Below are 288,358 nucleotides of genomic sequence, written 5' to 3'. Positions count from 1 at the left end.
TGTTGCCACCAGAGAATTGGCTCGCATAGCATGAAGGGAGGGATCGGAGGTGGTAGAGAGAGAGAAAGGGAGCGAGAGAGAGAGAGGGGGAGCAGTTCTACAGTTGTATGATTCCCTAACCGGCCCTCTCTCTCCAGAATTAGTGTTTTTGTGTACCATGGTGGCAGATCATAGATGTTTGTCGACATATACTGTCTACTCAGTAACTGGCAGGATGTCAGACTGCCTTGCTGACATCTATTGCCTTTCTCTGTTCACTGGTGGAATTTGTTCCTGTCCGGATATCAGTAGAACTCTCTCTCTCTCCCTATCTCTTGCTCCCTCTCTTTGTCTCTCTCTCTCTCTGTGTGTGTGTGTGTCTCTCTCTCTCTCTCGCTCCCTCTCTCTCTATCTCTCTCCCTATCTATCTATCTATCTATCTATCTATCTATCTATCTATCTATCTATCTATCTATCTATCTATCTATCTATCTATCTATCTATCTATCTATCTATCTATCTATCTATCTATCTATCTATCTATCTATCTATCTATCTATCTATCTATCTATCTATCTATCTATCTATCTATCTCTCTCTCTCTCTCTCTCTGTATGTGTGTTCTCGCACCTCTCCAGTATGGCCTCCTGCCAACACAGCTCTCCCAACAGGTCTCTTTGCTTATTTTCACCTCAGAATGAGATCTGGGCCACACTCACAGTGACAAGAAACCTCCCAAATACCTCAGAACTGTCTTACTGTGCCTGGTGCCACTGTGTATTACCTCTAACAGTCCACAGGCCTCTCCAATGTACCCACATCCATTTTTAGTCCACCACACACAGCCCATTTTAAACAGGATTGATTGATTTGGGAGGGATGGAGAGGGAGAGGGCAGAAGAGCGAGATGGTGGCGGTTTATTTCTTTCTCTCCGACTCACAAGTGGGTGTTGAATAATTTAGGGTCCGTTGTCACCCGTCTGTGTTTCTAATGAATCAGGGGGGATCCCCTGTGGGGTGACCTGAGAGGAACATGATATCACAGTTGTTTAGCGAGAGGAGAGAGGTCAGGGGTCGCCACATAGGAGGTGTCAGAACGGAGAGGGTGGGGGGAGGGGTGGGGTGGGGGGGGGTGGTCACTGTTCTGTCATAAGACATGTGTTCCTCTCTCTGTCTTACCTGGCTGGAACCGTGTTATATAACTGTGTTATAGAACAGTGGTAGAGAACAGGAGAGCAAGCCAAGGGTGACTGTACAGCAGCCTGCTAGCACTGCTACTTTAACTTTGTTGTACCCCAGAGATGGAGCTGTGGATTTCAAACAGAACATGGAGGAAAGAGGAGCTACTGCAGACATTGAGAATATGGAGAAAAAGGTGTGTCTAATCATTAAATATACAGTATTATACACACATGTATGCATTCAAGCAATCTCTCTCTCTCTCACACACACACATCAGTGAGCAGATTTGTAATGCACAGCAAACCTATGTGAAGCATCATGTATTGTGTGGAATAAAGGGGATGTAGACACACACAAACACTGACACACACACATACACACCCAAACCTATGTGACTCAACATTGTCACAAAGGGACACAGACACACAGACACAGAACAAATGGGTAGCAGGCTGCTTGCTGTTCATGCCAGTAAAAGAGGGCATTAATTAGACTGCCAGCATCAATACATGTCCAGCATTTTCAATCAGCCTAATTGTATTCCTCACAGGGAAATGGCCAGTTTGGTTATAAATTAGACCTTTTTCATTTGTTTACCCCCGATAGAACAATGCTTCCTGATTTAACTCATTGGATACATACAAGTTTATTCTACACAGTTAATTTGTACTCACAGCCACACATACATTTGCGTATAGACTAGAAGGCATTATCCTGCACCAAATCTAACAAGCTCAATTCTACAACCAGATTTTTATTGGGAAGCTACCAGCCAAACACAACACAGTACAAAGCACTGAGCCAACACTGAATCAATAACTCAAACATGAACTCCATCAAATAGTGGATAGAACACTACTCTATTCTGATATAGTATATGTATGACCCTATACCACTACTTACATCCAAACCCTCTCCAGCAGCACACACACACACACGTAAACTCTCTGCATCATCCCATTGGTAGTGCTGTAGTGTACAGTGCAGTGTCCAGGACTTCCTGGTATGTTGTGTTGAGTTGGCTGGATGAGATGAGAGTAACAGAGTAACAAGGTAGCTAATACTGTAGGCCCCCATAGTCTCACTGACTTTACACATTACACTGTTTTTATTCTTACGAAACATAATTTATTTAGTTCCTCAATTGTCTCTGTCTCTCCCAGTCTGTTCATATCTTCTCTGACCTCCTGTCAAGGTTGTGCGCTACTGGTGGAGAAGTCAGGTGCAGGAGAGCAGAGAGTTGTGAACAGGCGCACACTTTATTTAGGCAGAGGCAATAAAACAGACAGACGCCACTCCGTCAAAACCTCCAGCCAAAGGTAAAAAGTGCAAGGCGCGAAACAGTCACAAAAATAAGTAAATGTTTAACAATTAAACATCCTTTGTGAAATACCACGGAATACAGGGAAAAACCAGCCTGGTGCGTAACATGAAAAATAATTTCACACAAAGACATGGGGGGGGGGAACAGAGGAATAAATACATGCAGTGTGATTAGGGAATGTAAACCAGGTGTGCAGGGAACAAGACAAAACAAATGGAACAATGAAAAAATGGAGCGGCGATGGCTAGAAAGCCGGTGACGTCGACCGCCAAACGCCGTCCGAACTAGGAGAGGAGCCGACTTCGGTGGAAGTCGTGACAGTACCCCCCCTTGACGCGCGCCGACACCGGCCTCAGGGATGACCAGGAGGGCGAGGCGCAGGGCGATCCGGCCGGCGACGGTGGAACTTCCGCAGCAGTTCAGGGTCCAACACATTCGCCACCGGAACCCAGCACCTCTCCTCCGGACCGTACCCCTCCCACTCCACGAGGTACTGATGGCCCCCCACCCAACACCTAGAATACAGGATGGAATGAACGGAGTACGCCGGGGCCCCCTCGATGTCCACAGGGGGTAGAGGAACCTCCCGAACCTCAGGTTCCTGGAGCGGACCAACCACCACCGGCCTGAGGAGAGACACATGGAACGAGGGGTTAATACGGTAATCGGGGGGAAGCTGTAACCTGTAACACACCTCGTTCACTTTCCTCAGGACTTTGAATGGCCCCACAAACCACGGGCCCAGCTTCCGGCAGGGCAGGCGGAGGGGCAGGTTTCGGGTCGAGAGCCAGACCCGGTCCCCCGTTTTTTTGGCGCAGCGCGGCTCGCTGGAGGTGAACATGGGTGGCTTCCCATGTCTCCTCGGCACGCCTGAACCAGTCGTCCACCGCAGGAGCCTCAGTCTGACTCTGATGCCACGGCACCAGAACCGGCTGGTACCCCAATACGCACTGAAAGGGGGAGAGGTTAGAGGAGGAGTGGCGGACGAGTTCTGCGAAAACTCGGCCCAGGGCACGAACGCCGCCCTCTCCCCCGGCCGGTCCTGGCAATAAGACCGCAGAAACCTGCCCACATCCTGGTTGACTCTCTCCACCTGCCCGTTACTCTCGGGGTAAAAACCTGAGGCGAGGCTGATCGAGACCCCCAGACGTTCCATGAATGCCCTCTAGACTCTTAAAGTGAACTGGGGACCCCGATCAAACACTATATCCTCAGGCACCCCGTAGTGCCGGAAGACGTGTGTAAACAAGGCCTCCGCATTCTGTAGGTCCGTAGGGAGACCGGGCAGAGGGAGGAGACGACAGGACTTAGAGAAACGATCCACAACGACCAGGATCGTGGTGTTTCCCTGTGAAGGAGGAAGATCGGTTAGAAAATCCACCAGCAGGTGTGACCAAGGTTGTTGTGGGACGGGTAAGGGATGTAGCTTATCTCTGGGCAGGTGTCTAGGAGCCTTACACTGGGCACACACCAAGCAGGAGGAAACATAAACCCTCACGTCCTTTGCCAAGGTGGGCCACCAGTACTTCCCAGTCAGACAGCACACTGTCCGACCGATTCCTGAATGACCAAAGGAGGGTGACGTGTGGGCCCAATAGATCAACTGGTCAAGGACAGCAGACGGAACGTACAAACGCCCGACGGAACACTGGAGGGGAGCGGGCTCTGTATGCAACGCCTGCTCAATGTCCGCGTCCAGCTCCCACACGACCGGCGCTACCAGGCAGGAGGCCGGGAGTATGGGAGTCTGATCCATGGGCCGCTCCTCTGTGTTATATAGCCGGGATAGTGCATCTGCCTTCATATTCTGGGAACCTGGTTTGTAGGACAGGGAAAACACAAAACGGATAAAGAACATGGCCCACCTTGCCTGACAAGGAGTCAGTCTCCTCACTGCCCGGATGTACTCCAGGTTGCAGTGGTCAGTCCAGATGAGAAAAGGATGTTTAGCCCCCTCAAGCCAATGTCTCCACGCCTTCAAAGCTTTAACCACAGCCAACAGCTCCCGGTCCCCCACATCATAGTTCCGCTCCGCCGGGCTGAGCTTCTTCGAGAAGAAAGCACAGGGGCGGAGCTTCGGTGGCGTGCCCGAGCGTTGAGAGAGCACGGCTCCTATCTCAGCCTCGGACGCATCCACCTCCACTATGAACGCCAAAGAGGGATCCGGATGGGCCAGCACAAGAGCCGAGGTAAACAGAGCTCTTAGGTGCCAAAAAGCCATGTCCGCCTCAACCGACCACTGCAGATGTACAGGACCCCCCTTCAGCAGTGAGGTAATGGGAGCAGCCACCTGGCCAAAACCCCAGATAAACCTCCGGTAGTAGTTGGCAAACCCTAAAAACCGCTGCACCTCCTTTACCATGGTGGGAGTCGGCCAATTACGCACGGCTGAAATGCAGTCACTCTCCATCTCCACCCCTAATGTGGAAATGCGATACCCTAGGAAGGAGACAGCCTGCTGAAAGAACAGGCATTTCTCAGCCTTGACGTACAGGTCATGCTCCAACAGTCGTCGAAATACCCTGCGTACCAAGGACACATGCTCGGCGCGTGTAGCGGAGTATATCAGAATGTCATCGATATACACCACTACACCCTGCCCGTGCAGGTCCCTGAAAATCTCATCTACAAAGGATTGGAAGACTGATGGAACATTCATCAACCCGTACGGCATGACGAGGTACTCATAATGCCCTCAGGTGGTACTAAACGCTGTCTTCCACTCGTCTCCCTCCCGGATACGCACCAGGTTGTACGTGCTCCTGAGATCCAGTTCAGTGAAGAAGCGCTCCACGTGCATTGACTCAGTCGCCATGGCGATGAGAGGTAGCGGGTAACTGTACCTCACCGTGATTTGATTGAGACCTCGACAGTCAATGCACGGGCGCAGACCTCCCTCCTTCTTCTTCACAAAAAAGAAACTCAAGGTTTCGGGTGAAGTGGAGGACCGAATGTACCCCTGACGCAGGGATTCAGAGACATATATCTCCATAGCCGCCGTCTCCGCGTGCAACAGGGGATACACGTGACTCCTGGGAAGTGCAGCGCCTACCAGGAGATTTTATCGCACAATCCCCCCGTCGATGGGGTGGTAATTGAGTTGCCTTCTTTTTACAGAAGGAGAGAGCCAAATCGGCATATTCTGGGGGGATGCGCACGGCGGAGACCTGGTCTGGACTTTCCACTGTGGTAGCACCAACGGAAACCCCTACACACCTCCCCGAGCACTCTCGCGACCACCCTGTGAGAGCCCTCTGTTGCCATGAAATGGTGGGGTCATGACAAGCTAACCAGGGAAGGCCTAGTACCATGGGAAATGCAGGAGAGTCAATGAGGAAGAGACTGATTCTCTCCTCGTGACCCCCCTGCATCACCATGGCCAGGGAGATGGTGGCTTCCCTGATTAGCCCGGACCCTAATGGTCGACTATCCAGAACGTGTACCAGGAAAGGTCTAACCACAGAAATAATGGGGATCAGGTACAAACAGGTACAAACAAGTGGACAACAGAGGACTCTGGATGAGAGTGGTGCAGACTCACCTGGGGTGACGCCAGAGTGCCCTGCCTGCTGCCTCGACTCCCAGAGGGACCAACCCGGCACCGACCGGCAGTGTGCCCTTTGCGGCCACAGATGGTGCACGTGAAGGCTCCTCCTCCAGCATCCCTAAGCGCAGCCCCTCCCAGCTCCATGGGCATAGGAGCGGGGTTGCTGGAAGATGGAACCGACAGAGCCCTCTCTGGACGTCCGCGGGTGACCAGCAGGTTATCCAACCGGATGGACAGATCCACCAGTTGGTCAAAAGTGATGGTGGCATCCCAGCAGGCCAATTCCTGTCGGACGTCCTCGCGCAGGCTGCATCGGTAGTGGTCAATAAGGGCCCTGTCATTCCATCCTGCTCCGGCGGCCAAGGTCCGGAATTCCAGGGCGAACTCCTGGGCGCGCCTCGTCCCCTTCCTCAAGTGGAAGAGCCGTTCCCTCGCCGCTCCACCCTCAGGCGGATGGTCGAAGACGGCCCCGAAGCATCGGGTGAACTCCTCAAAGTGGTCCAACGCCGCGTCTCCTTCTCCCCACACGGCGTTTGCCCACTCCAGAGCTCTCCCCAAAAGGCATGAGACGAGGGCGGACACCCTGTCCCTTCCCGAAGGAGCTGGGTGAACGGTGGGCAGGTATAGGTCCAGCTGTAATAGGAACCCCTGGCACCGTGCTGCCGTCCCATCAAACTCCCTGGGAGGGAAAGCCGCATCCCACTGGGACTGGATCCAGGAGGGACGGGTAGAGGTAACCCCTGTTGCGCTGGTCGAGGCGCTGGAGAGACTTCCTGTCTCTCCCAGCGGTCCATGGTCTGGACAACGCGATCCATCGTGGCACCAAGATGTTGCAGCATTGCCGAGTGTTCCTGGACGCGCTCCTCGACTCCTCTGACCGGGGTACCTGCTCCTGCTGACTCCATGGGTGGTGTGAAATTCTGTCAAGGTTGTGCGCTACTGGTGGAGAAGTCAGGTGCAGGAGAGCAGAGAGTTGTGAACAGGCGCACACTTTATTTAGGCAGAGGCAATAAAACAGACAGACGCCACTGCGTCAAAACCTCCAGCCAAAGGTAAAAAGTGCAAGGCGCGAAACAGTCACACAAATAAGCAAATGTTTAACAATTAAACATCCTTTGTGAAATACCACGGAATACAGGGAAAAACCAGTCTGGTGCATAACACAAAACACGTAACAAAAATAATTTCACACGAAGACATGGGGGAACAGAGGAATAAATACATGCAGTGTGATTAGGGAATGTAAACCAGGTGTGCAGGGAACAAGACAAAACAAATGGAACAATGAAAAAATGGAGCGGTGATGGCTAGAAAGCCGGTGACGTCGACCGCCGAACGTTGCCCGAACAAGGAGAGGAGCCGACTTCGGCGGAAGTCGTGACACCTCCACCCTTCTCTCTTCCTCTCTCCTTTTGCATCCTATTTTTACACTGTTGTTTTCTCACTTTCTTTTCCTACATTTGTTCTCTCTCTCTACCCTGGCCTGTCTGTCTGTCTCTCTCTCCATCTCTCTCTCTCCCTCTCTCTCTTTGCGTCTCCCTTTCTATCCTTCCTTCCCTCACTCCATTGATTGGTAGAAGATTGCTGTCCTGAAGCATTGAAGCCTGACCATGATGTCTAGGGAAATCAGAGCACTTCCTCCTCCCGTATGATAAGCCCAGCAGTCCACATGCACACACACACACACATACACACACACGCACACACAAACTCACACTAACACTCTCACACAAACACACACACCAATACACACCGAGAGAGAGAGAGAGAGAGAGAGAGACACACATAAGCACACACGCACATACACACGCATTCAAACACGCAAAAACACGTGCACACACACACACACACAACTCCAACCTTAGCTACAGTTCAAAATGGGAGAGGAGTCATGTTGCGTTGGGAATATTTGTGTCTGATAGAATTCTCCAAGGGGTTATAGTTAGAGCAGATAGAGGTTCTGAGCTAAGGAGGACCCAACAAGTCTAGTGCAGAGAAAAACAAACTCAAACACTAAACACACAGACTCACAGTGTAGATAAAACATCTGTGCTCACACACACACACACACACATACACACACACACACACACACACACACTCAGTCTCACAAAGTGCAGATAAAACATCTGAGCACACGCACACGTTGAATTCAGTGATCCTGTTCTTTGTGATGGCACAGCACTTCCAGGAAACGCCTGAAGTCTGTCTTTATTTCTTTCTTCTCCAGTCAGCAGCCAGCCGGGTGCAACTCACTTCCTCTGATAGCTTCACAGAACAGAGAATTTCTCCTCAAAGACACACCACATCTTCTCTCCTTAGGATTCTTTAGGATGCAACCACTGAGGCAGATGATGAATAGTGTATAAGTTAGCTGTAAGGATATGCATGTGGGGCATACAGACAGTATTTCCCTAAGAGCAATGGATTGTTTTATATAACAGGAGATCATTGGTGATCTTCAGAGTGCAGTGAGGCTCTTTGCGCCACTAGAAGCTAAACAGAATAAGTCAAGAAAGTCAGGTCATGATGCAGTGAGAAAAGCAGAACCTCTTTAACTCCTGTTGACTCAACACTACTAACTCTCTATGGAGACACACACCCAGATAGAACCAAACTCTACCCCCACAGCCCCTCCTCTCTCTGACCTGCAGGTACAGCACCACATCCCAGAGGCACTGGTTTACAGAATGCTCAGCTGGCCCTGCAAACCTCTGTCACGCACTCTGACTGACCTTCTCACACTGGGATCTGGGATGTGTTCAGTAGTAAAACGCTTTGAAATGGAAAAATAACATCTATGGTGTTACTGGACAAGTTCAAGTAGTACTGTGTCTTGTGTTTCACAACGTTAGTTTAAGATGTTTTCCACCAACTGAACACAATCCTGGATGGACCTAGCAAACAGGGGAAGGCTTAGTTCAGCAGGAAAAGATGTGCCTTGACTTATTTCCCATTTTGTTGTGTTACAGCCCGAATTCAAAATGGATTCAATAGATTTAGTTTTATCTCACCCATCTACACACTATAACCCATAATGACAAAGTGAAAACATGTTTTTAGAAATGTTTGCATATTTATTGAAAATGAAAATGAAATATTTCATTTACATATGTATTCACACCTAAGAGTCAATACATGTTAGAACTCCCTTTGGCAGCGATAACAGCTGTGAGTCTTTATGGGTATGTCTCTAAGAGCTTTGCACACCTGGATTGTACAATATTTGCACATTATTCTTTAAAAAATTCTTCAAGCTCCGTCAAGTTGGTTGTTGATCATTGCTAGACAGACATTTTCAAGTCTTGCCATAGATTTTCAGTCAACTGTAACTAGGCCACTCAGGAACATTCAAGGTTGTCTTGGTAAGAAACTCCAGTGTATATTTGGCCTTGTCTTTTAGGTTTTTGTCCTGCTGAAATGTGACTTTATCTCCCAGTGTCTGTTGGAAAGCAGACTGAACAAGGTTTTCCTCTAGGATTTTGCCTGTGCTTAGCTCTATTCCAATTTATTTTTATCCCCCAAAAAACAAAAACCCCTAGTACTTGTCGATGAAAAGCATACCCATAACACCATGCAGCCACCACCATGATTGAAAATATGAAGAGTTGTACTCAGTGATGTATTTTGTGTTGGATTTCCCCCAAACATAATGCTTTGTACTTCAGGACATAAAGTTAATTTGTTAGCCACATTTTTTGCAGTTTTACATCAGTGCCTTAGGATGCATGTTTTGGAATATTTTTTATTCTGTAAAGGCTTCCTTCTTTTCACTCTGTTATTTAGGTTGTGGAGTAAATTCAGTGTTATTTATCCATCCTCAGTTTTCTACTATCACAGCCATTAAACTGTAACTCTTTTAAAGTCACCATTGGCCTCATGGTGAAATCCCTGAGCGATTTCCTTCCTCTCCGGCAACTGAGTTATGAAGGATGCCTATATATTTGTAGTGACTGGGTGTATTGATACACCATCCAAAGTGTAATTAATAACTTTACCATGCTCAAAGGGATATTCAATGTCTGCTTTTTATATTTTTATCCATCTACCAATAGGTGCCCTTATTTGTGAGGCATTTGAAAACCTCCCTGGTCTTTGTGGTTGAATCTGTATTTGAAATTCACTGCTTGACTGAGGGATCTTACAGATAATTGTATGTGTGGGGTACAGAGATGAAGTAGTCATTCAAAAAGAATGTTATACACTATTATTGCACACAGTGCGTCCATGCAACTTATTATGTGACTTAAGCAAATTCTTACTCTTGAGCTTATTTAGGCTTGCCATAATAAAGGGATTGAATACTTATTGACTCAAGACATTTCAGATTTTCATTTTTAATTCATTTGTAAACATTTCTAAAAACATAATTCCACTTTGACATTATGGGGTATTGTGTGTAGGCCAGTGACACAAAATCTCAATATAATACATTTTCAATTCAAGCTGTAACATAACAAAATGTGGAAAAAGTGAAGGGGTATGAATACTTTCCGAAGGCACTGTATAGCATATCACCGAGAGCATGGAGCTGAACCGGGGACTGTGGAATGGACTTAGGGAGAGTTATATATACACGGTCCTCATCTATCTATCTCTCTCCTACTCCTCTTCATCCACTCACTCAGTCCCTCTCTCTTGTTGTGTCAGCAGTGATAAAGACAGGTTTTACTTCCACCATGCTACTGATGTATCCCAGAGAACACACACACACACACACACACACACACACACACACACACACCACACACACACACACACACACACACACACACACACACACACACACACACACACACACACACACACACACCACACACACACACACACACACACACAAAGATACACACACTGTTAGCAAAGCCACTCCATAATGTGGATGACACTTCAATACAACTACTTGCTAATAAAAGAAAGTCCCAGTCACTGAGGAGATATTGACATATAATCCATTTCCCCTGGCGAGTGGATGGAGCCAGCCATCAGTCTCAACACACAACCCAATCTAAATGGCCCTGAAATTTTTAAATGACATTTCAGAATTGGATTTGCTGTGTATCAGCAGAAATTCACACGTTTGACAGATACGTGTGTGTGTGTCTGTGTCTGTCTGCCGTGCATGTGTGTGTTCGTGCATATTTGTGTGCGATCAAAATAGAATCTTGGTATTTGTCCCTGTGGGCCCTGCATTTCGAGCATCGATTCTCTGAGCAGATTATTATTCCAGTGTTTTTTAAGACCAGCGGCTGGAATTGTGATACAGGCTGGAGTCTACCTTCCTCTCAGCAAGATCATTCTAATTCATAACCCCCCAAATGAGTTATTGACTCAGAATAACGTCTCTGCCATTTTCAATGAGTGGGGCTCTGCATCCCAAGAAGCATGCTGTCTGTCTCCTCCAGGCATCATATGTCCCACAGCCTGAGACAGAGAATAGAGACATCTGGCTGAGACCCCACCAGAAACTAGGCTGATTCCAGATCAGAACAGCCAATGACGTTGAGTTGGTTAGACAGCACAAACAGATCTGGGACCAGGCTAGCAAGAAGTTATATGACAGCCTAATTATCCTCAGCCAGCAAAATGCCTGAAACACAGAAACACACAGGACAAAATGTTTTGCAACGGAAAATGAGATTTCTTATTGGACAAGTTCAGCTAATACCTCCCCATTTTCACTCCATTTTAGAGTGTTTTATAATCTTTTGTGCCTACTGAACAAAATCCAGGAAGACACTCAGGATGCTATGATGAGATATGGAATACAATGACAGGACCTGGGACACAACAAGCATACAATACAGACAGTCAAGGACAAGGACAGAGAATCAGTGCCCGACTCAAATATCAGACTATGGAATCATCTGAGAAAGGCAACACCTCTACTTCACACAGTCATGTTGTCTACCACCTCAGTGTCACCTCTGTGTCCCCTCCACCATAACCGCATCGTCGCCACTGTCCCACCAGTCACCTCCAAACCCCTACCTACCTACCGTCAGTCAGCACTTCTGTCTGGAGCTACCTACCCCCATCCTCATCCACTCAGCGAAAGTCAACCATGTGAAGCTGCACAGTACTGTAGGGCTCTCACTCTCCAGACCCATCTGCAGTTAAACTAAACCCTGGTCATGTTCACTAGCAATAATGTTCTGAAATGGAGAGAAATTGTACAATTAGAACACAGATTTTAATTTCCCCCAAAAGAAAAGGAAAAGTGTTTCGCTATGGGGTGCTGGTCTCCGAGCATTTCCTATTATTAAGTAAGTAAATCCGAGACACTCCATTTAGTATGATATGTTACGTTTCGTATGGTATGTGTTCATTTTTGGATGTCCTTCAACCATTTCCTATGATATGTATGTTACGAATTTGCAGGATATGTTATGAATTCTAGCTAGGTGGCTAATGTTAGCTAGCAGGGTTAAGGTTAAGTTTAGGAGTTAGGAGTTAGGTTAAAGGGTTAAGGCTAGGGTTAGGGGAAGGGTTAGCTAACATGCTAAGTAGTTGCAAAGTAGCTAAACAGTCGTAAGTATATAGTTGAAAAGTTGTTAAATAGCTAAAATGCTAATGTTGTCTGTGATGAGATTTGAATTTGCAACCTTTGGGTTGCTAGACATTCACGTTATACTCCCACCCATCCACACCGACAAACCACCCACCATACTTTCGTTTTGCCTTAAGTAACCACCTGTCTTGTGTAACCATACCAAACGAAACATATCATACAAATTTGAGTGTCATGGATTTACGTTTCCTATGTTATGTCTATTCTATGAGACCAGGCTAAGTGCTCAGCTCTACTGAACACATCATATGCTCTGTACAGTACAGTACTATAGGGCCTGTCTCTGAAGCAGTGCTTCTAATAACAGTGAGATGTATATTCCTTATTTGCTAATTGACAAAACTAACACCAGATATCTTCCTTTTCAACCCCAAGGAGGGATGGAGCCATAGAGGGATGCGGAAAGGAAGAGAGGGGCTTTTAGAATAATCACTTCATGAGGCACATTAAATCGCTTCACGCATCGCAGCGTCACAGGCCTGAGAGAAACGTGCCATCCCACTCTCTTCTCCACATTTCTGTGTGTGACTCCATGGACACACACACACGCATACACACATGGGTTTAATGCATCACTGCTACGCTCTCTCTCTTCCTTTTTTTTGTTCCTGAAAACTTAAAATGATATATTTTTAACCGTGTAACTGATTTGCGAGTGGGTGACAGTTTCACATTTCTATAAACTAGCTGAGAGTGAAACATTAATATTTTAAGAAGCTTAGCGCTGATTTAAATATATTTACTGGGAGTCTGCTGGCTGTGGGCCAGGACACAGTGTAATACCCACAAAGCTGCCACTGCTAAACTCTATTTGAGGGAGCTGATAAATCAGACTGGCAGAACTAAGACAAATTAAGTCAATTAACTCACTGAAATATATTTTTTATACATTTTACAACCCTTTGAAAAAGAATGCAGGGTGATTTTAAGATAGCTAGCCTAGCGTTGAGAGGAGGGTGATTATATATACACACAGCAAAGAAAGAATTCAAGAGGCAGAAAATGTCTAGCAATGAAGGGTAAACGCAGGGGCCATTTTGAGAATGCTTAAGTAAAGAAGAGAAGAAGAAGCAGCCTCTCTGGTTATAATGTGCAGGAGATAACCGGGGATTCCATGCATTTTTAAACAGAAAGCACATAAGACATAGGACATGTATTTAATCAAAGACACACTGTGACTGAAGAATTTAGGCAGGGAGGTGTTCGTGCCTTAATATTTGCTTTTTCACATATCTTCTAACGTAAAAGCACGGAAGTGGAAAAATCCTGTCACCTCTTCCGGGAGAGAGGAGAAGAGGGGAGAAGGCTGCATGGGAGGCTGCAGGTGTAGAGAAAGTGATTATTAATTAGCCTTCCTCCTCAGTCAAAACACACCACTCCTCTGGAAATCCCTTACGGCGTGAAAGCTCCTGAAGAAAAATGATAGCTTCTAGCTATAATGTCACTTAATCCAACAGATGTTAGTTCATACATAAAAAAAACAAGCAGGATAGGATTACAACATGGGGAAGTTGTTGTGACTGTAATACTGTCAGCCTGTTGCAGTATTGACTAGGTAGGGAGAGAAGAAGAACACCTGAGCAGGAAGTGGTCTTTAAACCAGGACGTGAGCAGGAAATGCAGCCATTGGAGGGTTACATTTTCAAACACAGCTATGGTGTCAATTTCATATCATCTGGTTGAATTCTCCTCAATGAAGGATGAAATAATGATATTTAGCCTACAGCCATCCTGTGCCAACCATGCAACATTACAGTATAGTATGCTGTCCTCCACAAAAAGACCTACCAGACAGGAAACACACAAATCTGTAGTGTCTTCCTTCAATCATATAATCATAAAAACGTCCATCCTACCCCACTCCCCACACCTACAAGCCACACAGATTCAATTAGCATGAAATATGATAGGCCTATGAGGAAATGAAATCAATAATGTTAGACATTAATGCCTGTCAAAATATCAAGCTTCCACCCACTGGCACCCCCAATGGCAACTCTCTCTCTCATTAAAAACACTCCTTGCATTATTTGACCTTGACCCCTGTCACACAGGCTCCCATATTAAATGATGGTGGAGCGTTTAAAACACTTAGGCAACATGCTTACAGGCGCAGATCTCTAGTTCACGCCAAGGTCCTCTCTGACGCTGTGTAGGACTCTCATCACCTAGACTTTCTGATGGGAAGAGAGCTCTTTGTGTGTGTGTGTGTGTGTGTGTGTGTGTGTGTGTGTGTGTGTGTGTGTGTGTGTGTGTGTGTGTGTGTGTGTGTGTGTGTGTGTGTGTGTGTGTGTGTGTGTGTGTGTGTGTGTGTGTGTGTGTGTGTGTGTCTGTCTGTCTGTCTGTCTGTCTGTCTGTCTGTCTGTCTGTCTGTCTGTCTGTCTGTCTGTCTGTCTGTCTGTCTGTCTGTGCGTGTCTGTATGATAGTGTTCCCTATAGCTCTCCTCTGCCCCTCAGGTTTATCACCAGCTGTGGCTGCAGTCTGTGATTTAACAGCGACAACGTTGGTTAAATGTTGCTCCTTTGGCAACAGATAAATGTTTTACTGATTCCCACATCTCAATGTCATAAAACACCCTCTCCTTTGACTAGCATAGGATGCATTATACTTGCCACCGACGGTGTGAGCTACAGTTAAGTTATCACACCATTAAGACATTCAATTGATTTAAAATTGATTTTTATACACCATTTTTGACCCGAGGACCCATCTTCCCAGGCAGTTATTGGTGCGAGAAGTGCTGATGGCAAAATATATAAATTACATTTATATGGAGGAAAGCAGAGAAAAGCAAGGCTCTCCTGCCGTTACATTTAGTAAATAAACACTTACAATGTCCGTTCCAGCAGAAGCAATCCCAACACTGGAGTCAAGTACTGATTTCTGAAAACATTCAACAACTTGATATCACACCCACAACCACATAGAAATACAGCAAGATCTCCGCTTTAAAATATATCAGCCTCTCTACTAGATGGTTCCATCAGGTATTATTAGCTTCTTCTAACTGGGGTCAAACTGAGTTCAGCCAACAGGACACCAGCAGCAAGCCTGTAATTGATATGATAGCTTCCTTACTAGCCCTGTGAAGCTGACCTCTAATATGAAGATGTACATCTCTGTCTGTGTACTAATTAAAGCCGGGGTAAGTGTGGGTCCCCAGGCCATGCATGCCTCAGGAAAGTTATTGTAAACATATATCATATGCCATCCAGGAACAGCTTCTACCCCCAAGCCATAAGACTGCTAAATAGGCAGACTGTTAAACAGTTCACTAATGATACCCAAACTATCTGCACTGAGTCTATCTTGCACTCACCCTATGCACACTCACTAGACTGTATACCGTATACACACCATAAACACACTCACTAGACTATATACTGTATACACACCATATACACACACTCACTAGACTATTTACTGTATACACACCATATACACACACTCACTAGACTATTTACTGTATACACACCATATACACACTCACTAGACTATATACTGTATACACACCATATACACACTCACTAGACTATATACTGTATACACACCATATACACACTCACTAGACTATATACTGTATACACACCATATACACACTCTCTAGATTATATACTGTATACACACCATATACACACTCACTAGACTGTATACTGTATACACACCATATACACACTCACTAGACTATATAATGTATACACACCATATACACACTCACTAGACTATATACTGTATACACACAATATACACACTCAGTAGACTATATACTGTATACACACCATAAACACACTCACTAGACTATATACTGTATACACACCATAAACACACTCACTAGACTGTATACACACCATAAACACACTCACTAGATTATATACTGTATACACACCATATACACACTCACTAGACTATATAATGTATACACACCATATACACACTCACTAGACTGTATACTGTATACACACCATATACACACTCACTAGATTATATACTGTATACACACCATATGCACACTCACTAGACTATATAATGTATACACACCATATACACACTCCCTAGACTATTTACTGTATACACACCATATACACACTCACTAGACTATTTACTGTATACACACCATATACACACTCACTAGACTATATAATGTATACACACCATATACACACTCACTAGACTATATACTGTATACACACCATATACACACTCTCTAGATTATATAATGTATACACACCATATACACACTCCCTAGACTATTTACTGTATACACACCATATACACACTCACTAGACTATATACTGTATACACACCATATACACACTCACTAGATTATATACTGAATACACACCATATACACACTCACTAGACTATATACTGTATACACACCATATACACACTCACTAGACTGTATACACACCATATACACACTCACTAGACTATATACTGTATACTGTATACACACCATATACACACTTACTCACACACGCTACATTGACACTCCCACACAAAACCCACACTCCCACACTCCCACACACACACACACACACACACACACACACACACACACACACACACACACACACACACACACACACACACACACACACACACACACACACACACACACACACCCACCACACACACTACATTACCACTCATCATTAGCTGCTGCTACTCTGTTCTTTATTTTACTCTTATTATTATCTATCCTGATGCTTAGCCACTTGACCCTGCCTTCGTATACATATCAAATCAAATCAAGCTTTATTTATATAGTACATTTCAGACAGAAAAAAACTAAAGAAGAACAATACAAACTGAAAGACTAAAAAGCACCCTAAGGAAAGCTAAAAAGGTGTGTTTTAAGATCCCTTTTAAATATGTCCACAGTTTTGGCCCCACTCAGGTTCTCTGGCAGGCTATTCCAGAGGCTGGGGGCATAATAACTAAAAGCTGCCTCTACGCATCTTGGTTCTAGGCTTTGGGATAGTTAAAAGGCCAGTGCCAGAGGACCTGAGGGACCTACTGGGTACATAACTTAAAAGTATGTCTGATATGTATTGGGGTGCACAATCGTGGATTGATTTCAATAGAATAATCTTACAATGAATTCTAAAACTCACAGGCAGCCAGTGCAGAGACTGTAAAACCGGTGTAATGTGTGCTGCAGCATTCTGTATGTTTTGCAGTTGACCAATGGATTTCTTGGGTAGATCAGACAGGAGAGCATTACAGCAGTCAAGCCTGCTTGTAATACAAGTATGGATGAGTCTCTCTGTATCAGCCTGAGAGAGAAACGGACACACCTTGGAAATGTTCCTCAGGTAGTACAAAGCTCTTTTGGTCACATTCCTAATGTGTGATTCGAAATTGAGTTCAGAATCTAAAATAACACCTAGGTTTTTTACCTGTTTTTTATCTTTATTGCCCGTGAATTAAAATCTGCAGCCAGATTCTCTCTCTGTACTTTGACTCCAATAATAAGTACCTCGGTCTTGTTTTGATTTAGCTGGAGGAAGTTGTGAGCCATCCAAGTATTTAAATCACTAATACAGTCTTATAATCTGTGGAGCTGAAATCCTCTGGGGACACAGAAATGTAAAGTTGTGTATCGTCTGCGTAGCAGTGAAAATCAATACTGTGCTTTCTGATAACGCTGCCAAGGGGTATATATAAACTGAACAATACCTGGCCCAGAATCGAACCTTGTGGAACTCCACATGTGATACGTATTTTCTCTGAGTTATACTCACAATGGGTGACAAAAACTCTCAACCGGTTAAATAGGTCCTAAACCAACTTAGAACTGGACCAGAGAGGCCAACCCACCTCTCCAGTCTGTCCAGAAGGACATCATGGTCAACAGTGTCAAACGCAGCACTTAAATCCAAGAGTAGGACAGATTGCTGTTTGGCATCTGTGTTGGCTCTAAGATCATTTAGCACTTTAACAAAGGCTGTCTCTGTGCTGTGGTGGGCACAAAAAAGAGATTGGAATTTTTCTCAAAGTACAGTTGGTACCTAAAAAATTATTTAGCTGTTTGAAAACCAATTTCTTCCGAATTTTGCTTAAGAGTGGAAGGTTGGAGATTGGCCGAAAATTGCTAAGAGCTGAAGAATCTAGATTACTTTTCTTCAGAAGGGGTTTCACCATAGCAGTTTTTAGTGCAGTGGGGAAAGTGCCTGTGAACAGGGAGTGATTAACTATAGTCTGCACTTCTTCAGATATGCAATTAAAAGCTGTTTTGAAGAAGGTTGTGGGGATCGGATCGAGATGGCAGGTAGAAGGCTGAAGTTGTGGTATCACTTTCCTGAGCATGTCTGTGTCAATCAGAGAAAACAACTCCATAGTGCCTTTACGTGGTAGGCTAAGGCACATATCACCAAACTTCTCACCAGGTCTTGCTTGACTGATACCCATTGTTTGCTATCTTATCTCTGAAATATGCCGCAAACTCATCAAATTGAAATGTATCTACCTCAAATACCTCGCACCTCTGCATATTGATCTGGTACTGGTACTCCCTGTACCAAATCTGCATCATTGGGAAGGGCTCGTCAGCAAGCATTTCACGGAAAGTCTACACCAGTTGTATTCGACGTATGTGACAAATACAATTTGATTTGATTTGATGTATCAGTTTATCCTGTCATGTTCTAATTTGATTGCAAAAACAAGGTGGTAGTGCACTCACAATTACCTAAACTAACTTCAACATAGATGGTGTAATTATGAATATACCTAATATACTGTATGAATATTATATAAATCAAAAAGTTGGATTTCCCTTTGAGGTGGATACTATCACAATCAAATCTAATACATATCTAATTTATGTGTATCTTTATGTTGTTACCACTATAGGAGGTCAAAGGGAGCAGTCACACAGCGTTACTAGTGGTTCTCCTCAGAGGAGTGCTGGAGGTCGGGGGTCATTCTAGACAAATGGACAGTCAGCTCCATGGTGGATAGACTGGTCAAAGAGAGAGTGAGAGAGAGAGGAGAAACAGCCGAGTAACCGCTCTTCGCTCCTCTCCCCCTCTTACTCCAACAATCACTATATATCTCTCTCTATATACAGGTACCTGCCAAAATAAAGGAAGATCTTGAGTAAATGAGGGATACAAAGTATATTGAAAGCAGCTGCTTCCACACAGGTGTGGTTCCAGAGTTATTTAAGCAATTAACATCCCGTCATGCTTAAGGTCATGTGTCAAAATGCCCAGTTTACCATTATTTTGAGGGGTCTCAAAGGGTGTGTGTGTGTGTGTGTGTGTGTGTGTGTGTGTGTGTGTGTGTGTGTGTGTGTGTGTGTGTGTGTGTGTGTGTGTGTGGGCAGTAATCAGATCTCAACCCAAATGAACACTTATGGGAGATTCTGGTTTCCTGGCTACCCAAACTCCTTGCTCTGGCCAAATGCTGCGCCACGCCCATGGACGTTCATTTCTTCTCCACAATGAGTCTGGATCTGAGTACCTCCCCGATCATTTCTAGACTGTCTGATTGGTCCCAGAAACCGATGGGTTGGGCCAGAGCCAGAACACACATGGATAAAGTGGTATCAATCAGATCACAGTGAGGTACAGCTACCCGCTGCCTCTCAAGTCAATGCACGGGGCGCGCTTCTTCACAAAATTGGATCTCAGGAGCGCTTACAACCTGGTGCGTATCCGGGAGGGGGACGAGTGGAAGACGGCATTTAGTACCACCTCAGGGCACTATGAGTACCTCATCATGCCGTACGGGTTGATGAATGCTCCATCGGTCTTGTAGGCCTTTGTTGACGAGATTTTGACGGGACCTGCACGGGCAGGGTGTAGTGGTGTATATTGACGACATTCTGATATACTCCGCTACACTCACCGAGCATGTGTCCCTGGTGCGCAGGGTGCTTGGTCGACTGTTGAAGCATGACCTGTACAGTGAGGGAAAAAGGTATTTGATCCCCTGCTGATTTTGTACGTTTGCCCACTGACAAAGAAATGATCAGTCTATAATTTTAATGGTAAGTTTATTTGAACAGTGAGAGACAGAATAACAACAAAAAAATCCTGAAAAACGCATGTCAAAAATGTTATAAATTGATTTGCATTTTAATGAGGGAAATAAGTATTTGACCCCTCTGCAAAACATGACTTAGTACTTGGTGGCAAAACCCTTGTTGGCAATCACAGAGGTCAGACGTTTCTTGTAGTTGGCCAGCAGGTTTGCACACATCTCAGGAGGGATTTTGTCCCACTCCTCTTTGCAGATCCTCTCCAAGTCATTAAGGTTTCGAGGCTGACGTTTGGCAACTCGAACCTTCAGCTCCCTCCACAGATTTTATATGGGATTAAGGTCTGGAGACTGGCTAGGCCACTCCAGGACCTTAATGTGCTTCTTCTTGAGCCACTCCTTTGTTGCCTTGGCCGTGTGTTTTGGGTCATTGTCATGCTGGAATACCCATCCACGGCCCATTTTCAATGCCCTGGCTGACGGAAGGAGGATCTCACCCAAGATTTGACGGTACATGGCCCCATCCATCGTCCCTTTGATGCAGTGAAGTTGTCCTGTCCCCTTAGCAGAAAAACACCCCCAAAGCATAATGTTTCCACCTCCATATTTGACGGTGGGGATGGTGTTCTTGGGGTCATAGGCAGCATTCCTCCTCCTCCAAACACGGCGATTTGAGTTGATCCCAAAGAGCTCCATTTTGGTCTCATCTGACCACAACACTTTCACCCAGTTGTCCTCTGAATGATTCAGATGTTCATTGGCAAACTTCAGACGGGCATGTATATGTGCTTTCTTGAGCAGGGGGACCTTGTGGGCGCTGCAGGATTTCAGTCCTTCACGGCGTAGGGTGTTACCAATTGTTTTCTTGGTGACAATGGTCCCAGCTGCCTTGAGATCATTGACAAGATCCTCCCGTGTAGTTCTGGGCTGATTCCTCACCATTCTCATGATCATTGCAACTCCACAAGGTGAGATCTTGCATGGAGCCCCAGGCCGAGGGAGATTGACAGTTCTTTTGTGTTTCTTCCATTTGCTTATAATCACACCAACTGTTGTCACCTTCTCACCAAGCTGCTTGGCGATGGTCTTGTAGCCCATTCCAGCCTTGTGTAGGTCTACAATCTTGTCCCTGACATCCTTGGAGAGCTCTTTGGTCTTGGCCATGGTGGAGAGTTTGGAATCTGATTGATTGATTGCTTCTGTGGACAGGTGTCTTTTATACAGGTAACAAGCTGAGATTAGGAGCACTCCCTTTAAGAGTGTGCTCCTAAACTCAGCTCGTTACCTGTATAAAAGACACCTGGGTGCCAGAAATCTTTCTGATTGAGAGGGGGTCAAATACGTATTTCCCTCATTAAAATGCAAATCAATTTATAACATTTTTGACATGCGTTTTTCTGGATTATTTTGTTGTTATTCTGTCTCTCACTGTTGAAATAAACCTACCATTAAAATTATAGACTGATCATTTCTTTGTCAGTGGGCAAACGTACAAAATCAGCAGGGGATCAAATACTTTTTTCCCTCACTGTACGTCAAGGCTGAGAAATGTCTGATGTCTGTTCTTCCAACAGTCCGTCTCCTTCCTAGGGTACTGCATTTCCATGTCAGGGGTGGAGATGGAGAGTGACCGCATTTCAGCCATGCATAATTGGCCGACTCCCACCACGGTAAAGGAAGTGCAGCGGTTCCTAGGGTTTTCCAATTACTACCGGAGGTTTATCCAGGGCTTTGGTCAGGTAGCGGCTCCCATTACCTCACTACTGAAGGGGGAACCGGTGCAACTGCAGTGGTCGGCTGAGGCAGACAGGGCTTTTGGTCATCTGAGGGCTCTGTTTACCTCGGCTCCCGTGCTGGCTCATCCGGATCCCTCTTTGGCGTTCATAGTGGAGGTGGACGCTTCCGAGGCTGGGATAGGAGCCGTGCTCTCTCCACGCTCGGGTACGCCACTGAAGCTCCGCCCCTGTGCCTTCTTCTCGAAGAAGTTCAGCCCGGCGGAGCAAAACTATGATGTGGGGGACCGGGAGCAGTTGGCTGTCGTCAAGGCTCTAAAGGTGTGGAGACATTGGCTTGAGGGGGCGAGACACCCTTTTCTCATCTGGACTGACCATCTCAATCTTGAGTACATCCAGGCGGCGAGGAGACTGAACCCTCGCCAGTTAAGGTGGGCCATGTTTTTTACCCGTTTTGTGTTCACCCTGTCCTACCGACCAAGTTCCCAGAACGCTAAGGCAGACACACTGTCCCGGATGTATGACACAGAGGAGCGATCCATTGATCACACTCCCATACTCCCGGCCTCTTGCCTGGTGGCACCGGTAGTGTGGGAGCTGGACGCGAACATCGAGCGGGCATTACGTACAGAGCCCACTCCTCTCCAGTGTCCAGCTTGGCGTCTGTACGTTCCGTCTGCTGTCCGCGACCGGTTGATCTATTGGGCCCACACGTCACCCTCCTCTGGTCATCCTGGCATCGGTCGGACAGTGCGCTGTCTTAGTGGGAAGTACTGGTGGTCCACCTTGGCCAAGGACGTGAGGGTTTATGTTTCCTCCTGCTCAGTGTGCATCCAGTGCAAGGCTCCCAGGCACCTGCCCAGAGGGAAGTTACAACCCCTACCCGTTCCACAATGGCCGTGGTCGCACCTGTCGGTGGACTTCCTGACGGATCTTCCTCCCTCACAGGGCAACACTAGAATCCTGGTCGTTGTGGATCGGTTTTCTAAGTCCTGCTGTCTCCTCCCTTTGCCCGGTCTCCCTACGGCCCTACAGAGTGCGGAGGCCCTGTTCACTCACGTCTTCCAGCACTACGGGGTGCCTGACGACATAGTCTCTAATCGGGGTCCCCAGTTCACGTCCAGGGTATGGAGGGCGTTCATGGAACGTCTGGGGGTCTCGATCAGCCTCACCTCAGGTTTTCACCCCGAGAGTAACAGGCAGGTGGAGAGAGTAAACCAGGATGTGGGTAGGTTTCTGCGGTCATATTGCCAGGACTGGCCGGGGGAGTGGGCGGCATTCATCCCCTGGGCAGAGATGGCCCAAACCTCACTCCGCCACTCCTCCACTAACCTCTCCCCCTTCCAGTGCGTACTGGGGTATCAGCCGGTTCTGGCACCTTGGCATCAGAGCCAGATCGAGGCTCCTGCAGTGGACGAATGGTTTAAGCGCTCGGGGGAGACCTGGGACGCCGCTCATGTGCACCTGCAACGGGCCTTGAGGCTGCAGAAGGCGAGTGCTGACATCCACTGCAGTAAGGCCCCGGTGTTCACACCGGGGGACCGGGTCTGGCTCTTGACCCGAAACCTGCCCCACCGCCTGCCCTGCCGAAAGCTGGGTCCGCGTTTTGTGGGGCCATTCAAAGTCCTGAGGAGACTGAACGAGGTATGCTACAGGTTACAGCTTCCCATAGATTACCGTATTAATCCCTCGTTCCATGTGTCTCTCCTCAGGCCGGTGGTGGCTGGTCCACTCCAGGAGCCTGAGGTGCGGAAGGTTCCTCCGCCCCCTCTGGACATCGAGGGGGCCCCGGCGTATGCTGTTCAAGCCATCCTGGACTCGAGGCGTCGGGCGAGGAGCCTTCAGTACCTCGTGGAGTGGGAGGGGTACGGTCCGGAGGAGAGATGCTGGGTGCCGGTGGAGGACGTCTTGGACCCTTCGTTGCTGCGGGAGTTCCACCGTCTCCATCCGGATCGCCCTGCGCCTCGTCCTCCGGGTCGTCCCCGAGGTCGGTGTCGGCGCGCTGCTGGAGCCGCGCGTCAAGGGGGGGTACTGTCACAACTTCCGCCGAAGTCGGTCCCTCTCCTTGTTCAGGCGGCGTTCAGCGGTCGACGTCACCGGCCTTCTAGCCATCGCCGATCCACTTTTCATTTTCCATTTGTTTTGTCCTTGTCTTACACACCTGGTTTCATTCCCCCAATTACTTGTTCATTATTTAACCCTCTGTTCCCCCATATTTGTTTGTGAGTGATTGTTTTTTTGTAATACGGTCCGTTATTGTGGGCTCGCATATTTGCGTTGTATTTGTGAATATTTGAGTAAATTACGTTTATTACTCACATCTGCTGTCCTGCGCCTGACTCCTCTACACCAGCTACACACAGGCAATATTAGAAGAATTAAGTTTAAGTCGTCAGGGCAAAGATTCTGGAGCGGCGCCTGGGACAGCATTTTCCACCGCCATTAACAAAACACCAAATTAAAAAATGTATTGTGGTAGAATGGTGTCACAGACATTTGGGGGAATCTATGCCAAGGCCCATTGAAGAGTTTCTTGTGGCTAGTGGTGGTCCAACGCCCTATTAAGACACTTTATGTTGGCATTTACCTGTATATCGCTTTCTCTTTCTCTTCCTCTCTTTCTGTCTCTCTCTCTCTTCAACAATAGTATTCAGAGGTCCATGTGCTGAATCAATGAGGCTAGTTGACCTGAAACAACATGCTAGCTACAGTACATACACATCATAATATAGAGCAGAATCACAGTGATAAATAAGGACACTATCATACCATCATGTTCTTTGTCAAGTAAATATTCTAAATAATCCTCCCACAACAGCACCTCCTCCTGCAGCGTGGCGGAGTGAATTTCATTTCACCTCCTACCTGATTATAGTTTCTGTACAAAACCCTCTTTTGACAGAGTCTGCTTCACACCTCCGAGCCACATAACCCATCAAGTGAGAACAGTTGGAGAGCTCATTTACTGGCAGATGTGAAATGGCCATGTGGGTTTTTATAATCACTCATATCTCCATCTCCCACTTCATATGTGTGTATATATATATATATATATGTGTGTGTGTGTGTGTGTGTGTGTGTGTGTGTGTGTGTGTGTGTGTGTGTGTGTGTGTGTGTGTGTGTGTGTGTGTGTGTGTGTGTGTGTGTGTGTGTGTGTGTGTGTGGGGGGGCGTGTGCGTGTGTGCGTGTGTCTGTGCGTGTCCAAACAATTCTCCCCTCCTAACGATGGCGCTAAACTGTAAACAGATCATCTGAACACATTAGCCAGGCGTTCAATAGAGACTGGTTCTGCCAATCACCTCCATTTCATACCTAACCACTAACTCTCCCCCCGCTCCGCTCAATGATCCGCTTAGCCACGCATCTAAGTAGCTCGCATTCTTCGCCGCAAATCTTCTTATTTACAAATTATTTGCGGGGAGAGGAAGGAGGGCGGTGGAGGGATCTATTGTTCTGTGTGTGGAGTGTCAGGCTTTTCTGTGTTATTGACAGGCTCTTTTTCCTGAAAGCATTTAGAAAGTTGTTGTGTGAAGGACTGGGAGTATTTCTCATTTTACTCCGCTGTACATAATCATTAGATACTAAAATGCTGACTGCCCCTCCATTCATACAACACTATGACCAACACACCTGACCTTACCATACCATCGCTCAGTTTATCAGAGCTTCCAGAGGTTATACCCTATTGATGAACACACTGTAGAGGCTGACTGGAACAGATGAGAGATACATATCCTCCTATTCTAAATCAATCGAGCCTCCAGGAGGACTGTGCAAAGCGCATCTGTTTAGATAACGGTATACAGGCAACATATAGACAGACGCTCAACAGTTCAGGCAACATATAGACAGTAATTCTAGATATGGATACTGACATGATGTCTTTTGGGAGATTAAAAAAACAATCAGATTGTCATTCATGATTAACACAATGTCCACAGCCGAAAGCTGAAGGGGTGGGCCCTGCCTGTGCCTGCCTGCCTGCCTGCCTGCCTGCTTGCCAGCCGCCGACGCCTCTACCTCCACCAGGCTCCAGTCTTTATCCCATGAGCAGTGATGGAATGTGATGACCTGACGGAACACACAGGACAGTTCCACCCACCAGCTGTGTTCAACAGAAGAACAGCTACTGTATTGTACTCTACTGTACCAGTCATTGAAATATAATCCATGGATTCTATTTCTATGGTACCAACGTTGTACACTGGATCCCCTACCACACACACGCACTGATTTACAACTCTTCCTTGCACTAGAGACTGAGAAGCACTGACAAGGTGATTGCTGACTACACTGATCAAAACGCAAGATGGCGCCGACAGACAGGGCAGTTTTGCATCTAGCTCCTAAGTACAAGCATTTCGCTACACACACAATAACATCTGCTAAACAAGTGTATGTGACAAATAAAATGTGATTTGATTTAAAGCACAGCAATGGCCCACATCCCTTAATTAACTAATTACGTTGAAACATATTGAAGGATTTCCTTATCTAATGTAAAACAAGTCTTAGTGATTTGTGCAGCCAAAACTAAAGTAGTAATATTTTAAATGTACAATATAAGATTGACTGTGTCAATAATGCTTTGCCTATCAATTAATAATACAGTATTATTTTATTATTTTTTTAGTTAAAATAAAATAAATAAATAAAAGCATTATGACTAATACTAGTATTGAATATCATTTTGCAATAACACACAAACATATATATATATATATATATATATATATATATATAAATATACTACTGTTCAAAAGTTTGGGGTCACTTAGAAATGTCATGGTTTTTGAAAGTAAAGCACATTTTTTGTCCATTAAAATAACATCAAATTGATCAGAAACGCAGTGTAGACATTGTTAATGTTGTAAATGGCTATTGTAGCTGGAAAGGGCAGATTTTTTTATGGAATATCTACATAGGCGTACAGAGGCCCATTATCAGCAACAATCACTCTGTGTTCCAATGGCACGTTGTATTAGCTAATCCAAGTTTATCATTTTAAAAAGCTAATTGATCATTAGAAAACCCTTTTACAATTATGTTAGCACAGCTGAAAACTGTTGTTCTGATTAAAGAAGCAATACAACTGGCCTTCTTTAGACTAGTTGAGTATCTGGAGCATTAACATTTGTGGGTTTGATTACAGGCTCAAAATGACCCTTTGCCTTGATGACAGCTTTGCAAACTCTTGGTATTCTCTCAACCAGCTTCATGAGGTAGTCACCTGGAATGCATTTCAATGAACAGATGTGCCTTGTTAAAAGTTCATTTGTGGAATTTCTTTCCTTCTTAATGTGTTTGAGCCAAATCGTTGTGTTGTGACAAGGCAGGGGTGGTAATCAGAAGATAGCCCTATTTGGTAAAAGACCAAGTCCATATTATGGCAAGAACAGCTCAAATAAGAAAAGACAAATGACAGTCAGGGGTGGTAATCAGAAGATAGCCCTACATTAAGACATAAAGGTCAGTCAATGCGGACAATTTCAAGAACTTTGAAAGTTTTTTCAAGTGCAGTCGCAAAAACCATCAAGCAATATGATGAAACTGGCTCTCATGAGGACTGCCACAGGAAAGGAAGACCCAGAGTTACCTCTGCTGCAGAAGATAAGTTCAATAGAGTTAACTGCACCTCAGATTGCATCCCAAATAAATGCTTCACAGAGTTCAAGTAACAGACACATCTCAACATGAACTGTTCAGAGGAGATTGCGTGAATTAGGCCTTCATGGTTAAATTGCTGCAAAGAAACCACTACTAAAGGGCACCAAGAATAATAAGATACTTGCTTGGGCCAAGAAACACGAGCAAAGGACATTAGACTGGTGGAAATCTGTCCTTTGGTCTGATGAGTCCAAATGTGAGGTTTTTGGTTTCAACTGCTGTATCTTTGTGAGACACAAAGTAGGTGAATGGATGCTCTCCGCATGTGTGGTTCCCACCGTGAAGCATGGAGGAGGAGGTGTGATAGTGTGGGGGTGCTTTGCTGGTGACATTGTCTGTGATTTATTTAGAATTCAAGGAACACTTAACCAGCATGTCTACCACAGCATTCTGCAGCGATACGCCATCTCATCTGGTTTGCACTTAATGGGACTATCATTTGTTTTTCAACAGGTCAATGACCCACAACACACCTCCAGGCTGTGTAATGGCTATTTGACCGAGAAGGAGAGTGATGGAGTGCTGTTTCAGATGACCTGGCCTCCACAATCACCCGACCTCAACACAATGGAGATGGTTTTGGATGAGTTGGACCGCAGAGTAAAGGAAAAGCAGCCAACAAGTGCTCAGCATATAAGGTATCTCCTTCAAGACTGTTGGAAAAGCATTCCTCATGAAGCTGGTTGAGAGAATGACAAGAGTGTGCAAAGCTGTCATCAAAACAAAGGGTGGCTACTTTGAAGAATCTAAAATATAAAATATAGTTTGATTTGTTTAACACTTTTTTGGTTACTACATGATTCCATATGTGTTATTTCATAGGGTTGATGTCTTCACTATTATTCTACAATGTAGAAAATAGTATAAAAATAAAAAAAACCTTGAATGAGTAGATGTGTCGAAACTTTTAACTGGTACTGTATATATTACAGTATAATAGAAGCACATAATTAGTATTATTAACATAAACATTGAATGTTACTATTCTTCCAAATGGTCTTACATGTCTTTCCATTCCATTTACTCCATTCCAGCCATTATTATGAGCCGTCCGTCCACCCTTCGGCAGCCTCCGCTGATGTTAGTTGTATACTGCGTTGTGTCCTCAAAAAGGATACCTCTGTCCTATAACCCTAACGACGTGTAAGGCAGGATAACACCGTCTTTAAACAGAGCAGGGAGACCGTTTCACAACTGCAGCCAAAAGAAAGCCGATCCTTTAACAAGCCTTCCAGTAATCGTGTGTTTCTGTTCTAGTAGAATAAAGCAGTGTTCATACACCGACGTGAGGAGGCGCTTCCGCTGTCAGTGGTGCTGAAACTTCCCTCTGAGCCTGCAAGGTATAGCCGCCGTGGCCGTCCTAGCGAGGCATATAAGGGGTAGTTTGAAGATTATAACTTTGTGAACACAAGTGTAAGTGTATAGAAAGCGTATCTTCAGACAGAAAGATTATCCGGGGGCACACACAGAGATGGATTACCAGGGGGGAAGAGGGGAGATTGTGGTTGAAGAACAGACAATATGGAGGACTTAATGCTTCCCGACAACTCTCCCCGTTCTACTGTTAGTGAGACAGCGCTGTCAGATTGACGCGTGGTAGCAGCAGAGGCCCAGCTTGTTGCCATAGTGGCAGATTGTGCGGATGCTGTGTGCATTTCAATCAGGGCCTCCGGTGCGCGCGCGCATGTGTGGTGTGTGTGTGTGTGTGTGTGTGTGTGTGTGTGTGTGTGTGTGTGTGTGTGTGTGTGTGTGTGTGTGTGTGTGTGTGTGTGTGTGTGTGTGTGTGTGTGTGTGTGTTTCTGAAAAACTGACAGGCTACAGTTACAGTGGACTGGTGAATACAGCGTGATGTGAAATGCCTTAGCGGGATAAAGCAAATGACAGATATCACATGAACGACTGTGAGCGGATACAGATAATTGTATATGGTGGCTTGCGAAAGTATTCACCACCTTAGCATTTTTCCTGTTTTGTTGCCTTACAACCTGGAATTCAAATGGATTTTTGGGGGGTTAGTATCATTTGATTTACACAACATGCCTACCACCTTGAAGATGCAAAATATTTGGGGGGGTGAAACAAACAAGAAATAAGACAAAAAAAACGGAAAACTTGAGCGTGCATAACTATTCACCCCCTCAAAGTCAATACTTTGTAGAGCCACCTTTTGCAGCAATTACAGCTGCAAGTCTCTTAGGGTATGTCTCTATAAGCTTGGCACATCTAGCCACTGGGATTTTGCCCATTCTTCAAGGCAAAACTGCTCCAGCTCCTTCAAGTTGGATGGGTTCCGCTGGTGTACAGCAATCTTTAAGTCATACCACAGATTCTCAATTGGATTGAGGTCTGGGCTTTGACTAGGCATTCCAAGACATTTAAATGTTTCCCCTTAAACCACTCGAGTGTTGCTTTAGCAGAATGCTTAGGGTCATTGTCCTGCTGGAAGGTGAACCTCCGTCCCAGTCTCAAATCTCTTGAAGACTGAAACAGGTTTCCCTCAAGAATTTCCCTGTATTTAGCGCCATCCATCATTCCTTCAATTCTGACCAGTTTCCCAGGCCCTGACGATGAAAAACATACCCACAGCATGATGCTGCCACCACAATGCTTCACTGTGGGGAGGTTGTTCTCGGGGGGATTAGAGGTGTTGGGTTTGCACCAGACATAGCGTTTTCCTTGATGGCCAAAAAGCTCAATTTTAGTCTCATCTAACCAGAGTACCATCTTCCATATGTTTGGGGAGTCTCCCACATGCCTTTTGGCGAACACCAAATGTGTTTGCTTATTTTTGTCTTTAAGCAATGGATTTTTCTGGCCACTCTTCTGTAAAGCCCAGCTCTGTGGAGTGTACGGCTTAAAGTGCTCCTATGGACAGATACTCCAATCTCCGCTGTGGAGCTTTGCAGCTCCTTCAGTGTTATCTTTGGTCTCTTTGTTGCGTCTCTGATTAATGCCCTCCTTGCCTGGTCCGTGAGTTTTGGTGGGCGGCCCTCTCTTGGCAGGTTTGTTGTGGTGCCATATTCTTTCAATTTTTTAAATAATGGATTTAATGGGTGCTCCATGGGATGTTCAAAGTTTCTGATATTTTTTTTATAACCCAACCCTGATCTGTACTTCTCCCTGACCTGTTTGGAGAGCTCCTTGGTCTTCATGGTGCCGCTTGATTGGTGGTGTCCATTGCTTAGTGGTGTTGCAGACTCTGGGGCCTTTCAGAACAGGTGCGTATATATATACTGAGATCATGTGACAGATCATGTGACACTTAGATTGCACACAGGTGGACTTTATTTAACTAATTATGTGACTTCTGAAGGTAATTGGTTGCACCAGATCTTATTTGGGGGCTTCATAGCAAAGGGGGTGAATACATATGCACTCACCACTTTTCAGTTTTTTATTTTTGAGAAATTTTTTAAATAAGTTATTTTTTCACTTCACCAATTTGGACAATTTTGTGAATGTCAATTACATGAAATCCAAATAAAAATCTATTTAAATTACAGGTTGTAATGCAACAAAATAGGAACATTTCCAAGGGGGTGAATACTTTTGCAAGATACTGTATGTACAGTTACAGTGCCCCCTAAAAACTACTGATCACATTTCCTACCCTTTTACACGTGCGTTCTTAAGAACAGTGAAGGCCTTGCCGCTGAGGGCTACGCAAGTGCAGAAGGTAGCCTATATACAGGTGCAATACGATACACTGATAGCCTACCCTATGTTTTTTCTATAGGCCTATACAGAGTCTTGCCTTGGAGTCGACATTGGAAGAGATGTGCTCAGTTAGAACAATGCATTCCTTTAAATGGTTGCTAATAGTAACGTGTCAGGACTCACAGCGAACAATGAAAGGCAAGATCAAACACAAGCATGCATCCTTTGCTTCACGCTGCTGGCTGTCACCATCATTGCTCGCTGTGTTCAGTGGTTGCGTAGGCATTGACAGCACTGCACTCATATTCAACTACATGGCTTGGTTGGTTAGGGTTCTTTCTGTTCATAATCGGCCAAATCATACTTCGAGAAATGGACGTGTAAATATAAGTTTCAATGGATGGGGGATTTGGCGCTAAACCTGAGTTTCGCGCGCATTTCTTCAATCAGGATTCATCCTTTATTTGATTGTGTCTTTAACAAGAATGGGACTTGTGTTGATGTCGGCCATGAATAGGCCTATATGATCCAAATATCTATGTAACTAACATTAATGTGAGGTAATGATCAACATATTCGCCACATTGTTGCCAACTGTTGCAAGCTTACTGACTGTATGCTCTCTGCCTCTCTCATTCTCATTCTCTCTCGCTCTCTCTCACACACACACTAGGTTTATTATGCAAACTTAGAAATATCAGCACCATGGCAACAAGTTCCACCAATAATTTATTCTCCAACATAAATTATTCACCAACAACCCGGCACTTTGGCATGAAGACATAATCGGACACTGCTATTTGGAAATGTTGCTTTTCCTCCATCGCAAATTTGAAACAAGGTCCACAAATGATGATCACATCCAGCTATGCGAGGATAATTGTAGGCTATATATGTTTCTATATGGACTGCAGTTGTACTAGTCTGCTGGCGGGTCATTCTGCATGGAAATTATGTCATGCATAAAGGTTTCAGGACAAAATAGATAAGGTAATGTCCCTAGACAGCTGTGATAAACAACACGGTGCATAGGGGTAGCAGTCATTGCGGGGATGTGGCTCCGGGGCGCACGAGCTCACTCTTAAAAGTCTAGGACAAGAGGACCCGTGGGGTCACGGCAACACGTCTACTAGGAAGTATATAAGACAACTATGGCGCCCAGCCATGAAATGGCAACAGTTACAGAGTTAGGGAATAGCTAGGCTACTACATCAAGACAGTAAGAATGTGTAACAGAGAAAGAAAATAACAATCTTACCAAATCTTAAAACGTGTGGCATCCCGCGAGAATATCCCACACATAGTAATAGCAGCAGTAGAAGCCTGACGGTGCACCTGAATCTCGCTTTACTTATGAGCGGGGAGGTAATCTTCATGGTGTCTGTGTGATGCCACAGTATTTATTCCCTGGATCGGTAGATTCCCCCGAACTGTTTCTTTTGACGTTAAGCAGGGTGACGGCCCACGCGCAAGATCACGGCATGGTCAGTCAGGGAGAAGGTATCATTCGTTTCCCCAGATCCATTAGCAAGCGCTGCGTGTCCAGCTCACTGCGCCAAGAAACAACCTTCCCACTCAGCTAACGGTGGGGCATCCATGTTAGTCTGGGCAAATCCGGGAGAAATCCATTCACGGGCGGTCTGAAAGAGAGATGGACATGAAAAGAGGAAGAAGGGGGGTTTGAGTTGCCCAGTCAGAATCCCGTCTCAAGAGACGAACGCTGGCGCGCTGGCAGAATTGCAGCAGGGTAGCGAGCCTAAACCTTCCAGGCAGTCTCAGCTGTCTGAAGCTAGCATTCTGCTGCACTGCCGCACAGCATCTGACGTCGAGCCAAGATTAGTGTGAGCGCGAGAGAGGAAAGACTGGGTATATTTCGCAGGTGCTGCCGACCACACATCGCTTCCGATCCATATCTGACATCGAAATGGCCATCTTTCCCCGGGTGTCTCATGCTGGCACCCGGTACTCTCTCTATGTTATTCACGGTTTTGCTCGGTTCATTCAATGGCCGTGGCTGCTGCCAGTGGACTGCTGCCATGCCGAGCGGTTGTAAAATCAATCTTTGATGTTAAAAAGATTACCTCTCTAGATCGGAATTGCTCAGCCTTGGAGTCGTGTGAGAGGTTTGTGAACCAAAACTGTCACAAGTCCCATTTTGATGAATAGCCTATTGCTGAGCTAATCATTTTTTCACAGAGCTATGCTGTCACTGAGAAAGACTTTCTTTTCGATTTTCTAGTTTTGCTAGTTTTGGCATTATACACTCTTAGAAAAAAAAGGTTCTGGATAGAACCAAAAAGGGTTCTAGGCTTTCATCATTTATGGCACCCCTAAAGGTTCTATATAGAAGCGAAATTAGTTCCATATAGAACCCTATATAGAACTAATTGTGGTTCAGTGAAGAAGAACCCCTGTGGTTCTGATAATAGAACCCTATAAAAGGGTTCTAAATATAATCTTTAGGGGTGCCATATATGAAGAAAGAAATATAACACTTTTTGGTTCTATTCTGAACCTTTTTTCTAGGAGTGTACTGTTAGACAATTGTCAATAACATGGGCTGAGGATTATAGCATTGTAGAACTTTCATTTAAAAAATGATATTCGAAGTTGTGAAATAAGTTTATTCTCAGCTCATGTAATTCAAACGTTGTACAGCCTATATCAAAGTAGGCTTGTTGTTCAATTACTTGTGAAGTTATACAATTAAAATGCCATGATTTCTGTCATCGATGAACTTCAAATTTCCAGAATCTGTGTTCTGTTTCATAGGCCTAAGTCTAGGAATATGATTACAGATGACAATTATAAATGATATTGTCTTGAGTCGTTAAGATATAGATAAGACCTAAAACCACTTTAACATTGTATTTGTCATACAATCTAAACCCCAGGACCATAAAGGGTACGACATCACGTTGGAAACGGACAGGACTAGCCTATTCTACACACAGTCCAAAAGTACGGGCTACAGTTATTAAAGATACATTACACTTGGATGTCATGTTTATCTCTAAAAGCATAATACTGTTACATTCATGTATATGTATTAATTATATAGATATGAATCATTAGCATATTATTTGTGTCATTAGGTCTATACAGTAGATGCAATATATTTGTGTTCCTTTTCACTAAACCCACGCCAGGTGTAGTTGTATTCACCTTCACTGGCCGTATCTGTAGGATTGGCAAGCGTGGATTTCAGCACCATGGACAGCGTCGCGGTGACCTTCGAACACTACTCGAATTAGACCTAACTATACATATAGCCCAACCAGTGTTTGGTTGAGGATAAAATGTATGTTTCTTTGTCTTTCTTTTTTCGCTTTGAAAATTCAGAGTTGGATATAGCCTCTGTCGTCATTTAATGAACAGCTCCCGAGAGCATTCGACAAGTATTTCCGAACAGGAGAGCTGCTTGAGTCTGCGTTTCAAGCCGCCCGAGAAATATACGAGGGGCTGTGAAGCACCTTTATTGCAGTCGGTGTTTGAGACTGCTGCACGAGACCCCGGGTGAATTTTCGATGGTGTAGCCTTCAAAGGCGTCAATAATATTTTCAAGTCATGCAAATTGACTCAATCAGCTTGACTGAAAGTAAGACAAACGCCTACTTAATAACTCCTTTCTTTCTCAGTTTGACAAACCGACCGCATAATCTGTTTTTCCAAAGACTGGTGTGATCGAATTCATTCTCTTATGTAAAGTCATATAATTCCTTGTGTAACTTGCACATATAGCTAGGCATTTAAATGTTGGCTTAAACATGTACAAATATGGGTAAAAAGTGGCTTTTCACTCTCCCTCAATAATAAATAATACAAATGTGCCGAGATGACCCAGTGAAAAGACAACGGTCGACAGGGATTTATGGTGATTTAAATGTAATTAACCTATAGTGCCTATAGGTGTCATAAAATGTACATTAAATGGGGTGACGATATGGATAAATGCTTCTGAGGTATTTTTGAGGATAATTGCAGTGACTTTTAACTGTTTACTTGTTTATAAAGAAATAATATACGCCTCGTTTCTCTTTAAACTAACCCGTTCCAATATATATATTTTTCCATCTGGTTTGAGAATACCATTCAGCTGACCGAGGATGAGGAAATTACGCATGGGATCCATGAAGATAAATACAATTACACTGAAATGTTTTGTATTTTTTTCCGTGGCCATTACTAAATGAAAACATTATCAATGTCATACTTTAACTTTTGTAGGCTAAGTCAAATGCTTTAAAACGTTATACACATAAAGCCAGTCGCGCGCAATGAGCGAATCAGTTGGCACGGATGCCAGTTGTAAACTCAAACTATTTCTGCAGAGATTCTTATACATATCCCAGTTTAACGAGCAGCCTTTTCTGGTTACTTTGTAAGAGCTTTCCAAATAGTACTTTGGGCATCATCGGTGCTGTTTTATGGCACTGTGCAATTAACCATCTACCATCTGATCATAAACTTGATTTAAGGCTGTGGTGCGCGCGGGTTATGTGCTCATCAGCTGTGGAATTTACATGCGCAGCCAGTCGGTTCCTTTCCACCCAGCCTGATTACACATTATCTATGGATCATTCATAAAGGGGATAAGTTCAACGCCACTGACAGCCACGATTTGTACGGTATACATTTAATGACCCCATAATGTATTTTCAACCCCACGACATTGTATGCATCAGCAACGAGAGGAGGGACTCGAGAGGGGACACGCATTTTAAATAGGAGTCGAAGAAAGACATACAAGTATCTACACGGTTTTGTCCTATTAACTAACAAGTCGTAACCTTGTAAGGTTTTCATTGTTTCTACTGGCAGAGGTGCGCAGAACGGACATTGACACGACGCGCCGCATTCCCAAAATATAAATGCAGCATTCAACTTCAAGTAGGCTAGTATAAATGAACCTGTGTAGATCGGGAGGCTTAGTGTGATGTATAATCGTCACGTTGTGTGTAATTTCTTCGATGAAAGAGACGAGGTGGATAGCCTAATTCTCTCACTTTTGTCTCACCTGTAAAATCCAACAGACTAGGCATTCAAATCTTACACGCCCAATCAGAAGGGAGTACAAGCTGTTAAATTACACAAATAACGGACAGACAATCATGAAAATATGAAAAGGGATGCGACGCTTACCTTCGATTAGAATGAGCTGAGAAAGTAGTTGATTTGTTCCGATAGAGAGACGAGCCAGATCGCTTCCTTCAGACTCGCGTCTTGCTGCGCGCCGCTCCGGCCGTGGGGAAGACACGCCTCCTGTTGGTCGAAAAAACACACTGCTTAAAGCAACAGGGGACCTGCACAACGACGGATGGATGGACCCGACCCAGCGCCCGGTGGATCTCCAAGTCGAGGTGAGGTGGGGAGACCTGTAGCATGGGGAACAGGGGCCGGGGCAGGGTGGACTTTACGCATGTCTTATAGTCGCTTTAGTGGCGAATTAATCAATGAATGGATTATTTAATCCATACCACTGAATTCAACTTCTATGCAAAACGGTGTGTGAGGATTTATTTGAGCTTTAATTGATCAAATGGAAAAATAAGACGAGGATGGTGCGTGACAAAATGTCAAGACTCTGGGAGTGCCATATAGGAAAAGTGTCGTGGGAGTGACACAGAAAGCTATGTGGATGAAACGATAATTACCTGGTGCAATGTTTTAAAAACTATAATAATACGTGATTAATATCAGGACATTAAGGTCAGTATAAGATCAACAAGTTGTGATGGAATCTAGCTCATTGCCTGTATGCATCAACTATATGACGCTGTTTATGCTTGCTTTGAAAACAGTGCCTCAGTCTCATATTCTGGTAGATTGGAGAGAGAGTAAATGAGGGTTGCAACAACCCCCGGGCTATCAGATGGAAATAACTGCTATTTCTCCCTCTGTCAGTGAAGTACAAAGCGTACAATTTACCGCGGCGACGGAGCGCATCCATGCCCCAACGCTGACACAGCGCAGGGGCTGCGCAGGGGCTGCGTCGGGATGGGAAAAACGTGATCTGAGGCCACTGAGTGCTTCCGAAATGAAAGGAATCTTTGATTCCCCACTCCCCAGCGCGCAGCATAAAAGTTGGATTGTGGAGGACTAAAATAAATAGTCAATGAAAGCCCTGTGATCTGGTAACAAACCCCACCACTCTCACCCATGAGGAGCTGCAGAGGCACTAACCCTCCGGGTGTGTGTGTGTGTGTGTGTGTGTGCGTGCGTGTGTGTGTGCAGTGGTGTAAAGTACTTAACTTAAGTACTAATTAAGTAGTTTTTTGAGGTTTCTGTACTTTATTTATATTTTTGACTACTTTTCCTTTTACTTCACTACATTCCTAAAGAAACGAAGAAAAAAAATCCCTGACTCCCAAAAGTATTAATTTAATTATTATTATTATATATATTTTTAACCTTTATTTAACTAGGCAAGCCAGTTAAGAACAAGTTCTTATTTACAATAATGGCCTACTTGTGTCATTTTCTATTAAGCTATCTTGACTTTTACTCAAGTATGACAATTGGGTACTTTTGCCACCACTGTGTGTTTGTCATGTGTGTACCATGTGGTGTGGTTTGTGAGTGTGTGTGGTGTGTGTGTGTGTGTGTGTGTGTGTGTGTGTGTGTGTGTGTGTGTGTGTGTGTGTGTGTGTGTGTGTGTGTGTGTGTGTGTGTGTGTGTGTGTGTGTGTGTGTGTGTGTGTGTGTGTGTGTGTGTGTGTGTGCGCGCGTGTCAGACCAGTGGCTCTTTGCCTCACTCCTCTCTCCTTAATTACGGCCTGTCTTCCATGTCGAGAGGAAATTCATTATTCACCTAATCTGCCTGAGGAAATAATATACAACATAACACACAATCAGCAAAATACACCCAACTACCTAACGACACAAACCGATTAACACACATGAAGTGCAACTCCCATGTCACCAAAAACACATACAGATGGCGCCGATAGAGATGGCAGCTTCGCTTCTAGTCCTTAGGAAACTGTGCAGTATTTCGTTTTTTAATGTATTATTTCTTACATTGTTAGCCCAGAAAACCTTAAGTGTTATTACATACAGCTGGGAAGAACTTTTGGATATCAGAGAGACGTCAACTTACCAGCACAACCAGCCTTACGACCAGGAATACAACTTTCCCAAAGCGGATCCTTTGTCTGCACCTCCCAGGGCATTTGAACTGATTCCAGAGGCCGAACCAAAACAACGCCGCCGGAGGACAGGATGCCAAGGCGGGCTTCTAGTGAGGCTTCGGATGCACGCACACCACCCACCGTTTCTGAGTATATTACTCGCTAATGTCCAGTCCCAAAGCCGAAGAAATCAGGGCAAGAGCTGCTTTCCAAAGAGATATCCAGGATTGTAACATACTCTGTTTCACGGAAACATGGCTAGCTTGGGACATGCTGTTGGTGTCAGTACAGCCAACAGGATTTTCAGTGCATCGAGCCGACAGGAATAAACATCTCTCCGGTAAGAAGAAGGGCGGGGGTGTATGTTTCATGATTAACGACTCATGGTGTAATCACAACAACATACAGGAACTTAAGTCCTTTTGTTCACCTGAACTAGAATTCCTCACAATCAAATGCCGACCGTATTATCTCACAAGAGAACTTTCCTTGGTTATTGTCACAGCTGTGTATATCCCCCAGCAAACGGATACCATGACAGCCATCAAGGAACTTCACAGGAGTTTATGCAAACAAGCGAGCAACACGCTCAACAATTGCTACTGTAACTTCCGCGATGCATACAAGGCCCTCCCCCGTCCTCCTTCTGGCAAATCTGACCATGACTCCATCTTGTTGCTCCCCTCCTATAGGCAGAAACTTAAACAAGAAGCGCCCATGCTTAGGTCTATCCAACGCTGGTCTGACCAATCGGATTCCACGATTCAAGAATTCTTCAATCACGTGGACTGGGATATGTTCCGGGTAGCCTCAGAGAACAACATTGACGTATACGCTGACTCGGTGAGCAAGTTTATAAGGAAGTGTATAGGAGATGTTGTACCCATTGTGACTATTAAAACATTCCCTAACCAGAAACCGTGGATTGATGGCAGCATTCGCGCAAAACTGAAAGTACTTACCATCGCATTTAATCATGGCAAGGCAACTGGGAATATGGCTGAATACAAACAGTGTAGTTATTCCCTCCATAAGGTAATCAAACAAGCAAAGTGTCAGTATAGAGACAAAGTGGAGTTGCAATTCAACGGCTCAAACACAAGACGTATGTGGCAGAGTCTACAGACAATCACGGATTACAAAAAGAAAACCTTCGGGGCAAGTCTCTGAATGCCTTTGAGTGGCCCAGCCAGAGCCCAGACTTGAACCCGATCGAACATCTCTTGAAAGACCTGAAAATAGCTGTGCATTGACGCTCCCCATCCAACCTGACAGAGCTTGAGAGGATCTGCAGAGAAGAAAGAAACTCCCCAAATCTGGTGTGCCAAGCTTGTAGTGTCAAACCCCAGAAGACTCAAGGCTGTAATCGCTGCCAAATGTGCTTCAACAAAGTACTGATTAAATGGTCTGTGATATTTCAGTTTTCATTTTTTATACATTTGCAAAAATTTCTAAAAACCTGTTTTTGCTTTGTCATTATTGGGTATTGTGTGTAGATTGATGAGGGAAGGAAATTATGTAATCAATTTTAGAATAAGGCTGTAACGTAACAAAATGTGGAAAAAGTCAAGGGGTCTGAATACTTTCCGAATGCACTGTAAACAGGGTGGGACATCATGCCAATCCATCCACCAGGGAGGGTGATGACCACTGAAACGCACACGCCTTCTCTTTCCCTTTCTTACAATAGTTGATATACTGTATGTACTGTTAATCTCTGACTCTATCCTACTCTTCCTCTCTCCTGATAGAGAGAAGAGGCTTGAACCTGACACGGACACCACTGGGCCATTTCAACATATTTTTCAGTTTTCAGCTTCTGCCATCCAAGTGCCCTCATGCCATGCTATACCAACCCAATTTCTGCCTATCCATGGCATAGCTGTAATAGATAGGCCTGATACTTTGCCCTATCTTATTAATATCATTCAATACAAACAGCAAAGGGTCATAAGCAGTTTCATAAATATCATTTTCCATTACTCATCATCCGAGGATTGTGAGAATGATTGCTTTTAGCACGTGCATGTTATTGTTGCTTGATTGCACAGCTCACTGCCAATAGTGATTCAGAGAGGTTTCTTCCTTTTATGTTGGATCATGACACAGATATGTGTCCATACCTGTGATAACATCATCAGATGCTTCAGATATAAGCCATCTCAATGACTAAAGACACAAAGGACGTTGGAGAGCTCATCTACTGAGTCTCAGTGGTGGCTCTCCATTGTCCAAATGAAAATGAAGGTTGAAAACTTACCCAGAGGGCAAAGTGAAATGACATAATCACAATCAACTACAACCAACCAGAACTGGTTATAACCTGGTTATAATGAAGTAATTTCAACCAGTTTTGTCTGCAGTGTATAAAACACAATAAGCTGATGTCCACCGAATCTTTTCACAACACTGACAATACCTTCTCTTTATTTCCATGGAAACACCTGGTCACCTGCTGTTACTGATAAATGGAGAAGAACACAACACTGTAGAAGAATTGGCAGAATTGGCAAGTCTGGTTTGGTTTTTATTGATTCTTCATAAATTCTAAACAAAATGTTTACATGAAATACATGCACTGAATAATCATATCCAACTACACTATAATAGGCAAAATAATCAGCTTAATATGTCACAGTCAGTGGCTTTCCACTGACTGATTATTGAGAGTGCTGATCAATAGATGTGACTCATCTCAATGGTCACCTGGATAATATACAACTCCTATTAGCACAAGCCCAATACACAACATTTGGTGATGCGTTTCATGATAAATTAGCAAATTAGTGCTGTTTTCAGCCTCTATATTACTGTATCTCCCCCCTCCTCTCTCTCTCTCTCTCTCTTTCTTTCTCTCTCTGTCTCTCTCTCTCTCTCTCTCTCTCTCTCTCTCTCTCTGACATTCACTGTACAAACACATACACACACACACCGACACACACACACACCGACACATACACACACACACACACACACACACACACACACACACACACACACCACACACACACACACACACACACACACACACACACACACACACACACACACACACACACACACACACACACACACACACACACACACACACACACACAACACTAGGTCATGGTGAAGTTTTAATGGCTTCTAATTGCGTTTTGCTGTTTTAGATCCTTTTAGTTTTTCAGCACCTCTCTACTGTCAGAACACAGCACTGTCACAGAAGCAGACAGAGCAGAGGAAAGGTAAATAAGGAGGAAAGGAGGGGATTGCTGAAGACTTTACTTGAGTTACTTGCATTCTTGTGTTGAGTAAGGTATACATTAGACTTTCGAATACCTCTTGAAGATGTGTTTTTTTTTTTACAGTGCTGCTACAGAGAAGAATGCTCAGTGACCATACACACAAGTATAATTACAGTACATCAGCTATGTAAGATAACACATTGCCTGTCTTATTTTACTCTACAAACTCGAAGAGGATGGAAAGTCATTATTAATAACGATTTCATTCTAAGTCATCTGCAAAACAGAATTGGATGATGACTAGGAGGTTGAGGGGTGAACAAAGTAATTTTATTCAAGTAGTGTAGTGTGATACCTCAGGGTGTAAGGCAGTAGTCTAAACTAAAGCCCTTTACTGTAGTGTGATACCTCAGGGTCTGAGGCAGTAGTCTAAACTAAAGCCCTTTACTGTAGTGTGATACCTCAGGGTCTGAGGCAGTAGTCTAAACTAAAGCCCTTTACTGTAGTGTGATACCTCAGGGTCTGAGGCAGTAGTCTAAACTAAAACCCTTTACTGTAGAGTGATACCTCAGGGTCTGAGGCAGTAGTCTAAACTAAAGCCCTTTACTGTAGTGTGATATCTCAGGGTCTGAGGCAGTAGTCTAAACTAAAGCCCTTTACTGTAGTGTGATACCTCAGGGTCTGAGGCAGTAGTCTAAACTAAAGCCCTTTACTGTAGAGTGATACCTCAGGGTCTGAGGCAGTAGTCTAAACTAAAGCCCTTTACTGTATAGTGATACCTGAGGGCCTACGGCAGTAGTCTAAACTAAAGCCCTTTACTGTAGTGTGATACCTCAGGGCCTACGGCAGTAGTCTACACTAAAGCCCTTTACTGTAGAGTGATACCTCAGGGTGTAAGGCAGTAGTCTAAACTAAATACCTCAGGGTCTGAGGCAGTAGTCTAAACTAAAGCCCTTTACTGTAGTGTGATACCTCAGGGTCTGAGGCAGTAGTCTAAACTAAAGCCCTTTACTGTAGTGTGATACCTCAGGGTCTGAGTCAGTAGTCTAAACTAGAGCCCTTACTGGAACAGTCACATCATAGAGATCAGATGAAGAGGAAGTCGACTCAGAGAAGACGAAGAGTGTATGTAAATTATTTATTACTCAGACTCTCCCAGTGGCAAAGTGATCTGAACAGAGACACGTTTCTATAAAGCAGGTAGCTTAACCTCCTGGTATTAATATTGAATACATATTTGCTTCTCCAGTATTCTCTAAGATGTTTTTCTTGATGTTGGCGGTGTATATTTAAATGTAAAGAATAGCTGAGTGAGTGATACAGTATATCCCCAAGATGTCAAATGATTTGACAGATTTGCACACACACACACACACACACACACACACACACACACACACACACACACACACACACACACACACACACACACACACACACACACACACACACACACACACACACACACACACACACACACACACACACACGCACACATACACAAACACACGCACACACTTGCTCTGATCATTTAACTTGTTTACAGATTTTACTCCAAATCATCACTAAACTCAACAGATTAAACAACAACTCCATCCTACGATGCCTATAGATACTGTATATGCCAAACTCTCTGTCCACGATCATCCCCCACTACTTCCTTCGTGTCTGTCTGATAGCTGTCCTCTTCACTCTCCTCCTGGTAATGAGGCCTGGAGGATAGAGGATGGTAAGTAGCCGTTGCAAAGAGAAAAGTAGGACCACCCTCATCCAGAGAGAGCTAGGGAAGATTGCCTCTGAGAAAATCAAGTTGAAAGGTTCTCTGACTGCCCCCAAACCACCACACCCATTCTGCATCCATGCCCCTCAACAAAAATAATTGCGAGAAATTGCTGGTTGTGGGAATATATACTTTTGCTGTTGATTGCTGCCCATCTGCTGAGGGGGATTGTTTTATGTAATTTCAGCAGCAAACAGCCTCTCTGACTCAGAGCCAATCAGACAGATTAAGGGATGGACGGACGGACCTTCACCTGTAACTGCGCCCCTGAATACAAACACAAATACACATTGAAGTTTTATCTACAAAGCTGTGTCAAACTTTGCAAGGTCTGAGTAACTTGAATTCAGTGATCTGGGCCCCTATCCACAAAGCCTGTCAGAGTGGGAGTGCTGATCTAGGATCAGTTTAGCCTTTTAGATCATAATTAATAAGATTATATGGACAGCTTGGGACCTGATCCTAGATCAGCACTCCTACTCCAAGGCGCTTTGTGAATACGGGCCCTGATCTCACACTGACATAAATGATGCAGTTGAGAGTGAGGATATCACAGTTGTCAAATCTGTATGTATGTACAGTATGTGTATTAGAGGATACATAATACATACAACATGGGAAGACAGGGATCCTGATATCGTTAACAATCTGAACACATAGTCAGAGACTGATGCTGGGTATTTATACTAGCTGTACTGACGTGTGTTCCCTCGTGTTCCCTCCGTGTGTGTGGCGGTGTGTGTCCATGAGCTTGGGGAGGTCAGGGGCCCGGTGAAAAGTCACTCTTCTCTGTCCCTCTCTGATTACCAATTACTACTGTGCGCTCCAGCGAAGGTCTCAGCCGAGCAGCCAGGTCTGTCTTAATGAGAGAGAGGGGCCACAGCCACGCATCTGACGTCAGCCGTGTAAATACAAGCCTGGATCAGCCACAAACAAACCACCAAGAGACAGAGGAAGAGAAAATGAGAGGGAGGGAAGAGGGGAGTAGGGGAGAGAGTGGGAGGGAAGAGGGGAGTAGGGGAGAGAGTGGGAGGGGAGATGGGAGTAGGGGAGAGAGTGGGAGGGGAGATGGGAGTAGGGGAGAAAGTGGGAGGGAAGAGGGGAGTAGGGGAGAGAGTGGGAGGGGAGATGGGAGTAGGGGAGAAAGTGGGAGGGAAGAGGGGAGTAGGGAATTAAGGAATCCTTCTCGATTCCTTTATTCCCTTCCTATTGTCTACCTTTCTCACCTCTCTCTGTCTCTCTCTCTCCCTCTCTCTCTCTCTTGCTTTCCCCCTCTCTCTCTTCCTCTCTCTCTCTCGCTCTCCTTCTCTCTCTCTCTCTCTCTCTTGCTTTCCCCCTCTCTCTCCCCCTCTCTCGCTCTCCTTCTCTCTCTCTCTCTTTCTCTCTCTCTCTCTCTCTCTCTCTTGCTTTCCCACTCTCTCTCTCTCATTTATGTGAAATTAAAGGTTTCTGCTCGGCCTATAATTAGTTGACCCTGACTCTAATTAGAAATGCTCTGTGCAGTGCCACTTCAGATTAGACACAACCCAATACGTCCCTTAGTGTGGTCGCCGTGCAGAGTAGTGTGTGTGTGTGCGTGTACGTGTGCATTGGTGCCGTACAAAAATGTCACAGAGCCTTCATCCAAAGATAAGGGGTACACTGCCAATCAGCCAGTCAAATTGTGTGTACTGGCACTAAAAGGTCCCCAGTGCCTTGGTGTCTCTGCCATGGATTGTAGTTAGGCAGCTAGCTCTCATCATGTCTCTATCAAAGCCAGGTAATCAGAATAAGAGGGACAGGTTCATTCAGCATTGGCTCTGGCTCACTTTAGATGTTTCTATTGATGTGTCCGGTGCAGATCAAGAAGAGGTCTATTAATAGTTTTATTAATTGGAGCCAATCCACCATGACTAGGTTGACCAGAGCCCTGCGCACTAGATAGGGAATAGAGTGTCATTTGGGATGGACACCTGGTGTCTACCTCCCCCAACACTCACATGTCCAACCCATCCTAGTGAAGTCAGTCACTGGCCCGGACACCTTCATGGGCCAGAGGCCCCTCAGACTGGGATTTAATCAGTGGCTTCTCCCTCGGCACGATCCTCCATGAGCCTCATCAGAACATGCACAGGAATAATGTGGCACAACCTTTAGTGAAATGTCAGAAAATATCACCATTGGAAAGCATCTTCATTAAGTAAAACGAAGGGGGTTGGCTGAAAGACCTTCTTTCACCTCCTTGTAAGCGGAGCGGAATTAGCTTCTGCAGTATGGAGAGTGTGTGGAGAGAGAGAGACAGACAGAGAAGGAGACAGAGAGAGACAGCGAGACAGAGAGAGAGAGAGAGAGTGAGCACCAAAGCCCCACTGATCCTTATGTGGGCGAAAGGATATTTATTTATTGAAAGTTTGAAATAAAAAGAAAGGCCAGGGGGCGTTTAAGTGTTGGAGTAGAGAATCAGGTAGTGACTCAAGAGACATAATAGCTCAGAGTTAGATGTTTAAAGTAAACATAGCTATTAAGAACACGGAAAACTAAGAGCCAAAAACACACACAGCATATCCTTGACTGGGATTTCCTATAACTAGAGGCAGTGGTGTTGAGGCTAGATAGCAGAGATACACAGAGAGCTGTGGCTTCAGGGTACAATGGGTTCCTGGAAAAGAGTTGCATGTCTAACTAGAACAAAATTGCACTCAACAGATGAGAGGAGAGAAGATGAAATTAAGTGAAAATTAGAGAAAGAGAGATAGCGACAGAAAGTGTTTAGCCAGACAAAATGGTCAGCAGCAGGAGAGGAGAGTGTTCTTGGAGAACACTTAGATGAGAGAGAGAACATATTTATCCCAAATAATAAAATTGCAGATTGAGGGCAGAGAGAGACAGAGAGAGAGAGAGAGAGAGAGAGAGAGAGAGAGAGAGAGTGAGAGAGAGAGAGAGAGAGAGAGAGAGGGGGGTAAAGGAAAGGGATTAAAAGTGTATCGATCGGGGCCCTGCAATCGCTTCTCACATTATATGAAGCCATTTTTAATTCACCCCAACACTGTGGAGAGGGAATAGAGAAGATGAAGACAGGAATAGAGAAGAGAGAGGGAGAGAGATAGAAGATGGAGAGAGAGAGATGGTGAGAGAGAGGGGGGATAGAGTATTGAAGAAGAGGAGAGAGCGAGAAAAAGAGCCAGGATTGGAGGGGTTGTCCTGATCAATGGGCTTGTGCATCTGGAGATGTCTCAACTCCCCCCCCCCCCCCCTTCTTTCGCTCTCTCTCTCTCCTCTCTCTCTCCCTCCCTATTTCTCTTTCTCTCCTCTCTGTCTCTGTCCTCTCTCTCTCTCCCTCCCTATCTCTCTCCTCTCATACAGAGGAAATAGAACCCTCATAAACCTCTCACCACGCTCCATGTTCTCTCTCCGGCAAAAACACACTGACAGGAAAACAACATCTCCCACTATAATTACCCTTTCATGGTGATGTCTTGACTTATACGTGCTTCTAGAAATAGGATCTCCATTTAAATATAGTGGTGAGTGCAATGCACTCTCTCCATCATATTGTTAATAGACAAGTTCCTTTGGTTTTAAACTCCCTCTTCAGTGTGGTAGGTTACTCTCCAACTAGTCCTAATGCAGTCAAAGCACAAACACACAGCTTTGTTTTGTCTAGAGACTGGGGACACTGTCTGATGAGTCTCCCTCAGATCTGTGTGTGTTGACGTCAACAATAGAGTCAGTTCCAGACAAAACGCGGTATCTGTCAGCGACAACGCCCTGTCTCTCAGAAGCCAATGTGGAATTGGCACCATTCCTCCAGTGAAGGTTAGAATGCATTACGACACTCTGCTGTAAAATTGACATTGTGCTTCTACTGTCATATCTCACAAATGAACACGTAGCCTACTGATGTGATGGTACGTAGCCTACTGATGTGACACTTTCAAACTGAAATTGTGTCAGTATTTAATTTTGTTTATCTGTTATCTGACTGGTTAACATTGGAATCTACCTTCGTATCACTTAGTACAAGAGTTTGAGAGAGAGAGAGAGAGAGAGAGAGAGAGAGAGAGAGAGAGAGAGAGAGAGAGAGAGAGAGAGAGAGAGAGAGAGAGAGAGAGAGAGAGAGAGAGATCACGGGTGATAGGACTGATCATACGTATGGAGGAAGCCTGGCTGTGATAAGTAGGTCTGTGCTGGGTTAAATAATGACCCTGAAACAGGCTGGGATGCAGTGAGAGGTCTTGATTGAAAATTCCTTCCACATCTTCTCATGCTCTGCCACCCTGGCCAATTGACTACTGACGGATATAAACTCAGCAAAAAAGGAAACGTCCCTTTTTCAGGACCCTGTCTTTCAAAGATAATTCGTAAAAATCCAAATAACTTCACAGATCTTCATTGTGAAGGGTTTAAACACTGTTTCCCATGCTTGTTCAATGAACCATAAACAATTAATGAACATGCACCTGTGGAATGATCATTAAGACACTAACAGCTTACAGACGGTAGGCAATTACGGTCACAGTTATGAAAACTTAGTACACTAAAGAGGCCTTTTTACTGACTCTGAAAAACACCAAAAGAAAGATTCCCTGGGTCCCTGCTCATCTGTGTGAACGTGCCTTAGGCATGCTGCAAGGAGGCATGAGGACTGCAGATGTGGCCAGGGCAATAATATGCAATATCCATACCGTGAGACGCCTAAGACAGCGCTACAGAGAGACAGGACGGACAGCTGATTGCCCTCGCAGTGGCAGACCACGTGTAACAACACCTGCACAGAATCGGTACATCCGTACATCACACCTGCGGGACAGATACAGGATGGCAACAGCAACTGCCCGAGTTACACCAGGAATGCACAATCCCTCCATCAGTGCTCAGACTGTCCGCAATAGGCTGTGGGAGGCTGGACTGAGGGCTTGTAGGCCTTTTGTAAGGCAGGTCCTCACCAGACATCACCGGCAACAACGTCGCCTATGGGTACAAACCCATCGTCGCTGGACCAGACAGGACTGGCAAAAAGTGCTCTTCACTGACGTGTCGTGGTTTTGTCTCACCAGGGGTGATGGTCGGATTCGCGTTTACCGTCAAAGGAATGAGCGTTACACCGAGGCCTGTACTCTGGAGTGGGATCGATTTGGAGATGGAGGGTCTGTCATGGTCTGGGGCGGTGTGTCACAGCATCATCAGACTGAGCTTGTTGTCATTGAAGGCAATCTCAACGCTTGGCGTTACAGGGAAGACATCCTCCTCCCTCATGTGGTACCGTTCCTGCAGGCTCATCCTGACATGACCCTCCAGCATGACAATGCCACCAGCCATACTGCTCGTTCTGTGCGTGATTTCCTGCAAAACAGGAATGTCAGTGTTCTGCCATGGCCAGCGAAGAGCTCGGATCTCAATCCCATTGAGCACGTCTGGGACCTGTTGGATCGGAGGGTGAGGGCTAGGGCCATTCCCCTCAGAAATGTCCGGGAACTTGCAGGTGCCTTGGTGGAAGAGTAGGGTAACATCTCACAGCAAGAACTGGCAAATCTGGTGCAGTCCATGAGGAGGAGATGCACTGCAGTACTTAATGCAGCTGGTGGCCACACCAGATATTGACTGTTACTTTTGATTTTGACCCCCCCTTTGTTCAGGGACACATTATTCCATTTCTGTTAGTCACATGTCTGTGGAACTTGTTCAGGTTATGTCTCAGTTGTGGAATCTAGTTATGTTCATACAAATATTTACACTTTAAGTTTGCTGAAAATAAACGCAGTTGACAGAGTGAGGACGTTTCAGAACAGGCGAGCACTGAGAAGCGTAAATTGGTTCACTTTGCACTCACTAAAACATTTATGACAGTGGAAACAGTCAATTAGAGAAGAAAATATTGTTTTAAAACTGATTCATACTTGCAATAGCAAAATAAATAGAAAAGCACTATGTGAGGGCTGCATGGTGGGTTTTGTTAGGGGTGTGTACGGGAGGCGAAGTCAGGTGAAGGAGAGCAGAGTGTAGTAAACAGGTGCACTTTAATTCCGGTCCAAAAATGTCAGCACATAAGAACAATAACATACCAAAAACACGGAACATAGCAAAAGTATAGCGCCTGACAATATCCACATAACAATAAACAATTACACACAAAGACATGGAGGGGAACAGAGGACTAAATACATGCAGTGATTATGGAATGAAAACCAGGTGTATAATGGAACAAGACAAAACAAATGGATATATGAGAAATGGAGCGGCGATGGCTAGAAAGCCGGTGACGTCGATCGCAGAACGCCGCCCGAACACGGAGAGGAGCCGACTTCGTTGGATGTCGTGACAGTACCCCCCCTTGACGCACAGCTCCAGCGGCGCGCCGACACCGGTCTCGGGGACGACCCGGAGGGCGAGGCGCTGGGCGATCCGGCCAGCGATGGTGAAATTCCCGCAGCAGTTCGGGGTCCAAAACATCCGTAACCGGAACCCAGCACCTCTCCTCCGGACCATACCAATCCCACTCCACGAGGTACTGAAGGCCCCCTGCCCGACGCCTCAAATCCAGGATGTAACGAACGGAGTACGCCGGGGCCCCCTTGATGTCCAGAGGGGGCGGAGGGACCTCCCGCACGGAGGGACCTCCCGAACCTGGTCTATAGGACAGGGTAAAAACAAAATGGGTAAAGAACATGGCCCACCTTGCCTGACGAGGATTCAGTCTCCTCGCTGCCCGGATGTACTCCAGGTTGCGGTGGTCAGTCCAGATGAGAAAAGGGTGTTTAGCCCCCTCAAGCCAATGTCTCCACGCCTTCAATGCTTTAACCACAGACAACAGCTCCCGGTCCCCCACATCATAGTTACGCACCGCTGGGCTGAGCTTCTTCGAGAAGAATACACAGGGGCGGAGTTTTGGTGGTGTACCCAAGCATTGAGAGAGCACAGCTCCTATCCCAGCCTCGGACGCATCCACCTCCACTATGAGCGCCAAAGAGGGATCCGGATGGGCCAGCACGGGAGCCGAGGTAAACAGAGTCCTCAGGTGACCAAAAGCCCTGTCCGCCTCAGCCGACCACTGCAACCGTACGGGACCCCCCTTCAGCAGTGAGGTAATGGGAGCATCCACCTGGCCAAAACCCCGGATAAATCTCTGGTAGTAATTGGAAAACCCTAAAAATCGCTGCACCTCCTTTACCGTGGTGGGAGGCGGCCAATTACGCATGGCTGCAATGCGGTCACTCTCCATCTCCACCCCTGATGTGGAAATGCGATACCCTAGGAAGGAGACGACCTGCTGAAAGAACAGGCATTACTCGGCCTTGACGTACAGGTCATGCTCCAACAGTCGCCCCAGTGCCTTGCGTACCAAGGACACGTGCTCGGCACGTGTAGCAGAGTATATCAGAATGTCATCGATATACACCACTACACCCTGCCCGCGCAGGTCCCTGAAAATTTCATCTACAAAGGATTGGAAAACTGATGGAGCATTCATCAACCCGTACGGCATGACTAAGTACTCATAATACCCTGAGGTGGTACTAAACGCTGTCTTCCACTCGTCCCCCTCCCGGATACGCACCAGGTTATACGCACTCCTGAGATCCAGTTTCGTGAAGAAGCGCGCCCCATGCATTGACTCAATCGCCGTGGCGATAAGAGGTAGCGGGTAACTGTACCTCACTGTGATTTGATTGAGACCTCTATAGTCAATGCACAGGCATAGACCTCCATCCTTCTTCTTCACAAAAAATAAACTCGAGGAGGCGGGTGAAGTGGAGGACCGAATGTACCCCTGATGCAGGGATTCAGAGACATATGTCTCCATAGCCACCGTCTCCGCTTGCGACAGGGGATACATGTGACTCCTGGGAAGCGCAGCGTCTACCAAGAGATTTATCGCACAATCCCCCCGTCAATGCGGTTGTAATTGAGTCAGCCAAATCGGCATATTCTGGGGGGATGCGCACGGTGGAGATCTGGTCTGGACTTTCCACCGTGGTAGCACCAACGGAAACCCCAACACACCTCCCCGAGCACTCTCGCGACCACCCCGTGAGAGCCCTCTGTTGCCAGGAGATAGTGGGGTTATGCTGAGCTAACCAGGGAAGGCCTAGTACCACGGGAAATGCAGGAGAGTCAATGAGGAAGAAACTGATTCTCTCCTCATGACCCCCCTGCGTCACCATGCCCAAGGAGATGGTGGCTTCCCTGATTAGCCTGGACCCTAATGGTCGACTATCCAGAGCGTGAACCGGGAAAGGTCTAACTACAGGAATAACGGGGATCCCTAAACTAAAGGCTAATGCTCTGTCGATAAAATTCCCAGCTGCGCCTGAATCGCCTTATGCTGGGAATGCGGGGGAAAATCAGGGAAACAAACAGGAACAAACATGTGGTCAACAGAGGACTCTGGATGAGTGTGGTGCAGACTCACCTGGGGGGACGCCAGAGTGCCCTGCCTGTTGCCTCTACTCCCAGAGGAACCGACACAGCACTGACCAGCAGTGTGCCCTCTGCGGCCACAGATGGTGCACGTGATGGCTCCTCCTCCAGTCTCCCTTCGCACAGCCCCTCCCAACTCCATGGGCACCGGAGCGGGGGTGCTGGAAGATGGCATCGACAGAGCCCCCTCTGGACGTCCACGGGTGACCAGCAGGTTATCCAACTGGATGGACAAATCCACCAGTTGGTCGAAGGAGATGGTGGCATCCCTGCAGGCCAGCTCACGTCGGATGTCCTCGCGCATCGTCGTTCCAGCCTGCTCCGGCAGCCAAGGTCCGGAATTCCAGGGTGAATTCCATGGCACTCCTCGTCCCCTGCCTCAAATGAAAGAGCCGTTCCCCCGCCGCTCTACCTTCGGGCGGATGGTCAAAGACGGCCGGAAGTGACGGATGAACTCCCCGAAGTGGTCCAACACCGCGTCTCCTTCTCCCCACACGGCGTTTGCCCACTCCAGAGCTCTTCCCAAGAGGCATGAGACGAGGGCAGACACTTTCTCCCTCTCCGAGGGAGCTGGGTGCACAGTGGCCAGGTAGAGGTCCAGTTGTAACAGGAATCCCTGGCACTGTGCTGCCGTCCAATCATACTCCCTGGGAAGGGAGAGACGCATCCCACTGGGACTGGTTCCGGACGGGACGGGTAGAGGTAACCCCGGTTGCAATGCTCGAGGCACTGGGGAGACTTCCTGTCTCTCCCAGCGGTCCATAGTCTGGACAACGCAAACCGTCATGGCAGCAAGATGATGTAACATAGCAGAATGTTCCTGGACACGCTCCTTGACTCCTCTAACTGGGGTCCCTGCTTCTGCTGACTCCATGATTCGGTGTGTAATACTGTTAGGGGTGTGTACGGGAGGTAAAGTCAGGTGCAGGAGAGCAGAGTGTAGTAAACAGGCGCACTTTAATTCTGATCCAAAAATGACAGCACATAAGAACAATAATGTGCCAAAAACACAGAACATAGCAAAAGTATAGCGCCTGACAATATCCACATAACAATAAACAATTACAGACAAAGACATGGAGGGGAACAGAGGACTAAATAAGTGATTATGGAATGGAAACCAGGTGTGTAATGGAACAAGACAAAACAAATGGATATATGAGAAATGGAGCAGCGATGGCTAGAAAACCGGAGACGTCGATCGCCGAACGCCGCCCGAACAAGGAGCGGAGCCGACTTCGGTGGAAGTCGTGACAGGTTTACATTTCAATGTGTGAAGGAACCATGGGTCAGAGAGAAAGATGGGGGAGGGGAGTGAGAGAGAGAGACAGACAGAAAGACAGCGAAGAGCGGAGAGAGAGAAAGAGAGGGGGAGAGAGGGCTACTTGCACTCATTCATTTCAGTGGGAGAGAAAAGATTAAACGATAAAGTCATGATTATATTGGGTTTTAATGTCATTGCTTTTAATCACGCTATCAAAATTATACCTCAGGAGAAGTGGATACACATTACCCTGACAAGTATTAAGTGACTCAGTTAAATGAATTGTAGTGTAGTGAATGAATTATAGTGAAGTGTAGCTGTAGTGATAGTGCCTTGCAAAAGTATTCATATCCCTTGGATTTATTCACATTTTACTGTGTTACAAAGTGGGATTATAATGGGTTTAATTGTCATTTTTTGTCAACAATCTACACAAAATACTATGTAATGTCAAAGTGAGAAAAAAGCTAAAGTAACACAGCAACAACACAAAAAACACAGCAAAATAATCCATATTTTGGCCTAAATGCAAAGCCATATGTTTGGGGCAAATCCAACACAACACATCACCGAGTAAATACCTCCTTATTTTCAAGCATTGTGGTGGCTGCATCATGGTATGGGTATGCCTGAGTGGCGCAGTGGTCTAAGGCACTGCATCTCAGTGCAAGAGGCGTCACTACAGTCCCTGGTTTGAATCCAGGCTGTATCACATCTGGCCGTGATTGGGAGTCCAATAGGACGGCGCACAATTGGCCAAGCATTGTCCGGGTTTGGATGGTGTAGGGCATCATTGTAAATACAGTAATAATTTGTTCTTAACTGACTTGCCTATTTAAATAAAGGTAAAATAATAATAAGCAAATAAACGGGGTGGAGCTAAGCACAGGCAAAATCCTACAGGAAAACCTCCTCCAGCCTGCTTTACACCAGAGACTGGGAGAGGAATTCAACTTCCAGCAGGACAATAACCTACAACACAAAGCTGAATCTACACTGGAGTTACTTACCAAGAAGACAGTGAATGTTCCTGAGTGGCCAACTTTCAGTTTTGACTTTAATCTGTTTTAAAATCTATGGCAAGACTTGAAATTGCTGTCTAGCCATGATCCCCAACATCTTCATAGAGCTTGAAGAATTTTGAAAACAATAATGGGCAAATATTGCACAATCCAGGTGTGCAAAGCTCTTATAAACTTACCCAAGAATCGATGCCAAAGGTTTCTAACATGTATTGACTCAGGGAGCTGAATGACTATATTTAAGTTACTTAATTTGTATTAATAAAAACAATAAAAAAATATTCCACTTTGACATTACAGAGTATTTTGTGTAAATTGTTGACCAATAAATTACAACTAAATAAATGTTCATCCCACTTTATAACACACTAAATCCAAGGGGTCTGAATACCTTTGCGTGACACTGTGCTATCAGTAAACCTAGCATGAATACAAAATTAATAGTTGTGTTAAAATGCTGTCAAGAAACGTGGGTATATTTTCCATAATATCAAATACAACAACGTGAGAGCCTCCCGAGTGGCACAGCAGTCTAAGGCTGTGTCACAACCGGGAAACCCATGAGGTGGCGCACAATTGGCTCAGCGTCATCCAGAATAGGGGAGGGTTTGGCCGGCCGGTATTTCCTTGTCCAATCAGGCTCTAGCAACTCCTTTGGCGGGCCATGCACCTGCAAGCTGACTTCAGTCGCCAACTGGACACTGTTTCCTCTGACACATTGGTGCAGCTGGCTTCTGGGTATTTTTTTTAACCTTTATTTTACTAGGCAAGTCAGTTAAGAACAAATTCTTAGTTACAATGAAGGCCTACTGCAGAACAGTGGGTTAACTGCCTTGTTCAGGGGCAGAACAATAGATTTTTACTTTGTCAGCTCAGGGATTCGATCCATCAACCTTTCGGTTACTGGCCCAATGCTCTAACAACTAGGCTACCTGCCGGGTTAAGAGAGCGGCTTGGCAGGGTCGTGTTTCAGAGGACTAATGGCTCTCGCCCTTTGCCTCTCCCGAGTCCGTAGGGGAGTTGCAGTGATGGGACAAGACTGTAACTACCAATATATAAATAAATACAACAACGTGTACAGAAAAAGTACCACCGTTATTGAACTTAATTAAAATGTCCTCTTTTACAGTGTGATTTCACAGAGATAGCTAGGGGGTAGAGTGACAGTCATCTGTTTTCTTGGGAGTAGTATTCTGTTTGCCCTGATTAAAATACACTGTGACAATTCATGTGTGACAGTTTGTAATATGACCTAAAATAAATAAGAAGCTGGAATTGACTTCGCCTCCACATACACTGAATATTCAATTCACAAAGTAGTATGTAAATATCTAAGGGCAACCACGTTTGCAATGATAGCTTGTACGTTGTAGCTATACTATAGGCAATATATACAAATATCACAGATCACTAGCCACACTTCACTTAGGGAAGTTGTAGCCCCATAGAGATGTGTGCAGAGATCGTGTTACCATGAGAACTGGCCAGTGAGGGGAGTTCCATAGAGTCTCTGTGTCCTGTGTCGGGGGCATCTTTCTCAGACCAGGTAACCGGCTGGCTGACTGTGACTGGCTGGAGCGAGAGGGAGGGAGAGAGAGAGGGAGGGAGAGAGAGAGAGAGAGAGAGAGAGATAGGGTTAGGCTGTGGCTAGCTGTGGCTGGCTGACTTACTGACTGGCTGACTTACTTACTGAATGGCTGACTTACTGACTGGCTGACTTTCTGGCTAGCTGACTCTGCTCTATAGTGGTAGCAGAGTGGAGGTTCAGTCTCATTTGTAGTTAGTCTCACTACTGTGATCTCTCCACGCCACAGTTGATGGAGTGGTTCTTACCTGTGATGCGCTTGAGAAAGCTATTGTGTTTGGTGATGGATAGAGTTTCTCAGTGCAGTGGGGTCTGGCCGGCTGCTCCGAGGTTTAAATCAATCCGTTCATTTGTGTCTCTGTGGGATTGATTATCCGAAAGTGCAAACAGTTGAGGCGCAGACTGGACGATGAGGCTCTGGCTACGTACACACTGAACAGTACATTTTCATTAAATCACCCACCGCCGCCACTCCTAAGTGCTACCTCTGCTATTACAATGACAAGTAGGAAAACACAGCAGTACCTGCATCTGCCAAAATGTACAGTATGAACATAAAAAAAACTCAGATCAAAGTGTGTTTTGAAATGGTTGTGCATCAAACAAATTGCATTTGGGGTGATATAGAAATTCCCCATTGTGGTCATTAATAAAGCTGCATTCAAGCAGAAAAAACAAGTCTGTCTGTCAGCACAATGAAAATGGATTTGACTTGATTTAATATTTCATCTTGAGATTTCTAACAAATCGGACTCTTTGTGTTGATACAGGAAAGTTATTTTATGCATATGTTTATGCCACGGTAAGGATCCAGTGATGTCATTCATGTGGTGTTCAAGCCGAATGTTTGAGGTTATATAAGAGGACTCACCACACCATATAGGTCAAACTATTTAGCTCCTCAGCAAGGAGAACCCTGTCATGCTGATGTGATGTGCGGCATGTTCATGTCTCTTCCTATGTATGTAGATCTATAAATGTAGGACCTATGGAGAAATGCCAGACGAAATGGTGTTAGAACCAAGAAGGGTTAAATGTGTCGCTTCATATATGGCCCTACAAAAGGTTCCAATCTAGAGGTAATTTAACTGCCAAAATAAAGGAAACACTTGAGCAAATGAGGGATACAAAGTACTATTATTTTGTCTACCATGAGGGATCCAAAGTACTATTATTTTGGCTACCATGGCTAGAAGAGATCTCAGAGACTTTGAAAGAGGGGTCTCAAAGGGGCATAGGGGGTTTAAAGGGTGTGTGTGTGTGTGTGTGTGTGTGTGTGTGTGTGTGTGTGTGTGTGTGTGTGTGTGTGTGTGTGTGTGTGTGTGTGTGTGTGTGTGTGTGTGTGTGTGTGTGTGTGTGTCTCAGTCACCATATCTCAACCCAAATGAACACTTATGGGAGATTCTGGAGAGGCGACTGAGACAGCGTTTTCCACTACCATCAACAAAACACAAAATTATGGAATTTCTTGTGGAAGAATGGTGTTGCATCCCTCCAATAGTTCCAGACACTTGTAGAATCTATGCCAAGGTGCATTGAAGCTCTTCTGGCGGCTCGTGGTGTCCCAATGCTCTGTTAGACACGTTATGTTGGTGTTTTCTTTATTTTGGCAGTTACCTGTATATAGAACTGCAAACCAGCCTGATTATTGTCAGTTCTGTGAAGAAGTTCTGTTATAGGTCCAGTGACCAGTGACTCAGGTACCATAATGAATACAACATCCACCCATCCCAGGACACCACCAACAGTAGATTCATCTGTTAATGTCAGCCAGGGCCCTCCCCACACCCTACAACACTAGAGCAGCACGCCATGCACCTCCCTTAACCCACACCACCAGGACACCCCTCCCCTACCCCTCACCCCCAGAGCAGCACCCTTGTGATTGAGGATGGGGTGTCTGCCTGGTGGCTCGTCTCCAGGGCTGCTAAATGGAATGTCAGACACTTCCCCATTCTCAGACAAGAGCAGTGAGTGTCAGACAGAGAGGGAATTACCCAGAATCCTATTCCAGCCACGATGCCTGATGCTAGGTCTAATAATGACATTCTATGAAAATCACCATCTAGTCGTCTCAAAAGGCTGGGCAACACTAAAGTGCAAAAGGTGTCATTCTCTCTCTCTCTCCTCTCACCCTCATAGATTGAAGACGGGGCACAGTTTAGACATTATAGTGAAATGGCCACAAAGTGTGTCTAGGACTCCTGCTGCATTCTGACTGAAGATACAATCCTTCTTTTTGAACTGTTCAATATTTGGAGTAGAAATATTTGTTTCGCTATGTATTTATCATTCTGAATTACTTTTCCAGAAAAGTTTACCTCAGAGTTCTGACACTTCGGTATTGGGTACGAGAATCTCAGGCGCTGTACAGAATTCTATTTCACCTTATATTTTATTCCGACATGCACCATCATATTAGATTCTATCTAAAATTGATTTTTTTACATTTTCAAATATTGTACAGTTAGATTGACCAACTATTCCAAGCGAGAATCCAATTTGATAACCTAGAAAGTATATGAGGCAAACATCCCACCTCAGGAAAAATAAACCAAATCATTTAACTTATTTCAGAGACCATTCTGTGGAACAAGCAGTCAACACATCTGTCAGGCTCCTAACCAGACACCATGGAGAGAAAGATTAGCAGAGCAACCCCTCTTCACACAAACTGCTGGAAAATGCAGAGGCATGTGACATGTAACATGCACACCCTCCACACACACTGTCACTCTCTCTCTCTCTCCTATAGATGTTGGGAGCATCTGGCAGATTGGACTCATGTTTCAGGGAGGTGAGTTATTAAGATTTTCTGATCGTGGCTGAGCTGCGGCATAAGTCCTTCGCCATGGAGCACACTTCACAATGTAAATAATTAGGATAGGTTTCATATCCAGGGCTGGGGAGGGGAAAAGCTGGTACCAGACATTCTGGAAGCGCATTAGCAGTGTTCAGTGCCATTACAACACAAACAAATGACCCTGCTCAGCCACAGCAGATAGCAAGAGGGTTTCTTATTGTTTCTGTAGGGAGCGAGAAGTGTCTCTCTCTCTTGCCCCCTCTCTCTCTCTCTCTCTCTCTCTCTCTCTCTCTCTCTCAATTCAATTCAATTCAATTAAATTCAAGGGGCTTTATTGGCATGGGAAAGATATGTGTCATACATTTGGCAGGAGGTTAGGAAGTGCAGCTCAGTTTCCACCTCATTTCGTGGGCAGTGTGCACATAGCCTGTCTTCTCTTGAGAGCCCGGTTTGCCTACGGTGGCCTTTCTCAATAGCAAGGCTATGCTCACTGAGTCTGTACATAGTCAAAGCTTTCCTTAAATTTAGGTCAGTCTCAGTGGTCAGGTATTCTGCCACTGTGTACTCTCTGTTTAGGGCCAAATAGCATTCTAGTTTTCTATGTTTTTTTGTTAATTCTTTCCAATGTGTCAAGTAATTATCTTTTTGTTTTCTCATGATTTGGTTGGGTCTAATTGTGTTGCTGTCGTAGGGCTCTGTGGGGTCTGTTTGTGTTTGTGAACAGAGCCCCAGGACCAGCTTGCTTAGGGGACACTTCTCCAGGCTCATCTCTCTGTAGGAGATGGTTTTGTTATGGAAGGTTTGGGAATCGCTTCCTTTTAGGTGGTTGTAGAATTTAACAGCTCTTTTCTGGATTTTGATAATTAGCGGGTATCGGCCTAATTCTGCTCTGCTTGCATTATTTGGTGTTTTACGTTGTACACGGAGGATATTTTTGCAGAATTCTGCATGCAGAGTCTCAATTTGGTGTTTGTCCCATTTTGTGAATTCTTGGCTGGTGAGCGGACCCCAGACCTCACAACCATAAAGGGCAGAGGGTTCTATAACTGATTCAAGTATTTTTAGCCAGATCCTAATTGGTATGTCGAATTTTATGTTCCTTTTGATGGCATAGAATGCCCTTCTTGCCTTGTCTCTCAGATCGTTCACAGCTTTGAGGAAGTTACCTGTGGTGCTGATGTTTAGGCCGAGGTATGTGCTCTTGGGCAATGGTGTCTAGATGGAATTTGTATTTGTGGTCCTGGCGACTGGACCTTTTTGGAACACCATTATTTTGGTCTTACTGAGATTTACTGTCAGGGCCCAGGTCTGGCAGAATCTGTGCAGAAGATCTTGGTGCTGCTGTAGGCCCTCCTTGGTTGGTGACAGAAGCACCAGATCATCAGCAAACAGTAGACATTTGACTTCAGATTCTAGCAGGTGAGGCTGGGTGCTGGAGACTGTTCTAGTGCCCTCGCCAATTCGTTGATATTTTTGTTGAAGAGGGTGGGGCTTAAGCTGCATCCCTGTCTCACCCGACGGCCCTGTGGAGTGTGTGTGTTTTTTGCCTATTTTAACCGCACACTTGTTGTTTGTGTACATGGATTTTATAATGTCGTATTTTTTTCCCCCAACACCACTTCCATCAGTCTCTCTCTCTCTGCTCCTCTCTCTCTCTGCTCCTCTCTCTCTCTCTCTCTCTCTCTGCTCCTCTCTCTCTGCTCCTTTATCCATCTCTCTCTCGCCCTGCTCCACTCTCTCTCTATCTCTCTCTCTCTGCTCCTCTCTCCCCTCTTTCTCTTTCTCTCTCTTTGCTCCTCTCTCCCTATCTCTCGCAGTGTGCCCCCCTCTCCTCTCTCTCTCTCTCTCTCTCTCTCTCTCTCTCTCTCTCTCTCTCTCTCTCTCTCTCTCTCTCTCTCTCTCTCTCTCTCTCTCTCTCTCTCTCTCTCTCTCTCTCCTCTCTCTCTCTCTCTCTCTCTCTCTCTCTCTCTCGGCTCTGTAGAACATTAGCAGACAGGAGCCTCTAATGTACCCACCACCACCCTGCATTTGAACATTTGAAATGCACAGAATGCTAAGTAGTTATTTCTTCGTGCAGGGTTTGCTTTGTTTCTGTTGAGGAAGGAAAAATGTGAATGTCAGATAGGCCCTGTGAAATGGTAAACACCATTAAATATTATGCTCTGGGAAATAAATACAATTTATATTCCCCCAGACACCCCTAGAACTTTCTCAGTGGATTATTTGAGATTCTGACCTGAGAGAAAATGTACTGTTACGATCCATTTTTAATCAGTAGATCATTTTTACAAACGTAGCAAAAACAAACAGCAATGTTTTCAAAAATCATATTCTGCTCATATGTTTTAACATGATATTCATACACCTTTCTACATCTGATTCAACTCTTAGGAAAAGCATAAACAGCTTCCAACAAGACACAACAGAGACATAAAATGAAGCCTATTCATTCACATTGTAGCAGTTCAGTGTACAAATGAATAGCCTACAGAATGTTGTTACCACTAGACACATTCTATTCTTTCATTGCTGTGTCAGGGCCCACATCATAGGGAGCACAACACAGAAATCATTCTCTCTGTCTGGCTGCCATAACAAGTTCAGTCATAATGTAAATGCTGATGGCAGGTGTAGCAGGTATGGATCACAGTGCAACATTTACATAATAGAATAACACACCAGTTTGAAAGAGAGGAAAGAATACTGGGTAATTTGGAGTTGGCATGCAGAGAATGATGTCAGCACTTCAGCACAATATATTTGTCACGCCCTGACCATAGAGAGCTCTCGGGGTTCTCTATGGTGTTTTAGGTCAGGGCGTGACTAGGGGGGTTTCTAGGTATTATATTTCAATGTTGGTGTGTGTGTATGGTTCCCAATTAGAGGCAGCTGAATATCGTTACCTCTAATTGGGGATCATACTTAGTGTGTCCTTTTTCCCACCTGCTATGTGGGATATTGTTTTGTATGAGTGCCTACGTGCGCTACGTATTTCACGATCGTTATATCGTTGTTGTTTTTGGAAGTTTCACTATCATTAAAATGTGGAACTCTATTCACGCTGCGCCTTGGTCCAATTATTCATACGACGGTTGTGACAATATTCTATTTGTCATTGTGCCGAAAAGGCTTGAGGTTTTTTTTTGGTACCCTTTAAGGGGGGTTGTAATGTATTTATATGTACAGTAAATGTACGTACAGTCCCCACAGTGACTGTACGTACATACCCCAACCAGAAGCCATGGATTACAGGCAACATCCACACTGAGCTAATGGGTAGAGCTGCCGCTTTCAAGGAGCGGGAAATCCCGCTATGCCCTCCGACGAATCATCAAACAGGCAAAGTGTCAATACAGGACTAAGATCGAATCGTACTACATGGGCTCCGACTCTTGTCGGATGTGGCAGGGCTTGCAAACTATTACAGACTACAAAGGGAAGCACAGCCGAGAGCTGCCCAGTGACACAAGCCTACCAGACGAGCTAAATAACTTCTATGCTCGCGTCGACGCAAGTAACACTGAAACATGCATGAGACCATCAGCTGTTCCGGACGACTGTGTGATCACGGTCTCCGCAGCCAATGTAAGACCTTTAAACAGGTCAACATTCACAAGGCCGCAGGGCCAGATGGATTACCAGGACACGTACTCTGAGCATGTGCTGACCAACTGGCAGGTGTCTTCACTGACATTTTCAACCTTTCCCTGTCTGAGTCTGTAATACCAACACGTTTCAAGCAGACCACCATAGTCCCTGTGCCCAAGGACAGTAAGGTAACCTGCCTAAATGACTACTGACCCGTAGCACTCACGTCTGTAGCCATGAAGTGCTTTGAAAGGCTGGTCATGGCTCACAACAACACCATTATCCCAGAAACCCAAGACCCACACAATTTGCATACCGCCCCAGCAGATCCACAGATGATGCAATCTCTATTGCACTCCACACTGCCCTTTCACACCTGGACAAAAGGACACCTATGTGAGAATACTATTCATTGACTACAGCTGTGTTCAATACCATAGTGCCCACTAAGCTCATCACTAAGCTAAGGACCCTGGGACTAAACACCTCCCTCTGCAACTGGATCCTGGTCTTCCTGACATGCCGCCCCCAGGTGGTAAGGGTAGCTAACAGCACATCTGCCACGCTGATCCTCAACACGGGGGCCCCTCAGGGGTGTGTGCTCAGTCCCCTCCTGTACTCCCTGTTCACTCATGACTGCACGGTCAGGCACGACTCCAACAACATCACTGAGTTTGCCAATAACACAACAGTGGTAGGCCTGATCACCGACAACAACGAGACAGCCTATATGGAGGAGGTCAGAGACCTGACAGTGTGGTGCAAGGACAACAACCTCTCCCTCAACGTGATCAAGACAAAGGAGATGATTGTGGACTACAGGAAAAGGAGGGCCGAGCACGCCCCGATTCTCATCGACGGGGCTGTAGTGGAGCAGGTTGAGAGCTTCAAGTTCCTTGGCATTCACATCACCAACAAACTAACATGGTCCAAGCACACCAAGACAGTCGTGATGAGGGCACAACATACCCCCCCCCCCAGGAGACTGAAAAGATTTGGCACGGGTCCTTAGATCTGTGCCAAATCCACAAGGCACTACAGAGGGTAGTGTGTACGGCCCAGTACATCACTGGGGCCAAGGTCCTGCCATCCAGGACCTCTATACCAGGCGGTGTCAGAGGAAGGCCCTAAATATTGTCAAAGACTCTAGACACCCTAGTCATAGACTGTTCTCTTTGCTACCGCACGGCAAGCTGTACCTGAGCGCCAAGTCTAGGTCCTAGAGGCTTCTAAACAGCTTCTACCCACAAGCCATAAGACTCCTGAACATCTAATCAAATGGCTACCCAGACTATTTGCATGGCCCTCCCTCCTCCCCTTTCACACTGCTGCTACTCTCTGTTATTATCTATGCATAGTCACTTTAATAACTTTACATACATGTACATATTACCTGTTACCTTGACTAACCGGTGCACCCGCACTTTGACTCTGTACCGGTACCCCCTGTATATAGCCTCGCTATTGTTGTTTTGCTGCTGCTCTTTAATTCTTTGTTACTTTTACTTATTTATTTTTTGTTGGTATTTTTCTTAAAACTGCATTGTTGGTTAAGGGCTTGTAAGTAAGCATTTCACTGATTTGATTTGAGATTACATACAGTTAATTACTAGTTAATATGTAGTTTATAAATCATAAATAAACAGTTATAACTCATTGCTTGAAACTGTGTGATTCTCACTTTGAAGCTTGCCAAATAATGGGTTTGAATTTTGTTTGACGGTCTCTGTTTCTAACATATCATTTGCATAGTTTCCTCTGCAGTTTTGCTACTATTGTTTCAGATGTCTTTGCCCATGGTAAGGTCAAGAGCTTGATAACACTCACTTGGAATTAGGTTAGTGTTAAATACAGCTAGATATGGGATGACACCACTCCTGATAACTTCATACTAATAAAACTCAAACTGTACAATCCATGCCCCGTAGCCTCGACTGGAGGATATGTTATCTGTGTGTGTGGAGAGGAGAGGAGAGGAGAGGAGAGGAGAGGAGAGGAGAGGAGAGGAGAGGAGAGGAGAGGAGAGGAGAGGAGAGGAGAGGAGAGGAGAGGAGAGGAGAGGAGAGGAGAGGAGAGGAGAGGAGAGGAGAGGAGAGGAGAAGAAAAGAGGAGAGGGGAGGGGAGGGGAGGGGAGGAGTCAAATGGGATGAATCAGATGAGCTACCTTCATGGGTGGGTTAGAAGAAGACAGTTTCAGAATTACAAAGGTGTGTGGAGGCCGGGTGATTCACAAAACACATGTCAATGGACAGAGGAAGATGAGTTTTACTGCTGTGTGGCACTGAAAACCTAAAGAAAAAGCTTTCAGGGGACGTAACCCTATTAAGGGGAAGGGTGTATGAAACAGACTTCACCCCTCTCCAAAGCATTCCCAGTATTTATGTACAGTCTTTAACAGTTATCCTACAGTCTTTGACTTAATCTGAGGAGTCACTGCGTTTAACCCTATCCTCCTTCTCATCATCACTACGTGAAAGTCCATCACCAATCCAGCTGAAACAGCGAGACCTCCCAACACATACAGTATCCTACAGTAATGAATGGGTCCAGTTTATAAATCTGTGCTTAGAATTAGGATGAGCTATTTTCAATGGATAAGACTGGTTCATATCCAAAGTTAAGGAGGCATATTCATCAATGACCCGCCGGACAAAGATTACCATTACATTAAACACACATCAAACAATATACATTAACAGGCTACAATGTTGCATTAAATGTGACCAGATTATGAATATTTAGCATATCTTTTCATTTTAAATGTCCTCAGAGATCTTCCATAACATAGCGGGGATGGATAATAGGGGGTATAATTTAGCATATGATTATCATTGCTGGACCAAACCCGTTATGTGCCCAGACAGACAAATAGCCCCATCCTATTGGCTGCAACACGCTGCCTCTGTTTTGGCCCAGTTTGACAGCAGATGGCATGAGGCGTGACCTTATCAAATTAACATCAAATATCACCACAGCTACCAGTAAGGAATATCACATCTCATACGTTTCCTGTAGTAACTGAATTAAATAATAAAGGCTTGGGCCTATCTCTAGGCCTACATAACTTTGCTACTATTAATGCAGGTCACATTGATATTATTAACCCTCACAGTAAATGAAGATGTATGTAAAGACAGGCTACAAGTTAACACAAGTTAAGGCAAGTTTGATTAGACCATTAAGGGATCAATTATGATCCAATTATGTGATCCAATCAGGCAGATAGGCCTGAGATGAGATGCAGTGTTGACCCTGAGGCTTATTTGTTGCAAACACATGTAGGCCTGTGGCACAATCTGTCATTTTAGCAGCCTGACCCTGCCACATTGATTGGTAAACTTTATTTAGCAGGCCTATGTGGAATTTGTTGAATTCATGAGAAAAATCACGATTTTATGTAAAGACTCTGTACAGCTTACACGCAGCTGTTCGGAGCATGCTAGATAGCTAATTAGCACACGTGGTCTCTCGACTCTTTTCCGTAAACAAGCGTTGTAACATAGAGATATGACCGTGTGGGACCACTGACTCCAACCCATCAAGATGTGTAACAATATAAACCTTCGTTTTTTGAAAATGATTTTTCACTGACATGAAAGATAAGATAATGCTTCCAAAACCGTACCGCAAGCGACGCGTGTTAATGTTCAGACTGAGCATCTGGGCTCTCAACAAAACTCCCTGTACAGAAGACATCTTCGTCCAACGACTCTTATGTGTAATGTAATTGAGAGTCATGATCAAGGGCTAATCCATGCCCTGTAGAGAAGAAACGCTGAAGCATGCACAAGCACCTATTCCTAAGTAATTAATTAACTAAGTCTAATGTTCCTCTCTCTACACAATATGACAGTGTAACAATCTTGCTTTCCGTCCCTCTCCTTGGCCCAACCTGGGTTTGAACCAGGAACCCTCTGAACACATCATCAACTACCTCCCACGAAGCATAGTTACCTATCGTTCCACAAAAGCCGTGGCCCTTGTAGAGCAATGAAAACAACTTCTTCAAGGTCTCAGAGCGAATGACATTACCAATTGAAACACTACTAGCGTGCACTGCTAACTAGCTAGCCATTTCACACCGGTTACACCAAAGATTATGGATATTCTGACAAGAACGCTCCCGCCTATTCATTTCTTTGGGTTGGTGGATAAATCTCATTATTTTAATACATTTTTTGAATATTCGATAAGGGTTGTTGACATCAACCACCTGTATTCAATGGAGAGAGATACTATGGTACTCTCCTCATGTCGTGAATATGCATAGCCATCTTGAGACAACTCCAATATAAAGTTTTTTTTACAAAGTTGTCGGGATGTCACGTGTCCTACTTACAGTGCATTTGGAAAGTATTCAGACCCCTTGACTTTTTCCACATTTTGTTACGTTACGGCCTTAATCTAAAATATATTTAATCATTTTTTGCCTTATCAATCTACACACAATACCCCATAATGACAAAGCAAAAACAGGATTTTAGACATTTTTGCTGCATCATTCATGTGGAGGCAACATGTTTACTGTTGCCTTGTTATTACATGTATTTAGGCCTACAGCAACTATTTATAAGAAAAACAATTATATTTTTAATACAGTGAAACATTGAAACAAGATTGTTTGTTATCGCCATTGAACTCACTTCGAAGTAGGCCTAGGTCCTGCCAGGGTTCAAACCAAGTATGGGGGGAATTTATGAGCAGAATTATGAGCAGTTTGGAATTTATCCCATTTAACTGTATAAGTAGCCTACTGCTGGGCCATAATAGAGCTCGCCAGTTTGTAGTCCTAATCTTTGAGCAGAATTACTGTTGTACCTCAATTAGCCACGAAATCCCTAGTTTGAAAGCGACTTTTTTCTGGAAGCTGTGTGACGCCATTTTTCCTACATTTACCCCTACGTGGGCCAGCCCCCTAGCAATTTGAGTTTCAGCCCTTCGTCATTTGAGTGATATCTAGAAAGTGGCACGCACAGTAGAGCGAGAGAGAGTAATGAAGTGGTGCACATATCTGCACATTGTGACATAGTACACAATTTTCAGGGACCACTTTTGGATCATGGACACTACTTTCAGAACTACTGGCTAAAAAGTATACACAAGTACAGGAGAATATCTTTAACACCGGTTTAGGTGATTTTATACGTTTTGTTCTATGAGGTTATATCAGGCAATTAACATTAACTTTATGAATTATGAAGCCTTATGTGCTTTTATGTGCTTGTTTTGATTACATACTATAAATGATTCAAAATTCACAAAAGTTACGTTAGCTGATGAAGATTTCTCATAGAACAAAACCTATAGGATCTCCTATATCTGTGTTTACCACAGAGATCATTTTGCTAGTTGGAACAAGGTAACTTTTCCTACAACCAGTCAGCAAGTCAGAAATGTCAGAGTTTCCTAGTTCTGACTAGCATCTGAACGTGGCATATGGGCCAACCTTTGACCCACAGACCAGTGATCCTCACTGATTAATAAGCTCATAGCTTGAAAGCTGTAATATACTGCTCAAAAAAATAAAGGGAACACTTAAACAACACAATGTAACTCCAAGTCAATCACACTTCTGTGAAATCAAACTGTCCACTTAGGAAGCAACACTGATTGACAATAAATTTCACATGCTGTTGTGCAAATGGAATAGACAACAGGTGGAAATTATAGGCAATAAGCAAGACACCCCCAATAAAGGAGTGGTTCTGCAGGTGGAGACCACAGACCACTTCTCAGTTCCTATGCTTCCTGGCTGATGTTTTGGTCACTTTTGAATGCTGGCGGTGCTTTCACTCTAGTGGTAGCATGAGACGGAGTCTACAACCCACACAAGTGGCTCAGGTAGTGCAGCTCATCCAGGATGGCACATCAATGCGAGCTGTGGCAAGAAGGTTTGCTGTGTCTGTCAGCGTAGTGTCCAGAGCATGGAGGCGCTACCAGGAGACAGGCCAGTACATCAGGAGACGTGGAGGAGGCCGTAGGAGGGCAACAACCCAGCAGCAGGACCGCTACCTCCGCCTTTGTGCAAGGAGGAGCATTGCCAGAGCCCTGCAAAATGACCTCCAGCAGGCCACAAATGTGCATGTGTCTGCTCAAACGGTCAGAAACAGACTCCATAAGGGTGGCATGAGGGCCCGACGTCCACAGGTGGGGGTTGTGCTTACAGCCCAACACCGTGGAGGACGTTTGGCATTTGCCAGAGAACACCAAGATTGTCAAATTCGCCACTGTCGCCCTGTGCTCTTCACAGATGAAAGCAGGTTCACACTGAGCACGTGACAGACGTGACAGAGTCTGGAGACGCCGTGGAGAACGTTCTGCTGCCTGCAACATCCTCCAGCATGACCGGTTTGGCGGTGGGTCAGTCATGGTGTGGGGTGGCATTTCTTTCTTTCTTTGGACCTCATGTGGCTGGAGTGTGTCAGCAGTTCCTGCAAGAGGAAGGCATTGATGCTATGGACTGGCCCGCCCGTTCCCCAGACCTGAATCCAATTGAGCACATCTGGGACATCATGACTCGCTCCATCCACCAACGCCACGTTACACCACAGACTGTCCAGGAGTTGGCGGATGCTTTAGTCCAGGTCTGGGAGGAGATCCCTCGGGAGACCATCCGCCACCTCATTAGGAGCATGCCCACCTCATCAGGAGCATGCCCAGGCGTTGTAGGGAGGTCATACAGGCACGTGGAGGCCACACACACTACTGAGCCTCATTTTGACTTGTTTTAAGGACATTACATCAAAGTTGGATCAGCCTGTAGTGTAGTTTTCCACTTTAATTTTGAGTGTGACTCCAAATCCAGACCTCCATGGGTTGATAAATTGGATTTCCATTGATTATTTTTGTGTGATTTTGTTGTCAGCACATTCAACTATGTAAAGAAAAAAGTATTTAATAACATTATTTCTTTCATTCAGATCTAGGATGTGTTGTTTAAGTGTTCCCTTTATTTTTTTGAGCAGTGTACATTCTTATATTATTCCCCTACTCCAGGGGTTCCCAAACTTTTCCACGAAGGGACCCGTTTCACACCCCCAAAAATTATACCTGTGAAAATAATATTTTTACAAATAAAAGGAGTTAGTTATCAGTATCTTTGATGATACTGTAGGCAAAGATAATTGTCATAAATACCTGTAGTTCTCTGATTTCTCTCTCACAAATCGATTACTGATGGCTTGCTTCTTGTATCGATTAATATGGATATTGTAGTCCTTTCCATGTCTACAGGGCTACAAGTATCCATAAATGTACTACAATACCCACTACTCCACTTTTGACGGACCATCTGAGGTAAACGCTTCTGAAAGTGTAGAAACGTGAGTATTAAGTCCTTGCTGTCGTTACGAGTACAGGTACAATTTATCCATACACCCTTTGTTCGTATTATTATGATGACAAGTACCACACTGTCCTGCATTTGTGGCCATTGCATTGTATTGGGAGACGTGGCAAATTGAGCAGCTAACGTTAGCTGTTAGCTAACGCAATTCTCCATTTGGTCTCCCTCCAACTGTGCTAAGCTAGCTAGTTAGCTCACGTTAACTTTTCATGTCAACAAAATCACGTTGTTGACATTGAGATTACAGCATTTCTTTCTAAGACTCGTTTTGGCAAGTGGCTGTATTATTGTTAGCCAGGACATGCATTGTCAGCTGAGCTAGCTAACTAAGTGATGATGCTAGCCAGAGTTAGCTAACGTTAGCTAGCTGTCAATGGAGTTGACAGGCTGTCAGACCAAGCATTTAGCTACGTTACCTAAATTGTTTACCCAACTCTTCAGTTATGACAGCATATACGTAACCTTACCTTCCAGTTGAAAACAAAACAAGTCTCTTTGGTGGTGAGGGAAAATGTATTGTTTTGTTTACTCCGCTATTTGATTTTATAGCCTAAATGTGTTTTTTTTTTTTTTACTTTCAGATCAGAAATATACTGTGTTTGGTAGCATCTTATGGACCACAGAGTGGTGGGCAACCAATGTCTCCACCCCGGCTCACCGGCGCCCTGCGCTCCTTCTCTACTGTCAGCAAGCAGGAAGACTTCACTGAAGAAGTATATGACTTGAAGGTAAGGCTAACCCAAAACAAGTTACATTATAGACCATATCTGATTAACCTTTGTGAATGGACACTATCGCGATTTAACAATATCGCAATATTATTTTATCCCTAGTCGGCTGTACCAGCACCAAAACTCCAGTATTTTTCCTTCAAAGCTTATACATCTTCTTTTTAAATAGGGAGCCAAATTGTTTTCATCACTTATGCCCATGATCAAAACTCGTTTTCTCATTGCTCTCTCTTGAACCTCTGCAGAAGACATTTGGTGAGAATTAGGTTTGGAACATTGAATCACAATAAAATCACATTATCGATTCACAATACATATCATATTGGCACTTTAGTGTTGTGATATCGCATCTTGAGGTCCCTAGCAATTCACAGCCCTGCTTTATTATAAGAGGGAGGTGGAGCTGATTACGTATGTGAATTAAGCCAATTGAGGAGGATGCTTTGGGCTGTTGTGAACACAGGCTACTTGTAGTGCTTTTTCACTCACTTCCCTCCTTGATATCGCTTTCTCCAGCTCTCTCCCATTTACCATGCTTCCTCTCTTTTCCTGTTATCTTCTTTAATCCGCTCTCTCTCTCTCTCTCCCGTTTCAAAATATATTCTAATCTTTGCCTCTGCCTCTATTCCCCTAATTTCTACTCTCTCATTCTGATCGCGGGCTTGTTAAGTTGTTGGTGTGTATTGAGATACTCTGCTTAGGAGGAAATTGGGCCTGGTCCTCAGACCACCACCTCTGGCCCTGTTCTCCCAGAGCTAAATCCTCCACAGTGTGAAAACTGCTGCTTGATGGAAAAGAGGGACTAATGAGGGTCGCTGGGAGATTATCAGACCTCCAGTTAAAATTCTTTAGTTTTAGAGGACATGGAAGTGCTGATTGTAATAAAGGCATGGTGTTAATACTGCTGCCGGCCCTCCTTGCACTGAACCCCCTGACCTGATGAGCACTAATACCCAATGCTAAAGGAAAGGCTTATTTCCAAGTCGCTCGCTATGCAAGGATTTAGCGTATGCTGCTGCGCTATGTCTTTGAGTTCTGAAAAGGACTTAGAGTTACCCTCTGCTGTGTGTTTGTGTGTGATAGAGAGGGATATGCAGAGAGAGGTCACTGTGTGCATCCAATATCAGACAACGTAGTTTCATGATAAATCTGTGTAACTTTATGCCCTTGCTGTCTGTTTGTCTTATGTTAGACCAAGCGTCTGAAGAGGCAGGAGCTGTTCTCCAGAGAGGGCCTGACATGGCAGAAGATAGTCCAGTTCTTCACTCAGCACCTGGAGAAGGCAGAGCAGCAGGCTGCAGCACACGAGCTGAAGAGCATCCTTCAGGCTGCCAAGCAGATAGGTAATCAACTCGCTGGACTGGCAGAGATGCACTTTCAGTCATACAGCACCATTCTAATGTTATATTATCTGTGAGGGTGAATAGACAGTGTCTTCCCTAGGACTATTCCACGCAGTGGCAAAGACAGTTGTTGTTTTGTAGACACCATCTGAAATGAAATTTTCCCTTTAAAATAATTATAACCTTTAGACCAGCTTATGTTTCATGGCAGGTTTAAATGGGCTGAATCATGGGGTTGCCCATTCCATGGGGCGCCGCTACTAAATTAATATAGGTTAAACACTGATAGGTAATCAACTCATTGGCCTGGATGATATACACTCTAAGCCAGGGGTGTCAAATAAATTTTGCCTCTGGGGCCGCATTTGGTCTTCACCGAGGTCCGGAGGGCCGCACTTAAAGGTATTATATTTCCTCGCCGTCAAAATGTGCAATAGTCCTCTATAGTTTTTAGCCTCAAGACAAAGCACTGAGCCTCCCCTACACTGTTGGGATTCAACCTCCTATGGAGAGCTTGCTCCACCAAAAGGAACCCCAGCTTCTGCCGTCACCGCAGGGACTGCCCCACAACGGAATTCAGGTTTCCTGATGTGACTTATAATTAGATTAGATGCAAATCCCCCACAACTTCTCCAGAAGTCGTACAGCTGTGCAACACAGGGCCAACTCCTACTGCTCTTATTACTATTCTGATCCTGCCTGTTGGGGGACGGGGGGGGGGATCTCTCTCTCTCTCACACACACACACACACACACACACCCACCCCTCTGTCCCCCTAACCCCCGGGCAGAGCGCCTCTGTAGTGTACAGGAAGAGACTGAGGCCCTGCAGGACACACAAGAAGGCATCTTTGAGGCTCTCTCAATTTGTCTCTCCTCGATTTCTCACGTCCTCTCCTCGATTCCTCACCTTCTCAAAACGCGTTAGAGGAATGTGTTTTGAGAAGGTGATGAGGAGAGGACACAAGGAATCGAGGGAAGACAAATTGAGAACAAGCCTGGGGTTCTAACAGCAGCTACATGTATGTAGGGGATCATGAGCTCAGGATAGCTAGTGGGGATAGCTAGTGGAGGCTGACTGCCTGGGGGTGTCATACATGAGCCTTTCAACAGAGAATCAGGCCAGGGTCACTATCTCTGAAAGATGCATAATATAGTGTAGAGCTTGATGCATGTTCCTTAGCTGAGGTGTTTTAGTGGAGAATGTCAGGATGTTGTCAGAAAATAAGAGTACAGTACATTCTAACAATAGACACATGCAGTAGGTCACTGAAACCATGGCAGTACAGTCAGGATTTGTACTTTGAAATGCTGTCTAAGAGCTCACCAAGAGAAGCATTATGTCCTACCTACCTCCCTGAAACCCTGAGATAAAAGCACATCTTTATGAAAAAGCCAATTTTGTTCAATTTATTTGCTTTCTGTTCGCCGCTACTCTTTTTTTTGTCTTCATCATTGAAAGTCTAGAGAGCCTTCCGCGATAATAAACACTTGTTTGGGATATTTTTGAAAGGTTCTTGACCATGCAATTTTGGTCCTTTTTAATGTGCCCTTAGCCTGTCTGTCTACCTAGAGCGTAGAGAATAAAGTAAAGCTCCAGAACCCACTGAGAATGAAGATGAAAAACATCCATCGTGCCCTGACACACACAGTGGAGAGTGAGATGCTTTTAGGCCATTTTAATTGGCTTAAATCCTTTTCATCTGTCTCTCTGCCTCTAAGTATGACCCTTTATCTTTCTTTCGATCGCTCTCTTTCTTCCCTCTCTCTCTTTCTTCCCTCTCTCTCTTTCTTCCCTCTCTCTCTTTCTTCCCTCTCTCTCCCTCTCTTCTCTTTTGGACAATTAGTCCTGATTCCCTCTAAATGAGCTACGGAGAGAGGACACGTGTCTTTTAGAAAGTGCTCTTTTCCGTCTTTCATTTCTCTGAGGAGCAGTGCTAGACAAGGCTAGACAACGCTAGCGTTTTACTGCTTGGAATATACAGTTGGAACATACAGCAGTGCAGCAAGAAATGTCACATTGCTGTAGCCACTAGCCAGCTAGATATCACTAATGGTAATAGTAAATGGTAGTGGGTTTTCTGATAATCACAATGATCATCATCAGTGTCAGCATATTTGTGATGCTGATGGCAGCCCATATTACCTCGCTTGAAGAGTGGGACTGAAGAAACTGGCCTAATAATAAATGATGATGGTATCTAGCTAACTAAGTATCTCGTTGTTTCCCCATGTCTCTGGCAGTGGGGACAGAGCATGGCCAGGACACCATTGAGAGTGCTGCTGTCTTCCTGTTTGAGACGTTCCACAACAAGGACCATGTGGGTCACGAGGAGACGAGGGCCATCAAGCAGATGTTTGGGCCCTTCCCCTCCTCGGCAGCCGACGCCTCCTGTGCTGCTGTGTCCCGGGCTGTGGCCCCTCTGGGAGAGTCCCAGGTGGGACAACTGAAATACTGACTATATATAGGTCTACATAAAACATAAAAAAAGTTACTTTTTGGTTTATACATTTTCTTCCTAGTATTTTATTATTCTACCATCATATTTTTCTTAGAATTTATGCCTTTATATATTTATTTATTTATTTATTTATTCATGTTTTACAGGTGGAGGAGTTTGTTCGTTCCCAGAGCTCCTGTCGCGCCCCTCAGCGCGGCTCGGCCTTCGGACGCAACATCACCTTCTCCTATGACTGCTACACCCTGGACCCCCAGGAGGCCCTGCCCTGGGCGGGGGGCCCTGAGGACGAGACCCCTGGTGGAGGCCTGGACTTTCACAGCTTCCTAAACAACCACCAAGGTCGCAGGGGTAATGGTTTAGAGGCGGATGGAGGCAGGCTAAGCCCGGGAGGGGCTCAGAGCTCTGGGGATGGGACCATCCTGAGGGGGGAGGTGGAGAAGTACCTGAACGGAGGCAACATGATCTCCTCCAGCCCTGAGGAACTGTGCACCTCCCTGTTTGAGATGCTGGCCTCCACCAAGAGTGACGACGAGCTGCAGAATGAGGTGAGCAGCACCCTCTCACACCACCTTTACCCTTTTCACACTATTGTGCCGACCCAAACCTCAGTTATTCCTTGACCTTAGCCAGCTGGCCTCTGGGGTTTAAACCCCAGGTCAGACCACATCCACTTTGGACCTTGTCTCCACGGCAGGTCAACCTTGGCCTTTAGCTCAGGGGGTGTGTGTGTGTGTGGTTGACGTGGTGCGTGTCTCATGCTAAAGATGAAGTTTGGAGAGATATGGAGAGCAGACCTTAACCTTGTAGGAGAGGAGGAAGATCTTACTGCTTCTCCAGGGAGGCCCCATCACCTAGGAAGGCTGCAGTATGCCTGACATACACACCAGGATAAAGGCTGCAGTATGCCTGACATACACACCAGGATAAAGGCTGCAGTATGCCTGACGTACACACCAGGATAAAGGCTGCAGTATGCCTGACATACACACCAGGATAAAGGCTGCAGTATGCCTGACATACACACCAGGATAAAGGCTGCAGTATGCCTGACGTACACACCAGGATAAAGGCTGCAGTATCTCTGACGTACACACCAGGATAAAGGCTGCAGTATCTCTGACATACACACCAGGATAAAGGCTGCAGTATCTCTGACATACACACCAGGATAAAGGCTGCAGTATGCCTGACATACACACCAGGATAAAGGCTGCAGTATGCCGACGTACACACCAGGATAAAGGCTGCAGTATCTCTGACATACACACCAGGATAAAGGCTGCAGTATGCCTGACATTCACACCAGGATAAAGGCTGCAGTATGCCGACGTACACACCAGGATAAAGGCTGCAGTATGCCTGACATACACACCAGGATAAGTGAAACAGTGTTCAGGTTCAATGTTTATGTCTGAGATTCTCAGGTTTTTAGAGGGTGGAAAGACCTTGGGTTGAGTGTATGTGGAAAGGATTTGCGCAGTTACCAATGAATCAAGACTAGCTAGAAGAACTGGGCTAGAAGTACTGGGCAACAACAGGCAATTAAGGCAGCACTTAGTCTGTGCTGAACCATGGTGTTATTGGGACATGTTGTTCACTTCTTCCACAAGAAAATAACACAGAGAGTGAGAGAGAGGGGGAGGGAGAGATGCCAGGTTGTGGGAGAGGAGAGGAGAGGATGGATTGATGAGGCTCTGGGCAGAGCTCCCATCTCTTATACAGGTCCTTAATTTAGAGTCCTTCTCTCTCTCTTCCTCGCGCCCCTGCAGCCCACAAAAACACAAGGTCGCCACACACCTTAATTCATATCATTTATTAGTGGCTCTCTGTTCTGCTTGTTCTCCTCTACCCCCCATCCAGCATCTAGTCTAAAATAGGTGTGCGGCTGCATGCGTGTGTGTTAGCAGTTAAAGATCAGGGTTAGAGTGCCCTCTGTAGGCCCACCACACGCTCCTGTAGGCCCACCACACGCTCCTGTAGGCCCACCCCACGCTCCTGTAGGCCCACCACACGCTCCTGTAGGCCCACCACACGCTCCTGTAGGCCCACCACACGCTCCTGTAGGCCCACCACACGCTCCTGTAGGCCCACCCCACGCTCCTGTAGTCCCACCCCACGCTCCTGTAGTCCCACCCCACGCTCCTGTAGGCCCACCCCACGCTCCTGTAGGCCCACCCCGCGCTCCTGTAGGCCCACCCCGCGCTCCTGTAGTCCCACCCCGCGCTCCTGTAGTCCCACCCCGCGCTCCTGTAGTCCCACCCCGCGCTCCTGTAGGCCCACCCCGCGCTCCTGTAGGTAGGCCCACCCCGCGCTCCTGTAGGTAGGCCCACCCCGCGCTCCTGTAGGTAGGCCCACCCCGCGCTCCTGTAGGTAGGCCCACCCCGCGCTCCTGTAGGTAGGCCCACCCCGCGCTCCTGTAGGTAGGCCCACCCCGCGCTCCTGTAGGTAGGCCCACCCCGCGCTCCTGTAGGTAGGCCCACCCCGCGCTCCTGTAGGTAGGCCCACCCCGCGCTCCTGTAGGTAGGCCCACCCCGCGCTCCTGTAGGTAGGCCCACCCCGCGCTCCTGTCTGTAGGCCCACCCCGCGCTCCTGTCTGTAGGCCCACCCCGCGCTCCTGTCTGTAGGCCCACCCCGCGCTCCTGTCTGTAGGCCCACCCCGCGCTCCTGTCTGTAGGCCCACCCCGCGCTCCTGTCTGTAGGCCCACCCCGCGCTCCTGTCTGTAGGCCCACCCCGCGCCCCTGTCTGTAGGCCCACCCCGCGCCCCTGTCTGTAGGCCCACCACACGCTCCCTCCCTTTCTCTTTCCTTCTCTCCACAGCAGACAGAGTGTAGGTTTTACTAATACCTGAGTCTACATTCTCTTCTAATGTTCTTCACGTAGCTGACATTTGGAAGCCAACTCTCCTACTGACATCTTTAGATGTGGAGTGCCCTTTGTGTGTGTGCACTCCACACACCTCTCTGCGCGTGACTCCATATTCAACAGCAAAGTTTAAAGGCTCTGTACTCTGTACCATTACATGTGACAGAGGATAAACCCCCGCTTTTTATTTTATTACCTCTCATTTGTACCCCTGGAATGATGACATTTGCTGCAATAGCAGTGGCTTGAGAAAGAAAGCTTGGTTTTAAAGGTAAGTTTTTGGTGGTTGTGAAAAGAGCTGTAGCTCCATTAAAGCACAGGGATATAGACTATTGATGAGTTATTATATTCATAGTTTTGACCGCTGTAAGACATACAGTATGCGGGTGTGCTGCTTGTATGGCAGTCTCATTCAATATTTGTATTATAACCAGTGATCTATGTGCTCACTGATAGTTGCCTGTCTTCCTGAAAGCTTGTTGTAGCCTATGTGTTTTCTAGAACAATCTATGGTTCACAGTTCACCTAATGTCTCAGCCTCATCCAGGCTTAAAGGTAAAAAAAAGCCTTCAGGGTGGTTAGGTCTGTGAGCTCCTTCCTTCTGAGGGGAAAACTGTCTCTCACTCCCAGCGGACTCCTCTGTCCTCCTCACCTTCCCTTCCAGGCTGAGAGGATCCAATGAACTTCAAGGACAGAATTCATGAGTGCTCATAAAAAATATATTTTCTCCGGGCAGCAGGTGAAAAACAGACCAACAATAACAACACAGTCCCAGGGTCATTCCACCTCAAAAAGCACAAGGATTTCAACACCCACCACCTCAGATTGTTCTGAAGTCATTTCTGTAGTAAGAAACAGAAGGTTACAGATCATTTTGGGATATCCAATTGGTAGTTAGTCTTGTCCCATCGCTGAAACCCCCGTACGGACTCGGGAAAGGCGACGGTTGAGAGCCAAGCCTCCTCCGAAACACGACCCTGCCAAGCCGCACTGCTTCTTGACACACTGCTCACTTAACCCAGAAGCCAGCGCACCAATGTGTCGGAGGAAACGCCGTACAGCTGGCGACGGCAGTCATCGTGCATGCACCCTGCCCGCCACAAGGAGTCACTAGAGCGCGATGGAGACCCAGCAACATTATTTTGTTCAAATATAATTTGATCTCTGAGAAATTAAGCTAATTGATTGCACCCAAATTCTGTAAATATACTACATAACATCCGATTTGGACCTAAAAAAAAATTCTAACAATGAGTAAGACATGAGGATTCTAAAGAAATTGTCAAAAGCCCCCCCCCCCCCCCAATGCCAAATCTAATCTGTTTCTAACTACAGAAATTATTTCAGAACAATCTGAGATTGTGGGTGTCATTGCTTTCTGAAATGACATGGAACGACCCTCCAGTCACTGAGAGGGAAAGGACTTTGGAGACAGAGAATAAAACCAAGACCCAGCACACAGAGAAACAAAGACTGCCCTTCACAAAGGAGGGTAGCTGACCTGTCACCTGACATCATCAAAGTGCGTCTGTTGTTTGGCTCCCCTACCGCGGTGGCTAACCAAGTCCCCAGAGAGGATGTGGATAAGCAAAAGAGCAAAGTCTCTCTTTCCATCCAACCATCTATCCATTTATCCATCTGCAGATTGAAAAGCATGAATTGAATGATCAGTTTTGTATTATCTTTTATTATTTCAAAAACAATAATGCAGGATAAAAAAATTCAGCGTATATTCAAGACTGCTCATATCTTCGAATGCCAGGTACTATGTGGGTTTTGATGTTGTCTCATTGAGTACGGTTACATGCATATAAACAATTACCCTAATAATCATGTTTACATGGACACATCTGAAATCAGGCTTCCTGCTGGGACTTAAATAAATGCAGAAAATCGGCCATCAAAATAAACATTCTACCACAACGATCATGTTATTTTTGTGAAGCCAAATTGAGTTAGGACATATAAAGTTTGTATGTGAAAATTAATTCTAAGATGCATACTTTCAGTTTTTCCAAACTCACTTCACTCGTGCATAAGAGGGAGGCTTGTGCTACCGGTGCTGGCAAATGTGCAGATTAATCTGTGTTCCAGCAGTGTAATTGAACTGTTTACATGTCCTAATAATTCCACATTAAAAAACTAGGTGTTTTATTCGGCGTATGCTTACTTTGATTTAGACTTTACGCTGATTAAGATAAGCAGAGTAAAGTGTTTACATGACTTGCATAATCTGCATACTGCCATAATCAGTTTAATATATTACACTGAGTTCACAAAATATTAGGAACACCCCCTTTTGCCCTCAGAACAGCCTCAATTCGTCAGGGCATAGACTCTACAAGGTGTCAAAAGCGTTCCACAGGGATGTTGGCCCATGTTGACTCCAATGCTTCCCACAGTTGTGTCAAGTTGGCTGGATGTCCTTTGGGTGGTGGACCATACTTGATACACACAGGAAACGGTTGAGCATGAAAAACCCAGCAGCATTGCAGTTCTTGACATACTCAAACTGGTGCGCCTGGCACCTACTACCATACCCTGTTCAAAGGCACTTAAACCTTTTGTCATGCCCGTTCACCCTCTGAATCACACACACACAATCCATGTCTCAAGGCTAAAAAATATTAAACCTGTCTCCTCCCCTTCATCTACACTGATTGAAGTGGATTTAACATGTGACATCCATAAGGGATCATAGCTTTCACCTGGATTCACCTGGTCAGTCTATATAATGAAAAGAGCAGGGGTTCCCGACTAGTCCACCAGTCTTCGGCACTGCATCTCAGTGCAAAAGGCGTCACTACAGTCCCTGGTTTGAATCCAGGCTGTATCACATCTGGCCGTGATTGGGAGTCCCATAGGGTGGCGCACAATTGGCCCAGTGTCATCTGGGTTTGGACCGGGTAGAATTTGTTCTTAACTGACTTGCCTAGTTAAATAAAGATTACATTTATAAAATGTAAAAGCATCATTTTTTGTATTCCTTATGTTTTGTACACTGTGTATTAGTGTGCATGTAAACATACTCATTGTGTCTGTGCACACAGCATTTCTGTATGTTTCTCTCCTGTGCTAGCCAGCTCCTAGCTCAGTGATCGCTTCCCGCCCAGTCAGGTTTACTGTTGTTTTGCTGTCCCCAGCCAGCTAAGTGCCAGGTGGCTGGGTTTGGGGGGCTAAGCGGCACAGCATTATTCTGTCTCAGGCCCAGACTTACTTTGGGCATGGTAATTACCAGGTGCTCATTCTTGGCACTGCAAGCATGTGTTTGGAGGGGAGGATGGAGGTTGAACCATAGGATGTGTTTGTTTACTGCTTTAGTGTTTTTGGCTTAAGCACACCATGTCTCCCACTCTCTCTCTCTCACATTTCTCTTCATCTCCCCCTCTTTCTCTCTCTCTGCTACTCTCTTTCTTGCCCTTTCTTTTTCTCTCTCTCTCTGCTCCTCTCGCTCTTTGAATCTCTTTCTCTCTCTCCTCTCTCTCATCCAGCTGTTTGAGCTGCTGGGCCCAGAGGGATTTGAGATGATCTCTGTTCTCCTCCAGAGAAGGTCTTCCATCGTGGACACTCTCCTTTCCATCCCCGCAGACAGGATCAACTACCCACCAGGTGAGTCAGACCCCACCCCCTGCACCAGAGGCATTCAGGTCATCTCCATAGAAACCAGAGATCCACCACACTCTCGGAGAGCAGTGGAGTAGAGCATCGTTGATGAATTAAACTGTAGATAATTGGTTTTAAATTCAAAGTCTACCTACCTAGACAAATCTTGACATTCATCATTGAACATTTTTTAAATTATGAAATAAATATTTTGCCTGTCACTACCCCTCATTTGGAGGACCACTTTTAATATTAGGCATTTTTTATTTCAATGTTTTATACTTATTTACCCCCAACCTTCATCATTGTCAAGGTGTTCTCAAGGGAAGGAGAGGGTGTGGTCTGAAGTATAGGAGGAGGAGGAGAGGGTGATGTATGATAGGGTCACTAAGGTCGACTCTTGGCTATGCATTTCTCAGCGGGGTTATGACCTTTAACACCTGGTCCATGTTTGGATGTTAATCCCTACAACACAAACAGCACAGTCCAGCTCCAACAACCCTTAAAGATCTGAGGGTTTGATGTACAAATCAATATTAGACTCTGTAAATCTTTGATGGTGTCCAGGACTCTAGTACAGAGAGGTACCGTATGAAATGCAGTGTCCCTGTCTCTTTGTCATGGGTGAAGGTTGGTAAAGCTGTAGCCTACTAAGGCATACAATTACAAATACTTCCCTTCCGCTATTCAAGATGGAAAATGTGTTAATTGTATGTACATTTCACGTAACTGTGAAAAGGCTATTCACCGTCCTCTCTACCCAAAGGTTCAACATTCCACCTTATCTTATTTTCCGTTCTATATCTTTTCTCCCTCCCTCCCTCCCTCCCTCCCTCCCTCCCTCCCTCCCTCCCTCCCTCCCTCCCTCCCTCCCTCCCTCCCTCCCTCCCTCCCTCCCTCCCTCCCTCCCTCCCTCCCTCCCTCCCTCCTCCCTCCCTCCCTCCCTCCTCCCTCCTCCCTCATCATTCTCTCATTTCTTTGTTCCCATCACCTACCCCTCAGGTCTGTTTTGGAGCTGTGTATTGCTCTCGTTTTCTGCATGATTGTCAAACGGCTCAATACACTGAAAAGCTATTACCTAAAGATAGCCCATTAAGCTTAGCTCAGTCCTTCATTATTTCTCTAGGTTTTTGGGGAGTAGGGGGGTTGGGGGAGGGGGGTTGGGGGAGGTAATGCACCATGATCCCTTTATGTCCAAGATAGTCATCTCCAGCACTAGACCAGTCCCTCTCTTTTTGCCCCTCTTGCCTTCCACTACTTCTCACAAATCAGAGAAAATGTAGCAAAGTAGGATTTCACTCTATAGAGAAATACCTGGCTCATGCCTTGTATAGTATTACTGTCCCCACGATGAAATCTGGAAGGGGACTGTAGCTCTGTCTCCGTCCTTTAGTACGTTCGTCACATGCAATATCTCAGACAGCACTGGCCCGATTTTGGCGAAACTTTGGTGAATCTTTGGTGATCTTTCCATAGAGATCCGGCATGTACACAATTACACTGATTGGCCCAAGGGGTGTACTGTAGTAATCAACTGAAATTCCGAACTTTGAACAAGCATATCCTGTCCCGTTTGAGCTACTGTCATGGAATGAGGTGTTGTTATATGCATCCCTTCATGAGCAACACGTTTCTATAAGCTCTGCCCGTTAGTTTTTCTGCTAACTAGACATTTTGTCCCCCACCAAACCAACATTTGAAGAGGCATAGCTTCTGCCCCGTATGAGCTACAGTCATGGAGTTTTGGACATGTAAGCATCTTCTCATGAGAAACAAGTTTCCCATAATTACCTATATCATTTTGGTACTTGCAAATGAAATGTCTTTCCACACAACATATGTTGGAATAATTGACACAGGAAGGAGCGCCACGTCATACGTGGGGGACAACATGTTCACTGTAGACTTGTTATTATACTGAGGGGTGGCATTGTCCCTTAGCCTGGTCCTAGATCTGTTTCTACTGTCTTGCCAACTCCTGTGATCAGTGTCCAGCACAAACGGATCTGGGACCAGGCTAGTACCAGAGAATACACTGACTTGGTTGGTGCTGAAGCGTTCTCCTCCCCTGTACTAGGATATGTGTCCTGCTGTAACTTAGCTATGCTGATCTGCTCCTTCCTCTGTATATACAGTAGCCTATGTAGTTCAGTGAAGCATCCTCTTTACATTATACAGCCTTCTGTATTGCTCTCCCCCTGTAGCTTGGAGCTGAGCTGACTGGCTCATATTAAGGCTGTTGCCCCTGTAGTCCACTGATTCTACTGGATGCCACTGAAGCTCATCCCTGTGTAGCACAGTGAGCCCAGTGCCTGACTGTTTATTTTTCATACACTGAACCCCATGCTGAGCTAGCACTATCACTCCTCGTCTCTCCTGCTTTCTCTCTCCTCTTTTTGGAGATGCTTTCTTCGCTTGGAGGCTAATATATATATATATATATATATATATATATATATATATATATATATATATATATATATATATATATATATATATATATATATATATATATATATATATATATATATATATATATATATATATATATATATATATATATATATATATATATTTTAACCCTTAAAATGTGAACAAAGCTGCGAGTAGCTGAAGATGTGTGTGGGAAGATAAGGATGGACAATTTGTCATTGCTGGGGTTGTCGTTGGTTCCAAATCGTAGGCAGGCATCAAAGAAATTGAAAAAAATATATAAATAAAGCTGGAGTTTTCGTTTTTCCGAACATTTCTATATATTTGTATAGCCTAAGGGATTTATGTTATCTATTTGAGTCATTCATTTCCTACATTTACAGCGGTGGCTGTGATACTGAAAATGAAGCACCTAATTTAAAGGCCCAGTTCAGGCCAAAAATGAGATTGTCCTGTGTGTGAGAGAGAGAGAATACTTTGAAATTGTAAATGCGTTAATAGACCAATAAGAGTTCCAAAGCTCAATTACCCGCTCCACTCGGACAACTTCCAGACAGTCCTAGCAAAATTCTAGCATGAGAAATTGCTCTTTGCTAAGAAGCTATTTTTGTCGTCGTTCCCCCCCCCCACCATTTTCATTGAAAACAATCACAGTAAGGTACTTAATTGTTACCCAGAAATGATTTGATATTGAGCCAAAAAACAGTCTGTATTGTACTTGTAGCCCTTTACACTCGTACCCGTACACGGGTTGAAAATGGCACATTTGGGCACTGATAAATGCCAAAATTGGAATGCAGTGGCTGTACAGTAACATGACATCAGAGCTCTGTCTCTCTGCTTCACAGTGCTGTCTCTCTGCTTCACAGTGCTGTCTCTCTGCTTCACAGTGCTGTCTCTCTGCTTCACAGTGCTGTCTCTCTGCTTCACAGTGCTGTCTCTCTGCTTCACAGTGCTGTCTCTCTGCTTCACAGTGCTGTCTCTCTGCTTCACAGTGCTGTCTCTCTGCTTCACAGTGCTGTCTCTCTGCTTCACAGTGCTGTCTCTCTGCTTCACAGCGCTGTCTCTCTGCTTCACAGCGCTGTCTCTCTGCTTCACAGCGCTGTCTCTCTGCTTCACAGCGCTGTCTCTCTGCTTCACAGCGCTGTACGGATTGTAGTGCTGAGCGATTAGTGCTTTTTGAGGTCGGTTCAGTTTCAGTTCGATTATTTAAAAATAATCACAGTTTTCAGTTTCGATTCTAAAAAGGAAATATTAAATGCCCTATGTGTTATGTGGGTTGAATGCTGTAACAACACAAAGTCCCATGATGGTGGTGACTGCCCATTACTGCTTAGCACTTATTAAGCTTCATTTATTCACATTACTTTAGTTTAATGAAATATTTCAGATGTTGTGTATATTACATTTGTTTCATTCGATGACTTTGTTTCATTCCAAGTCATCATCTCATCTCTATAGAGCTGCTGCCTGTGCTGTCTGCCAAAATCACTAATTTAGTAGGTCTTCAAATTAAATAAGGCATACTTTAATGGCCGCTGAAACTGTCACTTACATAATGTGTTTTCAGGTAGATACCTCGTGCATTTAGCAGGTGTAAAAGAAACACAGACCGAACATGTAAGCGTGCAATGAATTATGGTCATTGTAGTTAATATCACGTTTTCTGCTGTAAACTATGTAGAATATTGGCTCCCTACTACATCGCAGTTATGGTTTGATCAGACTTATCTCTAGAAAAACGCTACACTGAGCGCATTGAGCTAGCTCACAGAAATTATTTTTTTGACTAAAAATAGTTTTACATCTGTCGCTTTAGTTGTTTTAAAAACAAAAAATAAACACCATTTTGGTTAATCGCGCTACAAGAAGTTGCCCCCATCCCTTCCAGTAATTGGGCAACTTTTGGACTTTTGTTGTCCGAGTGAGCGATATGCTGTACATTAAGATGGCTCGATGTATTTTGAAAGATGAGACATTGAGAGTTATAATAAATACAGCTTTGATGTTTAGGGTTAGTCTTACTGGGGTCCTACACATAACGAAAATACACTACATGTTAGTCTTTTGTCTGCAATGTATCTATCAGTCACACATGTCAGTACATACCCACAATAATTAGGTCACATGGGGGAGAGGCGGTGTGCTGTGAGGTGTTGCTTTATTTGTTTTTTGAAACCAGTTATGATGTTCACTTGCGCTATATAAGATGGGAGGTCCATGCACTCATGGCTCTGTATAATACTGTATGTTTCTTTGAATTTGTTCTGGACTTGGGGACTGTGAAAAGACCCCTGGTGGCATGTCTGGTGGGGTAAGTGTGTGTGTCAGTGATGTGTGTAATTTGACTATGCTAACAATTTGGAATTTCCAACACATTGTTTCTTATAAAAACAAGAAGTGACACAGTCTTTCTTCAACTCTCAGCCAAGAGAGACTGGCATTCAGAGTATTAATATTAGCCCTCCGATTACAATGAAGAGCAAGACGTGCTGCTCTGTTCTGGGCCAGCTGCAGCTTACCTAGGTCTTTCTTTGCAGCACTTGACCATATGACTGGCCAATAATCAAGATAAGCTAAAACTAGAGCCTGCAGGACTTGCTTTGTGGAGTGTGGTGTCAACAAAGCAGAGCATCTCTTTATTACGGATGTCATACAAGCAAGCCACTTCACATTTCCATATTATACAACTCATGTAAACGTTTATGATCACTATGTCGGATGTAGTTATAAGATGACATGGCATGGTACCCTTAGTTGTTCTGAACAGAATGAGCCTATCTTTGTCTATTGTGAAAATGTGTTAGGGCACACCCACTTGAATGCACTTTAATGACTTATTTTTTATGTGCACCAAAATTATGATCAGTTTTCCCTGAATTGCATTGTGAAAGCCTAACTGTAAGATAGTATTTTAGAACTTGGCTAGTCATGTTGGCAATAGAACAAGCTTTCAAATTATGCCTTGTTTCAGGTTAACTGTTGTCCTCACCTTTGGTCTAATATTTTTTCATAATCGCCAAACTGTTCCCTTTCAGTTGCTATCATGGTTATACATATGCTTTTCATATTTCTTCTGCAAGAAACATTTCAACTTAGCCCTATCCGTATAGGCCAATTCTCACGGGTTTAAAGGGTTGGACTTAGTAACTCGAGGAAATCGTTATCAGTTTTTGTGAAATTCATTATATGTGTATTTAATCAATTGATCTGTGTGTAATTAAGCAGTATAAATCATTAATTAGCTGTGGTTGGTTCTATGGTACCTGAGCCTAGGTGTGGTATCAAGTGCCAGGTCGTTTTGACCAGGGCATGAAGCTAAGGTATACTGGGCAGGTAGGCGCACCACAATCGTCTCTGACCTGATGGGACTGGATAGGTAGCCTAGATAATCACTAGCCTGTGCACAGTGGTACAAAACTGGTTGAAATGTCGTCATTAATGACGACGTAATCCGGTTGTGATGATGTCATTTCAACCAGCTTTGACACAATCTAGTGCTTCATTTGGCTAAGGGGAAGTTATTTATTTTATTTATTTATTTCACCTTTATTTAACCAGCTAGGCCAGTTGAGAACAAGTTCTCATTTACAACTGCGACCTGGCCAAAAATAAAGCATAGCAGTGCGACACAAACAACAACGGGTTCCACCATATTAGGCTATATCCACCTACCAGTATCTCTTTTCTTTACGTTACCTTTTGGAACTGCAGGTGTTAGGGGGCTAGGGGAAGGGCTATGTGTTTTCACATCAAGCTCACTTCTGTTCCATGATACTTTATCTCTGGACAATACTGCATCCTAAAGTCTTCACTTCTCTAGGTCACTTCCAGCCCCTGGAAAAATGAGCTGAGTGTGGTGAACTAAAAGTTCATTTTTAATATTGAATCACTTTGATATATTAACTTCCTTTTACACTGTTGGGGCAGTGGTTGGTGGTAAACCTTTAGAGCGTATAAGAGCTGATTGGCCTACTTTAGCTTACTTGCCTCTTCCTCTCTTTGTCATGTATTGACCACAGAGAAGAGAGACTGAGGATGTTTTCTGTTTTTTTTCTTCTTCTTTCCTTTTTTTCCCATCCGTCCATCCATCCATCCATCCATCCGTCCATCCATCCATCCATCCATCCATCCGTCCATCCATCCATCCATCCATCCGTCCATCCATCCATCCATCCATCCAGCCACCCACCCACAATTCACGTTACACGCATGGAGAGGAAGTGGTGATAGGCTTCTTCTTCTCTTTTCGTTTGTCAAAGTTCACCTGCCTGCCAGACGGCTTTTGAGATTAACGTTGCCTTGACGACAGAGGGGAGAGGTCAGGAGGGGCTAAAAGAGGCTGATTAAATTTCACACTTTCTGCATTCCATCAAAGAAGAAGTGGGATTTGGTGGGAGGGTCTGTCAACTGCTGATTAGCTTTCAAATTGCAAACTCCTTAATCGGCATGTTGGTAAATACATGTACTCTGCCTGATGGCTGTTTTTACAGATCTCTAAATGAGAATGTAAATCTGTGCAGCATACTCCAGCTCAAGTGATTCAGCTAGCTGGTACTACTGATGAAGGCAGGAGATGGTGAGACGCTTATCTTCTGTGATTTGCTTCCCAGGAAGGTTCATAGATATGGATAGTGTTCTATTTATAGAATTATTATGACAAAGAATAGATTCTTCATCTCTTCTCTAAGCTCTCCCTGAGTTTATGGCCTTTAAATCATGTTTGAGTAATGAAGCGCACACACGCTGTCTGAGTAAAATAAAAAACTGAGGGATGGAATTTGAGCTGTTCAGGGTGAACTTAATCATTGCTGACATGGTCACAAACTAGTTGGTATCTCTGTAGACAAACGGTCAGGCAGCGAATCACGCACTGCACCGTCAGCCAGACCTCTCAGCACTATGGAACTGTCTGTGGAACATGTTCTACATATTAAAATGAGCCAAGATGTGGCTTGCAAGAGTTCCGCTTTCTCATTCAGACACACACTCACGTGGTAGACACACATTCATGCATGCAGTAGGCGTGCGCGCACGCACACAGACCCTTACCACGCACGTGCGCACACACACCACTTCACGCATCCTATTCCAGAGTGAGCTCGTTGGTTTACTTCCTCGTTGGTTTACTTCCTCGTTGGTTTACTTCCTCGTTGGTTTACTCCCTCGTTGGTTTACTCCCTCGTTGGTTTACTCCCTCGTTGGTTTACTCCCTCGTTGGTTTACTCCCCTGCTCTATCGACATGCTACAGCATCTTTTTGATAATTGCTCAGTATCTGTTTACATTTGTTTAGAAAGTTGTAGCCACAAGGGGAAAAAGCTCAATTTGAATGCAGAAAATTCCCCAATCATATCTAGCAAACCCAATAGATGTGGAACGCAGCAGCACAGAGTTCACAGAGAGCAAGAGAGTGAGCGGGTGAGCGAGCCACATGAAAGGGAAGAGGGAGCGAAAGGAGGGGTGTGGATGTACAACCACAGTGTCAGCGGGGGCTAAGAGAGGAGGGCTGGGGGGGTACAGACGTGACCGTGTCCCAAATGTAGGTGTGAAGAAAGGAGAAGAGCTGCTACCTTTGAGATGGAAATGGACGTGAAGGTGGAGAGGGCTGGATGAAAAATTCAAAAGAGTCTTTTTGAGTCTTGATGGGCTGGGAGAAAGTGAGCGAGAGGGAGGATGGACCGGCACTGACAAGGAGTTTAGTTTTTCATCTAAATGATTTTTACTCTCATTCCAGTGTTACAGGGAGGGGAGGATGATACAATCTGGTCCTCCTACTTGACAGACAAGGCCTACTTCACACACTAGCTCAGACTGCAAGGTTAATTTGTTAAGACCTATACAATCTTGTTGGGATTTCACATATTTACTTCACTGATTAAACCATATTCAGTGGTTCCTCATGCTGTGTTACTGTAAAGGACTTTGTGACAAATGTTGTTGTAAACATGGCTACATAAATACGTAAGGTTTATTGATTGATAAATTAATTAATATCCATTCTTGTTTTTCTACTCTCACCATTTTTATTCTCCAAATAGCTTGTCTAAATTTGGGACTTGAGTGCGCTGCAGTGGTCCAGTCCTCATTTCCTCCCTGTTCCACCTGATTCAGACATGTTAACCCCAGCTCCCAGTGGGTCAGTTGACTGCATTTCATTAGGGATTAGGAATGGGCCTGTTTCCTGAAACCGGGAGGGGGAGTGATAGTAGTGTCACTGTGTCAGCACCACTGACCAGTCTCTGCTCATTCTGGGAGGACAGGAAGATGGGACAAACAGAAATGCATATGTGGCTACCGGGAGGCTGCTCGCACCTATGATATTGGATAATTTCACACTCTAACCAATCCTGTTAGAGATAGCTGGATGTACTATAGATTGATGTAGGACAGTGGGCTGACAGAATAAGGGCTCAGATGGGTGTAGGACAGTGGACTGACAGAGTAAGGGCTCAGATGGGTGTAGGACAGTGGACTGACAGAATAAGGGCTCAGATGGGTGTAGGACAGTGGACTGACAGAGTAAGGGCTCAGATGGGTGTAGGACAGTGGGCTGACAGAATAAGGGCTCAGATGGGTGTAGGACAGTGGGCTGACAGAATAAGGGCTCAGATGGGTGTAGGACAGTGGGCTGACAGAGTAAGGGCTCAGATGGGTGTAGGACAGTGGGCTGACAGAATAAGGGCTCAGATGGGTGTAGGACAGTGGGCTGACAGAATAAGGGCTCAGGTGGGTGTAGGACAGTGGGCTGACAGAATAAGGGCTCAGATGGGTGTAGGACAGTGGGCTGAGTAAGGGCTCAGATGGGTGTAGGACAGTGGGCTGAGTAAGGGCTCAGATGGGTGTAGGACAGTGGACGGACTGAGAGGAAGGGCTCAGATGGGTGTAGGACAGTGGGCTGACTGAGAGGAAGGGCTCAGGTGGGTGTAGGACAGTGGGCTGACAGAATAAGGGCTCAGATGGGGGTAGGACAGTGGACTGACAGAAGGGCTCAGATGGGTGTAGGACAGTGGGCTGACAATAAGGGCTCAGATGGGTGTAGGACAGTGGACTGAGTAAGAGCTCAGATGGGTGTAGGACAGTGGACTGACAGAATAAGGGCTCAGATGGGTGTAGGACAGTGGGCTGACAGAATAAGTGCTCAGGTGGGTGTAGGACAGTGGGCTGACAGAATAAGGGCTCAGATGGGTGTAGGACAGTGGGCTGACAGAATAAGGGCTCAGGTGGGTGTAGGACAGTGGGCTGACTGAGAGGAAGGGCTCAGATGGGTGTAGGACAGTGGGCTGACAGAATAAGGGCTCAGATGGGTGTAGGACAGTGGGCTGACAGAATAAGGGCTCAGGTGGGTGTAGGACAGTGGGCTGACAGAATAAGGGCTCAGATGGGTGTAGGACAGTGGGCTGACAGAATAAGGGCTCAGGTGGGTGTAGGACAGTGGGCTGACAGAATAAGGGCTCAGGTGGGTGTAGGACAGTGGGCTGACAGAATAAGGGCTCCGATGGGTGTAGGACAGTGGGCTGACTGAGAGGAAGGGCTCAGATGGGTGTAGGACAGTGGGCTGACTGAGAGGAAGGGCTCAGATGGGTGTAGGACAGTGGACTGGGCAGGTGGTGAGACAGGAGAGCATGATGTACAACACACTGACATGCTGCTGTCCAGGAGGGTTCAACATTACAGAACACACTATTGTGTAGAACAGATAGGATTATTTCAAGTACAATAGGGAAATATGTTAGCTATGTTCATTAACGTTTCTACCTCTAGCTTAGGGAATGTTTGACCTACCTGAATACACACCAGCAGAGGAGGATGGTGGGAGGAGCTAATGAAGGGCAGGCTCATTCTAATGGCTGAAATTGAATTAATGTAACGGTATAAAACATATGGAAATCACTTGACTTAGTTCCATTTATTCCATTCCGGCCATTATGAGTCTCTTCTCCTATAGCTCCTCCCACCAGCCTCCTCTGCACAGCAGTGTCTGGGACTGGACTCCTCCTGCCAGGCAGAAGCCCTGCTGCTCTCCCATGGAGCAGAGGTTTCCCAGGCAGACCTCTTCTCATCCATCCACAGCTTGTTGGTTCACCAGCCAGGAGTGTTGTTTCAGGACACTTGAATCTTCACTGACCCCAGTCTCCATATCAGCCCTAGCTTACAGTAAGCCCTGTGTGTGATATTATCTTTCCCAGCAGCCAGTAAAGAAGGACGAGTTAGGGCAGGGGTGGGCAACTCCATTCCTCTGGGCCTGATTTGGTGTCACACTTTTTCTCCATCCCTAGCAAACACAGCTGATTAATCAAATGTCATTCTAAACTGTAGATCATGTTTAGGTGATTATTGGAGTCAGGTGTGTTAGCTGGGGCAAAACTATGACACCAGTCAGGCCCTCGAGGACTGGAATTGCCCACCCCTGGGTTAGGGGGTGATTGGAGGCATGCCCTGTTGTAGAGCTGCCAATTAAACCTGCCTCTCTGCGCATAATTAACAAAGCAGCAGTAGTAATGAGGAAGGGTCTTATTAGCGGGTCAAGATCGGCGATAACACATCTGGCAACCGGAGCCAAGTGACTCTAGTTGGGCGGGAAGGGAAGACGTCTGTGGTTGACCTGCCCAGTCTAGTAGCCATGCGAACCCTACAGCTGTGTTTGTTTTCGTGCGTGTGTGTGTGTCCGACCGTGTGTCCAGTTTAGTAGTGATCCCTGAAGTTGCCGCAGGCGGGGCGGTACTAGTGGTTCCAGCCAGAACCAGCTGTCAGTTAAAACCTGACATGAATAGCCTCCAGTTGTCTGTCTGTGTGTGTGACTTTGTTTGTGTTTCTCTTTCTGTGCATGCAGGGGTACAACTTTGGTTTTATAAGGGGGGGGGGTAACCTAGCGGGGGGTCTGGGTGTTCCTCCCTCAGACTTGTTTGGGGGGGGTTATCTAAAGCTCATTTCCTGCATTTCTACTAGGGCTGTTCCCAAATAAAAATAATCTTGGTTGACCAGGATTAGTCTTTCTTTTGAACAATTGATTGGTCCACATTTTTAAACATGTATTTTTCTATACATAGAAACATTTTCTATGTTTTAATAAAATCAACTATGTGCTGAACTTGTCTGATGCTTTAAGCACACTGTTTGATTAAATAAGACACAAATGATTCAAGAGGGAGCCAAAGATCAAGATAGCCCAAACAGAAGAAAAAAAACCTGTTCCCTACCCTCCTACCGCTGCTGCTGATCTTCGCAGATTCTGCCATTATGCTCCTGAAGTTGCCGGAAATAGGCTACACCAGCAGTCGGGAGCCTTATACATTTGGAGTGCCAATTTATCTTATCATTTCTACCAATCTGCATGCCAGTTAGGATTTTCATATGCACATTTTTGTGGAACAGTTTAATTTATAATAGTCTTTTATAAATCATTGTCTGTGGTTAATCTGCGTTATATCTAAATGAAAATTATACCAGTCTAAAAGTAGCTTTTTTTTATTGCTATGTAAAAATAGCCTACAAAAGCCAACCCAAAAACATTGCAGCCTGCAGGTAGAAAATATCCTGATAAAAATAAATATCCTATAAATCACATTGGCTATGCATGGCCTGTCTGCAACAGACTTGAAACGCATCAGCTGTGTCACCCTAAAACTTGTGCTAGAAAACCTGAGACATTGTATAACATATTCTGGGGCCCCAGAGTTTCCTGCGCCAGTGAGCTCGGGACAGACACAGCTGTAGGCTATTTGTGCAAGGGAAAATAAGTAATCGGGGGTTTTAGGACGTTTCCACTGGATCAGAGCATTACATTTTTCCCTTTCATGCCGATTGGTTATCGAAAGGGAGAGAGTTGGAAATATTGTCCAAATACTTTGAGGAACTTTTGTCATTCTCAATTGATTCTAAAAACAGACTTTGTTTACTTGCTGTTTGAGGCGAGGAAAAATTACTTTGAGAAGCTCCACATCTCAGTGGTGGTAAATTAAGACAATCAGAAATACTATCAGACAACCCCAATTGGGCACATTTATAGGCCTACATTTGTGCGCAGGCCAGGTAGACTAGTCCTACTTGTACATGTACGTATTCAGGTGCGCGTTCTTACTCAACATTAACAGGAGCATTTCAGAGAGACAATTAATACATTGACAAAACCCATAAATGGAATGAAATAAACTAAAACCTGTTTCTCACAAGTGTTGCATAGGTTGTGAGTTCTGCAAAACATGTCCACTCTGACAATGAGAACGGTAAATGACTGTAATAATAATATATTGAATGTATTAACATAAATGACCGTAACCAAATAAACATTGCAGATTAGACATTTGGGAATTAATGCTAATGTGTAGTTTACTACTGGTGATATACAGTACCAGTCAAAAGTTTGGACACTGATTCCAGGGTTTTTCTTTATTTTTGCTATTTTCTACATTGTAGAATAATAGTGAATACATCAAAACTGTGAAATGACACATATGGGAAAGGGAATCATGTAGTAACCAAAAAGTGTTAGTGAGGGGAATTCCTAATTATTACATGAATTTCGACTTGGACTATTGCGAGTGTACTGTTCTATTCATTCTATTTTCTGTGTCTGCCGCTGCTGCGTTGTGGGGGGCGTTGCCTAGGCAACTGAAGTCTAATTTGCTTGTTTCAGCAAGGAGCAACAAAGCTTCATCACGTTGTTAAGAGTCCATGTAACGATCGAAACGGACTCAACCACACGAATGCCCGGCCCTCCCGTCTTCAGGTTCGCTTCACACACAAAAGTTGGTGGCAATCACTGTTCTGAGAGATGTAGCATGAGTGGATGAGAGAGAGCTAGAAAGGGATGAGGGAGGTAGGGATGAGGGAGGGAGGGATAGGGAAGGGAGGGATAAGGAATAGGTAATAATACATTATTTATATGAACAGCGTGACATGAAATGGAACTGTTAAATGATATGCAGTGTGTAAGTCTGGCTCCTCTGCGGCCTTCTCTGCTCTGTTATCTGCATGATCAATCATCAGCGCTCAGTGTGTGATTTGTGTGCTGTTGTAGCCTACCGTAGACCTATTACACAAAGTCGCCATCAATTCAAAGCGCTGCGTGCAATGGCTTCTCCTACCATTCCATTGCAAAGAACAAGTAGACCTACAGGCTATACAGATCAGCGCCCCAAAAATGGCCATAGCCTACCATGCCCACCATGCCCAAGATTCCCTCAACGCATCACAACTGGTGAGAGGATATGCAGAGAAAGAGAAGGGTAAATAAGCTGAGCCGCAAAAATACAAAATATGCACGTGCGATATACAGTATCAACTCTCTGGCTTCATTCATACATTAAACCAGTCAACGCTAGCAGCCTACCATATTTACTCATCATAAAGTCCCCAATAGAAAACATCCCTTAGGCTGCATGGCTTCTATAAATGTAATTGCATACTATATGTGCAGGCGACCTCGATGCCGTTACCGTACACAATGTCCAATCTCCATCTCACATTCAAATCTCCACTAACGTGGCACTGGCAGAGGCTGAAATATAAACGGTAGCTAATCACAAAACGGCAGATACTGTGTCCACAAAAGCGCTTGAGGAAATTTGAACCATTGTTTCATGATGTTATGATTACAAAAGCGGGCACACGGTGGGCTACTGGTCAGATTTGCGGGCAGTTGATTAACTGAGCTATCCATGGTGCTGAATCTCCGCTAGCCTAGGCCTGTTTGTTTAGAATCTGATGTTTCCTGTGACAGTCACCACAATAAGCAGGTTATCATGAGGTAAAAACACCCACAACCTTCCAAAATCCCCCGCAAGCCAGTTGCAATGGGAGAGAAAATGCTGAGGTAAGCTAAAACAAATGTCATTTTCACTGGACCTCATAATATTTGACCAGTCGGCCAAAAGTCCTCCATAGACCTAGGCTACCTTTTTAAAGGGGAATTTTACTCTAAATCCATTTTCATGTGTATTTCTAGTCAATCCACCATGCATACGGTCTCGAAATACCATCAACATATCATAATTTATTGTATGGTTGCATCATAGATATCAAAACACCCCGTCTGTCAAAAAGTCAAATTCCGTCACCATGCGAGACTTTGCACTTCCGTCCTTCTCTTCTTTGCCAGTGATTCCCAGAAATCAGCACGTACTAGCTGACTGTCTCGGGCTGTTCAACCATTGGTGGACGTGTAATTCAAATGATTTGCTGTGATGTTTACTAGAGCCCTGCCCGAGCCCTACCCCATGCCTGCGACGTTCAGGCCCTACCCAGGCCCGATTTGCTTTTGCCCCAAACCCGAAATTAGAAATAACTTCCTTCGTTATTAAATCCATTAGCTGCTCCACTCCGTGTGTCACTCGCTCCCTGCTCGCTGTGCATGAGCTCTCCTCATGGCGGCTCTGGATGTCTGTGTATATAGCAACAGCTCCTCTTGTGCTGCTCAGTGACGAGACATGAGAGAGCACAGAGCATGGCTGTTAGCTACTTTTCGTCATGCTAAACTCTGACAACTCAAGGAACATTATTATTTTCTGCAAAATAATCTCAACTGTTTTATATTTGAAGCACTTTTGACACCTATGTGTTAAACCAAGTCCCCACACCGCCCACTCAATCCAGTTAGAGGGGAGTTTTTGGGAACATCAGGACTGATCAGGACATTCAAAGCTAAATATCTAGACTCCGACATTGTATTGCATTTTTTGTTGTTGTGAATTTGTCTACTATGGACTACTGAAAACAACAAAGCCAATGTATTACCTGGGTAAAATAATAATTTAAAACTAGACTACGTCAATGAAAGTGTGGTGACTTTGAGAGAACTTTGAGTTTATTCAAACGTGTATAATTAAAATGGTCTATTTCTCCATTTACAATGGTATAATCATGGCAGTTTTACCAGGATACTGGTAATTTCTTGCAATTTTCTCAGTAAGGTAAATTGGTAAATTCTCTGGAAAATATTAAACCCTAGTGTCCAGTGTATATACACACACACACACACACACTAGAAATATAAGGGTCTAGGCCACCCTGGGATTTTAGGTCCTCTGTTGAAGTAGTTATGGATTTTACTCACGTCTCTTGTACTTGTATGCTGTTAGCGTTTATTTTGCTCCTGTGATGCTCGCTCTCCCTGCTCAACAACAAGCTGGTGGTCTCCTGTGGGCCCTTACCCATGCCGAGTAAAGTAAAGGACACACACACACACACACACACACACACCACACACACACACACACACACACACACACACACACACGCGTTACAATATGAATTAATGCTGAGGTCCTGGGGTTAGAAATTGTCCTTTCCACCTGGTGGCTACCAGAATCTGAAGAGATATGGTCGTTGCAGTCTGGAAAAACACACACAGCCACTTGTCAGTCCTGTTGCATCGCAGCTCGGATCTCACCATTAACTATTGACCAGTCTAGCAACCATGTCTGAAAAACAGCACAGTTGAAGAGTAGATGGTGGGGGGACTTCACCTAGACCTACAGCTATAATATAGGTGGTATAGTATAGGCGGTATACATTTACATTACATTTACATTTTAGTCATTTAGCAGACGCTCTTATCCAGAGCGACTTACAGTAGTGAATGCATACATTTCATAAAAAAAAAAAAATCCGTACTGGTCCCCCGTGGGAATCGAACCCACAAGCCTGGCGTTGCAAACACCATGCTCTACCAACTGAGCCACACGGGACAGTAGTATAGGCGGTATACTATAGGCGGTGGAAAAGTGTGTTACAGTACTGTACATGCTATTCCGTACTTAGTTACCGTATTATAAGTGCTTAATTTCACAAGACAACATAGTAGCCTAGCTCATAGAAACGTTGGTCTTTGGGACCATCTCTGTCGGTTTGTAACCTTTTACTGATGTCTCTGTTATTCTTGTGTTTAGATGGTAGCCGTAAAGGAAGTGGAGGAGAGGGGAGCAGCAAGCCCACGTATGGCTGTCAGGTGACCATCCAGTCGGGGAAGGAGAAAGAGATGATGAAGATGCACCGGAGGGAGGAGAAGAGGGAGAGGAAGAGGGGGGAGAGACGCTGGGATGACACCGAATCCTCTTCCGACCTCTACTTTGACCCCAAGGAGATGAGAGCTCAGAGGTGAACCACCACACTAGATCTCTTTCTAGCTCTTCCCCTTTCCTGTCTTTCTCTTCTCTCTCTCTTCTCATGTCTTTCTCTTCTCTCTCTCTTCTCATGTCTTTCTCTTCTCTCTCTCTTCTCATGTCTCTCTCTCTCTCTTCTCATGTATTTCTCTTCTCTCTCTCTTCTCATGTCTTTCTCTTCTCTCTCTCTTCTCATGTCTTTCTCTTCTCTCTCTCTTCTCATGTCTTTCTCTTCTCTCTCTCTTCTCATGTCTTTCTCTTCTCTCTCTCTTCTCATGTCTTTCTCTTCTCTCTCTCTTCGCATGTCTTTCTCTCTGCCTCTTTCCTTTCCTTTCTTCCATTTTCCCTTCTCTCTGCTGTCATGTCTTTGGCATCATTAAAATTAAGATAGTTATTTTATCAAATCAATTCTCTGTCATTATTATTATGTGATTATTCTAATCATGTAAATGTAATTAACTAGGAAGTCGGTGCACCAAGGAAAATATTCAGATTACAAAGTTATAATTTTCCTAATACAACTTTTCAGATATTTTAATATCTGATCAATTAGTCTTCTAATTAATGAATTATTCTTTACCTCATGTTAGTCTCATCCAAAAGTCATAAATTGTTGGTTATCTGCATGAACCCAGTCTTCACTATGAATCATCCATACATCAATTGTCTCCATTTATTTATTAACTAACTAAATAATCACAGAAATGCATAACAAACAACAAAGTAGATATAGTTACAAGGAAATGATAGGGGATGTGCCCTAGTGGGCTAAATCGGTATGGTGGCTTGGTAGACAAAGGGACTGAGAAGGGCGGGAAAGACAAAAGACACTACACAGTTGATAATTATAATAATTTAAATGCTAATCCTTTGCACATGAACGCTCACTCATTCGGGAATAATTGCAATCAATATACACTGCTCAAAAAAATAAAGGGAACACTAAAATAACACATCCTAGATCTGAATGAATGAAATAATGTTATTAAATACTTTTTTCTTTACATAGTTGAATGTGCTGACAACAAAATCACACAAAAATAATCAATGGAAATCCAATTTATCAACCCATGGAGGTCTGGATTTGGAGTCACACTCAAAATTAAAGTGGAAAACTACACTACAGGCTGATCCAACTTTGATGTAATGTCCTTAAAACAAGTCAAAATGAGGCTCAGTAGTGTGTGTGGCCTCCACGTGCCTGTATGACCTCCATACAACGCCTGGGCATGCTCCTGATGAGGTGGCGGATGGTCTCCTGAGGGATCTCCTCCCAGACCTGGACTAAAGCATCCGCCAACTCCTGGACAGTTTGTGGTGCAACGTGGCGTTGGTGGATGGAGCGAGACATGATGTCCCAGATGTGCTCAATTGGATTCAGGTCTGGGGAACGGGCGGGCCAGTCCATAGCATCAATGCCTTCCTCTTGCAGGAACTGCTGACACACTCCAGCCACATGAGGTCTAGCATTGTCTTGCATTAGGAGGAACCCAGGGCCAACCGCACCAGCATATGGTCTCACAAAGGGTCTGAGGATCTCATCTCGGTACCTAATGGCAGTCAGGTTACCTCTGGCGAGCACATGGAGGGCTGTGTGGCCTCCCAAAGAAATGCCACCCCACACCATGACTGACCCACCGCCAAACCGGTCATGCTGGAGGAAGTTGCAGGCAACAGAACGTTCTCCACGGCGTCTCCAGACTGTCACATGTGCTCAGTGTGAACCTGCTTTCATCTGTGAAGAGCACAGGGCGCCAGTGGCAAATTTGCCAATCTTGGTGTTCTCTGGCAAACGCCAAACGTCTTGCACGGTGTTGGGCTGTAAGCCCAACCCCCACCTGTGGACGTTGGGCCCTCATACCACCCTCATGGAGTCTGTTTCTGACCGTTTGAGCAGACACATGCACATTTGTGGCCTGCTGGAGGTCATTTTGCAGGGCTCTGGCAGTGCTTCTCCTGCTCCTCTTTGCACAAAGGCGGAGGTAGCGGTCCTGCTGCTGGGTTGTTGCCCTCCTACGGTCTCCTCCACGTCTCCTGATGTACTGGCCTGTCTCCTGGTAGCGCCTCCATGCTCTGGACACTACGCTGACCGACACAGCAAACCTTCTTGCCACAGCTCGCATTGATGTGCCATCCTGGATGAGCTGCACTACCTGAGCCACTTGTGTGGGTTGTAGACTCCGTCTCATGCTACCACTAGAGTGAAAGCACCGCCAGCATTCAAAAGTGACCAAAACATCAGCCAGGAAGCATAGGAACTGAGACGTGGTCTGTGGTTACCACCTGCAGAACCACTCCTTTATTGGGGGTGTCTTGCTATTTGCCTATAATTTCCACCTGTTGTCTATTCCATTTGCACAACAGCATGTGAAATTTATTGTCAATCAGTGTTGCTTCCTAAGTGGACAGTTTGATTTCACAGAAGTGTGATTGACTTGGAGTTACATTGTGTTGTTTAAGTGTTCCCTTTATTTTTTTGAGCAGTATATATATTTATGCTCAGTGTGTCACGTGATCTCTGTTGGAATTGTCCTTTTTTCGGTTGGAGGTTCATCCGCCCGTCTTTCGTGGTTAGAATGCACACTTCAGAGTCCCATTCAGAAATGTTGTTTTAGAATAGATGATTCGGTGGTTGTCGGTCCTCGCATCCAATGGTACATCATTTCTAGCTGCAGACTAGTAATTAGTATCGAAGAGTAGCTCTTATTCTGTCGGATCGATAGTCTCAGAGTTTAACCACGTGGTATGGTTAAAAGATTCAGCAACCATTACAACCTTAGCTCCCTCTGGTCGAGGTACGCATGGTTTCTACTCAAACCTTAGCTCCCTCTGGGTCTAGGGTGGGGGTTTTATTCTGAACAGTAGAAACGGGCTGTCCCATGACGCCAGATCAATGTCTGTGCTCATGGGGCAGGCCTATGACTTAGTTAAACTCCAAAGGGAACTGGAGTTTCCTTCATTAAACACTTTATAATCCCATTACATAATTTCACAAATAGTTTCATCTTTACTCATTCATTTTATACAACAATTAGATGCAAGCCTCACAACTGAGACTCTTGTATAAACAGAGTTCTGGTAATGTGACTGTATAATCTCTCATGAGTTTCACAAACATTAAACGAAATGGACCGGTCGTAGCTGGATTCTCCCCGACCGTGTACACATTCTCCAAAACATGGACATTGTTCAGTTCTCAAGTTCTGTGATGTGGAAGAGGTTCTTTTGTTCTCCTGTGACACTCACTCTCTCTATACTGTCTGGCCATGAGGAGAGAAACTCCTCTAGGAATTTATGACCTGCCTAACAGAGCCTGGGTGTAGGGGGAAGAGAGAGAGGTGGTGAGAGAGAGAGAGAGAGGGAGAGAGAGAGAGGGGGATGGTGCAGAGAGAGAGGGATGGTGCTCGCTGTACCCAAAGAGGGCCACGTCATGACACTGCTTTTTCTATATCTCCCCCTGTGATCTCTTCTTTCCATATGGAAACACCCTCCTGCATTTTTCATCACTGCTCGGCTGCAGGTTATAAGAAAAAAAACAAAGCTCCTGGTCACGTTTTTTCTGAAAAAATAAATAAATAATAAGGGATCTTTCTGAAAGTTTAATTTCAGCAGATAAAAAAGCAGCGCAGTGATCTGTTTAATTAAACTTATCCGGGCCGAATCCGGCAGAGTGTGAGGGAAGAGATTAGCAGAGAGGTAAGCCACGTTACGTTAGCAGAGAATAGTGTTACTGCAGAGCCTCACATCTCCACACCTCTCCTGTCTAACAGCTCTCAACTCTAGTATCCATCCCCAATCACAACCAACCACACATTAAGCATGTGTATGGCTGTTCTGCTCTTCATGTGGATGTTTGGTGTTGAAATACTATGTATTTTTGAATGGGTTTTATGGATGTATTGTTGTGTTATTGTTGTGATTGATTTAATGGTTGTGTGTTGTGCTGGTTGTGTTTCTCCAGAGAGCAGGCCCTGCTGACTGCACGGCGGTCTCCAGTGCTGAGCAGAGAGAGGGTGTACGAACGCATCCGCTACCCCAACGTCTATGACTGCTACGCCGAGGCCACCAAGACCTCCGCCTTCGTAGGGGGAGCCAAGGTACAGTATGTGGAGATTACCAGCGGTGCGTCACAAATGACACCCTTTTTCTTATATAATGCACTACTTTTGAGCAGGCTCCATAGGGCTCTGGTCAAAAGTACTGCACTATGTAGGGATAAGGGAATAGGGAGCCTTTTGGGACAAAGCCCTGTACTGCCCAATACCAAATCTATGCCCTATACACTTGACCCCTAGACCATCATGTTCTATCCAAATAAACAATGACTATAACAAGACTAGAAGACATTTTCAAATCCTGCCCACCTGTTTTAATGGGAAAAATGAACAGCTTGCATTACTTCCATTTCTCTTTGATAGCGACCGGGAGGAAAGTGATAGAGCGCGCGCACACACACACACACACACACACACTTCAGTACTTTGTTCAACCACCAACCTTCACCAGCACTCATCACATTACCCACAAACCACTGCTTTTATCCCATTTTTATGATCTATTTTTTAATTCTTGCTGCTTTTTCACTCACTATTTACATCAACTAACCTGGGGTGTGTTTCTTTAGTCCTCAGTTCAGTAGGAGCAGGTGGGCTGGAGGAAATGATGTTCACTGGAAAGTTGATATATTTTCTAATCTGAACATGACTTTTGGAATATTTTGAATGTGTTTGTTTTCAAGTTGAGGCACTGTTTTATTATGTGTATTGTAAAATGTTTAATATTATGTAGTTGAGTTTGTAATAAATAGATTAGGGTGGAAATGTGCTTTATGTAATGTGGCGCGTTGTTAATATTTGGGATGTGTTTGTGTTGTGTTCAGCTGATGTTACCAGAGGGGATAAAGAGAGAGAATAATAAGATGTATGAAGAGGTGACGATTCCTCCTAGTGATCCCATGTCCATCGGCTTTGAGGAGAAACCCATCTACATCTCTGAACTGGACGAGGTAAGACACCCAATGGTTACATGGGGATTTGAGAGGTGGGGGGCACACAGCATTGTCAAAAGCACACAGCATACTACACATCACAAAGGGACCTGCAATTTTGGGGGGAGAATGACTGAGAAGGTCAATTCTGGTTACTTTTTAAAAGGACTTTCTACTCATAAGTGAAAAATAAAATATAAGAAATGACCCCAATATAACAGATTAGTCCATGTTGTCATGCAGGTGGGCTATTTAGTTGGGCCGGGGCGATACCAGTATCGCGATACTCGTTCGTATCGTGGTAAGGAAACAAATGACAAAGAAGATTTCACTTCTTAAGGAAAACAGCCCTAATGTTGGAAACGGACGTTATGTTGTCATCCAGAGTCCCATTTGATTTATTTTCCATGATACAGATCACACTATTTTATATGCAGCAGGTTTTTAAAGGACCAAAGAGTTAGATCTGATTCCTGTTTTTCATTTTTGCCATGGAAAAGATATCGCGATACTGGTATCGTCCCAGTCCTACTATTTATCAGTAAGCATTACCACATGATGTAGCCCACCTGATGCAGCATAGCGGCTATAAATAAATAGTCTGAGGGTTGCCTATCTGCGTTTACCCTATTGCATCACAAACTCTAAAGTTTAAACATTCGGCTATCTTGCTGCTAGTTATAGCAACACATTGACAACTTGAATGTCCCCCCCAAAATGTTCCACTGACACTCAGCCAACCAAGGATCATGTACTGTGAATATAATGTAGGCCTACCCAGGGGCCCCCCATTGATTTTGTTAGTCACGCTCACGCATATCATATTAACATGGCATAAGTCATGACAAAATGTGTAGAATTGCAGGAAATGAGCTTTAAAACGAGCTTTTCTCCCTGCTTGTTTGTCTGTGGAGATTGCATGGCTGTGTGCTCAATTTTATAAACCTGTCAGAAACGGGTGTGGCTGAAATAGCCGAAGCCACTAATTTGAAGGGGTGTCCACATACTTTTGTATATAATGTATGTATTAGGGGTAAGGTGACTAGACATCAGGATATATGAATATCAGAGTAGCAGCAGCATATATGATGATTGTATGGGTGTGTGTAGAGTCATTATAAATGTATGTGTGTAAGCATATTATATGTGTGTAAGCAAATGTTGGTCGTGTGTGTTTGAGTGTCAGTGTGCTTAAGTGTGTAGGCCCCTGTGAGTGTGCATAGAGAGAGTGCAAAAATAAGAATAAATACAAAGGTCAAATCAGTCTGTGTAGCTATTTTTTTAGCTACAGTATTTAGCAGTATTATGGCGTGGGGATTGAAGCTGTTCAGGAGCCTGTTGGTGTCAGACTTGATGCACCAGGACCATTTGTCGTGCGGAAGCAGAGAGAACAGTGTATGGCTTGGGTGGTTGGAGTTGTTAACAATTTTCCGGGCCTTCCTTTCACACCGCCTGATATAGAGGTCATGGATGGCAGGGAGCTCGGTCCCAGTGATGGGCTGTCTGCACCACCCTCTGTAGCGCCATGCGAACGAGGGCGGTGCTATTGCCATACCAAGCAGTGATACAGCCAGTCAAGATGCTCTCAATGGTACAGCTGTAGAACCTTTTGAGCCTATATTCTTAGCCTACTATAAAATATATGCGTGTTGACTGTGATCAGGGGAGCCTAAATGTGTCTTGTCTGTTTAATGAACAAAATACCTATTGATTTCATGTGCATGCTGCAGTCGTACAGTGCATTCGGAAAGTATTCAGACCTTGACTTTTTCCACATTGTGTTACATTAGTCTTATTCTAAAATTGATTAAGTTACTTTTTTTCCTCATCAATCTACACACAATACCCCATAATGACAAAGCAAAAAACTTTTTCATAAAAAATAAAAAACACATACCTTATTTACATAAGTATTCCTTTGCTATGAGACTCAAAATTGAACTCAGGTGCATCCTGCTTCCATTGATCATCCTTGAGATGTTTCTACAACTTGATTGGAGTCCACCTGTGGTAAATTAAATTGATTGCACATGATTTGGAAAGGCACACACTTGTCTATATAAGGTCCCACAGTTGACAGTGCATGTCAGAGCAAAAACCAAGCCATGATGTCGAAGAAATTGTCCGTAGAGCTCTGACAGGATTGCGTAGAGGCACAAATCTGAGGAAGGGTACCAAAACATTTCTGCAGCATTGAAGGTCCCCAAGAACACAGTGGCCTCCATCATTATTAAATGGAAGAAGTTTGGAACCACCAAGACTCTTCCTAGAGCTGGCCGCCCAGCCAAACTGAGCAATCGGGGGAGAAGGGCCTTGTTCAGGGAGGTGACCAAGAACCTGATGGTCACTTTGACAGAGCTCGAGAGTTCCTCTGTGGAGATGGGAGAACCTTCCAGAAGGACAACCATCTCTGCAGCACTCCACCAATCAGGCCTTTATGGTAGAGTGGCCAGATGGAAGCCACTCCTCAGCCCGCTCGGATTTTGGCAAAGGGCACCTAAAGGACTCTGACCATAAGAAACAAGATTATCTGGTCTGATGAAACCAAGATTGAACTGTTTGGCCTGAATGCCAAGCGTCACATCTGGAGGAAACCTGGCACCATCCCTATGATGAAGCATGGTGGTGGCAGCATCATGCTGTCGGGATGTTTTTCAGCGACAATGACTGGGGGACTAGTCAGGCGATATTACTGCACTGTTGGATCTAGAAGCACAAGCATTTTGCTACACTCGCAGTAACATCTGCTAACCATGTGTATGTGACCAATAAAATTTGATTTGATTTGAGGATCACGGGAAAGATGAACGGAGCAAAGTTATAGAGAGATCCTTGATGAAAACCTGCTCCAGAGCACTCAGGACCTCAGTCTGGGGCGAAGGTACACCTAACAGGACAATGAACCTAAGCACACAGCCAAGACAATGCAGAAGTGGCTTTGGGACAAGTCCCTGAATGTCCTTGAGTGGCTCAGCCAGAGCCCGGACTTGAACTCGATCGAACATCTCTGGATAGACCTAAAAAGAACTGTGCAGCAACGCTCCCCATCCAAGCTGACAGAGCTTGAGAGGATCTGCAGAGCAGAAAGGGAGAAACTCCCCAAATACAGGTGTGCCAAGCTTGTAGCGTCCTACCCAAGAATACTCTAGGTTTTAATCGCTGCCAAAAGTGCTTCATCAAAGTACTGAGTAAAGGGTCTGAATACTTATGTACATTTATTTTTTCCATTTTTATACATTTGCAAAAAATTCTAAAACCTGTTTTTGCTTTGTCATTATGGGATATTATGTGTAGATTGAGGGGGAAAACTATTTATTCAATTTTAGAATAAGGCAGTAACGTAACAAAATGTGGAAAAAGCCAAAGGGTCTGAATACTTTCCAAATGCACTGTATAGGCTGCACAGACAAGTAACATAAACAAAACAAATATGCCATTCTATTCTTTTGAAAATATGTTATTAGTCTTATAATGTTTTAGGGCCTGCCTAAAACTTTAGTCATATTTCTTTGTGATGGTGTATTTTCAATTGATTTAATAAAATAGACGGCCACCCACATCGGCCCACGTCTACTTCCTCTCCTAACCTTGCCGGCATCTGCACGGGAGATATACAAGGCTTATCCCGGCCAAGAATATGGTACAAATGGGACTGAATGAATTGCGCTCTAAAAAACATCCCCTGATTAAAAAAAAATTAAAATGTACAGGCAAAATACCGTAAAGTCTGTCTGTAAAAGGTATCCGTGTGACTGTATGAGTGCCAGCCAGGGCGTGCTCAGTTTCACTCCCTGGTGTCCATATTCAAGCGACTGGGAGCGTTCTGGAGCCATAATTGGCAGTGAGGGATGTTGAGTCTTAATAGAAGTGCTGTAGTTCTCAGCCAGCTGTCTGGAGCCACAATGGCTTCTCCTCCCTGACTGACAGGCTGAGTGACAGGCTTACAAATCTGCCCTCAGCCAATAGCAGGGCAGTGGACCGGACTGACAGACAGGTGAGCTAATCCCCACCCAGCCATTTGGGAGATGGGAGAGCAGAGGTGGTCAGTTGGCTTCAGTTCAATCACAGCACTGTCTTTTCTTCTGGTTCTTCATCTAGACTTCTGGAGTCATTCTGTATGGGATCATGGTGGGATGTTTAGAAACAGTTATGGCATTTATTCTCTGTCAAGTGTGTTGTGAAATGCACTACATTCAATCTTGAATAGATTTTGGGTAGAATCCTAAATGTGGAATGAACTCCCCTGGATGTGCCCAAAACATGGCATCATATCTGAAGATGACTGGATATGTTTAAACCTTGGAACATATTTTGTCATATTTGTAGAGGACTCCTGTAGCTGTTCACCTCACTTAACCTGTCTGTCACTCAAGATGACAGGCATAGTGTGTGTGTGTGTGTGTGATCGCAGGCTGAGACAAATTGATTAAGAGAAGGATTGGTCATGCATGTGTGGTTGCTGTTGTTATTTTTGCAGACGCCGGCTCAGGTGTTTGTCTCCCTGCCTGTCACTCATTATCTTCATTAGGCTTTCTTAAATGCTAAATGTGGAAATGTCCAGATTTTTGTGGTGTTTTTTTCCCCATGTAAACATGTCACTGTCTCACTCTATTCCCATCAATCCCTAGCTTCCTCTGGTGGGCTAAGTGGAGTTTCGGCTATTTAGTTTTTACACTCATTCTGCTATTCCAGAGAGGGTACTTCATGAAGTGGGCTGAGATTGGGTATGAGAGTATCACTTTCAAAAAGCTCTCTCCCACAGTAGGGCTGGGACGATACCAGTATCGCGGCAAGGAAACAAAACATAAGTGGATTTAACTTCTTTAGGAAAACAACCATCATGCTGTTGTCATCCAGAGTCACATTGATTGATTTTCAAGCTATAGCTCACACTATTTTACACACAGCAGGTTTTTAAACAACCAAAGAATTTGGTCTTCTTCGTGTTTTCATTTTCGCCATTGAAAGAATATTGACTGGTATCATCCCGGCCCTATCCCATACCTCAGGTCCGGTCTCCTTCCTTAACCCCCATCTCCAACCCTGGATTCACCCCTAGCCCCGGGTTCTGCTCCCTTGGCTATTACCCGCCCAGTACCTGATACATTTGCTCTTCGGGTTGGTTCTCTGCTATTCCCACTGTATCTTCAAGCCTCTGGCTTTGAAGAGCCACCTGGCACATCAAACAGTAAGTGCTCTAAGGGACCAGGTATTTGAGAGGAAGGTTTGCCCAAGTGCCCGAATAGAGGGGCAAAACATGCATGCACGTCCCAATCAAGGCAGGCACAGTCTTTTGCTCAAAGTGTATTTGATAGTATTCAGTAGTGTTTGAAAGAAAACAAATACTATTGGAACCCAGGTCTGATGTGGGCCCTCACATGCAACAGCATCCCCCTCTGCACGAGAGAGAGTGGTGGAAGAACCCTTGGTTCATCATGAAGGAAGTGATCAATGTCAGAGGCTCTCCTCTGCTTTAAGTGGGATGAGTTGGGATGGACAGACAGGATTTATGTCCCCTCTCTCTCGTTAATTTCCTGTTTCTTTTTCTCACAGGAAACAATTAATTACACTACACCAGGGCATAAGTTTGTGGTTGTGTCTTACAGAGGGAGTTAATCAACCGTTTTGTTCATTCTGTAGCCCTGGCCGTTCCACAAATTCATTTAGAAGTTCCACCTTTAAAAAAAACAGACATCATCGTCTTGTCTTCTCGCTTTCTGAAAGCCTGATCTTTCTTTCTTGTCTTTTTTTTGGTTCTGGGCTTCTCCCTGTCTGTCCACTCGCTCCAGCAGGCTAGATTCCCTGCTTCCTGTTCTGTTTGAAACCCCCGTGTGAAGGATCCAGATTGATATGGAGCCTGTTCAGCTGAGCGACGTGAATTAGCCCCTAGCGCAGGAGCTGCTCTATTCATTAACTTAAGCCGGGCTACTCTGAAACAAAATGCCTCTCTCTTATTAAGCACCAAGCACACACCGCCGAGGCTAATACATCTTTACGTGCTATTAGGAGCAGGCCGAACCGAAAGCCTGTGAGCTTTTTTCCCCTTCCCTTTCTTTCCCCAACATCACGCAGAGTAGCGTAGATTGCCATTTATTGAAAGCTGCAATGGGCAACAGGGCTCTGCCCTGCCTGGCAAGCCTTTACTAGCACTGAAACATTAAAAGTGGGGAATTTATTAGGGGGCCTTTTTAACGAATGAATCCTGATAGGCTTTTATCTAATTTCTGTGTAGAAATATATATGAGAGAGATTCCTCCTCGTGCTGACAGAAAAACAACACAACAACCCCTCCATACTCGATCTGGAAACATGACTACCTCCTCAACATGACTACCTACTCAACGTGACTACCTACTCAACGTGACTACCTCCTCAACGTGACTACCTCCTCAACGTGACTACCTCCTCAACGTGACTACCTCCTCAACGTGACTACCTCCTCAACGTGACTACCTCCTCAACGTGACTACCTCCTCAACGTGACTACCTCAACGTGACTACCTCCTCAACGTGACTACCTCCTCAACGTGACTACCTCCTCAACGTGACTACCTACTCAACGTGACTACCTCCTCAACGTGACTACCTCCTCAACGTGACTACCTCCTCAACGTGACTACCTCCTCAACGTGACTACCTCCTCAACGTGACTACCTCCTCAACGTGACTACCTCCTCAACGTGACTACCTCCTCAACGTGACTACCTCCTCAACGTGACTACCTCCTCATCCAGTACATACAGTGTAGGCTCTCACTCCGGCACTTAGATGTACTGATATATCCATGGAGGCATGAGAAGACCAAGAGTAGGGAGGGTATATTACTGTAAACTTTCAAACTTAACAAAATTCTGGTAGTTTACTGGTAATCTTTCAATGATTTTATGTAATCTATCACAAGACATCTAGTGGCATTGTTAGATGCTTTTTAAATACATTTTCTCTTGAACCATATGGTCTAGCTACTAGAAACTTATGGACAATATGGACACAGATTTAACAAATGTATACTAAATATCAATCATTGTTTCAAAAGTTATTCAAGTATAAATGACCAAAGTTACGTTAGATTGCCATAGTTTTTCTGTTATTTACCAAAATTACTGAACATTCTGGTAACGTTGTTAAATTACCGGTAGCTTGCAACACTAACAGACACATCCTGTCCCCCTAGGAACTGCTAATCAGGACCACACTCCTCCTTAAGGATTTTAAGAAGTCTTGACTTACATTAAGAGATATGGTTATTCCCAAAGGGGAGCACTGAATTGAGCCATAGGATTTAGGAGCGTGTGTGCATGCGCTGATGGTCTTTACTATCCCTAGTGGGTTTTTTAAAGGGCAGGAACATAGTTTCCTGCCAAACCCTGGTTGTATATTCTCCTACATCTTCTTCACCTAAGTGAATATTGAATACTTACACGGAACCCAAACCGGCTGCGCGCGTGCGCAATCGTGCATAAATGAATTTTGTCCCCCCACACCAAACGCGGTCACGACACCCAGGTTAAAATATCAAAACAAACTCTGAACCAGTTCTATTAATTTGGGGACAGGTCGAAAAGCATTAAACATTTATGGCAATTTAGCTAGTCCTATTTAGTCCTATTTAGTTAGCTTGCTGTTGGTAGCTAATTTGTCCTGGGATATAAACATTGAGTTGTTATTTTACCTGAAATGCACAAGGTTCTCTACTCTGCCAATTAATCCACACATAAAACGACCAACCAAATCGTTTCTAGTCATCTCTCTTCCTTTCAGGCTTTTTCTTCTCCTGACTTTATATTGCGATTGGCAACTTTCATAAATTAGGTGCATTACCGCCACTGACCTCGTTCGTCTTTCAGTCATCAACATGGGTATAACCAATGAGGAGATGGCACGTGGGTACTTGCTTCTATAAACCAATGAGGAGATGGCACGTGGGTACCTGCTTCTATAAACCAATGGGGAGAGGCAGGACTTGCAGCGCGATCTGCGTCACAAATAGAACTGACTTCTATATTAGCCCTTGGCAATGCAGACGCTCGTTGGCGCGCGCAATAATTGAATAATATACATTTCTAAATGTATTTTGCAATGCTCACGTACGCGACGCGAGCGGTGTAGTCAGCCTGTTATCCTGTCTTCTTCATAGACGTTGACATGATTGTGTACTGGTGGACAGGGTTATCCGTCTACTCTGTTGTCATAGAGAGGGAGGGGCAGAGAGACTTGTGGTGCGTGTGCTGGGGTGTGATGGTTGGAATCATGTGTGTGGACTCACTCTCTTCTGGCCTCGTGTCCTGACTAGGTGTCTCTCCTCACAGAATGCAGATTTTGGACCTTCATGTGTCCAAACCTCCAAGAGGAGTGTAGGCTAGTTGGAGGGGTGGAGTAAGCCCGGTAGAGTTCTAGGATTTAGCACGAAGACTCTTGTAAATGAAGTGAGATGGGTTTCCACCCTCCTCCTGTCTTATCTCATAATTCAATGTTCAACCCTCCCCCATTAGTGTCCCCCCACTCGTTGGTGTCTCTGCCTCACCCTTCAGAGTGAGGGACGTGGGTCCTGTGTTCTGGACTGTGGCAGGAGGAGTCCGTGTGTGTGTGAGTCCGTGTGTGTGTGAGTCCGTGTGTGTGTGAGTCCGTGTGTGTGTGAGTCCGTGTGTGTGTGAGTCCGTGTGTGTGTGAGTCCGTGTGTGTGTGAGTCCGTGTGTGTGTGAGTCCGTGTGTGTGTGTGAGTCCGTGTGTGTGTGTGTGTGTGAGTCCGTGTGTGTGTGAGTCCGTGTGTGTGTGTGTGTGTGTGTGTGTGTGTGTGTGTGTGTGTGAGTCCGTGTGTGAGTGTGTGTGTGTGTGTGTGTGTGAGTCCGTGTGTGTGAGTCCGTGTGTGTGAGTCCGTGTGTGTGAGTCCGTGTGTGTGTGTGTGTGTGTGTGTGTGTGTGAGTCCGTGCGTGTGTGAGTCCGTGCGTGTGTGAGTCCGTGTGTGTGAGTCCGTGTGTGTGTGAGTCGGTGTGAGTCAGTGTGTGAGTCAGTGTGTGAGTCCGTGTGTGTGAGTCCGTGTGTGTGAGTCCGTGTGTGTGAGTGTGTGAGTCCGTGTGTGTGTGAGTCCGTGTGTGTGTGAGTCCGTGTGTGTGTGAGTCCGTGTGTGTGTGAGTCCGTGTGTGTGTGAGTCCGTGTGTGTGTGAGTCCGTGTGTGTGTGAGTCCGTGTGTGTGTGAGTCCGTGTGTGTGTGAGTCCGTGTGAGTCCGTGTGAGTCCGTGTGTGTGTGAGTCCGTGTGAGTCCGTGTGAGTCCGTGTGTGTGTGAGTCCGTGTGTGTGTGAGTCCGTGTGTGTGTGAGTCCGTGTGTGTGTGAGTCCGTGTGTGTGTGAGTCCGTGTGTGTGTGAGTCCGTGTGTGTGTGAGTCCGTGTGTGTGTGTGTGAGTCCGTGTGTGTGTGTGTGAGTCCGTGTGTGTGTGTGTGAGTCTGTGTGTGTGTGTGAGTCTGTGTGTGTGAGTCAGTGTGTGTGTGTGAGTCAGTGTGTGTGTGAGTCAGTGTGTGTGTGAGTCAGTGTGTGTGTGAGTCCGTGTGTGTGAGTGTGACTCCGTGTGTGTGAGTGTGTGAGTCCGTGTGTGTGAGTCCGAGTGTGTGAGTCCGAGTGTGTGAGTCCGAGTGTGAGAGTGTGAGTCCGAGTGTGTGAGTCCGAGTGTGAGTCCGAGTGTGAGAGTGTGAGTCCGAGTGTGAGAGTGTGAGTCCGTGTGTGTGAGTGTGAGTCCGTGTGTGTGAGTGTGAGTCCGTGTGAGTCCGTGTGTGTGAGTGTGAGTCCGAGTGTGAGTCCGAGTGTGAGTCCGAGTGTGAGTCCGAGTGTGAGTCCGAGTGTGAGTCCGAGTGTGAGTCCGAGTGTGAGTCCGAGTGTGAGTCCGAGTCAGTGTGTGTGTGTGTGAGTCAGTGTGTGTGTGTGAGTCAGTGTGTGTGTGTGAGTCCGTGCGTGTGTGTGTGTGTGTGAGTCCGTGTGAGTCCGTGTGTGTGTGTGAGTCCGTGTGTGTGAGTCCGTGTGTGTGTGTGTGTGAGTCCGTGTGTGTGTGTGAGTCCGTGTGTGTGTGTGAGTCCGTGTGTGTGTGTGAGTCCGTGTGTGTGTGTGAGTCCGTGTGTGTGTGTGTGAGTCCGTGTGTGTGTGTGAGTCCGTGTGTGTGTGTGTGTGAGTCCGTGTGTGTGAGTGTGACTCCGTGTGTGTGAGTGTGTGAGTCCGTGTGTGTGAGTCCGAGTGTGTGAGTCCGAGTGTGTGAGTCCGAGTGTGAGAGTGTGAGTCCGAGTGTGTGAGTCCGAGTGTGAGTCCGAGTGTGAGAGTGTGAGTCCGTGTGTGTGAGTGTGAGTCCGTGTGTGTGAGTGTGAGTCCGTGTGAGTCCGTGTGTGTGAGTGTGAGTCCGAGTGTGAGTCCGAGTGTGAGTCCGAGTGTGAGTCCGAGTGTGAGTCCGAGTGTGAGTCCGAGTGTGAGTCCGAGTGTGAGTCCGAGTCAGTGTGTGTGTGTGAGTCAGTGTGTGTGTGTGAGTCAGTGTGTGTGTGTGAGTCAGTGTGTGTGTGTGAGTCCGTGTGTGTGTGTGAGTCTGTGTGTGTGTGTGTGTCTGTGTGTGTGTGTGTCCGTGTGTGTGTGAGTCCGTGTGTGTGTGTGAGTCCGTGTGTGTGTGTGAGTCAGTGCGTGTGTGAGAGTCCGTGCGTGTGTGTGTGTGTGTGAGTCCGTGTGAGTCCGTGTGTGTGTGTGAGTCCGTGTGTGTGAGTCCGTGTGTGAGTCAGTGTGTGTGCGTCCGTGTGTGTGTGTGTGCGTCCGTGTGTGTGAGTGTGAGTCCGTGTGTGTGACTGTGAGTCCGTGTGTGTGACTGTGAGTCCGTGTGAGTGTGAGTCCGAGTGTGAGTCCGAGTGTGAGTCCGAGTGTGAGTCCGAGTGTGAGGTCCGTGTGTGTGAGTCCGTGTGTGGTGTGTGTGAGTCCGTGTGTGTGTGTGTGAGTCCGTGTGAGTCCGTGTGTGTGTGAGTCCGTGTGTGTGTGTGAGTCCGTGTGTGAGTCCGTGTGTGTGTGAGTCCGTGTGTGTGTGTGAGTCCGTGTGAGTGTGTGTGTGAGTCCGTGTGAGTCCGTGTGTGTGTGTGTGAGTCCGTGTGAGTCCGTGTGTGTGTGTGAGTCCGTGTGAGTGTGTGTGTGTGTGTGTGTGAGTCCGTGGTGAGTGTGTGTGAGTCCGTGTGTGTGTGTGTGAGTCCGTGTGGTGGAGTCCGTGTGGTCGAGTCGTGAGTCGAGTGGTGAGTCTGTGAGTGTGTGAGTCCGTGTGTGTGAGTCCGTGTGTGTGAGTCCGTGTGTGTGTGTGAGTCCGTGTGTGAGTGTGAGTCCGTGTGTGTGTGTGTGTGTGTGAGTCCGTGTGTGTGTGTGTGTGTGTGTGTGTGTGTGTGTGTGTGTGTGTGTGTGTGTGTGTGTGTGTGTGTGTGTGTGTGTGTGTGTGTGTGAGTCCGTGTGTGTGTGAGTCCGTGTGTGTGTGAGTCCGTGTGTGTGTGAGTCCGTGTGAGTCTGTGTGTGTGTGAGTCCGTGTGTGTGTGAGTCCGTGTGTGTGTGTGTGTCCGTGTGTGTGTGAGTCCGTGTGTGTGTGTGTGTCCGTGTGTGTGTGAGTCCGTGTGTGTGTGAGTCCGTGTGTGTGTGAGTCCGTGTGTGTGTGAGTCCGTGTGTGTGTGTGAGTCCGTGTGTGTGAGTCCGTGTGTGTGTGTGTGTGTGTGTGTGAGTCCGTGTGTGTGTGAGTGTGTGAGTCCGTGTGTGTGTGTGTGAGTCCGTGTGTGTGTGAGTCCGTGTGTGAGTCCGTGTGTGTGAGTCCGTGTGTGAGTCCGTGTGTGTGTGTGAGTCCGTGTGTGTGAGTCCGTGTGTGAGTCCGTGTGTGTGTGTGAGTCCGTGTGTGAGTGTGTGTGTGAGTCCGTGTGTGTGTGTGTGAGTCCGTGTGTGTGTGTGTGTCCGTGTGTGAGAGTCCGTGTGAGTGTGGGTTTGTGTGTGTGAGTCCGTGTGTGAGAGTCCGTGTGTGTGTGTGTGTGAGTGTGTGTGTGCGTGTGTGAGTCCGTGTGTCCGTGTGTGGGAGTCCGTGAGTCCGTGTGTGAGGTGGCCGTGTGTGTGGAGTGTGAGTCCGTGTGTGTGTGTGTGAGTCCGTGTGTGTGAGTCCGTGTGTGTGAGTCCGTGTGTGTGAGTCCGTGTGTGTGAGTGTGAGTCCGTGTGTGTGAGTCCCTGTGTGTGAGTGTGAGTCCGTGAGTGTGGGTCCGTGTGTGTGAGTGTGAGTCCGTGTGTGTGAGTCCGTGTGTGTGTGAGTCCGTGTGTGTGTGAGTCCGTTTGTGTGCGTGTGTGAGTGAGTCGGTGCATGTGGGGGTGTGTTGGTGCGTGTGAGTGTGTCCGTCCGTGCGTGTGCGAGTGAGTGTCCCTGTGTGAGTGACTCTCCGCGTCCCCGACTGAGTGAGAGTCGGTGCGTGTGCGTGAGCCCGTGCATGCAGGTGCAAGTGAGTCTGTCCGTCCGTGGGTTTGCGAGTGAGTTGTCCCCGTGCGAGTGAGTTGTCCCCGTGCGAGTGAGTTGTCCCCGTGCGAGTGAGTTGTCCCCGAGTGAGTGAGTGAGTGAGTGAGTGAGTCCGTTCTACTGGCGTGCTATGGGGAAATTAATGGGCCTCCTGTTTGATGCATCTAACTCTGTCAAACTCCACAGTATAGCGCGTGTGTGTGTGTGTGTGTGTGCGTGTGTGTTTGGCCAGGTCATTCAGTGCTCTGTGTGTAGGCTTGGAGCAGGCTGATAAGCTGTTTACTAAAACTAGCAATTAAAATTTGATCAAGCTGTCAATTCAAATGGAATGAAATGGAACTGAAAAGTAATTAAAAGCATAGCTTGCAAACAACAACTTTCTTTTTAGCTCCCCATTACCAATGCACATCATTTAATTAGTTTAGCAGTTCTCACCCTGACTCATACAGTCAATAAATGCTTACACGTATACAGTAGCCACACGCATACACCTTTGCACAGGTGATAGTCCTCGTTAAAATGTTTAGGTGAGCAGGTACAGTGCATTTGGAAAGTATTCACACCCCTTTTTCCACATTTTGTTACATTACAGCCTTAGTCTAAAATGTATTAAATGTACTTTTTTTCCTCATCAATCTATGCACACTACCCCATAATGACAAAGCAAAAACAGGTTTTTAGATTTTTTTGCAAATGTATAAAAAAATTAAATCATTACCTTATTTAAATAAAGTATTCAGACTCTTTGCTATTGAGTTCGGGTACATCCTGTTTCTATTGACCATCCTTGATGTTTCTACAACTTGATTGGAGTCCACCTTTTGGTAAATTCAATTGATTGGACATGATTTGGAAAGGCACACACCTGTCTAAATAAGGTCCCACAGTTGACAGTGCATGTCAGAGAAAAAACCAAGCCATGAGGTCGAAGAAATTGTCCGTAGAGCTCCGAGACAGAATTGTGTCGAGGCACAGATCTGGGGAATGGTACCAAAAAGATTCTACAGCATTGAATTTCTTCAAGAACACAGTGTCCTCCATCATTCTTAAATGGAAGAAGTTTGGAACCACCAAGACTCGTCCTAGATCTGGCCGCCCGGCCAAACTGAGCCTTCGGGGGAGAAGGCGGCAGGTAGCCTTGTGGTTAGAGCGTTGGACTAGTAACCGAAAGGTTGCAAGATCGAATCCCCCAAGCTGACAAGGTAAAAATCTTTTGTTCTGCCCCTGAACAAGGCAGTTAACCCACTGTTCCTAGGCCGTCATTGAAAATAAGAATCTGTTCTTAACTGACTTGCCTGGTTAAATAAAGGTGAAATAAATTAAAGGGCCTTAGTCAGGGAGGTGACCATGTCTACAGCACTCCACCAATCAGGTCTTTATGGTGGCGTGGCCAGACGGAAGCCATTCCATTCTCTACCAATCAGGCCTTTATGGTGGCGTGGCCAGACGGAAGCCATTCCATTCTCTACCAATCAGGCCTTTATGGTGGCGTGGCCAGACGGAAGCCATTCCATTCTCTACCAATCAGGCCTTTATGGTGGCGTGGCCAGACGGAAGCCATTCCATTCTCTACCAATCAGGCCTTTATGGTGGCGTGGCCAGACGGAAGCCATTCCATTCTCTACCAATCAGGCCTTTATGGTGGCGTGGCCAGACGGAAGCCATTCCATTCTCTACCAATCAGGCCTTTATGGTGGCGTGGCCAGACGGAAGCCATTCCATTCTCCACCAATCAGGCCTTTATGGTGGCGTGGCCAGACGGAAGCCATTCCATTCTCCACCAATCAGGCCTTTATGGTGGCGTGGCCAGACGGAAGCCATTCCATTCTCTACCAATCAGGCCTTTATGGTGGCGTGGCCAGACGGAAGCCATTCCATTCTCCACCAATCAGGCCTTTATGGTGGCGTGGCCAGACGGAAGCCATTCCATTCTCCACCAATCAGGTCTTTATGGTGGCGTGGCCAGACGGAAGCCATTCCATTCTCTACCAATCAGGCCTTTATGGTGGCGTGGCCAGACGGAAGCCATTCCATTCTCCACCAATCAGGCCTTTATGGTGGCGTGGCCAGACGGAAGCCATTCCATTCTCCACCAATCAGGCCTTTATGGTGGCGTGGCCAGACGGAAGCCATTCCATTCTCCACCAATCAGGCCTTTATGGTGGCGTGGCCAGACGGAAGCCATTCCATTCTCCACCAATCAGGCCTTTATGGTGGCGTGGCCAGACGGAAGCCATTCCATTCTCTACCAATCAGGCCTTTATGGTGGCGTGGCCAGACGGAAGCCATTCCATTCTCTACCAATCAGGCCTTTATGGTGGCGTGGCCAGACGGAAGCCATTCCTCAGTAAAAGGCACATGACACCCCGCTTTGAGTTTGCCAAAAGGCAGTTAAAGACTAGTCAGGATCGAGGGAAAAATTAACGGAGCAAAGTACAGAGCTCCTTGATGAAAACCTTCTCCAGAGCACTCAAGACCTCAGACTGGGGGTGAAGGTTCACCTTCCAACAGGACTACAACCCTAAGCACAATGTCCTTGAGTGGCCCAGCCAGAGCCCAATCGAACATCTCTGAAGAGACCTGTAAATAGCTAGGCAGCGACGCTCTCCATCCAACCTGACAGAGCTTAAGAGGATCTGCAGAAAAGAATGGGAGAAACTCCCCAAATACAGGTGTGCCAAGCTTATAGGGTCATACCCAAGAAGACTCGAGGCTGTAATTTCTGCCAAAGGTGCTTCAACCTGTTTTTGCTTTCTCTTCATGGGGCATTGTGTGTAGATTAATGAGGGGGGGGGGGGAAACGATTTAATCCATTTTAGAATAGGTCTGTGAAGTAACAAAATGTGGAAAAAGTCAAGATGTCTGAATACTTTCCAAATGCACTGTGTTAAAACTAGGACAGGGAGGCAATTGGACAGAGACTGCTTGGTAGGTGTTTTAGATTTAGCTGTAGAATCATTACTGGGATCTTTGAGTGTCTAATTAGTGAGTTTAGAGTGGCTGGTGGATTGGTTCTGTATTGCCAGTTTATTCCCAATCAGCCTGGTTGGCACATTTGGGTGTAGGCTGTGCTAGCACTCTAATAATGAGCCTGCTGGCTTCCATTGCACTCACTACACAGTACAGACTGGGAAATATACACACACACACACACACACACACACACACACACACACACACACGAGACTACACTGTATGAACCGAGAGTGGGACACACACACACACACACACACACACACACACAGTACTGAATGGGATTGGGATACACACACAACACCGATGTTCTGGGCCTGGATGGTTTTGATACTCCCAAAAAATCTGTGGTGAGCGGTCACGTTCCATCCAGCTTGCTCACTTTAAAAGTGTTCACGGTATGGTCCTCTATTAGACTTCTGGAACTAACAATGTTTTAGTCAGGGGGTTAGGCACATGGTGTATCAGAATGTAAAGTGATGTTTTTGGTTGGAATTAGTCAGTTGTACATGATGACGATAATGATGATGATGATGAATAGGTGGCGACGAAGCTGGAATGAGGCAGTCGTATCTAGGACACTTTTGAGATGGTTCCTTCAAATGGAATTTTGGTTATAAAAAAAATCCTAAACTTATGTCTGGTCAAACACGTTTTAAAGTGAACAGAGGTTCGGGAGAGAAGGGCTTTCACAAATGTTATGCTTCAGCTCCCAGCCCCCTCTGGACCTCTCCCATTTCTCCACTCACATCAGCACCACCTGGTTGACATCCTGGGGAGAACCCTTTGATATCTGCATGGGTCTGTCTATGTGGGGGAGTAGGGCTGCGACATTCCAGTAACTTTCCCCAAATTCCCAGGTTTTCCAGAAATCCCAGTTGGAGGATTCCATGAATATTCCAACCACGGTTTTTGGAAACCTGGGGATTTTGGGAAAGTTACTAGGATTTTTCAACCCCAGGGGTGAGAAAAACAGGAATCTGAGATTGCCTGGGGGATGAAATGTGTTAAGACTATTGTTGTTGTAATTGAGTTGGAATCTTGCCTGGTGATGTCAAATTATTTTTGTTACTCAAAGTTTGGCCTTTAACTCATAGAAACAATATGATAATCCCAGTGTGCACACTGATGGACTGATCGCAGGCCTGTTCATAAACTCAGTCACAGGAAATAACTCCAAACTGTGGCCAGTTGATAAAACAACCATGTAGAATTTTCTCTTAAAGGTGAATTGTGATGTCTACTGTTGGTTGTTTCTCTTAACTGTAGGCCGTCATTGTAAATAAGAATGTGTTCTTAACTGACTTGCCTAGTTAAATAAAGGTTAAATAAAAACATTTCAACTGTTAGCTATATTTGTGGTGTTTCACTTATTGCTGAAGATGAATAACCATGCTGGTGTTTGTTGCTTGATTTTTAATGAAATGAATGTTATGTTAACAGCTGCATATGATAGTATCTCAAGTAGCCTACAGTAACGTTACCTCTTCAGTGAGTTACTGCTGCTTGGACCCCGGAGACGACTCCTGGCAGGGACAGCTGCATCTCCTATTGGAAGATTTACAGTGCATACATCTGATTAACAATGAAGCCAGCCAGAGACGCTTTAAGAAATGAAGAAAAAAATACATAAACAAAGCACTGAAGATTTTCAAAAAGATTATTAAAGGATGGCAACTTCATATTTACAACATGTATGCATTAGCTCAAGGTGAATATTGGGGCAGGCATACATTTGCATGAATTAGCATGTTTAAGGAGTTCGGGACGCTGGCTCCTCGTTATCTACAGACAAAGTCGATAAATCAAAACAAAAGGGGGTCTAGCCGCTTAAAGTGAACGTGTTTGCCACAGCGACACAGTGTGTGTGTTTGAGTCCTGGCAATTGTGTGTGCTTGCTTGCATGTGTGCTTGTGCGTGTGTGTGCAGGAGCCTTGCGGAAGAGGGTGAAACTGTGCCGCTCCTAATTCAGAAATGCATATTTATAAATTGGTTGGTGCTCTCAGGACCTGGCCTTGGGGGAAATAATTGGTTAGACAGGAGGATGCTCGACTCGCCAGGGAGAGAGGATGAGAGGAAGTCAGCCCTACAGTCATTTAGACTAGAGAGAAAGAATGAGTACAAAACAACATACTGCACTAATATCCATTCCTTTACTCGCTTAGTTCAAAGATATGTCAAGATGGTGTGTATAGTATTGTCTTTCTCTCTTTTGCCCTCTTTCTTTTTTTTTCTCTCTCTGCCTCTCTTTGTATTCCTCTCTCTCTCGCTCTCTCTCTCTCTCTCTCTCTCTCTCTCTCTCTCTCTCTCTCTCTCTTTGTATTCCTCTCTCTCTCTCTCTCTCTCTCTCTCTCTCTCTCTCTGTCTCTCTTTGTATTCCTCTCTCTCTCTCTCTCTCTCTCTCTCTCTCTCTCTCTCTGCCTCTCTTTGTATTCCTCTCTCTCTCTCTCTCTCTCGCCTCTCTTTGTATTCCTCTCTCTCTCTCTCTCTCTCTCTCTCTCTCTCTCTCGCCTCTCTTTGTATTCCTCTCTCTCTCTCTCTCTCTCTCTCTCTCTCTCTCTCTCTCTCTCTCTCTCTCTCTCGAATGAATGAACAAAAATATAAATGCAACATGCAACAATTGAATAATTTTACTGACTAATAGTTAGTTGAAGGAAATCAGTCAATTTAAATAAATAAATTGGGCCCTAATCAATGGATTTCACATGACTGGGAAAGTGCGTAGCGATGGGTGGGCCTGGGAGGGCAAACTGGGGAGCCAGGCCCAGCCAATCAGAAATAATGTTTCCCGACAAAAGGGCCTTATTACAAACAGAAATACTCCTGAGCACCCCCCCCCCCCATCTTCAGACGATCCCACCTGTTAGGTGGATGGATTATCTTGGCAGAGGATTAGTGCCCACAAACAGGGATGTAAACGAATTTGTGATCGGAAGCTTTTTGTGCATATGGAACATTTCTGGGATCATTTATTTCAGCTCATTAAAAATGTGACCGACACCTTACATGTTGCGTTTAGATTTTGGTTCTGTGTGTGTGTATATGTGTGTATATATATATATCTCTTCTACTCCATGCCATGTTAAAACCACAATCGTCCTTCAGCCTTCCACCAGCTTAAGTGGACTCTAATAAAGTTGCTCTTTGATGCATTAATAATTTAACCTCCTCCTGCCTTCATCAGAGTTGGGTTTTCAGGGCCTCGGGGCTGACTCCTGCCTTCATCAGAGTTGGGTTGTCAGGGCCGCGGTGCAGACTCCTGCCTTCATCAGAGTTGGGTTGGGTTTTCAGGGCCTCGGGGCTGACTCCTGCCTTCATCAGAGTTGGGTTGTCAGGGCCTCGGGGCTGACTCCTGTCTTCATCAGAGTTGGGTTGTCAGGGCCTCGGTGCTGACTCCTGCCTTCATCAGAGTTGGGTTGTCAGGGCCGCGGTGCAGACTCCTGCCTTCATCAGAGTTGGGTTGGGTTGTCAGGGCCTCGGTGCTGACTCCTGCCTTCATCAGAGTTGGGTTGTCAGGGCCGTGGTGCTGACTCCTGCCTTCATCAGAGTTGGGTTGGGTTTTCAGGGCCGTGGTGCTGACTCCTGCCTTCATCAGAGTTGGGTTGGGTTTTCAGGGCCTCGGGGCTGACTCCTGCCTTCATCAGAGTTGGGTTTTCAGGGCCGTGGTGCTGACTCCTGCCTTCATCAGAGTTGGGTTTTCAGGGCCGTGGTGCTGACTCCTGCCTTCATCAGAGTTGGGTTGTCAGGGCCTCGGTGCTGACTCCTGCCTTCATCAGAGTTGGGTTGTCAGGGCCTCGGTGCTGACTCCTGCCTTCATCAGAGTTGGGTTTTCAGGGCCGTGGTGCTGACTCCTGCCTTCATCAGAGTTGGGTTTTCAGGACCGCGGTGCTGACTCCTGCCTTCATCAGAGTTGGGTTGGGTTTTCAGGGCCTCGGGGCTGACTCCTGCCTTCATCAGAGTTGGGTTGGGTTTTCAGGGCCTCGGGGCTGATTCCTGCCTTCATCAGAGTTGGGTTTTCAGGGCTGCGGGGCTGACTCCTGCTTTCATCAGAGTTGGGTTGTCAGGGCCTCGGTGCTGACTCCTGCCTTCATCAGAGTTGGGTTTTCAGGGCCTCGGGGCTGACTCCTGCCTTCATCAGAGTTGGGTTTTCAGGGCCGCGGGGCTGACTCCTGCTTTCATCAGAGTTGGGTTTTCAGGGCCGTGGTGCTGACTCCTGCTTTCATCAGAGTTGGGTTGTCAGGGCCTCGGTGCTGACTCCTGCCTTCATCAGAGTTGGGTTTTCAGGGCCGCGGTGCTGACTCCTGCCTTCATCAGAGTTGGGTTTTCAGGGCCGTGGTGCTGACTCCTGCCTTCATCAGAGTTGGGTTTTCAGGACCGCGGTGCTGACTCCTGCCTTCATCAGAGTTGGGTTGGGTTTTCAGGGCCTCGGGGCTGACTCCTGCCTTCATCAGAGTTGGGTTGGGTTTTCAGGGCCTCGGGGCTGACTCCTGCCTTCATCAGAGTTGGGTTTTCAGGGCCGCGGGGCTGACTCCTGCTTTCATCAGAGTTGGGTTGTCAGGGCCTCGGTGCTGACTCCTGCCTTCATCAGAGTTGGGTTTTCAGGGCCGTGGTGCTGACTCCTGCCTTCATCAGAGTTGGGTTTTCAGGGCCGCGGGGCTGACTCCTGCTTTCATCAGAGTTGGGTTGTCAGGGCCTCGGTGCTGACTCCTGCCTTCATCAGAGTTGGGTTTTCAGGGCCGCGGTGCTGACTCCTGCCTTCATCAGAGTTGGGTTTTCAGGACCGCGGTGCTGACTCCTGCCTTCATCAGAGTTGGGTTGGGTTTTCAGGGCCTCGGGGCTGACTCCTGCCTTCATCAGAGTTGGGTTGGGTTTTCAGGGCCTCGGGGCTGACTCCTGCCTTCATCAGAGTTGGGTTTTCAGGGCCGCGGGGCTGACTCCTGCTTTCATCAGAGTTGGGTTGTCAGGGCCTCGGTGCTGACTCCTGCCTTCATCAGAGTTGGGTTTTCAGGGCCGTGGTGCTGACTCCTGCCTTCATCAGAGTTGGGTTTTCAGGACCGCGGTGCTGACTCCTGCCTTCATCAGAGTTGGGTTTTCAGGGCCGTGGTGCTGACTCCTGCTTTCATCAGAGTTGGGTTGTCAGGGCCTCGGTGCTGACTCCTGCCTTCATCAGAGTTGGGTTTTCAGGGCCGCGGTGCTGACTCCTGCCTTCATCAGAGTTGGGTTTTCAGGGCCGCGGTGCTGACTCCTGCCTCTTCTCTCGTCTTTGGCCCCAGTCCCTGGATGACACGCAGCACTCAAATTCTTTATTTTTCTGAGTGTCAGAGAGAAACTGGGAGGAAGAGTAGAGTGATGACATATTTTTAATGAATCCTTAAATAAATGATATTGCTGTCTAAGCTCAAGACATCCCAATCCACTCCGAGAGAGAGACAGAGTGAGAGAGAAAGAGTTGAGAGAGGGAGCATGAAGTAAAAGAAGGCTATAAAGTGAGTGAGAGACAGATGGGGACAGAGCACACACCTGGACCTGCAGTTCTGTCTCTCATTCCCTCGGAGTGAGGGTGGCCGGAGCAGTTAACTGCCCACTCTGACGGCTGAATGTCTTGTTTGTGTCCGAGTAGTGGGCGGTCGACTGGTCACGGTTGCTGTCTTTCAGAAGGGCCATTTCTCTCCTTATCAACGTCGGTCGCCGGGAGATTGAGGCCTGTCTGTCACTCACGCTCTGTTACCATGGAGAAGTCAAGCGGTGGGCAGGTTGATTGACAGCTGTTCCCACCACTCAGGATTTAACCTCTCTCCTACTGGCAGTCAAAGCCCTCCCCCTTCCCACACCCTGTCTGCAGCCACCCACTAGGCATCAGTAAATCATCCCCCATATAGCAGGGATCATCAGCTAGATTGAGCCGCTGGACAATTTTTTTTCTTGAGCGGATGGTCGGGGGGCCGGGACATAATTGCAAATCATTTGTAGACTGCAAATTGACCACAAGAAGCCCAAACAGATATAACGTTTGACTAAAACATAATAATTTCAGCCCTTTGCTTTCATTTATATACGATCAGATGTGTCTATTGGGAATACTTGGGAACAGATTTCTTTAAATTAAAATCACTTGGAGATCATTTCCTGGTGTTTTTACAGTCTTTTGTTTCCAAAAAATACAATTCCCCCAAAAATGCAAAATTAAAAAAGAAATACTTTTTAATTTTTTGCTCAGAAGACTGCCAGTTGGGAAACCTGCCCTATAATATGAGCAAAGTGGTCTGTCAATCAGTGGTAGATAGGTGTACACTCGTGTGTGTGTGTGTGTGTGTGTGTGTGTGTGTGTGTGTGTGTGTGGGGGGGGGGGGGGGGGGGGGGCGGAGTGGTTTGTCAGTGTTCTCAATGTTCTTTCCATTATGTGACTCATCTAAAACAATTCAAATGTTCTGCTGACCCTCTCAATAAGGACAACCAATGTTTGTCTTTACCCCGACCCCTAAACCAGTCAGCTGTAACCGTCCCTCTCGTCTGCTCTGTCCTGACGTGTGTGTTAGACTTGTATCATCATGATCCCATGTCTGTCTTTGTAATGACTCCCATAATTACTCTGTGATTTTAACCTTTTCTTATCATCTTCCTCCCTCTCACTCTCTGTTGCACCCTCTCTCGCTCTCTCTCTGTCGTTCTCTGTTGCACTCTCGGTCTCTTTCTGTGTCTCTCTGTCTCTCGCTCTCTCTCTCCCTCTCTCTCTCCCTCTTTCATTCCCCCCAGGTTGGTCAGTTGGTGTTTAAGGGGATGCAGCGTCTGAACAGGATCCAGTCCATAGTGTTTGAGACGGCCTACAACACCAATGAGAACCTGCTCATCTGCGCCCCCACCGGGGCCGGCAAGACCAACATCGCCATGCTGACAGTCCTCCATGAGATCAGACAGCACCTCCAACCTGGAGGGGTCATCAAGAAGGATGAGTTCAAGGTACCACTCAGCTGTGTGTGTGTGTGTGTGTGTGTGTGTGTGTGTGTGTGTGTGTGGGTGTGTGTGTGTGGGTGTGTGTGTGTGTGTGTGTGTGTGTGTGAGCAAGACATACAAACATACAGTAGAACGCATTTATTATTGGTTGTCCTTATGAAGCCACGCCCCCCCACACTCATACACACACACACATGTTCTAATACACACACATTCTAACACCACACACCCGATGCAAGCCAGCGACGATAGCCACTTTTTCATATATTTCCATTAAACTTTCTTAATCTGGCCTGTTTCATATTTTTCAATAAATAGTGATTTATGCTGGTTGCCAGGGAACAAGTGATACTCTGCTGTACAGTCATTTATCATGACTGTGACCTTTCACTTCCTCTCACTTTCTTTCTCTCCTTCTCCCCCCGTTCTCCCTTTTCTCTCTCTATATATATATATATTTATCTCCCTCCCTCCCTCTTTCTCTCTCCTCTCTCCTACTCGCTCCCTCTCTTCCCTCCATCTCTCTCTCCCTCCCTCTCTCCCGTTGTCTGTAGATAGTGTATGTAGCTCCTATGAAGGCCCTGGCAGCAGAGATGACGAATTACTTCAGTAAGCGGTTGGAGCCACTGGGCATTGCTGTCAAAGAGCTCACTGGAGACATGCAGCTAACCAAAGGGGAGATCCTGCGTACACAGGTACTGTACAAACACACATGGGTGCGTAAGCACACACACACGCAGTTTCTGCGTTGGCTTTCCCTATGCTCCATTGGTCCAGAGTGGAGTTGTGTTCTGGCTCACGACTGTTCTCTAGCGCCTCCCAGTGGTTGGCTCTCAGCTCTGCTCTGCTCTCTGGATTACAGTAGCTCCGTACCCTCTTCACACTGAGCACTTTTACATGCACTAATAATTCGATATTAAACGGATTATGACAGTAGGTCGGTTATGGCAATAGTCATGTAAACACTTTACTCTGCTTATTTTATTCGGCCTAAGGTCAAAATCATAGTGAGCATACGCCGATTAAAACACCTGGTGTTCTGAACAATCCTTTGAATTATTAGGACATGTAAAAAAAAAACACCTTAACAAAGTTATAGCACTGTGTTTCAAAATGATTTTGCAAGAGTGATGTGACTGTGTTTTTGGCAGAAGTAGTGTAAAGCTTGCAGCCATTGACGCAGTGGAAACATGTTCTCTGGAGTGATGAATCACACTTCACTATCTGGCAGTCTGATGGATAAATCTGGGTTTGGCGGATGCCAGGAGAATGCTAACTGCCCGACTGCATAGTGCCAACTGTAAAGTTTGGTGGATGAGGAATAATGGTCTGCGGCTGTTTTTCATGGTTCGGGCTAGGCCCCTTAGTTCCATTGAAGGGAAATCTTAACGCTACAGCAATGACATTCTAGACGATTCTGTGCTTCCAACTTTGTGGCAACAGTTTGGGGAAGGCCCTTTCCTGCCAGCATGACAATGTCCTGTCAGCACAAACGTGCTCCATACAGAAATGGTTTGTCGAAATCGGTGTGGAAGAACTTGACTGGCCTGCACAGAGCCCTGACCTAAAACCCCATCGAACCCTTGGGAGAGGCGCCGACTGCGAGCCAGGCCTAATCGCCCAACATCATTGCCCGACCTCACTAATGCTCTTGTGGCTGTATGGAAGCAAGTCCCCGCAGCAATGTTCCAACATCTAGTGGAAAGCCTTCCCAGACAAGTGGAGGCTGTTATAGCAGCAAAGGAGGGACAAACTCCATATTAATGCCCATGATTTTGGAATGAGATGTTCGACAAGCAGTTGTCCACATACTTTTGGCCATGTAGTGTATGTTTGCATTCATCTATATGAAAACAGTGTGCAACAATTAATCATAACCATTACAGATAAATAATTGCCAAATTGCCTCATATATATTCAGTCAATAGAAAAACAAGTGCCATTTAAGATGAATTTATTGAAACCGTAATATCAACTGGTTGTATTATATCGTGGAACACAGTCTTCAAAAAGGAAGTAACCTCAGCAGTGGCGCTTGCTTGAAGAAGACTATGGCTGTGCAATGGTATAGCCTTGTTTTGTTAATTTAGCAGACAAGACGCTCTTATTTCTCGAGCCCTTATCACAGTCAATACACACCTATGTTATATAACAGAATAAAATATAACAGAATAGTGAGAAGTGATTATTTGAAACGGGGCTCAATTTGGCGAATTGAAGAAAAAAAATGTCTGGGTTATTAACCAAAATCTGTCTTTTCGATGTTTAATTTAGTTTATTCTGCCTGTTGTTTGTATTTTCTAAATGTATTAACAAATACGCTCCTTGTCTTTATCAAACTAATGTTTTTGCATATTTTCAGTGTGGAACATGTCTATGTTCAGGGTGGTTATAGCCTAGGCCAGGTATTCTCAAACAGGGGAACGCGCAATGCCGCCGGGGATATGCCAAATAAAAATGGGATTCACATTTAAAAAACAGTACATTTATATTTTCCAACAAGGTTTTCCTGTCGCCTGAGTAGCCTCGTTTCACTGCCCAAAATAAGATGAAACCATCTCGTGTTCAGCGAAATAACAGCACAATGTCAAATACTGGTAGCCTAGTCAAATAATTAACATCCAATCACATTAACCGTTACTCTCTCGTGAGAAACCTTCACTCCGAAACCGCAGACATTTAGAAACTAAACATGACAATTTGAAAAAAAAGCCACGGGAGTTTTTTGAGCAAGACTAAAGTCTACTTTCGAGTAGTAAGACATGTATAAAAGCAACAGATACCATTAATAAGAAGGGGCTAGAAGCATCTTATATGGTGAGCTACCGAGTGGCTAGGACAGGCAAGCCCCATGCTATTGTGGAGGACTAAATTCTTCCTGCTGCCAAGGATATGGCTGGGACAATGCTGGGGGGAAAGGCCAAAATAACTATACAGACAATGTCTTCATCAAACAACACTGTTTCACAATGCATCAGTGACATGGCAGGAGATGTTTTGAAACAATTACAGCTTTGGTGGTCAAGATGTGTTGGTATCTATACTGATGGCGCAAAAGCCATGACAGGGAGACATAGTGGGTTGGTAACGTGCGTGTAAGCCGTTGCTCCCGACGCCACTTGGGTCACTGCAGCATCCACCGAGAGGCTCTTGCTGCCAAGGGAATGCCTGACAGCTTGAAATAAGTTTTGGACACTACAGTGAAAATGGTTAACTTTGTTAAAGCACGGCCCCTGAAATCTTGTGTATTTTCTGCATTATGTAACGCTTTTACAGCATACTGAAGTGCGCAGGTTATCAAGGGGCAAAGTATTGACAGGTTTATTTTTTTATTGAGTGACGAGCTTAAAGTTTTCTTTACTGACCATAATTCTTTATTTTTACTTGTCTGACCGCTTGCATGATAAGTTTCTCACATGATTGGCCTATTTGGTTGATGTTTTTGTCTCGCCTGAAGGATCTGAATCTAGGATTACAGGGACTCTCCACAACTATTTTCAATGTGTGGGACAAAATTGAGGCTATGATTAAGAAGTTGGATCACTTTTCTGTCTGCATTAACAAGGACCACACACAGGTCTTTCCATCATTGTATGATTTTGTTTGCAAATGAACTCAAGCTTACGGACAATGTCAAATGTGATATAGCGAAGCACATGAGTGAGCCGGGTGCACAATTACGCAGGTACTTTCCCAAAACATACGACAAACAGCTGAATTCGTTATCCCTTTCATGCCCTGCCTCCAGTCCACTTACCGATATCTGAACAAGAGAGCCTCATCGAAATTGCAACAAGCGGTTTTGTGAAAATGTAATTTAATCAGAAGCCACTGCCAGATTTCTGGATTGGGCTGTACGCTCAGAGTAACCTGCCTTGGCAAATTGCGCTGTTAAGACACTGATGCCCTTTGCAACCATGTACCTATGTGAGAGTGGATTCTCGGCCCTCAGTAGCATGAAAACTAAATACAGGCACAGACTGTGTGAGGAAAATGATTTAAGACTGAGACTCTCTCCCATACAATCCAACATTGCAGAGTTATGTGCATCATTTCAAGCACACCCTTCTCATTAACCTGTGGTGAGTTATTCACAATTTTTGATGAACAAATAAAGTTTTATATGTAAGATGGCTAAATAAATAGCACACTCATTGTCACTTCCCACTAGCCGGGTTGTGACTAAAACTCACACTCATTCTTATGTTTAATAAATGTATCATATAGTGTGTTAGCCCAGGCTAACCAATTCTAAATGGCAGTAGCAGTTCGCAAATTAGTGTTGTCACTAGTTACTACAGTAACAAAGTCATTAACCCCGCCCATTTCTAAGATGTTTCTTAAAATGTGATTTTAATCTCTTAACCCTAACCTTAACCACACTGCTAACCTTATGCCTAATCCTAACCTTAAATTAACACCAAAAAATATATGTTATTACAGTTTTTTACGATATAGCCAATTTTGCCTTTGTGGCTGTGGTAACTAGTGACAACCGCAATGTGGCCTAAACGGAAATTAGACGGGACGCAATTATTCCAAAACTGCAGCTCGCTGTTGGAACACATATTTCCTATACTTAAGTCAACCAGTCCATTGTTATTTATTTTTTTATAATAAAACCGTCGTCATTTGGCATGGAATGTAGCTTGTGTATCCCATCAGTTATATCCCTTTTTCTAGGCATTTATTTCTGTACACTCAGCACGCGTGTGTAGAGGGAGGGGTCGCAACGCAATTGAGTGAGTGAGACACGGAGGGGAATGGGAGTTTAGGGAGAATTGTTTGATGCTTGGCTTGGTTTCTTTTTTGTTGTGCCTCACAAATGCTCATGTGCAAATGGTAAACTAGAGGCAAAGCAAATTAAAGTTGTCTTCAAAATAAAACTTAGACCACATACACTGAACAAAAGTATAAATGCAATATGCAATCATTTCAAAGATTTTACTGAGTTACAGTTCATATAAGGAAATCAGTCAATTGAAATAAGTGCATTAAGCCTTAATCTATGGATTTCACATGACTTGGAATACACATGTGACTCGTATGTCAAGGGTCAATTCCATTTGAAAGCTTTTCTTTTTTGTAAATCAAAATTCGTTATTTTTTTGGCAGAAATGCCTTCTGAAATGTGGACTTTCATCTTCCTTAATAACAAACGTGTATGCCATCTGTAAATACGAATACAATTGTTAAATTACCAGCCTAGTTGGTTTAGCCACAGGAAAAGTCAGCAACTTTCCTGCTAGCCATGATTTGCTGAGATGAGTGGGCTGGACATGCCGAGAGATGAGTTCGGATTGGTCTGCCATATAGCACCTTCTGTCTATTTGAGCTGGGCAGTATGTGTAGGTAATCCTGTCTAATGCAGCTTTAAAAAAAAAAAAAGTATTTTAAATGTATCACGTAGTAGAACTGAATAAATGTCGCTCTCCACTTTCTGGGGGACCAAGTTTTGAAATCAGTGGAAATAGAGTATGATAGCTAAGGAGATGGAGAAAACACCTATCTCTGGATTACATCTTCAAACTATGGGGCAACCATGGCATCTGTGACAGGGAGAAGCGTCCACCAATTATGTATACTGGTAAGATAGTCTAGCTAGCTACATTTTCAGATAGTACATATTTCTAGTTTTGACACAGTTGTTTTCATTTCAAGTTAGTGTGGTGTTAGCTAGCTAGCTAATGTTACCTGTATGTTCTTATTATTTGTATCTCAGAGCCATTTGCTTTGCTAGTATAGCCTAATGTTGGCTAGCTAACATTGAACCTGGTTGGTTAGCTACCTGCAGATTCATGCAGGGTAGTAAAGTCATGAGTTGGGATTATGGTTCATTGTTTACCTAGCTAGCTACATGTCTTAACAAAAGACTCCACTATGCAAGTAACCATTTCAATAGAATGTCACTGCGACAACTGATGATAGACGTAGCTGGTAAATTCGCTCTGGCTATCTACTCCGATTTCAGTCACTCTCATCTGAGTGTGCCAGAGCGCTCAACACCCGTTGAATATGGGCGGTGTCAGATAACATAAAAACAGCCTAACCCCCTCTGCTAGGGCGAGTAAAATGGTCAGTGAGCTGTTCTCTTATCTGGAAGTAGCTAGCAAGGTAGCCAATGTTAGCCAGTTAGCTTGGGTGCTTGACTGCTGTTTTTAGGACAGAATGCTCAGCTCAACCCTTAAGGAGATGGGTGGGGATAAAGCTTAAGAGGGTGGGAATGATGCTGAATGGGTGTAGATAAAGAAGAGCTTTCCTGTAGGTGCCAAAACATTCAATTAACTGACAACAGTTCTGGTGGACATTCCTGCAGTCAGCATGCCAGTTGTACGCTCCCTCAACTTGACATCTGTGGCATTGTGTTGTGTGACAAAACTGCACATTTTAGAGTGGTTTTTTATTTAGATTTGTATTTATTTATTTTATTTAACCTTTTATTTAACTAGGCAAGTCCCCAGCACAAGGTGCACCTGTTTGATGATCATGCTGTTCAATCATCTTCTTGATATGCCACACCTGTCATGCTGTGTTGTTGTCTTAGGTCTCGCTTTATGTAGTGTTGTGGTGTCTCTTGTCGTGATGTTTGTTTTGTCCTTTTTTTTAAATGTATCCCCTCTCCCCGCTGGAGGCATTTTGCTTCTTGGTAGGCCGTCATTGTAAATAAGAATTTGTTCTTGACTGACTTGCCTAGTTAAATAAAGGTTCACTAAAATAAATTAAAACCTGTCAGGTAAATGGATTATCTTAGCAAAGTAAGTTTTACAGTATTGGGGGAAACATTTTCATCTCTTGTTAAAGATTGAGTTTTGACATCCGTTCGAGTACTCAAGTACTCATGCCCATCCCTAGCATGTAACCGTATTCACTGTAGTGCCAACCACAGACACACACACACAGACTATAGTGCCAACCCCAACCATACTGTTCTGGCTCAGATCTCTTTCTTTACATTGTCCATTCCAGTAACTATGGTGCGTAAATAGGCTAGCCCAGTACAGCTTGGCTTGGTTTGGCTCGATAGGCTCAGTAGTGTGAAAAGGGTATCTGTCATAGCAGCTTATGGCTGTTATAGAGTAGCAGGGTTTACACAGCAGAGGGAGATAACAGGATAGAGACAACATCAGCACTAGACTATCTGGGACATAGATCCACAAGGCAAATACCAATGTCTGGGACAGATGTCCACATGGCCAATACCAGTGTCTGGGACAGATATCCACAGGGCCAATACCAGTGTCTGGGACTGATATCCACAGGGCCAATACCAGTGTCTGGGACAGAGATCCACAGGGCCAATACCAGTGTCTGGGACAGAGATCCACAGGGCCAATACCAGTGTCTGGGACAGAGACCCACAGGGCCAATACCAGTGTCTGGGACAGAGATCCACAGGGCCAATACCAGTGTCTGGGACAGAGATCCACAGGGCCAATACCAGTGTCTGGGACAGAGATCCACAGGGCCAATACCAGTGTCTGGGACAGAGATCCACAGGGCCAATACCAGTGTCTGGGACAGAGATCCACAGGGCCAATACCAGTGTCTGGGACAGAGATCCACAGGGCCAATACCAGTGTCTGGGACAGAGACCCACAGGGCCAATACCAGTGTCTGGGACAGAGACCCACAGGGCCAATACCAGTGTCTGGGACAGAGACCCACAGGGCCAATACCAGTGTCTGGGACAGAGATCCACAGGACCAATAACAGTGTGTTACAGCTGATCTCCTCACACTGCACTTTGGGCTCAGTTAGGATCAGGTCACAAACAGACTTCAGTCATACATCTGGCATTCTGTAGTGAAGAGTAGGAGACAGTATTGTGTCCATGAATCACACAGCAACGTACACAACTGCAGTATAGATAATGGTTGCTCTCCTGTCTTAGTTCAAAATAAAAGCAAGAATTGGCGATACTTTTGAAGGCATGCGCTTAGGCACCCCCCCACCCTCCCCGATAGGCCCCCCGCAGGGGCGGCAGTCCACCCCGGGCCCCGACCCGGCAGGCGGGGCCCACGCACAACGGCACGAGACGTGCCTGGGGCCGCCCCCGGTCTCACACTAGACAGTCATGCATGGTCACTCACAGGTCAGAGGCAGGGCCTTTTCTGGATCAAAAAGGGGCTTAGGTGGTTGGCATGGCAGGGGGCGTGGCAATGAGCACGGTTGGCCGAGAAAATATTAGAGGCCCCCATCTTGGAACTGTAGAGAAATGTTTGCATTTTTAAGCCAATTTCCTGCAATTCTACAAATTTCTCCATGGAGCTGAGAGAAATGTTTGCCATTTAAAAGCTAATTTCATGGAATTCTACACATTTTTCCATGCAGCTGAGAATTTATTTAGCAGTTTTAAAGGAAATTTCCTGCGATTCTACATATTCTGCAATTGAGCTGAGAGAACATTTTGCTAGTTTCCTGCAATTCTATTACATTTTCTCATGGTTAATGCTATGTTCTTTTGCTCAGACCTAATAACAAAATGAATACTGCTAAATGTTCAATTCTCCCGATTGTCTAGCTTTTATTTTGGTGTTAGTTCTCAAAGTTTATATTATCAAAAATATATAGGTCCATTATGTTTTCTACATACTTTATCTGTTTGTAGTCTATTAAGTTTACACTTAGTGTTTTTCCATTCCGAAAATTAATAACAAATTACATATATTAAAAAAAAAACGTTTTTTTTATTAACTGTTAGGACTTAAGCGTCCCAAAAAACACTTAGGCAGCCCGCCCAAGGATTAAAGGGCAGAAAAATCTCTGAGAGGTCAGTGTGTGGCTAGTTGGTTGACATTCTACCAGGAGGCGCGTGTGTGTTCTCTGGGTCTCCATATCTTATCTCTCTCTCCCTCATCTATACTACCCCCCCTCTTCATTTTCCTGATTCCTTGTTCTCAGCAGCCTTATTTGTAGTTGCCATGGTGACTACAGTTAGTTGTACTGTAAAATACCAAATTCATATCCTGTTTATTGTCCACTGTATTTGTGCCTTTGAAGGTGGTGCTTGTATTTTAGCACAGGGGGGAGAGGAGATGCTTTCAAAATGATTAATCAATTGTCCAATCCAATTGTAACAGCTCCCCAGAAAATCAACCAATTAGGTTGTTTGCCTCAGTGAGTGGCCTGTAAATGAGTTTGTTCTTGTCTCGAATGTGTTTGGCGATAGCTCTGTCAACCAGGTGTGTATTCTCTCAATGGTAAAATCATTCATATTTCCCACTACTTCTCCCTTGTTTTATATTCATTTCATTAAGTATATATTTGAATTATTAGTCATTATTTTCCCCAGAGCGTTTGACTGTATGTGTGAGTCAACGCTGCGTGTGTGGAACAGGAAGGGGAAAAAGAGGATGAATGGGATTTGTGAAACAAAAAGGAGGGTGGAGTGAAGGATGTAGGCTAAACTCCTTCCCATCTAGTGAGCGCCTCACTGATGGAGGGGGTGAGAGGAGGGGGTGAGAGGTAGACGGAGGGAGACTGAGGGAGACAGAGAGGAAGGAGTAGGCTGAAAAGGTTGCCAAGAACAAGCATATCTAGCAAATCCAAAAGAGGATAGTAGAGCTTAGACTTCAGAGGTTCATAAACCTCCTGGTACTTAAGGATAGAGAGATGAAAGCAGAGAGAGACAGTGAAAGAGAGAGAAATAGAGGGAGAGGGGGGGGGGAGATGTGAGTCTTGAGAATGAGGTCAATACCAGTTAATCTGGAGGTGTGTGTCTGGGTGCGTGTGTACGTGCGTTTGTTTCCTTGTGAGAGAGAGGGCACACACACACACTTTTAATGAGGATGGACTGGCAGAGGCTCAACAATATTATCCTTACCCCCTGCATACTCCCACCAACCAGCCTTGCTTCTCTATCTACCCAGACTGTAGAGCTTTGGATGAAATACAATTTCATGAAATGACCTGTTTCTGCTAGTGTGGAGTAAGTGTATTAAAACTCCAATAACAACTCCATTAAAGGTCACTAGGTACTATAAAGTTAGCTCAAGAGACCTCAGGGTAAATAAGGAGGATTTTTTAAAATTATCCTCATACATTTTTGTTATCTGAAACAACTTTCTAACAGACCTTTCTATTTCTCCCTCCCTCCCTCCCTCCCTCCCTCCCTCCCTCCCTCCCTCCCTCCCTCCCTCCCTCCCTCCCTCCCTCCCTCCCTCCCTCCCTCCCTCCCTCCCTCCCTCCCTCCCTCCCTCCCTCTTACAGACATACTCACACCAGTGTTTGTTTCTCACTGTTTGCATATATGTGTGATGTCGTTGCTGTAGTTCGATACAGAGAAGATAAGCATTCCTGCAATATTATTCTGTTGAAATTGAATTTGATCTGTGAGAAATTAAGCTAATTAATGACTTACTTTATATGTACATACTGTATTCTCCACATAGCTCATCCTACATAACTACTTCCGTACATGCATTCCTTGTAGTAGTATTGTACAGTTAGAAACTTACTGCACTTCTGGAGCTAGAAACACAACTATTTCCCTGCACCTGCTTTTACATCTGCTGGTCTGTTCGCAACAAATAAACAATGATTTGATTTCTGTGTCTGCTATGTCACTGCTATTGTCACAACTCCCATCAAAAACATGCAGTGGATGTGCGAACACACAAACACAGTTGGATACATTTGTAGCCTTGACAAGCTATTAGTCCTTCACTTACAGTATGAAAGCAGTGAAACAATTCTACCCTCTTACCTTTCCCTCCTCGCAAACACCCCCTCTCTATGGCACTGATAGTTACCATGGTAACAGTAGATTTGCTTGGAGTGGCTGCTGGCTGGCAGAAATGCCAGTCTGCGGGTGGGTGGGTGAATGAGCAGTGGGCGTACTGGTCCTGCTGGTCCCTCCCCCTCAGTCCAGAGAGTAGATATTAACTTAATGACAGAGTGGCCCCCTGGCGCTCTGCTCCACAGACAGACATACAGAAAGACACGCACGCACAGACCTCCAGACAGACCGCCAGACAGACCGTCCGAGACAGGGAGACAGACAGACCGTCAGACAGGTAGACAGACAGACCGTCCGAGACAGGTAGACAGACAGACCGCCAGACAGACCGTCCGAGACAGGTAGACAGACAGACCGTCAGACAGGTAGACAGACAGACCGTCCGAGACAGGTAGACAGACAGACCGTCAGACAGGTAGACAGACAGACCGTCCGAGACAGGTAGACAGACAGACCGTCAGACAGGTAGACAGACAGACCGTCCGAGACAGGTAGACAGACAGACCGTCAGACAGGTAGACAGACAGACCGTCAGACAGGTAGACAGACAGACCGTCCGAGACAGGTAGACAGACAGACCGTCAGACAGGTAGACAGACAGACCGTCAGACAGGTAGACAGACAGACCGTCAGACAGGTAGATAGACAGACTGTCCGAGACAGGTAGACAGACAGACCGTCCGAGACAGGTAGACAGACAGACCGTCCGAGACAGGTAGACAGACAGACCGTCCGAGACAGGTAGACAGACAGACCGTCCGAGACAGGTAGACAGACAGACCGTCAGACAGGTAGACAGACAGACCGTCAGACAGGTAGATAGACAGACCGTCCGAGACAGGTAGACAGACAGACCGTCAGACAGGTAGACAGACAGACCGTCAGACAGGTAGATAGACAGACTGTCCGAGACAGGTAGACAGACAGACCGTCCGAGACAGGTAGACAGACAGACCGTCAGACAGGTAGACAGACAGACCGTCAGACAGGTAGACAGACAGACCGTCAGACAGGTAGATAGACAGACTGTCCGAGACAGGTAGACAGACAGACCGTCCGAGACAGGTAGACAGACAGACCGTCCGAGACAGGTAGACAGACAGACCGTCCGAGACAGGTAGACAGACAGACCGTCCGAGACAGGTAGACAGACAGACCGTCCGAGACAGGTAGACAGACAGACCGTCAGACAGGTAGACAGACAGACCGTCAGACAGGTAGACAGACAGACCGTCAGACAGGTAGACAGACAGACCGTCAGACAGGTAGACAGACAGACCGTCAGACAGGTAGATAGACAGACTGTCCGAGACAGGTAGACAGACAGACCGTCCGAGACAGGTAGACAGACAGACCGTCCGAGACAGGTAGACAGACAGACCGTCCGAGACAGGTAGACAGACAGACCGTCCGAGACAGGTAGACAGACAGACCGTCAGACAGGTAGATAGACAGACCGTCCGAGACAGGTAGACAGAGAGACCGTCAGACAGGTAGACAGACAGACCGTCAGACAGGTAGACAGACAGACCGTCAGACAGGTAGATAGACAGACCGTCCGAGACAGGTAGACAGACAGACCGTCAGACAGGTAGACAGACAGACCGTCAGACAGGTAGACAGACAGACCGCCAGACAAACCGTCCGAGACAGGTAGACAGACAGACCGTCAGACAGGTAGACAGACAGACCGTCAGACAGGTAGACAGACAGACCGTCAGACAGGTAATTAGTAGATAAGTGGTAGTATGGGAAGACCTCGCCATGGACCCGGGTTCCACATGGCTGCACACATCACTGTTACCACGCTGGGTAGAGCTGCCTGGGTAGCGCCCCCCTCATTCACATCACATAGCAATATAGGGTCGGTTTCTCAGACACACATTAGGCTTAGTCCTAGACTAAAATGCTCTTTCAATGGAGATTCTCCATTCAGTATGATTTTTGTTCAAGGCTAGGCTTAATTAATCTGTGTGTTCAGCTCCGTGTGTTCCAGAATTGTTCTGATCCACTGGGTGCACGTTGGGTAGAGCCCCACTCATCATCATATGGCTGAGTCTGACCACCACAGACGAGCTGCAACTTGCACATCAGAACAGTTCTAGGACACTATTTCTACGTGATCATCATGGAACGTTGATTTGAATGTGGATGTGCATTCTAAATGTTCTATAATGGAAACCCACTTTGACACAGGTCTTTATCCGCCCCATTGTGTTCCAGGACTGCACTCTCTTCTATTTCACCAGCTGCATATTCACAGATATTGTATTTTTTCTAGGGGAGGGTTTTTCAAGCACTTCAATCAATCCGTGGGAGTGTCTCCAACCATAAATGTAAAACACTTAGCAGCCAGTCATAGAAATAAATAACGAGATCAATATCAGTGTTATTAAAAACAATGCAAGGAAAATGAGGGTTTCCTGTTAAGTCAAATGGCGTCTTGTCATTGTTTTTGTTGTGTAATTAAAGAAAGTCGTTGGTTTGGAAGCCAGAGCTTCCATTTAGATGAACCTGCAGCCTAATTAAGACAGCCACTTCTCTCTCTGCTAGCACCGTGCCAGTCTCTAATGGCAGTGTGTGTGCGTGGCCGTTTCGTCTCTGCTAGGAAGGAGCCAGATGGATTTAAATGCAAACTAGAGTCTAATGAACTGATTTTACAAAAAGTGTCTAATAGGAATTTCCACACACCCAGACAGCGCACACACACACCCAGACAGCGCGCACGCACACACACACACACACACACACCCACACACACACACACACACACACACCCAGACCCAGACAGCGCACACACACACCCAGACGGCGCGCACGCGCACACACACACACACACACACACACACACCGATGGGTTGGCAAACAGCTCGCACACCATTCATTATGCAATGTTCTATTTTTCTATCGTCAGACGCTTAATTGCACTAGAACGATGGCTCCGAAGGGCCCAAAGGGTCCGGGTTTTAAACGGGAACAGGTGAGATGATGATTAAGAAGATGGCAAGGGAGGAGAGAGGGATGAACTGATAACACAGATGATGGATAGAGGGATGAACTGATAACACAGATGATGGATAGAGGGATGAACTGATAACACAGATGATGGATAGAGGGATGAACTGATAACACAGATGATGGATAGAGGGATGAACTGATAACACAGATGATGGATAGAGGGATGAACTGATAAAACAGATGATGGATAGAGGGATGAACTGATAACACAGATGATGGATAGAGGGATGAACTGATAACACAGATGATGGATAGAGGGATGAACTGATAAAACAGATGATGGATAGAGGGATGAACTGATAACACAGATGATGGATAGAGGGATGAACTGATAACACAGATGATGGATAGAGGGATGAACTGATAACACAGATGATGGATAGAGTGCTCTGGTTGCAGGTGGTGTATATAACACGAGTAGGGCCCAGAGTTTTTCTTGATCACGTGACCTGGACAGGAAGAACTCTGTCCCCTAGTTAAACACAGGACCCTGGTCTGATGGTAAGGAAGAACTCCTTGACCTAAAAATGTCATGGATTTGGAGTATATGGGGCTGAACAGGTACTTTTGGATCGACCTACAAATCAAGTCTGTTTGTGTTCATCTGTCTGTCACTGACGGTGTGTGTCCATCTGTTTTCCAGATGCTGGTGACCACCCCTGAGAAGTGGGACGTGGTGACCAGGAAGAGCGTTGGGGATGTGGCCCTGTCCCAGATTGTAAAGCTCCTCATCCTGGACGAGGTGCATCTGCTACACGAGGACAGAGGACCAGTTCTGGAGAGCCTGGTGGCCAGGACACTACGACAGGTTAGAACCTCTCTGTCTCAGCATAAGTCTCTTAAAAAAATATAAATATATATTGGTAGCACTGGTGCTCCCAACTTTAAAAAGTTAGTAGCACAAAATAAAATGTAGGAACACCAGAAAAGCAGATTTTTAAATTGGTTTGAGATAAAGCCTATATTGGGCATATATGACTTATATCTACTTTTGAAGCACATGCTGTGGCTAGAAACTATAACCCTTTAAAGACATTGTTTATTGTCAATTATTATATATATATTTTTAACCTTACTTAAATGGTAACCTATCCAACAATGACCTATTAAAAGCAGTTCTGTAGCAATGAGGTTTGTGCAGTAGGCTATAGGCCCAATACATTATCACTGCATATTGGCTATGCTTGAATTGACCTGCCAATGTTCTTCTCAGATGATTTAAGTATTTCAAAACGTATGGTTTATGATCACACCGGTAATAGATCAGTTGTTGTATTACTTGTGACGCCCAGCTGAGTGAGCATTCATTTTAATAATGTGCTTTTTTTTATTTCACTGGACTGATGGTCAGTTTCAGCGGGGGGGGGGGAGCACATCACAGGGTCTGCCTCTCACCATCCCTCTACTCTCCCTCCCTCCCTCCGCTGAGACTGACTGTGACCAAAAAGGGACGTCATCCAGCTCATGGTGGAACTCGAGTCTCATGCTCAAATTCATGTTGTTCCTATGACCAGTGAAAGTGAAATATTCCTCCATATAAAAATAGACACAAGTTGACAATAATAACAATGCAAGCATTACGATACGCTTTGCTACTCATTCATTGCAGCTGCCGTGCTGGTTGAAATACGAGTGGAAGAAGGGAGAAGCTCATTTAATGGGGTATGAAAGTGTTCAATAAAAAGTGGTTACAGTGCTGAATAAAACTGTAAACGTGAACTCACTCATAAAAGCAGCAGCTCTTTGCTCTCTGTCATGGTTTTAAAGTCTCACAGTATCAATTCTGCTGTGCATCAAGGAAACTGCAGACACGGTGATCTGAGCCATCCGATTGGCCAGCTGTAGGCCTATAGGTGCACTTGATTTGCTCTCTGGGCTGGTGAGTAAGGCACTCGGAGGCAGCAGTACAGCGAAGCCTAATCATAACAATTATTCTGGTTGAACACGTTTTTGCAGTCGCACTGGTGACCCCAAAATAAAATTCCAGGTCGTACAGCAAAATATTTTTGAGCATATGCCACCAAAATGGTCGCACTTTAGAGCCCTGGTCCCAGCCCTTATCCTACCCTGTCCCCCCTTGTCCCCTCTCACCACACCAGCCTGGCGGTCAGCCCACTGCGACAGGTCAGTCCCTCCCTCTATCATTACACCAGGCGAACATTATGCACAGGGACATTCATATTATTATTAGTACAACACACAGTCATTCTCATTCAACCATATCAGGTTTCTGTCATTGTTAAATATTGTAAGGGTTTTGTCTAGTTTTTGTTTGTGGAGCTGTGTGTTTACCTCAGAGTCAGTGATTTAGCTTTAGTTAGCCTGTCTGTCTGTGGGCTGTGCTGCCTGTGCTTTGTGTTTCTGCGTCTGAGTAGGATGCCTGATTCCCTCTTATGATGATTGACAGCGTCCTGCGCAGGAATCAGCCCGGCCGTGATTATGCAAATTTAGACAGTCTGGGAAGTGGGAGCCATCGTTCCGGAGTGTCCCGCAACCGTGTTCCATTGTGACGAGCTAGCGTCAGGTGTCAATCCCAGCCAGGGAGGAAATGAATAAATGGAGGGGGGATAGAGAGATGCATGGTAGGAATTTTCACGGTCTCCTAGGTGACGAGGGATTGAATTATGTTTTTTCTTCTCCATGGGCAGACACGCACACATCAATATACCAATATGAATGTTAAAATACTCATGATAGATATAAAAGTTGGAGATGAAAGAGAGGAGTGTTGAGAACAAAATGGAGAAAGAGATCGATCAGACAGGGGAGAGACTGAGAGAGAAGGATGCTGAAAGGATATAGTGCTGCTGTTTATTTATTTATTTATTTTAGTGTGCCGTGACGTCGGGGACCTCTGGGTGGGTAAGGTTAACCGGCAGGTAATTGAAAAGCAGTCTGTACGTCTGACCGCTGTTGACTCCGTTCACAGCCTATTCATGTGCAGCTCTAGCTGCTATCGCTGGAGAAGGGCTGAGGGAGCGTCCTGGCCACACGCCTACCCAGAGGCTCTCCTAGACCGCACACTGCAGCCTCTTCGTCTGTCCCTTCGCATTTGTCTAGGGTGTTACAAACACTATAACTAGCGTTTGTCACGGAGCCGTGGGCTGTTATGAAGGCATATAACACGTCTTATAATGCATTATGACTGTTCATTTGACCTATACACAGGCAGGTACATCAGAGGCAGTGTTTTTAGGGGTTTTTTTGCACATAAAATCCAAGATGGATCCAAGCGTCCTGAGTAGAACAGCAGAAATGTCTTTCCTGTGTTTCTCCAGCCAGCGTTTGTAATTAAGGTGTTGTGCCGTACTGGAGCCAACAGTCAACAGCACATTGGAAGGTGTCTTTAAGACACTGTGAATTATTGATTGGCGCACAGTAAGCAGGATTGTCGCCTCTGGAAGTACATAAAGGAGTCCACCTCATCAATAAAACATGAAGAGGTAGAGAGGAAACGACGCAAGAGTTCTCGGAAGGAGAAGGACTGGGTCTTTAGTTCTCTGGTTTCCAAGAAGAGACAAGTCAGTCAGAGAACAGACAGCACTGCAGACACTGGGCTCTGTTGTAGAGCCTTCCAGGGAAGTCTGTGGGGGTCCAGAAAGCCTAAAGCTGTGGTCTGTGGTTGCTCTACAAGTCTTCAGGTCTCAGCCACAGTCATAACCCACAAATCATATCTCATATATGATCATATCAATATTTTGGTTAACCATCAAAGTTGTGGTAACTTTGATCCAGAGTACACAGGAGTACATGGAACAACCAGACTTCAGAATGATATGTGCTTCAGTGAGACGGTGAGGAAGGGTGATGGTGTGTATCTTTATTGAGAAATGACAAGCTTAGATAGACCTATAAACCATTGGAGAAACGTGCTCAGGCCACAGTAGAGAAATCCACCATATCTTATTCCTCCTCAAACGAACCCACAAATATAGACACATAAGAAACCGGAGTCTTTATGGTTCACTCTTTCTCCCTCCCGAAGAAGTTCAGTCATTGCGTTTTTTTTCTTCTTTTTTTTGGAAGTTGACATACTTAGCATCCATTCCTACCCACAATACTCCAGGAGTTGAAGGACCCCAAACCCATTGCACAGATACCCCCAACTATAACTACACACACACACACACACACACACACACACACACACACACACACACACACACACACACACACACACACACTACTACACACACACACATTACTACACACACACACACACATTACTACACACACACACACACAAAACTCTCACACACACACACATTACTACACACACACACACACACACACACACACACACACACACACACACACACACACACACACACACAAACTCTCACACACACACACATCCCTCCTGTCCAATTACCTCTACACCTGACAGGCTAGCCTAATTGTTAGTGCTTTCTGCTGGAGGAGCCACGGCTGGAGGAGCCACGGCTGGAGGAGCCACGGCTGGAGGAGCCACGGCTGGTGCTCCTGACACAGGAGGAACAGGGTCCTTAAGTTCACATCTTTTTAACCTCATGAATATGGTAATCCCTGTCTCTAAATAAGTCGAGGCTCTAAAGGATGTTTTATTTTCCTGCTTTCTCTTTATGTAAATATAGGATGATCACTGAAGCAGTTATCACGTGATGTTTTGCTTGTCAAAGTTTTGGTTTATTTAATTTTCTCCCGTCGTCGGGTAGACTCATTCCAGGCTTTATATTGCTCCGGAGATAAACATTTGGTTATTACCTGCATCACCGTTCATCACTGGAGGCATTAGGGTGGATGGCTCTTTGGTAAAGTATCATAGATGCAGAAGTGTTGAATACTGTATAATGAACTATCGCTAATCATGTAATGTGTTGGTATTGCTGAAACAATGAATAGACTATCTAGGACAAAGCTCAGGGAAAGCAGCCGCCCTCTAGAGCCCATTAACAGTGAGAGTAATGGAGAAATGGTGTGCATAAGAAGCCCACTATCCACTCAACCAGGCTGACTGGGGCACTGTTAATGAACGTAATGTGTGTCTACAGTATGGACTGCTTTGTACCACTGGGCTGACACAGTGCTGTGTGTGTGTTAGCCCTGGCCCGGATCAGCCTATCAGCTGCCAGGGATTGGCTGGGCCCTATCTTGATAGTGGGTATAGACGGGTACTGCATCACATTAAAAGCCTTACCAATCTTCCCTGTCACACTCACCACAGGAGGCAAGGAGATAGGCCTCTCACACATGCACTCACGCTCTCTCTCTCGCTGCTCTCTGTCTGCATCTATCTGTTCTCTCTCCCTCGCTGCCCTCTGTCTGCATCTATCTGTTTTCTCTCTCCCTCGCTGCCCTCTGTCTGCATCTATCTGTTTTCTCTCTCCCTCGCTGCTCTCTGTCTGCATCTATCTGTTCTCTCTCTCCCTCGCTGCTCTCTGTCTGCATTTATCTGTTTCTCTCTCCCTCGCTGCTTTCTGTCTGCATTTATCTGTTCTCTCTCCCTCGCTGCTCTCTGTCTGCATTTATCTGTTCTCTCTCCCTCGCTGCTTTCTGTCTGCATTTATCTGTTTTCTCTCTCCCTCGCTGCTCTCTGTCTGCATTTATCTGTTCTCTCTCTCCCTCGCTGCTCTCTGTCTGCATTTATCTGTTTTCTCTCTCCCTCGCTGCTCTCTGTCTGCATCTATCTGTTCTCTCTCTCCTCGCTGCTCTCTGTCTGCATCTATCTGTTCTCTCCCTCGCTGCTCTCTGTCTGCATCTATCTGTTCTCTCTCCCTCGCTGCTCTCTGTCTGCATCTATCTGTTCTCTCTCCCTCGCTGCTCTCTGTCTGCATCTATCTGTTCTCTCTCCCTCGCTGCTCTCTGTCTGCATCTATCTGTTCTCTCTCCCTCGCTGCTCTCTGTCTGCATCTATCTGTTCTCTCCCCTCGCTGCTCTCTGTCTGCATCTATCTGTTCTCTCTCCCTCGCTGCTCTCTGTCTGCATCTATCTGTTCTCTCTCCCTCGCTGCTCTCTGTCTGCATCTATCTGTTCTCTCTCCCTCGCTGCTCTCTGTCTGCATCTATCTGTTCTCTCTCCCTCGCTGCTCTCTGTCTGCATTTATCTGTTCTCTCTCCCTCGCTGCTCTCTGTCTGCATCTATCTGTTTTCTCTCTCCCTCGCTGCTCTCTGTCTGCATCTATCTGTTCTCTCTCCCTCGCTGCTCTCTGTCTGCATCTATCTGTTCTCTCTCCCTCGCTGCTCTCTGTCTGCATCTATCTGTTCTCTCTCCCTCGCTGCTCTCTGTCTGCATCTATCTGTTCTCTCTCTCCCTCGCTGCTCTCTGTCTGCATCTATCTGTTCTCTCTCCCTCGCTGCTCTCTGTCTGCATCTATCTGTTTTCTCTCTCCCTCGCTGCTCTCTGTCTGCATCTATCTGTTCTCTCTCCCTCGCTGCTCTCTGTCTGCATCTATCTGTTCTCTCTCCCTCGCTGCTCTCTGTCTGCATCTATCTGTTCTCTCTCTCGCTGCTCTCTGTCTGCATCTATCTGTTCTCTCTCTCCCTCGCTGCTCTCTGTCTGCATCTATCTGTTTTCTCTCTCCCTCGCTGCTCTCTGTCTGCATCTATCTGTTCTCGCTCCTTCGCGCTCGCTTTCTTTCTCTCCCATTCGCGTTCTCTCTCCCACACACACAGACAAACCTACACTGTCTTTCTCTCTCTGAAGTGTATGCACGTAGTCCACCTCCCGTGTAAGACAGCACTTCTCTCACTTCCTCCCTGTCGAGGAGACTGGTGTAGGGAAGCATCCAGGTTTGATCCAAATCACCTACTGAAATCACTTTGTGTCATGACTGGTGATGTCCAGTCGGATTGTGATGTCATCATTGTGGGACGTTGCTGTAAGATGTCCATTCAGAGTACGTCATCATGGTGTGATCTTTGACCTTGGTGTGGGTTTATTCCAGGTGGAGTCGACCCAGAGTATGATCCGTATCCTTGGTCTGTCGGCCACGCTGCCCAACTACCTGGACGTGGCCTCCTTCCTCCACGTCAACCCCTACATCGGACTCTTTTACTTCGACAGCCGCTTCAGACCCGTGCCCCTCGGACAGAGCTTCGTAGGCATCAAGACCACCAACAAGGTGACCACACACACACACACACACACACACACTGCTAACACGCATCAAGCTGACCATACTGCCAGAACTCATGTGTCTTCAGCAGGGGCAGGAGTTTTGTTTTACCACGTTCTTCTGAATCATTTGACCTGGTCAAACGTAGGGGAAAGGGGATACCTAGTCAGTTGCACAACTGAATGCATTCAACTGAAATGTGTTTTCTGCATTTAACCCAACCCCTCTGAATCAGAGAGGTGCGGGGGCTGCCTTAATCGATGTCCATGTCATCGGTGCCCGGATAGCAGTTGTTGTTGGCAGGTAACTGCCTTGCTCAAGGGCAGAATGGCAGGTTCGATTCGAACCACCGACCTTTCGTTTACTGGGCCAATGCTCTTAAACAGTTCTAACACAGCTAATATGTCTTTCTCTCAGATCCAGCAGCTTCATGATATGGAGGAGGTTTGCTATGAGAAGGTTCTGGAGCAGATCAGAAATGGACATCAGGTAAGGCTCTCTGTACTGTAGTGTGTGTGTGTTAGTCTGTCTCCCTCTCCAGCCCCCAGCTTTACTCCACCAGACTCACTCCCCCAGCTTTACTCCACCAGACTCACTCCCCCAGCTTTACTCCACCAGACTCACTCCCCCAGCTTTACTCCACCAGACTCACTCCCCCAGCTTTACTCCACCAGACTCACTCCCCCAGCTTTACTCCACCAGACTCACTTCCCCAGCTTTACTCCACCAGACTCACTCCCACAGCTTTACTCCACCAGACTCACTCCCCCAGCTTTACTCCACCAGACTCACTCCCCCAGCTTTACTCCACCAGACTCACTCCCCCAGCTTTACTCCACCAGACTCACTCCCCCAGCTTTACTCCACCAGACTCACTCCCCCAGCTTTACTCCACCAGACTCACTCCCCCAGCTTTACTCCACCAGACTCACTCCCCCAGCTTTACTCCACCAGACTCACTCCCCCAGCTTTACTCCACCAGACTCACTCCCCCAGCTTTACTCCACCAGACTCACTCCCCCAGCTTTACTCCACCAGACTCACTCCCCCAGCTTTACTCCACCAGACTCACTCCCCCAGCTTTACTCCACCAGACTCACTCCCCCAGCTTTACTCCACCAGACTCACTCCCCCAGCTTTACTCCACCAGACTCACTCCCACAGCTTTACTCCACCAGACTCACTCCCCCAGCTTTACTCCACCAGACTCACTCCTACAGCTTTACTCCACCAGACTCACTCCCACAGCTTTACTCCACCAGACTCACTCCCCTACCTTTACTTCACCAGACTCACTCCCACAGCTTTACTCCACCAGACTCACTCCCACAGCTTTACTCCACCAGACTTACTCCCCCAGCTTTACTCCACCAGACTCACTCCCCCAGCTTTACTCCACCAGACTCACTCCTACAGCTTTACTCCACCAGACTCACTCCCACAGCTTTACTCCACCAGACTCACTCCCCCAGCTTTACTCCACCAGACTCACTCCCCCAGCTTTACTCCACCAGACTCACTCCCCCAGCTTTACTCCACCAGACTCACTCCCCCAGCTTTACTCCACCAGACTCACTCCCCCAGCTTTACTCCACCAGACTCACTCCCACAGCTTTACTCCACCAGACTCACTCCCCCAGCTTTACTCCACCAGACTCACTCCTACAGCTTTACTCCACCAGACTCACTCCCACAGCTTTACTCCACCAGACTCACTCCCCTACCTTTACTTCACCAGACTCACTCCCACAGCTTTACTCCACCAGACTCACTCCCACAGCTTTACTCCACCAGACTTACTCCCCCAGCTTTACTCCACCAGACTCACTCCCACAGCTTTACTCCACCAGACTCACTCCCCCAGCTTTACTCCACCAGACTCACTCCCACAGCTTTACTCCACCAGACTCACTCCCACAGCTTTACTCCACCAGACTCACTCCCCCAGCTTTACTCCACCAGACTCACTCCCCCAGCTTTACTCCACCAGACTCACTCCCCCAGCTTTACTCCACCAGACTCACTCCCCCAGCTTTACTCCACCAGACTCACTCCCCCAGCTTTACTCCACCAGACTCACTCCCACAGCTTTACTCCACCAGACTCACTCCCACAGCTTTACTCCACCAGACTCACTCCCACAGCTTTACTCCACCAGACTCACTCCCCCAGCTTTACTCCACCAGACTCACTCCCCCAGCTTTACTCCACCAGACTCACTCCCACAGCTTTACTCCACCAGACTCACTCCCCCAGCTTTACTCCACCAGACTCACTCCCCCAGCTTTACTCCACCAGACTCACTCCCCCAGCTTTACTCCACCAGACTCACTTCCCCAGCTTTACTCCACCAGACTCACTCCCCCAGCTTTACTCCACCAGACTCACTCCCCCAGCTTTACTCCACCAGACTCACTCCCCCAGCTTTACTCCACCAGACTCACTCCCACAGCTTTACTCCACCAGACTCACTCCCCCAGCTTTACTCCACCAGACTCACTCCCCCAGCTTTACTCCACCAGACTCACTCCCCCAGCTTTACTCCACCAGACTCACTTCCCCAGCTTTACTCCACCAGACTCACTCCCCCAGCTTTACTCCACCAGACTCACTTCCACCAGACTCACTCCCCCAGCTTTACTCCACCAGACTCACTTCCCCAGCTTTACTCCACCAGGACTCACTCCCCCAGCTTTACTCCACCAGACTCTCCTCCCCCAGCTTTACTCCACCAGACTCTCCTCCCCCAGCTTCCAGAGTTGTGGATTCATCTGTTTCCACTCAGCCCCATCTGCACTGTGTGTTGAGTTCCCAGTCCAGCCTGCTGGTTCTGTCTGTATCCCCTTAACATACACCCACACACCTATGCGCACAACACGTACACACACTTAGGCACACCACGAGCGCACACACACACGTGTGTGTGTGGTGTGTGTGTGTGTGTGTGTGTGTGTGTGTGTGTGTGTGTACACATTGTCTCATTCAAACACACACAGTGCACAAGTAAATGAATCTACACACAGTTTGCCTGCAGTCAATAAATGTTTTTAAAAGGATCTGAAATACTGTGCCAGGTTCTGGTATCTGAATTGGAAAATGTGGTTTGTGCACAATGTATTATGTGTGGTTTTTGTTTTCAGTCTCTCAGTAGGTGAGTCTAGATGTGTTGTCATCTTTCTGTCTGTGGGTCACAGCCCTGAAGCCAAAACTCTCCAATAGGGAGCATCTGTCTAGGCTCCATATTAAATTGTCAGAAATGGCTGTGACATATATTAATTTCATCTGGGAGGGTGATGGATGGAATTGTCTGGATGAAGCCCGCTGGCCCTCCTGTGCTGGGGTTTCAGCCCGGCAGACGGAACTTTAATAAGCTCTCAAACCAGCGGTTACCGTGGACGCTTCCCTCCTCACAGCTCTGCACTGATAAAACAGCTTCAATAAATAACAGTTTGCTGCAGTGGTCTCTATGGGCCCACAGCGAGGGGATGGAAGAGACGCCAGGCTAGGCTATGCTGCTCAATCTGTGCTAACCCCTGCTTAGTATAGGTAACCCTGCAGAAAAATAGGTTTAACTTTAGGCTAATTAATAGAATAGACTGTTTAGTGATATCACATTGACTTATCGTGTGTGTGTGTGTGTGTGTGTGTGTGTGTGTGTGTGTGTGTGTGTGTGTGTGTGTGTGTGTGTGTGTGTGTGTGTGTGTGTGTGTGTGTGTGTGTGTGTGTGTGTGTGTGTGTGTGTGTGTGTGTGTGTGTGTGTGTGTGTGTGTGATGTACAGCATCACATTAAGGGAATGTTTCACCTCATCTGGCGTTGCTGCCGCAAGTCATTTCCAAACCCCAGACATTCTGTAATTTCTTAAGTCACTGTGCTGAGGAGATGAAACTATCCAGCTAGGCCCTGCTGCTGCTGCTGCCTTCAACATGGCTGAATGGTGACACATTAGACTTGAAGAGAAAGAAGAGAAGTTTCAAGCTGACATTTCAAAATGTTTTGAGCTTGTAATGCATCATAATGCATCATGTAAAATGTGCTACAACATATACAGCACGGATTTGGTGACTCTTCTGTCTCACAAACTCATTTGACTGCTGCTATTGGACAAACTATCCTTACAGGAATATACATTTGAATCCCCCTCCTGAAGATCTATTTCTCTCTCTGTGTGTGTGTGTGTGTGTGTGTGTGTGTGTGTGTGTGTGTGTGTGTGTGTGTGTGTGTCCAGTGAATGTTTGGTAGTGACGTAGTGGTAAAAAATGGTGGGTAAACTGATCGGTGGGTGCAGTGACATTTTCTGAGATGCATTATGATGCATTACATTACATTATGATACATTACATTATGATACATTACATTACATTATGATGCATTACATTATGATGCATTACATTATGATGCATTACATTACATTATGATACGTTACATTACATTATGATACATTACATTACATTATGATGCATTACATTATGATGCATTACATTATGATGCATTACATTACATTATGATACGTTACATTACATTATGATACATTACATTACATTATGATGCATTACATTATGATGCATTACATTATGATGCATTACATTACATTATGATACATGACATTACATTATGATGCATTACATTATGATGCATTACATTATGATGCATTACATTACATTATGATACGTTACATTACATTATGATACATTACATTACATTATGATGCATTACATTATGATGCATTACATTATGATGCATTACATTATGATGCGTTACATTACATTATGATACATGACATTACATTATGATGCATTACATTATGATGCATTACATTATGATACATTACATTATGATACATTACATTACATGCGAAAACATTTTTCAACAAAAATGACAATGTGACTATTTGCATGACAATTAATTGTTATCCAAAATTCCATAATAGGAACAGCCCTGTGTGTGTGCGTGCGTGGTGTGCGTGCGTGTGTGCGTGCGTGTGTGCGGTGTAACTGTGCCAGCCCAGCAGTGAGGGGTTAGACAGAGAACAGTGACAGAGGAGGGATGACACTTCTGAGCTCTGCAGCAGAACAGGAATCAATGGTGGCACATTATCTGTTATGAGGCTCCCACTGTGACTGGTACAAAGACAGAGGAAGGAAACACACCCTTCAGGCCTGTACTCACACACGTTCACATGGATATTAACATGCTATCTCTCATCTCTCCTCCCACTGTCTCTCATATTCTCTCTCCCTCCCTCACTCCTCTCTCTTGTCCCTTTATAGTGTCCTTAAAAGACAAGGGGGAGGGAGGGAGGGAGGGAGGGAGGGAGGGAGGGAGGGAGGGAGGGAGGGTCCTTTGCCTCCATCTCATAACTGTCTTGTATTTCTGTTATTGATTGTTTTGTCTGTGGTATTGACTGTTTTACAAGGGCAGGCTGAGTGTAATAGGAAAATGACAGCCCTTCTCTGTCCTTTAACAAAAGATTAAAATGGCACTGTGACCTTCTTCTGTTCTCATACAGTACAGCAGGAGAGAAGTATCTGCAGTCACAATGGAGCTTTAGTGTGGCAAGGAACAGCACTGTACATACAGTAGTGCTTTTAGATGGAGGAATGTTGTAGCGAACAGTATGGGCTGACCTCTACCTCTATCTCTGTGTGTTTTGACCTTTGACCCCAGACCTGTGTCTGTGTTCTCTGCGTCTTCCAGGTGATGGTGTTTGTCTATGCTCAAGATTGTCTTCTCTCCGTCCTCTGTGTTTTTCCCTTTTAAACCAGACTGACCCGTGTCTCTGTTGTCTGTGTTACCCAGGTGATGGTGTTTGTCCATGCTCGTAATGCCACGGTGAGGACAGCCATGGGGCTGATCGAGATGGCCAAGAACCGTGGAGAGTCTTCCTTCTTCCAGCCAGACCATGGACCGGACTACGGCCAGTGTGAGAAATCAGTAAGGAACATACGTTGGTTTATTTCTGTTTCAGGTGAGGAGTAACTACTGGTTAAGACTAGACCTGGGTTAGGAGTAACTACTGGTTAGGACTAGACCTGGGTTAGGACTAGACCTGGTTTAGGACTAGACCTGGGTTAGGACGAGACCTGGGTTAGGACTAGACCTGGGTTAGGAGTAACTACTGGTTAGGACTAGACCTGGGTTAGGACTAGACCTGGGTTAGGACTAGACCTGGGTTAGGACGAGACCTGGGTTAGGACGAGACCTGGGTTAGGACTAGACCTGGGTTAGGAGTAACTACTGGTTAGGACTAGACCTGGGTTAGGACTAGACCTGGGATAGGACGAGACCTGGGTTAGGACGAGACCTGGGTTAGGACGAGACCTGGGTTAGGACTAGACCTGGGTTAGGAGTAACTACTGGTTAGGACTAGACCTGGGTTAGGACTAGACCTGGGTTAGGACTAGACCTGGGTTAGGACTAGACCTGGGTTAGGACTAGACCTGGGTTAGGACTAGACCTGGGTTAGGAGTAACTACTGGTTAGGAGTAACTACTGGTTAGGAGTAACTACTGGTTAGGAGTAGACCTGGGTTAGGAGTAACTACTGGTTAGGAGTAGACCTGGGTTAGGAGTAACTACTGGTTAGGAGTAGACCTGGGTTAGGAGTAACTACTGGTTAGGAGTAGACCTGGGTTAGGAGTAACTACTGGTTAGGACTAGACCTGGGTTAGGAGTAACTACTGGTTAGGACTAGACCTGGGTTAGGACTAGACCTGGGTTAGGAGTAACTACTGGTTAGGACTAGACCTGGGTTAGGACTAGACCTGGGTTAGGACTAGACCTGGGTTAGGACAAGACCTGGGTTAGGACTAGACCTGGGTTAGGAGTAACTACTGGTTAGGAGTAACTACTGGTTAGGAGTAACTACTGGTTAGGAGTAGACCTGGGTTAGGAGTAACTACTGGTTAGGAGTAGACCTGGGTTAGGAGTAACTACTGGTTAGGAGTAGACCTGGGTTAGGAGTAACTACTGGTTAGGAGTAGACCTGGGTTAGGAGTAACTACTGGTTAGGAGTAGACCTGGGTTAGGAGTAACTACGGGTTAGGAGTAGACCTGGGTTAGGACTAGACCTGGGTTAGGACTAGACCTGGGTTAGGAGTAGACCTGGGTTAGGAGTAGACCTGGGTTAGGACTAGACCTGGGTTAGGACTAGACCTGGGTTAGGACTAGACCTGGGTTAGGACTAGACCTGGGTTAGGAGTAACTACTGGTTAGGAGTAACTACTGGTTAGGAGTAACTACTGGTTAGGAGTAGACCTGGGTTAGGAGTAGACCTGGGTTTGGAGTAGACCTGGGTTAGGAGTAACTACTGGTTAGGAGTAGACCTGGGTTTGGAGTAGACCTGGGTTTGGAGTAGACCTGGGTTTGGAGTAGACCTGGGTTTGGAGTAGACCTGGGTTAGGAGTAACTACTGGTTAGGAGTAGACCTGGGTTAGGAGTAACTACTGGTTAGGAGTAGACCTGGGTTAGGAGTAACTACGGGTTAGGAGTAGACCTGGGTTAGGACTAGACCTGGGTTAGGAGTAGACCTGGGTTAGGAGTAGACCTGGGTTAGGAGTAGACCTGGGTTAGGAGTAGACCTGGGTTAGGAGTAACTACTGGTTAGGAGTAACTACTGGTTAGGAGTAACTACTGGTTAGGAGTAGACCTGGGTTAGGAGTAGACCTGGGTTAGGAGTAGACCTGGGTTAGGAGTAGACCTGGGTTAGGAGTTGACCTGGGTTAGGAGTTGACCTGGGTTAGGAGTTGACCTGGGTTAGGAGTAGACCTGGGTTAGGAGTAACTACTGGTTAGGAGTAGACCTGGGTTAGGAGTAGACCTGGGTTAGGAGTAACTACTGGTTAGGAGAAGACCTGGGTTAGGAGTAACTACTGGTTAGGAGAAGACCTGGGTTAGGAGTAACTACTGGTTAGGAGTAGACCTGGGTTAGGAGTAGACCTGGGTTAGGAGTAGACCTGGGTTAGGAGTAACTACGGGTTAGGAGTAGACCTGGGTTAGGAGTAACTACTGGTTAGGAGTAGACCTGGGTTAGGAGTAGACCTGGGTTAGGAGTAGCTACGGGTTAGGAGTAGCTACGGGTTAGGAGTAGACCTGGGTTAGGAGTAGCTACGGGTTAGGAGTAGCTACGGGTTAGGAGTGGACCTGGGTTAGGAGTAGACCTGGGTTAGGAGTAGCTACGGGTTAGGAGTAGCTACGGGTTAGGAGTAGCTACGGGTTAGGAGTAGACCTGGGTTAGGAGTAAACCTGGGTTAGTTCTAAATATTGGCCTGGTGGCCAACTACAAGAAACGTTTGACCTCTGTGATTGCCAACAAGGGTTTTGCCACCAAGTACTAAGTCATGTTTTGCAGAGGGGTCAAATACTTATTTCCCTCATAGAAATGCAAATCAATTTATAGCATGCATTTTTTTGTTGTTATTCTGTCTCTCACTGTTCAAATAAACCTACCATTAAAATTATAGACTGATCATTTCTTTGTCAGTGGGCAAACGTACAAAATCAGCAGTGGATCAATTACTTTTTTCCCCCACTGTATGGACTCCAGTCTACTGGAGTGTGTACTGAAGTTACTGTAACTATGGACTCCAGTCTACTGGAGTGTGTACTGAAGTTACTGTAACTATGGACTCCAGTCTACTGGAGTGTGTACTAAAGTTACTGTGTGTACTGTAAAGTGGCTGTGCGCTCCTGGGCTGGCTCTCCTCTTTGGCTCAGGCTACAGACAAACGCCGTTATTTATGAGCATTTATTCATGAGATTTAAAGGAGAGGAAAGTGAGAGAAATTGAGGTCAGGCGCCTCTTCAGAGTGGGTTCCTCAGGGGAGAGCTGTAAACAAAGAGGAAGGATGTGTGTGAGAGTCAGAGGGGCCCACTCTGCCCCCGTAGATACCATGAACAAACTTTACAGCACTCAGATACAGGCCAATTAACAGGCCAGGGAAGTGAAGTGGAGCTCTGTTGTCTAAGTGTTTTATCTACTGGGTGTTTGACTTCCTTCTACTTATGCTATGAATGAGAACAGCTCAGGAGTTGAATGTGCTTGAGGAGGACAGTACTGATATTTAACCTGTAGACCGGGGAGTAGACTTCTGGTTGAAGATGAAGACCGAGGTGGGCAGGCAGACAGACCGGCAGGCAGGCAGACAGACCGGCCGGCCGGCAGGCAGGCAGGCAGGCAGGCAGGCAGACAGACAGACAGACGGGCGGGCGGGCGGTCGGACGGACGGGCGGGCGGGCAGGCAGCCAGGGGGACAGACCGGCAGGCGGACAGACCTACAGATGTAGACAGACAGTCAGTGCTGTGTAAAATGTGAAATTAGCATGTTATAGTAATTTAATAGGATCTCTGTGTGTGTAGCTTTGCCCATGCTCTAGTCCAGTTGGACCCAACCAGACTCACTATTTCTTGTCCAGGCAGAGGAGTAGAGGAGCGTATGGTCAGAACCTGCTGGTCAGAACCTGCTGGTCATGATTGATTGACAGACAGACAGACAGACAGACAGACAGACAGACAGACAGACAGACAGACAGACAGACAGACAGACAGACAGACAGACAGACAGACAGACAGACAGACAGACAGACAGACAGACAGACAGACAGACAGACAGACCAGTGTCAGGGTTGGCCTGCTGCTCCCTCAGTGATTTCTGAAAAGTCACTCTGCTCCTCTCCACCTCACACAACTACTCTGCCACTGGGGCTACGGCATGGACCGCATTCTCACTGTGTGTGTCTTTTTGTGTGTGTGTGCATGTGTTGTGCGCACTCACACTCTTAATTAATGGTGTGTGCACGGAGAGTACACAGGGGTGTATCTGCAGCAGTCCTCACAGGACAACGTTTAGTCAGACTGTATGTCTCTCCGTATTTAAATCTCCCCCAAGAGAGAGAGAGAGAGAGAAGTACAGCAACATGAGGCAGAGTGATAAATCTACTAACCTTTCCTTTATTCCTCGGGGCCGGCCCAAGATTGATGTGCCTCTAATCTTCACTGCTATTTATATGGAGAAATGTATAAATATACAAATCATATCACTTTTCACGCTTTGTAAATCCACTAATACAGACGAGAGATTATGTCGTGGCCTGGTTTGACAGAATGGATATGAATTAGTTGAAGATAAAGTGTGTGTGTATGCCTGTGAATATACATATTTTAATTGTGTGTAGCACAATAATACACATAATTATCTGATTATAATACTTGTAAGGAGACTAAAATAGACATCAGAAAGCTAATCAACTGTAAAGAGAACTGTGTGCTCCTGTTGAGCTGTGAATTAGACCCTCAGTACAGATGGGGCTGCAACACTTTAGTCAGTGATACAGTAAGATACAGTTATTGTTACGTTCGTTTGATTTCTGATGTTAACCTTTAAATGGAGTAAACCCATGATTAAAGCTGGTTGTTCCATGGTTTATACAGTATATGATTAAAGCTGGTTGTTCCATGGTTTATACAGTATATGATTAAAGCTGGTTGTTCCATGGTTTATACAGTATATGATTAAAGCTGGTTGTTCCATGGTTTATACAGTATATGATTAAAGCTGGTTGTTCCATGGTTTATACAGTATATGATTAAAGCTGGTTGTTCCATGGTTTATACAGTATATGATTAAAGCTGGTTGTTCCATGGTTTATACAGTATATGATTAAAGCTGGTTGTTCCATGGTTTATACAGTATATGATTAAAGCTGGTTGTTCCATGGTTTATACAGTATATGATTAAAGCTGGTTGTTCCATGGTTTATACAGTATATGTTTAAAGCTATGCGTAATAAATGGATTGCATATAGATGTACTTATGCTATGTCAACAAACGCTATAGTCTTGTAATTGTTAGTAAAGTATTTACAAATGCCTTATTAAGAGGTTAATAAGCAGAACATCAAATGAAGTGTTAGCGAAGGACCTCCAGAATAGTAGTTGAGCTCTCTCCTCTATTGTCCTGCTGTCCTCGTGTCTGTCTCTTCGTCCGTCCACCTGTCAGTCTTGTGTTAGTGGGGGAGGGAGCACGAGGCTGATTCCACTCTAAGCCCACACAGAGATAATGCATGACTTATTTGTGCTGAGAAATTGGCCCACATTAATATTTATAGGTGTTTTTTAATCTCCTGTATGCATATGTAGTGGAGTATACAGCACCTCTAAGGTCAGTTCTATAATTTGGCATTATTTATCCTACCTTTTTAAAAGTCAAAAGTGATTCCAGTATATTTTCTCTCTCATAATGTTCATTAATTGACTCGGGGGTTGAAGAGGCTGTCAATCTAGCTTAGATATCTTAATGCAGCCACTTGAATAAAGAGTTCTGCTGGAATAATGGTTATTTATTGCATGTCTATGCAAATCATGTCTATCAGAGTGAAAGAGTCAAAGTTTCTCATGAAGTGGAACATTTGAATGGTCAGACCATCTGTTGGCCTGTCCATACTACCTCTGAAAAGGGTTCTCTCACATGTGTGTGCACATGTAATGTGTGTGTGTGGTGTCAGTGTATGAGTGCATGGTGAGTGTGCCTGTGTGAGAACTCCACCCACACTGAGGAGCCCACTAGCTTGTCCTCTCCAGTTTGATGGGTCCTCTCTGTGAGATGAAAGGTGCTCTGTCACAGCGACTCAGCACCAGAGAACAGTACAGTGGCTCAGCTCAGCTGTGGGGATGAAGGGCCACCTAGTGGCCAGGTTAGGGTACAGCAGGACAGGACAGCTCTCCTCCGCACCTCTTTTGGGCTGAGTCCCAAATGGCACCCTATTCCCTATATAGTGTATTACTTTTGAGCCCAGGGAACCCAGATTGAGCCATTTTAGAGCCATGGCCATGAGTCCATCGTGGCTTTAGAGCCATCTGTTCTAGTCAGTGAAGTGGTGTCTATGGCGTGTACACCAGTATGTATGGGTGTAGGTCTATTGTATGGTGCACAGAGCCATTGCACTGGATGGATGGATGGATGGATGCCCATTGATGTGTATGAAAGGATGATGACTCTGTCTCTCCTTCTCTCCCATCCACCCCTCTCTCTTCCTCTCCCCCTCATCTTGATTTTTATCTCTCACTCTCTCTGGACTCTAGGGGTGTGTGGTGGTGGAGTATGTCTTTCATCTTCTGCACTGTACTGTGTCTTTGACGGGGTTTCATGTCCTGTTGCGTTGACAGGGTGTCTGTCGGAGGGAAGCGTTTTGCTTTGTAGACGTTCAGACGCGGCGGAGACGCTAGGCCACCTGGGACTCCACGCCGCCCGCCTGCCGATACACAGGACCTCAACGCGCTCATTAATGTCTATATTTGCTTTCGCTTGGGGCTATTTTTACACCGCCGATGATCTTATGAACATGTCTGAGTTGCCGTGACGATCTGTCACTACTGTACGCCCAAGCTGATAGCGCAGACCAAAGAGTGATAAACTGCAATGAGACAGAAACACACTCAGAGAAAACACACGCACACACAGTCGGATACAGGTAACACACTCAAACACTGACAACCACAAGATGACTAGATGTGTAATACAGTGCTGTAGATAAATAGACAGACGGGTGCAAGAAAAGTACTGCAAAGGAAAATACACATTTTAGTGTAAAAGCTAATTTGCAGTCTGGTAGCCTGAGGGACCGGTCTAACATGTGACCGTGGTCATGCAAACCAACCCGCTCTCTCTCATCGTCCTGTTTAATTGCCACATCATCAGGTTGTAAAAGGCTGAGTTGAGTTTGTGGTTCCGCTGTGCCTCCCACCGTGTCCCTCTGAGAAAACAAAGAACTGCTATCACACACTGGCTGCCTGGCTTTCATCTCTCCTCTCCTCTCCTCTCCTCTCCTCTCCTCTCCTCTCCTCTCCTCTCCTCTCCTCTCCTCTCCTCTCCTCTCCTCTCCTCTCCTCTCCTCTCCTCTCCTCTCCTCTCCTCTCCTCTCCTCTCCTCTCCTCTCCTCTCTCACACACACACACACGGAAGCACACACACACACACGGAAGCACACATAACACACTATAAACACGTGCACACACACACACACCCCTCCACCCCATACACAGACCTACATTCTGTTTATACTGTACTGGATGTACTGTACCCAGCAGAAATGTTTTCATCAGACACACAAAGGGAGAGAGAGAGCAAGAACGATAGGAAAAAAAGAGAGGTAAAGTGGAGTAGAGTGTGAGTAAGTGGCAGCTCCTCCGCCTGCTCAGTCTGTCAGCTCCTCCGCCCGCTCAGTCTGTCAGCTCCTCCGCCCGCTCAGTCTGTCAGCTCCTCCGCCCGCTCAGTCTGTCAGCTCCTCCGCCCGCTCAGTCTGTCAGCTCCGCCGCCCGCTCAGTCTGTCAGCTCCTCCGCCCATTCAGTCTGTCAGCTCCTCCGCCCGCTCAGTCTGTCAGCTCCTCCGCCCGCTCAGTCTGTCAGCTCCTCCGCCCGCTCAGTCTGTCAGCTCCGCCGCCCGCTCAGTCTGTCAGCTCCTCCGCCCGCTCAGTCTGTCAGCTCCTCCGCCCGCTCAGTCTGTCAGCTCCTCCGCCCGCTCAGTCTGTCAGCTCCGCCGCCCGCTCAGTCTGTCAGCTCCTCCGCCCGCTCAGTCTGTCAGCTCCTCCGCCCGCTCAGTCTGTCAGCTCCTCCGCCCGCTCAGTCTGTCAGCTCCACCGCCCGCTCAGTCTGTCAGCTCCGCCGCCCGCTCAGTCTGTCAGCTCCTCCGCCCGCTCAGTCTGTCAGCTCCTCCGCCCGCTCAGTCTGTCAGCTCCTCCGCCCGCTCAGTCTGTCAGCTCCTCCGCCCGCTCAGTCTGTCAGCTCCGCCGCCCGCTCAGTCTGTCAGCTCCACCGCCCGCTCAGCCCGTCAGCTCCTCCGCTCCGCTGGCAGCTCTTCCGCCCACTCTTTCAGCTCATCCAGTGTTAAAAGCCTGTCAAAGTAAGTGGCCAAACATTATGACTATCAAGGGCTGGCCAAATGAAATCAACAATTAACCATCCTGTCTGTCACAATCTAGCTAAGTAAATGAACACTTCATTGCATGCTGAGTTGTGCTCATGGGTATTACTGTTGGCGGTGGTGGAGGGAGCTAGTTATGTAGATCTGAACAACAGAAGAACTGGCAGTATTACAGAGAATGGAGTGATGGTGGTACTGCCTAGTGCATCAGTATAGAGTAGAGAGTCACAGGACAGTCCAATGGAGTCAGGGCTATGTGCTGTATGTTTGTAGAGGGACATTGCATCCTAATTGTTGATGTTGCTTTTAGCTAGTTGTATTGTGTGTGGAGTTTGATGTCAGTTTTACCGAGCCCCAACATAATATACAACCGGTGTCATATTGGCACCGTCTGGTTCATTCACATCAATGGCTGTGCTTAACAGTGTGTGTCTAGTTGGAGCTGTGGTAGTGGTGTGTGTCTAGTTGGAGCTGTGGTAGTGGTGTGTGTCTAGTTGGAGCTGTGGTAGTGGTGTGTGTGTGTGTCTAGTTGGAGCTGTGGTAGTGGTGTGTGTGTCTAGTTGGAGCTGTGGTAGTGGTGTGTGTGTGTCTAGTTGGAGCTGTGGTAGTGGTGTATGTGTCTAGTTGGAGCTGTGGTAGTGGTGTGTGTGTGTCTAGTTGGAGCTGTGGTAGTGGTGTGTGTGTGTCTAGTTGGAGCTGTGGTAGTGGTGTATGTGTCTAGTTGGAGCTGTGGTAGTGGTGTGTGTGTCTAGTTGGAGCTGTGGTAGTGGTGTGTGTGTGTCTAGTTGGAGCTGTGGTAGTGGTGTGTGTGTGTCTAGTTGGAGCTGTGGTAGTGGTGTGTGTGTGTCTAGTTGGAGCTGTGGTAGTGGTGTGTGTGTGTCTAGTTGGAGCTGTGGTAGTGGTGTGTGTGTGTCTAGTTGGAGCTGTGGTAGTGGTGTGTGTGTGTCTAGTTGGAGCTGTGGTAGTGGTGTGTGTGTGTCTAGTTGGAGCTGTGGTAGTGGTGTGTGTGTGTGTCTAGTTGGAGCTGTGGTAGTGGTGTGTGTGTGTGTCTAGTTGGAGCTGTGGTAGTGGTGTGTGTGTGTCTAGTTGGAGCTGTGGTAGTGGTGTGTGTGTGTCTAGTTGGAGCTGTGGTAGTGGTGTGTGTGTGTCTAGTTGGAGCTGTGGTAGTGGTGTGTGTGTCTAGTTGGAGCTGTGGTAGTGGTGTGTGTGTGTCTAGTTGGAGCTGTGGTAGTGGTGTGTGTGTCTAGTTGGAGCTGTGGTAGTGGTGTGTGTGTCTAGTTGGAGCTGTGGTAGTGGTGTGGTGTGTGTGTGTGTGTGTCTAGTTGGAGCTGTGGTAGTGGTGTGTGTGTGTGTCTAGTTGGAGCTGTGGTAGTGGTGTGTGTGTGTCTAGTTGGAGCTGTGGTAGTGGTGTGTGTGTGTCTAGTTGGAGCTGTGGTAGTGGTGTGTGTGTGTGTCTAGTTGGAGCTGTGGTAGTGGTGTGTGTGTGTGTCTAGTTGGAGCTGTGGTAGTGGTGTGTGTGTGTCTAGTTGGAGCTGTGGTAGTGGTGTGTGTGTGTCTAGTTGGAGCTGTGGTAGTGGTGTGTGTGTGTCTAGTTGGAGCTGTGGTAGTGGTGTGTGTGTGTCTAGTTGGAGCTGTGGTAGTGGTGTGTGTCTAGTTGGAGCTGTGGTAGTGGTGTGTGTCTAGTTGGAGCTGTGGTAGTGGTGTGTGTGTGTGTCTAGTTGGAGCTGTGGTAGTGGTGTGTGTGTCTAGTTGGAGCTGTGGTAGTGGTGTGTGTGTGTCTAGTTGGAGCTGTGGTAGTGGTGTATGTGTCTAGTTGGAGCTGTGGTAGTGGTGTGTGTGTGTCTAGTTGGAGCTGTGGTAGTGGTGTGTGTGTGTCTAGTTGGAGCTGTGGTAGTGGTGTATGTGTCTAGTTGGAGCTGTGGTAGTGGTTGTGTGTGTCTAGTTGGAGCTGTGGTAGTGGTGTGTGTGTGTCTAGTTGGAGCTGTGGTAGTGGTGTGTGTGTGTCTAGTTGGAGCTGTGGTAGTGGTGTATGTGTCTAGTTGGAGCTGTGGTAGTGGTGTGTGTGTCTAGTTGGAGCTGTGGTAGTGGTGTGTGTGTGTCTAGTTGGAGCTGTGGTAGTGGTGTGTGTGTGTCTAGTTGGAGCTGTGGTAGTGGTGTGTGTGTGTCTAGTTGGAGCTGTGGTAGTGGTGTGTGTGTGTCTAGTTGGAGCTGTGGTAGTGGTGTGTGTGTCTAGTTGGAGCTGTGGTAGTGGTGTGTGTGTCTAGTTGGAGCTGTGGTAGTGGTGTGTGTGTGTCTAGTTGGAGCTGTGGTAGTGGTGTGTGTGTGTCTAGTTGGAGCTGTGGTAGTGGTGTGTGTGTGTCTAGTTGGAGCTGTGGTAGTGGTGTGTGTGTGTCTAGTTGGAGCTGTGGTAGTGGTGTGTGTGTGGCTAGTTGGAGCTGTGGTAGTGGTGTGTGTGTCTAGTTGGAGCTGTGGTAGTGGTGTGTGTGTGTGTCTAGTTGGAGCTGTGGTAGTGGTGTGTGTGTGTGTCTAGTTGGAGCTGTGGTAGTGGTGTGTGTGTGTCTAGTTGGAGCTGTGGTAGTGGTGTGTGTGTGCTAGTTGGAGCTGTGGTAGTGGTGTGTGTGTCTAGTTGGAGCTGTGGTAGTGGTGTGTGTGTGTCTAGTTGGAGCTGTGGTGTGTGTGTGTGTGTGTGTCTAGTTGGAGCTGTGGTGTGTGGTGTGTGTGTGTGTCTAGTTGGAGCTGTGGTAGTGGTGTGTGTGTGTCTAGTTGGAGCTGTGGTAGTGGTGTGTGTGTCTAGTTGGAGCTGTGGTAGTGGTGTGTGTGTGTGTCTAGTTGGAGCTGTGGTAGTGGTGTGTGTGTGTGTCTAGTTGGAGCTGTGGTAGTGGTGTGTGTGTGTCTAGTTGGAGCTGTGGTAGTGGTGTGTGTGTGTGTCTAGTTGGAGCTGTGGTAGTGGTGTGTGTGTGTCTAGTTGGAGCTGTGGTAGTGGTGTGTGTGTCTAGTTGGAGCTGTGGTAGTGGTGTGTGTGTGTCTAGTTGGAGCTGTGGTAGTGGTGTGTGTGTGTGTCTAGTTGGAGCTGTGGTAGTGGTGTGTGTGTGTGTCTAGTTGGAGCTGTGGTAGTGGTGTGTGTGTGTGGTGTCTAGTTGGAGCTGTGGTAGTGGTGTGTGTGTGTCTAGTTGGAGCTGTGGTAGTGGTGTGTGTGTGCTAGTTGGAGCTGTGGTAGTGGTGTGTGTGTGTCTAGTTGGAGCTGTGGTAGTGGTGTGTGTGTGTCTAGTTGGAGCTGTGGTAGTGGTGTGTGTGTCTAGTTGGAGCTGTGGTAGTGGTGTGTGTGTTTCTAGTTGGAGCTGTGGTAGTGGTGTGTGTGTCTAGTTGGAGCTGTGGTAGTGGTGTGTGTGTCTAGTTGGAGCTGTGGTAGTGGTGTGTGTGTCTAGTTGGAGCTGTGGTAGTGGTGTGTGTGTGTCTAGTTGGAGCTGTGGTAGTGGTGTGTGTGTCTAGTTGGAGCTGTGGTAGTGGTGTGTGTGTGTCTAGTTGGAGCTGTGGTAGTGGTGTGTGTGTGTCTAGTTGGAGCTGTGGTAGTGGTGTGTGTGTGTCTAGTTGGAGCTGTGGTAGTGGTGTGTGTGTCTAGTTGGAGCTGTGGTAGTGGTGTGTGTGTGTCTAGTTGGAGCTGTGGTAGTGGTGTGTGTGTCTAGTTGGAGCTGTGGTAGTGGTGTGTGTGTGTCTAGTTGGAGCTGTGGTAGTGGTGTGTGTGTGTGTCTAGTTGGAGCTGTGGTAGTGGTGTGTGTGTGTCTAGTTGGAGCTGTGGTAGTGGTGTGTGTGTGTCTAGTTGGAGCTGTGGTAGTGGTGTGTGTGTGTCTAGTTGGAGCTGTGGTAGTGGTGTGTGTGTGTCTAGTTGGAGCTGTGGTAGTGGTGTGTGTGTGTCTAGTTGGAGCTGTGGTAGTGGTGTGTGTGTCTAGTTGGAGCTGTGGTAGTGGTGTGTGTGTGTCTAGTTGGAGCTGTGGTAGTGGTGTGTGTGTGTCTAGTTGGAGCTGTGGTAGTGGTGTGTGTGTCTAGTTGGAGCTGTGGTAGTGGTGTGTGTGTGTCTAGTTGGAGCTGTGGTAGTGGTGTGTGTGTGTCTAGTTGGAGCTGTGGTAGTGGTGTGTGTGTGTCTAGTTGGAGCTGTGGTAGTGGTGTGTGTGTGTCTAGTTGGAGCTGTGGTAGTGGTGTGTGTGTGTCTAGTTGGAGCTGTGGTAGTGGTGTGTGTGTGTCTAGTTGGAGCTGTGGTAGTGGTGTGTGTGTGTCTAGTTGGAGCTGTGGTAGTGGTGTGTGTGTGTCTAGTTGGAGCTGTGGTAGTGGTGTGTGTGTGTCTAGTTGGAGCTGTGGTAGTGGTGTGTGTGTCTAGTTGGAGCTGTGGTAGTGGTGTGTGTGTGTCTAGTTGGAGCTGTGGTAGTGGTGTGTGTGTGTCTAGTTGGAGCTGTGGTAGTGGTGTGTGTGTGTCTAGTTGGAGCTGTGGTAGTGGTGTGTGTGTGTCTAGTTGGAGCTGTGGTAGTGGTGTGTGTGTGTCTAGTTGGAGCTGTGGTAGTGGTGTGTGTGTGTCTAGTTGGAGCTGTGGTAGTGGTGTGTGTGTGTCTAGTTGGAGCTGTGGTAGTGGTGTGTGTGTGTCTAGTTGGAGCTGTGGTAGTGGTGTGTGTGTGTCTAGTTGGAGCTGTGGTAGTGGTGTGTGTGTGTCTAGTTGGAGCTGTGGTAGTGGTGTGTGTGTGTCTAGTTGGAGCTGTGGTAGTGGTGTGTGTGTGTCTAGTTGGAGCTGTGGTAGTGGTGTGTGTGTGTCTAGTTGGAGCTGTGGTAGTGGTGTGTGTGTGTCTAGTTGGAGCTGTGGTAGTGGTGTGTGTGTGTCTAGTTGGAGCTGTGGTAGTGGTGTGTGTGTGTCTAGTTGGAGCTGTGGTAGTGGTGTGTGTGTGTCTAGTTGGAGCTGTGGTAGTGGTGTGTGTGTGTCTAGTTGGAGCTGTGGTAGTGGTGTGTGTGTGTCTAGTTGGAGCTGTGGTAGTGGTGTGTGTGTCTAGTTGGAGCTGTGGTAGTGGTGTGTGTGTGTCTAGTTGGAGCTGTGGTAGTGGTGTGTGTGTGTCTAGTTGGAGCTGTGGTAGTGGTGTGTGTGTGTCTAGTTGGAGCTGTGGTAGTGGTGTGTGTGTGTCTAGTTGGAGCTGTGGTAGTGGTGTGTGTGTGTCTAGTTGGAGCTGTGGTAGTGGTGTGTGTGTGTCTAGTTGGAGCTGTGGTAGTGGTGTGTGTGTGTCTAGTTGGAGCTGTGGTAGTGGTGTGTGTGTGTCTAGTTGGAGCTGTGGTAGTGGTGTGTGTGTGTCTAGTTGGAGCTGTGGTAGTGGTGTGTGTGTGTCTAGTTGGAGCTGTGGTAGTGGTGTGTGTGTGTCTAGTTGGAGCTGTGGTAGTGGTGTGTGTGTCTAGTTGGAGCTGTGGTAGTGGTGTGTGTGTGTCTAGTTGGAGCTGTGGTAGTGGTGTGTGTGTGTCTAGTTGGAGCTGTGGTAGTGGTGTGTGTGTGTCTAGTTGGAGCTGTGGTAGTGGTGTGTGTGTGTCTAGTTGGAGCTGTGGTAGTGGTGTGTGTGTGTCTAGTTGGAGCTGTGGTAGTGGTGTGTGTGTGTCTAGTTGGAGCTGTGGTAGTGGTGTGTGTGTGTCTAGTTGGAGCTGTGGTAGTGGTGTGTGTGTGTCTAGTTGGAGCTGTGGTAGTGGTGTGTGTGTGTCTAGTTGGAGCTGTGGTAGTGGTGTGTGTGTGTCTAGTTGGAGCTGTGGTAGTGGTGTGTGTGTGTCTAGTTGGAGCTGTGGTAGTGGTGTGTGTGTGTCTAGTTGGAGCTGTGGTAGTGGTGTGTGTGTGTCTAGTTGGAGCTGTGGTAGTGGTGTGTGTGTGTCTAGTTGGAGCTGTGGTAGTGGTGTGTGTGTGTCTAGTTGGAGCTGTGGTAGTGGTGTGTGTGTGTCTAGTTGGAGCTGTGGTAGTGGTGTGTGTGTGTCTAGTTGGAGCTGTGGTAGTGGTGTGTGTGTGTCTAGTTGGAGCTGTGGTAGTGGTGTGTGTGTGTCTAGTTGGAGCTGTGGTAGTGGTGTGTGTGTGTCTAGTTGGAGCTGTGGTAGTGGTGTGTGTGTGTCTAGTTGGAGCTGTGGTAGTGGTGTGTGTGTGTCTAGTTGGAGCTGTGGTAGTGGTGTGTGTGTGTCTAGTTGGAGCTGTGGTAGTGGTGTGTGTGTGTCTAGTTGGAGCTGTGGTAGTGGTGTGTGTGTGTCTAGTTGGAGCTGTGGTAGTGGTGTGTGTGTCTAGTTGGAGCTGTGGTAGTGGTGTGTGTGTGTCTAGTTGGAGCTGTGGTAGTGGTGTGTGTGTGTCTAGTTGGAGCTGTGGTAGTGGTGTGTGTGTGTCTAGTTGGAGCTGTGGTAGTGGTGTGTGTGTGTCTAGTTGGAGCTGTGGTAGTGGTGTGTGTGTGTCTAGTTGGAGCTGTGGTAGTGGTGTGTGTGTGTCTAGTTGGAGCTGTGGTAGTGGTGTGTGTGTGTCTAGTTGGAGCTGTGGTAGTGGTGTGTGTGTGTCTAGTTGGAGCTGTGGTAGTGGTGTGTGTGTGTCTAGTTGGAGCTGTGGTAGTGGTGTGTGTGTGTCTAGTTGGAGCTGTGGTAGTGGTGTGTGTGTGTCTAGTTGGAGCTGTGGTAGTGGTGTGTGTGTCTAGTTGGAGCTGTGGTAGTGGTGTGTGTGTGTCTAGTTGGAGCTGTGGTAGTGGTGTGTGTGTGTCTAGTTGGAGCTGTGGTAGTGGTGTGTGTGTGTCTAGTTGGAGCTGTGGTAGTGGGTGTGTGTGTCTAGTTGGAGCTGTGGTAGTGGTGTGTGTGTGTCTAGTTGGAGCTGTGGTAGTGGTGTGTGTGTGTCTAGTTGGAGCTGTGGTAGTGGTGTGTGTGTGTCTAGTTGGAGCTGTGGTAGTGGTGTGTGTGTGTCTAGTTGGAGCTGTGGTAGTGGTGTGTGTGTCTAGTTGGAGCTGTGGTAGTGGTGTGTGTGTGTCTAGTTGGAGCTGTGGTAGTGGTGTGTGTGTGTCTAGTTGGAGCTGTGGTAGTGGTGTGTGTGTGTCTAGTTGGAGCTGTGGTAGTGGTGTGTGTGTGTCTAGTTGGAGCTGTGGTAGTGGTGTGTGTGTGTCTAGTTGGAGCTGTGGTAGTGGTGTGTGTGTCTAGTTGGAGCTGTGGTAGTGGTGTGTGTGTGTCTAGTTGGAGCTGTGGTAGTGGTGTGTGTGTGTCTAGTTGGAGCTGTGGTAGTGGTGTGTGTGTGTGTCTAGTTGGAGCTGTGGTAGTGGTGTGTGTGTGTCTAGTTGGAGCTGTGGTAGTGGTGTGTGTGTGTCTAGTTGGAGCTGTGGTAGTGGTGTGTGTGTGTCTAGTTGGAGCTGTGGTAGTGGTGTGTGTGTGTCTAGTTGGAGCTGTGGTAGTGGTGTGTGTGTGTCTAGTTGGAGCTGTGGTAGTGGTGTGTGGTGTGTCTAGTTGGAGCTGTGGTAGTGGTGTGTGTGTGTCTAGTTGGAGCTGTGGTAGTGGTGTGTGTGTGTCTAGTTGGAGCTGTGGTAGTGGTGTGTGTGTGTCTAGTTGGAGCTGTGGTAGTGGTGTGTGTGTCTAGTTGGAGCTGTGGTAGTGGTGTGTGTGTGTCTAGTTGGAGCTGTGGTAGTGGTGTGTGTGTGTCTAGTTGGAGCTGTGGTAGTGGTGTGTGTGTCTAGTTGGAGCTGTGGTAGTGGTGTGTGTGTGTCTAGTTGGAGCTGTGGTAGTGGTGTGTGTGTCTAGTTGGAGCTGTGGTAGTGGTGTGTGTGTGTCTAGTTGGAGCTGTGGTAGTGGTGTGTGTGTGTCTAGTTGGAGCTGTGGTAGTGGTGTGTGTGTGTCTAGTTGGAGCTGTGGTAGTGGTGTGTGTGTGTCTAGTTGGAGCTGTGGTAGTGGTGTGTGTGTGTCTAGTTGGAGCTGTGGTAGTGGTGTGTGTGTGTCTAGTTGGAGCTGTGGTAGTGGTGTGTGTGTGTCTAGTTGGAGCTGTGGTAGTGGTGTGTGTGTGTCTAGTTGGAGCTGTGGTAGTGGTGTGTGTGTGTCTAGTTGGAGCTGTGGTAGTGGTGTGTGTGTCTAGTTGGAGCTGTGGTAGTGGTGTGTGTGTGTCTAGTTGGAGCTGTGGTAGTGGTGTGTGTGTGTCTAGTTGGAGCTGTGGTAGTGGTGTGTGTGTGTCTAGTTGGAGCTGTGGTAGTGGTGTGTGTGTGTCTAGTTGGAGCTGTGGTAGTGGTGTGTGTGTGTCTAGTTGGAGCTGTGGTAGTGGTGTGTGTGTGTCTAGTTGGAGCTGTGGTAGTGGTGTGTGTGTGTCTAGTTGGAGCTGTGGTAGTGGTGTGTGTGTGTCTAGTTGGAGCTGTGGTAGTGGTGTGTGTGTGTCTAGTTGGAGCTGTGGTAGTGGTGTGTGTGTGTCTAGTTGGAGCTGTGGTAGTGGTGTGTGTGTGTCTAGTTGGAGCTGTGGTAGTGGTGTGTGTGTGTCTAGTTGGAGCTGTGGTAGTGGTGTGTGTGTGTCTAGTTGGAGCTGTGGTAGTGGTGTGTGTGTGTCTAGTTGGAGCTGTGGTAGTGGTGTGTGTGTGTCTAGTTGGAGCTGTGGTAGTGGTGTGTGTGTGTCTAGTTGGAGCTGTGGTAGTGGTGTGTGTGTCTAGTTGGAGCTGTGGTAGTGGTGTGTGTGTGTCTAGTTGGAGCTGTGGTAGTGGTGTGTGTGTGTCTAGTTGGAGCTGTGGTAGTGGTGTGTGTGTGTCTAGTTGGAGCTGTGGTAGTGGTGTGTGTGTGTCTAGTTGGAGCTGTGGTAGTGGTGTGTGTGTGTCTAGTTGGAGCTGTGGTAGTGGTGTGTGTGTCTAGTTGGAGCTGTGGTAGTGGTGTGTGTGTGTCTAGTTGGAGCTGTGGTAGTGGTGTGTGTGTGTCTAGTTGGAGCTGTGGTAGTGGTGTGTGTGTGTCTAGTTGGAGCTGTGGTAGTGGTGTGTGTGTGTCTAGTTGGAGCTGTGGTAGTGGTGTGTGTGTGTCTAGTTGGAGCTGTGGTAGTGGTGTGTGTGTCTAGTTGGAGCTGTGGTAGTGGTGTGTGTGTGTCTAGTTGGAGCTGTGGTAGTGGTGTGTGTGGTGTCTAGTTGGAGCTGTGGTAGTGGTGTGTGTGTGTCTAGTTGGAGCTGTGGTAGTGGTGTGTGTGTGTCTAGTTGGAGCTGTGGTAGTGGTGTGTGTGTGTCTAGTTGGAGCTGTGGTAGTGGTGTGTGTGTGTCTAGTTGGAGCTGTGGTAGTGGTGTGTGTGTGTCTAGTTGGAGCTGTGGTAGTGGTGTGTGTGTGTCTAGTTGGAGCTGTGGTAGTGGTGTGTGTGTGTCTAGTTGGAGCTGTGGTAGTGGTGTGTGTGTGTCTAGTTGGAGCTGTGGTAGTGGTGTGTGTGTGTCTAGTTGGAGCTGTGGTAGTGGTGTGTGTGTGTCTAGTTGGAGCTGTGGTAGTGGTGTGTGTGTGTCTAGTTGGAGCTGTGGTAGTGGTGTGTGTGTGTCTAGTTGGAGCTGTGGTAGTGGTGTGTGTGTGTCTAGTTGGAGCTGTGGTAGTGGTGTGTGTGTGTCTAGTTGGAGCTGTGGTAGTGGTGTGTGTGTGTCTAGTTGGAGCTGTGGTAGTGGTGTGTGTGTGTCTAGTTGGAGCTGTGGTAGTGGTGTGTGTGTGTCTAGTTGGAGCTGTGGTAGTGGTGTGTGTGTGTCTAGTTGGAGCTGTGGTAGTGGTGTGTGTGTGTCTAGTTGGAGCTGTGGTAGTGGTGTGTGTGTGTCTAGTTGGAGCTGTGGTAGTGGTGTGTGTGTGTCTAGTTGGAGCTGTGGTAGTGGTGTGTGTGTGTCTAGTTGGAGCTGTGGTAGTGGTGTGTGTGTGTCTAGTTGGAGCTGTGGTAGTGGTGTGTGTGTGTCTAGTTGGAGCTGTGGTAGTGGTGTGTGTGTGTCTAGTTGGAGCTGTGGTAGTGGTGTGTGTGTGTCTAGTTGGAGCTGTGGTAGTGGTGTGTGTGTGTCTAGTTGGAGCTGTGGTAGTGGTGTGTGTGTGTCTAGTTGGAGCTGTGGTAGTGGTGTGTGTGTGTCTAGTTGGAGCTGTGGTAGTGGTGTGTGTGTGTCTAGTTGGAGCTGTGGTAGTGGTGTGTGTGTGTCTAGTTGGAGCTGTGGTAGTGGTGTGTGTGTGTCTAGTTGGAGCTGTGGTAGTGGTGTGTGTGTGTCTAGTTGGAGCTGTGGTAGTGGTGTGTGTGTGTCTAGTTGGAGCTGTGGTAGTGGTGTGTGTGTGTCTAGTTGGAGCTGTGGTAGTGGTGTGTGTGTGTCTAGTTGGAGCTGTGGTAGTGGTGTGTGTGTGTCTAGTTGGAGCTGTGGTAGTGGTGTGTGTGTGTCTAGTTGGAGCTGTGGTAGTGGTGTGTGTGTGTCTAGTTGGAGCTGTGGTAGTGGTGTGTGTGTGTCTAGTTGGAGCTGTGGTAGTGGTGTGTGTGTGTCTAGTTGGAGCTGTGGTAGTGGTGTGTGTGTGTCTAGTTGGAGCTGTGGTAGTGGTGTGTGTGTGTCTAGTTGGAGCTGTGGTAGTGGTGTGTGTGTGTCTAGTTGGAGCTGTGGTAGTGGTGTGTGTGTGTCTAGTTGGAGCTGTGGTAGTGGGTGTGTGTGTGTCTAGTTGGAGCTGTGGTAGTGGTGTGTGTGTGTCTAGTTGGAGCTGTGGTAGTGGTGTGTGTGTGTCTAGTTGGAGCTGTGGTAGTGGTGTGTGTGTGTCTAGTTGGAGCTGTGGTAGTGGTGTGTGTGTGTCTAGTTGGAGCTGTGGTAGTGGTGTGTGTGTGTCTAGTTGGAGCTGTGGTAGTGGTGTGTGTGTGTCTAGTTGGAGCTGTGGTAGTGGTGTGTGTGTGTCTAGTTGGAGCTGTGGTAGTGGTGTGTGTGTGTCTAGTTGGAGCTGTGGTAGTGGTGTGTGTGTGTCTAGTTGGAGCTGTGGTAGTGGTGTGTGTGTGTCTAGTTGGAGCTGTGGTAGTGGTGTGTGTGTGTCTAGTTGGAGCTGTGGTAGTGGTGTGTGTGTGTCTAGTTGGAGCTGTGGTAGTGGTGTGTGTGTGTCTAGTTGGAGCTGTGGTAGTGGTGTGTGTGTGTCTAGTTGGAGCTGTGGTAGTGGTGTGTGTGTGTCTAGTTGGAGCTGTGGTAGTGGTGTGTGTGTGTCTAGTTGGAGCTGTGGTAGTGGTGTGTGTGTGTCTAGTTGGAGCTGTGGTAGTGGTGTGTGTGTGTCTAGTTGGAGCTGTGGTAGTGGTGTGTGTGTGTCTAGTTGGAGCTGTGGTAGTGGTGTGTGTGTGTCTAGTTGGAGCTGTGGTAGTGGTGTGTGTGTGTCTAGTTGGAGCTGTGGTAGTGGTGTGTGTGTGTCTAGTTGGAGCTGTGGTAGTGGTGTGTGTGTGTCTAGTTGGAGCTGTGGTAGTGGTGTGTGTGTGTCTAGTTGGAGCTGTGGTAGTGGTGTGTGTGTGTCTAGTTGGAGCTGTGGTAGTGGTGTGTGTGTGTCTAGTTGGAGCTGTGGTAGTGGTGTGTGTGTGTCTAGTTGGAGCTGTGGTAGTGGTGTGTGTGTGTCTAGTTGGAGCTGTGGTAGTGGTGTGTGTGTGTCTAGTTGGAGCTGTGGTAGTGGTGTGTGTGTGTCTAGTTGGAGCTGTGGTAGTGGTGTGTGTGTGTCTAGTTGGAGCTGTGGTAGTGGTGTGTGTGTGTCTAGTTGGAGCTGTGGTAGTGGTGTGTGTGTGTCTAGTTGGAGCTGTGGTAGTGGTGTGTGTGTGTCTAGTTGGAGCTGTGGTAGTGGTGTGTGTGTGTCTAGTTGGAGCTGTGGTAGTGGTGTGTGTGTGTCTAGTTGGAGCTGTGGTAGTGGTGTGTGTGTGTCTAGTTGGAGCTGTGGTAGTGGTGTGTGTGTGTCTAGTTGGAGCTGTGGTAGTGGTGTGTGTGTGTCTAGTTGGAGCTGTGGTAGTGGTGTGTGTGTGTCTAGTTGGAGCTGTGGTAGTGGTGTGTGTGTGTCTAGTTGGAGCTGTGGTAGTGGTGTGTGTGTGTCTAGTTGGAGCTGTGGTAGTGGTGTGTGTGTCTAGTTGGAGCTGTGGTAGTGGTGTGTGTGTGTCTAGTTGGAGCTGTGGTAGTGGTGTGTGTGTGTCTAGTTGGAGCTGTGGTAGTGGTGTGTGTGTGTCTAGTTGGAGCTGTGGTAGTGGTGTGTGTGTGTCTAGTTGGAGCTGTGGTAGTGGTGTGTGTGTGTCTAGTTGGAGCTGTGGTAGTGGTGTGTGTGTGTCTAGTTGGAGCTGTGGTAGTGGTGTGTGTGTGTCTAGTTGGAGCTGTGGTAGTGGTGTGTGTGTGTCTAGTTGGAGCTGTGGTAGTGGTGTGTGTGTGTCTAGTTGGAGCTGTGGTAGTGGTGTGTGTGTGTCTAGTTGGAGCTGTGGTAGTGGTGTGTGTGTGTCTAGTTGGAGCTGTGGTAGTGGTGTGTGTGTGTCTAGTTGGAGCTGTGGTAGTGGTGTGTGTGTGTCTAGTTGGAGCTGTGGTAGTGGTGTGTGTGTGTCTAGTTGGAGCTGTGGTAGTGGTGTGTGTGTGTCTAGTTGGAGCTGTGGTAGTGGTGTGTGTGTGTCTAGTTGGAGCTGTGGTAGTGGTGTGTGTGTGTCTAGTTGGAGCTGTGGTAGTGGTGTGTGTGTGTCTAGTTGGAGCTGTGGTAGTGGTGTGTGTGTGTCTAGTTGGAGCTGTGGTAGTGGTGTGTGTGTGTCTAGTTGGAGCTGTGGTAGTGGTGTGTGTGTGTCTAGTTGGAGCTGTGGTAGTGGTGTGTGTGTGTCTAGTTGGAGCTGTGGTAGTGGTGTGTGTGTGTCTAGTTGGAGCTGTGGTAGTGGTGTGTGTGTGTCTAGTTGGAGCTGTGGTAGTGGTGTGTGTGTGTCTAGTTGGAGCTGTGGTAGTGGTGTGTGTGTGTCTAGTTGGAGCTGTGGTAGTGGTGTGTGTGTGTCTAGTTGGAGCTGTGGTAGTGGTGTGTGTGTGTCTAGTTGGAGCTGTGGTAGTGGTGTGTGTGTGTCTAGTTGGAGCTGTGGTAGTGGTGTGTGTGTGTCTAGTTGGAGCTGTGGTAGTGGTGTGTGTGTGTCTAGTTGGAGCTGTGGTAGTGGTGTGTGTGTGTCTAGTTGGAGCTGTGGTAGTGGTGTGTGTGTGTCTAGTTGGAGCTGTGGTAGTGGTGTGTGTGTGTCTAGTTGGAGCTGTGGTAGTGGTGTGTGTGTGTCTAGTTGGAGCTGTGGTAGTGGTGTGTGTGTGTCTAGTTGGAGCTGTGGTAGTGGTGTGTGTGTGTCTAGTTGGAGCTGTGGTAGTGGTGTGTGTGTGTCTAGTTGGAGCTGTGGTAGTGGTGTGTGTGTGTCTAGTTGGAGCTGTGGTAGTGGTGTGTGTGTGTCTAGTTGGAGCTGTGGTAGTGGTGTGTGTGTGTCTAGTTGGAGCTGTGGTAGTGGTGTGTGTGTGTCTAGTTGGAGCTGTGGTAGTGGTGTGTGTGTGTCTAGTTGGAGCTGTGGTAGTGGTGTGTGTGTGTCTAGTTGGAGCTGTGGTAGTGGTGTGTGTGTGTCTAGTTGGAGCTGTGGTAGTGGTGTGTGTGTGTCTAGTTGGAGCTGTGGTAGTGGTGTGTGTGTGTCTAGTTGGAGCTGTGGTAGTGGTGTGTGTGTGTCTAGTTGGAGCTGTGGTAGTGGTGTGTGTGTGTCTAGTTGGAGCTGTGGTAGTGGTGTGTGTGTGTCTAGTTGGAGCTGTGGTAGTGGTGTGTGTGTCTAGTTGGAGCTGTGGTAGTGGTGTGTGTGTGTCTAGTTGGAGCTGTGGTAGTGGTGTGTGTGTGTCTAGTTGGAGCTGTGGTAGTGGTGTGTGTGTGTCTAGTTGGAGCTGTGGTAGTGGTGTGTGTGTCTAGTTGGAGCTGTGGTAGTGGTGTGTGTGTGTCTAGTTGGAGCTGTGGTAGTGGTGTGTGTGTGTCTAGTTGGAGCTGTGGTAGTGGTGTGTGTGTGTCTAGTTGGAGCTGTGGTAGTGGTGTGTGTGTGTCTAGTTGGAGCTGTGGTAGTGGTGTGTGTGTGTCTAGTTGGAGCTGTGGTAGTGGTGTGTGTGTGTCTAGTTGGAGCTGTGGTAGTGGTGTGTGTGTGTCTAGTTGGAGCTGTGGTAGTGGTGTGTGTGTGTCTAGTTGGAGCTGTGGTAGTGGTGTGTGTGTGTGTCTAGTTGGAGCTGTGGTAGTGGTGTGTGTGTGTCTAGTTGGAGCTGTGGTAGTGGTGTGTGTGTGTCTAGTTGGAGCTGTGGTAGTGGTGTGTGTGTGTCTAGTTGGAGCTGTGGTAGTGGTGTGTGTGTGTCTAGTTGGAGCTGTGGTAGTGGTGTGTGTGTGTCTAGTTGGAGCTGTGGTAGTGGTGTGTGTGTGTCTAGTTGGAGCTGTGGTAGTGGTGTGTGTGTGTCTAGTTGGAGCTGTGGTAGTGGTGTGTGTGTGTCTAGTTGGAGCTGTGGTAGTGGTGTGTGTGTGTCTAGTTGGAGCTGTGGTAGTGGTGTGTGTGTCTAGTTGGAGCTGTGGTAGTGGTGTGTGTGTGTCTAGTTGGAGCTGTGGTAGTGGTGTGTGTGTGTCTAGTTGGAGCTGTGGTAGTGGTGTGTGTGTGTCTAGTTGGAGCTGTGGTAGTGGTGTGTGTGTCTAGTTGGAGCTGTGGTAGTGGGTGTGTGTGTCTAGTTGGAGCTGTGGTAGTGGTGTGTGTGTGTCTAGTTGGAGCTGTGGTAGTGGTGTGTGTGTCTAGTTGGAGCTGTGGTAGTGGTGTGTGTGTGTCTAGTTGGAGCTGTGGTAGTGGTGTGTGTGTGTCTAGTTGGAGCTGTGGTAGTGGTGTGTGTGTCTAGTTGGAGCTGTGGTAGTGGTGTGTGTGTGTCTAGTTGGAGCTGTGGTAGTGGTGTGTGTGTGTCTAGTTGGAGCTGTGGTAGTGGTGTGTGTGTCTAGTTGGAGCTGTGGTAGTGGTGTGTGTGTGTCTAGTTGGAGCTGTGGTAGTGGTGTGTGTGTGTCTAGTTGGAGCTGTGGTAGTGGTGTGTGTGTCTAGTTGGAGCTGTGGTAGTGGTGTGTGTGTGTCTAGTTGGAGCTGTGGTAGTGGTGTGTGTGTGTCTAGTTGGAGCTGTGGTAGTGGTGTGTGTGTCTAGTTGGAGCTGTGGTAGTGGTGTGTGTGTGTCTAGTTGGAGCTGTGGTAGTGGTGTGTGTGTGTCTAGTTGGAGCTGTGGTAGTGGTGTGTGTGTGTCTAGTTGGAGCTGTGGTAGTGGTGTGTGTGTGTCTAGTTGGAGCTGTGGTAGTGGTGTGTGTGTGTCTAGTTGGAGCTGTGGTAGTGGTGTGTGTGTGTCTAGTTGGAGCTGTGGTAGTGGTGTGTGTGTGTCTAGTTGGAGCTGTGGTAGTGGTGTGTGTGTGTCTAGTTGGAGCTGTGGTAGTGGTGTGTGTGTCTAGTTGGAGCTGTGGTAGTGGTGTGTGTGTGTCTAGTTGGAGCTGTGGTAGTGGTGTGTGTGTGTCTAGTTGGAGCTGTGGTAGTGGTGTGTGTGTGTCTAGTTGGAGCTGTGGTAGTGGTGTGTGTGTGTCTAGTTGGAGCTGTGGTAGTGGTGTGTGTGTGTCTAGTTGGAGCTGTGGTAGTGGTGTGTGTGTGTCTAGTTGGAGCTGTGGTAGTGGTGTGTGTGTCTAGTTGGAGCTGTGGTAGTGGTGTGTGTGTGTCTAGTTGGAGCTGTGGTAGTGGTGTGTGTGTGTCTAGTTGGAGCTGTGGTAGTGGTGTGTGTGTGTCTAGTTGGAGCTGTGGTAGTGGTGTGTGTGTGTCTAGTTGGAGCTGTGGTAGTGGTGTGTGTGTGTCTAGTTGGAGCTGTGGTAGTGGTGTGTGTGTGTCTAGTTGGAGCTGTGGTAGTGGTGTGTGTGTGTCTAGTTGGAGCTGTGGTAGTGGTGTGTGTGTGTCTAGTTGGAGCTGTGGTAGTGGTGTGTGTGTGTCTAGTTGGAGCTGTGGTAGTGGTGTGTGTGTGTCTAGTTGGAGCTGTGGTAGTGGTGTGTGTGTGTCTAGTTGGAGCTGTGGTAGTGGTGTGTGTGTGTCTAGTTGGAGCTGTGGTAGTGGTGTGTGTGTGTCTAGTTGGAGCTGTGGTAGTGGTGTGTGTGTGTCTAGTTGGAGCTGTGGTAGTGGTGTGTGTGTGTGTCTAGTTGGAGCTGTGGTAGTGGTGTGTGTGTGTCTAGTTGGAGCTGTGGTAGTGGTGTGTGTGTGTCTAGTTGGAGCTGTGGTAGTGGTGTGTGTGTGTCTAGTTGGAGCTGTGGTAGTGGTGTGTGTGTGTCTAGTTGGAGCTGTGGTAGTGGTGTGTGTGTGTGTCTAGTTGGAGCTGTGGTAGTGGTGTGTGTGTGTCTAGTTGGAGCTGTGGTAGTGGTGTGTGTGTGTCTAGTTGGAGCTGTGGTAGTGGTGTGTGTGTGTCTAGTTGGAGCTGTGGTAGTGGTGTGTGTGTGTCTAGTTGGAGCTGTGGTAGTGGTGTGTGTGTGTCTAGTTGGAGCTGTGGTAGTGGTGTGTGTGTGTCTAGTTGGAGCTGTGGTAGTGGTGTGTGTGTGTCTAGTTGGAGCTGTGGTAGTGGTGTGTGTGTGTCTAGTTGGAGCTGTGGTAGTGGTGTGTGTGTCTAGTTGGAGCTGTGGTAGTGGTGTGTGTGTGTCTAGTTGGAGCTGTGGTAGTGGTGTGTGTGTGTCTAGTTGGAGCTGTGGTAGTGGTGTGTGTGTGTCTAGTTGGAGCTGTGGTAGTGGTGTGTGTGTGTCTAGTTGGAGCTGTGGTAGTGGTGTGTGTGTGTCTAGTTGGAGCTGTGGTAGTGGTGTGTGTGTGTCTAGTTGGAGCTGTGGTAGTGGTGTGTGTGTGTCTAGTTGGAGCTGTGGTAGTGGTGTGTGTGTCTAGTTGGAGCTGTGGTAGTGGTGTGTGTGTGTGTCTAGTTGGAGCTGTGGTAGTGGTGTGTGTGTGTCTAGTTGGAGCTGTGGTAGTGGTGTGTGTGTGTCTAGTTGGAGCTGTGGTAGTGGTGTGTGTGTGTGTCTAGTTGGAGCTGTGGTAGTGGTGTGTGTGTGTCTAGTTGGAGCTGTGGTAGTGGTGTGTGTGTGTCTAGTTGGAGCTGTGGTAGTGGTGTGTGTGTGTCTAGTTGGAGCTGTGGTAGTGGTGTGTGTGTGTGTCTAGTTGGAGCTGTGGTAGTGGTGTGTGTGTGTCTAGTTGGAGCTGTGGTAGTGGTGTGTGTGTGTCTAGTTGGAGCTGTGGTAGTGGTGTGTGTGTGTCTAGTTGGAGCTGTGGTAGTGGTGTGTGTGTGTCTAGTTGGAGCTGTGGTAGTGGTGTGTGTGTGTCTAGTTGGAGCTGTGGTAGTGGTGTGTGTGTGTCTAGTTGGAGCTGTGGTAGTGGTGTGTGTGTGTCTAGTTGGAGCTGTGGTAGTGGTGTGTGTGTGTCTAGTTGGAGCTGTGGTAGTGGTGTGTGTGTGTCTAGTTGGAGCTGTGGTAGTGGTGTGTGTGTGTCTAGTTGGAGCTGTGGTAGTGGTGTGTGTGTCTAGTTGGAGCTGTGGTAGTGGTGTGTGTGTGTCTAGTTGGAGCTGTGGTAGTGGTGTGTGTGTGTCTAGTTGGAGCTGTGGTAGTGGTGTGTGTGTCTAGTTGGAGCTGTGGTAGTGGTGTGTGTGTGTCTAGTTGGAGCTGTGGTAGTGGTGTGTGTGTGTCTAGTTGGAGCTGTGGTAGTGGTGTGTGTGTCTAGTTGGAGCTGTGGTAGTGGTGTGTGTGTGTCTAGTTGGAGCTGTGGTAGTGGTGTGTGTGTGTCTAGTTGGAGCTGTGGTAGTGGTGTGTGTGTGTCTAGTTGGAGCTGTGGTAGTGGTGTGTGTGTGTCTAGTTGGAGCTGTGGTAGTGGTGTGTGTGTCTAGTTGGAGCTGTGGTAGTGGTGTGTGTGTGTGTCTAGTTGGAGCTGTGGTAGTGGTGTGTGTGTGTCTAGTTGGAGCTGTGGTAGTGGTGTGTGTGTGTCTAGTTGGAGCTGTGGTAGTGGTGTGTGTGTGTCTAGTTGGAGCTGTGGTAGTGGTGTGTGTGTGTCTAGTTGGAGCTGTGGTAGTGGTGTGTGTGTGTCTAGTTGGAGCTGTGGTAGTGGTGTGTGTGTGTCTAGTTGGAGCTGTGGTAGTGGTGTGTGTGTGTCTAGTTGGAGCTGTGGTAGTGGTGTGTGTGTGTCTAGTTGGAGCTGTGGTAGTGGTGTGTGTGTGTCTAGTTGGAGCTGTGGTAGTGGTGTGTGTGTCTAGTTGGAGCTGTGGTAGTGGTGTGTGTGTCTAGTTGGAGCTGTGGTAGTGGTGTGTGTGTGTCTAGTTGGAGCTGTGGTAGTGGTGTGTGTGTGTCTAGTTGGAGCTGTGGTAGTGGTGTGTGTGTGTCTAGTTGGAGCTGTGGTAGTGGTGTGTGTGTGTCTAGTTGGAGCTGTGGTAGTGGTGTGTGTGTCTAGTTGGAGCTGTGGTAGTGGTGTGTGTGTGTCTAGTTGGAGCTGTGGTAGTGGTGTGTGTGTGTCTAGTTGGAGCTGTGGTAGTGGTGTGTGTGTGTCTAGTTGGAGCTGTGGTAGTGGTGTGTGTGTGTCTAGTTGGAGCTGTGGTAGTGGTGTGTGTGTGTCTAGTTGGAGCTGTGGTAGTGGTGTGTGTGTGTCTAGTTGGAGCTGTGGTAGTGGTGTGTGTGTGTCTAGTTGGAGCTGTGGTAGTGGTGTGTGTGTGTCTAGTTGGAGCTGTGGTAGTGGTGTGTGTGTGTCTAGTTGGAGCTGTGGTAGTGGTGTGTGTGTGTCTAGTTGGAGCTGTGGTAGTGGTGTGTGTGTGTCTAGTTGGAGCTGTGGTAGTGGTGTGTGTGTGTCTAGTTGGAGCTGTGGTAGTGGTGTGTTGTGTCTAGTTGGAGCTGTGGTAGTGGTGTGTGTGTGTCTAGTTGGAGCTGTGGTAGTGGTGTGTGTGTGTCTAGTTGGAGCTGTGGTAGTGGTGTGTGTGTGTCTAGTTGGAGCTGTGGTAGTGGTGTGTGTGTGTCTAGTTGGAGCTGTGGTAGTGGTGTGTGTGTGTCTAGTTGGAGCTGTGGTAGTGGTGTGTGTGTGTCTAGTTGGAGCTGTGGTAGTGGTGTGTGTGTGTCTAGTTGGAGCTGTGGTAGTGGTGTGTGTGTCTAGTTGGAGCTGTGGTAGTGGTGTGTGTGTGTCTAGTTGGAGCTGTGGTAGTGGTGTGTGTGTGTCTAGTTGGAGCTGTGGTAGTGGTGTGTGTGTGTCTAGTTGGAGCTGTGGTAGTGGTGTGTGTGTGTCTAGTTGGAGCTGTGGTAGTGGTGTGTGTGTGTCTAGTTGGAGCTGTGGTAGTGGTGTGTGTGTGTCTAGTTGGAGCTGTGGTAGTGGTGTGTGTGTCTAGTTGGAGCTGTGGTAGTGGTGTGTGTGTGTCTAGTTGGAGCTGTGGTAGTGGTGTGTGTGTGTCTAGTTGGAGCTGTGGTAGTGGTGTGTGTGTGTGTCTAGTTGGAGCTGTGGTAGTGGTGTGTGTGTGTCTAGTTGGAGCTGTGGTAGTGGTGTGTGTGTGTCTAGTTGGAGCTGTGGTAGTGGTGTGTGTGTGTCTAGTTGGAGCTGTGGTAGTGGTGTGTGTGTGTCTAGTTGGAGCTGTGGTAGTGGTGTGTGTGTGTCTAGTTGGAGCTGTGGTAGTGGTGTGTGTGTGTCTAGTTGGAGCTGTGGTAGTGGTGTGTGTGTCTAGTTGGAGCTGTGGTAGTGGTGTGTGTGTGTCTAGTTGGAGCTGTGGTAGTGGTGTGTGTGTGTCTAGTTGGAGCTGTGGTAGTGGTGTGTGTGTGTCTAGTTGGAGCTGTGGTAGTGGTGTGTGTGTGTCTAGTTGGAGCTGTGGTAGTGGTGTGTGTGTCTAGTTGGAGCTGTGGTAGTGGTGTGTGTGTCTAGTTGGAGCTGTGGTAGTGGTGTGTGTGTCTAGTTGGAGCTGTGGTAGTGGTGTGTGTGTCTAGTTGGAGCTGTGGTAGTGGTGTGTGTGTGTCTAGTTGGAGCTGTGGTAGTGGTGTGTGTGTGTGTCTAGTTGGAGCTGTGGTAGTGGTGTGTGTGTGTCTAGTTGGAGCTGTGGTAGTGGTGTGTGTGTGTCTAGTTGGAGCTGTGGTAGTGGTGTGTGTGTGTCTAGTTGGAGCTGTGGTAGTGGTGTGTGTGTGTGTCTAGTTGGAGCTGTGGTAGTGGTGTGTGTGTGTCTAGTTGGAGCTGTGGTAGTGGTGTGTGTGTGTGTCTAGTTGGAGCTGTGGTAGTGGTGTGTGTGTGTCTAGTTGGAGCTGTGGTAGTGGTGTGTGTGTGTCTAGTTGGAGCTGTGGTAGTGGTGTGTGTGTGTCTAGTTGGAGCTGTGGTAGTGGTGTGTGTGTGTCTAGTTGGAGCTGTGGTAGTGGTGTGTGTGTGTCTAGTTGGAGCTGTGGTAGTGGTGTGTGTGTGTCTAGTTGGAGCTGTGGTAGTGGTGTGTGTGTCTAGTTGGAGCTGTGGTAGTGGTGTGTGTGTCTAGTTGGAGCTGTGGTAGTGGTGTGTGTGTGTCTAGTTGGAGCTGTGGTAGTGGTGTGTGTGTGTCTAGTTGGAGCTGTGGTAGTGGTGTGTGTGTGTCTAGTTGGAGCTGTGGTAGTGGTGTGTGTGTCTAGTTGGAGCTGTGGTAGTGGTGTGTGTGTCTAGTTGGAGCTGTGGTAGTGGTGTGTGTGTCTAGTTGGAGCTGTGGTAGTGGTGTGTGTGTCTAGTTGGAGCTGTGGTAGTGGTGTGTGTGTGTCTAGTTGGAGCTGTGGTAGTGGTGTGTGTGTGTCTAGTTGGAGCTGTGGTAGTGGTGTGTGTGTGTCTAGTTGGAGCTGTGGTAGTGGTGTGTGTGTGTCTAGTTGGAGCTGTGGTAGTGGTGTGTGTGTCTAGTTGGAGCTGTGGTAGTGGTGTGTTGTGTCTAGTTGGAGCTGTGGTAGTGGTGTGTGTGTGTCTAGTTGGAGCTGTGGTAGTGGTGTGTGTGTGTCTAGTTGGAGCTGTGGTAGTGGTGTGTGTGTGTCTAGTTGGAGCTGTGGTAGTGGTGTGTGTGTCTAGTTGGAGCTGTGGTAGTGGTGTGTGTGTCTAGTTGGAGCTGTGGTAGTGGTGTGTGTGTGTCTAGTTGGAGCTGTGGTAGTGGTGTGGTGTGTCTAGTTGGAGCTGTGGTAGTGGTGTGTGTGTCTAGTTGGAGCTGTGGTAGTGGTGTGTGTGTGTGTCTAGTTGGAGCTGTGGTAGTGGTGTGTGTGTGTCTAGTTGGAGCTGTGGTAGTGGTGTGTGTGTCTAGTTGGAGCTGTGGTAGTGGTGTGTGTGTCTAGTTGGAGCTGTGGTAGTGGTGTGTGTGTGTCTAGTTGGAGCTGTGGTAGTGGTGTGTGTGTCTAGTTGGAGCTGTGGTAGTGGTGTGTGTGTCTAGTTGGAGCTGTGGTAGTGGTGTGTGTGTCTAGTTGGAGCTGTGGTAGTGGTGTGTGTGTGTCTAGTTGGAGCTGTGGTAGTGGTGTGTGTGTGTCTAGTTGGAGCTGTGGTAGTGGTGTGTGTGTGTCTAGTTGGAGCTGTGGTAGTGGTGTGTGTGTGTGTCTAGTTGGAGCTGTGGTAGTGGTGTGTGTGTGTCTAGTTGGAGCTGTGGTAGTGGTGTGTGTGTGTCTAGTTGGAGCTGTGGTAGTGGTGTGTGTGTGTCTAGTTGGAGCTGTGGTAGTGGTGTGTGTGTGTCTAGTTGGAGCTGTGGTAGTGGTGTGTGTGTGTCTAGTTGGAGCTGTGGTAGTGGTGTGTGTGTGTGTCTAGTTGGAGCTGTGGTAGTGGTGTGTGTGTGTGTCTAGTTGGAGCTGTGGTAGTGGTGTGTGTGTGTCTAGTTGGAGCTGTGGTAGTGGTGTGTGTGTGTCTAGTTGGAGCTGTGGTAGTGGTGTGTGTGTGTCTAGTTGGAGCTGTGGTAGTGGTGTGTGTGTGTCTAGTTGGAGCTGTGGTAGTGGTGTGTGTGTGTCTAGTTGGAGCTGTGGTAGTGGTGTGTGTGTGTCTAGTTGGAGCTGTGGTAGTGGTGTGTGTGTGTCTAGTTGGAGCTGTGGTAGTGGTGTGTGTGTGTCTAGTTGGAGCTGTGGTAGTGGTGTGTGTGTCTAGTTGGAGCTGTGGTAGTGGTGTGTGTGTCTAGTTGGAGCTGTGGTAGTGGTGTGTGTGTCTAGTTGGAGCTGTGGTAGTGGTGTGTGTGTGTCTAGTTGGAGCTGTGGTAGTGGTGTGTGTGTGTCTAGTTGGAGCTGTGGTAGTGGTGTGTGTGTGTCTAGTTGGAGCTGTGGTAGTGGTGTGTGTGTGTCTAGTTGGAGCTGTGGTAGTGGTGTGTGTGTGTCTAGTTGGAGCTGTGGTAGTGGTGTGTGTGTCTAGTTGGAGCTGTGGTAGTGGTGTGTGTGTGTCTAGTTGGAGCTGTGGTAGTGGTGTGTGTGTCTAGTTGGAGCTGTGGTAGTGGTGTGTGTGTGTCTAGTTGGAGCTGTGGTAGTGGTGTGTGTGTGTCTAGTTGGAGCTGTGGTAGTGGTGTGTGTGTGTCTAGTTGGAGCTGTGGTAGTGGTGTGTGTGTCTAGTTGGAGCTGTGGTAGTGGTGTGTGTGTGTCTAGTTGGAGCTGTGGTAGTGGTGTGTGTGTGTCTAGTTGGAGCTGTGGTAGTGGTGTTGTGTGTCTAGTTGGAGCTGTGGTAGTGGTGTGTGTGTCTAGTTGGAGCTGTGGTAGTGGTGTGTGTGTGTCTAGTTGGAGCTGTGGTAGTGGTGTGTGTGTGTCTAGTTGGAGCTGTGGTAGTGGTGTGTGTGTGTGTCTAGTTGGAGCTGTGGTAGTGGTGTGTGTGTGTCTAGTTGGAGCTGTGGTAGTGGTGTGTGTGTGTCTAGTTGGAGCTGTGGTAGTGGTGTGTGTGTGTCTAGTTGGAGCTGTGGTAGTGGTGTGTGTGTGTCTAGTTGGAGCTGTGGTAGTGGTGTGTGTGTGTCTAGTTGGAGCTGTGGTAGTGGTGTGTGTGTGTGTCTAGTTGGAGCTGTGGTAGTGGTGTGTGTGTGTGTCTAGTTGGAGCTGTGGTAGTGGTGTGTGTGTGTGTCTAGTTGGAGCTGTGGTAGTGGTGTGTGTGTGTCTAGTTGGAGCTGTGGTAGTGGTGTGTGTGTGTGTCTAGTTGGAGCTGTGGTAGTGGTGTGTGTGTGTCTAGTTGGAGCTGTGGTAGTGGTGTGTGTGTGTCTAGTTGGAGCTGTGGTAGTGGTGTGTGTGTGTCTAGTTGGAGCTGTGGTAGTGGTGTGTGTGTGTCTAGTTGGAGCTGTGGTAGTGGTGTGTGTGTCTAGTTGGAGCTGTGGTAGTGGTGTGTGTGTCTAGTTGGAGCTGTGGTAGTGGTGTGTGTGTGTCTAGTTGGAGCTGTGGTAGTGGTGTGTGTGTGTCTAGTTGGAGCTGTGGTAGTGGTGTGTGTGTGTCTAGTTGGAGCTGTGGTAGTGGTGTGTGTGTGTCTAGTTGGAGCTGTGGTAGTGGTGTGTGTGTGTCTAGTTGGAGCTGTGGTAGTGGTGTGTGTGTGTCTAGTTGGAGCTGTGGTAGTGGTGTGTGTGTGTCTAGTTGGAGCTGTGGTAGTGGTGTGTGTGTGTCTAGTTGGAGCTGTGGTAGTGGTGTGTGTGTCTAGTTGGAGCTGTGGTAGTGGTGTGTGTGTCTAGTTGGAGCTGTGGTAGTGGTGTGTGTGTGTCTAGTTGGAGCTGTGGTAGTGGTGTGTGTGTGTCTAGTTGGAGCTGTGGTAGTGGTGTGTGTGTGTCTAGTTGGAGCTGTGGTAGTGGTGTGTGTGTGTCTAGTTGGAGCTGTGGTAGTGGTGTGTGTGTGTCTAGTTGGAGCTGTGGTAGTGGTGTGTGTGTGTCTAGTTGGAGCTGTGGTAGTGGTGTGTGTGTCTAGTTGGAGCTGTGGTAGTGGTGTGTGTGTGTGTGTCTAGTTGGAGCTGTGGTAGTGGTGTGTGTGTGTGTCTAGTTGGAGCTGTGGTAGTGGTGTGTGTGTGTGTCTAGTTGGAGCTGTGGTAGTGGTGTGTGTGTGTCTAGTTGGAGCTGTGGTAGTGGTGTGTGTGTGTCTAGTTGGAGCTGTGGTAGTGGTGTGTGTGTGTGTCTAGTTGGAGCTGTGGTAGTGGTGTGTGTGTGTCTAGTTGGAGCTGTGGTAGTGGTGTGTGTGTGTCTAGTTGGAGCTGTGGTAGTGGTGTGTGTGTGTCTAGTTGGAGCTGTGGTAGTGGTGTGTGCTGTGTGTGTAGTGGTGTGTGTGTCTAGTTGGAGCTGTGGTAGTGGTGTGTGTGTGTCTAGTTGGAGCTGTGGTAGTGGTGTGTGTGTGTCTAGTTGGAGCTGTGGTAGTGGTGTGTGTGTGTCTAGTTGGAGCTGTGGTAGTGGTGTGTGTGTCTAGTTGGAGCTGTGGTAGTGGTGTGTGTGTCTAGTTGGAGCTGTGGTAGTGGTGTGTGTGTCTAGTTGGAGCTGTGGTAGTGGTGTGTGTGTCTAGTTGGAGCTGTGGTAGTGGTGTGTGTGTGTGTGTCTAGTTGGAGCTGTGGTAGTGGTGTGTGTGTGTGTCTAGTTGGAGCTGTGGTAGTGGTGTGTGTGTGTCTAGTTGGAGCTGTGGTAGTGGTGTGTGTGTGTCTAGTTGGAGCTGTGGTAGTGGTGTGTGTGTCTAGTTGGAGCTGTGGTAGTGGTGTGGTGTGTGTGTCTAGTTGGAGCTGTGGTAGTGGTGTGTGTGTGTGTCTAGTTGGAGCTGTGGTAGTGGTGTGTGTGTGTCTAGTTGGAGCTGTGGTAGTGGTGTGTGTGTGTCTAGTTGGAGCTGTGGTAGTGGTGTGTGTGTGTCTAGTTGGAGCTGTGGTAGTGGTGTGTGTGTGTGTCTAGTTGGAGCTGTGGTAGTGGTGTGTGTGTGTCTAGTTGGAGCTGTGGTAGTGGTGTGTGTGTGTCTAGTTGGAGCTGTGGTAGTGGTGTGTGTGTGTGTGTGTGTGTGTGTGTAGTTGGAGCTGTGGTAGTGGTGTGTGTGTCTAGTTGGAGCTGTGGTAGTGGTGTGTGTGTGTCTAGTTGGAGCTGTGGTAGTGGTGTGTGTGTGTCTAGTTGGAGCTGTGGTAGTGGTGTGTGTGTTTCTAGTTGGAGCTGTGGTAGTGGTGTGTGTGTCTAGTTGGAGCTGTGGTAGTGGTGTGTGTGTCTAGTTGGAGCTGTGGTAGTGGTGTGTGTGTCTAGTTGGACCTGTGGTAGTGGTGTGTGTGTCTTGTTGGAGCTGTGGTAGTGGTGTGTATGTGTCTAGTTGGAGCTGTGGTAGTGGTGTGTGTGTCTAGTTGGAGCTGTGGTAGTGGTGTGTGTGTGTCTAGTTGGAGCTGTGGTAGTGGTGTGTGTGTCTAGTTGGAGCTGTGGTAGTGGTGTGTGTGTCTAGTTGGAGCTGTGGTAGTGGTGTGTATGTGTCTAGTTGGAGCTGTGGTAGTGGTGTGTGTGTCTAGTTGGAGCTGTGGTAGTGGTGTGTGTGTGTGTCTAGTTGGAGCTGTGGTAGTGGTGTATGTGTCTAGTTGGAGCTGTGGTAGTGGTGTGTGTGTGTCTAGTTGGAGCTGTGGTAGTGGTGTGTGTGTCTAGTTGGAGCTGTGGTAGTGGTGTGTGTGTGTCTAGTTGGAGCTGTGGTAGTGGTGTGTGTGTGTCTAGTTGGAGCTGTGGTAGTGGTGTGTGTGTGTGTGTCTAGTTGGAGCCGTGGTAGTGGTGTGTGTGTGTGTCTAGTTGGAGCCGTGGTAGTGGTGTGTGTGTGTCTAGTTGGAGCCGTGGTAGTGGTGTGTGTGTGTGTCTAGTTGGAGCTGTGGTAGTGGTGTGTGTGTGTTTAGTTGGAGCTGTGGTAGTGGTGTGTGTGTGTCTAGTTGGAGCTGTGGTAGTGGTGTGTGTGTCTAGTTGGAGCTGTGGTAGTGGTATGTGTGTCTAGTTGGAGCTGTGGTAGTGGTGTGTGTGTCTAGTTGGAGCTGTGGTAGTGGTGTGTGTGTCTAGTTGGAGCTGTGGTAGTGGTGTGTGTGTCTAGTTGGAGCTGTGGTGTGTGTGTGTGTGTCTAGTTGGATCTGTGGTAGTGGTGTGTGTGTGTCTAGTTGGAGCTGTGGTAGTGGTGTGTGTGTGTCTAGTTGGAGCTGTGGTAGTGGTGTGTGTGTGTCTAGTTGGAGCTGTGGTAGTGGTGTGTGTGTGTTGTCGTGTCTTTGGGTTACCATTAAACGGAAGATATGTTTATCAATTAGCTCCCTGTAATTATTATCACACGATTAAACTGATTAATCGTTTAATTGTAATTAACTAGGAGATCGGGGCACCAAGGAGAATATTCAGATTACAAAGCTATAATTTTCCTAATATAACTTTCCTGTACTATAATATTATATTCTATTGTAGTAAATGCAGATTATCTTCTAGTTTAATTGGTGTATTTTACCTCTAGTCCAGTCTCATTCCAAAACGTCGTAAATTGTTGTATCTACACGAACCCAGTCTTTACTAAAATCATCCATACATCAATTGTCTTAAAATCATTTATTTACTACACTAAGTAATTAACAGATAAACAAACAAACAGTAATTATCGTCACAAAGGATTGGTATCGGAATGTGCCCTACTGGCTAAACAGGCAGGTCGGCCTGTTGAACAATGGATCATAAAAGGTCGGCTGAGAAGTTAAACAGGGTTCATTAATATTAACAATTGACAATTGAAGGCTCACTCATTCGGGAACAATTGCAATCAATATATATTTACGCTCAGTGTGTCGTTCTGATTCTTGTTGGAGAGTTCGGTTCTGTTGGGAAGTTTTGTCCGCGTTCTCTCTCTCTCTCTCTCTCGGTTAGAATGGATCTTTCAGAGCGACATTCATTAATGTCGTCATCGAATGGTTGTTTCGTTGGTCTTCGCGTCCAATGATATAATTTACTTAGCTGCAGACTAATAATTAATATCAAAGACTTGTTCTTATTCTGTCAGTATCGATAGTCTAAAAGTTAACCACGTGGTATGGTTCACTTTCAGTAGAGGAATTGGAAGGTAAAACATATTAGCCAACGGAGTGTAGGCCTGGTCTGGGGAAATGTAAATCGGGGGGTGTTTTATAGTGCCCATAGAACAGCTTGTCAAATGACGCCTGGTCCTGTATGGGTCCCTGGGGGCGTGCCTATGACTGAGTTAGATTTGGTTACAGAAATACAATTCTATCACATTACATCAGTACATAGCATCTCAATGTCTTACAAAGCTTTATCCTTATTAATACATTCCATACACCCATATGATGCAAGTCTTAAACTGAGTCTATTATATAAACAGTTTTATGGTAATATGGCTATATTGTCTCTTCTGAGTATCACCAAATTGTACCCAGCGGATCAGTTCGTAGCTGGATTCTTCACCAATCTTCCATACCTTCTCCAGAACACAAAATGTCGCTTGGCTCTCCAATTCTATGAGTTGGAAGAATTTCCTGTGTCTCTCTATGGGCCATGTGGCCAGAGACTCTCCTGGAATTTTAGAGTTTTTACGACCCTTTACACACAGGGTGGATTGTGTGCAAAAGGGAGGGGTCAACTGTCCTCCCTGTACCAAAAGAGGCCAACGTCATGACAGTGTCTAGTTGGAGCTGTGGTAGTGGTGTGTGTGTCTAGTTGGAGCTGTGGTAGTGGTGTGTGTGTGTCTAGTTGGAGCTGTGGTAGTGGTGTGTGTGTCTAGTTGGAGCTGTGGTAGTGGTGTGTGTGTCTAGTTGGAGCTGTGGTAGTGGTGTGTGTGTGTCTAGTTGGAGCTGTGGTAGTGGTGTGTGTGTGTCTAGTTGGAGCTGTGGTAGTGGTGTGTCTAGTTGGAGCTGTGGTAGTGGTGTGTGTGTCTAGTTGGAGCTGTGGTAGTGGTGTGTATGTGTCTAGTTGGAGCTGTGGTAGTGGTGTGTGTGTGTCTAGTTGGAGCTGTGGTAGTGGTGTGTGTGTCTAGTTGGAGCTGTGGTAGTGGTGTGTGTGTGTGTCTAGTTGGAGCTGTGGTAGTGGTGTGTGTGTGTGTGTGTGTCTAGTTGTGGTAGTGGTGTGTGTGTGTGTCTAGTTGGAGCTGTGGTAGTGGTGTGTGTGTGTGTCTAGTTGGAGCTGTGGTAGTGGTGTGTGTGTGTGTGTCTAGTTGGAGCTGTGGTAGTGGTGTGTGTGTGTGTGTCTAGTTGGAGCCGAGGTGGTGTGTGTGTGTGTCTAGTTTGAGCTGTGGTAGTTGTGTGTGTGTGTGTGTGTGTGTGTGTGTGTGTGTGTGTGTGTGTGTGTGTGTGTGTGTGTGTGTGTGTGTGTGTGTGTGTGTGTGTGTGTGTGTGTGTGTGTGTGTGTGTGTGTGTGTGTGTGTGTGTCTAGTTGGAGGTGTGTAGTTGGAGCCGTGGTTGTGTGTGTGTGTCTAGTTGGAGATGTGTGTGTGTGTATGTCTAGTTGGAGGTGTGTGTGTGTGTGTGTAGTTGGAGCCGTGGTTGTGTGTGTGTGTCTAGTTGGAGATGTGTGTGTGTGTGTGTGTGTGTGTGTGTGTGTCTAGTTGGAGATGTGGTGTGTGTGTGTGTAGTTGGAGCTGTGGTAGTGGTGTGTGTGTGTCTAGTTGGAGATGTGGTGTGTGTGTGTGTGTCTAGTTGGAGATGTGGTGTGTGTGTGTGTGTGTAGTTGGAGCCGTGGTAGTGGTGTGTGTGTGTGTGTGTGAGTTGGAGATGTGGTGTGTGTGTGTGTGTGTGTGTGTGTGTGTGTGTGTGTGTGTGTGTGTGTGTGTGTGTGTGTGTGTGTGTGTGTGTGTGTGTCTAGTTGGAGATGTGGTTTGTGTGTGTAGTTGGAGCCGTGGTAGTGGTGTGTGTGTGTAGTTGGAGCCGTGGTTGTGGTGTGTGTGTGTGTCTAGTTGGAGATGTGGTGTGTGTGTGTAGTTGGAGATGTGGTGTGTGTGTGTGTGTAGTTGGAGCCGTGGTTGTGTGTGTGTGTAGTTGGAGCCGTGGTTGTGTGTGTGTGTGTAGTTGGAGCCGTGGGTGTGTGTGTGTGTAGTTGGAGCCGTGGTTGTGTGTGTGTGTAGTTGGAGCCGTGGTTGTGTGTGTGTGTAGTTGGAGCCGTGGTTGTGTGTGTGTGTAGTTGGAGCCGTGGTTGTGTGTGTGTGTAGTTGGAGCCGTGGTTGTGTGTGTGTGTAGTTGGAGCCGTGGTGTGTGTGTGTGTAGTTGGAGCCGTGGTGTGTGTGTGTGTGTGTGTGTGTAGTTGGAGCCGTGGTTGTGTGTGTGTAGTTGGAGCCGTGGTGTGTGTGTGTGTAGTTGGAGCCGTGGTGTGTGTGTGTGTGTGTGTAGTTGGAGCCGTGGTTGTGTGTGTGTAGTTGGAGCCGTGGTGTGTGTGTGTGTAGTTGGAGCCGTGGTGTGTGTGTGTGTGTGTGTGTGTGTAGTTGGAGCCGTGGTTGTGTGTGCCATTTTTGAACTTTTACTGTTGAAAAGCGATATCCTAAGTACACACACTAAAGGGTAAAACAAATACATGTTTTGACCACGTGTTTTTTTAGGCACAACTGCAAAGTCCAAGGAGTAAGGCTTTCAAGGAGTTGGTTTGATGGGAATCTAGGATGTCATCGGCCTCCCCCTTGCTTGAGGAACACTAGAGGGGCACTAGAGAACAGAAGAGGAAAGGCCAACCCCCCCACTTGTCATGACTTACCTGGACCACCTATTGAGATGCACCCTTTAAGTAAATCAGGTGTTCAGGAAACACAGTTGGTATTTAAATCTGAGTGGGAGCCAATGTGCAATTTGGCCCGTGTACTGTACACACAGAGAAACACTTTCTCTCCCTCAACCCCACACACACACACACACACACACACACACACACACACACACACACACACACACACACACACACACACAGACACACACACACACACACACACACACACACACACACACACACAGACACACAGAGACAGACACACAGAGACAGACAGACAGACAGACAGACAGACAGACAGACAGACAGACAGACAGACAGACAGACAGACGCTAGCTATAATGGTATTTTTCCTCTGTGCTCTCTCTCTGACCTCCATTTAGTTGTCCAGAGAGAGATAAAGCTGTCTGATGAGCAGGCCATTATTACTGCCTGACCAGGTCACCACCTCTCCTCTCTGCCTGTCAACACACACATCTCAATCAGCTGTGTGCGCGTGTGCCTTAGTGTGTACGGGCGTGCGTGTGCCTTAGTGTGTACGTGCGTGCGTGTGCCTTAGTGTGTACGTGCTGCATATGTGTATACTTGAAACAAGGGTAAAAAAAAAAAAAAGGTGGTTGCCTTCAGTTAAATTACTGCTTTTTAAACTAACATAGAAGCAGCTATTAAAACTGAAATAAAACCTAAACTTAGGGTTGCAGTGTTTTATCGGGTACTAAAGGACACTGACTGATACTGGCCCAGCAGGATCAATACAACAGCTGTTTTATAGATCTGTCTAAAGGACTCTACAGATGTGTGATTATTGGGTAGCAGTCTGGACACCTTGATGGTGCCCTCTAGCAGCTGCAGTGGGGAGTTAGGTCTGAGTAAGGACACAGCCATAAAGCAGTTGGCATGTTGTGCCGACTCAAAATGTATATTTGACCTCTGATCCTTGGGGGTAGTCAGCAATGCTTTATTGGCATGACAAAGTACTTGTTAAAGCAATACTCCCTCTCCATCCTTCTTCCTCTCTTCTGCATACCCAGGCTGTGCTGATTGTGTTCTCTCGATCCTTCCCTCCCACCTCTGACTGTTCCCTCTCTCTCCTTCTCTCCCCCAGATCCAGCGTTCCAGGAACAAGCAGATGAAGGAGATGTTCCCAGATGGTTTTGGGATCCACCACGCTGGGATGCTGCGTGCTGACCGTAGTCTGATGGAGAGCATGTTCTCCAGGGGTTACCTCAAGGTTCTGTGCTGTACTGCCACACTGGCCTGGGGAGTCAACCTGCCTGCACACGCTGTCATCATCAAGGTCGGTTTGTGCGCACGCGTTTCAAGTTTTGTTAGTCTTATGAATAGGAAACACATGGTATACACTGTCCAACAAAATGCTTACTTTCATTGGGAGTTGGGAGTTTTTCGGTCTGATTTGAGGTAGGGTTGCAAAGGGTTGGAAATTTTCCATGGGAAGTTAAGCCCGGGAATTTGGAGAATTTTGCAAAAATTCATCAAGGAAGTTAGCTTATAATAGTGAACCTTTTTTGTGGGATACACATAAGGCAATTCTAGGACTTGTGGCATATTTTGGTTAAACTATCCCCAATTCAATGGAATTGCAACCCTCTGCATGCGCAGTGCATTCTTCCATCACATGTGCAGTAGAGGTCGACCGATTAATCGGAATGGCCGATTAATTAGGGCCGATGTCAAGTTTTCATAACAATCGGTTATCTACATTTTTGGACATCGATTATGGCCGATTACATTGCACTCCACGAGGAGACTGCGTGGCAGGCTGACTACCTGTTATGCAAGTGCAGCAAGGAGCCAAGGTAAGTTGCTAGCTAGCATTAAACTTATCTTCTAAAAAACAATCAATCTTAACATAATCACTAGTTAACTACACATGGTTGATGATATTACTAGTTTATCTAGCTTGTCCTGCGTTGCATATAATCGATGCGGTACCTGTTAATTTATCATTGAATTACAGCCTACTTCACCAAATGAGTGATGATTTAAATAGCGCATTCGTGAAAAAAGCACTGGCGTTGCACCAATGTGTACCTAACCATAAACATCAATGCCTTTCTTAAAATCTATACACAAGTATATTTTTAAACCTGCATATTTAGTTAATATTGCCTGTTAACATGAATTTCTTTTAACTAGGGAAATTGTGTCACTTTTCTCTTGCGTTCTGTGCAAGCAGAGTCAGGGTATGTGCAGCAGTTTGGGTCGCCTGGCTCATTGCGAACTATGTGAAGACCATTTCTTCCTAACAAAGACCGTAATTAATTTGCCAGAATTGTACATAATTATGACATAACATTGAAGGTTGTGCAATGTAACAGCAATATTTAGACTTTAGGATGCCACCCGTTAGATAAAATACGGAACGGTTACGTTTTGTTTTCGAAATGATAGTTTCCGGATTTGACCATATTAATGAACTAAGGCTCGTATTTCTGTGTGTTATTATATTATAATTAAGTCTATGATTTGATAGAGCAGTCTGACTGAGCGGTGGTAGGCAGCAGCAGGCTCGGAAGCATTCATTCAATCAGCACTTTCCATTTGCCAGCAGCTCTTCGCTGTGCTTCAAGCATTGCGCTGTTTATGACTTCAAGCCTATCAACTCCCGAGATTAGGCTGGCAATACTAAAGTACCTATTAGAACATCCAATAGTCAAAGCTATATGAAATACAAATGGTATAGAGAGAAATAGTCCTATAATAACTACAACCTAAAACTTCTTACCTGGGAATATTGAAGACTCATGTTTTAAAGGAACCACCAGCTTTCATATGTTCTGAGCAAGGAACTTAAACATTAGCTTTTTTTACATGGCACATATTGCACTTTTACTTTCTTCTCCAACACTTTGTTTTTGCATTATTTAAACCAAATTGAACATGTTTCATTATTTGAGACTAAATAGATTTTATTTATTTATTATACACTGCTCAAAAAAATAAAGGGAACACTTAAACAACACAATGTAACTCCAAGTCAATCACACTTCTGTGAAAACAAACTGTCCACTTAGGAAGCAACACTGATTGACAATAAATTTCACATGCTGTTGTGCAAATGGAATAGACAACAGGTGGAAATTATAGGCAATTAGCAAGACACCCCCAATAAAGGAGTGGTTCGGCAGGTGGGGACCACAGACCACTTCTCAGTTCCTATGCTTCCTGGCTGATGTTTTGGTCACTTTTGAATGCTGGCGGTGCTTTCACTCTAGTGGTAGCATGAGACGGAGTCTACAACCCACACAAGTGGCTCAGGTAGTGCAGCTCATCCAGGATGGCACATCAATGCGAGCTGTGGCAAGAAGGTTTGCTGTGTCTGTCAGTGTAGTGTCCAGAGCATGGAGGCGCTACCAGGAGACAGGCCAGTACATCAGGAGACATGGAGGAGGCCGTAGGAGGGCAACAACCCAGCAGCAGGACCGCTACCTCCGCCTTTGTGCAAGGAGGAGCAGGAGAAGCACTGCCAGAGCCCTGCAAAATGACCTCCAGCAGGCCACAAATGTGCATGTGTCTGCTCAAACGGTCAGAAACAGACTCCATGAGGGTGGTATGAGGGCCCGACGTCCACAGGTGGGGATTGTGCTTACAGCCCAACACCGTGCAGGACGTTTGGCATTTGCAAGAGGACACCAAGATTGGCAAATTCGCCACTGGCGCCCTGTGCTCTTCACAGATGAAAGCAGGTTCACACTGAGCACGTGACAGTCTGGAGACGCCGTGGAGAACGTTCTGCTGCCTGCAACATCCTCCAGTATGACCGGTTTGGCGGTGGGTCAGTCATGGTGTGGGGTGGCATTTCTTTGGGGGGCCGCACAGCCCTCCATGTGCTCGCCAGAGGTAGCCTGACTGCCATTAGGTACCGAGATGAGATCCTCAGACCCCTTGTGAGACCATATGCTGGTGCGGTTGGCCCTGGGTTCCTCCTAATGCAAGACAATGCTAGACCTCATGTGGCTGGAGTATGTCAGCAGTTCCTGCAAGAGGAAGGCATTGATGCTATGGACTGGCCCGCCCGTTCCCCAGACCTGAATCCAATTGAGCACATCTGGGACATCATGTCTCGCTCCATCCACCAACGCCACGTTGCACCACAGACTGTCCAGGAGTTGGCGGATGCTTTAGTCCAGGTCTGGGAGGAGATCCCTCAGGAGACCATCCGCCACCTCATCAGGAGCATGCCCAGGCGTTGTAGGGAGGTCATACAGGCACGTGGAGGCCACACACACTAATGAGCCTCATTTTGACTTGTTTTAAGGACATTACATCAAAGTTGGATCAGCCTGTAGTGTGGTTTTCCACTTTAATTTTGAGTGTGACTCCAAATCCAGACCTCCATGGGTTGATAAATTGGATTTCCATAGATTATTTTTGTGTGATTTTGTTGTCAGCACATTCAACTATGTAAAGAAAAAAGTATTTAATAAGATTATTTCTTTCATTCAGATCTAGGATGTGTTGTTTAAGTGTTCCCTTTATTTTTTTGAGCAGTATATTAAGTTAAAGTAAGTGTTCATTCTGTATTGTTGTAATTTTCATTATTACAATTATATATATAAAAACCCGGCCGATTAATCGGTATCGGCTTTAATTTGGCCCTCCAATAATCGGTATCAGCGTTGAAAAATCATAATCGGTCGACCTCTAATGTGCAGTGCACTCTTCCATCACATGTACAGCTGATTCTCAAGATCTTGCACACTAATGAGATGCTATTGAGCCCACATTACTACACTGTCTGAGCTAAGGACTACATGCTTTCTGGTAAGTTTTGATTACAATACTAGGTGGTGTGAATATATTTTATATGACATACATGATTTTTTGTTAACTAGTAAATAGTAGCCTACAACAAACTGTGTTTAAATCATTTCTAACTTGTTAACAATTTCTGCTAATTAGTTTTTGCTACCAAAATGTATCTGTACATGGAATTGTATTTGTTTGTTTTTTACTCATTTAAAAAAAAAATCTTTACAGGAATATGCCACGGGCACTATCTGATGCGTGGAGACATTTCACTGCAGCTAATGTAGAAGGAAAAGCTGTGTACATTTGCAAATACTGTGCCAAATCATATGTGAAGAATGCAACAAAGATGCAGAATCATCTGGCCAAGTACATTAAGTTCCCTCAGCGCTCAAAACAAGCAACCTCTGACAAAGTCCCTCTACTTCTAGTCGAGATGAAAATGATGAATCAGACACCTTATCAATAGCAACAGCTCATGGTCCTCCTGGAATCAGAAGTTTGTTTGACTCAATGGAGGAACGTAATCAGAAATGCTGTTGAAGGTCTTGCTTAAGCTGTGTATGCAACTGGTTCATCTCTGATGCTCACAGGCAATGTGTATTGGAAGAGATTTCCGAATTTTCTTTACCCAGCATACACCCCTCCTACCAGACATGCTTTATCTACTCTTTTGCTGGATGCAGAGTTCAACAGAGTTCAAGTGAAGGTCAAGCAAATCATAGAGAAAGCCGACTGTATTGCAATCATCTCTGATGGGTGGTCGAATGTTCGTGGGCAAGGAATAGTTAACTACATCATCTCCACCCCTCAACCAGTATTTTACAAGAGCACAGCCACAAGGGACAGACAACAGTCTCTACATTGCAGATGAGCTGAAGGCAGTCATCAATTACCTTGGACCACAGAAGGTATTTGCACTGGTGACAGACAATGCTGTGAACATGAAGGCTGCTTGGTCTAAAGTGGAGGAGTCATTCAAGGACATCATGGCACTGAAAACAATGGATACACTCTACAAGAGAGACAAGGAAATGGTTAGGTATAGTTAAAGTCGGAAGTTTACATACACTTAGGTTGGAGTCATTAAAACTCGTTTTTCAACCACTCTACAAATTTCTTGTTAACAAACTATAGTTTTGGCAAGTCGGTTAGGACATCTACTTTGTGCATGACACAAGTAATTTTTCCAATTGTTTACAGACAGATTATTTCACTTATAATTCACTGTATCACTATTCCAGTGGGTCAGAAGTTTGCATACCCTAAGATGACTCTGCCTTTAAACAGCTTGGAAAATTCCCGAAAATTATGTCATGGCTTTAGAAGCTTCTGAAAGGCTAATTGACATAATTTGAGTCAATAGGAGGTGTACCTGTGGATGTATTTCAAGGCCTACCTTCAAACTCAGTGCCTCTTTGCTTGACATCATGGGAAAATCTAAAGAAACCTCAGAAAAAGAAGGATCCTCCTGGAGGATGTATTTTGGGAGAGAGTGGTAAGCAGCCTGAAACTCCTGAAACCTATAGCAGTAGCCATTGCATGGATTGAGGGAGATAATGCCATCCTGTCTGATGTTCAGACTCTGTTTTCAGATGTAAGGGAAGAAATCTGTACTGCCCTGCCCTCTTCACTGTTGCTCCAAGCAGAGGAAACTGCACTTCTGAAATACATCAAAAAGCATGAAGACTTCTGCCTGAAGCCCATACATGCCGCAGCGTACTTGTTGGACCCCAAGTATGCTGGCAAGAGCATCCTGTCTGGTGCAGAGATCAACAAGGCCTATGGTGTCATCACTACCGTGTCCTCGCCACCTTGGCCTGGATGAGGGCAAGGTTCTTGGCAGTCTGGAGAAGTACACTTCCAAGCAAGGGCTTTGGGATGGAGATGCAGTAAGGCAGTCATACCAACGTATCACATCAGCCACCTGGTGGAAGGGACTTTGTGGATCTGTGGCTCTTTCCCCTGTTGCCTCCATCATCCTCCAAATCCCACCAACATCAGCCGCCTCAGAGCGCAACTGGTCCTTGTTTGGGAACACACACATCAAAGCACGCAACAGGCTGACCAATACAAAGGTTAAAAAAATTGGTGGCCAAATTTGAGGCTTTTTGAACCTGACAATGAGCCACCCTTAACAAGGTTGGAAAGTGACAGTGAGGATGAGGCCTCAGAGTCTGATGTTCAAGAGGTGGACATTGAGGAGGTCCAGGGAGAAGACATGGAAGCCTGAGAGGAAGACAACCAAAGCTTTAGTTTCTAGACTTTTACATTTTACAGATGTGTATTGAAAACATTTTTGGGAGTTGTGATGGATCTATGGATCTATTTTGTTAAGTGAAATCATCCCATGTGAAGATTCAACTCATTTAATTAAAGTTCAATTCTTCACAATTAAAAAAAAAAAAAGTATTTCTATTGGAAAGATTTAGTCATTTACAATTATGTCTACTTATGATAAGGTAAAAGGTTTATGTTTGTCTCCATATAATATGGTAAATATATCAAATGCAAAAATCATCTACTTTTAATTGGTAATAATATTCATTTGCATATATTTCTGTTAATTCACATATATTCCCGTTAATTCCCATATATTCCCACGGAAAGTTTCCACCTCTGAATATTCCCCAAAATGTGCAACCCTAGATTGAGGTATGAACTTGTAAGTCTGTATCATGTGCCCTTCACTCTTGGAGACGGTAAGTCTGTGTAGGTGTCTGTACTGAAACATGCAGGCGTTTGCCCATAAGGACTGTATTATCTCTCCAAAGCCACTCATATCCGGCCTCTCTTGTTCCCGTGGTAACAACAGGGCACCCAAATCTACGATGCTAAGCGTGGTACCCTGGTGGACCTGGGCATCCTGGACGTGATGCAGATCTTCGGGCGTGCCGGGCGGCCCCAGTTTGACAAGTACGGCGAGGGCACCATCATCACGGCACATGACAAGCTGAGCCACTACCTCACCCTGCTCACGCAGCAGAACCCCATAGAGAGCCAGTTCCTAGATACCATGGCTGATAACCTCAACGCTGAGGTAGGGACACACACGCCAGTATAGCTGGGAAAGGTCTTCTCCACAGTCACACATCTTCAGGACCTCTCCTTTAACAATCATACCAGTGTTTCCACTGCAGTCATTTAGCTGTGGCGCTGCACCACGGCAAAATCATTGCCGCTACGCCAACAAAAAAAATGAAGCGTCAACAATTATTTCTGCCTAGGCGCACTTTGAAGATGCTAGAACAGTCCAAATGTACTTTTCCTCTGCAAACAATGCGAGTAATGAATAAAATACCTTACCTACTATAGTAAAATAGTTCTATCCAAGGTAAATATTACTCTCAAGGCACATTGAAGTTGCGAGAGGCATAAGGAGGGGAACATGCATTCTGACTAAATATGTGCAAACTGCACCAGCTCAGCAGTCATTCTCCCTGTGAGTGCATAGGGGAGAGTGGGCTAAGTGTAACACAGGGCAATTAGAGGGTAACTTGGGTTAAAACGCCACCCTAACTCAAAATATTTTTGGGTGAGTGGTTTAAAAAAAAATGTCATGAGACAGATGTAACTTTTTTTAGTTGTTCAACAGTAGTGGCAATCAGGGAAAGGGGTTTCTGTGAGAAGTACAGACAGGTGGGTGTTACCCCAGTTAGGGTAAAACACGTTTATATGCACTTTTTGGGGACGTAAAATTCGTCATTATGAATGATCAGCCCAATAGGGTAAATGCAGATAGGCAACCCCATGCTTCAGCCTATTTATTTCTAGCCACAGTGCTGTATCAGTTGGGCTACAGGTGATCGTGCTTATTGCTAATAGCATACCTAATGATATGGACAATGCATAGGCTATAAGCATGGTCCAAAATGTTACAGATAATGTACTTTTTAAAATTGTATCTATCAAGGTAATTTCAGAAAATGCCCATAGTATATATGGCGCTAATAGTGGAGAATGTTAGTGTTTCACAGCATTACTTACCCGCCAGTGTTGTGATTGGCTGTGATATTGGCCTATTGGGGCATAACAAACATAACAAAAAATATTGTTTTTACAGCTGTTTGTAGCTGGTAGACCAAATGAAAGTTAACAATATTTGTCTTTAGTGTAAAGATATTTCACAGTGATCTGTGTTTGACAGCAGATGCCTAACTGGCCCCTTTCAATCATGTTCTCATCTCCATCCAATGCCCTTTTCACAAAATAAACACAGTACAGTAAGTCACCACTAGATGGCACCCACCTCAAGGATTCAATGAGGACTTATTGAGAAGGAATCAATGCTGAGTATGGAATCTCCACCAGGTGCTGCTAGGGGGCTGAAATGACTGAAGGTGAATGTGATGTTATTGATCTCTCTCTCTCTCCCTCTCTCTGCAGGTATCACTAGGGACTGTGACTAACGTGGAGGAAGCAGTGAGGTGGCTGAGTTACACCTACCTGTACATCCGCATGAGAGCCAACCCTCTGGCCTACGGGATCAACCACAAGGCCTACCAGGTACACACGCATGCATGCACACAGACACACACTCTACTGTACACACTCTTATTGTCTAGCTCTCTGTGTTAGATGGACCAGGTCTGGAGCTGTACTGTAAGGAACTGGTGGTGATGGCAGGGTTAAACTGTTCTGTCTCTGTGTTAGATGGACCAGGTCTGGAGCTGTACTGTAAGGAACTGGTGGTGATGGCAGGGTTAAACTGTTCTGTCTCTGTGTTAGATGGACCAGGTCTGGAGCTGTACTGTAAGGAACTGGTGGTGATGGCAGGGTTAAACTGTTCTGTCTCTGTGTTAGATGGACCAGGTCTGGAGCTGTACTGTAAGGAACTGGTGGTGATGGCAGGGTTAAACTGTTCTGTCTCTGTGTTAGATGGACCAGGTCTGGAGCTGTACTGTAAGGAACTGGTGGTGATGGCAGGGTTAAACTGTTCTGTCTCTGTGTTAGATGGACCAGGTCTGGAGCTGTACTGTAAGGAACTGGTGGTGATGGCAGGGTTAAACTGTTCTGTCTCTGTGTTAGATGGACCAGGTCTGGAGCTGTACTGTAAGGAACTGGTGGTGATGGCAGGGTTAAACTGTTCTGTCTCTGTGTTAGATGGACCCAGGTCTGGAGATGTATCGTAAGGAACTGGTGGTGATGGCAGCCAGGAAGCTGGACAAGGCCAGGATGATCCGCTTCGAGGAGAGGACAGGATACTTCGCCTCCACTGACCTGGGCAGAACCGCCAGTCACTTCTACATCAAATACAACACCATGGAGGTACACCAGAGTTCCATAACATGATATTATGTTATATGTACTGTGTTGTATTGTACACTGAGTGTACAAAACATTAAGAACACCTGGTGCTCTTTCCATGACTTACAGTACCAGTCAAAGGTTTGAACACAGCTATTGATTCCAGGGTTTTTCTTTCTTTTTACTATTTTCTACATTGTAGAATAATAGTGAAGACATCAAAACTATCAAATAACACATGGAATCATGTAGTAACCAAAAAAGTGTTAAACAAATCAAAATATTTTTTAGGTTCTTCAAAGTAGCTACTCTTTGCCTTGATGACAGGTTTGCAAACTCTTGGCATTCTATTAACCAGCTTCATGAGGTAGTCACCTGGAATGCATTTCAATTAACATGGGCCAGCATACCTGTGGAAAGCTTTCGTCATCTTGTGGAGTCCATGCCCCGACAAATTGAGGCTGCAACTCAATATTAGAAAGGTGTTCCTCATGTTTGGTGTACTCCAATGTGTTATATTATTGTAACCAGGTGTGTGTGTGTGTGTGTGTGTGTGTGTGTGTGTGTGTGTGTGTGTGTATATATATATATGTGTGTGTGTGTGTGTGTGTGTGTGTGTGTGTGTATATATATATATATATATATATATATATATATATATATATATATATATATATATATATATATATATATATATATATATATACACATACATACATACAGGTCTGAGATGAGGGAGAAGCTGTCCACAGAAGTGTATATATATATATACCCTTCTGTGTAGGTGTAATATGGCATGGTATTATCTACAAAAAAAACTCATCATGAATGATGGTACAGTAACATACAATATACAACTTGATAACAGCTGTTCCTTATGTCAGTTCGATGTTTGTGTTTGTCCACCTCCTCCTCCATGCAGACGTTCAACGAGCTGTTCAACTCCCAGAAGACAGAGGCTGACATCCTCAGCATCGTCTCCAAGGCCGAGGAGTTTGAACAGGTCAAGGTGAGAGGTCACAGGTCACAATGAGAGGTCACTCATCACACATTATAGACTGCTGCAGGACACCTGCTAAACAGTATAGCAAGGTCTTGATATAGTTTGAGTACCCAGGTGGAAAGACTCCTGACTCTGTGTGTGTGTGTGTGTGTGTGTGTGTGTGTGTGTGGTGTGTGTGTGTGTGTGTGTGTGTGTGTGTGTTCCAGGTGCGTGATGAGGAGATGGAGGAACTAGAGCAGATGCTGTGTAACTACTGTGAGCTGCCTGCTGCAGGCGGAGTGGAGAACGGATACGGCAAGATCAATATCCTACTGCAGACCTACATCGGCCGGGGAGAGGTGGACAGCTTCTCCCTCATCTCAGACCTGTCCTACGTAGCACAGGTAGGTTACAGGCACAGCACCACACACACACATGCTCTCTCTCCATTTGTTTCTCACATACATACACACACACACTCATACAAACTGAACCATACCTGAAGAAACTTCAACATGTGTACATACTCTGCTTCTACCCCAAACTGAACTGAGCTAGCCCCTCTGAGGGGTCCAGCTGTACCCCTGTGTCCCCTGCCAGGAGCACAGCAGCACATGGCGTCGGCGTCCCAGAGCAGAATGTTTCAATCATACTGGTGTTCTGATGGGGTTTAGAAGTGGTGTCTTAACTAATCATATCATACACATCCATAAACGGGTTTCCTGTTTGTACCAGCATCTCCATTGTTTCAGAGGGATCATGAGGCTTTCATGAACTGTCACAGTTAATCCTCCATGCCGGCATCTCTGCATTATGCTCTTTATGAAAATCAAATGCTTTGATATCTGATGAAAGTAACATGTTTGGCTGGTGCATATTTCTCAGTGACTGATAGCCTAGAATCTTTTTTGCATTTGGAGTTTCCCCCCCCCCTTCCCTGCATCCCATCCCCTCTTCCCATCCTCTGCTGAACCCATCTATCCATGGTTTCCCGCGGTAACTGATTCCATGTGGCTGAATATTTGGAATTGTTCACAGCAAATTCCCACTTTGCTCCTATTTTGCACGATTTCAGATGTGCAGCCGGTTTGGATGGCTGTGGCCGGGAGGCAGGCAGCCATAGTGGAATAGAGGGGATCTGATGGTTAATCCAGACTGAGGACTGATGGGTCCTGCTGCCGCATGATACTGCCACTAAACACCAACAGAGACACACATAAGCACAGAGATAAAGTTGCATACATACATATAGTTGCGCACACTCACAAACACTGGCAGAGGCTAACTCCCTGTCTCTCATGCATACACACACACTCCTCAATGGCTTTAGCAACTGGATGATTGATAGAGCAGTTCTGCAGGCCTGTGCACTTGACCGCAGGACACCAGGCGTTCTCCTGAGAGAGTAGATTATTGTACATGAGCGCTGAGAGACCTGAGTCCACAGTTGACCTGTGTTTACTGCATGCTCTTAAAGACACACGGACACAGAAGAACTGGAGAAGGAAGGCAGCTTAATCATGAAGTTAGTTCCAACCAGGGAGATTATTGAGATTGATTATGTTGGTGCTGTGACTCGGACTGTGAGGCCTGATGTGTTTTGGCTGTTGGTTGTTATTTGGAGTATGAGTGTAGGCTCAGTAAGGGTGTGAGTGTAGGGTTTTCTCTCCAGAGGGTTTGATGTAGGAGTGAGGTTGCCCTAGTGGCCTTTTAACCAGCAGCAGACCAACATCTGGCCCAGCCGGTGTTTCTGTGTCTCTGCTTGTATGCCTGCCTGTCTCTGTCTGCCTGCCTGTCTCTGTCTGCCTGCCTGTCTCTGTCTGTCTGCCTGCCTGCCTGTCTCTGTCCATCCTCCCACTCAACCACATGTTCCGGACACAAGCAGACCTGACCAATCTATCACAGATAGCAGCCTCGCCACGATTTATCCATCACAGCAAAGCCAGGCCCAACAAATCAATCACAGCACGGCCAGACTCTACCAATCCATCATGTCATTAACACCTGCCCAAATCAATCAGAGCCCAGCCACGTCAGATCTGACCAGTTTATCAGCGAGCAGCCCCAACCACCTGACCCCTCTGTCAGGACAGACATGAGCAATCCATCAGCGCACAGCCAGGCCTGACCCATGTTTCAGAACAGAGCCTGATCATACCAGCCCCGCGGCTCTCGATCAGACATGATTAATCATCCTACATCTTGATGGATTATTTCAGTCTCTGCATGGCTTTCTCTGTCCTGCTGTACCCATTGTAGAACACTGCTCTAAGTCTGGCTGTAGCCTGTCGTCTGTCTTAATACACTACCCCAATTGTGATTCCAATCGGTCTGTCCTTGTTTTTCTACTATAGAATGCCACTCAAATTGTAACTGAGTGTATTTCTTCCCTGTGTAGAACGCAGCTCGTATCGTCAGGGCTCTGTTTGAGATTGCTCTGAGGAAGCGCTGGCCTACCATGACCTACCGCCTGCTCAACCTGTGTAAAGTGATAGACAAGCGTCTGTGGGGCTTCGCTCACCCCCTGAGACAGTTCTCCATCCTGCCTCACAACGTGCTGGCCCGTCTGGAGGAGAAGAAACTCACTGTGGACAAACTGAAAGATATGCAGAAGGACGAGATAGGTGAGACAATACTGGTCCAGGTGTGGTGTACTACCAAATTAGACATGAATTTTATTGTGTTCTGTAGAGCTGTGTGTGTGTGTGTGTGTGTGTGTGTGTGTGTGTGTGTGTGTGTGTGTGTGTGTGTGTGTGTGTGTGTGTGTCTGTGTGTGTCTGTGTGTGTGTGTGTGTGTGCTCGTGCAGCGTGCTCGTGCAGCGTGCTGTAGTAACACTTCCCTCTCTCTGTGTGTCCCAGGTCACATGCTCCACCACGTGAACATCGGGTTGAAGGTGAAGCAGTGTGTCCACCAGATCCCTTCCATACTGATGGAGGCCACCATCCAACCAATCACACGCACTGTGCTCAGGGTCCGCCTCCAGATCACCCCCGACTTCCAGTGGCATGACCAGGTAACCATGTCGACCTCACCTAGGATGACCTCGATGTCTCTCTCTCTCCCTCACACACACACACACACACACACACACACCACACACACACACACACACACACACCCCAGTACACAAACAGTAGACATTATCAGAGCACTCTTTAAGTGTGTCTAAATGCTGCTAACCATAGAAATGTGTTAGTGTGAAGTGTCAGTGGTCTGTCAGTATGGAGCTGTCCTCTCCCCCAGTGGCCCTGCTCCTCTCCTCCTCCAGCCAGTGGGGGTGATAGAGTAATGAGTGAAAAGTGGGAATCTCACCGCTGTTCTACAAGGAGGAGAAGCCAGCTGCTGAAACAACCCCGCAGCGTCAAATTCCCACCTCTGGAAGTGTTAGTCCACATCCCAAGTACTGGTTGAAGGGCTCTTTTTTTCTTTGAATGGTTCAAATTAAGGCTTATTTAAAGGGAAGATGGCTGATTCTAGATCAGTGTTTAGGTGCATCACCTTCTTGTAATATTATCCTTTGGCTTTTATACTACATTTGCTTGAGCCTGCCTGGTGTGCCAGATGGACGGTGTTTTCCACTTTTGGGACTATTCCATTGGTTCCATTGCGCCAGGCAAGATCAATCAAACAAAGCTAAGTATTTGAAAGATTTCAAATGCCGTTTGAACCCAAGTCTGCTGTCCATAAGTAGAGCCATGTCCAATGGAGGGAATATACAGTACATCATTGAATTGCGAATTAGGCTATAGGATCTCTATGGTGATTGGAGAATATCATTGAGGCGGATGACTCCTGTAGTTTTGTAAGGGAGTCGGGGTGGAATAGGAGGCCCGTTGTAGCCAGGCTGTGTATGAAGATGAATGTTTGTGTGATTAGCGATGCATGCTCTGCTCATGGGAGAGTTGTTATGGAACACCCCCAGCTTAGCCAGTGATCCCTGCTGCATATGTACACACGCAAGCTAGCCACGACACATGTAGAGACACATGAGATCTCCCTAACTCTAACCCAAGCCATGGACTCCAGGATAATGACTCATTCTAATAGGGAAACAGACAGGAGTTGGATGTCGTTTTGTAATATTAATGCGCGTTTCCCCACTCCCTTTAGTATTCTTCTATTTTGGGGTCATCCGAATGTTGTGCATTTATCATGAGTAGGACCCAGAATTGTTCCTGGTTCAGGTCACATGGTTGGGACTAACTCCTAGCCCTAATCAAGAGTAGTGTCCCTGATATCTTTAGACATTTACGCAAGAGGGCTAGGGACCAGGCCAGCAGATGACATCATAGCTGATGTTTTAGTGTGTTTGTCTGTGGAAACTGGACTGTCTCCTCTCTCCATGTGTCATAAACCAGTCTCCTGGACCTGTGGTCTGTTAGCCAGCCCGCAGTTGTTTCCACAGCAGAGAAAAGGAATTAGCGTACAGTGTTCTACAGGGGGTCAACTCAGAGCAGAGAAGTGTAGAGAGATACACAGTACAGTGCACCTCCTTCTCCTCCTGGGGAGAGAGGAGAGGAGAGGGCTGAGGTTTCTGTTTGGAGTCACCCCAAAACCCATGACTGAAGGGTTACGCACATACCTACCAACAATTACATTGCTTTGTTTTGAATTGCTACTATCTGGTTAAACAACCTGGGAGTACTCTGATCTTCTAATGCCACCGATTCTTCATGCTTCTGCCTTTCTCTCCTCTCCTCTCTCCTCTCCCCTCTGCCTCGCCCCTCTCCTCTCTTCTCCTCTGCCTCTCCTCTCCTCTCTTAGTGTCATGGTTCAGTGGGAGAGCCCTGGTGGCTGTGGGTGGAGGACCCCATCAACGATCACATCTACCATTCAGAATACCTGCTCCTACAGAAGAAACAGGTGGGTTTCTGGGTACCATTAGCTTCTAGAGAGCCACTTGTTCTACTGTGTTCCCTTGAGGCAGAAGTTGCCCCTAACTACAGATCTAGGATCAGATTACCTGACCCCTAATCCTAAACTTAACCATTATGGTTATGGAATAAATCTGACCCTGTATCAGTGGATATGGTTGAGCCTAGTCTTTCTTACCTTGTGTGTGTTTTCCAGGTGGTGAGTGGGGAGCCCCAACAGGTGGTGTTCACCATCCCTATCTTTGAGCCCATGCCCTCCCAGTACTACATCAAAGCTGTGTCAGACCGCTGGCTGGGCTCAGAGGCTGTCTGCATCATCAACTTCCAACACCTCATCCTGCCTGAGAGACATCCCCCACATACTGGTACTGTACAACAGACTCACACACACACAGACCAACCCTCAGAGGTGTACAGAGGAAACAACTCTTCATACTTCACACGTACACCTTTCTTTTGTCTTTTTTCCTTGACAAATGTACCCATACGTTGTCTCAATGTTGCCCTGTGGATTCTCAGAGCTGCTGGACCTGCAGCCGTTGCCCATCACCGCCCTGGGGAACCCGGAGTACGAGAGTCTGTACAAGTTCACCCACTTCAACCCCATCCAGACACAGATCTTCCACACGCTCTACCACACCGACACCAACGTCCTGCTGGGGGCGCCAACGGGCTCCGGTAAAACCATCGCTGCCGAGTTGGCCATGTTCCGAGTCTTCAACCAGTACCCTACCTCCAAGGTCTGTCTGCCCCCTTCACTCTATCTCTCTATTTTTCTCTTTCAATATCGCTCTACATTTCTCTCTGTTTATCCTTGCTCTGTGTGTGTTCTCAGGTGGTGTACATTGCCCCTCTGAAAGCTCTGGTCAGGGAGAGGATCGAGGACTGGAAGATCAGGATAGAGGAAAAACTGGGGAAGAAGTGAGTGAGACTTGGTTATAACCATGTGCATTTCAGTTGCATTCACATCTGTCAATGGCCATCAGCTGTGGTATCTATCTATCCATCCATCTATTGTCTCTCCCCTCCCTCCCTCCCTCCCTCCCTCCCTCCCCCCTCCCTCCCTCCCTCCCTCCCTCCCTCCCCCTCCCTCCCTCCCTCCCTCCCTCCCTTCCCTCTCTCCTCGTCCCTAGGGTCGTGGAGCTGACAGGTGATGTGACTCCAGACATGCGGGCCATCGCCGCAGCTGACCTGATTGTGACCACGCCGGAGAAGTGGGACGGCGTGAGTCGCTCCTGGCAGAACCGCAGCTACGTCCAGAAAGTAGCCATCCTCATCATCGACGAGATCCACCTGCTAGGTACCACAGCCTAATTCTACACAGAAGAATATAGAGAGATATTTAATATCTATGCGTCTGGTTCTTGCCTCACAAACCCCATACAATCAAACATACAACCCTCATAAACCATCATACAAACAGAACCTTCTATAGAGCCTTAACTTTAACCCTCATAAACCCTCATACAAACAGAACCTTCTATAGAGCCTTAACTTTAACCCTCATAAACCCTCATACAAACAGAACCTTCTATAGAGCCTTAACTTTTACCCTCATAAACCATCATACAAACAGAACCTTCTATAGAGCCTTAACTTTAACCCTCATAAACCCTCATACAAACAGAACCTTCTATAGAGCCTTAACTTTAACCCTCATAAACCCTCATACAAACAGAACCTTCTATAGAGCCTTAACTTTAACCCTCATAAACCATCATACAAACAGAACCTTCTATAGAGCCTTAACTTTAACCCTCATAAACCATCATACAAACAGAACCTTCTATAGAGCCTTAACTTTAACCCTCATAAACCCTCATACCACTGTGTCTGTATCCCAGGGGAGGACAGAGGTCCTGTGCTGGAGGTCATAGTGTCCAGGACCAACTTCATCTCCTCCCACACCAACAAGACTGTCCGCGTGGTGGGCCTGTCTACGGCCCTGGCCAACGCACGAGACCTCGCCGACTGGCTAGGGATTGGACAGGTGAGCTCTCCATAGCATCTACATACTAGACACTACAAGTATTGTGAAACGCCACTCCTGGTAGGAGTTGCACTTAGGCTCAGACCTAGGATCAGCTTCTTATCTGAATCAGGCATTACAACAGTGTTCTACCCTGATCATACCATCACGTTAGTCTCAGTTTCACATAGACAAGACATCTCCTGTAGTTTAAACCAGCTCATCCTTTCACCTTTTGACCTCCTGTCCTGTGTTCAGATAGAGTTCATGTCTCTATCATCAGTTGAAGGTTTTGTAATTGACATTGCTGTTCTCAAGCCAACCAGTAACCACATTTGTGTTAGCCAGTGTTTTTTAGTGTTCACGTATCCGCCTGCCCTTTTCGTATTTGATAAATGTAGAATAATACTGATGTTTTTGGCAGAGAATCCGTGTAATAGTTTTGACCACAGTACGGTAATGGTTTGGAGTCCTGTTTCTCTGGAGCCATGCTTGAGTTGCTCTGGTAATCAACAGAAATCACGGTACCAATGCGGACAGATGACTTGACAGTCAATAATAATAATAATAATAATAGCAGTAATCATATCAGAAGGGTATTTAATAAGCTCCCTGTCCACCGCAGAGAGACATGGGAACTCCTGTATGCCTGCATGACCCCAGTCACACATGAAACCACATGTAGACAGACAGTCTTTACATTCACTTATACAATTTATCTCAAAAAGAAAATACTATCTGCTGAAAAACATTTTATATAACATTTATAAAGCATTCATAAACATTTACAACTGCTTATTTCTGAAAGTTATAAAGTTTTACCATAACGTCATTTGTAATGCTTTTAAAACATTGCGCTCAAATTCCAACTGTATCCTACCATTCCAGTCTTCTCTGTGACGGTATTGGTTGTCTAAACGTTGTGTTACTGTTGCAGAGTGTCCCTGTCAGACAGATTGTCTGGTTATAAATCTGGCTGTTTAGACTGAGGACGGGAGGGACTGGGGATGTTGGGTTGGTTTAGATGCCCAATCCATTATCCAGGCCTTTAGATATGTGTACACACGCGCCTGCCCTGCCTGACCACTCCACACACCACAATGCACTGCTGCCCTACCCAGCGAGCCTCTGAGCACAACAGACAAAAAGCGCTCAGTTCCCTGTCCCTCTCCCCCGGACAGGGACAATGACAAACCTTTAGACACCCAGATGGGCCTCGCTGCCAGCTGGACTCACTTTATCTATCTATCTATCTATCTATCTATCTATCTATCTATCTATCTATCTATCTATCTATCTATCTATCTATCTATCTATCTATCTATCTATCTATCTATCTATCTATCTATCTATCTATCCGCTCTCTGTCTCTCTCTCTCGATCTAGTTCTCTTTCATCCACTCTGTCTCTCTCTCTCACTCTCTCTCACTGACTGACTGAGAGAAGACATTCATTCTCTTTCTATGGTTCTATGTCCATATGTTTCTCTTTCATCCACTGTCTAACTCTCTCTGTCTCTTTGCCTCTCCCCCTCTCTTACAGGTGGGTTTGTTTAACTTCCGGCCCTCTGTGCGTCCCGTCCCATTGGAGGTTCACATCCAGGGCTTCCCAGGACAGCACTACTGCCCCCGCATGGCCAGCATGAACAAGCCTGTGTTCCAAGGTACACTATACCACACACAGAAACACACACTAAGTATGCAACTACGCTGTGCATCCCCCCTCTCTATATCTCTCTCTCTCTCTTTCTCTCTCTCTCTCCAGCGATTCGCAGTCACTCTCCAGCCAAGCCTGTTCTGATCTTTGTGTCGTCGCGACGACAGACTCGTCTGACAGCTCTAGACCTGATAGCCTTCCTGGCCACCGAGGACGACCCCAAACAGTGGCTGCACCAGGACGAGACTCAGGTGACCAGGCTTATACTTGTTACCTCCTAGTGGAACTAACCCTGTTGTCATACTGTAGATGTACACAGCTCTTTCTCGCTTGATCTTTCTCCTTCTCTTAGTCTGTCTCTCTTTCTCTATCTCCTCTTTCTCTCTGTTCTATTCCTCCAGTCTTCCTATTCCTCGTCCTCTGCTGCTTGTTGCTCTCTCCTGATATTCTCTCTCTGTAAGCACTGGTTTTAGTGTAATTACAGAGGGAACTCAAACCAACTTCTACAGGAAACGCCTGTGTCATATCCCATTATTTTCTCTGCATACTTCAGGATTATTTCAAGATGAGAAAATGTGCTCTGATAGAAGATGGGCAGTAATTACCTTAACATGTGTGTCTGATATATAGGGGCCCATAAACAAGGATAATTTCTTACAATACACACACACACTAGCTAACTCGCTCTCTCCATTTATCTCTCTATCTCTCTAACTCACTCACTCACTCACTCACTCACTCACACACATTAAAAAACAGTAAAACAATGTATTTGCTCAGGCCTGCCAGAACCCCAGGATACAGAGAGCTGAGCAGAACAGTGTTGGATGTGTGTCTGGTGAATAATCCCTCATATTGGACCTTATGAAGTCACAGTAGGCTTGGCAGTGTAAAAGATGGATATCAACATGTTTTATGGGGCTGCTCGCATTTCACACCAAGCCTGTGGTCTGAGCGAAATATAGAGCTCTGACTGACTTCAAACCCCAACTTGTAAAATAGACACACACACACTGCAAACTAGTCCTTAATACTGTATACGTAGCAGAAAAATCTAATTCATAGGATACATTTCATCCTCTCTTCTGCTCCACCTTTCCTAGCTCTGTGTGTGTGTGTGTGTGTGTGTGTGTGTGTGTGTGTGTGTGTGTGTGTGTGTGTGTGTGTGTGTGTGTGTGTGTGTGTGTGTGTGTGTGTGTGTGTGTGTGTGTGTGTGTGTGTGTGTGTGTGTGTGTGTGTGTGTGTGTGTGTGTGTGTGTGAGAACTTGACCTGGCATTTACTGTATGTGTATTTTTAGCACTGGGTGTGTTGAACTGGCCCTGCAGTGTGTGTGTGTGTCCAGTGATATATGCTGCTCCCTGCTGTGTTTCTGTACTGGCCGTGTAGCTGCTGGAGTCCCTGTGGTTTGAGTGACAGGCGACTGGCGCTAGCTGCCTCAGTCTCAGTGGGAGTCCGCCCTCTCTGCCTGAGTTAGCCTTATGTTCTCTCTATTACTTCCTCTGCTGCAGTTAGCCCCTCTCCCTCCTTCCTTCCTCTGTGAACATGTACCCCTCGTCCTCCCTGTAACTCCCCCTGTAAAACCCTTTCAAATGTTTTTCTTGCCCTGTCCCACATGTTGTTTTCAGTTTTTTCTCCACCTCCCTTTTCTCCACTCCTTCCAGCCCCCCTCCCTGCTCATGTCCAACAATGTCTTCTTCGTCATGGATGTGCCTTCTAGTCCTACACTGTCTACTGGTTTACTGTGTCTCTATTGGTCGAGAAGATAAGGTCTCGTGCTGTCGTAGGTTGATGAGGTGAGGTCTCATGCTGTGATTGGTTAATGTTACCCAGATGACAGATATCATCGCCACGGTGAGGGAGTCCAACCTGAAGCTGACGTTGGCGTTTGGTATCGGCATGCACCACGCTGGACTACACGAGAGAGACAGGAAGACTGTGGAGGAACTGTTTGTCAACTGCAAGATCCAGGTAGGACCCTGACAGGTTCAGGTAGGACCCTGACAGGTTCAGGTAGGACCCTGACAGGTTCAGGTAGGACCCTGACAGGTTCAGGTGGGACCCTGACAGGTTCAGGTAGGACCCTGACAGGTTCAGGTAGGACCCTGACAGGTTCAGGTAGGACCCTGACAGGTTCAGGTGGGACCCTGACAGGTTCAGGTAGGACCCTGACAGGTTCAGGTAGGACCCTGACAGGTTCAGGTGGGACCCTGACAGGTTCAGGTAGGACCCTGACAGGTTCAGGTGGGACCCTGACAGGTTCAGGTGGGACCCTGACAGGTTCAGGTGGGACCCTGACAGGTTCAGGTGGGACCCTGACAGGTTCAGGTGGGACCCTGATAGGACAGTGACACGCAGACAGAAGACTCTCACACAGGTATGACACAGACAGGTGACACAGGTAGAAAACAAATAATAGACACTCATACATGAATGACACTGAGGATCCTCCTACAGGTATATACATATTGAATAGTTACAGGTATATACATATTGAATAGTTACAGGTATATACATATTGAATAGTTACAGGTATATACGTATTGAATGGTTACAGGTATATACATATTGAATAGTTACAGGTATATACATATTGAATAGTTACAGGTATATACATATTGAATAGTTACAGGTATATACACATTGAATAGTTACAGGTATATACGTATTGAATGGTTACAGGTATATACGTATTGAATGGTTACAGGTATATACGTATTGAATGGTTACAGGTATATACGTATTGAATGCTTACAGGTATATACATATTGAATAGTTACAGGTATATACGTATTGAATGCTTACAGGTATATACGTATTGAATGGTTACAGGTATATACGTATTGAATGCTTACAGGTATATACGTATTGAATGCTTACAGGTATATACGTATTGAATGCTTACAGGTATATACGTATTGAATGCTTACAGGTATATACGTATTGAATGCTTACAGGTATATACGTATTGAATGCTTACAGGTATATACGTATTGAATGCTTACAGGTATATACGTATTGAATAGTTGCAGGTATATACGTATTGAATAGTTGCAGGTATATACGTATTGAATAGTTGCAGGTATATACGTATTGAATAGTTGCAGGTATATACGTATTGAATAGTTGCAGGTATATACGTATTGAATAGTTGCAGGTATATACGTATTGAATAGTTGCAGGTATATACATATTGAATGGTTGCAGGTATATACATATTGAATGGTTGCAGGTATATACATATTGAATGGTTATAGCTATATACGTATTGAATAGTTGCAGGTACATTTGAAGTCGGAAGTTTACATGGTTGGAGTCATTAAAACTCGTTTTTCAACCACTCCACAAATTTCTTGTTAACAAACTATAGTTTTGGCAAGTCGGTTAGGACGTCTACTTTGTGCATGACACAAGTAATTTTTCCAACAATTGTTTACAGACAGATTATTTCACTTAATTGGTGTCAATTGGAGGTGTACCTGTGGATGTATTTCAAGGCCTACCTTCAAACTCAGTGCCTCTTTGCTTGACATCATGGGAAAATCAAAAGAAATCAGCGAAAATGTCAGAAAAAGAATTGTAGACCTCCACAAGTCTGGTTCATCCTTGGGAGCAATTTCCAAACGCCTGAAGCTACCACGTTCATCTGTATAAACAATAGTACGCAAGTATAAATACCATGGGACCACGCAGTCGTCATACCGCTCAGGAAGGAGACACGTTCTGTCTCCTAGAGATGAATGTACTTTGGTGCGAAAAGTGCAAATCAATCCCAGAACAAAAACAAAGGACCTTGTGAAGATGCTGGAGGAAACGTGTACAAAAGTATCTATATCCACAATAAAACGAGTCCTATATCGACATAACCTGAAAGGCCGCTCAGCAAGGAAGAAGCCACTGCTCCAAAACCACCATAAAAAAGCCAGACTACGGTTTGCAACTGCACATGGGGACAAAGATGGTACTTTTTGGAGAAATGTCCTCTGGTCTGATGAAACAAAAATAGAACTGTTTGGCCATAATGACCATCGTTATTTTTGAAGGGAAAAGGGGGAAGCTTGCAAGCTGAAGAACACCATCCCAACCGTGAAGCACGGGGATGGCAGCATCATGTTGTAGGGGTGCTTTTCTGCAGGAGGGACTGGTGCACTTCACAAAATAGATGGCATCATGAGGAAGAAAAATGATGTGGATATATTGAAGCAACATCTCAAGACATCAGTCAGGAAGTTAACGCTTGGTCACAAATGGGTCTTCCAAATGGACAACGACCCCAAGCATACTTCCAAAGTTGTGGCAAAATGGCTTAAGGATAACAAAGTCAAGGTATTGGAGTGGAGTGGCCATCACAAAGCCCTGACCTCAATCCTGTAGAAAATTTGTGGGCAGAACTGAAAATGTGTGTGCGAGCAAGGAGGCCTACAAACCTGACTCAGTTACACCAGCTCTGTCAGGAGGAATGGGCCAAAATTCACCCAACTTATTTTGGGAAGCTTGTGGAAGGCTACCCGAAACATTTGACCCAAGTTAAACAATTTAAAGGCAATGCTACCAAATACTAATTGAGTGTATGTAAACTTCTGACCCACTTGGAATGTGATGAAATAAATAAAAGCTGAAATTAAACATCCTCTCTACTATTATTCTGACATTTCACATTTTTTAAATAAAGTGGTGACCCTAACTGACCTAAGACAGGGAATTTTTACTAGGATTAAGTGTCAGGAATAGTGAAAAACTGAGTTTAAATGTATTTGGCTAAGGTGTATGTAAACTTCCGACTTCAACTGTATATACATATTGAATAGTTATAGGTCTATACATATTGAATAGTTGCAGGTATATACGTATTGAATAGTTACAGGTAAATACATCTTGAATAGTTACAGGTAAATACGTCTTGAATAGTTACAGGTATATACGTCTTGAATAGTTACAGGTATATACGTATTGAATAGTTACAGGTATATACGTCTTGAATAGTTACAGGTATATACGTATTGAATAGTTACAGGTATATACGTCTTGAATAGTTACAGGTATATACGTATTGAATAGTTACAGGTATATACGTATTGAATAGTTACAGGTATATACATATTGAATAGTTACAGGTATATACATATTGAATAGTTACAGGTATATACGTATTGAATAGTTACAGGTATATACTTATTGAATAGTTACAGGTATATTCGTATTGAATAGTTACAGGTATATACGTATTGAATAGTTACAGGTATATACGTCTTGAATAGTTACAGGTATATACGTCTTGAATAGTTACAGGTATATACGTCTTGAATAGTTACAGGTATATACGTCTTGAATAGTTACAGGTATATACGTCTTGAATAGTTACAGGTATATACGTCTTGAATAGTTACAGGTATTCACGTATTGAATAGTTACAGGTATTCACGTATTGAATAGTTACAGGTATATACGTCTTGAATAGTTGCAGGTATATATGTATTGAATAGTTGCAGGTATATACTGTACAACAATGGTGCAGATATGGCACTGAAAGTGTTTCTGCTTTACTTTGTTAAATCCATGACTGGTATGACACACTATCTTTCTCTGTTTCCAGATACTGATAGCCACCAGTACTCTGGCCTGGGGAGTCAACTTCCCTGCCCATCTGGTCATTGTGAAAGGTACTGAGTACTACGATGGGAAGACCAGACGCTACGTGGACTACCCCATCACAGGTACAGGCTCATGTCCAGTTGCTTCCATCACTGTTTCTGTATTGAATTAAATCTACTTCTATTTTCCTGTCATGTCAAATACTCCCTGTTTGGTAGTGAGTTAGAAAGTCCAGTACATCCATGTGTTTTCATCTGAATGTGTAGGTGTGGTTTATCTCTCCTGTAGTTACAGTAGGTTGTAGTTGTTCTGTAGGTGTGGTTTATCTCTCCTGTAGTTACAGTAGGTTGTAGTTGTTCTGTAGGTGTGGTTTATCTCTCCTGTAGTTACAGTAGGTTGTAGTTGTTCTGTAGGTGTGGTTTATCTCTCCTGTAGTTACAGTAGGTTGTAGTTGTTCTGTAGGTGTGGTTTATCTCTCCTGTAGTTACAGTAGGTTGTAGTTGTTCTGTAGGTGTGGTTTATCTCTCCTGTAGTTACAGTAGGTTGTAGTTGTTCTGTAGGTGTGGTTTATCTCTCCTGTAGTTACAGTAGGTTGTAGTTGTTCTGTAGGTGTGGTTTATCTCTCCTGTAGTTACAGTAGGTTGTAGTTGTTCTGTAGGTGTGGTTTATCTCTCCTGTAGTTACAGTAGGCCTGTAGTTGTTCTGTAGGTGTGGTTTATCTCGCCTGTAGTTACAGTAGGTTGTAGTTGTTCTGTAGGTGTGGTTTATCTCGCCTGTAGTTACAGTAGGTTGTAGTTGTTCTGTAGGTGTGGTTTATCTCTCCTGTAGTTACAGTAGGTTGTAGTTGTTCTGTAGGTGTGGTTTATCTCTCCTGTAGTTACAGTAGGTTGTAGTTGTTCTGTAGGTGTGGTTTATCTCTCCTGTAGTTACAGTAGGTTGTAGTTGTTCTGTAGGTGTGGTTTATCTCTCCTGTAGTTACAGTAGGTTGTAGTTGTTCTGTAGGTGTGGTTTATCTCTCCTGTAGTTACAGTAGGTTGTAGTTGTTCTGTAGGTGTGGTTTATCTCTCCTGTAGTTACAGTAGGTTGTAGTTGTTCTGTAGGTGTGGTTTATCTCTCCTGTAGTTACAGTAGGTTGTAGTTGTTCTGTAGGTGTGGTTTATCTCTCCTGTAGTTACAGTAGGTTGTAGTTGTTCTGTAGGTGTGGTTTATCTCTCCTGTAGTTACAGTAGGTTGTAGTTGTTCTGTAGGTGTGGTTTATCTCTCCTGTAGTTACAGTAGGTTGTAGTTGTTCTGTAGGTGTGGTTTATCTCTCCTGTAGTTACAGTAGGTTGTAGTTGTTCTGTAGGTGTGGTTTATCTCTCCTGTAGTTACAGTAGGCCTGTAGTTGTTCTGTAGGTGTGGTTTATCTCTCCTGTAGTTACAGTAGGTTGTAGTTGTTCTGTAGGTGTGGTTTATCTCTCCTGTAGTTACAGTAGGTTGTAGTTGTTCTGTAGGTGTGGTTTATCTCTCCTGTAGTTACAGTAGGTTGTAGTTGTTCTGTAGGTGTGGTTTATCTCTCCTGTAGTTACAGTAGGTTGTAGTTGTTCTGTAGGTGTGGTTTATCTCTCCTGTAGTTACAGTAGGTTGTAGTTGTTCTGTAGGTGTGGTTTATCTCTCCTGTAGTTACAGTAGGTTGTAGTTGTTCTGTAGGTGTGGTTTATCTCTCCTGTAGTTACAGTAGGTTGTAGTTGTTCTGTAGGTGTGGTTTATCTCTCCTGTAGTTACAGTAGGTTGTAGTTGTTCTGTAGGTGTGGTTTATCTCTCCTAGGCCTGTAGTTGTTCCATTTGGACTGCGGTTACTGTAGTTGTGTTGTGTTCTCTCCAGACGTGCTGCAGATGATGGGCCGTGCAGGCCGCCCTCAGTATGACGACCAGGGCAAAGCTGTGATCCTGGTCCACGACATCAAGAAAGACTTTTACAAGAAGTTCCTCTACGAACCCTTCCCTGTTGAGTCCAGGTGAGAGGCTATCCCTTGGCTTTGTGGTGACCCTACATAGTGAAGGCCATTGCTACAGCTTTTAACTTGGTCTCTGTGCATTTAACATTGTAAGGGGGAAAGTCATCTCTCCTTCACTACCACCTCTTCCTCAGTCTCCTGGGTGTGCTGTCAGACCATCTGAATGCTGAGATCGCTGCAGGGACCATCACCTCTAAACAGGATGCTATGGACTATATCACCTGGACGTACTTCTTCCGCCGGCTGGTCATGAACCCCAGGTAGGTTTTGATTGTATTTGACTTTTTATAACAATTCATCACGAAACAATTTACCCCAACTAGGTCCCTGTTCCCAGGTTTTTCAGAAATTCTGGTTGTGAAGTTTCAGTAATTTTGGAAGCTAATTGAGTGGCTACAACATTCTGATATGGCGACTAATGACCAGTTCTCTCTGAAGAACCTCGGAATAAGAAATCACTATGTATTTTTTCCTCTAATGATAGAAGCAGGCAAAGGCTTCATGTCTTTCCAAGAAATGTCAAGCTTTTTTTTCATCAGTGTGAGTACATTATAACCATTAATTCATTCAGCTGAGTAATTACCAGTGAATGCTGGGGAGGCAAACAATAGCTGGTGTTCATGGCAGAACCATGGAAACCACAGGGTCATCTTTAGAACACAGGGTCATCTTTTGAACTCAAACTATGTGTCATCACACACCAGGGCTACACACACACGCATGCACACACACACGCACGCAGTACCAGACTATCACTTATACCCAGAGCACTCATTAGGATTTAGTCCTGATAACCTCTGTAGCAGGGAAACCTACCGATAGCCTGAGGCCAGGTGCATCAAAACAAATCAAGCTTTATTTATACAGCACATTTCAGACATGGAATGCAATGCAATGTGCTTTACAGGGAAAAACGCCTGAGGAAAAGCAAAGCTCAAAAGATATTTTAAGATCTATTTCAAATATATCCACAGTTTCAGCCCTACTCATGTATTTCATTTAAATTGCTTCTTATATTGGTATGTAGCCCAGACTGTTCTCTTTCCAATCGTATGTGACATATGAATTGTCCATTTTGTTATATTCTTGTATATATTCCTTGTTAATATTAATTGACTCCCTATTCACCAGTCTCTAACGATCTGCTTGCACCTGTTATGCCTGTTACGCACAGCAGGTGCCTTAAGTACGTGTCTTCTTAATTTGTTTGCACGGCACTGATGAAGGCATGAGGCCAACACATATGCTCTGTTCCTTTTTTATTTTCATTAGCACTTTCACTTTTTGTATATTTTTGAGGATGGATTCAATTAATTATACTATGTTTGCATCTCGGCCTCCTTGGGTTATTCCTTTTCATGGTTTTGCGTGTGAATACTTTTTGAACTCTACAGATATTTTCTTTCCCGCACACTGGCCGCCTTTCATTCTAGCCTGCGCACAAACCCTCATACTGGTTTTCCACAGTTTCAAACCCCGTCACGTTCTCTGGAGGACCTGAGGAACCTACAGGGTACATAACTTAAAAGCATGTCTGACATGTATGGGGTGCACGATCTTGGATTTATTTAAAAACCAGTGGTATAATCTTAAAATGTATTCTATAACTCACAGGCAGCCAGTGCAGAGACCTTAAAACCGGTCTAATGTGTGCCCTCCATCTGGTCTTGGTCAGTACCCGTGCTGGAGCATTCTGTATGTTTTGCAGTTGACCAATGGCTTTCTTGGGTAGATCATACAGGAGAGCTTTAGAATAGTCAAGTCTGCTTGTAATAAAAGCATGGATGAGTCTCTCTGTATCAGTCTGAGAGAGAAACTGCCACACTTAAAAAAAAATTGAAAAATATATTGGTTCACATTCCTAATGTGTGATTTGAAATTTAGTTTAGAATCTAAAATAACACCTAGGTTTTTTACCTGGTGTTTTATCTGTGTTGCCCGTAAATTAAAATGTGCAACTAGATTCTCTCTCTGTGCTTTGTCTCCAACAATAGATACCTCAGTCTTGTTTTGATTTAGCTGGAGGGTGTTGTGAGCCATCCAAGTATTTAAGTCACTAATACAGTCTAATAATTTATCCGTGGAGCTAAAATCCTCTGCTGAGAGAAATGCAAAGTTGTGTATCGTCTGCGTAGCAGTGAAAAATCAATGCGCTTAAAATAATAGTGTGAGGACACGCAGCTCAAAAAGCTCCCCTATTGATATTTTAGTGAAAGTGCAAGTGTCCTGCCCAGACTAGCCTACAACGCCACAATCCAATGAAAAACTGCATTATTGTTTTCAAATTAGTGCAATTGAGTACGATTCTACTCTAGGGCGTAAACTGCAGTGAAAATGTCATTTAAATAATGAAAGCCCTGTTATTTGAATGTTTCATTCCATTTGGATCAGTTATGGGTCTAATCTCGACATTCTAGAAATGCAAAGTAGTAGGCCAGTCTGTCTGTAGTCTATTTCACATACTGATGCGCTGTGTGTTGCCGATCATCATTCTCCTAAGTCGTCCTATATAGTGTGACTACATAGGTCTATGCTCCCAGCAGGCCCAGTTATTCAGGAAAGCGTAACACCAAGCAGCTATTTCCTCAACCTAGAACCTAACGCTTCAATATAGCCGAAATATGCAGTACCAGTCAAAAGTTTGGACATTGTAGAATAATAGTGAAGGCATCAAAACTATGAAATAACACATATGGAAACATGTAGTAACCAACATTTTTTTAAACAAAACCACCATTTGTCTTGATGACAGCTTTGCACACTCTTGGCATTTTCTCAACCAGCTTCATGAGGTAGTCACCTGGAATGCTTTTCCAACAGTCTTGAAGAAGTTCCTACATATGCTGAGCACTTGTGGTCCAACTCATCCCAAACTATCTCAATTGGGTTGAGGTTGGGTGATTGTGGAGGCCAGGTCATCTGATGCAGCGCTACATTATTCTCCTCCTTGGTCAAATAGCCCTTACACAGCCTGGAGGTGTGTTGGGTCATTGTCCTGTTGAAAAACAAATGATAGTCCTACTAAGCTCAAACCCAGATGGGATGGCGTATCGCTGCAGAAGGCTGTGGTAGCCATGCTGGTTAAGTGTGCCTTGAATTCTAAATAAATCAGTGTCACCAGCAAAGCACCATCACACCTTCTCCATGGTTCACAGTGGGAACTACATATGCAGAGATCATCCGGTCACCCACTCTGCGTCTCACAAAGACACGGTGGTTCGAACCAAAAATCTCAAATTTGGACTCATCAGACCAAAGGACAGATTTCCACCGGTCTAATGTCCATTGCTCGTGTTTCTTGGCCCAATCAAGTCTCTTCTTCTTGGTGTCCTTTAGTAGTGGTTTCTTTGCAGCAATTCGACCATGAATGCCTGATTCACGCAGTCTCCTCTAAACAGTTGATTTGAGATGTGTCTGTTACTTGAATTGACTGACCTTCATGTCATAAAGTAATGATGGACTGTCATTTCTCTATGCTTATTTTAGCTGTTCTTGCCATATTATGGACTTGGTCTTTTGTATATCACCCCTACCTTGTCACAACACAACTGATTGGCTCGAACGCATTAAGAAGGAAAGAAATTCCACAAATTAACTTTTAACAAGGCACACCTGTTAATTGAAATGCATTCCAGGTGACTACCTCATGAAGCTGGTTGAGAGAATGCCAAAAGTTTGCAAAGCTGTCATCAAGGCAAAGGTTGGCTACTTTGAAGAATCTAAAATATATTTTGGTAGTTTTGTTTAACACTTTTTTGGTTACTACATGATTCTATATGTGTTACTTCATAGTTTTAATATGTTTACTATTATTCTACAATGTAGAAAATAGTCAAAATTAAGAAAAACACTTGAATGAGTATGTGTGTCCCAACTTTTGACTGGTACTGTATGTTATTTAACTTCTAAAATGTATTACATTTTTATGTGTGGCATAAACACAACTAGTCACAATGTTTTAATCTTATTATGCCACTTCAAAAGTCTCCTGTAAGGCTACCTACGCGTTCATCCACTCCACTAATATACTTCCAGCATCCAAACTGCATAACGGTCATTCTATTAATGTAAAGAGACATTTCTTAGAAAACACCAAAAAGTGTAATGACATTCGGAGCCTTCGATACTGAGTAGGGAGGGATGTATTTTCTGATTGTCCAAATTGACATACTCTACTTGATTGTGGTGTTGAAAATGCAAACCATTGACGATTAGCGCTCGAAGTCTGTAATTGGTATGCAGTTATGCGTTGCTTGTTGGTTGTGTGTGGTGCATTTGTACAGAAACCTGTTGGTGGAAAATCTGTTGCATAATTTGATATAAAATTGGGCATCAAAATGTAGAAAATCTAATTTCCTCCTAACTGATCATTTTCTGCAGCCAGCTCTGATTGTAGTGTAGTAAGACAGGCAGGGAGAGTCAGCTCGTCCGTGGTGGTCGGCGAACCCTCAACCTTCTGGCCCGTTAGCCCTGCGTGGCATTGACTGTGCCACAAAGCCATGCTGAAATGGTGAAGTTGCTATAGTTATTGTTATTCATGGTCGTAATAATAATTTTTTTGTTAGTTGTATTGGGGGGAGGATGTGCCATTTATTTGTTTACACTAGTAAAAACCCAATTAGGACAGAGACTTAAAAATATTCTTATTATAACAAGGATCTGTATTTTTGTTCATTAAATATTCATTTATGTCATGCTGTATGGTTTGATTTTAAAATGTGCAATACAACACCCAATTGATCAGGCATCAATACACTTGGACTAACCTTTGAGGGCTTTCAGCCTCTCTTTGCCTCTGAGCTCTAAGAAATCTCTCTCTTCCGTTTCCCTTCTGTCCTTCTCCACTTTCTAAAATTGCGAGGTCTCAAATTCAAATGGCTGCCACTATTTCCTGCCACCAACATGTCTATCTTGTGCAGTAACTCTGATCTGAGTGCCATCACCCCTGTCCTCATTGCTGAGAACAAGATATCTCCTCCCATATTTCTGTATAAGCCATTGGAGGGCCTCCTTCACCTTCAATGAACTGCTCAATGGTTGTCTCCCCCAGACAGTCCTTCCATGTGAACAGTATGATGGTGTAACTTCAGACTCTCTCGCCAAAGAGCTGGACTTGATCCTCCACTGATCTTCTGTAGGCATCAGTGAATGGCAAGTCCACCTCAACCACAAGGCTGAATGCATGGGGTCCAGGGGGGCATAGAGAGACACTGTGCTGCAGTCCATCTTTAACAAGTGCACTCCATCTTTAACAAGTGCAGCCGTATCAGACAAATTCAATTCCTTCCACCAGCCTGGACTGTCCACTAGAGTGACCTTCCTCCCGCAGACAACTCCCTCTCCCTTCTCACATGGGGCAGTGCTTCTGGCGGCATCCAAGGCCTCTTTTCCCAGAATGGTGTTCCCCACAAATCTCTTACCAGACCGGGTTGAACCCAGTAAAACAGCCCTCAGCTCTGAAAGAGAGAGAGAGAGAGAAACACTTGCCACTCACTCCCTTACCAAAGAAATCAGTAAACTAATCACAAGGGCCTTTTTACACTACACTAGTTTGACAATATACAAGTTCCAGGGCACACATTTTAGTAGTGTAAAGAGACTGATATAGATTCAAATCTCTCTCTCCCAAACCATCTCCGTAGATAGTGTGGGACACATCTACACCACATACCTCCTTCTGAGTGGTACAGCGTAAAGATAATAGCTCTCCGGCACCACATTAATCTGCAAGAATTCCCTAAATTAGGGGAGACCAGGGCTAAAAGTAACACTTTTTGCCTTTTGTTTTAGTTAGATGTATAATATTTTTACACCAACATACATGTCTCAGCTACTAATGCACACTGTGACTACGTTTCTGGGACATTCCAATCGTTTACAATTTAAACCAAAAGTGGCTGAGGTGAAATGTTACAATTAACCCCGTAGGCGGTATATAATATATATAAAATACTTTTAGCATTCAAAAGACTGAATTTGATTTATTTTTGTATTAACATATCTTAGTTGTACTGGAATACTTGATGTAAACAAGTGAAATGTTATCATTATGTGAATGTCTAAATACCATGTAAAATACAATAGCATTTTAGGTACACTGTTACATCTAACCCTGTTACAACTAACCCCCATTACTAATCTGAGTGTAATCTGAATTTTGTGAGAAATGCAACAAATTATTGTCATCAACTATACCAATCAAAGACCTCTTATTGATAAAAAATAGTTATGATTAGATACATTGGGACTGTTCCACAGGTCAATAATAAGAAAGAGAGGTGGCAATAATAAACTTTAGGCCTCAAAAAAAATGTTTTCAATAAAACGAAATATATTTCATGGATTTATATAAAACGTATGTATATAGAGACACTAACCAAGCATTATTACATTGAATAACATCTTTCTGAGTGCTTTCTAAATGTGAGTTATTTAGCTGTTACAACTGACTCCGCGTTAGACTTAGCCCCGGTCTCCCCTACCTTAATACCAGTAGACAGCATTTTTGTTCTGTCAACCAAATAAAAAACATTATAGCTTTTAAAATGTGCACACATTTGAGAATCGTTGCATTAATCAAGTGTGAAACATCACGTGCAATATGGTATAGATGAGAAGCTCCTGTATAGAACCATTTTCTGTTTACGGTCAAACTTCACGTTCAAGTGATACGCGCGCATCCCTTGACAAACTTACAGTGAGTGAGTGAAGACCATGAAAACACGCAAGGCTGGTGATAGCTTTTTTTCAGGTTTTTCAGGCTCTATTTGTGGTATTTTAGCTTGACTCGCTGGCTTGCTAGCTTGCTAGGTAATCAATCCTCTGACATCTGCTATGTAGTAGACGATAACCATCTTATTACGTTTGTTAACTTGCACGAGCAAGTATCCACATTCATGTAAACAAACTTTTTTTCCTGATGCGCACATGCACACGCACATTTTCATGACAGAGCCGGGAAATGGGTCTACTGTTTGAATAGCTATCCTTATTTTGGTTGTCTCTATACTATGGTATTTAAGGTATGCTAATAGCTGCACACACACGAAGCAGGAATGTGGCTTTGGCCACCCTACATCCAAGGCTAATGTAAGGATAGTGTAAACAGAAACATTGCAACTGATGTTGAAGAGAGAGATTTTACTACACGTATTCTACTAATGTAAATCTACTCCAATACAGTCACTCTCTCGAGGCTGTCCTTCCAAATCTCGCTGACTTGACTATTGGTTGGGCTCTCTGGGCAGGCTGTTAACGCTCGCATCTGATTGGCTCTGAAGAAAATTACGCTTGAAAAAATCCTCTCAGAAGAGGTATTTCCTTGTTTTTCCTCTTGTTTTAACTTTATGCAACCGGGGGTCTCACAGGGCTAGCATCATCCTGCTGACAACTTCCCCTGACAACCTGAGCGAAGCAATTAAACAATTTAAAGGCAATGCTACCAAATACTAATTGAGTGTATGTAAACTTCTGACCCACTGGGAATGTGATGAAAGAAATATAACCTGAAATAAATCATTCTCTACTATTATTCTGACATTTCACATTCTTAAAATAAAGTGGTGATCCTAACTGACCTAGACAGGGAATTTTTACTAGGATTAAATGTCAGGAATTGTGAAAAACTGAGTTTAAATGTATTTGGCTAAGGTCTATGTGAACTTCTGACTTCAACTGTATATTACGGAATGTATATAGAGTGCATTCTGAAAGTATTCAGACCCCTTCACTTTTTCCACATTTTGTTACGTTAGACCAAAATGTATTAAATTGTTTGTTTTTTTGCAAATGTATAAAAACAAATCACATTTACATAAGTATTCAGACCCTTTACTCAGCACTTTGTTGACGCACCTTTGGCAGCGATTACAGCCTCGAGTCTTCTTGGGTATGATGCTACAAGCTTGGCACAACCGCATTTGGGGAGTTTCTCCCATTCTTCTCTGCAGATCCTCTCTAGCTCTGTCCGGTTGGATGGGGAGTGTCGCTGCTATTTCCAGCTCTCTCCAGAGATGTTTGGCCACTCAAGGACATTCAGAGAATTGTCCCGAAGCCACTCCCAAAGCCGTTGGAAGGTGAACCTTCACCCCAGTCGGAGGTCCTGAGTACTCTGGAGCAGGTTCTCATCAAGGATCCTGACTATTCTCCCAGTCCCTGCTGCTGAAAAACATCCCCACAGCATAATGCTGCCACCACCATGCTTCACCATAGGGATGGTGCCAGGTTTCCTCCAGATGTGACGTTTAACATTCAGACCAAAGAGTTAAATCTTGGTTTCATCAGACCAGAGAATCGTGTTTGTCATGGTCTGAGAGTCTTTAGATGCCTTTTGCCAAACTCCAAGCGGGCTGTCATGTGCTTTTTACTGAGGAGTGGCTTCCATCTGACCGCTCTACCATAAAGGCCTAATTAGTGGAGTGCAGCAGAGATGGTTGTCCTTCTGGAAGGTTTTCCCATTTCCACAGAGGACCTCTGGAGCTCTGTCAGAGTGACCATCGGGTTCTTGGTCACCTCCCTGACCTAGGCCCTTCTCCCCCGGTTGCGTAGTTTGGCCAGGAGGCCAGCTCTAGGAAGAGTCTTGGTGATTCCAAGCTTCTTCCGTTTAAGAATGATGGAGGCCACAGTGTTCTTGGGGACCTTCAATGCTGCAGACATCTTCAGATCTGTGCCTTTACACAATCCTGTCTCAGAGCTCTACAGACAATTCCTTCAACCTCATGGCTTGGTTTTTGATCTGACATGCACTGTCAACTGTGAGACCTTATATAGACAGGTGTGTGCCTTTCCAAATCATGTCCAATTAATTGAACTTACCACAGGTGGACTCCAATTTGGTACGGCGTATGGTTTATAATTTGACCAAGTGATGACCTTATTCTAACCGGCTCATCTAAACAGTGTGCAATAAGTTGGGCTATTGTATTAGTAGCTAGCTATATTGCTATAAAAGTATTGGTCTACATTCTAGCTAGTCTCCATCACTGATAAAAGCAATATTTGCTTGTATACTTGTAAACATGACAGCTTGGTTGTTCCAACTGTTGTTTAGTTAGCTAGCCATATTTTGAGTTCAGTAGCTAGCGAACTACCTAACATTTTCACTTCAGATAATGAGGTTATCAAAAAACTGATGAAAGGTAGCTAGCTAGCATAGTTACAGGTACTCTTATCCTTGAAACAACATTGGAAACAATTACCTACAGTTGCTAATAGTTACCGGTTGCTACCTAGCTAGCTAGCTTTATTGGTCCAGGGAGTAGGTTAGCTAGCCTCTAGCTTCAACAGTAAAACTCCAATATTACTTCTGATCTCTGTATTTATCTTTGATCATTCAATTCCATTGCAGAAGATGTAGGGGGAGAGTGGATGGTCCTCCGCCTTGTCCTACCTACCTAGCTGTGCTGTGCTCCAGATGTTAGCGATTAGCAAAGCTACCCTGACCGTGGCTTTTTGGTGTATTTACAATTTGCGGAGTGCCAGAGACCGTATGGGCTGTGCACACGGAGGAAGGTGGAGATATGCACGCCCGATTAATCAATATTTATAAGGAGCCATACGTCGGTGTTGAGGGTGGAACTAGGACAGGAATTAAGTCGTAATAGTGATGCAAACTTCATCTGGAGGGATCTTTTAAGTATACCAATTAGCAGTTCACTAAGATGCTAAATAAGTTGATATTCTATACAGGGTGTTTCTGGTCTATCTGAATAACTAAGAGCTTAAAAGCCACCAAACCTTAGTTAGTGATTACACAGATGATTTACAGCCACTACAGCACTCTGTCTCCCTGCAACAACACATGTACACACATGCAGGGACGCACACACACATACATATACAATACATGCATACACAGTCTCTCACACACACAAACACTGATCCTCCTCTAATGGATGGCTGGGTAGAAGGAAGCAGTGTGCTGCAGAGACATCTGCTATGCGTTGAGGACGAGGATTCCAGAACATTCCAGACTGTTGGCATTGACACGGCTGTCAGCCCACATTTACCGCTAAGTCCTGACCCAGGCTTCCCAGACCATACATACATACAGTAGAAGTTGGAAGTTTACATACACTTAGGTTGGAGTCATTAAAACTCGCTTTTCAACCACTCCACAAATTTATTGTTAACAAACTATAGTTTTGTCAAGTCGGTTAGAACATCTACTTTGTGCATGACACAAGTAATTTTTCCAATTGTTTACAGACAGATTATTTCACTTATAATTCACTGTATCACAGTTCCAGTGGGTCAGAAGTTTGCATACACTAAGTTGACTCTGCCTTTAAACAGCTTGGGAAATTCCAGAAAATGATGTCATGGCTTTAGAAGCTTCTGATAGGCTAATTGACATAATTTGAGTCAATAGGAGGTGTACCTGTGGATGTATTTCAAGGCCTACCTTCAAACTCAGTGCCTCTTTGCTTGACATCATGGGAAAATTTAAAGAAATCAGCCAAGACCTCAAAAAAAATCGTAGACCTACACAAGTCTGGTTCATCCTTGGGAGCAATTTCCAAGTGCCTGAAGGTACCACGTTCATCTGTACAAACAATAGTACGCAAGTATAAACACCATGGGATCATGCAGCTGTCATACCACTCAGGAAGGAGATGCATTCTGTCTCCTAGAGATGAACATACTTTGGTGCGAAAAGTGCAAATCAATCCCAGAACAACAGCAAAGGACCTTGTGAAGATGCTGGAGGAAACAGGTACAAAAGTATCTATATCCACAGTAAAACGAGTCCTATATCGTCATAACCTGAAAGGCGGCTCAGCAAGGAAGAAGCCACTGCTCCAAAACCGCCATAAAAAAGGACGACTACGGTTTGCAACTGCACATGGGGACAAAGATGGTACTTTTTGGAGAAATGTCCTCTGGTCTGATGAAACAAAAATAGAACTGTTTGGAGGGAAAAGGGGGACGCTTGTAAGCCGAAGAACACCATCCCAACCGTGAAGCACGGTTGGCAGCATCATGTTGTGGGGGTTCTTTGCTGCAGGAGGGACTGGTGCACTTCACAAAATAGATGGCATCATGAGGCAGGACAATTATGTGGATATATTGAAGCAACATCTCAAGACATCAGTCAGGAAGTTAAAGCTTGGTCGCAAATGTGTCTTCCAAATGGACAATGACCCCAAGCATGCTTCCAAAGTTGTGGCAAAATGGCTTAAGGACAACAAAGTCAAGGTATTGGAGTGGCCATCACAAAGCCCTGACCTCAATCCTATAGAAAATGTGTGGGCAGAACTGAAAAAGCGTGTGCGAGCAAGGAGGCCTACAAACCTGACTCAGTTACACCAGCTCTGTCTGGAGGAATGGACCAAAATTCACCCAACTTATTGTGGGAAGCTTGTGGAAGGCTACCCGAAACGTTTGACCCAAGTTAAACAATTTAAAGGCAATGCTACCAAATACTAATTGAGTGTATGTAAACTTCTGACCCACTTGGAATGTGATGAAAGAAATAAAAGCTTAAATAAATCATTCTCTCTACTAATATTCGGACATTTCACATTCTTAAAATAAAGTGGTTATCCCAACTGACCTAAGACAGGGAATTTTTACTAGGATTAAATGTCAGGATTTGTGAAACTGAGTTTAAATGTATTTGGCTAAGGTGTATGTAAACTTCCGAATTCAACTGTACATACATAGACAGACACACACACACACACACACACACACACACACACACACACACACACACACATATATTGTGTTATGTAATTAAACACCTTTGGTTTAAAGATGAAAGTTCTTCGCACCATTCAGTTATACTTCAAGCTCTACATATCCTTTCAGCCTGTCCTATTTTTTTGATAAAGAGTTGGTTTAGTATCGGTAATATCAGGTGATTTATGGGTTAGATATGTGTACCACCCAACAGCACATTGTCACAGCTGTATTTTATACATGGCCAATTGGCCATCTGATCTGTCCTGCAAGCCCTGGAGACGGTCACCTTGTCACCGGCCGTTACTCATGGAGACATGATTGACTGGGGAGGCTTGTATCCAGCACTGCTACACACACACACACACACACACACACACACACACACACACACACACACACACACACACACACACACACACACACACACACACACACACACACACACCATAAATGTGTTTGTGCAGCATCAGGAGTCTAATGGTGATGATTCTAATGGACATGACTTAATCAGACAGCCCATAACACTCTCTCTCACACACACACACACTCTCTCACACCCCAGTAAAGAGCTGTGAAATGTGGTCAGCAATAAACGCATTGGCTGCTGGGCTGTGTTGACATGTGGAGTGATGATAATGACGTCCATACTTAACATTAAACCCACATTAAGTATGGCCGCCGCTCCCCAACTGCTGTTTCCCTTTCTACGCTGCATTATTTTCCAATGGGCTCTGTTTCTCCCCCCGCCCCACCCCTCCTCTGATTTTCAGCAGAACAACAGATGATTGTGAATGATAATCATGGGAGGATTGTTTATGCAAGTGTAATGTGAGGAGTGGGCTATGTCAGTGAGTGGATCCATGTTTACATACATTATTATACATCAGTATGGAGGCAACTGTCAAATTACCTTCATTAAGCATCCTTCTACCTGTTAACTGAGCCATTGGTATTCATCCTCCATCTCTCTTGCACACGCTCGTTCTCTCCTCGATCTCTCGCTCGCTGTTTCGTTCTCATTTTATTTCTCTATTTCCTCTCCTCTGCAGATGACCTGTAATAGCTTGAACTCCTCGGCATGCTGTATAACCATCACATCTTTCATACCACTAACTTTAAAGCTTTACACACACACACCCAAACACACCTACACACACACACCCAAACACACCTACACACACACACCCAAACACACCTACACCTACACACACCCAAACACACCTACACACACACACCCAAACACACCTACACCTACACACACACCCAAACACACCTACACCCACACACACCCAAACACACCTACACCTACACACACCCAAACACACCTACACCTACACACACCCAAACACACCTACACCTACACACACCCAAACACACCTACACCTACACACACCCAAACACACCTACACCTACACACACCCAAACACACCTACACACACCCAAACACACCTACACCTACACACACACCTACACTCACTCAAACACACACACACACACACACACACACACACACACACACACACACACACACACACACACACACACACATCCAAACACACACACACTCAAATGTCATTTGTCATTAGAAGTTAATGAAGCACATAGTTGTGTGCACTTATGGCCATGTCTCATGTGGTAGCTCTTACCCATTAGAGCCGCTGAGCCATGCATGGAAGCCATTTTGGCTGTGCGTTGTCTTAGCTCAGCAAATACTGTATGGCCTAAAACCTGGGAATCATTTTGTGATGAGGTTATTTTGTTTGTTCCAGGCTGTGGGCTGGCATGGCCCAAGGGCAAGGCTCCTCTAGCCCTACAGTTTGTCTAAAGTCTTAATAATTATCTTTTACCCCTAAAACAAACCCAGAGAAAACAAACAGGCCTATTCTGTGGTATTATTGATGCTTATGATGCAGTGGCTTTTGATCGATGTGTTCCATTTATTCTGTGTATTGATTTTTATGCGCTAGCTAGAGAATATACTGTGTGTGTGTGTGTGTGTGTGTGTGTGTGTGGTGTGTGTGTGTGTGTGTGTGTGTGTGTGTGTGGGCTGTGACATGTGTTGATAATAAATGTTATCTGTATAGATTAAGTGTATCTGTGTTAGCGTTGGGAGCATGGAGTCGTTACTATGGTCAGCGCAGGGTTATGAGTAAATCAATAAGCAGTAAAAACATACATATATTACACACTCCCCATAGACTCCTTTAATACCCCTGAGTTATTACTGCCACTGGCCACATCTTAAACATGTCCAATAGTATTTATCTGTTTTAGCATAACTTTGCAGCAGCTACAGAGGGTTTAATAGAGAGAAGGGAGAGGTAGAAAAGCATTGTTTGCATGTCAGCTGTTTCCTTAAAGATGTACTCCTTTTGAGGGACTTTTAAAGGATGTTCCTTGCTCATGTGGTGTTTTGGACCTATCAGAAGTCACTTGATTTGGGAGTAATAGTCGGGAACTAGATATGAAAATTATATGTTTCAATTTCCTCTATTAAATAGCCTAGGATCTTTTATAAACGTGGCTGCTGCTTTTTTGTTGTCTGTTTCCTAAATGTTATATATAATCTCTCTTCCTAGTTTCTGTTACATATACACTACCGTTCAAAGGTTTGGGGTCACTTAGAAATGTCCTTGTTTTTAAAGAAAGCAAAAAAAATTGGTCCATTAAAATAACATCAAATTGATCAGAAATAGTGTAGACATTGTTAATGTTGTAAATGACTATTGTAGCTGGAAACGGCAGATTTTTTTATGGAATATCTACATAGGCGTACAGAGGCCCATTATCAGAAACCATCACTCCTGTGTTCCAATGTTGTGTTAGCTAATCAAAGTTTATCATTTAAAAAGCTAATTGATCATTAGGAAATCCTTTTGCAATTATGTTAGCACAGCTGAAAACTGTCCTTCTTTAGACTAGTTGAGTATCTGGAGCATCAGCATTTGTGGGTTTGATTACAGGCTCAAAATGGCCAGAAACAAAGACCTATCTTCTGACACTCGTCAGTCTATTCTTGTTCTGAGAAATGAAGGCATTTCAATGCGAGAAATTGCCAAGAAACTGAAGATCTCGTGCAACACTGTGTACTATTCCCTTCACAGAACAGCACAAACTGGCTCTAACCAGAATAGAAAGAGGAGTGGGAGGCCCCGGTGCACAACTGAGCAAGAGGACAAGTACATTAGAGTGTCTAGTTTGAGAAGACAACAGAAGCCTCACAAGTTCTCAACTGGCAGCTTCATTAAATAGTACCCGCAAAACACCAGTCTCAATGTCAACAGTGAAGAGGCAACTCCGGGATGCTGGCCTTCTAGCCAGAGTTGTAAAGAAAAAGCCATATCTCAGACTTGCCAATTAAAAGAAAATATTAAGATGGGCAAATGAACACAGACACTGGACAGAGGAAGATTGTAAAAAAGTGTTATGGACAGACGTTATGAAGTGTTATGTGTTATGGACATCTAAGTTTGAGGTGTTCGGATCACAAAGAAATACATTTCAAATAAAAAATTAAGATGCTGGAGGAGTGCTTGACGCCATCTGTCAAGCATGGTGGAGGCAATGTGATGGTCTGGGGTGCTTTGGTGGTGGTAATGTGGGAGATTTGTACAGGGTAAAAGGGATCTTGAAGAAAGAAGGCTATCACTCCATTTTGCAACGCCATGCCATATCCTGTGGACGGTGCTTAATTGGAGCCAATTTCCTCCTACAACAGGACAATGAACCAAAGTACAGCTCCAAACTATGCAAGAACTATTTAGGGAAGAAGCAGTCAGCTGGTTTTCTGTCTATAATGGTGTGGCCACCACAGTCACCGGATCTCAACCCTATTGAACTGTTGTGGGAGCAGCTTGACCGTATGGTACGTAAGAAGTGCCCATCAAGCTCTACAAGGCTGTGATTGCTGCACATGGAGGATTCTTTGACGAAAGCAAAGTTTGAAGGACACAATTATTATTTCAATTAAAAATCGTTATTTATAACCTTGTCAACGTCTTGACTATATTTCCTATTCATTTTGCAACTCATTTCATGTATGTTTTTATGGAAAACAGGGACATTTCTAAGTGGCCCCAAACTTTTGAACGGTAGTGTAGGTCTAACCGTGGTTGTTGTGTGTTGTCCAGTTACTACAGCCTGGATGACATCAGCCACGAGACCATCAACAAGTACCTGTCCAACCTGGTGGAGAGGAGTCTCCGAGACCTGGAGTGTTCCTACTGTATGGAGATAGGAGAGGTAGGGGAGTGTTTGTGTCTACGACATGTATGTGCACATGTATTCATATGAATGAATGTGCCTGTGGTAGTAAGGCAGTGTGAATACCGAGGGAACCATTGTGGTTTGTGTTGATAGATTTAACATGAATCGGTAAAGTTGACCATGTCTTCCCTCCTGTCTTCTCTTCCTCTTTGTCTTCTCTCCTCTCCGTCTTCCTCCCTGTCTCCTCTTCTTTTCCTCCCTGTATCCTTTCATCTCTTCCTCCCTGTTTCCCCTCTGTCTTCCCTCCTCTCTTCCTCTGTCTCCTCTCCTACGGTCTCCCTCCCTCCAGGATGATTGCACCATTGAGGCCCTGACGTACGGTCGTATCTCCTCCTACTACTACCTGAAGCACCAGACAGTCAGGATGTTCAAGGAGAGGCTGAGGGCTGAGCTGCCCATCCAGGACATCCTCTCTGTCCTCACGGTATGTTTGACTGACTGCTGGGAATGACCACAGAACATGATGACATTGTCTTCATCAGGGCATCAATCTCCTCTACTATAGATTGTCCTGGGCATCTGGACTGTCCTGGGCATCTGGACTGTCCTGGGCATCTGGACTGTCCTGGGCATCTGGACTGTCCTGGGCATCTGGACTGTCCTGGGCATCTGGACTGTCCTGGGCATCTGGACTGTCCTGGGCATCTGGACTGTCCTGGGCATCTGGACTGTACTGGGCATCTGGACTGTCCTGGGCATCTGGACTGTCCTGGGCATCTGGACTGTCCTGGGCATCTGGACTGTCCTGGGCATCTGGACTGTCCTGGGCATCTGGACTGTACTGGGCATCTGGACTGTACTGTACTAGACTAGGCTGTACTAGACTGTACTCCATCAGGGTGGGACTACAGCCATTGAATTACATTTCCTTTTCTAAATGTTTGAGTGTGTAGTTTATTCTTCTAGTCTATTGAGCATTGTGCAGGCCGATGTCATTTGTTTACCATACTACTGTGCTTCTGCATGTGCTTCTCCCATTGTGTTCACATTGGGGCGGCAGCGTAGCCTAGTGGTTAGAGCGTTGGACTTGTAACCCGAAAGGTTGCAAGTTCGAATCCCCGAGCTGACAAGGTACAAATCTGTCGTTCTGCCCCTGAACAGGCAGTTAACCCACTGTTCCTAGGCCGTCATTGAAAATAAGAATTTGTTCTTAACTGACTTGCCTAAAGGTAAAATACATTTTTTTAAATTGAGGACACAAAGTGGTTTCACACCTCTCCTCAATGTCGGTCGTAGCTGTGTCCAATAACCCGTCGTGCCCCCTCAACCCTCTGACCCCCCCAATGTTGGCTCTCACCCAGACATTTCGACGAGATGGGAGGGTGAAGGATCACAGATTAGAGAGGAACTGTCGGGAAAGAAATGTGTTGAAAATGCAGAAAAGATTTTGACATTAGCTTCCCCTCTTTTGCTCCCACAATGCCCCCAGCCAGCCCCCCCCCCCCCCATCCCTTGTCCACTCCCCCAGCTAGATTCACCCCCCCCTTTGAAGCTCTACTATTTCCTCTTCTTAAAGTTCACAAGGGACCTACTATAAACACACACACTGAAAGAGTATGTGTAAATGTATGTTTCTCTTTCTCTCTTGCTCTTCCCTCTCTATGTCTCTCCTGTCCTTTCCAACCTTCTCCTTTCCCTTCCTCCCTGTCTGTAAATGTCACTAAAGAGAAAGTGTGCAGGAGAGATGAAGGGAGGGAGACAGGGATGGATTGCTGGATGGAGTGAGTAGGGGAGTTAGCAGTTAGTGTGTTGTGATGATCTCTGTATAAAGATCTATTTTCTTTATCCCCTGCACATCTGCATGCAGACACTAAACCACTGCCATATCAATCATTTTAGTCCTGTTTTTCCCCTCATCGTTCCCCCTGTTCCTCAATCCCCCTTTTTTCTAACACTGCATCTCTCTGCTGATGGATGCTAGCTTAACAGTCCAGAGCAGGGTAGGCCCAATGACAAATGTCTCCGCTGGTCCTCTGTTGATGGAAGTGCGTTGGGGAAACTTAACGTACTGCAGTGAATTAGAGTAACACAGAAAAAGAGCCATGCGTGTCCATGCATCTGTCTCCCCTGAAACCCCACGAACAAGCCTCAACACAGAACACCCCGTCAGCACTAAACCCAGCCTGATTGATAGAGCTTCATGGTTTTATACTAGACCAAATGGATTTATATTAGACCAAATGGTTTTATACTAGACCAAATGGTTTTATACTAGACCAAATGGTTTTATACTAGACCCAATGGTTTTATACTAGACCCAATGGTTTTATACTAGACCAAATGGTTTTATACTAGACCCAATGGTTTTATACTAGACCCAATGGTTTAATACTAGACCAAATGGTTTAATACTAGACCAAATGGTTTTATACTAGACCAAATGGTTTTATACTAGACCCAATGGTTTTATACTAGACCCAATGGTTTTATATTAGACCACAATGGTTTTATACTAGACCCAATGGTTTTATATTAGACCAAATGGTTTTATACTGGACCAAATGGTTTTATACTAGACCAAATGGTTTTATATTAGACCAAATGGTTTTATACTGGACCAAATGGTTTTATACTAGACCCAATGGTTTTATATTAGACCAAATGGTTTTATACTGGACCAAACGGTTTTATACTAGACCAAATGGTTTTATACTGGACCAAATGGTTTTATACTAGACCCAATGGTTTTATATTAGACCAAATGGTTTTATACTGGACCAAACGGTTTTATACTAGACCAAACGGTTTTATACTGGACCAAACGGTTTTATACTAGACCCAATGGTTTTATATTAGACCAAATGGTTTTATACTAGACCCAATGGTTTTATATTAGACCAAATGGTTTTATATTAGACCAAATGGTTTTATACTAGACCCAATGGTTTTATACTGGACCAAATGGTTTTATATTAGACCCAATGGTTTTATATTAGACCAAATTGTTTTATAATGGACCAAATGGTTTTATACTAGACCAAATGGTTTTATACTAGACCAAATGGTTTTATATATCCTATACATATCCTAATTGGAGTGAAGAATAGGGATGTGAGTAGACATTTAGACATTCAACCTAGACTGAGTGTTTGGCTGTTCGACATCGGCCATTCACAGTTTAGCACAGAGTCTAACAATATGAAAGAGAACCACCACTGTCCATTGTATTAAAAAAATCAACTTTATATTGTGGAAAATTGCTGTATAGTTGCTGACTGTTCATGGGATTTTATGATCAGGTTTGGACAGTTGTAACTTAAGGTTTCTTCATTCGCTGAGAGGTTTTGCTCTTAAATATATTTTAGGGGGACTGCTCTCTTGGGTGAGGGGAGCCAGTGATCCTGATGCAGCTGTTTTAACGGAGATGACTGAAACAAAGGATCTAACCACAGAACCACAGCAGGGAACTGACTTCCTCCTCGCTTACTTCCATCTCTCTCCTTCTCTCTTTTTCTTTATATGCCACTCTCTCTTCCCCCTCCCTCCCACTCCCCCCTCCCTCCCTTCTCCAGGATGCTGAGGAGTACGGGGAGCTGCCCGTCAGGCACAACGAGGACCAGTTGAACAGTGAGCTGGCTCAGCGTCTCCCCCTGCAGGTCAACCCCCACAGCTACGACAGCGCCCACACCAAGACCCACCTGCTGCTGCAGGCCCATTTCAGCCGCGCCCAGCTGCCCTGCTCCGACTACGGCACCGACACCAAGACCGTGCTGGACAACGCCATACGCATCTGTCAGGTTAGTGGCTGACTGTGTGTGTGCAAGATCTGCTATGTAGGTTTATGTACTGTACCACACACTGCATCCCTCTGGGTACATCCACCGCCCTGCTCCTTTCTGAACAGTGCACCTCTGAAATACTTCCTCTGTTTTCTTGTCCTTTTGTTCCCATCAAAAAGAACATCTTGCTTTCATACATCCCAGAATGGATCCTCTCTCAGCCCTGGGATTCAGACCCTGAGCACATTTCCACGTGTCAGTCAGTCAGAGCACCAGTACTCAGATGTTCTGGGTGGAAGAAAGCTCTTCCCTGTTCATTCAATATGGGAAGTGGAAGGCTTGTCTAAAGACACAGAGAGGCAGTTTCTGCTTAGTATTGACATAGGGATAGAGGTGACATAGGGATGACATAGAGAAGATATAGACAGGGCTCTAAATTAATGTTTTTTATTGGTAGCACTGGTGCTCGCAACTTCAAAAAAGTTAGGAGCACAACATAAAATCTTGAAGCACCAAAATATATATATTTTTTAATTGAGATATAGCATATTGGGCCGATATGAATTCTCGCTGCTTTTGAGGCACATGCTGTGGTATATAACTAATATTTAACCCTGTAAGACATTTGTTTATTGTCAAAAGCTAAAATGTTGATACAAAAACTTGTCATTTAAATGACAAAGTGTTTGGCTGGTGGGGTTTGTGTACTGCGTGTGTAATAGAGTTTGCAAAATAAAAGACCACTCGATTGATACAAATCATCAAGATATCATATCATTCTTCCAGGTAAGTCTACTTTGCAGTTAACATTTAATTTGGAAAGTTGTATGTAAAGCCTTTAGAAATAACTGGCTACACGAAGTGGTGGACAGTGCACACGGGCATACAAATCACTGATGCATACTTGAAAATTCTTCAATATTCTTGACTTTGCATTAAACAAATATGCTTTGGATTGAAGGAATCTACGCTAGGGCACTCAGAAACAACTGCACAGTGAAGCATGACGTTACAACCATTATTATCTGGCCAATTTATTTATTTTTTCCTAGTTGCACTGGTGCTCCCAAAATAAAATGTCAGATCGCACAGCAAAATATCCAGCAGCATGTGCCACCAAATGGTTGCACTTTAGAGACCTGGGCATAGACATGGAGGGGTCATGGAGAGGTCATGGAGAGGTCATGGAGGGGCCATGGAGGGGTCATGGAGGGGCCATGGAGGTGTCTTGTGTTGAAACTATTTCCATTTCAGTGTGATAATGGATCAGGATATTCTGCCTTTTTAAAAGACAAAGACAAATACTGTATCTATCTCTGGCTTCCTAGCATGAAAGTGTTGAGTGTGATGAGGAAGACAGTCATGTTTGATCAAAGGACCTCACAGGGACAGCACGGCTTTAACAAGACAGACTGCACTGTCTTCCACTAACCTAACCACCACACACACACTTACTGCTGATAGTTACAATACACATGCACACAATCTTAGAATACACACACACAATGTGGATCCTGAACGGCAGGAGGCCCTGTCACTCAGGAGGCTGTTGAGGTGTGCAGATGAGTTGTAGCTCCTCGTAAGAATGAGCCTTATCAGGGATTGGTCGTAACAACCAGGCCTGCCCACCAAGTGCCCTGGCCACCAGATCCCAGGTCTGCTGGTGATTGGCCATGCCTGGGAGAGATTTGGTCCATGTCTGCCTGTAGGATCTGGTTCTGTAACCCATTGTTGCTGCCTTTGTATGTGTGGGGGGATGATCTGCAAAGCGCTGACTGTGTGTGTGTCTGGTAGTGATTGTCCATTGCTCGTCCACAGGCTAACAGAGCCTTTTTCCTCATGTGGCGAGGGTATCGTATTCATTAGAGCCAAACGTTTTGCAACGGAAAATGAAATCAAGCGTCTCTTTTCTTCCGTTTGGTGCCTAATGAATATGGCCCAGCTAACGGGGACTCCAGTGACATCAGCCGTAGTTCTGTCACCATCCATTTGCTTCTTCAGCTTCTGTGAAATGTGAATCAGTACTACTTTAATTTGTACTGCATTAGCATTTTGATTAACTCTGCCGGGGCTTCGCCTGTGCACTCAAGGTCCTCTTTAGTCATAGTTACTGCCGGGGAATTACTTTCTGATTAATTAAGTTTGTTAGAATACAGCGGAGCTTGGCAAACTCTAACCTTACGAGGGAGGGAGGGAGGGAGGGAGGGAGGGAGGGAGGGAGGGAGGGAGGGAGGGAGGGAGGGAGCAGGTTAGCATTTTTCATCTTGTTCTGGAGGGATCTCTGCAGGGAGGTCACTAGCTGGCACAGCCACAAAGTAATACAATCTGATTTTAAACCTAACCCTAACCTTAACTTTAACTATTCTGCTAACCCTGATGCCTAACCCTAACCTTAAATGAACACCAACAAGCAATATATCCAATTTTTACTTTTCAGCTTGCCCCAGTTCTGCCGCCAGAACAAGACTCATCCCGATAAATGTCAACCTGCAAAAAAGGAGGGGGGAAGAGTGTGTTAGAGAAATTGAGGGGTTTATTTATTGTGTAGCTGTTTAGCATATGTGCATGAATGTGTAAAGACATGCTGAATTTGAGTGTGCAAAAGTGGCTCAATCGTAACATAACTCATTGTGAGTAAATCTCACACTGATGTCAGTGGGGGATTTTATATAGTCATATAAATGCATCAATTTTTCAACTAAAGTATTTCCTGTCTGTCTACAGGCCATGCTGGACGTAGCAGCCAACGAGGGCTGGCTGGTGACTGCTCTCAGCATCTGTAACCTGGTGCAGATGATCGTTCAGGGCAGGTGGCTCAATGACTCCTCTATACTGACCCTACCTACCATAGAGCAGCAACACCTCTACCTGTTCAGGTAAACAACATGACTCTACTGACCCCACACACACACACACACACACACACACACACACACACACAGGATGAGAATGGTGCTAGGACTCTTTAATTAACGCTCTATGGCATGGACCATTTTATAATCCACAGACACTATCAAACTCTGCAAACATTATTATCATCAAGCAGCATCAGTTACATTCTGCGCACGCGCACACACACAGAGAGGAAATTCAAGAGTGAGTGTCCAAACCAATCTTAATTATTTTTACATACACACCATGTGGATTTGAGACACTGCGTCCTGCAGTGAAGAATAATTTTGTGCCAACTCAATAAATATGGTAAGGAGAAAGGGATAGAGGGATGAGAGAGGACAGAGGTTCCAGTGGCGATGACACAGCAGGAAGTGTGGTTAGGATTTAAAATCACATGACTAGATCTGCCCCCTGATGTTCCCCGCAGCAGGTGGAGCTCCAAGGGAGGGAAGGGCGGAGCCAGGGGCTTCCACGGACCAATAGAAGGGCTCCCTGAACTGATTGCCACCTGCGAGGGGCGGGAGAACACCTTTGCTGCCATTGTGGGGGAGGAGCTTCAGCCCCATCAGATCTCCCAGGTAACAAACTTCTAACATTCTGCGTTCCTTCACCTCACTGTTATAGAACACATCCAGATACTGGATGTGTAAAGTGTCACTTTCCTATAGAAACAGAGGCTTTCTAGGGGTACATACGCTTCACCATGAACCCTCCAGTCTCCATTGTCCTCCACCACAATTAAATAATGTGAAATACCTCCAAGGTGTCGGCCTCATCTCTCTATTCATGTAACGTTCACAAATACACTACCAGAGCACTACCAAACAACATATACACACACTCTACCAACGTCAGCCCACACACAGACACACAAACACACACAGTGAGAAGCATCAGTCTGTCGCGGTGGTCCAAGGTACCTCCAGGATCTCCTATTACGGTCCAATGCGAGGGTTTACAGCACCAATCTAAGTGCTAATTGCAGCTGTAATGAGAGCGTCCAGGCGCCACTGCCAGCCCAGCGGCCTTGCCCAATCAGTGTCCCCGCTCCCCCTCCTCCCAGCCCCTCAACGCTGACCCCCCCTATGGCATCGCGGCCTGGCTAATTAAATAACTAGATGCGTGGAAACGTCCCAGTCTGATTCGCCAGGGGACAGTAATCCTTACATAAATAGCTTTTGTTGGGTAAATCTGAGAGGCTTTTCTCCTTCTCCCATCCCAGTCCCTCTCTGACACTGACAGGGTCTTCAGGAGGAAAACACACACTCAAACACACACACACACATTCACACACACATACTCAGACACGCACATTCACACACCTATCATCCATACTCTCTCTGTCTGTGCCTTCCCTCTACCTCTCTTGCTCTCTATCCCCTTTTGGATTTGTGTTCTCCATTTGAGTCAGAGATGTTAAAGTCACCATGACAAAGCTTTAAGAGGCACCTAAGACCATGGGAATTATGTGTGTTTGAATGAATCAAGCTTTCATCAAACGCTCTAGTCTTACCAGATAGATATGTCCATCTTAAACAAGGCTCTCACTTAAGTCTGACTCTCTCTCTCTTCACCTCTGGCTCTTTGTTTCTCTCCCTCCTCTTTTCTCTCTCTGCACTCCGGTCTGACACATTTCCTTGTCTTTCTCTCCCTCTCGCATTTCTCTGCACCCCTCTCTGTTTCTCTCTTACTCTGCCTCTCCCCTCCTCTCCTCCAGGCCTGGTCGTTCCTCAGCAATCTGCCGGTGGTGGAGGTGCGTCTGAGTGTGAAGGGTTGGTGGGAGGGGTGTGGGGAGCAGACAGAGCGCCCCCTCCCTGCGGCCGGGGGGAAGCTCAGGGACGACAGAAGCTGGCTGGACGTCCACGCTGACCAGGAGTATGTCCTGCAAGTCTCACTGCGGCGCATCAACACCGGCCAGCAGAGGGTATGTTCACACATGTATAAAGGAGCTCACACACACATTATTGATGTTAGTTGACTGCTGATAAGTTGATTTGTCATCATGTTTTCCAGAGGAAGCAGGACAGTAAGGCCCAGGCCCCCAGGTTCCCCAAGAATAAGGATGAGGGCTGGTTTCTGGTTCTAGGAGAGGTGGAGCGCAGAGAGCTACTGGCCGTCAAACGCATCGGATACTGCCGACACCGCAGCACCGTTTCCCTGGCCTTCTACACCCCCGAGAAGACCGGAAAGTACGTACGGGAATGTTAAAAAGAATTGGAAAAAGTTCAACACGTTTTTTTCTTTGGCGTCTAAGCCCGGTTACTTTAGGCGTTTTGGGACAGCTGCCGGTGTGAAAGGGCTTTATAATAAAGTTTGATACATGTATATTTATCCCACCACAAACTCTTACTTCCCCTGGTAACCCCCTCTTCTCCCTCCAGGTGTATCTACACGCTATACTTGATGAGTGACAGTTACCTGGGTCTGGACCAGCAGTATGACCTCCACCTCAACGTGACCCCTGCCTGCATCGCTGCCCAGGTCAACAGTGAAGTCACTGAGGCCATGGGAGGCATGTCCGTCAAGTGATCCGTCAAGTGATACTTCAACATGATGACATCATCATGAGTGACATGATGACAATGACCGAAATGAGCATATAAAAATGACAAAAGACAATGGCCATGGGCATCTTTAGACGCCTATGTTCGCTATGTTTACACTGATGATGTGATGGTGGTAATTGTGTGACTGGAGGTTAGCCTTAAAGCAGGGATGTCAAGCACATTCCATGGAGGGCCTAGTGTCTGCGGGTTTTTGGTTTTTACCTTTCAATTAAGACCTTGACAACAAGGTGAAGGGAGTTCCTTACTAATTAGTGGACTTAACTTATCAATCAAGGACAAGGGATGAGCGAAAAACCCTCAGCCACTCTGTCTTCTGTGGAATGAGTTTGACACATGTGCCTTAAAGGGTCCCATGCCTGTCTGGTCCTAATATAAAGGGAGGAAGGGAATGAGGATACAGGGTTAAGGAACTAGGGAGGGTCTGGGTCATGGGCTATGAGAAACTGTTTGGCCTAATGGGACGCTGTACAATGATCGGTCAGTCAATAGAAATACTCATGAAAGACAGCGCTGTCAAGTTACCTCATTGTGTAATACAATGAATACCTATTTTGTTGCAGTATGTCATATTATGTAAATTATATTTCCAGGCATTGGCCTACTGTCTAAAACTCCCCAAATCCACCAACTTTTGAACGGGTGGTGAGGAAAGTAAAACCTGATGAACAGTGGCTTGTTTTACTCAGTTGATGTAGGGACGGGAGTGGTGGGGGAGGGGTGGCATTTTATTGAGATGAAGAATAACAGTAGTAAGAGAGAGCAGCACACCGCGTGGTGGTTAACTGCAGGAAAAACATCACTGTGTCCAACAGGGAAAAGCTGCTCCCAGAGAGTTTAGTTTATTTAGCCTGGCGGGGTGGAACTTGAATTCTGTGCAGGTGTGTGAAACATGCTCCCTGTAGTGCTGTGGGGCTACAGGTACAGCCCCCCACCCCCCACAATCCTTAGTGTATAGCACAGAATAGCCTCCTCCTTTCCTTCTTCCTCCTCTTTCCTTGTGTAAGATTCATCTATAGAAGCTGATCAAACTGCTGTAGACAGTCATACAAGGAACAGAAGAACATAACCAAAATACATAGAGATAAATGTGTAAAGGTGTCTCATTGTTTCATTGATTAGTATGTTGTAACTTTATTTCTTTATTTTCTTGGGAGAGCTGACAAGTATATTTTAGAACCAAACTTATGAGACAAAATCCAGCTGCGTCTTAGTTCTGATTTGTGGATTGTCCAATCAATTGAAGCAGATGTAAATTCTCTGATTGAATATAATGACTTTTGAAAAATACTTTTGTTTGGTTTGAAAAGTCTTGAAATGATTTGGGGGTTTTTCAACTTTGAGATAGTGACCTATATATTGTTATGTTATATATATTACACTTACTATCAATGGCAAAATACATATCATGCAAATAATTACCAATAAACCTCCTTATATAAAAAGCACAGCATTTCATCTCAAACTACACTGCATGTGCAAATACTTTCTCTCCTGACACTGTCTGTCTGGTTTCACCACCATGTCCTTTCTGTAGTATACAGTCTGTCACTGGGGCCATTTTCCTCTGCTATGGTTTCATCTGAATATGGAAACCGTGTGGTCCTAAAGAACAACTCTCTGTCAATCAGACATGGGTCAAATAAACATGTCAAACAGTTTCAAGTATTTGGTAGTGTTTGTGGTGAGCATGATTTAGATCTGTACTTACACCCCTGCGCTGGACTCTCTCCTCTCCTGTAGCGGTCAGGTTCACCACGCGATCGCCCTATTTCCACCTCTTCACTATTGGATCCAGAATTGCAGAAGGCTAATAGGCCTATTGTATGGGAATTAAACCATAGGGAATGCATTGCTATGTCTCTGCAAAAAAAATAGCATAAGCTACTTTTTTTCAGTCTATATGTAGGGTATCCCATATTTCAGCTTAATTAAATACGAATATAATTGTTACTTTATAGCCAAAGTGTGACAGGGACTCCAATGTAATTTGATGATTTTCATCTGAACAGGCCATATAGCTAAATAGTGGGCTGTGCTGGCCTCAGTGCTAGACCGGTATTTTATTATAGGTGTATGTTGTTTGGTAGTGTAGACTACTGCATTAAGGTTAGTTATGGATATTAGCCTAGTAGTGCCTAATGTGATCATCCACATTTTCTAGTTAAAAACTATGGAGTCTAATCTAATTAATTAGCATAATGAGAAGGGAAAAAATCATTCTGTTTAAGCTAGCTAGAGATATCTGTTTATATCTGATATTTTTGCATGGGCTGCATCTCAATCTACTGCATCTGCCAATGGCAGCCTTCCACATCTGTGGTGGAAGGTGGTCGAGCTACAGCTGTGTTTGTCAGATCAGGAGACATCTCACAAAGACGTCTCTATCATCCGAACGGTTTGGTCTACAAATTAATTTGTTCTCCGTTTTTCTCTACTATCCCCCACAAGTGTCACTTCATGGGACACATCTGAAGTCGTACCACTGATCTGCCAACTTTCGTCTGTATTATCAGTTTGGGCGACACACTAATATGACCCCTCTATAGAAAGGTGAGGCTATCATGAACATATACATGTTTTGCTCTTGGACACCTACAAGCCTCACAAGACTCATCTGAAGGTAGCCCAGTACCAAATTGATCTAAGTAGTTTAGTGGCCAAATTTTTTTTTTTTTAATAATAATAATATGGGTTAAAAAAACATATTTCCTGATCTTTAATCTATCCTATATAGGACAGACACTTTAAAATAAACATGATTTTGATTAACTTTTTGATAATCGTTTTTTTCATGTATGAATCTGTTGTTCAATGCTTTTCTATAAGCTAATAGCAGTAAGGCCAAAATCAATGTTTCATCAAGTAAGTAAATACTTTTGTTATAGGCCTACCTAAAGGGGTCCTAAAATTCCAAACCAAAGCTAAACGATCCTTAGTATGACCATCTTGAAACATGTTATGTTTAGTTATGTTAGTCAGAGTCATGTTATCTTAGTAGAACCCCGGCTTTGACTCTCTTGAAATGTAGGCTATCTCTGTGTGTTGCCATTTAGAAGAAACGTCGTTAGATTGTCTAACTTGAGGCATGCCACATTACTGTCGATTAAGACCATCAATGACAGGGAACATGTTGCTGTGAATTTCGTCATGTTAGGCTAATAATGTCTACCCAGTGGAGGTAGCCTAGGTAGATGTTTTACTATGTGGCATCCTTTTGAGTCCATCCTGGGGACTTAATAAGCTCGAGTATTTTCTATTCTCTTTTCCACAGATATGTGCAGTCTAATTAGTAGTATATTTTTTTAAGGTTAAACTGGCGTCAACTATTCCGTGCATGCAGCGCATCCCGGGCTCTTTTTCTTCCTCGCGCGCCGCAGGCGATATCCTATCATCCGGGGGGCCGTGTCGAAGTGAAAGAAATCGAACACAAAACATGATGAGAGAAATACGAGAAGAGTGTGGATGGGGTAGGAGAGAGTGCATGGGCACACTTGTCTTTCCGTTAACGTATCCCAATATGGTGTCCACATCAGAGAAAAAAACGGCCCATTACGTTCCAAATTGATTTCGCATAGGCTTAGTTGTTTAACCCTGGGTTACAATGCATTACCTAATTCTTATTTTGTATATAAACTGCTGGGGCTATAATTATATATTTTGCCGTTAGTCATAAGCGATTTTATTTTCTGCAATTGTCTGTTTTATCGGAAATGAAATGGAAAGGTCGACATGTGGGAAACACTCTTTTCACGCCACTTTGATACTGAAGTGACTTTTTTGTAGCAGGTAAGGAGACTGAGGTTAGGAAAGGGGTTAGGGTTAGGGGTAAGCGAAAATACTCACCTAACCTCATACGAAAATCACTAGGTATCGAAATGGCGTGAAAAATGTCCCGTCGATATATAATCTAGGCCTATCTTTTCCCGTTTTATAGGCCTAGATTATATAGGCCTTTATTTTCAACAAAGAATCACTTCAATATTGCAACTTTTGCAATTTTATTCAATATCACTAACGTACATTATTAATCTGTATTGCGTAAAATGTACCCTATATGGCCTAGATCCATATCTGCCATCTCGTTTGGCAGTTTGTCAACTGCATCGGGCAATTGAATAAGATCCGCGGACTAAATGCGTTGTGGCACTGGTCTATTAACATACCTCAGGTTATGTTATGGAATTAAAGACCATCTATAGTGCATGGTCATCTAACCTGCTATCCCCGAGTTATTACATTTGAAAAACATTTTGCATACCTACATTTTTTAACCATTTGACATTTTGAATTTTTACCATAACCGTGTTTATACTTTTTGGTTATTAACCTACTATTCTATTCCTCCATAGCCCTAAACCTAGCCTATATTTCCTTATCAGGCCTATCAAATATGAAAGCTTTATTTTTGATCTGGGGAATCAGAAGATAACGTTAAACGACTAGCCCTATATGCTAAACTTGGGTCACACAGCATTAAAACAAGTATCTAAAACAATGTATGCTATAAAAAAATATATCAACGTATAAGCCTACCTAATAAACGAATAACATGAGCCGTATGGCTCTCTATAGTGTCCCCAGGATGATTTCAACAAGGCTAGAGGTGAGGCTCTATACGAGCAAATCCCGGATTCACATCGAGCACCGACACGTTTATAATAATAATGCCCAATAGGGAAATGGAACAGACTACTTACTGCCCAATGAGGGACAGGCTGGCTGGTAGAAACGCGGGGGTGGGCTGTTCTCAGATTCTACGGGAGAAATAGGGAGATAGAGTTAAAAACAGAGGAGGGTTTGTAAATGATTTTTGATACACTCGCATCCCTAAAGCAGAGATGAGGGAACTCTAGTGTGTCTCTGCTGTCGTAGTTGAAGTTCTACTGAGGATTTTCGGGGAAACTAGGACATGAGAACAGAAGTGAGAAGAGGTAACATTGCTGCAGATTTCTGGGAAAGAAAAGTTGGGTTTGGTTGTAATCCGTGCTCCAAGGTAGGTTGATAATCTAGCATGTTTCCAATACTGTATTTGACACTGCCTTGAAACGAAGATACAGTCATTATGGACGAATAAAATGAGAGTGTGTGTATTGGCACTGTGTCTCTAGGCGAATTACTAAAGTTTAACGCTAATTACTAAACTTTAACGCAGTACGCACCAACCGTAATGCACATTGCAATCAATGGTCACCACAAGTGTGATGTTCACATTTTACAAGGCCTTTCTGGTGCAATTGAACGTGTGCAAATTACCATTTTACATCAGTAGGCCTATGTCTATTTGAACAATATTAGGTTCAAAGTGTTAATGTATTCTCGCATATTATAATTATTTTCAGAGGGACATGATGTCTTCGGCAACGGTGTGAAGGACCTGACCTCCTCACAGAGATGTTGGGCCCAAGTGGATGTCATGTACAATGAATCTGGAGCTATGGCCGATTACTCCTCATAATATACAGGATACTCAGATCCTTCTTCGCCAGCTTAATCTATCCTGGAAGTAACATGGGAATGTTCATATTTTATTTCTGGATTTAGTCAGGAAGGAGAACCGAGCAGCTACGGTGTTATTTTGACGCACCACACAAGGTATCCGCGCCGGAGAAATACAGCTCGTGCATTGGAAGAGCCAGCGCGTAAAACAGAATGCATGGATGTCAAAGCAGTACAATGATCTAGAATTGAGATCTGTATATTGACTGAGTTTTATTGTTTGGTGAATTCACGCCAAGGTCGAAGAAAATATAATTATTTGAAAATGAAAGAAAAATCGAAAAATGCTGCCCGGACTCGACGGGAAAAGGAAAATAGTGAATTCTATGAGCTGGCCAAACTATTGCCTTTACCTTCTGCCATCACGTCTCAGCTTGATAAAGCTTCAATTATTCGACTCACAACAAGTTACTTGAAAATGAGAATTGTTTTTCCTGAAGGTAAGGTTATGATATTATTACATTAAACGTTATGTTATATTATGATGATTATTATTAGGCTATTATAAAAACCAACGTTTATATTGATGTTATCATAAGTGTTATTGGTGTATTTAAAATTCTATTTGTGTTACAGTTATGCTTTTTGTTTTTATTTTGATGCTAGATATTCATGTTCTTATGCAAGGCTAATAATTCCCAAAATTAATTCCAAATGTTGCCACATATTATCAAATGACTTTTTTGCCTCATATATTCGCTGATATGCATGTGTAAGTTGTTATATTATAATGATGTCTTATAATGATGAATCATGTCATGTTATTAACGTTTTTATTCTGCTCTCATTCTGCAAAATGCCTGTGCTGCCACTTCTCCTCATTTACACGAATCATTGGGGAATCAATAAGACTACAGTAATGATTGTGTTTACGTATGGGAGATGTGTAGGCCTACATGCATCTAAATTAAGCTGTATGTTGCATAACATAACTTGTTAGGCCCAATTAAATTCCATTCAATAATCTCGGCACTGTTGAATGTGAAGGGAATATTTTTATTTACCTATCTTATTTCCCATACTGATATATGGAATAGTTCTATATTTTAGTTGGTTATATATTGTCAAATATAAGCAATCAGGGAGATAGTCAAAATGCCATACGGACCTAAGATAACTTTTGTAGGCCTTTCGAATTATGGCCATGAAATTGTGGCAATATTATTAAATAACCAGGACTAAAAATACAATTCATTGGAATTTATTCTATCAAAATCTACCATCATGTTTTTCCAAAACAAACTTGATTCATGCCTAAGTAGCCTAAAGATGGCAACTTTATGCACACAATGTACTGTGAAATAAGTAGTGTGCGCGCATACATGGATAACTGACCGTTGTACACACCTCTTTGTCTGTGAAGAATACACTGTGCGTGTCTTTTTACATTTCTACACGTGTAGTCCCCTTTCAGAGTCAGGCGACCATGATGCCCCTGGAAGACGATTATCCGTCATTTGCCACCTTCTCCCCGCGGTCTCAACGGGCCCCTGTTCTGCGTGACCGCTACAGAGCCACGCCAATTAGCGTCACCCGAGCGACTAGCGGTCTGATCCTTACGAACATATGGGGGCCTTGTAACACTGAGGCAAAGAAGAGAAGCGACTTCTCAAGCTTAGGCTGTTAAGACACACAGAACAAACCAAAAAACGCACGAGAGTATATGGATTGTGGATTTTGCTTAAAATCGATTCCCCCTGTGTCGAATGTTGTTTTTAGGCCTATAGGCCTAACCTATGTATGACGTTGCAGGTGATCAACGATTCATCGCATGCACAGGCGTCTTGGGCGTACCCGTAGATATTATCATATCAATAATGTTAATGCATAAGAAGGGGAACACTGCACGTAATAGGCCTACTGAACATATTTCATCTAAATTCTAGTTGACAAATTCCATAAGCACACGCGATTGGTTGTTTTGACATTGTGACAAGTGTCATATCTCGTCTACAGTTCATTTTATCTTCATCAGTGTTTTACTGAGTTGTCCAAGGTCCAGATATCTGTCTAACACTATACACCTACTTCAAATTGGGGGATTCCTCACGAACTAAAAACTAAAAAATACCATGATTGGGGGATTTTCACGAAATTGAATCCATAGAAGGGTCCTTTGGAGGAAGAATTGTTGACATATATTTGACATTTGTACATTAAAGCATAATTGAGAAATAAAGACTTGAATTTCGAATATTTGTGACATTTTCGATTTACCCAGGCCTCCTTTAAGACTCTATAATGTTTCATCTGTAGGTGCTGCAAAGCAGAAATTGCTTTCATATGAAGCTTTGCCACTTGCTCTGTGATATTAGTAGTATTCTGATTTCAATAACAATTTTATTACATTAATTTATAACAATTTAAAAAATGTGATTTGGTTATTTGTCAATATAGGCCTATGGTTTAACATAGTACAGATCTACCTACTCTACAGGCATATCAAAGTCCCAGAGTGGGATCTCTGCTAGTTTTACATTTATGGACCATTTTATACAGAGAAATTGACAAAGTAGGCAATGTAGCCAATCACAGCCCTCTTTTTACTTGCATCATTACACATCCTGCAAATCACCAGCAGAGGGCGACCATTTTGAATCCATTTTCACATTCCCTCATTGATAATACTTACAAATTACTCTAAAAGTAGCAGAGATCCCACTCTGGAACTTTGATAGTCTGTAGAGTATATAGAGAAATTAGCCAAATCCAAAATGGTAGCCTATATTTTCAATGTTCATGTTTATATTTTTCAATATTAATACATTTGTCATACATCTTTATAAAAAATATATAGCTGATATCACAGAGCAAACAGTAAAGCTTCATGTGACACCAATCTTTGCTTTGTAGCACCTACAGATGAAACATTATGGAGTCTTAAAGGAGGCCTGGCTAAGACGAAAATGTCAGAAATATTCCAACTTCAATTAATTATTTCTCAATCATGCTTTAAGATACAAATGTCAAATATATGTCAACAATCCTTTCTCCAAAGCACCCTACTTTCGATTACATCTAGTGAAAATTCCCAAAATCTGGCCACTCCAATATGTCCCCTATACATTTTAAATCAATGAGCCATGATAACCATAGAAGTTAAATTGATAAAGAATTCACGGGTGCAACAAATACAGCCTCTTACAAGGCACGCCTCAAAATATGTTAATGAGCCAGAAACAACAATAGGCCTACCATGCACCCACTAGTGGTTAAAAGGTTTTTGGCGCTCCAAAGATACGTTTTTTGATTTTTACTGTTGATAATACCTAAAATGTCAGTTTTCCGTTACAGTGTAGGCTAAAGGCTAGGTTAGGTTATCAACTTAAGCCCGTTGTAGATAGGCCCGCCTACTCTTTAATATTGATAAAAGAGGAGAGGAGAAAAAAATGTAAACCAGAAATAGTCTATCTAGTGTTAGAAGCTCATTTCAGTCACAGTTTATCTGGGTGAATGGAATGATGAGGAAATTATGACAGGACTATGCTTGATTCGTTTTTTATCACCGTTCCATGATTTTAATAGGCTACAGCTTACCGTTTCCACACTTGATAAGGAAACAAAGCATGCGGTCGTTTCCCAACACAAGCATATGGTAAAATAAACTGATGAATAATTGAAGCTACAGTCTCACAGGAAGGAGGGGATAGTGGCTGTATGGGGGAATATTCTGTATACTCAGTTTAGGAGGGTCCTGTCACTGATGCGTTTTACGATCCGTATTGCGAGCCATGTGCGTTCCTCATTAAATAGCCTCTGCTGTTTTAAAGGGCTGTCCAAACACACACTGCTGCGAGGAGTGCAAAACAAATCGCCTTGAAACACATAACACAACGTCGAATTAGGCCCGGAAAGTGACAGCGTTTATTGCAAAGAAAATGTTCCGAGTATTCGCCAGTAAAAGATTATATAAAAATGTATAGAGGTGAGAGGGTTTATGGCCGTTATTGACAGCGAGCGGTCAATAACATTTGCTTCACCTCATGTTGTCCCACCGAGTTGAATTACAAGTCACATCAGAGAGCGGGAGAGACGTGTTGGTGCGTTTGTTTTTCTGAAGTCTTCCGCCGCTGTTAGATTAATCGAAAACACAAACAGACATACAATGCGTATTTGGGCCACCTCACATTTTATTTGGTTCAACAAAATGACATTAAATAACCATAACAGCAAACTATGTGTCTGGCTTATCAGGCGTTGCTGACGCAAAAAGGCTATATTAAAATCATAATTCCAATATAGGACATTAATAGGCCTAGCCCATTTCTTGGAAGGATTTTTAGCTTTTTATATTCCTATACCTTGTTGAAACCTGCACAATTAATGGGACACGATATATGTGTGTGTAGACCTACACAACATATTGTGCTTCTTCTAAGAGCTGAGGCCCATGTAAATAATGATCTAAATCTGTTGTAGACGCGCACGTGAGCAAAATAACAGATTGAGCTCAGAGAAACTGGGAGCTTTTTCAACTGCAATTTTATAGGAGACGAATACAATTTTCTAGCCATGCATGCGAGCAATTGAACACTCTTTCAGGACAGGGCTCTACAGACTAATCTTTGAGTCGTCACTAACACCTCTTTTGTTTGAAATGTAGGTCCTACTTTTGTTCACTCATGTCGCAGGAGTATCTTTAGATCCTATTTCTGAATGTAATGCCCAATTTAGTGATTATCTTAAGCGCGCGTTGATGTCGAAGAGAGCCTAATTCCCTGCGGTAGGTCAAGTGCGAGAACCTAAAGGCCCCAGCTCGAGCTCCCACACAGATTACCATGGCGCGGAGAGGAACAGACAGTCCCACCTATGGGGTCATCACTAGTTACCACAGCCTATTTGTACAATTATACATTTTTTAAAATGTGATTTTAAATCGAACCCTTATCTTAAACACACTTCTAACCTTATGCCTAACCCTAACCTTAAATTAAGCCAAAAAAAGCTAATGTTTTTTTTTATATACATTTTTACAATATAGCCAATTTTGACTTTGTGGCTTTGGTACCTAGTGGAAACCCACCTATGGCCCTGCTTACTTGTAATTAGCTTAAAACGTGACGTATTGACACACAAAAAACGGCCCTAGTATAATTATAGTTTCCCCCCCACTACAAGCTTCCACATGTTACGGTATTGATAGTAATTCATTAGAACGATATGAAATTCTAAAGGTTAAGAGATTTAGATTAAATCATTGTCTATTGAATAATATATTATTTTCCATATGATGCTGAATGGTCCAGCTCCTGTAGTGAACAGGCTGCATATTTGAGTTATGGTTAAGGAGTAATTTGTTTGTTTCAGTTGTGTAAACGTGAAGTGCATTTTTGGTTAATATTAAAATGCGAAACGTTTTTGTTGTTGGAGGAGATTTGCACGTCCAATTTCTTGCCAACCTGTTTACAGTCCACTTATCGCTGTGAAATCAGGTGTGCTCAACTGAACGAAGAATATTAGGTTTTTAAATATACACCCTAACATTATATTTATTTCAAGTGTGAATATGAATATTATTATTCACACTAAAATCATTGATTTTAACGCTGATAGACATATTATTACATTTACACAATTACGTCGAAAATGAATAATGCATCTCAAAGGCATCCTCTCTATAAGGATATTAGGCCTATGTAAGATTATTATTGTCATGTTTGGATATTATGATGATGAGTATTATTATGTCGCTTTTATTATAACTTATGTACATTCATTCTAAAATACAAACTGATATTCACTTATTTTCCCATGTGTGTTGCAGGTCTGGGAGAGTCCTGGGGCCACGTGAGTCGGACCAGATCTCTGGATAATGTTGGGCGGGAGCTGGGATCACATCTGTTACAGGTGGGATCACATATCCTACAGGTGCAGACTTATTTGAATTATGAACGCCATTTTTATCTTTGGAATATAATAGAAATGTAAAAAAAATGTCGAATGGTAAACGTGTTTTTATTATTGTAAATTCTGTACAGATGACTTATTTTTTATTGTATTATTATTATTATCATTATTATTATCATCATAATCCCACGTGACAGCAGCAGTTGTCGCCAAATCCATATTTTAAAGGGAGAGTGATTTTCTTCCTCACAACATCTCCCTCCTGCTGCTCTCATTCTTGTGGATATAAATCTGGAAATATCTTCAACGCATTCATAGTCACGCGCCTCTCTTCTCTCCTCCGGGAGTCTCTAGTTAACAAGGGTTCGTTCCTACATGATCGTAACAACACTAAATGCAACACAGCAAAAGTACCATGGCCTAGTAGTTACAGTATAGTCGAAGTTCTAGACTATAATAATGATATTAATAAGTATGCAGACATTATTAGTGTGTTTCTATTGATAATTTCAAGCAAGGTAATTAATAATTTCAAGATAATTAATTTGGATACATTGAACAAAATGTTATTATTATTATGCTAATTGGTAACAACCTTTTTGATACAGTCAACCGATAAAAAAACACAATGCTACGATGCCGTCATATACGTCTCCGATATTTTCCTTATTTTGTATTGACAACAGATTGATTGATTATTAATTTGAGAACTTAAATGATCTAATAGCCTGTATAGTAGCATTAATATGTAGGCCTAGCTAGGCAAAGATCTACGCACATTTTGTCCACATTGGACCTAATTAATATGTACATTACATTTATTTTTCAGACGTTGGACGGGTTCATTTTTGTGGTTGCTCCTGACGGGAAAGTAATGTACATATCTGAAACAGCATCGGTCCATTTGGGCTTATCACAGGTAGGCTGCTACACAATCCGTCTTTATTTATATTAAATTGATTGCTTTATTTTGCATTCGATTTAAATCGATCCTTGTGCTTTGTGCTACAGTCGACATAGCCTATAGTCCTATGTTTTACGTTTCTTGAAAACAATGACTAAACGTGTATTTTAACAGGTAGAGCTGACCGGAAATAGTATTTACGAGTACATCCACCCCGCTGACCACGACGAAATGACAGCCGTGCTGACAGCTCACCAACCCTGCCACTCGCACTTTGTCCAAGGTATGGTAGCCTGTGTATGCTATGGTGACTGACTGAGCACTGAATCATGTGTCATGGTATTTACATTATATGGTCGTCTTTGATTGCGTTTTCTCTCTGTCTTTGAAGAATATGAAATGGAACGTTCGTTCTTCTTGAGAATGAAATGTGTCCTCGCGAAAAGAAATGCTGGTCTGACATGTGGTGGATACAAGGTAGGCCTTTGTTGCTACAGTTGTTAGATTATATAGTCAGTCATTCCAGGTTGTATTGATGTTGTGACTGAATTGTTGATAGTTGGCACATGGTCTTTATAATTGAAGCCTATATTTTTAACTTCTCTGGCAAACTGCAGTTGGTTTTTGAAAAATCCATCAAACTGTAGTTTTAGCCCTGCTAGAAACTCTCCGTTCCCAAGCAGTCCATAATTACAGAAATCTCATGCAATACCTCTAAACTGGTTGAATACATATTTCCATATGTGTATTCTTATATATTGTAGGCCTTCATGCATATTTGTGTGTACAATTCTGTCAGGTGATCCACTGCAGCGGGTACCTAAAAATCCGTCAGTACAGCCTGGACATGTCTCCATTTGATGGCTGCTACCAGAACGTGGGCTTGGTGGCGGTGGGCCACTCTCTACCGCCTAGCGCTGTCACTGAAATCAAACTACACAGCAACATGTTCATGTTCAGAGCCAGCCTGGATATGAAGCTCATTTTCCTCGACTCCAGGTAAATACAGCATTTAACGCAACTCACACACTGGAGATGCTTAGTGGTCCCAAATACTTAAGGTTCCACTTGAAACATCTTCTAACGGCTTTGTAGAGCATTCATAACATCTTCATAAACACTACATAGATGCATGAGTAGTCATACACATCTGAAATAATGAGGAAGATGCGGAAATTGGGTACGTTCTGTATGCATATGTATCTGTAATTCTGAGTGTATTTAATATTGTGTGTGTCCCAGGGTAGCTGAGCTGACAGGCTATGAGCCCCAGGATCTTATAGAGAAGACCCTCTATCACCATGTCCACAGCTGTGACTCCTTCCACCTGAGATGTGCACACCACTTGTGTGAGTTAGGTTTGTTTTGCTCTCCTACAGTTACTATCTCCCAGTCCTCAGCACTAGAATTTTCAATCTGTGATATATTAACAGTGTAGTGGCAATAGTATTACAAAAGGCATAACTAACACCACTGTCTGTGCTGAATGTTATACAGATATCTAATGTACTTACAGTGGATTCGGAAACTATTCAGACCCCTTGAATATTTCCACATTGTGTTACGTTACAGCCTTATTCTAAAATGTCATGTGCCTTTTACTGAGGAGTGGCTTCCGTCTGGCCACTCTACCATAAAGGCCGGATTGGTGGAGTGCTGCAGAGATGGTTGCCCTTCTGGAAGGATCTCCTATCTCCACAGAGGAACTCTGGAGCTCTATCAGAGTGACAATCGGGTTCTTAGTCACCTCCCTGACTAAGGCCCTTCTCCCCTGATTGCTCAGTTTGGTGGTTACAAACTTCTTCTATTTAAGAATGATGGAGGCCACTGTGTTCTTGGGGACCTTCAATGCTGCAGACATTTTTTGGTGCCTCGACACAATCCTGTCTCGGAGCTCTGTGGACAGTTATTTTGACCTCATGGCTTGGTTTTTGCTGTGACATGCACTGTCAACTGTGGGACCTTATATAGACAGGTGTGTGCCTTTCCAAATCATGTCCAATCAGTTGAATTTACCACAAGTGGACTCCAATCAAGTTGTAGAAACATATCAAGGATGATCAATGGAAACAGGATGCACCTCAGCTCAATTTTGAGTCTCATAGCAAAGGGTCTGATTACTTATATAAATAAGGTATTTCTAAAAACCTGTTTTCGCTTTGTCATTATGGGGTATTGTGATTTTTATTTTATTTAATACATTTTAAAACGAGGATATAACGTAACAAAATGTGAAAAAAGTCAAGGGATCTGAATACTTTCCGAATGCACTGTAATTGTACTTTAATAATTGCTTTACATCACATGAAACAAAGTGCCTTTTTTTCCATTTATAAAAATTGCTTTATGAACTATCTGATTGATATTATAGTTTCACGTCGAAAATATTATCTGACAAATAAAATATTATCTTTTTTAATTATGTCTTATCAGTTCTAATATATTTTGTGTATATGACAGAGTAATTGCAATAACCTGTTCTACTTAGAACAACATCCATCCTCTCACAAAAATAGTGCCAGAAGAAATGGCAGCAGTTTTACGGGCGCCTAACCAATTGTGCTATTATGTGGGGGTTTTCGCATTATTTGTAACTTATTTTGTACATAATGTTTCTGCAACCGTATCTTATGGCAAAAAAGAGCTTCTGGATATGAGGACAGCTGATCACTACCTCGGATCAGACAAAGATTTTTTCAACAACAAGCAAGACTCACCTGATATTCTCCAAACACCCGGCAGGGCCGACATCCCAGTTATTCTCAAGAGGAAGCGACACAGGTACAGAGGACGAAGAGCCTGATGCCTCGTCAGGACCTGCAGAAGGCGAGTAGGAAAGCTGCCATTACCGTCAATATTACTCGCCAACGTGCAATCATTGGACAATAAATTAGACAAGGTACGATCACAAATATCCTACCAACGGGACATCAAAAACTGTAATATCCTATGTTTCACGGAATCGTGGCTGAATGACGACATGGATATTCAGCTAGCGGGATATACGCTGCACAGGCAGGATAGAACAGCACACTTCGATAAGACAAAGGGGGGCGGTCTGTGCATATTTGTAAACAACAGCTGGTGCACAAAATCTAAGGAAGTCTCTAGATTTTGCTCACCTGAAGTAGAGTATATTGTGATAAATTGCAGGCCACACTACTTGCCTAGAGAGTTCTCAGCTATACTTTTAGTGGCTGTTTATTTACCACCACAAACAGATGCTGGCACTAAGACTGCGCTCAGTCAGCTGTATAAGGAAATAAGCAAACAGGAAAACGCTCACCCAGAGACGGCGCTCCTAGTGGCCGGAGAATTTAATGCAGGGAAACTTAAATCAGTTCTACTAAATCTCTATCAACATGTTAAATGTGCAACCAGAGGGAAAGGAATTGTAGATCACCTGTACTCGACACACAGAGACGCGTACAAAGCTCTCCCTCGCCCTCCATTTGGCAAATCCGACCACAATTCTATCCTCCTGATTCCTGCTTACAAGCAAAAATTAAAGCAGGAAGCACCAGTGACTCGGTCTATAAAAAAATGGTCAGATGAAGCAGATGCTAAACTACAGGACTGTTTTGCTATCACAGACTGGAACATGTTCTGGGATTCTTCCGATGACATTGAGGAATACACCACATTAGTCACAGGCTTTATCAATAAGTGCATCGAGGACGTCGTCCCCACAGTGACTGTCCTTACATACCCCAACCAGAAGCCATGGATTACAGGCAACATTCGCACTGAGCTAAAGGGTAGAGCTGCATCTTTCAAGGTGTGGGACTCTAACCCAGAAGCTTACAAGAAATGCCACTATGCCCTACGACGAACCATCAAACAGGCAAAGCGTCAATACAGGGCTAAGATTGAATCATACTACACCGGCTCCGACGCTCGTCGGATGTGGCAGGGCTTGCAAACTATTACAGACTACAAAGGGAAGCACAGCCGCGAGCTGCCCAGTGACACGAGCCTACCAGACGAGCTAAATCACTTCCTTGCTTGCTTCGAGGCAAGCAACACTAAGGCAGCTGTTCCGGATGACTGTGTGATCACGCTCTCCTTAGCCGACGTGAGTAAGACCCTTAAACAGGTCAACATACACAAGGCTGCCTCCTGTACTCCCTGTTCACCCACGACTGCATGGCCAGGCACGACTCCAACACCATCATTAAGTTTGCAGACGACACAACAGTGGTAGGCCTGATCACCGACAATGACGAGACAGCCTATAGGGAGGAGGTCAGAGACCTGGCCGGGTGGTGCCAGAATAACAACGTATCCCTCAATGTAACCAAGACTAAGGAGATGATTGTGGACTACAGGAAAAGGAGCACTGAGCACGCCCCAATTCTCATCGACGGGGCTGTAGTGGAGCAGGTTGAGAGCTTCAAGTTCCTTGATGTCCACATCAAAAACAAACTAGAATGGTCCAAGCACACCAAGACAGTCATGAACATTATCATCCCAGATGGCGTAGACGTCTTTGTCCTTCGTCTTGTCATGTCCCATGTATATATATATTTACATCTTTTCTTCGCATATCTTTTTATATATTTTTTTTCTAAAAACTCAACCTCAAAACACTCTCCTGCAACCCGCCTCACCAATTTCAAAATAAAAAGAAAGAGAAAAAAAAAAGAGAAAAAAAAGTATTATTTACCTCAAATCTGAAATCCACAACAAATGCTTGCCAGAGGTTAGCCAGAGGCTGGCCAGTTCACTGGCTAACGTTGGAGTTCAGCTAGCCACGGTTGGGAGTCATCAGCTATCCCTTAGCTTGAAAAGCTATCGCCAGTTTTGTACAGCGAGACTCAGACCAGAGCATACCGGACCTATTTTCTCTCCATATCCCCGGATTTCTACCACAGGCTCTGGACATTTACACCTGGATCTGGCAGCTAGCTAGCTGCTACCCGAGTGACTATTGGCTAACGTCGGTCCCGGAGCTAACATCAATTATTCCAGAGCTAGCCAGCTGAAGAGTTCCATTAGCCACTCCTGGGCTACAATCACCTATCCGGACCCGTGTTACTGCCGATGCGGAGCCCCATCGGGCCTTCACGACTGGACTACCGACGTTATCTGCCCGAGGGAGTTATCCAACTGGCCCCTCCGTAACCTGAACACCCATTTGCGGCCCGCTAATCGTTAGCTGACTTATCGGCTGCTATCTGAATAGGACTATCGGACAATTTTCTTGGGACACTATAACTATTTTTGCCACACGGAACCCCACTAATCTACAGACGGAAACGTACGAGGTGGCTAAAAACAGGTCTCCCTCCATCTTCTGCCAGCTTTCTACCTATGGCCCGGCTAGCTGTCTGAATCCCACGGGACCCTTATGATCACTCGGCTAAGCATGTCTCTCCATAATGTCAATATGCCTTGTCCATTGCTGTTCTGGTTAGTGTTTATTGGCTTATTTCACTGTAGAGCCTCTAGCCCTGCTCATTATACCTTATCCAACCTTTCAGTTCCACCACCCACACATGCTATGACATCTTCTGGTTTCAATGATGTTTCTAGAGACAATATCTCTCTCATCATCACTCAATGTCTAGGTTTACCTCCACTGTATTCACATCCTACCATACCTTTGTCTGTACATTATACCTTGAAGCTATTTTATCGCCCCCAGAAACCTGCTCCTTTTACTCTCTATTCGGGGCGTCATAGATGACCAATTCTCATAGCTTTTAGCCGTACCCTTATCCTACTCCTCCTCTCACAAATTATCAATGAACTTACCTGGTACCACCCCAAAGCCTTAAACACTGGCACCCTCATAGATATCATCCTAACCAACTTGCCCTCTAAATACACCGCTGCTGTTTTCAACCAAGATCTCAGCAATCACTGCCTCATTGCCTGTATCCGTAATGGGTCAGCGATCAAACGACCTCCACTAATCACTGTCAAACGCTCCCTGAAACATTTCAGCGAGCAAGCCTTTCTAATTGACCTGGCCCGGGTATCCTGGAAGGATATTGACCTCATTCCATCAGTAGAGGATGCCTGGTTATTTAAAAAAAAATGCCTTCCTCACCATCTTAAATAAGCATGCCCCATTCAAGAAATTTAGAACCAGGAACAGATATAGCCATTTACATTTTACATTTTAGTCATTTAGCAGACACTCTTATCCAGAGCGACTTACAGTAGTGAACGCATACATTTCATACAATTTCATACATTTTTTTTTTTTTTTCCTGTGCTGGCCCCCCGTGGGAATCGAACCCACAACCCTGGTGTTGCAAACACCATGCTCTACCAACTGAGCTACAGGGAAGGCTAGTATTTAAGCACAGTTGATGGCCACGGAAGGAGAGTTTGGTTAGCCCTTGGTTCTCTCCAGACCTGACTGCCTTTAACCAACACAAAAACATCCTGTGGCGTTCTGCGTTAGCATCGAACAGCCCCGTGATATGCAACTTTTCAGGGAAGTTAGAAACCAATATACACAGGCAGTTAGAAAAGCCAAGGCTAGCTTTTTCAAGCAGAAATTTGCTTCCTGCAACACAAACTCAAAAAAGTTCTGGGACACTGTAAAGTCCATGGAGAATAAGAACACCTCCTCCCAGCTACCCACTGCACTGAGGATAGGAAACTCTGTCACCTCCGATAAATCCACTATAATTGAGAATTTCAATAAGCATTTTTCTACGGCTGGCCATGCTTTCCACCTGGCTACCCCTACCACAGTCAACAGCACTGCACCCCCCACAGCTACTCACCCAAGCCTACCCCATTTCTCCTTCTCCCAAATCCAGTCAGCTGATGTTCTGAAAGAGCTGCAAAATCTGGACCCCTACAAATCAGCCGGGCTAGACAATCTGGACCCTTTCTTTCTAAAATTATCTGCCGAAATTGTTGCAACCCCTATTACTAGCCTGTTCAACCTCTCTTTCGTGTCGTCTGAGATTCCAAAAGATTGGAATGCAGCTGCTGTCATCCCCCTCTTCAAAGGAGGGGACACTCTTGACCCAAACTGACCTATATCTATCCTACCGTGCCTTTCTAAGGTCTTCGAAAGCCAAGTCAACAAACAGATTACCGACCATTTCGAATCCCACCGCACCTTCTCCGCTATGCAATCTGGTTTCAGAGCTGGTCATGGGTGCACCTCAGCAATGCTAAAGGTCCTAAACGATATTGTAACCGCCATCGATAAGAAACAATACTGTGCTGCCGTATTCATTGACCTGGCCAAGGCTTTCGACTCTGTGAATCACCACATCCTCATCGGAAGACTCAATAGCCTTGGTTTCTCAAATGATTGCCTCGCCTGGTTCACCAACTACTTCTCTGATACAGTTCAATGTGTCAAATCAGATGGCCTGTTGTCCGGGCCTCTGGTAGTCTCTATGGGGGTGCCACAGGCTTCAATTCTTGGGCCAACTCTTTTCTCTGTATACATCAATGATGTTGCTCTTGCTGCTGGTGAGTCTCTGATCCACCTCTACGCAGACGACACCATTCTGTATACTTCTGGCCCGTCTTTGGACACTGTGTTAACTAACCTCCAGATGAGCTTCAATGCCATACAACTCTCCTTCCGTGGCCATCAACTGCTCTTAAATACTAGTAAAACTAAATGCATGCTCTTCAACCGATCGCTGCCCATACCTGCCCGCCCGCCCAGCATCACTACTCTGGACGGTTCTTACTTAGAATATGTGGACAACTACAAATACCTAGGTGTCTGGTTAGACTGTAAGCTCTCCTTCCAGACTCACATCAAACATCTCCAATCCAAAGTTAAATCTAGAATTGGCTTCCTATTTCGCAACAAAGCATGCTTCACTCATGCTGCCAAACATAGCCTCGTAAAACTGACCATCCTACCGATCCTCGACTTCGGCAATGTCATTTACAAAATAGCCTCCAATACCCTACTCAATAAACTGGATGCAGTCTATCACAGTGCCATCCGTTTTGTCACCAAAGCCCCATATACTACCTACCATTGAGACCTGTACGCTCTCGTTGGCTGGCCCTCGCTTCATACTTGTCGCCAAACCCACTGGCTCCAGGTCATCTACAAGACCCTGCTAGGTAAAGTTCCCCCTAATCTCGGCTCACTGGTCACCATAGCAGCGCCCACCTGTAGCACGCGCTCCAGCAGGTATATCTCTCTGGTCACCCCCAAAGCCAATTCCTCCTTTGGCCATCTCTCCTTCCAGTTCTCTGCTGCCAATGACTGGAACGAACTACAAAAATCTCTGCAACTGGAAACACTTATCTCCCGCTCTAGCTTTAAGTACCAGCTATCAGAGCAGCTCACGGATCACTACACCTGTACATAGCCCATCTATAATTTAGCCCAAACAACTACCTCTTCCCCTACTGTATTTATTTATTTATTTTGCTCCTTTGCACCCCATTATTTCTATTTCTACTTTGCACTTTCTTCCACTACAAATCTACCATTCCAGTGTTTTACTTGATATATTGTATTTACTTTGCCACCATGGCCTTTTTGCCTTTACCTCCCTTATCTAACCTCATTTGCTCACATTGTATATAGACTTATTTTTCTACTGTATTATTGACTGTATGTTTGTTTTACTCTATGTGTAACTCTGTGTTGTTGTATGTGTCGAACTGCTTTGCTTTATCTTGGCCAGGTCGCAATTGTAAATGAGAACTTGTTCTCAACTTGCCTACCTGGTTAAATAAAGGTAAAATAAAAAAATAAAATAAAAAGAGGGCACGACAAAGCCTATTCACCCTCAGGAAACTAAAAAGATTTGGCATGGGTCCTGAGATCCTCAAAAGGTTCTACAGCTGCAACATTGAGAGCGTCCTGACCGGTTGCATCACTGACTGGTACGGCAATTGCTCGGCCTCCGACCGCAAGGCACTTCAGAGGGTAGTGCGTACAGCCCAGTACATCACTGGGTCTAAGCTGCCTGCCATCCACGACCTCTAAACCAGGCGGTGTCAGAGGAAGGCCCTAAAAATTGTCAAAGACCCCAGCCACCCCAGTCATAGACTGTTCTCTCTACTACCGCATGGCAAGCGGTACCGGAGTGCCAAGTCTAGGACAAAAAGGCTTCTCAACGGTTTTTACCCCCAAGCCATAAGACTCCTGAACAGGTAACCAAATGGTTACCCGGACTATTTGCATTGTGTGCCCCCCCCCAACCCATCTTTTTATGCTGCTGCTACTCTCTGTTTATCATATATGCATAGTCACTTTAACTATACATTCATGTACATACTACCTCAATTGGCCCGACCAACCAGTGCTCCCGCACATTGGCTAACCGGGCTATCTGCATTGTGTCCCACCACCCACCACCCGCCAACCCCTCTTTATGCTACTGCTACTCTCTGTTCATCATATATGCATAGTCACTTTAACCATATCTACATGTACATACTACCTCAATAAGCCTGACTATCCGGTGTCTGTATATAGCCTTGCTACTGTTATTTTCAAATGTCTTTTTACTGTTGTTTTATTTCTTTACTTACCCCCCCCCCCCCACACACACACATAAGCATTTCACTGTAAGGTCTACTACACCTGTTGTATTCGGCGCACGTGACAAATAAACTTTGATTTGATTTGATGTTGCACTACTATCTTATCATTCAATTATGTTATACAGTTGAAGTCGGAAGTTTAGGACATCTACTTTGTGCATGACACAAGTAATTTTCCAACAATTGTTTACAGACAGATTATTTCACTTATCATTCACTGTATCACAATTCCAGTGGGTCAGAAGTTTACATTCAGTAAGTTGACTGCCTTTAAACAGCTTGAAAAATTCAAGAAAATTATGCCATGGCTTTAGAAGCTTCTGATAGGCTAATTGACATCGTTTGAGGCAACCTTCCCAACACCCACATGGTATAATTACATCAAAACCTAAAATGTAACTAGTCTGTATAAATCAATCGTTGCATTACTAGTAGCCAAATTATTCTCCATATAGGCCATGTGACGGTGTGGATAGGGTAGGGTACCTGTGGATGTATTTTAAGGCCTACCTTCAAACTCAGTGCCTCTTTGCTTGACATCATGAGAAAATGAAAAGAAATCAGCCAAGACCTCAGAAAAAAGAATTGTACACCTCCACAAGTCTGGGAGCAATTTCCAAATGCCTGAAGGTACCACGTTCATCTGTACAAACAATAGTAGGCAAGTATAAACACCATGGGACCACACAGCCGTCATACCACTCAGGAAGGAGACGCGTTCTGTCTCCTAGAGATGAACATACTTTGGTGCGAAAAGTGCATATCAATCCCAGAACAACAGCAAAGGACCTTGTGAAGATGCTTGGAGGAAACAGGTACAAAAGTATCTATATCCACAGTAAAACTAGTCCTATATCGACATAACCTAAAAGGCCGCTCAGCAAGGAAGAAGCCACTGCTCCAAAACCACCATAAAAAAGCCAGACTATGGTTTGCAACTGCACATGGGGACAAAGATCGTACTTTTTGGAGAAATGTCCTCTGGTCTGGTGAAACAGAAATAGAACTATTTGGCCATAATGACCATCGTTATGTTTGGAGGAAAAAGAGGGAGGCTTGTAAGCCAAAGACCACCATCCCAACCGTGAAGCACGGGGGTGGCAGCATCATGTTGTGGGGATGCTTTGCTGTTGGAGGGACTGGTGCACTTCACAAAATAGATGGCATCATGAGGCAGGACATTTATGTGGATATATTCAGTCAGGAAGTTAAAGCCTGGTCACAAATGGGTCTTCCAAATGGACAATGACCCCAAGCAAACTTCCAAAATTGTGGCAAAATGGCTTAAGGACAACAAAGTCAAGGTATTAGAGTGGCCATCACAAAGCCCTGACCTCAATCCTGTATAAAATGTGTGGGCAGAACTGAAAAAGTGTGGGTGAGCAAGGAGGCCTACAAACCTGACTCAGTTACACCAGCTCTGTCAGGAGGAATGGGCCAAAATTCACCCAACTTATTGTGGGAAGCTTGTGGAAGGCTACCCGAAACGTTTGACCCAAGTTAAACAATTTAAAGGCAATGCTAAATGTTTTTGGCTAAGGTGTATGTAAACTTCCGACTTCAACTGTAGATGACCACTAATTAATGCTTCATCATTTTTGGAACGATGATATAAACAAGAATTTCAGTTTCTCTCTAACTCTCTCTCTCCCCCTCTATTTGTCTCCGTGTATCCCTCTCTTTGTCTCTGTCTCTGTCTCTCTCTCTCTCTCTCTCTCTCTCTCTCTCTCTCTCTGTGACTGTCTGTCTCTCGCTCTCTGTCTCTCTCTCTCTGTCCAGTGCTGGTGAAAGGCCAAGTGACCACTAAGTACTATAGGTTCCTGGCTAAGCAGGGTGGCTGGGTTTGGGTTCAGAGCTATGCCACCATCGTACACAACAGCCGTTCCTCCAGACCCCACTGTATCGTCAGTGTCAACTACGTCCTCACGTAGGTACCTCAGCAAAACCCCAGAGGATAACACATGAAAGCATTGTACAACAGTTATTTCTTTTGTGATCCTTGGTGGATGACATACAGGACCAACACTACATCAGTGGGTCATAATATGTGTGCAAGTCCCACCATGTGTATTAGAGGTCGACCGATTATGATTTTTCAACGACGATACCGCTACCGATTATTGAAGTACCAAAATAAAGCTGATACCGATTAATCACCCTATTTGTATATATGTATTTGTAATAATGACAATTACAACAATACTGAATGAACAATGAACACTTTTATTTTAACTCAATATAATACATCAATAAAATCTATTTAGTCTCAAATAAATAATGAAACATGTTCAATTTGGTTTAAAAATAATGCAAAAACAAAGTGTTGGAGAATAAATTAATAGTGTACTATGTGCATTGTTAGAAAGCTAACGTTTAAGTTCCTTGCTCAGAACATGAGAACATATGAAAGTTGGTGGTTCCTTTTAACATGAGTCTTCAATATTCCCAGGTAAGAAGTTTTGGGTTGTAGTTATTATAGGACTATTTCTCTCTATACCATTTGTATTTCATATACCTTTGACTATTGGATGTTCTAATAGGTACTTTAGTATTGCCAGCCTAATCTCGGGAGTTGATAGGCTTGAAGTCATAAACAGCGCAATGCTTGAAGCACAGCGAAGAGCTGCTGGCCTACGCAGGAAAGTGCTGATTGAATGAATGCTTACGAGCCTGCTGCTGCCTACCACCGCTCAGTCAGACTGCTCTATCAAATCATAAACTTAATTATAATATAATAAACACAGAAATACGAGCCTTAGGTCATTAATATGGTCAAATCCGGAAACTATCATTTCGAAAACAAAACGTTTATTCTTTCAGTGAAATACGTAACCATTCCGAATTGTATCTAACGGGTGGCATCCATAAGTCTAAATATTGCTGTTACATTGCACAACCTTCAATGTTATGTCATAATTACGTAAAATTCTGGCAAATTAGTTCGCAACGAGCCAGGCGGCCCAAACTGTTGCATATAACCTGACTCTGTGTGCAATGAACGCAAGAGAAGTGACACAATTTCCCTAGTTTAATATTGCCTGCTAACATGAATTTCTTTTAACTAAATATGCAGGTTTAAAAATATATACTTCTGTGTATTGATTTTAAGAAAGGCATTGATGTTTATGGTTAGGTACATTCGTGCAACGATTGGGCTTTTTTCGCAAATGCGCTTTTGTTAAATCATCCCCCATTTGTCGAAGTTGGCTGTCTTTGCTAGGAAGAAATGGTCTTCACACAGTTCGCAACGAGTCAGGCGACCCAAACTGCTGCATATACCCTGACTCTGTTGAACAGAACATAAGAGAAGTGACACAATTTCCCTAGTTAAAATAAATTCATGTTAGCAGGCAATATTAACTAAATATGCAGGTTTAAAAATATATACTTGTGTATTGATTTTAAGAAAGGCGTTGATGTTTATGGTTAGGTACACATTGGTGCAACGACAGTGCTTTTTTTCGCGAATGCGCTTGTTAATACACCCGTTTGGCGAAGTAGGCTGTGATTCAATGATAAATTAACAGGCACCGCATCGATTATATGCAACGTAGGACAAGCTAGATAAACTAGTAATATCTTCAACCATGTGTAGTTAAATAGTGATTATGTTAAGATTGATTGTTTTTTATACGATACATTTAATGCTAGCTAGCACCTTACCTTGGCTCCTTGCTGCACTTGCATAACAGGTAGTCAGCCTACCACGCAGTCTCCTCGTGGAGTGCAGTGTAATCGGCCATGATCGGTGTCCAAAAATGCAGAGTACCGATTGTTATGAAAACTTGAAATCGGCCCTAATTAATCGGCCATTCCGATTAATCGGTCGACCTCTAGTGTGTATAGCCTACCCTTTTGCTTTGTCTGTACATCACCAATAAGTCTGTAGTGCTGTCAGTGGAAAGAATGGTGCTGTAGGTCTAGGGTGTCTGGTATTTCTTCAGTGGATGGTTATATCTCCTATCGGGAGGCATGGCACCGCAGAGAGAGATCAGCAGTCACATCTGTCCTTGATTTGTTTGGTCTGATGTGATTCCTGGCTCTGAGAGGGTCAGGCCAGGCTTGAGCCTGTTCAGATTTTTACACAGCACCACACACACACACAGACTTCTTTGTAGCTCAGCTTAGCTGTCGTTTCCCTCTCTGATAAGATAATGAGTATTGGCACCCGAGGTTTACACAAGCCTTCAATGCAAATCAATTAACGAGAGGTTAATAAGAAATATATTTATTTTTAGGTTAATAAGAAACATGACACGTTTTTTTGGTTCATTTGCTTAAATGACTTAAGTGTAGTGGATGAGGTGTTTGTTGAAGGTAAGTTTTGACAGGATTGTAAATAGGACCTTTTTATTTGTGGAGCTCATTTATAGTGGAACAAAGTTGTGTATTTTCGTCTTATCAAAGCCTGTCGACTGTGTTTTTTGTTGTTCTGTAGATGTTAGAATGAAATGTTCTGTTAGATTTTTCTGTCTAATAGGGTGAGAGTTTACAGTAGCTGACAGGAAGACTGCAGCGTTCTATCACCGTTTTCAATTTAGAATAATCATTTCTTGAAAAACTGAAAGTTGTTTACTGTCACTTTCTTCTGCTGTAGAATAGTTATGATGTGTAGTAGTGTGGATGTCTGTGTGTAGAATAGTTATGATGTGTACTAGTGTGGATGTCTGTGTGTAGATAAGTTATGATGTCTAGTAGTGTGGATGTCTGTGTGTAGAATAGTTATGATGTGTACTAGTGTGGATGTCTGTGTGTAGAATAGTTATGATGTGTAGTAGTGTGGATGTCTGTGTGTAGAATAGTTATGATGTGTACTAGTGTGGATGTCTGTTTGTACAATAGTTATGATGTGTACTAGTGTGGATGTCTGTGTGTAGAATAGTTATGATGTGTAGTAGTGTGGATGTCTGTGTGTAGAATAGTTATGATGTGTACTAGTGTGGATGTCTGTGTGTAGAATAGTTATGATGTGTAGTAGTGTGGATGTCTCTGTAGAATAGTTATGATGTGTAGTAGTGTGGATGTCTGTGTGTAGAATAGTTATGATGTGTACTTGTGTGGATGTCTGTGTGTAGAATAGTTAAGATGTGTAGTAGTGTGGATGTCTGTGTGTAGAATAGTTAAGATGTGTAGTAGTGTGGATGTCTGTGTGTAGAATCGTTTTTGTCTAGTAGTGTGGATGTCTGTGTGTAGAATAGTTATTGTGTAGTAGTGTGGATGTCTGTGGTTGTAGAATAGATATTGTGTAGTAGTGTGGATGTCTGTGGTCGTTGAGTAATTATTGTGTAGTAGTGTGGATGTCTGTGTGTAGATAAGTTATTGTGTGGATGTCTGTGGGTAGAATAGTTATCGTGTAGTAGTGTGGGTATCTGTGTGTAGATTAGTTATTGTGTTGAGTAGCGTGGGTGTCTGTGTGTTGAGGTCATTGAGTTATCAGGTTCACTAAAGCATATTCATGTCTATGGACTTGGCTGTTACCTTTGGAACCCTCACCCGGGAAGGGAAAGTCGCTTGGCAAGGTGTCTGTGGAATGAACAACATGTCCATCTGTCTGTCTGCAGACTGTGTCAACTGTCTCAGTCAGGCATGGGTTCACAAAGTATTTTTTTTCTTCCTAATAGTTTTAATTTGTTTGGTTGAGTCAACCTGGCCTGAGGTGTCAGATAGAAGCGGTTTCACTGTTGGCACTATTCCATTGTCTCTATTGCCCTTGTCAAACCTCAATCCAGTCAAGCTTAAGTATTAGAAAGAATGCTAATACAGTTTGAACCCAGGTCTGGTGGACTGTCTTTCTCAGACAGTGGTATTGAGCTAAGTGTGGGCCTCCGTCATGCATGAGCACTGATAAACAACACAATTTGTTTCAACCCAGTTTTCCACTGGAAAAGTCACCATATCGTTCAAACCTCTTTTCACTCAGCATGCGCTTACTTTATCAACTGAACTGCAAACAGTCCAGATATAGATATAGTCTGAGTCAAGCTCTATTGGTTCTGTGAGTGTTAGTATTGGCTCAGTACAGATGTAGGATCTTAATTTGATCACCCTGTTGCAGGAGAACTTTCCTACAATGCAGGAAATGTAAAACTTGTAATGTATTTGAGGTTTAAAAAGGCTTCTGAAGTTTGTAATTTTCACTTAGAAATCTAATAATTATAATCCACATAATAATTCACATTTCCTGTTTCTGCAGGATTATTTTCCTGCTGTAGTGGCTCAAATTAAGAACCTACATCTGTATCTTCTGGTTAGGTCTGTGAAAACGGTGCCACTGCTTTCTAGGATGGGACATTTAGCAAATTTCCTGGTGTGCTGCTGTGTGTAATGTGTATTGCTGCAGATGTAAAAGTGTTTCAGTAAATGAATTAAGCCCATAAAACACTCCATTAACCAGAGGAGGCAGAAGAGGCTGCTCCGTACAGAGGAGAGAAGATGGAAATGGCTCGACACGCACTGCCGCAGCCGCAGACTACCCCCCTCCCCAAATCCATAACGGTGTTTATGAGGTTTTAATTGATAGGCCATAAAGATGAGGAGCGTTTATGGCTGCCAGCTTGGTGGGAGAGTAGAGAGTTTAGAATTTGTGGATGGAGATTTCTCATTCCCCCATGTGATCTTTTTTTTTTTTTAAACAATTGTTTTACTTTTTATTGAATCACATACTGTACAGTCAATTAGTACCGTCTTGTGATCTTGTTGAGATGTTTTATCGTGTGAGACATTAAGCTGTAATGAGACATTGTGCAAACGTGTTGTTTGCCTCAACGTATCTGTGAGAATAGCATCAGTCAGTCAGTGAATTCATAGTAACTCAGTTCATTAGCAGAGAGAGAGATAATACAATGTCATCCACTGAGTGTTCCTGTCCTGTCTGAGGCTAAATAATAATGATAATAATGAGTTCCTTATTTCCCCATACATCTCTGAGAGAATGGCATGGGATTTAGTCAGTTCATCAGAGAACTATCACAGCCCCTTTCTCACTGTTGTTATCAGAGTTAGTGGTGGGTGATTCACACAGTAGCAGGTAGAGGTGTACTAGTCTACACTGATTAACACACAGCTAGTAGGGAACACAGGAACACAGGAGTTCACCTCTGGTTGAACTGCCTCTATGTGTATTAGTACTGATAACCTCTCTGCCTTGTCCTATTGGCTAGTATTGATAACCCTTCCACCTTCCATCCCTTCCTATTGGCCAGAGCCTGTCCCTGTGATCCCTGACCTTTCTTAGGCAATACTCTGTGTTTACAGCAAGATAAGAACACTTTATCACATAAAGGAGTTGGTGTGTGTGTCATGCACTGAAATGCGTGACCTGACCTGATCCTATGAGAATGCTATTCTGTATGTTTTTGATAGTGTTTGTATGGAACATGTATTTCTTGATTGTGATTGTGTGTGTTTTAGAAATAAAAGTTTGTGTGTGTGTGTATGTATGTGCATGTACCTGTATATGTGTCTGTGTGTGAGTGAGCGTGTGCACATGCATGGGGTGTGTGTGTGTGTGTTTGTGTGTGTGGCCAGAGTAAACCCTGTCCAGGTTTTTCCATCCATCTTCTCCAACTTGATTCATCATAGTGAACAGAAACCACACGAGGAGGACTGGGACCTGAAATCGGCCCTGGCATTTCTAACACACTGGCCCATTTTCTTCTTTGAAGCCCCTACACCGGCCAATTTCTTTCCTTGATGCCACATTTTTAGCCAGATAATGCTTATTATTTGTGAAAATAAATAAAGTTGGACAGTCCCACTCACCTAAAAATGTACCAGCCCATCTGGCATTTGCCCGAAATGCCCGATGCCCAGTCTACCCCTGCTTTACAGAGAAAACAATTCCCATTTCCAAGTACTGTCTCCTGGCGTAGTGTTCCGTGGGCTTGGTTTAGCCAGACATAGCCCTTAATCGCATGTGTATTTGAACGGACAGCCTCCCCTCTGTTGTATGTTTGTTAAAGGCCTTGTTACAATCCTGATGGAGAAACAAGTCCTTCCGAAAGCCTCTCTACCGCTCTCACTCTCGCTCTCTTTCACTCTTTCACTCTCTCTCTTCTCTCTTCTCTGCTCTCTCTCTCTGCTCTCTTCTCTTTCTCTCTTCTCTCTCTCTCTCTCTCACACAGACACACACACACACCATGCTCTAATTACCAAACAGATGTTAGTGGGTATTTGCACCCTGAGAATGAAAAAAATAAAATACCCAGGTAGACAAGCCACACTTGGATAAACAGTCTTAACAGTGGAGCTGTCTTGTCTTGTTTAATGATGGTCTTTATGTAATCCTAACACATAGTTAAATCAGGAATATACCTGTGTATCTATATGATCTACAGTCCATACTGTATGTGTATATTTCTGTAGGGATACTGAGTATAAAGGACTCCAGCTGTCTCTGGACCAGCTTACAGACACCAAGCCCTCCTTCCCCTTCAGCAGTGCTCCCACCAGCCTCACTGAGAACCGCAGAGCACCCAAGAGCAGAGTGTCTCGAGCTAAGGCCAAGGCTCGACTGTCCCCCTACACACAGGTGAGGCTCTATAGGAACATACAGCGCTGGTCCTGTACACATCCTACACAGAGGCAACTCTCTATTTGAGCCAGGATACTGCATGATCTGTCAGTGACGGGAGGTGGCTTATACCTGATTTATCACTTCTTGATTACCTGGATAATGACTCATATTTCTCCTCTCTCTGGCTCTCTGTCTTTCTCTCTGTCTCTCTCCCTCTCTCTCCCTCTTGATTGCTCTCTCTATCTGCAGTACACTGGTTTCCAGGCCGAGCGGTCAGAGTCGGACCAGGATAGCCCTTGGGCAGGATCTCCCCTCACAGACTCCGCTTCCCCTCAGCTGCTGGAGCAGGGGGAGGGGCTTGGCACCTCCTGTGCCTACAGGCAGTTCTCCGAGCCACGTCCCCTCTGCTACAGCCTCCCAATCACTGAGGAGCACCACCACCACCACACCCCCAGCGACAGCCACTCCCACCTCGACAGACACGGACACAACCAGACGTGCGAGCGGGGCCGCTGTGAGGCAGGGAGGTACTTCCTGGGTGCTCCCCAGGGTGGGACAGAGGCGTGGTGGGGAGCTGCCCACTCTGTGCTGCCCCTGGCCAAGACTTCGTCCCTGGAGAATGGAGAGGGATACGAGAGCAGCGTGCCCCACATCCCCTCCATCCACAGTCTGCATAGTAAGTCCCTATCCCTGGCCCTTTAGCTTGTATTACTGTAGGAGGCTGGAGATGGGTGAACTCCACTGTTGCAGGCTCAAAGACACACAGATTTGATTCGGGTTGGTACTAAAGCCTGCTCACACTTCAGATCTCCCACCTCTGCTTTATTTAACCTTTATTTAACCAGGAAAGAATATTGTGGTTAAAAACCACTTTTGCAATGGTGACCTGGAAGAGGTCAGCAGGAAAATACAGGTTAGTTTTAACCCTTAACCTGTAGGATAACATGCTGCTAGCTCTGCTTAGCCCTGGATATTGCTTCCTGTTGGCTCTAAGATCAGTGTCCTGTCCCTCCCTCTACAGACTGTGGCCAATGGGATCAGGACAGTGTGGTCAGCTCGCCAGACGGGGGCTCCGCCAGCGACTCAGGGGACCGTTACCGCGCAGACTACTTTCGGGTCAGCCCCCAGGAGCCGAGCAAGATTGAGACCCTGATCCGAGCCACGCAGCAGATGATCAAGGAGGAGGAGAATCGGCTGCAGCACCGCAGCAAGCTCCACCCAGGGCCTGACACTCCTCTAGGTCCTGCCAACGGCCTCCCGAAGGGCCCAGGCCCCTGCTTCACCACTGACTACCCCCAGGGGGTGCTACATAGCGTGTTGTGCCGTGGCCTGGGTCAGGTGATCAGCCCTGCATCAAGCCCTGCCCCTCTCTTCAGGCTCAGCAGCCCAGGGTCTGACCACCGCCTCCCCAAACCCAAAAACTACCTCCAGCAGACAGGACAGACAGACCTGTCCCCTCTCCCCCAGCCCCTGCACCACCAGCTTGGCCGTCCAGGCCCCTGCTCAGCCTCCTCCCCTAGCCCTGCCCCAGCCCTCTACCCTTCCCACCCCCAAACCCAAACGGGGAGGCCCTATCTGGACAAGCAAGCTGCTACCTACTCCCTGACGGGGAGGCCCTACCTGGACAAGCAAGCTGCTACCTACTCCCTGACGGGCTACGCCCTGGAGCACCTGTATGACACCGAGAGCCTCAGGGACTTCTATTCCTCCGCTGGCTCCACCCACTACGACGTGACTTCACACCTGCGCATGCAGGCAGAGCAGGGGCCGGGACACAAGGGGACCTCCGTCATCATCACTAACGGCAGCTAACGCCCGCTTGTCCAATAACACTAAAGGGATGTCTAAAATGTCAGCCTATTCCCTGTAAATGGAATAGCGTGCCATTTCCCTACACACTATTTTTGACCAGAGCCTGCGTAGGGCTCTGGTCAAAAGTAATGCCCTACATAGGGAATAGGGTGCCATTTCAGACGCACAGTAAAACACATGAAGAAGAAACTGTGGAGCCATGGAATATTCATTCTATAGCCCAGCCTCAACGGCCTCTTCTGCGTCTTATCCAGCAAAAAAAAAAATGTCCTATCCTACTTCGTGTTTCCTTTTCTTTTAATCTTTACAGAGCTACATTATTCCATTTGCACTGTCAGAAATAGAGTTTCATTGTGGGAACCTCACCCCTATGGTTGAAGATAGGGTTGTGGATATGTTTTAAGTTAACAGGACAGGGTTCAACGTTAGTGCACTTTTTAGTGTTGGTCAGAATCCCCTTATCACAACACAACTCTAGAGTTAAAGTCAACTAGACCTGGTTAAATTGATATATTTTTTGCCCGCGCTACAGATGGCTATATCGGTCTGCTAATACAGGACTAGTAAAGGCCCAGTGCACTACTTTTCAGAAAATAATTCAGGGGGTACTGCAGCATCCTCAGCACCCCTACTTCTCGTAGCTATGATTAAAGGTGTGCAGTATGGAGATGAAGCAAAAATGACACAAAAAAACTTCACAGACATCAACAATTATGCAAATTCATTCTATCTATGTTTTCCCCACTATGTGAGCTATGGATTAAGGGAAGTGTACCCACACTTTTCAGAGAAAGCGAAGGGGGGGTTTTAAGGGATACATGCAAGAGATACATATGCCTACATTTACATTGAGACATACAGCAGTTCACCTGGACTGTCAGGTAGCAGGCTTTACTTGGGCTAAATGTCTTGTTGGCGGGGATAACAACACTTATTAGTACTTTGGTCTGTAGTGGTATAATATCACCTCAGTGAGGATAACAACATTATATACAACCTCTAATGAACAACCTTATTGAGATGTGATTACTGGGAAGCTAAGGGTCAATATGATGACATGGATTGTCTCATTTGCCAGGTGTAGTGGTAAACACTGAGGGGGAATTTAGCATGCTTTCAAGGTAAATACTGAGGAGGGAGTTAGCATGCTAACATGGCTGAGGTGGGAGTTAGCATGCTAACAAGGCTGAGGTGGGATGTTAGCATGCTAACAAGGCTGAGGTGAGAGTTAGCATGCTAACAAGGTTGAGGTGGGAGTTAGCATGCTAACAAGGCTGAGGTGGGATGTTAGCATGCTAACAAGGCTGAGGTGAGAGTTAGCATGCTAACAAGGCTGAGGTGAGAGTTAGCATGCTTACAAGGCTGAGGTGAGTTAGCATGCTAACTAGGCTGACGTGAGAGTTAGCATGCTAACGTGTACCTCCGAGGCATGTCTTGTTAAATTGTCAACAAGGGTAATTGTACAGTTATTGTACTGGAAAGAGATGCCCATTGTTTATTGAACATATGATGAGATGAAGGAAAAATCAAGTGAGGTGAAATGGAGAGATTGTGTCTGATGTGGTTGATTGACTTGTGCACTGTTCTAATATTACAGAATGATGTAGTGGCAACGCTTGCTTGTACCAACATGACATTAGTTACTATTACCCTAATAATGAGTTATATGACAATTCATGAAATGTTTTCACAAAGTCATGATACATGCAGCAATATGCAATCCAACCGGTTGGGTAGTCATTTAGACAGCCTAAATCATGATCACATCTGATCATGATAATGCTTGTTTGTTATAAACTGGCATTACCTTTCTCTAACGCTTCATATCATGTTTATTATACTGTTTTGTAGGCAGTGTGACACATTTCTAGCGTTCCCCTGGATTCTGTTGTAGTTGTGGTTACCATATCTCTTATATTTATACGTTTGGGTTTGTTTTAGTTTTTTTGTCTGAATTGTGCTTTTCCAAAGTTATTTATGATGTAAATATGCTGAGAAAAAGACACCACTTTGAAGCACAAGGGAAAAGTTGTATTTATTTAGTGAATGTTTATTTTGGGTTTTGAAATATAGTTGCAATCAAAACAGTCTGCTTGCATATGAGTGTGTTTGATTTAAACAAATTCTATGAAAATTAATAAATAAATAAACAGAACACTTTTTCCAAAGAAAAAATGGCTCATAATTGACATGTGTGTTTTCTATTGTAGGCTACTGTTAGCATTTGAGTGTAAATGCAATAATTAACTTATATTGACTATAGATACTGAAAAACATATAAGAAAAGGAATCTATTAAACTACATGAAACTGTATATTTACTATTACATTTACCCATAAAAAGAAAAGTATTGCATTCTGTCCAGCTAATAATACACAAAAAACAAGTGAAATGCAATTTTCTTTTTAAAAGGCTAAAAAGACACCCCAAAACTGTGATATGTTTACTTTATCCATTTTCTGCAATGATTCAATTTAATCACATTTCAGAGATGGGACATTTTAGCAGTGACACTAAATGTCCCCCCTGGTTATGTGTGGCTGCTACGGCAAATAAAGAGACTGATGAAAATCGATACGGGACGATCTCCAATTAAGCGAAAAGATTTGTGGTTCTAGAGAGGTCAGTGATGAGGAGCTTCCTCACTCTCTTCCTCCCTTTTTCTCTATCCCCCTCTCTCCTTCCTCCTCTCTCTACTGTCTGATGGATGTTTACTGGGTGTTTGCTATAGTCGTTTCAACCCTAGACAGCTCAGGCTCCAGCACTGCATCATTCTCCCCATCCCTGTGCCTCTGTCTGCCATAGCTATTACAAGGACATTAGTACCCTTTAATCCCTTAGGTTTTTCTTCACTTTACTTCCTCAGCTAGGACCAGAAGGAAGGAGATATTTGTCATGGTATTGGACTTTTTTTATCACAAGTTCATACAAAAGAACATAGAGAGCTGATTTATAATCCCTTGTTAATAAATCATTAACAAACTAAGATTTCTCCTGAAATGTCAGAATACACAAAAAAAGAGAAGAAAAAAACAAGCACTTTAGAATCTAAATTACCAACAAGTCATAGCGATGTAAAAAAATTAATAATTCCCTACAGGAATCCTGCATGAAAAATTCTGCGGGAATCCAGCAGAATATACTGTATAGGATAGGAAGTCCTGCAGGATATTCCGCAGGATTTTTGGGGCCACTTTCCTCTAGGACAAACCTGCTGGATCCTTTCCTCATCCTTCAGAGAATTTCATGTAGGACAATCCACAATCTTTCAAAAGAATGGACAGAAAGCACAATAAAACAGACTGCATGGCCATTTTATTATCCAATGTTTGATTGTCCATTCCACCACCACTGCATAAAAGATGAGTCATAGGATCATGATAAAAGCATATTTTGTAACAAGAGTGCGAGTAATGGTGACACTACATGAACATCTTTTGTGCATTGGTGTGAAGTTAAACGGTTGTCTGCAATGATAAACTTAGTAATAGTGTAAGGGGTGCGTACTGCCGGCAGAGAAGTCTGGCGCAGGAGAGCAAAAACTGTGTTTCCAACGTCGCAGTTTAATAATAAAAACCACCGGAAAACATAACAATCAATAAATGGGTACAAAATCCAACGCACACCAGACATAACGTGCACAAGCACTTACAATAAACAATACCGGACAAGGACATGGGGGGAACAGAGGGTTAAATACACAACATGTAATTGATGTAATTGAAACCAGGTGTGTGTGAAGACAAGACAAAACAAATTAAAAATGAAAGGTGGATCGGCAATGGCTAGAAGACCGGTGACGTCGACCACCGAACGTCGCCCGAACAAGGAGAGGGACCGACTTCAGGGGAAGTCGTGACAGTACCCCCCCCTTGACGCGTGGCTCCAGCAGCGCGTCGACACCGGCCTCGGGGACGACCCGGAGGGCAAAGCTCAGGGCGATCCGGACGAAGACGGTGGAACTCCTGCAAGGGTCCTCAACCGGAACCCAGCACCTTTCCTCCGGACCGTACCCCTCCCACTCCACGAGATACTGAAGACCCCTCGCCCGACGCCTCGAATCCAGTATGGAGCGAACGGAGTACGCCGGGGCCCCCTCGATGTCCAGATGGGGCGGAGGAACCTCCCGCACCTCAGACTCCTGGAGCAGACCAGCCACCACCGGCCTGAGGAGAGACACATGGAACGAGGGGTTAATACGATAATCGGGGGGAAGCTGTAACCTATAACAAACCTCGTTCACTCTCCTCAGGACTTTAAATGGCCCCACAAACCGCGGACCCAGGGCAGGCGGAGGGGCAGGTTTCGGGTCGAGAGCCAGACCTGGTCCCCCAGTGCGAACACCGGGGCCTCACTGCGGTGGCGGTCTACATTCTCTTTTTGGTGCAGCACGGCCCGCTGAAGGTGAACACGGACAGCTTCCCATGTCTCTTCCACGCGCCTGAACCAGTCGTCCACCGCAGGAGCCTCGGTCTGACTCTGATGCCAAGGTGCCAGAACCGGCTGGTACCCCAGTGCGCAATGGAAGAGAGAGAGGTTAGTGGAGGAGTGGCGAAGCGAGTTCTGTGCCATCTCGGCCCAGGGCACGAACGCCACCCACTCCCCCGGCCGGTCCTGGCAGTAGGACCTCAGAAACCTGCCCACATCCTGGTTTACTCTCTCCACCAGCCCATTACTCTCGGGGTGAAGCCTTGAAGTAAGGCTGATCGAGACCCCCAAACGTTCCATGAACGCCTTCCAGATCCTAGACGTGAATTGAGGACCTCGATCAGACACTATATCCTCAGGCACCCCGTAGTGCTGGATGACGTGTGTAAACAAGGCCTCCGCAGTCTGTAGGGCCGTAGGGAGACCGGGCAGAGGGAGGAGATGACAGGTCTTCGAGAACCAATCCACAACGACCAGGATCGCGGTGTTACCCTGTGAGGGGGGGAGATCGGGAGTGGGATCCATGGGCCGCTCCTCTGTGTCATACAGCCGGGACAATGCGTCTGCCTTCACGTTCTGGGAGCCTTGTCTGTAGGAAAGGGTAAACACAAAACGGGTGAAAAACATGGCCCACCTAGCCTGGCGAGGGTTCAATCTCCTCGCTGTCCGGATGTACTCCAGATTGCGGTGGTCAGTCCAGATGAGGAAAGGGTGTTTAGCCCCCTCAAGCCAATGTCTCCACGCCTTCAAAGCCTTGAAGACAGCCAACAGCTCCCGGTCCCCCACATCATAGTTTCGCTCCGCCGGGCTGAGCTTCTTCGAGAAGAAGGCACAGGGGCGAAGCTTCGGTGGCGTACCCGAGCGCTGAGAGAGCATGGCTCCTATCCCAGCCTCGGACGCGTCCACCTCCATTATGAACGCCAAAGAGGGATCCGGATGGGCCAGCATGGGAGCCGAGGTAAACAGAGCCCTCAGGTGACCAAAAGCCCTGTCCGCCTCAGCCGAACACTGCAAACGCACTGGGCCCCCCTTCAGCAGTGAGGTAATGGGAGCCGCTACCTGACCAAAACCCCGGATAATAGTAGATAATAGTAGTTGGCAAACCCTAAGAACCGCTGCACCTCCTTTACCGTGGTGGGAGTCGGCCAATTACGCACAGTTGAAATGCGGTCACTCTCCATCTCCAACCCTGAGGTGGAAATGCGGTACCCTAGGAAGGAGACGGACTGCTGGAAGAACAGGCACTTCTCAGCCTTGACGTATAGGTCATGCTCCAACAGGCGACCAAGCACCCTGCGCACCAGGGACACATGCTCGGCGCGTGTAGCGGAGTTTAACCTCTCTGGGGCAGGCGGGACGAATTCGTCCCACCTACGTAACAGCCAGTTGAATCCTGTGGCGCGATTTTCAAAACCTTTGAAATGCTATTACTTCAATTTCTCAAACATATGACTATTTTACAGCTATTTAAAGACAAGACTCTCGTTAATCTAACCACACTGTCCGATTACAAAAAGGCTTTACAATGAAAGCAAAACATTAGATTATGTCAGCAGAGTACCAAGCCAGAAATAATCAGACACCCATTTTTCAAGCTAGCATATAATGTCACAAAAACCCAGAAGACAGCTAAATGCAGCACTAACCTTTGATGATCTTCATCAGATGACAACCCTAGGACATTATGTTATACAATACATGCATGATTTGTTCAATCAAGTTCATATTTATATCAAAAACCAGCTTTTTACATTAGCATGTGACGTTCAGAACTAGCATACTTCCGGCGAATTCACTAACAATTTACTAAATTACTCACGATAAACGTTCACAAAAAGCATAACAATTATTTTAAGAATTATAGATACAGAACTCCTCTATGCACTCGATATGTCCGATTTTAAAATAGCTTTTTGGTGAAAGCATATTTTGCAATATTCTAAGTACATAGCCCAGGCATCACGGGCTAGCTATTTAGACACCCGGCAAGTTTAGCACTCACCAATATCAGATTTACTATTATAAAAGTTTGATTACCTTTTGTTGTCTTCGTCAGAATGCACTCCCAGGACTGCTACTTCAATAACAAATGTTGGTTTGGTCCAAAATAATCCATCGTTATATCCGAATAGCGGCGTTTTGTTCGTGCGTCCCAGACACTATCCGAATGGTAAAGAAGGGTCACGCGCATGGCGCAATTCGTGACAAAAAAAATCTAAATATTCCATTACCGTACTTCGAAGCATGTCAACCGCTGTTTAAAATCCATTTTTATGCCATTTTTCTCGTAAAAAAGCGATAATATTCCGACCGGGAATGTCCATTTAGCTAAACAGAGGAAAGAAAACAAAGCTTTCGGTCGACGTGGGCACGAGCCTGAGTCTCACAGTACTGTAACCAGCCACTACCCAAACGCGCTACTTTGTTTCAGCCAGAGCCTGCAAAGCCACGATTCAGCTTTTTGCCGCCTTCTGAGAACCTATGGCAGCCGTAGGAAGTGTCACGGGACAGCTAAGATCCTCACTCTTCAATAAACAGAGACAAGAAGAACGACACCTTGTCAGACAGGCCACTTCCTGCATGAAATCTTCTCAGGTTTTTGCCTGCCATATGAGTTCTGTTATACTCACAGACACCATTCAAACAGTTTTAGAAACTTTAGGGTGTTTTCTATCCAAAGCCAATAATTATATGCATATTCTAGTTACTGGGCAGGAGTAGTAACCAGATTAAATCGGGTACGTTTTTTATCCAGCCGTGTCAATACTGCCCCCTAGCCCTAACAGGATATCAGAATGTCATCAATATACACCACTACACCCTGCCCGTGCAGGTCCCTGAAAATCTCGATTACAAAGGCCTGGAAGACTGATTGCGCATTCATCAACCCATACGGCATGATGAGGTTCTCATAGTGCCCTGAGGTGGTACTGAAAGCCGTCTTCCACTCGTCTCCCTCCCGGATACGCACCAGGATGCCGGTAACCAACACAAAAACATCCTGTGGCATTCTGCATTAGCATCGAACAGCCCCCGTGATATGGAAATTTTCAGAGAAGTTAGAAACCAACATACACAGGCAGTTAGAAAAGCAAAGGCTAGCTTTTTCAAGCAGAAATTTGATTCCTGCAACACAAACTCAAAAAAGTTCTGGGACACTGTAAAGTCCTTGGAGAATAAGAGCACCTCCTCCCAGCTGCCCACTGCACTGAGGATAGGAAACTCTGTCACCACTGATAAATCCACTATAATTGAGAATTTCAATAAGCATTTTTCTCCGGCTGGCCATGCTTTCCACCTGGCTACCCCTACCCCGGTCAACAGCACTGCACCCCCCACAGCAACTCGCCCAAGCCTTCCCCATTCCTCCTTCTCCCAAATCCAGTCAGCTGATGTTCTGAAAGAGCTGCAAAATCTGGACCCCTACAAATCAGCCGGGCTAGACAATCTGGACCCTTTCTTTCTAAAATTATCTGCCGAAATTGTTGCAACCCTTATTACTAGCCTGTTCAACCTCTCTTTCGTGTCATTTGAGAATCCCAAAGATTGGAAAGCAGCTGCGGTCATCCCCCTCTTCAAAGGGGGGGGGGGGACACTCTTCACCCAAACTGCTACAGACCTATATCTATCCTACCCTGCATATCTAAAGTCTTCGAAAGCCAAGTCAACAAACAGATTACTGACCATTTTGAATCCAACCGCAACTTCTCCGCTATGCAATCTGGTTTTAGAGCTGGTCATGGGTGCACCTCAGCCACGCTCAATTTCCTAAACGATATCTTAACCGCCATCGATAAGAAACAATACTGTGCAGCCGTATTCATTGACCTGGCCAAGGCTTTCGACTCTGTCAATCACCACATCCTCATCGGCAGACTCAATAGCCTTGGCTTCTCAAATGATTGCCTCGCCTCGTTCACCAACTACTTCTCTGATAGAGTTCAGTGTGTCAAATCAGAGGGCCTGTTGTCCGGGCCTCTGGCAGTCTCTATAGTGGTGCCACAGGGTTCAATTCTTGGGCCAACTCTTTTCTCTGTATACATCAATGATGTCGCTCTTGCTGCTGGTGAGTCTCTGATCCACCTCTACGCAGATGACACCATTCTGTATACTTCTGGCCCTTCTTTGGACACTGTGTTAACTACCCTACAGATGAGCTTCAATGCCATACAACTCTCCTTCCGTGGCCTCCAACTGCTCTTAAATACAAGTAAAACTAAATGCATGCTCTTCAACCGATCGCTGCCTGCACCTGCCCACCCGTCCAGCATCACTACTCTGGACGGTTCTGACTTAGAATATGTGGACAACTACAAATACCTAGTTGTCTGGTTAGACTGTAAACTCTCCTTTCAGACTCACATCAAACATCTCCAATCCAAAGTTAAATCTAGAATTGGCTTCCTATTTCGCAAAAAAGCATCTTTCACTCATGCTGCCAAACATACCCTCGTAAAACTGACCATCCTACCGATCCTCGACTTCGGCGACGTCATTTACAAAATAGCATCCAATACCCTACTCAATAAATTGGATGCAGTCTATCACAGTGCCATCCGTTTTGTCATCAAAGCCCCATATACTACCCACCACTGCGACCTGTACGCTCTCGTTGGCTGGCCCTCGCTTCATACTCGTCGCCAAACCCACTGGCTCCAGGTCATCTACAAGACCCTGCTAGGTAAAGTTCCCCCTTAGCTCGCTGGTCACCATAGCAGCACCCACCTGTAGCACGCGCTCCAGCAGGTATATCTCTCTGGTCACCCCCAAAGCCAATTCCTCCTTCGGCCGCCTCTCCTTCCAGTTCTCTGCTGCCAATGACTGGAACGAACTACAAAAATCTCTGCAACTGGAAACACTTATCTCCCTCACTAGCTTTAAGTACCAGCTGTCAGAGCAGTTCACAGATCACTGCACCTGTACATAGCTGTCACGTCCTGACCAGTAGAGGGTGTAGTTGGGTCAGGACGTGGCAGAAGGGAGTAAGTGTTTTATTGTTTCATTTAATTTTGGCCGTGTGACTTCCAATCAAGCACAGCTGTAGAGGGTTGTGGTTGATTGGGAGTCACACATAAGTTGCCTACGTTTCCGTTGTGTGGTGTGGGTAATTGTGCTTGTCACTGTTGTTGCACCTGACAGGACTGTGTTGGCTGTCAGTTTTGTTGTTTTTGTTAATTGCATAGTGTTCGTAACATTAAAAATGACGAACCCTAACTCCGCCGCATTTTGGTCCACTTCTTCCGTAGACAACCATTACAATAGCCCATCTATAATTTAGCTAAAACAACTACCTCTTCCCCTACTGTATTTATTTATTTATTTTGCACCCCATTATTTCTATTTCTACTTTGCACTTTCTTCCAAATCAAATCTACCATTCCAGTGTTTTACTTGCTATATTGTATTTACTTTGCCACCATGGCCTTTTTTGCCTTTACCTCCCTTATCTCACCTCATTTGCTCTCTTTGTATATAGACTTATTTTTCTACTATATTATTGACTGTAGGTTTGTTTTACTCTATGTGTAACTCTGTGTTGTTGTATGTGTCGAACTGCTTTGCTTTATCTTGGCAAGGTCGCAATTGTAAATGAGAACTTGTTCTCAACTTGCCTACCTGGTTAAATAAAGGTGAAATAAATAAAATAAAAAGTTGTAAGCGCTCCTAAGATCTAGTTTGGTGAAGCAGCTCGCCCCGTGCATTGACTCAATCGCTGTGGCTATGAGCGGTAGCGGGTAACTATACCTCACAGTGATCTGGTTCAGATCCCGATAGTCAATACACGGGCGCAGACCTCCCTCCTTCTTCTTCACAAAAATTAAACTTGAGGAGGCGGGTGAAGTGGATGACCGAATGTACCCCTGACGCAGAGATTCGGAGACATATGTTTCCATAGCCTCCGTCTCCGCCTGTGAGAGGGGATACACGTGACTCCTGGGAAGTGCAGCGTCGATGGGGTGGTAATTGAGTCAAATTCTTTTTGGAGAAGGCGAGAGACAAATCGGCATATTCAGGGGGAATGCGCACGGTGGAGACCTGGTCTGGACTTTCCACCGTAGTAGCACCAACGGAAACCCCTAAACACCTCCCCGAGCACTCTCGCGACCACTCCATGAGAGCCCTCTGTGGCCAAGAAACAGTGGGGTCATGATAAACTAACCAGGGTAGGCCTAGCACCACGGGAAACACAGGAGAGTCAATAAGGAAGAGAATAATTCTCTCCTTGTGACCCCCCTGCATCACCATGCCCAGAGGAGTGGTGGCCTCCCTGATCAACCCTGACCCTAATGGTCGACTATCTAAGGCGTGAACGGGGAAGGGCACAGCCATGGGAACAATGGGGATCCCTAAACTATGGGCGAACGATCTATCTATAAAATTCCCCTGCGACATGGGGTGAACAGAGGGTTAAACACACAACATGTAATTGATGGAATTGAAACCAGGTGTGCGTGAAGACAAGACAAAACAAATGGAAAATGAAAGGTGGATCGGCGATGGCTAGAAGACCGGTGATGTCGACCGCCGAACGTCGCCCGAACAAGGAGAGGGACCGACTTTGGAGGAAGTCGTGACAAATAGTTGGTTTTAATATGGCTGGTACATTAACAACATCTGTGGGTATGCGTATGTGTTAGATCTTGTCTCATCGCTGCAACTCCCCAAAGTGCTCAGGAGAGGAAAAAGTGGAGTAATGCATCCTCCGAAACATGACCCGCCCTACCGCGCTCCTTAACATCCGCCAGCTTAACGCCAGCTTAACGCGGAAGGCAGCCGCACCAATGTGTCGGAGGAAAGTTCAACTGGCTACCGAGGTCAGCCTGCAGGCACCAGGCCCGCCACAAGGAGTTGTTAGATAGCGATGAGCCAAGACGATGCTGGGCCAATTGTGCGCCGTCCTATGGGAATCCCGGCCGCGGCCGGTTAGGGCACAGCCCGAGAATTAACCCGGGTCTGTGGTAACGCCTCTAGCAATGCAATGTAATGCCTTATACCGCTGCGCCACTCGGGAGGCCCCTAGGCTCTGTTTTAAAGGGAGAAATGAGAGGCTGAAACTGTGTGTGCTGTTACCTTCGCCTGCATGGCTATCCAGTGCTGCCTTCTGTGGTAGTCAGTCTCACTGTTGTTTATAGGCTCTGTCTTAACTGGGCAGGAGAGGAGAGAGATGAGAGGGGCAGAGTTCAGAATATAACTGCAAGAACATGTGTGTGTGTGTGTGTGTGTGTGTTACATAAAAAAACAGCAACAAAATAGAGCAAATGATATACTGTAGTAGTAAAATACAACCTACTAACCCGTAACTAGTAGACTGCTGGACTAATGGAGCTGCAAATTAGACAAATAATCAGAAACAGATTAGTAAATGTATTGTTTTCTCATGCACTTACAGTACCAGCTCTAATGTGGTGTGGTGGCCTGCTAAACTGTTAGAAATACAAGGTAAATAATTACAGTGAAATGCTAGGGGTGTGTGTGTGTGTGTGTGTGTGTGTGTGTGTGTGTGTGTGTGTGTGTGTGTGTGTGTGTGTGTGTGTGTGTGTGTGTGTGTGTGTGTGTGTCTGTGTGTGTGTGTGTGTGTGTGTGTTTTATGTGCTCCCTGTAGTCAAAGCTGTAAGGGGAAATAACTCACATGGTGGTGGTGAGGAAACTGTCCAAGCAAGCTAAAAGTTAAACAGAAAGTCATGTTAATATTATCAATTTCTATTTAAATCAAACTATTTGTATATTCAATTGAGACATAATATATTTCGGTGAAAATACTGTGATATTTCATAGATAAACAATGTTTTAAACCTCTCTTTACTATTTAAACGCAATCACTTCCTTATTTACATGACAGGTCATGATCGGTCATGTGACTTGGAAACTGTCATCAAGTGCTAGCCAAGAAGCCATTAGCCTAGTCATTTAAAAATATATAATCTATCACTATCCGTTTCAAAACACTTAAAAATGATAGCCTAATTTGTGCCAACAGTACAAAAGAGACAAAGCAAGAGGGATATCAAACAACAGTTGTAAACGTTTTTTCTTTGTCAAAGCTTGTCAGCTAGCAGCCATTGGAAGAGAACATGCTAGCTAAGCTTGCTAAATTACTAATAAAAAATATTCTGCAAACACAACATACAAAAAAATAACTATGCTACCCCCTAACATGTTCATATAAACATTTGTTGTAGTTTTAGTATGCCTTTCTGACTCCTTGCCTGTAATTTTTGGTGTAAAATTAGCAGTAGTTGAACTACCTAAACTGCCTGACAGCCATTTCCTCAACTGCCAACTGTTGCTATGGTGACCAAGATGCCACATGACCTTTGTCTTCCTGTTGTAAATTGTAAAGGACAGTTTAAACCATGTTTTTTGGGATATGCAAAATGATGTGCACTCACCTCCATATACAATCTATCTCCTCCTTGAATAGTCATGGTCCTACAGGAATTGCCATGTTTGTGCAGGATTTCCAAGATTTCTGCAGGACAAGTTATACTCCTGCAGGAGCTGTGCAGGAGCATCAGGGACATTTCCTGTAGGATTTTGTCATTCCTACAGGATTCCTGCAGGACACCTGCACAATTCCTTCACAAAGGTTTGTATTTCTGCAAGAGTCATGTATGACTTTTTCTTATAAGGGTCAGCATATATATATATATATATTGTATTTGAATAGTTATTTGTAAAAAACAAATAGTCTACCAAATAGTATTTGAAAGTATTTTCAAATTCTTATTTCAAATACAATTTTCAAATACCTGAGTTAAACGCATGGGAGTGCATTTGAGTCTGTGTATTTGAGTGTTTAAAAATATTTTCCAAGTGTATTTTACAAATATATATATATTCAACTACTGTTTAAAAAAAGAAAGGTGGTCTTAATACTTCTTTTGAAATGTGTTTAAAAGTAATTGAAATACCTGAAATAGTATTTTAACGCAGGTCTGGCTCATATGTTTAGCATTGGTTAGGGAGGAAAGCATACAAGATTGGATGTATGCAACATATTTGTTGGATTTATATACTTTATGCACAGTATTTTTATTTATTTATTTCTAAAGAGAACACTATGTAATCCAATTAGTCAACAAAATCAACTAGAATAATTGTATTTCTATAGTTAGATGAGGTTCAATGCATGGCCTCCTCAATGGCCTGGATAGCCACCAGATGCTAGACTGGAGGAGGTCTATGGAATGGATTTAAACACATTGCTATATTACTCAGGTATTATGTCCACTCTGGTTAGGGTTCCATTGTTAAATCTCCAACCGTTAGATGTTCTGATTGGATTAACCAGGATATTGAAATGCCTGGGTGTTTCCCCATAGAGAAAATAAGAGTCATCTTTCACACTCCCTCATTATTCCCCTCCCCCCTCCCTTTCCCTGCAGAAGTATCAGTGCATGTCTAATGGTGGTCCAGTGGGGTTAATGACCAGCTTCATTTATTATGCTATCTTTCACTGTGACTCTATATATCCACCCCTGGGCTGGCTGTATACATCCATCCAACACTCCATAAACTCACTAATCATTTACAAATGCCTTTCCATTCTCAAGCTCTTGGGGAGGGAAATGACCAAGCCAATGTTGTGATATATTCTCAATGACCAAGGCAAATGGATCTATTGGATTTAGGTCCTACCGAGCCAGAAAACGACTGTTGGTCAGAACTGGTTGTTTGCTCATCATTTGTGGAAGAATAAGTACTGGTCGTTAGTACATGACCCCTCCTCCTCTCTCTCTGTTAACTTCCAGAAGCAACACACAGAGGTTAGCTTAGCCACCACAGTTGCCAACTGCAGAATATTGTCCAAACAGAAGGTGTCCATTTTGGTGGCGTCGTCCCTAAAGAAAGACAAGAAGACACAAATGCTGATTGTCTAATCCTGTGCTGTTTACGACAGGGCTTTGGAGCATGCCCAGTGAAGAAACCAGAACCCGTTGTTGTAGTGGAGCCCAGACAGGTGAGGGCCTGCTGTTGCCCCCAAGAATGTGACACACACACACAGCATGTGTAAATAACACATTGTAACACACAACAGAAATAACTGTATGTTCATAGCCACCATAAGAAGTACACAAACACACATGCAGCAGTTAGTGTTGTGGTTGAGGCTAAGGTTGAACAGCTCTAGCCCTAGCTTCATTTTTAAAATGTTTATTCATTTAACTAGGCAAGTCAGTTAAGAACAAATTCTTATTTACAATGACGGCCTACAGTGAGTTAACTGCCTTGTTCAGGGGCAGAACAACAGATTTTTACCTTGTCAGCTCAGGGATTTGATCCAACAACCTTTCGGTTACTGGCCCAACACTCTAACCACTACCTGCCGCCCCAAATCTGGTCCAAATCCCACTTCATGTCCACATCTGGTTCAACCTTACCCTAGCCTTACCCTAGCCTCAACATTTAAATGTCTTGAATGGCCTAGTCAAAGCCCAGACCTCAATCCAATTGAGAATCTGTGGTATGACTTAAAGATTGCTGTACACCAGCGGAACCCATCCAACTTGAAGGAGCTGGAGCAGTTTTGCCTTGAAGAATGGGCAAAAATCCCAGTGGCTAGATGTGCCAAGCTTATATGGACATACCCCAAAAGACTTGCAGCTGTAATTGCTGCAAAAGGTGGCTCTACAAG

General features: G+C 45.3%; 3 protein-coding genes and 1 long non-coding RNA gene across 12 annotated transcripts in view; 2 read left to right on the top strand and 2 right to left on the bottom strand.

The window, feature by feature from the left end:
• LOC106605492 (glutamate receptor ionotropic, kainate 2) overlaps positions 1 to 37,012 on the bottom strand; it is a 360,182-nt gene extending 323,170 nt beyond the window's left edge. For both annotated transcript variants that reach the window (XM_082975442.1, XM_082975443.1), the window contains exons 1-2: positions 36,790 to 37,012; positions 32,906 to 33,287 (exon numbers count right to left, since the gene is read on the bottom strand). In XM_082975442.1, the coding sequence (XP_082831568.1) occupies positions 32,906 to 33,023 (118 nt within the window). In that variant the 5' untranslated portion in view covers positions 33,024 to 33,287; positions 36,790 to 37,012. The remainder of the gene's footprint in view (positions 1 to 32,905; positions 33,288 to 36,789) is intronic.
• A 32,654-nt stretch (positions 37,013 to 69,666) lies between these two features.
• Positions 69,667 to 242,877, top strand: ascc3 (activating signal cointegrator 1 complex subunit 3). 2 transcript variants are annotated; one of them, XM_082975440.1, is made up of 43 exons: positions 69,667 to 69,764; positions 70,369 to 70,515; positions 71,711 to 71,861; positions 74,106 to 74,299; positions 74,470 to 74,868; positions 80,678 to 80,795; positions 97,111 to 97,318; positions 101,285 to 101,420; positions 102,203 to 102,328; positions 124,517 to 124,720; positions 125,269 to 125,409; positions 139,114 to 139,278; positions 145,393 to 145,569; positions 145,981 to 146,052; positions 151,361 to 151,495; positions 190,107 to 190,298; positions 196,587 to 196,811; positions 198,158 to 198,277; positions 198,875 to 199,039; positions 199,941 to 200,027; positions 200,228 to 200,404; positions 202,399 to 202,624; positions 202,860 to 203,014; positions 204,766 to 204,864; positions 205,072 to 205,240; positions 205,395 to 205,615; positions 205,711 to 205,796; positions 206,009 to 206,175; positions 206,720 to 206,865; positions 208,387 to 208,507; positions 208,609 to 208,751; positions 210,332 to 210,469; positions 214,092 to 214,212; positions 215,955 to 216,087; positions 216,222 to 216,347; positions 231,903 to 232,014; positions 232,328 to 232,462; positions 235,551 to 235,775; positions 238,482 to 238,633; positions 239,080 to 239,230; positions 240,370 to 240,576; positions 240,666 to 240,841; positions 241,034 to 242,877. In XM_082975440.1, the coding sequence occupies exons 2-43, from the start codon at positions 70,426 to 70,428 to the stop codon at positions 241,179 to 241,181; spliced, it is 6,639 nt and encodes a 2,212-aa protein (XP_082831566.1). In that variant the 5' UTR covers positions 69,667 to 69,764; positions 70,369 to 70,425; the 3' UTR covers positions 241,182 to 242,877. The 2 variants fall into 2 exon arrangements, with proteins under 2 accessions (XP_082831566.1, XP_082831567.1); XM_082975441.1 differs by having other exon boundaries at positions 69,735 to 69,800.
• A 3,058-nt stretch (positions 242,878 to 245,935) lies between these two features.
• On the top strand, positions 245,936 to 275,469 carry LOC106605499 (single-minded homolog 1-A). 5 transcript variants are annotated; one of them, XR_014392376.1, is made up of 13 exons: positions 245,936 to 246,212; positions 246,559 to 247,155; positions 252,480 to 252,583; positions 253,392 to 253,481; positions 253,641 to 253,749; positions 253,858 to 253,943; positions 254,266 to 254,465; positions 254,709 to 254,824; positions 264,747 to 264,894; positions 271,332 to 271,497; positions 271,732 to 272,158; positions 272,504 to 274,485; positions 274,516 to 275,469. XR_014392376.1 is itself a non-coding variant. In XM_014201225.3 (12 exons), exons 2-12 carry the CDS (start codon positions 246,981 to 246,983, stop codon positions 273,292 to 273,294), a joined length of 2,391 nt encoding a protein of 796 aa, XP_014056700.1. In that variant the 5' UTR covers positions 245,936 to 246,212; positions 246,559 to 246,980; the 3' UTR covers positions 273,295 to 275,469. The 5 variants fall into 5 exon arrangements, 4 of the variants coding, with proteins under 4 accessions (XP_014056700.1, XP_014056698.1, XP_014056701.1 ...); XM_014201225.3 differs by having other exon boundaries at positions 252,480 to 252,562; positions 272,504 to 275,469; XM_014201223.3 differs by having other exon boundaries at positions 272,504 to 275,469.
• On the bottom strand, positions 275,379 to 285,415 carry LOC106605500 (uncharacterized). Of its 3 annotated transcripts, none has more exons than XR_014392378.1 (4): positions 285,353 to 285,415; positions 285,018 to 285,048; positions 284,794 to 284,867; positions 275,379 to 276,559 (listed from the first exon to the last, which is right to left on the bottom strand). It is a non-coding gene; the product is annotated as an uncharacterized LOC106605500 (long non-coding RNA). The 3 variants fall into 3 exon arrangements; XR_014392377.1 differs by lacking the exon at positions 275,379 to 276,559 and adding an exon at positions 276,593 to 277,460; XR_001328864.3 differs by lacking the exon at positions 275,379 to 276,559 and having other exon boundaries at positions 284,085 to 284,867.
• Positions 285,416 to 288,358: the final 2,943 nt, after the last annotated feature.

Source organism: Salmo salar, chromosome 05, assembly GCF_965601325.2.
Source record: "Salmo salar chromosome 05, fSalSal1, whole genome shotgun sequence".
Lineage (NCBI taxonomy): Eukaryota > Metazoa > Chordata > Actinopteri > Salmoniformes > Salmonidae > Salmo > Salmo salar.
This window is presented reverse-complemented; position numbering and strand designations above follow the sequence as displayed.

Bases quoted from the DNA above. Each gene is read 5' to 3' on its own strand.
- LOC106605499 (XM_014201223.3), top strand. From the start codon at position 246,981: ATGAAAGAAAAATCGAAAAATGCTGCCCGGACTCGACGGGAAAAGGAA. The intron at 253,482-253,640 runs GTAGGCTGCTAC...GTATTTTAACAG, and splicing joins TCCATTTGGGCTTATCACAG to GTAGAGCTGACCGGAAATAG. The intron at 264,895-271,331 runs GTAGGTACCTCA...ATATTTCTGTAG, and splicing joins AGTGTCAACTACGTCCTCAC to GGATACTGAGTATAAAGGAC.
- ascc3 (XM_082975440.1), top strand. From the start codon at position 70,426: ATGTCTCCACCCCGGCTCACCGGCGCCCTGCGCTCCTTCTCTACTGTC. The intron at 198,278-198,874 runs GTACACACGCAT...TCTCTGTGTTAG, and splicing joins TCAACCACAAGGCCTACCAG to ATGGACCCAGGTCTGGAGAT. The intron at 203,015-204,765 runs GTAACCATGTCG...CTCCTCTCTTAG, and splicing joins ACTTCCAGTGGCATGACCAG to TGTCATGGTTCAGTGGGAGA.